The following is a 244,975-nucleotide window of genomic DNA, read 5'->3' as shown; positions in this document are numbered from 1 at the left end:
AACACATCCATGTAAGTATCCATCTGCACCATGAAAACTGATTTATTCAACGGGTCATAGTTTTCCTTTCCTCGTTTGTCTACCCCGGACTTGACTTTTTATGAGCAACTCGGTGGGTGTTTCTAGAAAAGCAGAGGACGCTTACCCTACCGGTGCACCTGGTCCTCGCTCCCAGTTTTTAGTTGAGTCCGAGTTGCTCATTTGCTTTTGTTACTTTGTATGTATTATTTTAGTTACTTTATGTTCCTTGTTGTGTATGTCTGTTTTCCATGTGTGGTCTTTGTCCCTGGGTTACATTTTTTTTTCATTACCGCTATAACCTTGGTTCCCTTGATTACTTTTCCAAGGAAGAAGCATTGTAATATGTATATAACTTGTCATATGGCAATCCATTGTGGAATTTGTTCCCTATTTAGATGTTTGGTAACACATGTTAATGGATATTTATCAACATGTGCATAATTCAATTATTGATATCAATAAATGGAGAAGTCTTCTAGACAATGCAAACATGTTCAAGACAAAAATTATGCATGTTCAAATTTGCTCTTCGGGCAATACCACTGTGTGTCCACACTTGTAATAATAGAACAAAACATTTGTGAAAGAAACATTAATACACATTTTTGACCAATACATAAAATATATTCTATGAGTATATATATGGTATCTCAGTGTACTTCAGCAGTGCTGGATTTTGTTTGGCAAGCTACTTTCTTACTTGGTGCCATCCTTTGGGGGTACGGAGTAACGGAATTCTAATTACCTACATCGTAGGAGTAATCTCAATGAAAAATTCGAAAGGTTTTTTCTACTTTTGAAAAACTTTAATATGCATGTAGAAGAAACTCTTATAGAAAAAGTAACTATTAAATACAATTTTGATTTTAATGTTAATCTAATAAAATAAAATCTGTCGTTCTAAGTCAAAATGGGGACAATAAAGAAGAAAGTTATTCATTTACGATTTGTTGAGATTAACATACTGTACATGACCTTTCTGAAATTGGAATATTAAAATATTAAGGTGTCCCTTTTTCAATCCTAGCAAATGTGAACTGGTTAGAATTTTTGATAAGAGTAATCAAGGGAACCAAAGTTATGTCATTAATCAAACGAATGTAATAAAGGGACGAAGACCAGACATGGAAAACAGACATACACAACAAAGAACATAAAGTAACTAAAATAATACATACAAAGTAACAAAAGCAAATGAGCAACTCGGACTCTACTAAAAACTGGGAGCGAGGACCAGGTGCACCGGTAGGGTAAGCGTCCTTTGCTTTTCTAGAAACACCCACCGAGTTGCTAATAAAAAGTCAAGTCCGGGGTAGACAAACAAGGAAAGGAAAATATGACCCGTTGAATAAATAAGTTTTTATGGTGCAGATGGATACACCATAACGATCCACGAGTTCATGATGACGACGATAACGACCATTAAACTTCTGTAGTGATAACTTCAATCTTGTAGCAACATAACCCTGTTCCAGAAGCCTATTTATTAGAGTTCTAGCTCGATACAGAAAGTCTCCGTAGTTTCGGCAAGCTCTGGCATAACGTATGAGTTGTGATATGAACACTCCATATCCAGGTGCTGAAGGGATGTTGCCACAGATGAAAGGAAAGTTGATAATTCTGAATGAAAAGTCATCACGTTTGTTGTAAAGTTTGGTCAATAGTTTTCCTTTACGATCGATTTCTAAGTGTAGGTCAAGATATGAGGCTGAATTCACAGTGTCTTTAGTATCCTTTATCTCAAGTTCTTTGCGGGTAGATGCGATGTAACAAATCCCCGAAATTAGGATTGTTTAAAGATAATACGTCATCTATATAGCGGAAACTGTGATTACAGGATCTAGCTAAACGATGTTCTTTCTTTCGGATCAGATCAGCTATAAAGTCTGTCTCATAAGAGTGAAGAAATAGGTCAGCAAGTAAAGGAGCACAATTTGTTCCCATTGGAATGCCGATCGTATGTTGAAATACACGTCCATCACACTGGACAAGTATGTTGTCGATTAAAAATTTCAACATTTTGTAAACATCTTCCTCTGTATAATTAGAAGATGATTTGGAATTATTTCTTACAAAGTATGAGGAATCTCTATCGAGAACTATATATTTGTATCTAGGTGTACCATCTTTTTTGGAAAAACAACGATGTATAATGTTTTAAGTCGGGATTTTAACTGAGTATGGGGAATACACAGTGTTGAAAAATCATATGTTTTAACACTATTGTATTCAGATAATAGTCTTGAACTGATCGTCTCCAAAAGATCTTTCGAATTTTTCAGGATCAACATTGAATTAATACCACTACGGAAGTAACAAGTGTTGTAGTAGGACTACAGACCCTCTTTGACAGTTGTGAGTATAGAAGTTAAAAGTTTTGAAAGAGGTTTGGTGGTACATTTTGTCAGAAATTCAATGAAAAAAATTATAGCATTTCAATTGACCTTATGGAAACGACAAAAACAAACAAACAAATCAAACACAACAAGAAAATACAAACGAAAAAATACAAAACACAAAAAAAAAACAACAAATTAAAACAGAAAAAAAGGTTTAGGAAAAGATTTTTTATTTAGAAAACCTTCAACAAATAATACTTTGTTGAATAAACAAAATCAATAATTTTAGTACTCATAAAAATTACAAATGTTTCAATCCACTGTCGAGTTTATAATTCATATAAAAAACAATCACTGAATCATTCGGCGTAATATCTTTGTGAAAAATGAAACTTATCGTTATATCATTTTCGATATAAAAAAAAAGAAAAAAGGCACATATTACTTGGATACGTTTTCAAACATTCATATTATTAACGTTCTGCTGGTAAACTTAACAAAATTCTAACGTAACTTAGGTTGAATTTTGTCAACCGTGGTAAAATAAGGAACACACTTTTTTAATGTCAAGTTAAGAACAATGATTCCCTCTTTTTTTAGAAACTACGGCCACAGTAGTAGTCAGGCTGGTGAAAGATATGTTGAAGTAAGAAGACTAATTAAAAATCCAATTTGATGGTATCTATAAATGGTATTAACCATTTTATCTTTGTAGATGGTGTATCAAATACAGACTTATTTGTTGATTTCTCTCAAGAGACCGCAAACAGCGTGTCTGAAAATGGATTTACAGCTTTGGAGACAGGGTATCTTGTCATTGTTGATAACTGTCCCATTCATCGCTTCAGCTGAGAAATTCTTGTTGGTATTTTTTTTTATTATTTAGATGAGTATTGGTTACATTTGTTATCTCGCTACAGCCCTTAAATAAACATTGCCGAAAACTGTTCCCTGAAAATTTAAACTTTATTACAAGAGAGGTTTTTAACGTCATAAGGCCAAACTTGAAAAAGACTATTTGGCAAACGAAATAACGGTTTATGACGATTAGGGAATGCGACAAGGCAACAGGATGCTTAAATGTACAGTGCTATGTTCAACCGTAGTAGTAACGTTAGCATTTTTTTAAGTTCTCCAGCGGAAGGTTAGTGATATGGACATTTGAAAATGTATCTAAAGTAGGCGTGTTTTTTCTCTCTTTCTTTTTTTATCGAAACCAAGTAACGATAAATTTTAGATGTTCCATTCTTCGCGGAGGTATTACTCCAGATGATTAAGTTATTGTTTTATATGGATAAGAAACTCGGATGTGGATTGAAACATTTGTGATTTTCGGGAGTACTAAAATTAGTATATTTTTTTTATTCAATAAAGTACTATTTGATAATTTTTTTCAAATCACTTTCCGGTCAAACGTAAGTTAATGTCTTGATTACGAACTCGAGATTCTATAACGTCTGTCAAACTGTTGTCTGCGTTGATTTTGTTGAAAATGATGTATATGGTCAGCGATTGTGTATTTCCCTTGCCCTTAAATACGTCCCTTGTCATTTATTTACAGTTTTGTGTAGACTATTATTAGCTCATTATATTAAACTAACTAATATGATTGGATGTTAATCGGTGATCAAATTGAAGTGGTACATTCCCGACATTCGATTGGATCCTTTGATTGTTGTTGTAACGTATATCAAATCGATCTTTGAGTGGTTCCATTCATCGCAAGGTACGATGTCTGTTTCAGCGTCTGCACAGCTCACTTCACGCAACAATGCGATAGTCATTATTTTTTACAGGTTGTATTAAAAAAGTATTTTGCGGGATCAAAGATTCAGCGAATGCTTTAAGCTGTACCACGTGCAGATCACAAATTGGATCATTAAGTCACCAAACGACATTAAATCACGTGATAATGCATCGAATGAATTTGATGAATGAACTTGGTCACATCACAACTAATTTCCCCGAATACACCATGACCCACATTCACAAGTATGAATATGCCTTGGGACTTTGTAAACGCTTTGATGCTTTACATCGTCCGTTAGAAGCCCTAAATAATAATTAAGGGCTTTAAGAAACCCCTTAGTCCATCATGTATTACAAATACTACATATGAGTGCAAACCGGGTCTACCAGTATTGAGTAAAACGACAATTAAACCAAGTATAGGAACAGTCAGCGCACTCATATCATGCAATTAATTGGCTAACTGTGTTACGAAAGATTTTTGAGGGATTTTAGTGATTTATATCCAAAAGACAGTCAAATTATCTGCTAGAAGCAACGATATCCTAGCTTTATAACTCACGAAATGAATAGAGTAACGGATATACGGAAAGTGCCATCTTTTTCAACTTTATTGTTGTAGAGTTATTTAAATAAAATGGACTTGAAGTTCATACGATATTTTTTAAACAAAATTGAAAGATAGTTCTACTTGATTAATAAAAGTTATTTATATACGTAATTAATGTATAAGATACTCAGCCATACAGCAGATATAGAACATCTTTTTTGATATCGTGATTGTTGCGGTACAATAACAAACGACAGACTTTCGCACATTGTGTATAAGGGTGATATGGAAAAAATAATATTTTCTTACTTAATTATGTTTTCTGTTTGTTTGCCGCTTTCAACTTCTCACAACCAATTTCCGCCAACGTTGCAATTTCACACATGATTTTCAATACATAATGCAATGGACCGACCACCAGCAAAGCGATGTTTGACAAAAGGTAAATACCAATGATATCGATGAAGCTTAAAGTGTGTGGTCATTTTAATATACACCTTCACTCCTGCAGTTAAACTGCTGTAGGCAATTTTTCATTCACATGGACAAATTTAACTGTAAAGAGTTTCAGAAGGTGACTACTGCAGTGGTTTGGAATAGAAAAACTCTTACCCTACCGGTGCACCTAGTCCATGCTCCCAGTTTTCTGTGGAGTCCGAGTTGCTCATTTGCTTTTGTTACTTTGCATGTACGATTTTCGTTACTTTATGTTCTTTGTTGTGTATGTCTGTTTTCCATGTGTGGTCTTTGTCCCTGGATTACATTCTTTTGATTACCGCTATAACCTTGGTTTCTTTGATTACGTTTGTACTGGTGAAATTAGTGTTCGGATAAAATATTCTGTTTCCCCATTTAATTGTTATTGTTCTTTAAAAGAAAAGATTATGTCACATGTTATCATATTTTATAGAGGCAAATAAGTCATGACACCTTCGGTATCACCACCAAAAATCTTTTTGTATGTTGTCATTGTCATTTCATTAAATTTGATTAGAAGTTACTCCAAGTCTTTGTAAAATTTTGGTATAAACATGTCCACTAGTAATAAAGATTATATAAAAATGATACACACCATTAAGTCAATTAAGTTAATGTTATTCCACTTTCATTCCAAAGTTACGAGGATCCCAATCTTTTCCCGTTGAAGTTGATATCCACCATGTTTTTTTTTTCTCTAGGTGTAAATCTCTTATCCTGTAGGTTGAAAAATCATACCTTGAAGGAAAAAAATTCCTACATTCAGCTGTTTAATTGCTTAAATGAAGGTGTCTATTTAAATGACATAGAGCTCCTTTGTTACTATATCAATAGGTGAATTCTTACGCAAAGCTGTTATTTCCTTGGTCTACTCCTGTTAAACAAGGTCATAAGACTTAATCAAAACAGTTTACCACACTCAACAGTACAAGGTATTTGTGGTCTTCTATTTGTATCTCCTATAAAATGTTGTGAATGTGCTCTATTTCTGACATTGTTGTCTTATATAGACAGCTAGATCAGCGAAAAGGGCTGGAAAGTCGGACAGTTGTCTTCATGTTGGATGTATTTCAAACTGTAGAATGAAAATTACATTACACACAGGAAAACCCGTCATTCAGAAATTGCATATCAACAATTTCCGTAAAACATTTTCAAGATTTGTGTAATGAAAATTAAAAAAAAACCACTTAAACACAAATCAGACGTCACGACAGACTGGAAGTTGATGCACGAATGAGCAAAAGGCACACACACTGGATCAAAACTATACCCATAATTTTGAACCGAAAAAATGACAAGTCGTTAGCAATTATTTAAAGGGACACCGATTAGGAGAAAATTTCCCGTACCATCATTGTATTTAAGTTTTTGCCGCGATTGTAAGATTTTATGCCATTGTAAGTGTGTTAAAATATGTAAAGAACATATGATAAAATTGGAACACTTTTCACCATTTCATTTGGTTTTATTTCATTTTACAATCAGATACAAAAATAACAATCATTTATATACTGCAAATGTCGGTATACTGCTCATGTGTGCAATGAATAATCTCTCATAAGCAGCATTAAACCAATGCCTAAGGAAGTTCAAGACTCAAAAATGAAAAATACAGAAATAGGAAGCCAAATACATCCCCGATTAATTCTAATTAATAACGTCAAAAACGCTACATTATTGTAACCCCATGTATAATACAAGGAATGAAACATTAATGTTTAAGTGTTTCTGGTGTCGGTGCTATGGCAAATTTTGAAACATTTTAGATTTGTACCAAAATTAAAACAGGAGTTAACCCTCTTTGCCCATTACTGCAATATTACGATTATTACAGAAAATCGATAAGAAATTTTATCTAGTATCTTTTAATTTTAATCTCAGGGAACTTTACACGTGATTGTTTTTTAAAATATATATATATTGCAATGACCTTTTTCCTTTGAATTAAGTTGAAACAAACATATCTCGTTTCTAAGCTATTTTACCAACTAAATCATTTATCCTTAACTAATTAATCCATTTATCATTAAAACCTATGATTTTTCAACACTGTATACTTCTACTCCCCATACTCAGTTAAAATACCGACTTAAAACATTATACATCGTTTTTTTTTTCAAAACAGCTGGTACACCTAGGTACAAATATATAGTTCTTGGTAGAGATTCATCATATTTTGTAAGATATAATTCCAAATCATCTTCAAAATATACAGAGGAAGATGTTTAGAAAATGCTGGAATTTTTAATAGACAACATATTTGTCCAGTGTGGTGGACGTGTTTTTCAACAAACGGTCGGCATTTCAATGGGAACAAATTGTGCTCCTTAACTTGCTGACCTATTTCTTCACTCTTATGAGGCTGACTTTATAGCTGATTTGATCCGAGAGTAAGAATATCTTTAAGCTAGATTCTTTAATCTCAGTTTCCTCATTTGGAATGTTCCTACAAAGGAATAGACGGTTTTCAACTTGGAGACCAAATAAGTCAAATTTATTGTTTAAAAGGCTGTCCAGGTAAAAATCAGACAGATCCCATGATATGTTTAGCACAATGAAAATTTCATCCCATTAAACTTTTTGTTTCAATGTAATGTTTATATCATATGTACGTCAAATAGTACAAAAATGCTTTAAAATGGCAATGGATGGCTAGGAAAACGATTCAAAACAAAGCAACCAAATTTAATACAAAAATAAAGAGTTATCTCCCTTCTTTACTAAATTTTAATGCTACGTAAGTATTTTTTTTCTCTTTAACCATTGAATTTAATCAAAAACCAATATTCAACTTTGAGAGAGGATGCATTTGTGATAAGAAATGGATAAAAATGTTTTGAAAACAAAATTTGTCATGGGCAGTCTGGTTTTTGAATGAACACTCTCTTAAACGGTCAGCCCGTTTATTATCTTCCATTAAAATCAATACTAGTCTGATAAGTAAGCTTAGTGTTTAGAAATGTATCGTACAATTTTCTTTAGTTAAATAATAAAATAATCTTGCAATTTATCTGACATACAAAAATTAAGACATTTTTCAAAGAGGGAAATGTCCTTTAGGTTACTGGTGCTTGAATATGTTAACGTAACATGCCCCAATTCGTTAACTTTTGCATAAATGCCAATAATTTATTTCAATTAAAGCAAAATCGCACATACAATCTTTTTAAAATCAAATACAGAAGATTTCACACGACTTTTAGAAAAAGAGATAAAATTTCATATCATAATACCTTCACGTTTTAATACAAATAATTTTCATTAAAAAGATATAAATATATCAAAACAAGGTTAAATGGACCAACTGCGATTGTAAAAGTATACCTAATTTATTAGTATAATTCGCCCACATCATTTTCAGTAAAGTTATGAAAATTGTAATTTGATATTTTTTACTTTACTGTGTAAGATAATAATATGAAAACGTTTTCGTAGATGTGTATTTCATACCATAGTTTTCTGTATAATGATTAAGCAATTATTGTACAGTTCCGAACATGTTAAAGTGAAAATGTAGTACCTAAAAGTTGTTCATTGTTTTCGTATCAAGTTTGTATATTTTTTTCTTATTACATTAATTTTGCCTAACAAATAATTGAAACAAAGATATTTTAAGCTTAAAACTAAAAACTCTATCCATATATTTTATAAAACTTTGTGGTCATCAAAAAGTTATAGCAAATTTAATTTTCCGTGTCATTGTCTTATTTATTACCTTATGCATTCCATCAGGATATTGTCATTTCAATTTTCTGAAATTCATGATTGCATTCGCTGTTATTTTTAACCTTCTTTAGGATAGATTAAAGGAATACAACAATAGACAAAATCAGTCGACCGTGCAAAACGATGCGTAAATATTTTTTGACAAAATTGTTATATTCAAACTAGAGTACCTCTTTATAAAATGAAGTTCAACAAAATTTTAAATGATTACGTTACTCTATATAGTGGGAACTGAAAAGGGCGATAATAGCATTATAACTTTAATCGATAAAGTTATTTTTTGTTCAAAGGAATATATTGTATTATTCTTTTAAGTTATTCGTGAAAAATAATTACTAAAAATTTCAATAATTTGATCCAAACAAATGTTTTATGTACAACATCAATTTTACAAGCAAATTAAATGCATGTTTTTGCTTTTGCCTTCCGTTTATTACAATTATATGTATTGTTTGTAGGTAAAACAAATCTTTCTTCATACGATACCATGCTGCAGACATATAACATGGAAAACGTGATATTGATGCATACTTTATCTCGACCTGTTTGAATACTGCTACAAAACAGATCTAATGAACCTTTTTTCCGGCGTAGTCGTTATAGTTTCGCTGTTTACCCTTTGACCCTAAAGACGCTCTTCCATGACAACGTAAGTCACCTGATCGCAATTCTGTTTCCTGATTGGCCAAATACTGATGACTTAGTGGCGTTCGAAAAAACAGTATCGAAAATTGCATGCCAGGTGTTATATTTCTTGAATGAAATGTAGAAAATTATAAGTAAAAGAAAGAAAAAAAAAATACTGCGTCGGTTATCTTTTTTTAAAGACAGAACTTGTTTATTAATTAAAATCCGTCAAGATTTATATCAAATTGTATCGAAATCAATCACTAGAAAGGTGTGTTTCTTCAGTGAAATATCTTTGAATAAACGTCAACAATAACATCATGAGTTTTCTTATATTACTGTCTTTTACGAAGCTTCAAATATCAAAATAAGAAAGGAATGTTAATACGTCTTATCAGATGTTTAGTGAAACATACTGGTTTTCTGCTAAAATAAACTCTCGACCAATATAGTCTGTCCCGAAAATCTCTTCTGTGGTGAATAGTTCGAGTTCAGATAAAAACAGTCTGAATGATTAAACGAAATTTAAAATAGATTAAAATATTAGATGAATTTTTTAAATACGTATCATTTACATTAAAACCTTGACGTTATTCAAATGATTAAGGTTTCTTTGTCAAGCAGTTGAAGATAATAGGGATGTACTTATTAATCATAGTTAATCTTGGTTGATCTTGACTTCTCCTTAAGTAAATCATTACTCGGGTTAATAAGATATGACAGTATATAGATGGATTAGGTAATTCCACAAATGGATGCAAAATAACTTATTTGTCATGATAAAGGTGTCAGAAATTGTACTGTCCATCATTATATCATTACACCAAGAAAGATAATGTCTTTTCACATCAGTTTTCATATCAAAACTCATACGTTATGCCAGAGGTTGCCGTAACTACGCAGATGTTTGTATCGCGCTACACATTTTACAGTTGGACTTCTGGAACAGGGCTATGTTGCTACAAGACTGAAGTCATCACTATAGAATTTTTATGGTCGCCATCATGAACTCGTGGATCTTTACAATTTATCCATATGTACCATGAAAACGCATTTGTTCATTGTGTCACAGTTTTCCTTTCCTCTTTCGTCTACCCCGGACTTGACTTTTGTTTTAGCAAATCGGCGGGGGGTTCTAGAAAAGCAGAGGACGCCTACCCTACCAGTGCACTTGGTCCATGCTCCCAGTTTTTTGTGGAGTCCGAGTTGCTCATTTGCTTTTGTTACTTTGTATGTATAATTTTAGTTACTTGATATTCTTTGCTGTGTATGTTTGTTTCCCATGTTTGATCTTTGTCCCTGAATTGCTTTATTTTGATTTCCGCTAGAACATTGGTTCCGTTGATTACTTTTTATATATCTATCGGAACACCCCGTTTCCGCCTGTGAACGGAGTTTTCATAGTAGTAGTATGATTGTTGTAATTGACTCATTGTTCTTTAATTTTATTTTGTCTTTTTTATTACGTTTTGAAATATCTTCTTTATGATATCTTCTTTACAGTTTCTTCAACTTTGTTTGACTAGTCTAGTAACGATATGTAAAGAACGTTTGTTTTATTGATTTGTATGGTGGTAAACTACTCGAAAATAATAGAGAAGGAATATATATGGTGAAACGCAACAAATATACTTTCGTATAATCATTGTAAAAATAGTAAATACTTACAAAGATCCCCAAAAGGTCATCAGTAAGTGTAAATACATACACCTTAAAGTATGCTCTGAAAGGCCCCGACAACAAAAGTAATAAAATCAACGGTAACAGAACGATGACACACCTTCAAAATAAAACTGAAATAAACATGCTTCAGTTTTGCCGATATTAAGGTTGGAACCAGCAAAAAATGTAAATATGTTGTAATTATAATAATACTTTAGTGATTGATAAATATTTAAAAAAAAGACCATTGAATCAGGATCTGATACATTTTCATACTGTTCAATTTCTAGATTGAAGTTTTGAAATAATTGGAAATTTTATATAGTTAAAACATAATGTGTTCATTTAGGCAGAAAAAAATATTATGATATACTGTTATTGATTGATTGATTATAGCTGAACTTGTTATGACAAATAGTGCAAACATTTTTTTAGGACGAGAACGATTAGCCATGTTAGTATTTTTCTCGGTTGGCGTTGTTGCTTATAGGATTTTTTGTAGGAGGAGTATTATTTATATTCTGCCTTAAATATCATTGATGAAAATTCATGATCACAATTACTCTGAATCTGTAACGATACTGTGTCAAGCATCACCGCCTCTTTCATCTATTTGTAAGCAAAAAAACGATTGCTGTATAAATTTCATACCTCTTTAATAAATCATTACTAAGGAACAATTAGAGGTCATTAGTTATAAAATATGTGCAAAGCAATTACTTTCATGTTTTATTCTTTTTTTTTTTTCTATGTTTGAAACTTTGGTTTGATAAATGTTAAAAACCATAAAGTATCAAATTGAAAATGTTTCATTTATGCATATTGCATCCGTTCTTCTTTGTATCCCAAACTTTGATATATGAAACTACTCCAAATTAAACTGCGCACTTTAACTGCTCCTCCCAAAGTGGCATTCACCAATCTTGAGAAAATAGCATTGCCAAAGTACAATGTGTATAATTTTGACAATGTTTTCCATTGTTAAATAATTGTGTCGCCAACGGTGTAGATTAGCATTTATTTCTAATTCATTTACTTTCGTTTACTTTTTTATTATCATTGTTAGTCTTATAAACTTTTTAATCAGCAGGGGGTACATAAATAGTGATACGGAAAATACATCATCAGAATTGATAAAAGAAATTTTAACATATTTAATGACATCTTCAAAAAATCTATTATCAGCATGATTTTTCCTCTTTGTACAAAGAGGTATATCGTTTCTTTTTGAGACCTTTTTCATCAAAATTCAAAACAAAATGACGTATTTATGATAGCATCTGTCATTTTATGATAGATAGAATAAAATATTGTAACGCAAGGATGAGAACATTTTGTTGGTGTTCTTCAAAAATTAAAATTCAATGGACAGCACTTGTATTGAAAATTAATTTCTTTTGTAAGGTCGCAAGAACGAACTCGTTAAGAAATATGAAACATGGATTAAAATGTAAATTAAAGCAATACCATTTTTTTTTAAGTATGGCCAGGAATAGTAATAATTACAAAAAAACATTAAAGAAACAAATGAAAACGATTTCTAAATTTATAATAAATTTTATAATTGTTTTATTTTATCTATGCTTATCAAATAATTAACATAATGCAAGATATGTAAAATACAAGGTATGAAACTTCAATCACAATAAAAACTTTATACTTGGTCGGTGTAAAATTTGTTCATATTACAATATTTGCTGGACAAGTTGTTCACCTGACAGTTACATGACGTATCAAGTACCAATCCATTTAAAATTCAGGCAATGGCTACGGCAGAGGATATTTGTGGTGGTGAAAAACACACCAAACAATGGTCTACATTTGCTATATATTTATGTAACGATAGTTCTTTCTGTATTTAGATCTGTATTTTCTAGAAAACCATTCAATCATCTTCTATCAAAGTCAATCAAATCAAACCAAATCAAGAACGATACCTCTTGCAAGTGCCAATTTCATACACAGTCTTTAGTATAAGTATATCAAAGGTTCAACAACGGAATGACAAGCTTAGACTAGATATGTGGTATGTGACTGTTTCTGAGTTAGAATGCATGAATCACCTCCTGACTGATTTTTATGAAGAATGCAACTTGAATCAAATGCATTCAAGATACAGGATATTAAAACTTCTCTAACACGCGTTCCTGTCGAAAGTAAAAGCGAGGAGACGATTTGTAGTAAGAGGTACAGGATATTCATAGTTCAACGACAATGCTAGACAAAGAACACAGGTGACACAAGATAAAACCCCAATAACCAAAAAAGTATACACAGAAATTAAAGAATAATTGGACATCACGGACTCAAGTAAAATCTGGCAGTATGGACCAAAGGAAAGCGTGGTATGCTTTCTAGAAACACCCATCGATTTGATTATATGCCTTCAACCCATCTCGTTAAAACAAAAGAAAGAGGAGAGGGAAACGTTAGCATTATAAACAAATCGTTGATTTTTTTTTTACTATATCATTTTTAAGAAATATTGTTGAGCACAGTACAAAAAAATGTTGAAGCCTCGGCAGCCTCTGGCATAACGTTATGGCTGTAATACAAAAACGTCTTATGGAAAACAACAAAAAAGATATATAGAATAATAGCTTTTCTCTTTGATATGGTCAATATATCTTCTTGCACGGCTTGATATTCGCGATATCATATCATAGGACAATGTGATATTAAAAACATTCGCCGTTGTGATTGGTTGTTATGTGGTTGTGTATCATTTTCTACAAAACATGTTTAGTCGAAATCGTCGTTGTGACGTTTCTTAAGATGTTCTCACGTAATAATTGGTGACGTCATAGACAGACGATCACTGAAAATTCAGTGTAATGGAAGATGCCAAATACCAAGTGGCCAAATATTACAAAGGAATCGTATAGAAAAAAGGTTTCATAACCCGTGAAATTTGAATGTTGCAAAATATCAATCGTGTTATTTAATTTCAACATCATAAAAAACTCGCCGATGCTCGTTTGTTATGATATTAAATTTAGATAACTTGAGTTGAAATATTGCGAAATTCAACTTTCATTCATTATGAAACCCGAATTTGCTACTGACAATATCATGTGAAATATAAGATATTCTACATCATATTGTAAGCATCAAATCGAAAGTAACTATTATTCTATTTATCGGTGATCAAACTTTTGCATTTTTAGTCATTTAACTGTAAATTTCGTCATCTAACTTATTTGTCACGCTAAAAGTGCGACTACACAATGTTGGTGTGTCGCGTTGTTTAAAAAAACTCTAAAGAAGATCTGATGCATATGCTTTTACTATCTTGTCATGTACGAGAGATTGAAAAATATCTGCCAACAAGATCAAAGGAAAAAAGTACAGGTTTCCGATAAAAAATGTCTACTATGACTTAACATTCAAAACCTTAAAATGAAAGTTTCAACTTCGTAATGGGTTTTGGGTGTTTATAAGACACGTATGGGAAAGAAGTAAAATGCATTATTATAGCATGAGCAAATATGAAATATTTTATTACAAGAGGCTCTCGAAGAGTCTGAATCTCTCACCTGACAAACCATACCCTTTCAACTAAGTAAATAATGATACCATGAATAATGACAAAGAGCATATATTGATGAATGATGTGAGTTCAAAAGAGTACCTAAGACATTGTAAAATGGTTAGAAACGCCTTCAAAGAACCTCTGGAAAAAATTTTGGCAGAGGTCCCACTATGCCCTGTTTGTCTCACTAGGTATGAGAGGGCATTAGCCCAGCATACATTTGCTGAAAAGGACATTAAATGAAGTAAAACCATGGCTTTCCAAATTTTTTATCATCACAATTCATATCAGGAGATCATGTTTACTAAATAAACCAAATATCGTTGAAATCAAAGCAAGTATGAAAATTAGAGGGAAAATGGCCGCCTAAAAATCATTTCAATATTGCGAGTCAACTCAAGATATCATGTTTATCTTACGGGTAGCTTTAATTTTCATAATTCTTCTACAGTTGAGGTAAAAAGATTCGGAGATCTATGCAAAAAATGCTGTCTGACCCTTATGTTCTATTTTTTAGTAACGATGGCCATGTTTTTTCATCGATCAAAAATCCAAACTGTCATTTTGTTCAGGATACCCTAAAAACCAAAATACCAATGTTCATTGAATTCTGTACAGTAGTTTCTGAGGAGAAGATTTTGTAAAGTAATAACATCAAAAACAGCAAAAAACGCCCAAAAAGCGCAATAATTCTAACATGGGGTCCACAGATTTTCCCCAAAACTTGACCACAGATAGATCTCATCATGCTAAATATTTTGATCCATGTGGGAATTTGGTTAAACCTAACGGTTTTGGAGCTTATCCTGAACAAAATGTGAAAAAATCAGCTGTCTGACACCTATATTCTTTTTGTTTTTGTTTTTGTTTTTGTAACGCAGCCATGTTATTTTAACAGATCATAAATCTGTCATTTTATGCAAGATGCTCTAAGGAAAAATCATTCAAATCCATTCAGTAGTTTCGGAGGTGAAGATGTATAAAGAAATTGTTAACGACGACGATGACGACGACGGATACCAAGTGACGGCAATAGCTCATAAGGTCTATGGCCAGATGAGCTAATAAAAAGTAAAAATGAAAAATGAAAACAATTCTTTGTAATAAACATCCACGAGACTATCTCATTTGCGCTTTTGTGTTTTGTTTAATTGGTGAATATATAACCTTAAAATGATATTAATATTTTTTTAATTGTGTACGATATCTTTGCATTTTGAACGTCAGTAAAATAAGTCATATCAAATGTAGAAGACAGAAAGGAACAGATTTGTAAATTAAACAATTCGTCAGAAAAAAGTATACCTATTACACAATGAAGGACATACAACATCCTTGGTAAGAACACATATTATACGAACACTAAACTTGAATATACCAAAATTCAAACTGTCGCCCATTTACAATGAATAGTCTTACTAAAGGAGATCATTATCGAGCTAATGAAGCAAGAAACAATTTTATCTCAATTCATTGAATGATTTCCATTTTATACGCCCATTACGTGATGTTACTTTAGCAGTACATGCATGTATTGATTTATAGCCGCAATATATTGAAACAGGCCATGTTATCAATTTGTATCCACCCGTAATATAAAAAAAATGTTCTGTGCTATCCAACTCACAGTGCACCAGGATTGTGCACATTATAAAAAGATAAACTCAGTCAAACAAGTCAGGTTTCTCTCTCTTTGTAATTTTGATACAAACTGATTATTTCAATATAATGATATTGTAATAAGCACTGGGTGGTCCATGGAAGCTGCATTCCTTTAAATATGTTACAGAACCCGTTTCAATTAATGTAAACCGCATCTAAGATTTAATTCTATCTATAGCTTACTTACACATTTCATAATATGCCACAGTCTTCGTCAAAATATAGCGAGTATGGACATGGTGAATGCTAAGAAACAACAACCCCAGGATGAAAAATATTAGCTCAATGCCACTAATTGGTTTACTATAAACGACAACAAAGAAACCCTCACAACACAGGGCAGGGTGCAGCTGGCTCAAAAATAACATAATACACAGGTACAGCGAAAATTACCCCTAGAGATTCCATGAAAACATGAAAATAAATTGAAAGTGAAAACGAATCAATACATACAGATACCAGAAATTTCTGACTTGAGACAGGCGCAAAATATGCGACGGGGTTAAAGTACTTTGGCTTGATCACAACCCTGCTGTTTTAAATCTGGCCACTGTGGAAAAATATTACATTATTAAACACAACTAAAATTCTGTACAAAAAGTTTTGACCCCCTTTTTCAAACAGAAATAAAGAAACTGATTATAAGTAATACAAATGCACAAGCATCCTTCATCGTATTCAATATCAATCACATCTTCTGTCATGTTTTCAATTTTCTGAGCTCAAAGCATCCTTGGTAAAATCCTCTTATTATTGTTTATTAACTTCAACTCTTTTTGAAATGAAAATTGATTGTTGTAACAGAACGAAATAATTGATAAACCAACGCCCGCTACTTATATATACTTATTTTATGACTGTTATAATCTTTTTTTCAGAAAACTCTTGTTGGGAAACCGGATGATAAACATGAACAGAAATAGCTAACAATAAAGGTGAAAATATAAATTAGGGGCAAAAATCCTCAAAGGACACATGCGTACAAATGTGTACCAAATATCGTTTTATATATGTACTGCTCGCGTAATGTACTAAATGCAGCAATAAAGCAAAAAAAAAACAGAAAATAAATTATCCAACATGGGTTCCTCATGAATAATAAAGTTCAGTAAGAGAGCCTTAAACAATACTAAAGATATACAGAAAATGATAATTTTGTATTATAAACGTCGATTAAATTCGACTTTTTTTCAATCTTTGAATGGATCCCCGGTATACTTAAATTATTTAAAGTTTAACACCTATAGAGGCCGTATCAAACCATTCTGAAAGCGTGTCATCGAGTGTAACATAATAAGGATTGATTTTTTATCATGATGGTGGACTACCACCATAACAGTTGAAATCATCCTCAAAATAAAACAACCTTTGTAACTGTAGCAAAGGTTTAAATAGTTTACCGATGAAAGTTTTTATCTCGAATCTTTGCCCTCAACTCCGTTACTTTTTGAGCGATATCGACCCTAGCCATCAACGGAAAACTCAAATCAGATATATAGTAAAATACCTACCTTTCATTTCAGAAAATGTCAAATTGTAAAGACACACAAATGTTTTCGGAGTCACGATACTTCATATAAAGCTATCAGAATTATAATTTACAGGTTTATTTACAATACAAAAAAAAATGTTTCAAAAAAACAATATGTTTGTTCTCTTGATCTCATGTGAAAATATAATAAAATGTCATCCAACATTTGTACCTGCACGGTACTGATGGTCTATCAAAAACTAACATAGTATTATCATTTCAAAGGACTTTTTTTAAGTACCTCCATTAAGCTACACAACACGTCCGAATAGTAGACCTTCCTGTGTGATTACATTGCCATTAATATAAATATAAGATTTGTCTTCTTTTTATGAGCAACTCGGTGGGTGTTTCTGGAAAAGCAGAGTACGCTTTCCCTACCGATGCACCTGGTCTATGTTCCCAGTTTTTAGTGGAGTCCGAGATGCTCATTTGCTTTTGTTACTTTGTATGATTTTAGTTACTTTATGTTATTTGTTGTTTATGTCTGTTTTTCATGTCTGGTGTTTGTCCTTGGATTAGAATCTTTTGACTACTCTTCTACAGACACTGAAAATGTTTGAATATACAATCATAGTTCCAAGTTTTGCGTTGTTTATATTTTTACCTCAATTACCTTTTCTTCCTTGCAAACGTAATAGGTGATATTGTACTTTTCTTGTATGAACAGTTGGAATTTCATTTATACGGTTGACAATCGATAAACGTAATTTGAAAATGACACTGTATTCTTCATGAGAACAGTCATAGAGCATCGGAACTTGCTTACGTTTATGATCCGATTCCTTTAATTCTAAGAAGCAAACAGTCGGAACAAAATAATATCGCATTTATCAAATCTAACCGCTCTGATGATATTTTCATACATTTAGATATAGAATATTTTAGATAATGAAAACCGCACAAAAGTGGCGAATGCACATCTCTTCCCAAAGCCATTAAGTCTCTTTGTATAGCTACTGTTTACAAATCATAATAATAAAATATATCAGACAATAGTCAAAATATGCTCACGGGTATCAATGAACGTAATTATTTTGATTCTGCATCTCGACAAGGCATATCATAATCAATTTTCTTGACAAGACAAAGTCTTACAGGGAGAAAACTTTCATCACATGTTTAGTAACAGTTTTTAATTGTGTATCAACATTATAATCTATAGTAAATGTTTATGTTATCTTGTTCTTATCTCTCATATTTAAATAAATATAAAAAAGAGATAATTAAACAAATGACCTTTTCAATGATTACTACTGTAAATAATTTTAAAAACGATTTGCAAAACAATTGCCATTGTAATATATATTTACTAAATTACTGACAAATTAGCAAATAAATTAGGTCGGAAACAATTATTGTCAGTAATAAGTACTACGCTTTTTCTGATCTTTTCATCAGTTATTTCATGTTCTTCATCTATCGTCTTATTGAATTGTGTTAATGGTCATTGGTAATTTTCCCATTAAGCGCCTTGGTATTTCTCTATCTTCTCAACATCAAGCCTTAAATAAAGAAGGCATATCATAAACATGAAAAGGCAAATTCACAAATGAAAAAACAAACAGTCAAATATCATAACTAAATTTTATCTAGTTTCAAGAATAAGTCTTTAGACTTTGTGATGATATTATTTTCAAATTGAAAGAATAAAAATCTCAATAATTGTTTGTAATGCAGCACTGATACGCAGTGAGTCCCACAGACATAAAATAGTTTAAACGTAATGTTTTCTTCTCACAAACAAATAATGGAGTGAGTGCTGAATGATCAAATATTTGAACACTGTTAGAATTACATCAATCTTCAAATGCATGGAGCCAGTCGTGTTGCACCCCATTTCATGCAAATTACAGTATAATTGTAAACATGCAGGGTAGCCCAGTATCGTTAATTGCTTCATTCGGTTATATCCTCCGACATTACCAAAATCTGTTTCAGAGTTATCGAACCGTCAAATGATTGTCAAAATGCTACAATCTTTCGCCTGCTTTCCTAAAGTTTACTTAATAAGGAGTTTTTAATTTAATTTCAAAATTAAAAGTAAATGTGAAACTTGTCTTTTGTTCAGTTCTATATCCGATTTTTGAAATGTTAGAAGTATCCCGTGTCTCACCATATAAGACACCGTTGGATGTTAAGCCGTAGAGTGCAGTTTTATTTTAATCTAATTATGTTGCTTTGGAACTTTTTTAAATAGACAAACCAAACGTTTACCCCCACCAGTTTCATTTGTGTTGAACAGTTCAAGCAGGGTGAGAAGCTATTTGATTTTTGATACTATTTCATATTACATATATTTCGTACTAAACAGCATTTGATACATGACTGGTCATATTTATCCTGAAAGACCGTGATGGCAATTTTCTTTTTCTTTTGAAATATACACTATGTGTCTCTTTAATATTGAAAATGTCCCTCGACGCCAAACTCAGTATATGTGGTTATGGTAATTGGCATCGAAAGATTTGAAACTCTGACAGGAAAAAAATGAAGAGGTTTGAACTAACAAATGAAAAGAAAATGATAGTTGAACTTAAAATTCATTTATTCTAAATAACTTTTTTAAAAAAGCAGCATGATAGAGAAAATGTGCATAATCTGCCAAATAATTATCATGTATAATAAATCGCATACACTAGTTTTGGTCCCTTGTACCACATTTCTGTAAAACATTCCACCTCGAGCTAGTCCTGGTTTTGTTTAAGTTGTAACTGAAATCAAAGAGTAATCAAGAGAACCAATATTCAAGCCGAAATAAAAAAAAATATATACCAAAGGATAAAGTCTAGACAGGGAAGACAGAAACAACAAAGAACATGAAATAACAAAAATAACACATACAAAGAAACAAAGATAAATAAGCAAACCGGACTCCACTAAAAACGGAGAGCATGGACCAGGTGCACCGGTAGGGTAAGTTGTATTATGTCATATCATAGATATCTGGCCAATGAAAGATAACCATAATTAGTTGCAAGATTTTGTAAACAATAGGTGTTTTAAAATCTAACTAGCCAGAAGAGGCAATATGGATAAAGACATGAATAATTAAAGTAAGTTAATTGATATATATAATTAATAATATATATACCTTTTTCTTAGTCACATATCACAATTATAATCATTGTGTAAGTATAGTAACATTGTGTTCAAAATTAGTCAAAGTATTTCAAACACAATTAAAGTTATTTGTCTCGTAATTGTCGAAAATTTTTAAACATTTAACTTTTAATGTTTGAATTAAGATAAAGATGGAATGTCAAAGTTCGATGGGTACACATTGATAATTATTTATCTTTCTTTAATCGTGAATAAAAAGTGAGCATAAACAATACAGCAAAACGCAAGCCAACAATTGGCACGTGATACCATCTCGCCTTTCTGTCTGAAGTTCAACCACTGACTCACGCGACTGCATTGTCTGCAAAAAGTATAAAGACAACGAAACAAATACAATATTAATATTAACATTACTTATTGGCTCAAAGAAACAGTAGAAAGTGAATTAAAACAATGATACAGTGACGCATGGCCTTACAATGCCGTATAAAGTTACAAACCTCTTTCTTGGTTTAAACGGTCTACGAGATTTTAATGAACATGTCGCTATCTTGTATTCGTTTAAAAGCAATGTTTTTCTGTGATTTTGAAAAAAGCTTTACCTTAACTTACGTATTAAAAGAATTTTTAACTAGATAACTAAATTTTCTATAAAAATCGTTTTTAAAGATTTGTCAGGTAAAATTACCTGATATTTTTGCAATTCTAAAATTTAACAAGTTTCATTTATATAGTGAGAATTGGGTGCAGAAATATGATACAAAGTTAAAACTCAAATTAAGAAAAATACTTTTATAAAACATTTTTTAGCATTTCAATATACACTAAATAAACAAATATACCCCAATAGTAGTTTTGACATCGGTAACAAGGCACCGATGGAAAAACAGTTTCTAAATTTAGATTCTGTAATTCACATAGTGCAAACAGTGTCTGATGGTTTTAAACGAAATATATTAAAAACGACGAATTTATGAATAAAGATATTATTTATTACAGCTTTCAGCTAACAGGTTTCTTTTGTCTACAAAATGTTAATTTTCGGGTGTTATATTTCATTAACATCAGTTGACAGGATGCATGCAGTTACATCATGAAAACATTTGTAAACTTTTCAATTATCACTGAAATGCAAACCTCGTTCTTAACGTGACTTTTGTAGAAGATGACATGTCCGAATGACAAGTAAATGAAATAAATTTGAATTCTGAAAGGGTAATCGGATTAGGTAACAGTCTTGCAATTGCAAATGTCTTGTCTTTCCTTCATTCAGATGTGTCAAAAATCAATTTTAAAATTAAATAAAATATTAAATGAGTTAGTTTGGAATCTAATGAGACCATTACTGAAATCGTAACTGTTATTTGATACTTAATGCATAGATTCGAACTTTAAGACGACAAACCAACTCATGTCTGAGTGTAGCCAATTAGAATGTATATGAGGTACTTTATTTGGGCTTATGTTTCATGTAACCTATATAACCTGTTTGTGGCTTTATCTTCGGATTTCAAATTTGGCAGCATTTATTGGTGTTCAAAACAAAGTTTATCATCACGTAGGCAAGTAAGAAAATATACTTGAATTGTGCAGCTATATTCCTTCTAATGCATGTATTAACGAGTGTAAAATTATAGTTATTTTTAGGACAATGAAATTAAAATTATATTTATGTAGAGGGTAATGAATGAAAAAGATGGTTCATTTGCCCTTAAACTGAAGTGGTTATAGTAAATACTATATTGGAAAAATGAATATTGGTATGTCATTGACTATATGGTATGTCCAATAATGCTTATGAACAAGGGTGTAATATTATATCAAATTTAACAACTATAAGGACTTGGACAGAGTAAACGTAGGATGCATTTTCTTTATATGTATTGTCAAGTATTTTCTGGGGCAATTACATTTAGCACTAAGTTAGTACTGTGTCATTTGAGAACATGAGATAAATTTTGATTTGTACTCACTTGAACGAGATCTACATGTTGTATTATTGATTTAAATGCACGCGAGGAATTATTAATTGTGTTGTAAGCAAAAAAAGCAATATCGGTGTGTTTCAAATTTATGTGATTAAATTATTGGTTATAAGAACTGATTTCATGTCATTTGTTCCATACGAACATTTATTTCAAAGATACCATAAGCGGCATATAACACATGTGTCAAAGGTCATGTAATGTGATAGATAAAAGTTTTTTTCATATTGAAAATGGTTCAATCATAAAAGGGTGCGGGATCTCATCTCAGCTTGTTTTTGTTTCTGGCTTTTATTGGATGTATTGTTTGTGTTTTTATTTGTTGGTTTGTTTAATTTTTTTTTCTGTTTACTTAGTACATTAGTAATATCTCTTGTTTTACCACTGTTTATTTTTTCGTCACTGTTATTTGACTTTCCACTGTATTTATAACTATAGTAAAGAAACAGCTCATGGCAAAAGAAAAGAACGAAAAATGACAGTGCAAGATAACTTTTTTCAATTCCAATTTATCTTACACTTAATGCCTTTCGGATTTTTTTCTATTAGTTTTGTCTTCATCAATTAAAAATATCAATAAATTTGATATATTTGTCGAAGACTATTTAGAATATAATCAAAAAGATTCCAAAAGTGATTTGAACATAAGAAACATGATAAACGCTTCTGATGCATATCTAAAACTTTCTTTAAAAGGGCTCGTTAAGTCTTGTTCAGAAATCTATCATGGAGTGTGAAGAAAACTTTTGATTAATTCGTAATGTATTTAAATGAAGAGATAAATTTTTAATATTTAGCAAAGTTCACAACCATTAGATTGTAACGATCTATATCACCTACGTTATATTATAGATGAAAGTTTCTTCATAGCATTTAACACATTTAAATGGTCATTTTATGTTAATAAAATGTTCCAAACCCTTAATAGAATGTTTGAATCTAAAGAAACTGTAACAAAAGAAAGTCCAAATTCTGCATAGCAAATTGCTGTTTTCGGCTTTAATAATGCTTTAAGCTAATGTCTCCTATTAATTTATTAAAATGTTTGAAAATGAAGTGAACAACATAATTTTATTCATCATTATCTCCCATTTTTTCGTTATGACGTAGATTGGTCACAAATTCATAACCCGTAAATAGTTGAGAATAGAACTGCAAACTTTAAACATTCTAAAAGAATAAAGAAAAACCATTTAAAGAAGGTACAAATCAAATACGAATATCCCCCACTTAGACAGGAAAGCTTAATCTCTTCAATTGCTATGGTGCAAATGATGTTAGTTTTTTCATGTCTCATTTTGATAGAAATTTACAAAGTCTAATCATTTACCGAGATTCTTAGTATCAATACAGCTCTTGGGCTTTGTATTTGAAATCGAATTTTTGAATGATTAAGATTGTTGATTCCGTTTTATCATTTTAGTTTCATAATGTTCATAAAGGAAAGAAACAAATCAATTTGGTCCTGAAGTTTATTGGATAAATTTTATGTTTTACATGGACAGGGAGGTAGCTTATCATTTGTTTGAATTAAGAAAAAAGAGAAAACATTATGAAATATGGATATTTTTAATGTAATGAGTTTGTTACACTTGGATGAAATAACTGACATAGAAAAGGTATCCAATGTGTAGCAATTAAAACAAGAGGTCCCCATGAGCCTGAATCGCTCACCTGGTTAAATTTTTGCCTTTCAGGAGCAATAACTCTAACAAGAAGTTGTCCGACACTTTTGAGGATCATTTCATCAAATGAAAGTTTCATTCTGTCTATTATAGTTTTCAAGACATTGACTGAAAACTGCTAAAAACGTATTTGTTTGCCTTTCAAGGGCAATAACTCTTATATGGAGTCGTCTGACGACTTTGATCCCTACAGACTTTTGTAGGCCTTATAATAAGAATCATTTCAGCAATTGAGAGTTTCATTCTATCTATCATATTTTTCAAGATATAGGCTAAAAACTGTAAAAAGGGGTCATATTTCACCTGTCGAGAGCAATAATCTTTACATGGAGTCGTCTGATAACTTTGATCCCTGGAGACTTTTGTAGGCCTTATAATAAGGATATTTCAGCAATTGAAAGATATTGGCCAAACCTAACGGTTTTGGATATATATGCAAAAAACTACTGAACTACCACTATGCTCTATTTTTAGTAAAGGCGGCAATGTTTTTAACCGATCAAAAATCCAAACGGTCATTTTGTTAAGAATACCCTAAAACAAAAATAAAAACCTTCATTGAATTCTGTATAGTATTGTACTGTATTAGTATTGGATTCTGTATTTCTGAGGAGAAGATTTTTAAAGAAATAACATCAAAAACAGCAAATAACGTCCAAATAAGGGCAATAACTCCAACATGGGTCAACAGATTTTCACCAAAATTTGACCACAGATAGATCTCATCATGCTGAGATGAATTGATCACCACCTTGGAAAAGGTTTAAAATTCTTCCGATTCCGGCTGAAAATTTCATCAACCAAATAACCAAGTGGTTAAGTATCGGCATAAAAAAACCAAAGCGTCAGCAGTGGGATGATTCAAATATGTAAAAATCCCAAAACATGGCCTTAAGGTGAATATATGAAACAGAGACGATGTACATACAGAATGTAGCGAACCGAATAAAAAAAGATTGCACATAAAAATAAAGATAAGGAAAACAGGATGCCACACGATAAAACTAAAGCACTTGCAATATGCATTTCCACATAAAAGAAAGAAGAAACAAATAAAACATCTAAACATTTACCTTAGTTGAACCAAGTAAATGTGTCAAGAAAATAAAACATGCCTAAAATGTGAGAGACTTCAACTTTATAGTAGAAAATGCCCCCTCCCAAAACAAAGATGAGAGCTCATCGTTCTAAAGGTATTGTTTCATCATTGAACAATAAGCAGTCTTTTATTCATAAACTTCAAATAACATTTTTAAAAATTTGATAAATGGTGCTTATATGAGGTAAAGAGTAATCAGATTTTAGCGGAAGTCATAAGAATGTAATTCGTGGAAAAGGAATAGACAAAATAAAAAACAGACATACGCAACAAATAACATGAGATAACCACAATAACACGTAAACACAAACAAAACTAATTGAGCATCCAACTCGGACTCCACTAAACTTTGGGAGCATGGACCAACGTTAAGCATCCTCTGCTCTTCTAGAAAACTCCCGCTGATAAGCTCATAAAAGTTCGTGTTAGACGAAAAAGGAAAGAAAAACAATGACACGATGAACAAATCTGCTCTCATGGTGCAAATGCATACACTGTAACGACCCACGAGTTCATAATGACAACCATTAAAATTCTTGTAGCAAAATTAATCCTGTTCCGGTAGCCTACTTGTAAAAAGAGTAGCACGATACAAATATTCTGCATAGTTACGGCAAACTCTGGCATAAAGTATCAGTCGTGATTTGAAAACTCCATACGCAGGCGTTGAAGTGATGTGCCACTGATGAAAGGAAAGTTGACAATACGGAATGAAAAGTCATCGCGTATGTCTTATAGTTTGATGAATTGTTTTCCATTTCAATCGATCTCTGAATTTAGGTCAAGTTTTGAGGCTGACTTCACAAGTCTGTAGTATCCTTTTTCTCAAATTCTTTGGGTAGATGCAATGTATACAATCCCCGAAACTATGATTGTTTAACGATAAAATGTCATCTATATAGCGGAAACTGAAATCATTGGATCTGAATAAACGGTTTTTTTTTTCTTTTGATTCAGATCAAGATAAAAGTCGCCCTCATAAAGAAAAGGTCAGCGAGTAAAGATTTGTTTCTATTGGTATACTATACTGATCGTTTGTTGAATAACGCGTCCACCACACTGGATAAATATGTTTTCGATCAAACATTACAGAATTTTGAAAACTTTTCCATCCGTATATTGAGAAGATGATTTAGAATCTTTTTTACATAGTATGAGGAATCATAACCAAATACGACGTATCTGTGTTTACGTGTATCTGGAGTAACAACTATGTATTATGTTTTTGAGTCAGGATTTTACATGCGCATTAGGAAATGGAATTATGAAGGCCTAATGTCTTGATGCTATTGTATTCTGATAACAATACAGCTGTGAGTAAAGAAGTTAAAAGTAGTGAAAGAGGTTTGGTGTTACATTTTGAAGATCGAACAATGAAGAAGCGTTATTTATACCGATTATTGTGGAGTTAAGGAATCCAGTAGATGGACTGTAGATCGCAATCATCGTTTTTAGTAGAGATACCAAAAAGAGAATAATGAGGAAGATTTATTGCTTTTTCACTATCTCTTCTTTGGAGAGTGCTATTGCAGTATAGGTCTTATTACCACTTTCATTTTCTACGTCTGCATCCAATAATACGCATTGGGTGTAATGTGTCTTGCAGACAAAACAATGTTGTTTCGGACTTTGTCTGCTGGCACATATCTATGATGTAAAGTGGACAATGGCTACATCAAGGTCTTTTAATACTGGTGTAATATTGTACGCATTGGCCTATTTCAAACTTACATACGTTTCAAAATAAAACCTCACAGCGTGGTGTACGATATTTGGGACTTTTAGAAAAGACCTTACGGGGAGATTCGTTTTCTGTGATTTTCAAATCTCACGTAATGACGTGTCCAGATGGACCATATTTGAATGGAGAGTACTTGCAAGAAGTCATTTGGTTTTGCCTTGTCCTCAATCTCGGGGTCCTGCAATATTCCCTTAATTCTGTCGAAAAGAATATTCAAAATGATGGCCACAAGTCTGTATAGTGATGAGGAAGGCTTACAAATAGGAGTGTTTTGTAAAAGGAGTGTTGTAAAGTGAGAGATATAGAGTAGAATTTAGTTCGAATGTGATGAAATCCAATAGATTTTTATATGACAGGAAGAAGAATATCTATGAAAGCATCAAGCATCCTAGGTGATGTACGGTAATGATGGCCATGAATCCTTATCCGTCATGGTTTTTGTCGAATACATTCATTACACTTTCGTAATTAGAATATTAATTTGAAAGGTTTCCTCAATTTTTCTACGATCGCTTTTACTTAGGACAGGACTGTTCGTTGGATAGTATATTTTTAAAAGAATACTAACTTTCATAGAGAGGATTGTTGATCCGGTTGATTAAAATATTTATAAACTGTCCTGAGTTTGTTTGTATTAAGTGCGTGTCTGCCTAAATATCAGGCAGGGGGTGATTCATTATATCTTAAGATAATCAGTGAAACTGTATAAATAGATTTGCTAAGTCCTTAAAACAACTCTTCCTTTGTGTATGTCCTTGGATCTTTTACTTATCGTGAAATATTTATTGACTGGCTATATTGTAAAATTTCTGGCGAGAAGTTTTCCTATACTTTTTTCTGTAGAACATAACCAAAATCTAAATGTGAATATCAACTTTCCTTTGCACTTGTATTTTTGAATACCGTTTCTATGTGGTCTACTGAATGCTTTTAATAAAAATAATTTGGAATCTCCTATATAAGCCTCTGTTTTCTTTAGCAAAGCTGTACTTATTTCACGAACGATTACCGCACATTCCTTTGTTTAATCTTTTTTGTGTCGCCAACATACTAGACTGCATATCAATATTTTTTCACTTTTTCTCTTCTTCAGATCTTCTTAAAGAATTTCAATTCCACCTAACGGAAAAACATGTAACAAATTTACGTCTGTATACTGATCAAAGTGTTTACTTGTTAAAACCTTTTTTATAATTCTTTTGGACCTGGATTACGCTTCTTCGAATGAAATTGTTACTTGTTCTGTTAACCATTCTTAGCAAAACGGAGCTTTCCTTATTGGTCATTGACCAAAATCATTGTATGGAACATGGAATTAATTGAGTAAGTAAAAGGGTATAATGTAACATAACTTTAATGATTAAGACTACATTATGAAGGAATGAGTCAACCTTATACAATCCCAACTAGAAGGAATGAAAATATAGCATTTTTCAATCATCAATTTATCAATTTATCAATGCATGACTACTGCCTATTGTGAAAGTATTTTAATTCGTGGATACCAATTATCGTTGATTATACAAGTTCTTGAATTCGTGGCTTTCAATCAGAATCTACTTTTGGTTGGAAACCAACTTATGTGGTCTGGCCTGCCCACTATAACGACGAAAATTGGTACCCCACGAACCATAGTACTTTCATAGTATATTTTAAACGTAAATTGTTGCAATTAAAATTAAACAATAAAATGCTTCTTCACTACCATATCTTCCAGTTTTGAAAAGTGCATAAAATATCATAAAGCGCCAAACCTTATTAAGGAGTAATCAAGGGAACCAAGGTTATAGCGGTAATCAAAAGAATGTTATTCAGGGACAAAGACCACACATGGAAAATAAACATTCACAACAAAGAACATAAAGTAACTAAAATTATACATACAAAGTAACAAAAGTAAATGAGCAACTCGGACTCCACTAAAAACTGGAAGCATGGACCAGGTGAACCGGTAGGGTAAGCGTCCTATGCTTTGAAAGTAGCTTTCGAACCAAAGTCAACTTAATTTGTTTAAGATATTTGTTAAAAGTTGTAGTAGCGGCACTACGGAACATTACACAGGAATGACTTCGCTCTTTTTATTTCATTCTTCTTGTAAGTAAGATCAATCAATTATGGTATTAAATCAGAGGCAATAAACAAATTATAGCGAACTTTATGACGCTTTGTATCAATTTGTGATTCCCTTCCCCGGATATTTAAACGTAATTATTTGTTACTGATCTAAACTTTAATAACCTAGTAGAAAACACTGGTGTATGATAGAATTTAAAAGTACAACAGTATGTTAATAATTGAGCGCTAATTTGTATAATCGGTAGAGAAATCAAATAATGACGTGTTTAAATGGCATGAATTAACATGTTACATTTCAATATTTTGTAATTGATACATTGCCAGAAAATTAGGGAAGATTTATGTGTATTTTGATTTTTTAACTTCATAGTATTTCACATAATTCACCATTAAACATAATTAGCCGATGCCCATATTTTGTTAAGTTTATTGATAAGAATAAAAAGGGTAACGAGATATGGTCGATTTTTTTTTCATTATTCCATTCTATTGAAAATTTGTTGGACTGAATATCACCCATCTATGCAAAATAGTCTTACAATGAAAACATGCGTAATAAAATGAGCATTTAACCCCGTTTAAATTTGTTAACAAGATCTGTTTTGTTCTTGTGGAATTTACAAATTCAAGTCTCCCTATTCAAAACCTACCATACGTTTACAACACAAAAATGTTATATACATATACTGATTATTGAAAATTACATTTAAGTATCTGTCGTTATAAAAATCAAACAGGAGTTGATTATGCCATGTCAAAACCAACCAAGTTTTCTTTTATTTCTAATTCAGAAACAATTAGAGACCATTAAACATTCTTACTTTGTCTTTCAGTTGTTGCAATTTTGGGCGATTCAGTATAAAATTTACACTTTGCTAGAGTTACTGTTCTTGATTTGGTTGATTTAAGTGGAAGATTAAGGTTATTTCTTAAAAATACAGCTATCAGTACAGAAAGTGTAATTACCTCTACCATCGGGAGTGTCTGAATTTCATACATATATTGGTATTTCATTATTCCGAATTTTGATCATAAAAATGCGAAATTTATATATTTGGTATGAAAGTCCGACTTAAGCCGCAAAAATCACATATTTACACTCTTCTGCACTGGGTTTCATGAAAAATCTCCGTTTTTCAACGATATCTGGAATTTGTAAAGCTTTTTTTATTCTTCATGTTGTTTGTTGTTTCTAGCTGTGCTTTGTATTGTTTTCTTTGTTTCGGCTTCGTCCTGTTACCTTTATGTTGCTTTTTATTTTCTTTGAAATCTTCAAGTTATTTTTTTTTTACCCGAAGTCAGTTCTTTTTGCACGATTTATTATTACTATGTTACATAAAGTTCAAGATCAAATGCTCCAGCGTGTTTACATATATATAGTTAGTATTGTCTTATGTTTTATGGTGTTTTTGTTATCTTGATTTAATTTGTCTATTGTATAATGTCTGAACATTTCCACATTATGGTACTTTGATGAATTGAATTATATCACCCAAATGTGAATTGTTTTTTATGGGACCATTTTGTGACTCGTCTCGGAAAGCTGCGTTATTGTTGCTAGAAAATTACTGGATTGTACTCACATGCTATATGACGGATGCCGCTGAGGGGGCATGACATGCATACCCTTCCGGAGCACCTAAAATTTCCCCAGGACTTTTCTTGGAGTTCTTTTTGCTAGTGTTCAAGTTTTTTTCGTTTGTATTCCTTAAAAAAGTATGCAATATTTTTTAATCCGTTCGCTCATTATGTATGTAGATTGTCTTTGCTTCTTGTTATTTTCACATTCAGGTCATTGGATTTTGACTTATTTTAATTGTCCTATCGTAGACGTTTCAGAATATTTTGCCGATAATAAGATTTAGATGTCATTTCGACAATGATTAGATTTAATATTAGTGTTGACCGCTCGAACGAATTCGCCAAATAAAAAAATGAATATGTTATAGTATAATCATCTAGATTTTTTTCTCTATTTTTCGTAATATTTTTACAAAAAAAGTCCATTAATATTGCTTACATTCCATGTGTTACATTTTTGGTGTAACTTAAGATGCACTAAGCTGCTACATGTACCTCGATGTTTACTTATAGATATTTATTTCGGATTTATAAGGCGCCATGATGTATTTGTTAAAGATCAGTCGCCTGTTTTAAGCACATCTGTTTCAGACCTGGTGATTTTTTGTTTGTAAGACACTTACCAGTTACTGAATATTTAAAAGAGACAAAGTACTTGTAAATCTATAAAGTAAACCCTATACCGGCATTGAATGACAAAATGACACATCCGAAAACTTAAAATGGTGGTTGATGTATTCATTAGGCGTGTGCTGTTAACATGAGAAGGGATACTTATGTATGATATTGTCACAGCCAAGTACTGATTTCTTTAACTCTGTTTACACATTAAATCACTAGTAACAGCATGTTAGATTGTCTTTTTATATGCTTTGACACTATTGCTAATTATGATGAATAGTCAATAAAATGGCCAATGCAATTGCTATTGATCTGTTTGTACTTTTTATATTCACATTAATTAAACCACTCCTTGTTAAGGTTGTTTTTTAAGAAATTATCTCAAATGTAATGATGATAACATATCTGAATAAAGCAATTAAAAACATAAGAAAAATCTGTAATAATAGCAAGATATTAACATGAACAAAAAGAATTGTGATGTTGTAGTTTAGTTATATATATATATAAATTGATATTCAATAAATGTGGCAAAGAGGAACCTTCATGTGTCACGTTTACGGCGTCTTTATTATAAAACACCTGGTGGACGAATTTCTTTGTGATACGACTCACAAAAGTCACTTGTAGTTGTAACAGTTAATATTTTGTAATAATGAAAGGTTGGATTCGCATACAATTCTTTCCTTGTATCCTTACTCAAGAAATTTTATCGTAATTGCTACCTTTCTTATTGCGTTTAAATGTAGAGTCTTGTCATTCTCAATCTGTTTTTGTCACTCCGAAACTGGGGCGTGTCTAATCTAACGCTTTACTAGTGGCAAGTTTTGTTCAAAATTATTACATTATTTTTAATATAAACTTTGACATGCATCATATTTCTAAAATTATTTGAACAAACACAGAACAGCGAAACAATTTGTCAACAAATGCAAATAATTGTTCAATTCTGACTACGCTAAAATGCTGAAATTTGATCGTCAGTCTTTTTTTCAAATTCTAAATATTTGCATTGTATAAGTCATAATTACGGTAGTTTCAAACTGACACTATTTCAATTCTTATATTTTTGTCCCCACAGTAAGTACACAAGACTTGTTGAAGGAGGGATGTGAACATCGTTGCATTGCAATTATCTAAACTGTAATTTAATTTGTTGTATCTTTACGTCATGTCTTTAAAGAATGATTAAATTTTTTTGTATCAATTTTTGACATTTTCCCATGAATTGAGGAGGATATGAGTTTGTATCATTTTTTTCTACTTTCCCATGAGATGTAATATTTAAAGGTACATCAGTCCGGTGTCAGTTTATAATATTTTGTCACTCTCAATAATTCATCTAAGTAGTTATAATGCTTATAAAAGGCTAGGAAAGTCTTACTCTTATTTTCTTATTTAAGTTTGAAAATAATACGTTGATATGTTATATTAACAGTAAAATACTGTTCTAAAAGCATATATATAATGTAACTAACTAGTCGTACAGCTTTGAAAGAAGTTTCCTACCGGTGCACCTGGTCCATGCTCCCAACTTTTAGTGGAATCCGAGTTGCTCATTTGCTTTTGTTACTTTGTATGTATGATTTTAGTTACTTTATGTTCTTTGTTGTGTATGCCTGTTTTCCATGTCTGGTGTCAAGGTCTATAACCTTGGTTCCCTTGATTACTCTTTCAATACTTACTTCTACTGTTAAATGAACACATTCGTGGGTATCTAAAGATCAATTGCACGGGTACTATTTTTCGTGGTTTTCTGCCAACCGCGAAATTTGCAAGATTACCCTATACCACCAAAGAAGTAATAAACATATTTCTCCTTGCTTAAGGGAGATCATACTTAACACTTTTATTAGATAGATTTTCCCAATTTTCCTTTTCAACAAACATAATGTATAATTTTTAGATAAAAAACATAGGTCTTCGAACTTGATTTCGGATTATTGAGCCTAAATAAGTGCGATGTTTTACAACATTTGTATAGATTCTGTACGGAATTTTCACTTTTTCGCGAACTGTTAAAAACTGATATATACAATTTCCTAAAAGTTTGTACAAAGAATACTTAACAAAAAACTATTTCATAATTCAAAAAGAAAATTTCGGTCACTGAACTATTTTTTCTTGTAATATTAAAAAAAAATAAAATTTACATTACTTTCCAATAGAACATTTTCCCGCCAATTATCCTCCCTTCAATGTTTGTAATTTTAAGATAATTTGTTTACATCATTTTTTTGCTCATTGAATAAACATACTTCTGTATGATTTTGCGAGATGACAGAAAAACAATACTCTGTACAATAGGTTTGATCTACCTTAACATTTATATTTAAGTATGAAGATCCTCTCTAAAGCTCAAAGAAAATAAAATCTTTACAATTGAAAATATTATATGTCATATCGGATATTTATTTGATTCGTTTATCGTGTTTTATTCTTAACTTCAGTATATTTGTTTAGATGCCTTTTCTGAAGATATACTTTGAAGCAGATACTTTGCCATTAATTTCTCTTGTTTTAACTTTTACATTTAAGTACTTAATCTGAACATCGTGAGATTTCTTTAAGTTAAGTTATCAAATTCAAGAAAACACGTAAATGTCCTTGGTGCAAATCTAACAGATGGAAAAGTAAAGTAAAATTTACATGTCATTGAAAAGTAAAGTTATGGTTCTAAACATTTCAAAGAGTTACAACTTGGGAGGATACTACGTTTATAACAAGATTTAACTACAAAAAATGTGAACATAGAGAATACAAGTAACTGTCGAAATACGAAAATAAATGAGAACAAAAGGACGTGAATTTGAATAAAAATACAACACACCTGTGAAGTCAAGGTACAAGTTGTAGTTCATGTGCAACCCCTTGCACTGAAATGTAATTGAGTCTATGTATATAATTTGTAGAAACTATAAGTGTTTTAAGTATCCTATCCAACACGCCTCTACTCAGAGACTCCAAACTTAGAGTATGTCGAATGTTTACTCTCAAATTTGTGAAAAGTTATTCGATTGAAAATGATACAATGAAGCATAATCTTGTAGCGTTTTGGACCAAATTCAACAGGTTTATATCCAATATTTTGAGTGAAATCAGTGTCATTCTGACTAAACAAGTATCATTCACGCAATTTTATTTCATAATTCAATAGACAATAATCTCGTTTAAGAGCATTTTATATATCTTATCAATGAAAATTTCTCTATTAAAATTTCAATAGAGATGATTATGGACACAATTTTACGAGTTACAGTAAGTGTGCTTAATGTTTAAATAGTCTTAAACCCCTATCCATCCAGTGCAAATTATTTGAGAAGATACTTTTGTAAATGTTTAATTAATTTTATTATTTTTCTTTACAACAATGAAAATAAAAGCGTGAGAATACATTCTGCATGAAACTAAATCAATCTATTGAGGTTGATAATGACTCTTTGGTTAAGTTAGTGACAATATGCATCTGCACTGAGTACATTATCTTTGAAGCAGGTGTTAATGGCATTCTGAGCATATTCCTTTTATTTATTTTCTCCGTTTCAAACTTCTGTCAGAATTATGTTCTATCATTTCAAGTGTTTTACCATTATGTACGATACAACTTTCTATTAACTTTGTAATTTTGCTTGTATTTCAATTTGCTGGCAACCAGCCATAAAAGTAAAAATTACAACGCTTTCATCCTTAGTTTGTACATAGGGTATTTCCTATGGATTACGTTATTTCATTATTTTTATAAGTTTTCTTGCAAGAGAAGACGAACGAAATTAATCACCTTATCTTGTTTACATAAATTGATCCTTCATCCTGTCGAATTACAATTATTAACAGTGTCATTTCGGTATCATTTCGATTCTAGTATAAACAAAATAAAATCAAATCAAAAATTTTCTCTCTGGTTTTATCGATCAGGCACGAGATGTTGCTAAGTAGCAAGCAGCCAATAAGAAAATGTTTTACAGAGAAGCTGTAATTAATGTTGCAATCATCGTATGGTACATTATCTTCTTTGCAATCAATCTAGTATTAATTAGCTCGTGGATTTCAAAAGAACATTTGAAAAAGAAATTTGAATAGATGTGACCGTTGGTCGACTCGGGTGGGGTAATGAAGCATATTGATGTTGGTCTGGTAACGAATTCAATACCACTCTCGGATAACCCTCTGTCATTTACAGCACCGGTTAGTTTCTCATTCGGAAATTGTATTTGCTTTATTGAAATATATAATCCATCATGCGAATGATTTTCTTCTTTTTACTCTGTATACAAATGGGAAGATATTTCCGCAATCTTGGTGATGATGCTCTATTGAGTTATATCTGGACAAACGGAAATGATATATTATGTAGTTTATAAGGCTATGGCGGATTTACTTACTATTTAATGACTGTATTTGTCAGACGATTCTGTCTTAACGTCGTCTTGTTGGTTTAACAAGCTAAAACATGTGTAAATAACTTAACAACTACATATGTCATGAAATAGAAGAATAGAATAAACAAAACTGTCTGTAAAGTTTTATTATATTGCAATTTGTATGACATATATGAACTTGTAAAGTAATTTCATAGAAAAATGATTTGTTATTAAGGAACAAAAAGATGTAAAGAAAGTAATCTAATTTAACATGTCTTCATAAGTGAGAATAAATTCATTCTCAGTTGATAGATAACAGTGATAAATAACACCAAAATTTATAACATTTGTTTTTTTGTTTTTTCAGATTTCATATATGGAATAATAATAAAGCATACTAAACAACAAACATCTAAATAAAAAGTCAAGCAAGTTGGAAGATACAAGTGTCTCAAATGATAAAGATTCAAGCTAAAGACACATGAAGGTGGGTCCAAGAGGAACAAACCCCTATGCTCAAAAAGATTGGTTGGTTATATAGAAAAACAAATGGAAATCACTGAAGAAAGCACCATCGGACCAGACAGCACCCCACCCCAAACCCAAAGCGACTTTCGAAATTTCTGGATCCGTCACTGACACTAGTGGCTTTACGAAACAATAACTAAAAATATTTAGGTTTATGATGAACTAATATTTCATCTGTTATCTTACTGTGTGGCAATTTCCTCGTTATTATTAACTTAAAAAAAACAAAGTGTTGGACTGTTTAACAATAATGAATGATTTAGTATGGACTATTCTAACGTCAATTTACTAAGTATAATCTTCCATAAATCGTTTATCTGTTCCTTAGAATTTGAAGTGGTAAAATAACAAGATGAGTTTTAAAAGTGAACAGTTAAATAACAAAGAAATCTAAATCGAACGAGTAAATATTGATGTTGTCATTAAATTGAGACATTGATTGATTTTGTTTCATAGATTTTGTGCCATTTTGCAATAAATAAATACATTCCGACAACATGTTTGATTTGCTTTTTGTTCCATGGCCTCCAAAAAGGCAACGCCATATTTACATTGCCTAATTTTGTTATAAGATGTTAAGTGTTGTCAGTATCTTGAGTTACAAAAATTACACCCTTCTGTGTGGTTCTGAAGGTAGGATTGGTAGACAGATTGTCAACTTTGTAAAGTCGGGAAAGAAGATCGTGCAACATAAGGCTAAAACAATGATATAAATTTAACTGATAAGCTTATTTAGCTGTTGAATTAAAAGACAATTTGTGGCCACTTCATTCCGATGACACTATTTATCATTCATAGGTGTATTAATTAATCTATGTGACTTGTGATGTTCTTAATATCAAAGAAATGTTTATAACAGGACTAAGGGAATATTCATACTCCGTATATGAGCAATCACAAACTTCTGTAATATTCTTTAAATGTAAACTTTACCTTTCGAATATTTGTAATGAAAACATGAAACATAATTATTTTACCAGGGGTAACCAGTACATAAGCTTAAAATGTACATGCAAAAGGGCAGAAGAAACTACAAAAGTAGTGCTCAAAGTAGTGTAAAAGGGGTTTATACGATATCATACTTTTGGGGATTGTTCTTTGTTTGTTTTGCTTTTTCATTAATGATGTTTATTTTGACTTAATATTTAATGCAGTAATTGGTTATCATCTGTTATTTAATAATCGTTTTCTTCAAGTTTCAATTTTTGACTTGTATTCTAGTCTTACATTGTAAAGTGTGTAAACCACCATTAACTACATATACACATATTGTCTACGTCACAAATGTTGCCCATTCTTTCATCATTTTAAGATATTGGCAGTTTAGAAACAGGGATTATTTTATATTCATAAATATAACCTATGACTCGAATCAATTTTGACAGATTTAAAGTTGAGATCAAGAAGCGAAGCAGATTTTCATATCAGCAATAGTTTAAACTACTAATCTTGATAGGGCAAAGGTTGGATGTAGCAGTTGTTAATCTGTGGTATATTGAAAGAATGTCATAAATACACCTAACGCTTAGAGTCAATTCTGTTTTTGCTTCCATTTTTTTCTCAATTCGACTGTCTTTTTTCCTATTTTTGAATATATATTGTTTCTAGTACTGTCGTTTATTTTTGTACGTAATTATGTAAATTTTTCAAGGGAACCGTTTAACGATTAAAGAAAATTGTGTAGAATATTTTATATAGGATATGCTAACTAATGATAAAAAAAATGATAGGATTGTCATAATAGCAGTATGTAATTAAAAAAATCTTTCACAGAACAGGTTATCATTAGTTAAACCCTGCATCAGCATCACTTAATTGTTGATATTTAACACTTCCGTCTTTTGACTGAATCTACTTTGATCATGCATCACATAGTAGAATACAGACAAAGGCTTCAAACTATTACTACATGCCGTTATATATTTATGCCAATGATATCGCAGAAGAAATAATGTGACACGCAGGAGACAAAACGCTTTATTCTTTATTATTTTTTTTTTCAAATAAATTTTTATTAATTCTCTGTAATAATAAAAAGACGGCCACCAAATTCCCTAGAAATGGTGAAATTAATGATTTTAATACTGTTAACTATGAAATCTCGCTGCTGTTTTATTTTCTCTATTTTCGCGCCAAGATCCGTAACACAAAAATTAAACTGTTGCGAATTTCTTCTTCGAAGAACTTTACAGTACAATTTGATGAACGATCGGGATTTTAAAACTGCGCGAAAGCAAATTAATAATAGAAACAACAAAAAAAGGCGCGAAAATTTCCAAGTCTACAGTATTTGTTTTATTTCTTGACGTTATATGAAGATTAGACTAATGTCATCTAAAGAGTTCACGATTCGCAAGTAAAGAAACACCATTAGTACATATATCATGGAAAATATAAAACTGAAATTCAAGCTTTACTACTGATTAGTCTATCTCTTTTTTTTAAATAAATCACTTGGACAGAATGGTAATTTATCTCACAACTGTCAGAGAAACTGAGGACGGACAACAATTGAAAATTTCATGTCGCACCAATAGATAAAATTACAAGGTGATTTTAAGCGGTTCAGCAAAGTGAAAATGAATACATCTTTCCTATTTAAATGAATATTTTGCAATACTAGTCTAAACTTGAAACAGTAATCCTAAAATATTACCCTCCCCACTGCTGTTTATGGATTGTTGCGATATTGTATCACATTAAACAGAGTCAAATTGTATATGTTTGGTAACACCTAATTGTTGGTTTCACAGATATATCATTCACATATAAAATCTTGTAACTTTGACATGTTTGTAATAATTTTTTGAAAATAACATATTTTGTTACAAATTTTATTCTAATAGAAAATGGAAGAAACGTCAAACTGTATGTTCAGGAAAGCACCAGGAATGTGAAAAACACTCATCAAACTGTAATATTTGCTAATTTTTAAGAAGTTCTTTTCTTACAAAGGAAGTTTAATACGTTTTTTTTCTTTCCTCAAGATGCAATATTATATCACCATTACAAAGGTATATGTCTAGCTTAAAAGAGTTTAAATACTATAAGTTCAGCAGATTTTATCTTATTACAATTTAAGTTCGGTCAAATATAGAGACCATTATAAAGTCTTATGTAAAATTCGCCATATGTTGCATGTTATCATCTGTCAGTTTTGTGGGACATTTAACTGATTTATACGAGTTGACTCGATGGTTAGTTTATTTCGCCGTGGGCCACTCATGTCCTACACGGAGTGAAACTGTAATAACAGGACATAAAACACTCTTCCCGTGTGCTCTGCACAAACAAATTGAAATTATACTTGTTATCAATTTTAAAAAACGCATTATGATTTTAGCATTATTTGGTAAATGACAAACTTGAAGAAGTTTCTGCTTCAAGCGCCTATTTGACATTGATCGTGATGAATTCAAAATGACAAGCAGAGAATAAAACGCACTTCCGTCAAATTGTACTTCCACATGAAGAATTTTTCTGATTGGTCGATTTCATGGTTAATATTTTTTTCATGATTTGTCTCTTTGTTTTGTTTCGTTAAATAATATGTTCTTGCATATTTTATTTTTGTGTTAAGCTATTAAACGAATGCTAATAGAATGTTTAAATTATGACAAATTATAAGGCGCAAAATTTCCTTTTAAAAATTCGAAAGAAAATTTTATAATTGGTAATGCTACTTTGTGCTTATAGGTGGTTGCTTCTGAAGTGAGTTTTTTATCATTCTTCAAAAACAACATACGACGTTCACACCTTAGATATAAAGTTCAATAGACGGATATGTAAACATATAAAATCATTGACGGAAATGTTGGAAGTAGAGTTTTGCTCTAAAATAAGCCCCAAAATAATAACAAAACTGCAGGGCATTCAGATCGAAAACTAGAAAATAATATTTCAATGATACACGTTACATATTAAAACATCAAAAAATGATATCATTCACAAAGTATCAAAACTAAGCTTTGTTTGTATGTATTCTGTCACAGGAGTTATTTGAGTTTTCAGTTAATAGAAAAAAATGTTGAATGACTTACGATTTTAAAATTGAATGAAACTCTTTTTATTTGTTGATTAAATTAACTAATTAACATCTGTCGATCAAACATAAATTACGTTTTTTTTGTAAGCTATGTGAATTCTATTTCAAAAAAAAAATTTCTTTAGAATAAATAAAATAAATTAATCGTTGATTTTTATTTAATATGTAAAGTTGAAATCAAGAGAAATAAGCAAAGACACACGAACACACACGTAACTGAACATTTTTTAATTAAGAATAAAATTCCAATGATTAAAGTTTTCTTTTTTGTATTTAAGGAATATGCAATAAGGAAACTTTAAAATAAAATATGATCAAAAACAGTAAAACGCATGTCGCGTTTCAACAGATTTAACTCAAATGCTGCAATGAAACTTTAAAATAAAATAAATTTGTTTTCAACAAAATTCAAACCAAAATTTTGTTGTGTCAATTAAAGGGACTGAATGGAAGGCAATAAACCGATTAAGAAGTCAGCTCGTCAGTTATGACTTGTCATTTTAACCAAACATTCAATGAATTCATTGTACAAAATTGTTTAAAAATCAAACAGATTTTTTCGTTTGTTATTTTACATTAAATGGGTTTGGTCTTATGAAGTCTTGTCCAATAGAAGTGGTATAAATTAACATTAACAAGAACTAAGTCACATATGGTATTGTAAAGTTGCAGACGACATATTAATGGGCGGTACTTATTGGGCGGGTAATCACTTCGGTAAAAATAAAATACCACAACTAAGAACATCAATTATCACTTTGATACTTGCCTTTCTTATCGTTATATAGACAACTTTAACCACGAATTCTATCGGTGTCTTAGGCAAATACATAACATGAGTTCAGACGAAGAAAAAAGTGATTCTGCCCAAAATTCCATATTTATGAGAGCATCTGATCGTTATCCAAGAACACCAAAGTGTGCAAGATGTAGAAACCATGGGGTAGTATCGGCGTTGAAAGGACATAAAAGGTACTGCCGATGGCGGGACTGTGTTTGCGCAAAATGTACATTGATAGCTGAGAGACAAAGGGTAATGGCTGCTCAAGTTGCATTGCGGAGACAACAAGCACAGGAAGAGAATGAAGCCAGAGAACTAGGCATGCTATATGGACCTACAGGACTCTTACAGCTAAATCCAGAAACAATAAGTATGTTTCCTGATGCCAAGAAGTTTGTACCACCACCTAACAGTGATGAAAATCCAGGTAGGTTTTGAAGAAACATAGTAAAAATAACTTTTTCTGAAAATTACTGCGTAAATTTCAAATTTGAAAAAGGTACGATAACAATAAAATAATATGTAGAAATATCTATCACAATACTGCAGAGTTTTAAGAAGGGGGTTCTTAAATCATTTAAAAAAAAAGGTAACATTGAAATTAAACTATGCGGATAAGAATTAAAAAGAAACAATGCAATATATTTTTTAATGAATGACAGTTTAAGATTGATTCATCCAGATCGACTTCGACTCGACATATGTGAACATGGCATACAAAAGTGAGTCTCCAATTTAACCTTAGATGATAACTTCATATTATGAATAATTAAAGTTAACTTTGTCTCTCTGTGTATTGTGTCCTGTTTTATAAGGGTGACAATGTGATAAATACTCTGTATTGTATTTTGAATGAATAGAAATTCAGAAATTCTGTGAATATGGACTAAGTAAATAAACGCATATCCCTTTAAACATGGAAAACCCCCATGAAAAATGATAGGAGGCAGTAAAAAAAAGTACATTTGTTTTATTTCCGTAATGCTCTAAACCTCTGGTCATTTTAAGTGACTACAATTTACACTTAAAGTTGATTCTTTGTTAATGCTAGTAAAAGAACTGACTTTATTAACATTACAATGGACAGTGTTTATTCATACTATTGTAATCGATTATGTATCTGTTTATATTCTTTACATCCATCTGTAAACATTGATTTTATAATTGTCATCCATATAATTGACACAATACAAAACTGATTTTGCCCAGATACTGTAGCTTTTAACAACTACGAGAAAAGTATTCAAATCTGTTTTATAAAATATACAAGTAATGCAAATGTTACGTTGGGATATGTATATATTTTACATTAATTGGGTTCATTCACAAATGCAGTCTGATGCATTGTATTTGATTATCTATTTCTTTAAATTACTGATGATTGTAAAATCTAGAAATATACCACATATACACATACACCATTTTCCTGTTTTCCAAGTATTTTGTCATTTTTGTGAATTTCTCTAATAAATGAAGAAGTTTGATATAGTTACGTTTTGTAACATTATCATATATTTATATTTCGAGGCATCATACGGGATTCTATCCAATTCTACTTTTAAATTGATTAATGAGAGAACAGTTTGACTTAACTTTATCTTTATTTCGCCAATGTACATAATCATTGTCCACTCCCTTTTAAACATCAATGTTATCGCTTGGGTTGTTATCATATGAAACACTGGAATAACTATTACCACTATGACACTGCTATAAAATGCATTGTGTTTGTCAAGACATTAACCTTCTATATAGCATAAACATCAGTTTAAAAAACCCATTTTACCTCATCTTATTGTTATTTCAACTAATATTTTCAAATAAATATGACCACCCGCAAAAAGAAATTATTATTATTATAAAATTTTCGACTTTTCTTCTCATTCTCTTTTCTAATTTACAAATTTATACTGAAAATAATGAACATACACATACATGAAGTAAACAGAAACATTGATAATAAACACATTTATCACGACATATATATTTGTTTATCTATATAACAGTAGGTATATTTGATTTACTGTTGAAAGTTTTTCCATCTTCAAACATATTGTTTTCGTTCAAATCAGTCGCAATGTATTAGCACTTTTCCATTTATTCTAAAAGAAATAAAATCAGATTGTCATCCTGTAATCTTTCCTGTCGTGTCGAAGGCAAATTAACAAAAAGAAATATCTTTAAAATGAGTACAATCTTAATAATGACAACTGAGTCTACAGTTTATTACACGAAGAACTAATTTGTCTGTGGTATTAAATACTTCATTAATATGCAGCTTTTAAAAGTGCAAAACATTATCTTAACAGAAAAGTATGTAACCTTTTTCATTCAGCAAACTTTTGGAACCAAATAACCCCGCCTGGATGACTTCGTTACACAAAAATGCATTAATTAACTGAGAATTTTAGACGAGTTTTAATTTGTGAGAGGTCAACTGGGGTCAAAACAATGGTTACAACTTTTGTGTTTTTTACCTTTGTAAGTGCAAAGATTTCCGCCATGGCCATTTAACATACTAAATACTCTTTCATATCGATAAAAAGTAATTTAAAAAGAAACATTTTTTTTAAAAAGAACAATCAAAATGCTACAAAAATCTCAGAACCGAAACCTGAGTTGCTGTCAAACCGAAGGACACAATGTAATCCTATAGTTTCCACTACAATGTCGCTGTAACGAGAAACTCTTTGAGTTCCTATTTCTTTCTTTACGTATTTTGTATATTCTTTGCATTTTCTGTTCGCTCATTAAAGGTATCAAGTATCTTTGAAGGGTGAAAATGAAGTTTTTAATCGATTGACTAAGTTTAAATGGTGATTACATTTTCTGCAGAGACGAACTGGCTCTGATAACTGATTCACTTCGCTTGTTCCGAAAGTAAGAGTAAAGCGTATATTCTCTTCGGTGCACATCTATTGTTAAGCATTCAAAATACATTTAATTAGAGATAACACGATTTGTAACACTTTCTTTCGCATTAAACTTTATAATAAAAAGACTTCAAAAACGATCTGTGTTATGGGGGTGTCTCTAACCAATAAGATCAGCATGATAACCACAATTGAGCGAGTGTTAATATACAACAGTTTTGTTCTTGTGCATTTTGCATTCAAAGAACAATATGCTTGTGTTCAAATCCTTAATTTAAAAATATGTCGATCTTAAAAGTTTGTATTAAAATCTGGACCATCAAGGAATGAAAGAAAGTCAAACATGTGGCTATAACAATTGTCAGTTGTCAAAATTGAAATACTAATCAATGGACGACGAAATACCAGTTGTATCAGTACATGAAAAAAACTAAATTTAGCTATGGAAAATAAAGTCTTATTTGCACTTTAAATATTAATAAGCGCTTTAATCATCCCTACAATGCAAAGCATAGATAGTCATAAAATTTATACACTACAATATTAGAAAGAAAATATAAAAAAGGGTAACAAAATATCTCTTCTTATTCTGAGTGATCGCATTTTCCAAATAAAATTATGTGGGTATTTTTACATTTAATTAATCCTTTGCAAACGAATATTTAATACAGAATCATAGCATTTAATAAGAGGGGTCTTAAAAAACTAATAAAATATGCAGGTATTTGAATATATTTTAGGGAACGCCACACACATCGTCATAGAAAGTGTTAAGTCATTGAAAATAATGATTATGAACCTCATCTTATGTAAATATTATTAATGATCATTGACAATGTATCAGATCAAGTGATTATGGCTTTAATTTCTTCAATAGGATAATTAAACAGGAAGTGGGTGGTTTTCATGGAGTTTTATGTTACTTTTAATTCGATTTTTGTTGAAGTGGAATGATACATTGAAAATGGAGAATGAATGTGGTGATCTGTGTAAGATATGTCTCCATTATTTATGGCTATGAACGATCTATCTTTTTTTAATATCACGACATTGAACGTTATGGCATCAAATAAATATAAACCAGATAACTTAATAAAAGTAGATAAAATGTATGTTTCTTTTTTACAGCAAAACGTCAAAGACTTGAGAGTGATTCTGGTGCTTCGCCAACGAGGATTTCCCCGTCTTCTTCTCCAGATATTCATGAATCATCCCGATCATCACCTGGAAATACCCGGCATTCTCCATTACCATCGCCAAAATGTTATGATACGCCAAGTCCAATTGACGCTTCCCTGCGTAAATCAAATGATGAAATCAACAATATGAACTCACTTAACATGCTTTGCCGTATTTTTCCTCACATGAAGAGAAGTGTTCTTCAACTTATTCTACAAGGGTGTGGTGGAAATATGGTTCAATCGATCGAACAAGTACTAAGTAATCATTGTAACGAACAAACAGATAGTAATGTACCAACACCTAATCCTGTAATGTCACCTCTATCCTCATCGTTAGCCGGGGCCAACTTCAAATCTGCATTTTCACCGATCTCAACATTGGCAAATGCCGCATCACTAAATGCAATGAGATATGCATGGGGAGGAATCGGTGGGGGAAGACTTGCTTTAGCCATGCCATATCCACCAATGCTACCTGGACTCAATGTTGGTGCTAACTATTCTAGCTTCGACGGAATTTCAAGTAATGCAACAAAACCGTTCCATTACAGTATGTATCCTTGCTGTCCACCCAAACCTTTTCCTCAACCGCCAACCGACAAATCAAACTGTTTAACCGAATAATGGTGCTGTGACTAATAACCACAGGTTCATGGTGCAATAAACTAAATGCTCAAATTTGTATTAGGTCATTATGAGGTTTGTTTAAGGACAAAGTCATTGGAAAGGAAGGTCAAACTATGTATTGTTTATAAATGTATTGTTTATAACGTCACGTTTATATACGTATACGTCACAAAATCATGTGTGTTCCAGTTATTGTTGCATTTGCTTTCACAAAATTGTAGTTATGTAGATATTGTTGCTAATTAAATTATTCTTTAAATAATCTAATTTATTGTTTTCATTTTGTCAATGTCTCTATCAACACCAATAGGGACGTTATACGTATTAAGTGTCAGTCCTTGTAAGAATGAGGCAGTAGGTGAAACATGGTATGGAAGAATCCATCATTTTGATAGTGTAGTTTGACTATTTACACCATCAGGCGAAGATTTTCCATAGCATATTAATAAACTGAGTTATTATGTCATTGAATTGCACTGAAAATGAACATTTCGAGGGCAGATAACTTTATCAAAACCTCATATTTCTAACATTCTATTGACAAAATACTGAGCAATCCAGTGAAGCAAAGATCTACAAATGGTCTATTCAAGTAGAGATAGCATACTTGAGTGAAATTATATAGTCAGATCAGTGGGGTTTTGATATGCATGTTTCTGATTTTTCTTATTTTGCCTGATTCTTACAAGCACTTACACTTAAGTGAACTGAAATCATGACATAATAACATAAAAGACAATTACCTTGAAAAGTTGTAACAGATTTTTTTAAACAAACTTATTGACAACATTGAATAAAATCGAAGTATGAGATAATTATTCTCAATAACTATTATAAAGGATCTATGGTAATTGTAAGTCTTCATCGTCTTTAAAAATCCTTTTTGTCATGAATCATAATTTAAGATGGACTGCCTTCATTTTTGTAATGACAGACGACTCTTCGCCAGTTTAACGGATGTCACCTTTCAACCTTGTACGAGTTTAAATTGACTTCTTAATTCTCAAATTATTGGTCAGTGTTGTCATTATAAATTAGTTTGTTCTCCAATAAAAAGGATAATCGATCGTCTGTGTTGGGTCGGTAAACCTTTCTTTGAGTACTTCTAAACGAAAATCAAACATCAATAGGAATAACCTTAAAACAAACCTGCGAATATTCAAATAAAAATTGGAATTTATGAGACATGGTTAAGCAAGTAGTTATGAAACAGTAAGAAAATGTCAATCAAACAGGGTGTGTAGTTCAATTTTGTTTTATGCTATAAGAATAAATAAAAGTTTTTATGCAACGGTATAATTATAATATATAACAAATAGTCAAATATGATGAATCTACATGTTTAAAAAGAAAACAGTAAAACAACAAGAAAACAAAATACAGTAGTATGATTTTGTACAAATTTAATAACAAATATCACATTGCAAAGAAAACAGACAAAGTAAACTCAACTAACATTATACATCCGAGAAAAAAAAACACCTTGTAATGAATAACTCAATACTCTATACGTACTAATATTCGCAATGTACTAATTTTCGCTATTTTCGCGGTGGACAGTAAATCGCCAAAAAGAAGTACCAGCAAAAATATAAACATTATGAAAAGATGATCATTTTCTTTTAAATCACTAAAATTTCTATTGATATAACACAATATTGTGTTTTAAATATTACGGCTTTAGTATAATACAGAAATAAAAAAATTAATTTTAAAAAATGACCCGAGGACTGATTGACATTAACGTATGTGTAGCGAGAGTCAATACATTGTAAAAAAATTGACTTTCAATTCTGATGAAGTAAAAACACTGTCCACCATTTGAAACAATATATAATTTTACTTGCAGACAAAGTGAAAAGTAACATAGCCTTTAAAAAAGAAACTAACAGTACATAAAATGTCTTTAACAGAACAGAAAAACAAGACGGAACATATATAGCAGTTACACTATCAACAAAAAAGAATATTGAAAACCATATGTGTGGTGCAATGTCCGATTGTCTACTCTGAAAAGATGACAATCGCTTTAAAAACTCTTAAAAACGATGTTCGAAATCTCAACTACAGATTCTAGTTGCAGGATGCGGGCGCAAATCAATGAAAAGGCGTACCAGGAATATGTCTCATAAGAATGGGGAAACAAATTTGTTTTGCATATAATCTTGTTTTTATCAAATTCTACCCTAAAAATTGTTCTTGTCACTATTTTTTTCAACAACATCCCCCCCCCCACAAAATTATCTTATTTTTTTATCAATTTATTTTGTTTAATCGTATTCATAGGCAGTGGGTTGGCAAGGTTAAGTAGGCGTATTGATGCTGTGGTTTATTTCTTAAGGTAAGGGGTAAAAATATGTTTGAACTACATATTTTTTTTCTGGGCTTTGAATATCCTCAGTTTTTTTTTCATAACACATGCGCTATTCTGGAGCTTGTCGAATTTTTACTGTTTCTTGTCGACAGACCGTAAGGCAGAGTTTTCTTTCCTTAAAATTAAAGTTATTGCAGACATACCAACTTGAAGATCAAAATAGTTATTAAGAATGTTTTCAGTTCGTTTCTTATTTCTTTTGTATTATTTCGGATATTTATTTTTTATTTATTTTTCGACTAGATGTTTTAAGCACGCTTACCACACCCACACACCTGATTGATGCAAAAGTTCTTGTGATGTCAGTATTACCCATTTACTTTAAAGTGTTAGTTGTTAATTCTCTATTTCCTTTGCCTAGACTTTTTGTATTTGCAAGCAGGGATAGATATACTGCAGGAAAAACTATATTGGGCAAACGGAAACATCATTCCGGAAAAGAGTCCATCGATACAGGTCAAAATTCCAGAATATCGCAAAATACAATTGAGCGGACATTTAGAGAACTATGGAAATGATTGATTGATTGTTGGGGTTTAACGTCCGAGCAGCAGTATTTCAGCTATATTCAGACGATGAACATGAAATGGATGATAAAATGAACATGAAATGTGAGAACTGTGGAAATGAAAACTACACAATATTTCCGTTTTATAAATTTCCGGATGTAACGTCGCAACAAGAACGTATTAATAAAGAAACATTTTTCAGTATAAACCGAAACTTAGCCGACATTTTAACACTTGAAAATAAATTAGTAAAAATATATAGAAGTATAATAAATACTATAGAAAGATGAATAATGATATATTTGTCACCAAGACGTTATTTATAGCTGTACTATTTATAATGAACGTCACTTTCAATTTCGTTTTAATCATAACGCGACGTCGCCAAGTAACTCTGAACAACGTCTTCAACCATGACTATCTGCAGAAGCAGTGAAACCGGTAGGAGAGGAAAGATGTGACTTTATACATTTATTTGTGTGTGTGTTTTTTTATTATATGGTGTCTATAAATACAAAACAGTGCATCACTCTATTCGCTACACTGCTCCATCGGATCAAATTGATACAGGGAAGATAATATAAGCATAGAAGGGTCTGCACCGCACAGTGTTGCCATAGATGTCGCAGTGGTACGAGCTCGAGTCCCGCGGAGGGAACGACCAACATCGTTGTATTCTTCTTCGGTTATGAGTGATTTAATTTTACCATAGATATAGAGAGTGGAGAAATATTTAAATCAAGAATAGACTGAAGGAGAATCGGTTTCTCCCATGAAACATGTAGAATAACTTCGTAAATAATTAAAATGGCGGGAAAACTCGCAGAAATTTAATCACCATCCGATGGTTAAAAGGTCATATGTATTTTTAAACAACGGCTCAGTTTGAGAGAAAATATGGTTGCCTATATATACTAATAAATGACAGACGAGTTTGAATCTGTCAAGTCAAAAAGAAATGAAAACGTTAAGTGATAATTTTTATTCTTAAAGTAACAAAACCCTAGAATTATAAATCCTTTATCTAATGAAAATAATTACCAAAATTTTTGTTGTAATGAACATTGTTCAGTTATTCTACACTACTCATTCACAAAAAATCTAAGATTGTTTTACAATACTTTTCTTGCTTTGCTTTTAAATACAATTTTGTATAATATTTGTCCCGTCACAGACAATATCAAAGTAGTACAGTAAGTTCTCGTCTGGGTACCTAATGTTAAAGTATATGTACACGAGAAATGACAGGTGAATCGGACTCTTCTTATACATAATACATAGATTTTAATCGTTTTAGGTACAGACGTATTTGTAATATGCACAACGACTAACATAAACTTGAAATATGGAAAACAAACTTCTAAGTATAGAAAACGTGTAAACAGTAAAAGACAAAATTTTGTTTTCAATAAAATACTTAAAATAAATCTCGAGTATTCGAGCTACAACAAAAGAACTAAAATGTAAAGCATGTAAAACTTAATTACTAGGTGGCCAAAGTTTTTTTTCTGCCGACAAAGCTGGCTTACCTGCTTAAAGTTAGAACCTAAAAGCATGTTGGGGAACCTATAATTATCATCTCACATTATTATGAACAGCATGTTAAATCATGACCAAACACAAAGAATTCCTTGGCCATACTCTTACTACAAAGCAATTATTTCTACCAGCCCACTGTGTCCATTTGGCACTTGAGACCTCTGTCCATCTCATAATTTACGACATCATATTTCTAATTCCAGTTAAGTCCAGGTGTCCTGCATATGATATTAAGACGTCAATAAAATATTAAGTTGACAATTAATTAAATTTAGAACTATCAACAAGTTATAGAACATAATTGTATTTTATTTTATTATGGTACATGTTCATGGTTGTGTTTTATCAAATGGTTTTCCCTCGAATGACCTGTCAACATGCTTAATTCTTCGCAAAAAGCGATTATATTTTTAAAAGAAAACAATCTAACATACGAAATAAATAAAAGTAGTGCCAAATTTCTTCGCTTTCTGGAGTTTAACTTTCGGTGTTATATATGCATAAAATTGCAATTTCGTCAAATACAGGTGGTCAGTAATACAAAAGTAAACCATATAGATTTATCCAGAATTGCTTAAAAAACTACAGACTTCTTTTGTAAACCTTGATGATAATGGTGTTATTTAACTAGTAACCGTAAAAACACAAACAATCATGATGTTTAGAATTTAGTGTTGGTCCTCTTCCGATTAAATGACCAAAAAACAGCCGATAAACTGTCTATAGTGTTGAAATATCTTAAATATGTTTTACTGTGAAAAACAACATACATTATTTCAAGTATAAAGAAAGTTTTCCCTTAAAGTTGGTAGATATATGATACATTTTTTTAATGTACATGCATAATCTATGATTGCCTCAAAGCTTTATCACATCCACTAGTCCAATACCTAAAGAAAATTTTGTACAAATATCTGTATATTATTATACACAAGTAGTTCTCAAAACCAAAACTATCACAATAAGAAGTCAAATCCAACACCGAGATTCTACCGTGTGCTATACACGGAATGAAGCCTCAATTATTTTAGGTATTTTCGAAGGTAATATTGTAAATTTTGATAATTATTTCATTCATGGAATTTGTATATATATGATTATTATTTTGTATTTATATGTGATATAATAAACAAAACATGTCCAAAGCTGCATCCCGTTCCGCATCATTCCTAACCCGACCCGCTGACCCTTGCCTTGTCTTGTTGTCTTGAGTTGATACGATATGTATGAAGACAAAAAGCTAGCTAAAGAGAAATCAAAGGAACCAAGAATGGAGCGGAAATCCAATGAAAATATCTCAACAATAAAGATTGAACAGTGAAAATGGACACACACAACAAAAGATCATGAAATAATAAAAAGAAACATGTACAGAGAAACATAAGTAAATTAGCATCCCGGGCTTAATCAAAAACTGAGAGCAGTTGCGACGGAAAGATAAGCGTCCTCTGGTTTTCTAGAAACACCCGCCACGTTGCTCATAAAATGTCACGTCCGAGGTAGACGAAAGAGGAAAGGAAAATAATGACACGATGAAAAAATCGCTCCTCGTAAAATTATTGAAATTAAAGTCATAGCATCGAGCAATCATATATATTGCATGGGTTCGAATGAAGGTAATTATTCTGTCACTTATTTCCAAATTCATTGTCTTAAATTCAAACCCTTATTTGTTTATGCGTCATATCCTAGAAAAGATCTTCAACATTAATATCAGTTCCAGAAAAAATATATAAAATAGAAGTTTCCAATAGTATATACATTTCTAGTTGTGAGGTGAACAGACTGCAACACAAGTTCAAGTACAAAAATAAAATTATAAGTTCATAAATTCAAATCCCAAGAAGTAAATCAACTTGAACATGATTGTGTTTAATATTAACTTCAAACTCCTTGCACATTGTCCAGTTCACTACATAAGAGGTTGTTCATAGATGATTGTCATTTAATCAAGGTATACAAACATTTTTCCTCTTGAACTGAATGATTGATTTCGCTATTATGAGTGTCATTTACCGGGTTGTTTAACCAGTGCGTAGAAGTAATAACTGGAGTTTTCTTCCTGAAGGAAATAAATACGCTGCAACAGAAACCGATTGTTATGTGATTCAAAAAAAGTTGTTACATGAAATGTTATATTCAAAGGGACATTATAAATTACTACCAAACATTATATGATAAAACACCGACATTTTCTCAAGTGTCATATGGAGTCATGGGGTTTTATTAAACATCAGTAATTACCTTAATATTCGTAGAACTGTTAAAACATCTCTAAATAAACAAGTACTGAGTAAAATAAAACTTAAATATAGGAAAAAACATTTAAGAAATGTTGTTTATTGTAATACTTGTTTATTGTTCCTATAAAATTTTACAGTTCGTATAAATGTAATTTAAAATTTTCTTTATTCATGTGGGGCACCACTGCACTAATCTGTGAGAGTCATTTTCTGACGAAATCAAGCTGAAGATACATAATTAAAGAACATATTTGTTGAATTCAAAATGCTCTATTAATGTGTTGAACGTGATCGGTATTGGTAAAGGTTATGACATTCACTAAAGTCTTTTTTATACTGTGGCTTGACCAATATGGTTCATTTGGGTATGTTTTCATTGAAAATAGTATTGAAAGAAAACATTAATGGCATCATATTGCTCTGACGTTTTATGTTAGAAAAATAAATGCAAGCTAAAATACTCTTCGCCCTATGGCTGAAAAATTGAATGCCATCTGCTTCTACTTGTAAAACATTACTGTGCTGAGATATTTAGTTTCTTCATAATACTCCTGACCTGAACTAGTACTCATATACGTCACCGTAGACCTAAAAGCTTACCCCCCCCCCATTTGTTTTCCTTTGTTTCTTGTTTCTTGTTTCTTTTTTACATTTTACCAAAAGACGGACCTCCGGATGAAAAAGTTAATGCGAATCTTCTATTGACTGGATGGCACTTTAGACGTCATTGTCTTCATGTCCTATTGTCTAAAGCATATAAGATTTGTCTTACTGAAGTAAAGTTTGAAAACATCTGTTAACCATGTTTATACCGTGATGAAGCAAGATCATATGCATTGACGAATTTGTTTCCTAACTTGTATGTACGTGTTATTTCTGATCAAAGGCAAATTTGAGATGGTGAACTAAAGCCTAGACTTTACAGAAATTGAATTAAAGTCATGATAAAAAAGATAGCAACTTAATTACAGATTTTTCTCATTGCTTTTAACTAAATAACATTTAAATTTATATCCCAACCTTGAGTGATACAATTGATTCAAAAAACTTAAATTATCCCTTACAATAATAGGATACCACAGTACCAATTTCATTTTGATATTCTCCCTTCCCTAAAAATTTAGATTCTCCAAAAATGATTTTATCCTTGTTCATAATGTTAAAAAAATATAAAAGCTACAAAATTTTATGTAAATACGATATCATTAAATATTAATAACGCGATATATCTACTTTACAGTGGTAACATTTTCCTATTAAGTAGCACTCCAGCTAAGAATTATGAAAAATGGGATTCATGGGTTAAAAGCCTACATATTTTTATTTTTGATATTTTGCTTGAATTGCCATAGTAAACAGAAATAAACATTCAAATTTTCATATAACCTGTGTTCTTAGGAGATAAAAATTTTATAGAATGCACTGTATATTTCAAAATTTAGGGATATAACTCTGTAAATGACACTCAAATACAATAAAATCTATTGGATTTTCAATGTTGATTATCTCTTTAGAACAGACAGATTTGAATGAATAATTACACATTTCATAGTATAGACCTATAAAACAACTTAATTACAAAAATAAAAATATGTAGCCTTTTTGGGGTGTATCACATTTTTCAGATTTTGCATGATTCTTACAAAGACAGCTACTTAATTCTTCACCAATATTTAATATGCAGTCAACATGAAAGAAAATGTATGAAAATTTGTAAATCTTCATCTTTATTAAATCAGTATATTTATTCATTTTAAAGGCCCTCGAATCAAATGACACAGCTATTTTATAATAAAATATGGTAAATATAACCAAACACGATAACAAAAATCTTACAATTTTTTTACAAAATTAAGTAAAAACTCCTAAAATTTCAATAAATGATGTTAATAGACCGTAAAAGGCAACGTTTTGAATTTTTGATGATAAAAATGATATTGTAGCTATTCTGCCAATTTGCATGATTGTAAATTACAGATGTCCGGTTGTTTTACATAAGACACTGACGACACAGTAAGGGAACAGCTAGTTTCGTGTTTGGTTTTTCCTATTTGGATTTAATGTGTATTAAGCCATAGTACTGCTCACTGATTACAGAATTTATAGTGATAGCAGATTCCTTTAATGTTTTCATATTTATTCAGCTCATAATGCATAATATCTTGCAAAATAATCTGTTACCAGTACGCTTTTGCAGTTATGTAAAGGATGACATCCACGTTTTCACACAATTTTAAGGGATAAACATAATAAACCCTATTCAATTTGTATTTTCGTCCTTCGTTCTATCAGATGTTACATGTCATAGAACAATACTCTAGCATCCCCTTGAATGTTACAGTACACTTAATATGATTTTGAAAATTAATGTGAGCCAAGAGTTTTATCCGTGTACATCAGAAAGAAGCCATTGATTGTCACAGACTGAAAATTTAAGTTTTAAACTGCAGTTAATGGTTTTGGCGCCAAAACCAGTCTCGTTTTAGTCAAATCCTTCTTTTAAATTACAAGTCATATTCATGTTTGTCATATATAATCCAAGCTATGTTTTGTTTCGACCGATTTACAGAAAAAAAAGAATAACTAAGCGACAATATGAATGGAAATCAGTAACATCCGACTGTCAATCACCCTGGAGTGTTTAAAACGGTATCTTGAAAGATCGTGTAACTTCAATGTAGTGTTGTTTAATGTCAAGCTCCTCGCAACGTTTTGTCTCTCACTAACTGCTGCGGACAGGCCTTTCGAAATCCTCGGACATTATTCATTTCAAACGTTGTTTGACAATCGGATGACTCGCATAAAATCATCTTTTTCCGATGTTTGATGTAATGTAATGCAAAATGTAATGTTTGATGTGTATACAAGTAGTTATTACTCAGTGAACAGTTTAACATTGAAACAAATGCTCAAAATCTTGACAGTGCTACGACACACATCTAATATTTTGCTGGGAAAAATATTAAATATACAATATTCTGTTCGTATATTCAATTGTGTAACATAAACATTTTCGCTGTTCTGATGACATTACTGTGTCAGTAGCATTTGGTTTACATTGCTTTAGCTTATTTCTTAAATAACATCAATCGTATTGATCATTCAAATTGAGAATTTTACTATGTTTTCGTGTACCCGACACATTGACACAAAATTCGAAAAAAATGCAGATTAGCAAATAATATCATGTCATAACACCATAAGTCTTTGAATTCCAGGTCTACGAACTTTTTAATCGATTCAAAAGTACAGCTATCTAGTAGATGTCTAACATCGTTCGCTGTGAACGTAATCCGTACTTACATGATAGATTGAGGGGATATTTTACGGTAGTTGATTGTTAATTTTCTAACTATTAAACTTGTAAAATTTTTATCTTTTTTAATTCAACTGAACATGTTATGCTACTTAAACCATGAATGTATTTGTTTAATTTTCTGAATAGGCTGTTAATAGAAATAAATGTATGTTTTTGTAATTCAAATATAAAAACTGAGTTAATACCAAAAATGTATGTATCTAAATGCTCGCATAACAAAACAATTTAAGACAAGTTAATTAATTTTATGATAAGTGATACAATTTCATTCGCCCTGTATTATATTGAGAAAGTTCTGGGATGGCGTGAATGTTTTACATAAAATATGATTTCTTAATGATAATCAAAATGTATTTGCCAAATCATAATAATAATCATCTACTCAATTATAAAATGTATTTTTTCGTGCATTTGTCAGTACTAAAGAAACATGATTTATAGTGAAAATGCATTCCAATAAAGAAAATCCCCAATTTCTTTCATCCTTACTAAGGTCCTGACGCCAAGATGATAATTTTTATACTGTATCTGTTAGAATTATCAGTTTATTTGACCTTATAATTAGCAACAGAAGTTATTAAGGTTATTCATTCTTATTTAAGAGGGGAAGAGATGTTAATCTTTTGAAGCGTCTTTATCCGAATTTGACAGGTCTTTCTTGTCGTCATAACGTGCTTAGATATTCAATGTTTATCAATTTTCTACAATTATGATATCAAATAACATAATTCAGGCAAAATATGTTACATGGGAGTATTTGTATCATCCCTATATCCCATTGATATACTAATACTCCATTTAAATATATGGCTTTATCTGTAAAACGAAAAATAATTTAAGGACCCTTATTTGTTCATTATCGATAAAACTGCAACATTGGGTAATAATATTAAAGGTATCAACACCAATAGTTAGTTATAATCGGCATTTTTTTCAAATTCTGTACATGCTAGATACTAAAAATGACGTATTTGATTCGTGTCATATTATTCACATATAAGGAGGATGTGGAATGGGGTTTGAATTTCGCCCATAAACTCGTCAAAACTAAATTGAACAACAAAACAAATACTGTCGAAAAATCTTCTGGAAATCTTCAATTCAAGATAATTATCAGAATACAATAGCATTAAAACCTATGATTGTTCAACTCTTTATACTTCTAGTCCCCATACTCACTTAACATCCTGGCTCAAAAACATTACATATTATTGTTACTCCAAAAAAGACGGTACACCTAGATAAAAATATGTATTTATTGGTAGAGGTTCCTCATACTTTGTAAAAATAATTCCAATTCATTCTCCAAATATACCGAAGATGTTATGAAAACGCTGAATTTTTTTATCGACAACAGTTGTCCAGGGTGGTGGACGCGTTTTTCAACAAACGTTCCGCATTTCTATGGGAACAAATTGTGCTCCTCTTCGTGCTGACCTATTCCTTCACTCTTATGAGGCTTTATGTGACTTTATATCTGATCTGATCCGAAAGAAAGAACGTTGTTTAGCTAGGTCCTCTAATCTCGTTTTCCGCTGTATTACGTTCTTTTTCATTTTCGCTAGAGTCTTGATTCTCTTGATTACTCTTTCAAATCTTGAACATACATATATCCCCAATACTAGGAAAATATGACATAATATGTAACGTAAGTACGTTTCTGAATTTCAATAACTTAGCCAAATCAATAAAAGTATTTGGAAGTAGTCAAGTATTTTAATGACCAGGGCAAAAACAAATCCCCTGGTACTTATTACCTGTTCTTACTGTTCGTTTTTTAACGACAAATTCAGAAAATTGAATTATCTGTATATCTGCATTTCGAGACGGGAAAAGCTGCCCTAATGCATACATGACAAAAAGTAATACCATTGATATATAAAGTGGTGAAATTTGTCATTATAATAATTATTTTAGGTCTAATTTAAAAGATGATTTGATTCCTACCCCCTTTTTGTCATATCAAAGTATTGGCGGAATCATTTTGAAGTACAAAAGTCACATTAATTCACGCTTAACGAGATATATTGTCCGAGAGTAAAGATTTATTAAATTTCTACTTTAAATAAAACGGTGTCTTGTTTTTACATAAAAAATACTTTTGTCGTTTTATGTTCGGGAAACAAAACATTGATCATACAGATAAAGTCATATATTATGAATCAATTGCAATAAATAAACACTTTGAACTTATGGCCTTTAAATAGCCATTTGTGTGACCTTCTATTTCATTTAGATAAAATCAAACGTGTAATGTTATAGTGCGTAAGGCTTTTGAAAAATTAAAATAAACAATCTATAGATTTTACAGTGTTGCAAACAGATAAATCTATATATTGTCGACAAAAGATTGAAAACTTTCCCCCTTGTTATGTATAAATATGATTTATCGTTTTATCAGATAGTCTTGAAGTGTTTCGTTTTCTTTTTGTTGCACATCTGCTTGCAATGAAAGTAAGACATAGAATGTGGTGCCATGGCGAACGTGCGCCGTAACTTGATAGCTGACCTTTAGTGTAAATATGAGCATGTGCGAGTGTAACATTCTTTCATGATAATAGCCCTTACCTTGAGTAATTATTGATAAGGAAACTCTATAGTTGTAATTCTTTTGAAACAAATAACGGGTGTTTAGACTTAAATGACATGAATAATACGGTATGCAAGATTATCACCAGTCGAAGATGACTTCTTAATTGACAATTTAAAATCCTATCCTATGTTCATTCAAACGTCTTTTCATTGGTTTGTTTGTTAAAATATGTAAGGAAACACCATAAATTTTAATAATTCAAATTAGTGAAATAATGAAGCGAGATGAGTACTTAATTAAGCTTAGGTTTAATATGAGTATAATTACTTGTTTTTGGGATTTTGGTAGTAATACAAGTAACAATTGTAATTGCTTACAAAATTATCTCTTTTTCTCATAAATCAAGAAATTAAAACACCATTAGAATTGAATCAACAATTGATCAGGCCTCCAGCGTCAAAAATTATCAGTCATCACATTTCCAAATTAGCTGAGAAAAGCATCTGCTTCTTTTTCGAAAGACGATTGATGAAAAAGTCCATAGTTTCTTTTGATATATATCATGATTACTAAACATTCCGTTACAAAAGACGACATTGTCATATACGGTGTTGTGGTAGTTACGTAATTAATTACCCAGTTTTATGACGGCGAAATGTAGTTAGACCAAGGTGGTACCATCTCCTCAGTTGTAATTAGAACAATTTGGTATTCTTCGTTAAGATTTTCACTTTGGGGGCCTAACAGTCATGATTAGACTCATATTTCTTTCGCTTCGTTTGAAAAATTCGAACACTTTTTTCTTACTTTTATTACTAGTGCACCAAGTTTAAGTTCTAGGGATATTTCAACCGTTTTCAATTTGTGATAGTTTTCCGTAGAAATACCGAAGGTGCGAACGAGGGGGAATCTTTCGACAATACAACAGGAACAACCAACCAAATAAACACGCGAAAAACAAGATATACAACACATACAAAAATAAAAAAAAATAAAATAAAATAAGGCTAGAAAAAGCTTGAATCGCTTACAGTGAATAATAAAAATATGGTGGACATATTTTCACTTTTATCAAACATTTTACAGAGGCCTATCCTAAGAACACTGAATATTTCTGAAGGCCTTACCAATAGAATCATTTCATCAAATTAAAATTTTCTCTGTCAAATACTTTTTAAAGATATCGGCTAAGAACTGACTACTAAGGATCCAATCAAATTCATCTACTGCACAGCTGATTTTTAAAGCAGTATAGAGTAGCTGATCATTTAAGATAAGGAAATTCCATGTCATGTGGACGACCTGATACAGCCCTAGTTCCTTCTGCCGAAGTAAGTTTTGTTTTTTAAGGCGGCCTAACAGGTGTGTAGGAAAGGATCAGCAAGTAAATGTGCACAGTAAGTGCTCCTCGAAATGCCTACTGTCTGTTGATAAACGTATCCACCGTACTGTACAAATATGTTATTTATCAAAAAAAAAAGATTGAATTAAAATGTTCGGTCTTTATATTACTGTGGATGCAGGATGTTGGTAGAAAGAGTGGAGAAATTGAAAGCTTTCATGCTGATACATAGAAAAATGTATATTTTATCAAAGATTCGCTGTAAATTCCTGATATATTTTGTCAGATTTAAGATAAAGGTATGCAGCTTAGATAGGGAATTGGTTGTGTACTGGCTGACCTGGCCATGAAACTATCTTAATATAGACACTTATGAAGTTGAGATATCTAGTAAAACTACAAGGAAGGAATATCTAAGTCTTCGTTATTCGTTGAAACGCTGAATGAAGATAACGCTGATTTATTCTTTTATATGATTGTGTCCTTCGAAAGCAATGTACAGCACAGAGCCAAAAGTGAATCCCACTTTTAATTTAAAAATGGGAATCACTATTGGCCCACTTTTGTAGATGTATTTAAAAATTACTATGTATACGTCCAACCCAACCGTAAGGTTTTTGTACCAATCTCCAAAGCGGGTAACACCATAACAGTGATTTTATTTAAGAACTAGCTGAATGAAAGTAACAAAATCAGCAATAACGTTTATTTACTAAAAGCTCTCTAAAAGCACCTTTGCAATGTAGAAGTTATGAAAAATATCCATTTGTTTATAACAGTCTTTCGAGAACAGATATCAATGTCTTACCTTTATCATGGTGATGGAATTACTCCACTATCAAAGGTAATTTAGTCTTACTGGTATACGATTTGAAAAAAAAATGTTTTCATGTCTTGATGCTTTTATAATGAGCAATCAGTTAATCAAACAGATCAGACTAAAGTAATAATGTTTGCCAATAACATATTTGTGCAGGCGGTGTTGCCATAGATATCACAGCGGTACAAGTTCGAGTCCCGCGGAGGGAACGACCAAAAATTTGCATCGCAAATTTGACAGTTCTAACATCGTCAGGAATTTTTCAGAGCTTTCTATACGTTTACTTTATCTTCCCTGTATCAATTTGATCGGATGGAGCAGTGTAGCGAATAGAGTCGTCACATGAGACGTTTGTATGTAAGTTTAAGCCATTCTTGAACTACAAGACTGCGACCTACAGTGTATAGTTTTCTTATACAAACTGATACTTTAAGAAACCGGAAGTAGATTTCTAAAAAAAAGTCCTAATTGTGAAACAAGTCGATATAATAACATAATAAAGGCAGTGTATCGTCATAACCTACAACTTTCACACAACAAGTTGTGTCTTCCAATATGTTTCCGTCACCTATCGGTAGATCATTTCAAGGATGTATATAACTTGTCCTTAATTATCTTTCAGTACAGTGTAGTATGATGATCAAACAGAAGTAAAAGACAATATAACTTTTGAAAATTAAGTGTCAGTCTCTGTAAGAATCAGGCAGTGGATGAAACATGGTATGGAAAGACCCGTCATTTTGATAGTGTAATTTGACTATTTGCGCCGTCGGAATCAAGGGAATAAAAATAATATTTCCCATATCATTTTAGCTAATTGAGTTAAAATTACATTGAAATGCACTGAAAATGAACATTTTAAGGAACGATAACACTGTCAAAAACCTCATTTTTCTAACATTCTATTGAAAATTTTCCGAGCAAAGCCAATGAAGCTGAGATCAAATAATGGATCCTTGAGATATATTACATTGTCAGATCAGTGGGGTTTTGACATGCATGTTTCTGATTTTTCCCATTTTGCCTGATTCTTACAAACACTTATACTTAAATATTAACAAATAAAATTTCAATACTAACAACTTGATGTTACAGTAGTTGTAATTAATAAGATTTGTTCTAGCCTAAATTTAAACATTTACTAATCATCATATAACTGCATTTTTCGATTGTATTTATTATTCATTTCTTTAAATCATATGCTTAACAGTTAACTTTGTGATATAGATAAATCTAATTCATTTCTTTTTTTATCATTTGTGTGTAATGTACATGACTTTTTCACTGACAAGGCGACGACATAATTACAAAATCATTGAAAGTGATATATTTAGTGACAAAACCATATACAATGTCACCCGTTAAAGGTTTTAATAGACTCCGAGGTTTGTCGTATTAATCGTTGAAGTCGTTTTCACTACGGTAATCCACTATGTACCCGCAACATGATACCTATAGTTAAACGAAACTTAATACTAATCAAAGTCTGTGGTCGGCCTTTATAGAGACACTCAAATTATAGTTGTTAAGATAACGTTTTAAGATGATTTCAAATACATCAATCACTCGTTCAGGATTATCATGGTTAATAAAATCTGAAAGTTTGCCCCTTTTAAATTATTGATTTCGAAATAGATTCAGTAGATGTATAGTATGCTCATTTATTTAATAGACATTTTGCTCGTCTCTGAGTTTTCTTTTTTTTTTTAATTTCATTAAAATCTTAATTAGCCCACACACACATTGACCATTAGAAAATATGGTATTCTGGATACTCTGATCCGTGATCTAACTTTTCATCTGAGTAGTGAAGTAAAGCTTAAACAGTCTCTTTTTTATTTTGAAATAAGAAATACGTCACATATATTAATCTATATGAGGATTTACACACTCACGATATGAAAGTTACTTCTAGACACAAAGTTTCATTGAACAAAAAACTTAAGTATTATGTACATTATATATGTCTTTGGATCTTTGAAAGTGTCTTTTGAATGGTACACATAATCATGTCTTGCGGGTTGTATTTTTCGCCACAACAATGCCAGGGCGCAAACAACAACAATTCCATACACTAATTAACACTTTGAACCATTCAACTTTGCTATGAGTTCAAAGAGTACTGTACAGAAAAGTGTCGGTCTTAATGTAAATTGTCTCCTATGTTTTCATTGTTTCTACCAAGTTAATTGGCTGATCGACTACTGCATGTCGCCTCACGTTCATTCATAACGTAAGTTTGTTTGTCTCTGAGAAAACAAAGTAACAAATATGGGTCATTAAACAGATCATAAGAAAGTGACACATGTCGAAGTTTAACATTTGTCTTTATTTTAACTATGATATGATCATAGGCCATTGTTTATGACAGTGGGGGTCTAGTTTGAAAGCCATCTAGACAAGCAGATAATATTTGGAAATACCCTTGAAGTTACAATTGTAACTAATCTTGTATTGTTTTGTTTTCGTTCCTTTTAATTAAAAGGTGGTGGAAAATAGTTTACAATCGTTAGATCACAAACAGAAATGCATTGAAGAGTTAACACTTAGTAGAAGAAATAAAGACAGTTTCTAACTTGTTGACGACTTGTTGAAACGAGATATTTCCTGTTCACATAACAAACTGATACATAAACAAAACAAACACAAATTACTACCTTGGCAAAGGTCCGCTAGAATACCAAAAATCCTAAAAATGAGTACATAACCAAAGAAACAAAAAAAAGCTGACAAGTGAATGAGTAACAAGAACTCCTATCCTGGGATAGATTGAGTAGGAATATTGAAGTTACAAAGCCGATGAAAAACATAGCCCCTAACACCACAAAGGCAATAGGATAACAAACTTCACAAAATGATCTAAAGAAGACAACAGAAACGAATGTTCAATAGTTTATCTTGTTAGTATTGATTGATTGATTGATACGTTGTTTGTAGCCATATGTCCTACGTGTTTTGGTAGATAGTTTATACTTTTCACTGCGAGAGCGAAGACCCTGCTTAAATCTAGTCCGACACAATGAGACGGATCTTTAAATGTCTTAACTCACAGAGGCAATAGTACGCATGTGTGCATGTAATTTCACTCAGAAAGATTATTTTGACTCTGAAACTAGAAGATGTCATTTTATCTCGTAAATTCCGCGTGCTTGGTAGAGAAGAAGGGACTCACAGTTTTAAAATTTTAATATAATTTGGCCTGGGATTGAACCTACGACCTTCCACACTCGAAGTGAGCACTCTACCACGAGACCATTTTTGTTAGTGGTTAAATGGCATTTAATAATTACAATAAATCTAAGTGGGACATTCTGATTGTTGTATACTACTCTTCGTATGTTCTTTTTTTTCTTAAGATCATTTGCGCTCCTTAGTAGATTAACCTATTAAATTCCTCTTCTTGAGAAAACATTATATTTTGACGATTTTTGTTTATCTTCCAACAGTGGAGAAGAAATGCTTTGTCTATAAAGTATTTTGTACGGCTAAAACGTTGGTTACAGTTAGAGCTTTAGAATTTCCGAATGCTGGATTTACGATTTCTATGAAGGACATTGGTTTTGTTTTTGTTTTTGTTTTTTTTTGGGGGGGGGTTTGTATTGAGAAAATAAAAAACGAAATTGGAAAATGTCAATACAAGCCACAATAATAAAACTTTACATTGTAACAACGAACAATGAAGAAAGTCAACTTTTGAAATATCAAGAATATTAAATGTAACACAACATCATTTGAAATTTTATTTTGATATGAATTGTCAATGTTCTATCAGATATACTTGGTATAGGTTTTGTAACATTTAAAAATGTTTTAGATTTTAATAAATATAAAAAAAACAGACATCAGAAAGACGACTCATTGATAACAAAATTGCATGTTCCTTTACAGAATGTATTCATAGAGTTATGAAATATAAATCTGTCGCTGATACTTGATAATGCCACAATGGATGTATTATTTCTTCTTTTGTGATAAGAGGTACCCCGAGAACTATTGTGATGTAACTTTCGACAGGCAATTTTTGAATCAAAATCTTTATGAAAAAGATATGACATTAAAATTATGAGAACTACTTTCACTAAATACATAATAGCCAATTCAAGATGAATTATAACAAATCGCAATCATTTATATTGGCAACACTATGAATTGACAGTCAAATTGGGTTTATTTGTAGATAAGAAAACCGCCATCAAATGATCAAAAGACTATTTTTCGTTTTAGACCAAATAACAATTTTAAATTTATAATTGCAATAATTTGTCTGCCGTATTCATTTCAATTTTTATTGAATTTTATTAATTTTGTCATACATATCATTTTAAAGAAAATGATGTAGTGAACAACAATAACTGCATGTAAGAAACTCTCCTGCAGTACTTAATTAACGAGGTAATATTACAAAAGAAAGCTTAAAACTGCAATTATTTTTCAATGATACAGCAAAAATGGAATCATACGGACACATCAACCTGGAAACCTCGTGGTTTTGTAAATTTGTGATTTTTTTAGAGAAAACTTCCATCATATATATATATATATATATTAATGATCAAGTCTTAAATAAACCCCAACTCTAGAATCGATGCGAGGTTGCAAATTCGCGATGCAAATTTGGTCGCTCCCTCAGCAGGATTCGAACCCCTTCTCTTCTCTGACATCTATGGCAACACCGCCTGCACTAAGTCCAACTCTCTAGACCACTCAGCCAACTAGGCGATATAAAAATATAGCTTTCGTTAACCGAGTGATACTTCCTCGTAAGTAAATCTAGAGCGCGTACATTAGTACATGATGTAACTGAATAGTACAGCCTCTGATGGTATCGAGTAAGACAATAGACGATCTGCAACAGTATACAAATACAGTCACACCAAGTATGTAATACATATAAGAAGTCTAATGGGGTGAGGCAACTCTACTATCTTACTTGCATAGTATGTTATACACACATAGCATTCCGACAAGTGAAATATGTAATAAAAACAATATAACTTTCTTTTTTTCTGTGATCTTACTAAATTTCTCAAACCTTTTGCCCAAATGAACGTGATTGGGAACAGCTAAGTTCTGCCTAGTTATTAGTCAGCAAAAAATAATTGATGATATGATAAAAAATAATCGGTTTTTTGGAAACAAAGGATAATAAGAAATATAATAGTCTTTTGCAGAATTTTTCTATATTTGTTTGTAAAGAGGACATTAGAAAATTCCTGTGTAGGCAGGAGAAAAGAAAATGTCTAATACTCTCATATGGTCTGGTAGAACTTAGACAATAATAGCATTAACATCTGCAGGCTCATGTACACTACAATAAAAGATATTTTGACTATGGAAATGTTTTGCAATTAAAATTAAAAAGTCATAAAAAAATATCTGCGGAAATAAGGGTTTCTTTAAGTGAATAAATAAAAGATAGTCTACTTTTTCTTGAATTAATTATATAATATGACACACGCTTTACCCGTTAAATTGTCATTAATTTATTCCAATAAATGAAAGTAGAGATACTGTCAAATAACCATGAATATAAACTCGTTAAGCCTGTTGTATCTTATCACAAAAGAATAAAAGGGCTTAACGTATTAACCATCAAGTTTCAAATTATTACATTATAATAAAAATAGTAATTTTGCTTGGACACATCAAAACTACGTCATTTGGAATAATTTCAAGGTAATGGAGTGATAGACACTGATATACTTTGAACCCCACCTGTCTTGTCAAAACAGAAATAAGGTGGAAAAGAAAAGTGGTACTCTCGGAAACCATCTGTCTTTGACTTTGTAATTTAGTCGGTTAACATACTTTTATTACTATTGTCAGTAGAATGTTATTTGCAGCATCATGCTGATGTTTTTTTTTTCATGAATAACAATAACACATATGTATGAACCAATTGATATAATGATATTAATATCCAATCAAAGTTAATTTAAATTATTGTATTATTTCCCCTGAAGTTTTTGTAGTGATATTCCCGAATATCACAGTGGGCATGTCTTTCTTTCAATAACCATTATTTTGCCGATGATTTATCCGACTATTTTCAAGAAGTAAAATTATAATTGATAATGATAATAAAATACCATAACATTACAAAATTACTCATTTGAGGTAAACGAACTACGAAAGTCATTCATTCATCCATGTCTAATTCCTCTATAATGAGATTACAATGAACATAGATATTACAAAATCAGAATGGCAAACCAAAAAAGATTACAAGTTAACATATGAACAGCAAACTCATTTTATCAGGCATGCAGTTACTTAGATTAAATCAGCAATACCAAAAAAAAGGTGCCCAATTTTTGCCCCGAAGTGTTCTTGGTTTTCGCAATGTATCCGTCTTACACTTCAGTGAATATAAAGGATATTGAACCTTAGAAAGTCTAGTTTTTCGTTAATAAAATATTTTTAGATTGGATTTGCATGACATGCGTTTGATATATGTATAAATATTTTTATATAATTCTCCGGAAAAGAGATTGAACTATAATGACATTCAAGGTAGAAAAAAACTAAAATTAACAGATATTTTTAATATATTTACAGCGAGTAACATAATTGACTTCAAGAAATATGGTTGGTCTTCCCTTGATTGAACGACCATTACCTGTTGAACTGCCATAAGGAGTTTACTGGACAATTGTTGGAAGATATGAACTTTATAAATCCATATTTTCTATTTTAAATATGTGTGATAAAAAGTTAAAATCTTGTCAATTGTCCAGTGTTGAACTGCCATAAGGAGTTTACTGGACAATTGTTGGAAGATATGAACTTTATAAATCCATATTTTCTATTTTAAATATGTGTGATAAAAAGTTAAAATCTTGTCAATTGTCCAGGTAATGGTCATTTAATCAAGGGAAGACTATCCTTATTCCATGAAGTTAACTATCATATTACTCACTCTAAGTCTACACTATAGTATCATTGCTCAAGGTTTTCCATTGGTCCGAGGCTAGCCATATTGCACTGAGGCGTAGACGAAGTCCAATATGACTAGCCGAGGACCAATAACTCTGCCAATATGGAAAACCTTACGCAATTATACCTTTATTGACTGACTAGTTCAATAGGTCAATTGGCCCAGGCTAATATTGATCTTAACCAGGTCAATATGACGTATTGGACGGGTAAAAGCCGTATTGGACGGCTAAATCCCATACTGGAGCACTTTTGTATTTTGTATTGTGTTGGTATTTTTGATCATATTTAGGCTAATATTCGAACGTTAGTAAAAAAGATGCATACAAAGTACTGAATATGAATTGGAATATATATATAGGCACTATAATGATTTACAATGAATCTAATATATTTAATCCTATTGATAATTTACAATGGGTAACGTTCTTCTTACTTACAAAGTTATATGTAAAGCAAAATTTTTAAGCTAATTTTCGTTTTTTTATTTCATTAAATACTCGATAATATCTGATATATATTTTTTGTATGAGTACGTTAACGATAGATAGTACGTCCATGTATTTTAAGGTGTAACATTTTGTTTCTGACTTCCTGTGTTTTCATGCTTCTTTATAAATATACCCTCTTATTTGTGAGAGAAAAAAAGAATTTCCCATGATATTTATAGATCTTTCACTTCTGGTGGCGCATTCGCGATTTTGACGATAGTGGAAATTAGGGAAATTATTTAAAATTGTTGAATTGGCCTTGAAGTCTATGGGAAATGGAACTGATAAGTACTAACCTTAAATATCTCCCTATAAAATGAAAGATTTATTAAAAACACTAATAAAACTTGTATGTTTAGGTGTACCAAATGAGATATAGAAACCCTAAAGTGACCTTAAATGTATATATTGCATAAGGTAAATGTTTCTTATTCTACGTGCTGATACCTAATACAAAATCACCACTCATAATAATATTTCAAATTTCGATACGTTGTATATTTGTTTCAAGAAGTAACCTCTCATCTGCAGCAATAGAACCAAATATGTGAGATCTAAACACCAAAATGAACTGTGTAAAAGAGTACTCAAAAACAAAATTATCGAAATAGGAAGGCCAATCCATTAACGGGAAGTTCTAGCATGTGCAATACAGGGAATTAAACCTCTGTGTTTGAAAGAGGTATTAAGTACCAGTCTATATAAAATTCAGACACTGCCTGTGGTAAGGTGATTCATGGTATAGAAAAAAACATGGATCAGATGATGTTTTTTTGGTCAACACATGCTATGTTTTTATGTGACAATAGTCCTTTCTGTATTTACGTCTGTACTTTTGAGAAAACTACACTTTAACTTCCTACTAAAATCAATCAAATGAAACCAAATCAGGTACGATAACTCTTGCAAAGTGCTAATTTCATGTACAATCAATATAAATTTTATCTCAAAAGCGCAACCCCCAAACGAAAAACTAAGTCTGGTTATGTGACCTATCACGGTTTCTGAACAAGAAATAAAACTGAATTTGGTGGGTTTTTGACATGCATGAATCACTTCCTGTCTGATTTTTAGGAAGACCGCTACTTCAAAGGTGTTGTTCTGAAACATTCCTGTAAGCTATTGTCTAACAATCATTAGATCTTTCTCTACCATTTACACAATGATGGTGTTTAATTGTGGATTTGGGGACTTATCATGCCAAGTTGTTCGCATTAAATACAGATTTCTTTCTAAACCAAAAAATCTAAACAGTGAAATTTTCCAACCAGGGAAGAACAACGCCTCAGTATGATCAATGATAAAATCAAGCAGAACGTTATTAAAAGTTTATGCATTTTTCTGATGAAACATATGCCACTCTTGCGTATTTCTTGTATATATCCATAAACGATTTATCGGAACAAACTAGGTTTCATAAAAAATAAGAACAAGAAACTCATTCATCAAAAAGAATTAATGACATATGTACAGTTTACATTTTGTATTATTATTCATTTAATTACCCACCGAAATAACTCAAGTAGTCAGCTTTTAAACAGTAACTGGTAAAGAAATTCTATAACATGCATAAAGATAGAGCAGTTCATCGGTTAAATTCAGGCGCGTAGCTTTGCTGCACTTAATTTTGCCATTATTATTTTTTTTAAGATAAAATACATCCAGGAGAGGCATAAATGATGCTCTAAAACGCTATCTCCGCGGAGCTGCCGTAATTTTGCCTACACTTCAATTTGGCCTCAGCTACACGCCTGAAATTTGAATCAAAAGACAACTATGCTGACAACTGTGGCTTGTTTTGTACTTACAAGTATTTTGAACCTTGGTAACCCGAACACCTGTCTACACTGAAAAAAAGAAGAAATTTCAAAGTCCAAAAGGAGTTCGGTTTAGACAGGTTTTTACTGTACACTATAAGAGGTTTTTCAACACTTGCTAACCGATTCAATGTTTCGATGTTATAGAAAAAGAAAGAAGATAAGTATGTTCACTGCAATATTACCGAAGATTTCCGACGTAAATGAAAGATGGTTTAACTTCCTTAGTTTTAGAATACTCTTTACAGCTCTAGAATCAGTTTAAAAAGTAAAAATGTTTCGGAATATCAAACAAATTGCACTTTATTTTATTTATCAATTTGTTTAGCTTTTCCTGCACTTGTCTTTTTTAAAGATCTTTCACCACACAGATTTCTATAATGAATTTAATGGGTTTTTTTTGTTCGTTGATATTATTGTATTATTAAGTATACATAAGAAGGTAACTGTAATGTCATATTTGTTTAAATTTGTTTACCAGTATATGATTTCAGATTTAAGACTTATCTAAATCTTCATGGTTTGTCACTTTTACATATAGTAAACTGATAATAATCACGAAGTTTAGTTTGGATATTAGTATATAAAGTTTAAGTTTTAAAAAAATTTTAAATCTGTTGTAACAAGTCTATGTATTCAAAATAATAGATTTTGTGATTCGTTTCTTCATGATAGGTATTTTTTTTCCTTTTGTTTCATTATTACTTCTAAATTGTACTTTGCAATGACTTGTTTATTTTCCCCTATGACTCGAACCATATCCATTTGTACTTAAATTTAAGCGTGTTACACATTTAAAGTTTGATGACCTGTCTGTATGTAAAAAATTGTGATTCCCTTTATCATTATTGAATGTGATTGATTTTATTGTCTTTTTTTCCTCCATTTGATGAAGATTTACAAAACATGTATTTAACTATTCAACAAAACATATATACATAAAATTAGTGACCAAAATTATATCTGTTTTCGAGTAAAACGACCTGAAATTCTTTGTACGTTTTGAATATGTGACCTGCTATACAGAACATCGGTTGCTTCCGTGTGCCTTTTGCTTGAATCAAGATTGTTGACAAAAGTCAGTAATGCCACCAAAAAGTGAAATGAGAATTTGTCTTCGCTTTGTTCGAAGAAAGGAACGGAGTCGTTTACTGGTAAGAGGTCAACAATTGCATAAAATATTTCATTTCTTTTATCGAGTAGCTTTTTACAATGTAGAATGAAAGGATCTACAAGATTTGCTGAATACAGATTATATAGTGTACAGTTGCCATCTGTGATTGCACATGAACCGAGAAAAGTTAAGAGTGGAAGCTGCTTCGTAATTTCGGTATTGTTTGAAGTTAGCCTAACAAGTATATGTTCCATCAAACAGGAGTGGATTTTACAATATCGGTTGAGTTCAGAGCGACGTTGAACGGATAATATAATTTCAACCAGTCTTTTAGTTAGTATGTAGGTAGGTTTCTTCAATAATGATTTCAAGAAAGGAGCATGTCATATTTCGCCAAAGTTTTGACCAGAATTAGATCTTAGAATTACAGAAAAACGCATGTTTAATCTCTAAAACAAATGAGACGATATTTCAGTTCGGATCGTCAATTTTCCATTTATCTGTGGTAACATACAATCAACTCCTATGTATAGATATTTCATCTTTCACATTTCCTATTATTTTGATAACTAACTTGATGCTATTTTTTTTAACAATGATATATCTGGAATGCTCCTGAGTACAAAATTTTGCTGTTGCAATTGTATGTGTTTCCATATGAAGCAAAAGTCAATCAGGATACCCGCCGTAAAAAAAAAACATTCCGGAACATCAAAAAGGGCAACAGACGAAGAGCAAGTCAAACCAAACACAAATAAACAAAAAAAAACTTTGTGCAGAAACCGGTAGAAAATCATGCACTGACAATCGGGATGAATTATAGAATCGTACATTGCATCTATTGTCAAAAAGACAATTTACATTCGAAACAGCTTAGTTTTCAAATTTGACGAGGAAGCTCAGGTAAATGTTTTGAGAAATGTTTTATGAGATATAATTGTGAAAATGCTGGGTAACGTATGATGTAAGAATAATCAAGGGAACCAAGGTCACAGCAGTAATCAAAAGAATGAAATCCATGGGGCAAAGACCAGACATGGAAAACAGACATATACAACAAAGAACATAAAGTAACTAAAATCATACATACAAAGTAACAGAAGCATGAATGGGCAACTCGGACTCCACACTAAAAATTGGGAGCATGGACCAGGTGCACCGGTAAAGAATTATAACGCCTATAACTTGATAAAGTATTTGTTCTTTCTTAATGTATATTCCATTTCAATATATTTGCATATCCTTTATTTTTCTCCTTTAAATAGCGGTTTTTTTTTCATGAACATTTAATTTCTAAAAACTGTCCTATGTATTTGATTATTTTTATTTTTATTATTCTGTTTTTTTTTTCTCCTTGTGTTACAATCGTTTTAATTATTATTTTTTTATGTTTCATTAATCACACAGAATTGAAATTTTATATTCTTAATGTTTAAGACTTAACAAAGGTTATAATGATTTTTGTGATACATTTGAAATATTAATTGAATAAGAAATTATGATAATGTCATAACAATATCACCTCGTCTTTGGAGGTCCTTCGAGACTATTGTGGTTTAATAGGTTCTGGAACGGCCTATCTGATATATTTGTTTCGATTTCAAAGGATCGTTTCATTGTTTTATATTTATTTTTTTTACAATCGGTCTGTGTCTGATTTTGTCGCGTTTTAAAGAGATTTAGGACAAGTTTCCCAGCATTTTGTGATAAGTGCTCCAAAGAGACTCACAACGCTGTATAATGTTCGACCTTATTACCTTCGTTAGGGCCAATGGATGAGAAAAGAGGAAGAACACAACTTTCTGCACCAGACGAGAAAAGTCAACCAGAACATCCTCCCTTATTCTTCGATCTGTTTCCTCGTTCTTGTGGTGTCGTCATTGTTTAGACATGATTTAAAAGTGAAAAACAGCTTTAGATAAGATAGGTCCTGTGACATGGTTTCAGCTGATATAATAATGTTTCATAGATTTGGTGATTACTTAAATCGCGTCTAGTGATCTTGATTGAGTTATTTTTCCACTTCCTTGGTATTCCCATTCATATTACACTTGGTTGTTTCTTATTATACCTCCACTTTGCAGGAGGTTCATAGTTGTCCGTCCAACAGTTCGTGCACAACGTTTTCTAAACAGTTTTCTCTGCAACTACTTATCGCAGCCACTTGTTATGATGATAGGGGGTTTTATGGTCTAGACTATCCTTACGGATCTCGCATGTCTGTTAGTAGTTGAAGGTAGCGGAGCCCAGCCTTCGGGATACCGGACCGAAGAACTCAGTCAGAGTATTTCCTACTAGCGACTGGGCTGCTCTGTTAACGCTCTGGCCTACTCCCAGACCCCACGTGGGTCCGAAAGCGTTTCCCCACTCTAACTATTTGGGAGTACGTCAACATGTAGAGTGAGCCACTTGTCATATTGACAGAATCTTTATATAGGCATGACATATATCGTGTGATTCAGATTAAGCGCATCGACTTCCTGTTTGACGACTTTGTTTATATTTTGACCATATGGTTCTTGAGTTGGGAGTTGTTTGCATCCTTTTGTGCACTTTAATCTCATTCTTGTATCTCTAGGTTTAGTGCACGCAGAACTTATGTCTAACTGTTATTTTCAATGACACAGCAATAGCTCTTGCAATAAACTGCATTTAAACATTATCTAAAACAGATCTGACTGGGAAACTGTATTTAAATATCTAATCATAATTTTTTCTCACAATCCGATGGGTGTATAGTAATTTTAATATGACTCTCAATTATCAAAGATTGTTATGTTTGATTAATTCACCGAAAAGTTTAATTGTAAATTTTGAAAAGTAAATTGAAAAATACGTCAACAAAATAACAAACTTCCCTAAATTATAATTACATATGAGATGCTATCATAGATTTTTATCAATCGTATGCAATATATCAACGTTTACTTCATATTGTATTCCGATATACTGGGTAAAGATAATTCAATAGACAACTATAGTGTTAGCAGCCTCCACGTTTTATTGTCTAATATACCCCACCTTGCTTTGACGATCAGACAAATAGTAATCTTAGCAATTATCTGGTAAAAAGTAATTTAATTCAATTTTGATATTTTAATCTTAAATTTCAACATGTTATTTCTCAATAACACTTATTCGTTGAGCATAACACAAAGACATATGATTTTCGTGTTTTCGAGACAATTATGAAAAGTGTATACTTCAAAATAATTTATTAGCAATTTAGACAAATAATTACAGTTTAATTATCATTCATTAATATTTACACATTTCTTATTCAGAGCCCCCTCGGTCAAAGGTCAACAGAATCTAACTAGTCATGGCAATACTACAACATTAAAGCAAGAGCGGTTCAAAAAGGCTTTTGAAAAGAAGATTTATTTAAGCACCACAAATAAAACATAAAAGAAGCACCGTAACGTACGCCCCCAGACTTATCAATGGCATCGAATATAAAAACTACCTAAAACCAAATGCAACCTGGGACAGACCGGAGCGAGCCGAGACAAAAACAACAAAATATACAAACACAATTTTAATTTTAACCTGCTCTATTTTTATGATCCCCTACTTGAAAAAAACTTTTTTTTTCAAATCTTCATGACAAATCTGTCGTCGTCCCAGCAGATAAAACTATTAACAACATTGCGTTTGTGTGCAAAAAAAACTACATTGACTCTCTACTTTAGAAATGGTATTTACAAATCACGTGGAAACTCAACATAGTCGATGAAGAACTAAACCTAAAGAGGACGTAATTAACAATCGCATGTCTGTTCTAACGACGTTTGGTATTACTTTAGGTTACAATATAGCATTCTTATACAAAACAGGGGACAATAGGATTTGGATAGAGGATAGGCTTATTTTTGTGCAAAAAAACCACTAATTCTATAAACAAGAAGTACACTAAGTCTGTTGTTCAAATGTTGGAATTTATTGTCTGCATTTTTAGTAGAATCTGAAAGATCAACAGAACATTATGGTACCTATGAGAACATTTTGTGCACTACTTTTGACCGATCTGTTTCTATACCAGGGATGAAGCTGGATTTTACTAGGCTTACTCCTAGACAAATCCTACAATTTCAGTTTTCGTTATTTTGACAATGTCTTAAGGGATGACTGTAATATTTTTTTTCCGTCTATGAAGAAATAACATCAATCACGTGATGCACAGATGCACACTAAAAAAATCATAGCAGGTTATTTCAAGTGTGCACCACGGGCATTGATGTTATTTCAAGTAGACCGAAAAAAATTAACAGCCATTCCTTATACTTTAATTTTAATATCAAAAATCAAGGAGTAACATCATTAAAAAGGTTGATGACGTCAGAGTCGTATTACAAAATTTCGTCTGTGAGAAGATAGACAAAATGTTTTAACCAATCAGAAAGCGTGTGACTTCTGAAATTAAATCCTAATTTCAAGGATTACTTACATTTGATCTATACCCAAAGATCTTGAAATTAAAAAGAGAACTGATACGCCTACCATTGCTACATGGACCTTAATCTGTTCATAAGTGACACAAAATGTTTGAAATTGAAACTTAATGACAAATGTAATAATTTGACTTTCCAATTGTAAACTTCCTCAGTTTAGTTTGAGTTGTGTTTCAGAAAACAGTACTAGACACCGCAATGAGCACCAGTTGCAAACTCTACTTGCTGATTTTTTCCGCAGGGCTCCTATGAATAAGACCTCATCCAAAAAATTAGTCAAGAAAAGACTTCAGTACATCGCCTGACGAAAAAGCTACAGGAACAACTTGAAGGATATATTATAAGTTCTTCACTCAAAAAAAAATTCGGCCTTCACCATGATCTGTTTGACCGATATAGTTTGTTCGCTTGACATCGTCTCCCAATCGACTTTTATATATCATAAATGGTCTTTCTCTTTAACCAGATTTGTCTTTAACTAGCGGATCGGCGGATGCCTTGCACAGGTCTCTTGAACAGTTCGAATCACCTAAGTTCATGTCCGGATTTAGTTGAGTTTATGCTGTTCGTGTTCCTTTCTATACGTTTTGCTCTTTTGTGTTATATCACCTTCTGAAAAAGTCGGTTTGGTTTTCCCGGCATTGTTTTGTCCGCGGATTACTCTTCGTTTGTATTTTTAGTATATCTACTTCTTCGTCAACAAACAAGGCATTTGCTTAATGTGAAACAGAACCTTTAACGCACATAAACGAAGATCTACTGTTCGTAAGATTTCGGTGTTCAATCAATTATTTTTCTACACATATCTGCCCCACTTTGTACTAACGACTTCAACTTCTCTCGCTTTTCTGCACTTCTCCCCTTATGTAGTTGTTGATTATAGTTACTATTTGTAGTTCAAGATTAATATTTTAAAGACAGCCCTGCAGTCCTACACAAGCGTCTCATAAAACAAGAAAGGAAACACAGAGAAAGGAAAAAGAGATTGTCAAGGCAACAAATCGAAGTAACGTAAAACGTCAGGAAACTGAAATAGAGAAAATCAAACTATGAATGGCCTTCTTGGAGCAGCATGTCATGACGCCCTAGGTTCACTGATTAATAGGAAATGCATCTCATCTACAGTTCAAAATTAGTCAACATCTAGAACGTAGCGACTATCATTCAGACATCACAATAATCTTATCCCATACTTTTCTGTCAGGGTCGTCTAGCTCAGTGCATTTGTGCAAAAACTATGTACGTTTCCAAACACTAACAACTTTAAAAAAAAAAAAAAAAAAAAAAGGTACAACAAATTTCATTTCAACTGGAACTGGTTCAATAAGTAAAACCAATTTATATAAAACCTGCAAAGGGCTAATCCTCAGAATCCAACTTGACTGGCACAAATTAGTATGCAGACAACGAACTGCGCGCATCTATCCTCATCATTATTTTAGTACATGTAGTATGTAATGTTAAATGCCAACATTAGTTTTTTGTTTAGTTTGTGTGTGTGTGTTTTTTTTTCTTTCTATCTTTTGGCTTTTTGTTTTTTTGTTCTGTTTTGTTTTTGTTTTTGTTTTTTTGTTTTGTTTTTTTTTATATATATATATATATATATATATATATATATATAGTTTTATTTTATTTTATTTTTTCAATAGTTAAACGCCGAAAAAAAGCTGTAGATTTAGCAGCAACGGTTTCATATATATTAATATAACCATATCACATCTATTCATAAATTTATTTTTAAAAGTTACATGAATGTATATTTTTAGCCTATAGAAAAGAATAGTTCCAAATGTATTTTATTTTATTTCAGTAACACTTTATTTAGAGCTGTTGGTCTGTGCAACTGTGTTCATCGATAATAGCAACATTATGATAAGATATTTGATGATACACGAAAAAAAAAACACCCAGCTGGGACATTAGTAATAAACCGAGATTGTAAGGCTTGCAGCTCTATAATTTGTTCATAAATGAAACGGCAATGATATAACGATCGTAACACGTGTGTATATATTACAAAAATTTACTGAAAGACTACTTTTAAATGTGTTAGGTGATGTAAAGATAGGATGAAGCTTGCGGGAGCAATTGTCTAAATTCACAGAATCAAATCTATCAATCATTCATTTTTATCAGTATATCGCTATAAATTTCAGTTCAAATTTTGATGTTAAAATCTGCTAACATATTAATTTCATTGCTAGCATGGAGGCGTGTCAAACTTTGTTGGATCAGTTGATTAAGGTATTTTACTAGCTACTTTTCACATGTCTGTAACTTAAGTCTAATCTGAATAAGTTCCAATTTTTTGTGGTAATTTTTTACAGCTTTCCACAATCAAAAAAAGTCAAACAAAAACTTTCATGCTTACGATTTATACTTCGCTTTACTTTTGCCTTTAATTTTGAGTGACTTACTGATCGTATTTTGAACAAAATATTTCTGTTGCAGAAAAAATGAATACAGTCCATCAAAAATAAGCTATTTTTATCATACTTTTGCCTCTGTAATTTTAAGTAAGGTCGTACTTTGAAAAATATTTCTGAACGCAGAAAAAATGGATGAAGTTCTTCAACTATGAGCTGATTTTTCGCCATACTTTTAACTTTGTGATTTTGAGTAGGATTTGAATTTGAAAGAAATATTACTGTTGCAGAAAAAATGCGATTTTCTCAAGTATCGTTTCTCTTTATCCTGAAAAGTAAACTTTTTGAAGTGTTCGATAGAGGTTTATATAGACCTATATTAATACCAATATTCTTTGGTACAAATCTGTTATGTCCATTAAACTTAAATATTATGACTGGCAGAATTTATTAAAGTCATAAAACTGATAAAACATTAATTTTCTTTTCATTATATATTCATTTTTAAGAAAAACAACTTTTTATTTCGCATTCGTTACAGATTTTTAAATTTGATAGCCAATTTTTAAACATTGAAATGATCTTTCAAAAGTGATGCCGCAACAAATATCATTCATGATTAATAGGATAATTAACCATCTCATATAAATCATCTATTTTCTGTCTGACAATTACTATTTTCTAATGAAAATGTCGGTTTTTTGTGTTTCATGGTGCGAAAAGACCCCTTCGTTTAAAATGATACCCACTTTTCAATTTGGATGGTAACGCTACACCGCTATTATGGCAGAAATGTAACTTATTTTAATTACGGTTTCCCTTATGGGTGAGAATTTCTATCCTCTCTTTATGTTTGGCCATGTAAGGCCGTTGTTAATGATATAAGGCCCATTAATTTACCATAAAAAATCTATAATCAATTGAGTTTTAGGCTATTAAATAGGCATGAAATATGTTTCTAGTTTTTTCTAAAGATTTAATTGAATTCTACATGATGCATTAACTTTTAATTTTTCTTTTTCAAAAGTGATATTTTTATCGACATCTTAAATTACTGTTGGTATGCACGTGTTTTAATGGGCTTGCCACATGTGCAGCAAATAACAAATTCGACAATGTTTATACATGTAAACATAACATTTAAAGCAAGACAATTTTACAATCTACTATTGGTGCTATTGTAAAAGGATACATTATTAGCATCTGTGACAAAAGTAGCTTTAATGTGCAATGATGTAACAAAATTACTCTCAAATAGTAATAAATTGTTGAACGTTATAAGGCAATTTAACAACCAGTTTAAACTCGTTTCTATATTCTTCTTTTAAATTTCTCAACGGTCTTAAAACCACTTTTTCATAGGCGAATCGCCTTTTCTGCTCGAAAAAATGAAAAAAAAAATTGGTTGTTAAAAAAAAAATAGAAATCACTGGAGCGCCCATTCTTCTCCACAAGGACAGTCAGCGGGTACCCTTTTTCGGAATTTCTAGCTCCGCCAGTTTCCCACAGTAAATTGAATAGTGTGAAGATGTATTGCTAATTTTGTTTATTTTTTCACTCCTTCAAGAATGCGGTATTTCGGACATTGCAAGTCATGCTAGGAAATTGCAAAATTTGTAAAATTGACAAAAAAATGGCAAATAATGTCCTAGAACCCCCCTTTTTATGAGGAACCTCGACTGGCACCCCTCCTTTCAAAGTGCATGTCTGGATCCAGCCCAGCCCCGCCCTGCTCTGTATATTTTCTGAATTACGTTTTGAATCAGCCGTAGAGATTCTAGTAATAACATATTACAAGTGGTACTTTCTCAACTAAAAAGTGCATCTATCAATAATCCGAACATGATTACTTGTCAAAATTTCAAATCTCGAAAAATTAATGCAGATCATGATGAAAATTTAAAAAAAGAATTAAATTTTCACTGCACTTTAAATACAATTTATAATAGTGACATGTTGACCAAAAGAGAGACTTTACGTAACACGATTAATACTGTAACTACTTTTTATGTAACCATCTGTGTTCACTGCTGAGTTCTTTTCCTATCATGTTGACTTCCTGTCAGATTCAACAGTTAGTGGTTTTCGGATCAGCTGATCTCCCTGGGTAATGCCGAGTGGTTTCTAAAGACACAATCTTCGTGCATTTAGATTATTTCTTTCATTTACAACTCTCACTGGTGGATATGAAATCAAGGTACAAGTATGGCTGTTAGACGAATAATTGACACAAATCGTAACAACGTATCTCACTTGAATCTAATTATAGATACCACTGCAAGTCGAATGTGTCCTGGGTTCTGCAGGATCAATTAGCAAGCAGTTGGACCACTCAGATGCAGCTGTAAGTATAATAGGTCTAGGACTCTGTAGTGTTTATGATATTGATTAAATACGGCTATGCAGTTCAGAATCATTGTACGTGGAGTAAGTTCAAGCTCTTTTAGGCCAATAAGCAAAATGCTAGTCCATTCATATATCTCAGGATACGGAATATTTCTAGAGCACTGAAGTGTTGAATTATAAACAGTTGGGCCATTCAGATATCACTGTAAGTGGACTAGGTCCAGAGCTTTGTAGGTTTTGTCAGCAAAAACCCAGACCGCTCAGATATCACTACGCAAGAAAAGTTTAGAGCTCTGTACGATTGATAAACCAAAAACAGCTGGACCGCTGGGCTATCTTCAAAAATCTTCGACGACCACATCATTGAAGACCGCCAATAAAAGATAAAAATAACCCGTGGTATCTAAATTTCAACTTAATTTTAAACCAAACCGCAGGTTTCCAGTAAGCAGTATCATCGTATATGATAGCACTCGGTCTGGCCGGGGGGTCGTCAAATAGGGCCCGGTTCTATAAACAAAGACAAAAATTGTGATTTTCCTCAAATCCTTTAGTTTTCCTAAAATCTTCCTTTTCAGTTGATTTGATAGGTCGAAACTTGAGTTGAGGGAGGATCTGAGGAAAATTCCAATTTGTGATTTTTTTATTAAACCGGCCCGACCCTTAAAAGTAGCAGTTAATGAACAGTATCAAGAATACACAAACCGGACCACCTCACCAACTATGGCCAACAACGATCCAGCCGTCTCCGCGATATGTCTTTTAAAAGCCTCAAATGAAACTCAACACCAGGGCTGTCCGTGCGAACACCAAAGACGCGTTTAAACCTCATCAATCAGTCTGATTTTACTACTTGTTAGATAAGTCCAAGGCTCTAAATGGTAAGGTATACATAGTCGTATGCTGATTAACCATCAGCTAAACCACATGGACGCCTCTGCATGTGAAATAAGCCCAGGACTTTGTAGGGTTGATTGATATCTACAGTCCTACACTGATTTACCAATATCTGAACAACTCAGACGCCACTGCAGGTGAAGTAGGCTCTTTTGTGGTGTTGATAGGTACAATTAGATATGCTGATTGATTAAAGGATGCTCATATAACACAAAAAGCCTGGGTCCAAAACAAATCTCGGGTTAATAATTATCTGAGTTTTTCCTCAAATCTTTAATTTCAAGTGACCTGAATGGTCGAAATTTTAGTTGAGGTAGGATTTCAGGAAAATCTCAATTTGAGATTTTTAATGAAACTGGGCACACACAGGGTAGTCACAAATGGTCATAACAGTGTACCAAAAACTCTATTAAGTGATATGCTTCAGTAGCCATATGCATACTGGTGGAATATATAAACCTTATCTCACGCTTCAGTTTTCGCTTAATTTGAAGCCTACAAAGACCTCTTCAGGTAATACGCATCAATGATCATACAACTCAATTGTGCTCATACTGACACAAATCAGAATAAAATAAGCCTTTCACCCAGTTAGACAAAGCTTAGTTTTCGTACTGATAAACCAACTTCCTGGACCATTTAGTGGCCTAGCAGGATTGTAGGGTGATGAGTTTGGTCACATAATCGCCTGGTTTCCAGCATTGTATTATCTGTATAACACCAAAATGATGTGAACCAATCATTTCTTTTTATCAGAAGGTGTGGTACAGTAAACTTATCTTGTTTTCAGTGTCTTTTTTACATGTTGCAACCAGCGACTAAAACGCCTGAAAAATACCGGTAGTACCAGCTAAAATTATTTCTGACACGTTTCACGTCCTTCCCGAAACCGCGAAAACCCGTCCCGCGTAAATCCATGATGTTATAGCAGTTATACAGTTAGAATTTAAAACATCTTGGAACATGAAAGTATGTGATACCTCGTGGGGACGAACTCAGTTATTAACATTGTAATAATACGGCGAGTTATTATTGCAAGTAACAAATTCTACTTTCTGAGACATTGATACTTGTGACGAAGCATGATCTAAACAAAATGCAAGTTGTTGGCATAAAATAAATACCAGTTTGCATTTATAATTTAAATACGGTGAAAAAAAAGAAACAATTTAAAGTTATTTTATGACCTTAAAAGTTCCCAATTTCAATTTTGAATTGAAAATTAATAGTCAAAGCTTTATGCTTTTGAATGTATTGAAATAAAAGATGAAGAAAATTACCCCAGCATAGAGCTATATTTTACCGACATCTGATGTCTAACATCCTTCCCCTTTCATTGTACATCTCTGCATTCATCACTATTGCGATGCAATTGTTAAACGAAGCGATTAAGTGGGTAATTTGCAAAATATGTAAATATCAATACATTTTTATTTAAATGTTACATGCTTTGGGCTCGATAAATTATATAATTTGCGTCATACACTTATGAAATTTTACACTAAATTACATATCTTTCAGTGCATTGATGAGTTCTGCCATAACTTACATGCACATTAAAAATTAACAAACTATCACGTTACCGAACGATGATTATACAGGCCAAATCATAAAATTGTATTGTGAACGATTTTATAAAGTAGCAACATGTAGCCCAAGTCCGAGAAAAGAGAAGTAACTCTTACTTAAATTTAAATGTTGCCAAGCAGGACAACAAACACGAATCAGTACAAGAACATAATAAATTCATCAAGCCCTTAGATTCTATTTCTAATTAACAGCTATTCCCAGGCATGTGCACCCATCATCCGCAGTTTTGATTTGTATTTTTTATTTGCCTGATTCTGCTCAATACTACTGCTTGTAATTTTGAAGCCTCACAAATACAGAAAACTGCCAAAAATAACCTTACTGCAATCCAGAACGAAAGGTGTATCATTCTACTATGACATTTAAAGTGTATGCTAGTGATACTCATTGGGTGCTGCTTGATTCAACCGCATATGTTAAACTTTAATACTTATGGTTTAAGTATGAACATGTGTATCCAAGCTTGATACATCTCTTCATTTAATTGAAATTCAATGTTTGACACAACAAAGCAGGATCAAAATCTATGAATACCAAAACCCCATTCATCTACTATAACACATGATGACCAACACCTTTTATTTCATTTTTATACTTAAAATGAGCATTTATGATCTTAAACTAATAAAAACTAGTACTACAAGGTTTCCATGAAAGAAACCTTGGCATTTATTCAAAAATGCTTATTTTAAAGTATCCCCCGTGGACTCAGAATATAAAACACTAATGTTTGATTATCTCCATATTACAAGCATATCAATACCACCCAGAGATGCAAGTGACATTACTGGTTGATTCCCCTAACTTATGTCTTCAAAAAATCATTTTAATTATCCCCCTTGCAATCATTCAAAAGTAATTATCTTCATTCATACACATCTGCGTATGATACCCAACCTTTATACAAATTTAATCACAGTTCATTGTGCCCTTCAGGGTGAGCTGCAATTACAAGAAACATTGGTAGACTAATGGACAAATATGGTGATTCCAATTGTCCTTAAGACCTTGTTTCAAAGTGTATAAAAATACTTCTGCCCTTATCTCTTATATGGCAGACAAAAAAAATAGAAAAAAAACTCAATGTTTATTGAGAAAAGTAGCCAACAAGTATCTTTATAGGTCTCTAACAATGACAAAATGGCTAGCAAAACCAATGCAGTCGTTCAACCTTGCTTATACATTTATACAGCAACATGCAAACAAAATATACATTTGAGAACCAGCTGATAGTAGATATCAGTGTTCTGGGATCTCTTATTCCATACCACAATCATAACTAGTATTATTAATACACAAAGTAATGGGTAAAGAATTTATAAATATGCAATAAGCAAATTTTCTGGCGTTGACCCTTTTCATTTTCCTTTCAAAAGATTCAAAATACAAAATTCAGTATTAAAACCAATTAAGAAACCCCTAAATTAAATTTTGAAGTATTTCATCACAGGGAAAAAAGAGAAAACCAAAACCATAGTTTTCGGTGTTGTTTGAAAGATATTCATAAAAATTTAATGTATACTCAATATCTATCTATTGGCAGTGGGAAGAAATACAAAAAAGTTTATATTTTTCTTGTTACATTGTCTAGCCACCAAGCAAAATGCATTTGAGATATGACTGGTTTATGAAATGGTTAAATATTTCTTTAAACAATTAAATTTAATCAGATTGTTCTTCCCTCGTGTGTACCCACAATCCAAGGGAGATAATCAAAGCGTATCAAACAGAATTTAATGCTTAAGAACAGGTTTCATTGAAAAAGAAAAAAAGGAAGAAATCTATGGTAGAGGTGATTCATGATATAGAAAAACCCACCAAATAACAATGTTTTTTTTAATTTACATGTGCTATATATTTACATAATGACAATCCTTTACAAAGATCTGTAATTTAGTGAATACCATAAATTCATCTCCAACTAAAACCAACTAAAGCAAAGCAAATCAAGAAGGATAACTCTTGCAAAGTGACATACACATTCTACATGTACATTATTTTTATCTCCAAAGACTAACAACTGAATGACTAAGTCTGATTTTGTGGTCTATAAATATTTCTGAACTAGAAATAAATATGAATTTGGTAGGTTTTGGATATGCATGTATCACCTCCAATCTGTATTTTTTTTTATAAAGACTGCTACTTCAAAAGTAACACTATTACAGGATTGTCATAATGACTTACTGGTATAACAGTACTTTAGAAGTACATATATGACCCTTGTTTGAGATCCAGTGATGATGAAATAAAAGTATAGGAAATACCCTGTTGCTTTGACATGACAGGATATTGTCAGAAATAAATATACAGGATATCACAGACACAAAGTATAATGAACAAAGCATTCATCTCTCTTCTAACATCAAAGTTTCTTGGGGGAAAAGTTTCAAGTCTTTTAATGATCTTGATTCATCTTCTTGAGATACCTGCAAAGAAAAAAATAAATTTAACAATCAAATATTACTAAAAACATATTAATTGTTATAGAGGATAGGAATTCTTAACTACAGCTTAGGCTAAAATAATATTCTAAGTTCTCAGACACTACAGTACTTGCATAGGCGACTTATTCCACTGCAAAAAAAAATCCAGAATTCTTACATGTTTGATTCGGAAAAAAGTTTCCTTTCTAAAATTTGTCATCAGGATTGTTTGACCACTAGATGGGAAGGTTAAAAAACGATTCAGCAAATGCAGTTATTTGACATCAGTTAAAACGTGGCACAAAAGAAGTGCAAAATTGTTTTCTTTAGCCAAATTTTGATGCCATGGAGTATAATTGACAGCTTTTTCTCCACATGTACATTTTCTTGCCTGTATAACAAATATTGATCAGCTTGAGCAGTATATATATTATGACATACTTCACAAGTAATTCAGTTTACAGTTTATTCAGCATAAACCGACCCAAAGTCATTTATATCCCATAATCTAACCAACAATTGAAAACAATCCTTAAATGTATCAGTTTTTTTTTTATTGGCAACTGACAAAGGACATTGTGTCTCCAATATATATATTGCAGATTGGTGTTAATATTTTTCCCTTCATGAAGAGAATTCATTTTTTCTTATTAAAAAAAAATAAAAAACAGGAGTTGCATGAACATAAACCTAATTTATAATATAATATGATATTCCACTTACATCTCTTCTTGGAAAGGTTGTTAACAGTTTGTATTCTTCCACATGATAGCCCTTGGACGTAATATAGTAAAGCAAATGTTTTAATGGTTCTTCAGCACGGAACCGCCGTAATAATATTTCTCCTTTGGGTGTACGAATACGCAACTTAGTAACTGGATCTTTGCAGCTCTCCTCAGGCTCTGCTGGCATTTGTTGTTCAGCCGATATTTTCAAGGCCTATAATATTAACACCATATTTTTCAGCTTACCCAATACTCTTAAATAATTATTGAACTTAAGGAGGTAGACCTAGGGTAAGGGATACAAGTCTTAAAAAATCATTGGAACATTTGTATTCACCATTTTACAACAATCTTATGTAAGCATCTAATTAACTTGGATTAATTTTATTCTGCTTCAAATTAAAGCTTGAGAGGCTTTGGTGAAATTGAATATGATGTAAACATATCACTGATTTCATGAGTTATGACCCTTACCCTAGGTCTACCTCCTTAAGCAACACATAGTTAAATGCAAAACAATACATAATCAAAAAACAATTATCACACTTATGTGCGCTTATATAAAAAAAACTTACTTCTCTCTTTTGTTCTTCTTCCATTCTTTGTCTGTGTTCCTCCTCTTGTTTCTTCATTTCTTCCTCCCTTTCTTGTTTTTGAGCTTCAGCCTAGAATTCAGTATATCTTAAATGTAATAAGTCAAGCAAAGAACATTCAACAGACTTGCTTCTAAAGTGAAAAAGAAAATACTGTTCTGTTCTTCATTGCACTTAAAGTACAAATTTTATTTAAAAAAAATTAGACTTGCCCACCACTTTCTTATGAAAATAGTAAGATGTATCCCAAAAAAATAGTAATCATAGATAAATAAAATCGTAAGTTTCAATTTTTTATCGCAAAAAGCTGATTTTATGGACAGAAACAATAAATATTGTAGTTGAATATCAATAAATTCAATATACAATGTAATTGTACTTTTTATTATGTTGTTTTAGACTTTTTCTTCACAAGAGCATCATTATTTTCTTCACAACTTTGTTTGGACATAGTTGTTGCTCAATGTTTTTTAAAATTGAAATGAATATTAGTACAATAGTTACTTAGTCATATTAAAAAGGCAGAATGGAATCGAAGAAAATCCAGAAAAAAAAAGTTGCAAAACAATGGTAAGGGCAGTAGATGAAGTTAAAAATTGCATGCCTTACATCAATATCATAAGGGTAGGCAACTCTGAAACATGGAAAAAAAGGAAAAACTCTTGTCCCTTGACATGTTCAAATAATTCAACAATGGAACATTATCCAAAAACAACCCTTATTATTACCTAAACTTTATCCATTTAAAATATTACCATAACATGCATACGCAAGATTTATACACTCAAATTATTACCTTCTTTCTATCAACTATTACCTAAGCTTTATCAATAATTACAAAAGCTTAATCAAATTATTACCTTAGCTTTATCAGCTGCTAATGACTCTTGGAAAGCTGTTTCTTGCTCTAGTCTTATTTTTTCTCTTGCTTCTCTTTCATTCTGAAAAAAAAAACAGATGAATTTTCAAATTGTTAAAATATGAGGTATAACAGTATGCATTCATTTTTTTCATCTTAGAGATAATAAGGATGTTTTGTTGGGATATGTAGATAAAATGCTTGTGGTTTTCATGGATTGGTAAACCATAAAATTTGGTTCCCAATGAAAAGGAAATTTCCAAGTCATTATAAGATGGAGTTGTCAAATCCACAAACTCAAAAATCTATGAAATAATACTTTTTCCCTAAACCATGAAGATTGGTACCCATGAATAAAAGTACTTTTAGAGTATATAATTAAGTAGTATGTTAACCACAAAAAATGTCTACAGCAAAAACTGAGTGTTTAAGTTCAAAATACACTATGTAAGTGCAGATGATTTTTTTTTTAAATTTAGCACTTCCACATAAAAAACTAGACATGTAAATAGAGACATGTAATTGTTAATCAGATACCTCTTCTTGTATTTCACCCTGTAGTTGTTGATTAAATACTTCAGTCACATGTATCAACCGTGTCATCAACTCGTCTAAAGTAACTGAACCTTTAAAACAAACACAAAAAATGGTGACCAAGGCCAAAAAAATAATATGTCTGTTTCCTGCTACCCCGGCTTTTTCCACCTTCCATAAACATTTTATGGCCATTTTGGCTCAAAAACAGTGTAAGTGTAGTGTGTTTCCCAATTAACTCAATTTAAAATGTTTTTTGAAAGATAAAATAATTTCCATACCTATTTATCCTATTTTTTCTCACAGGTAGCAGGAAACGAGACAATTTTTTGTTTGCTGTTTTTAATTAATACCCTTTTTTATAATTCTGAAACATATCAATCTTTTTGCGATTTCAGAAATCATATGAATTTGAAATAATCATATCTTAGATTAATCTAAAAATTAATTTAATAAATAACAGCAGCTTTGAAGTCGAGAAAGAAAATATCACAAAGAGCCTGCAATTGATGAGATATGTTTGGTCAAGAAGTTCAAAGCTGGCATTATTCTGTTTTTCTGCGATGTCACAATCAATTTGATATAACATTGTCACTGGAATATGTTGGTATATTTAAGTATCTTTGAAATGAAGAACATCAGACAATGGAAAAACAATAAACTTGCAGATACAGGTACAGTGGATTCCGCTTAATTGCATAGCCTATTTGCCAGTAAAAATTATGCTAATAACCGGGCTATTCTTATAAACAAATTACGATTTTACCAGAAGTGTGAGTTCAGGTAAGACGACGATACTGTGGATCAACCAGAGATATCACTGTTCAACATTTCTGATCTGGTATTTAATTGTTATAGACCTTCTCATTGTATTGTTCTTTTATCAATAAATAATAATATATATTGTGTTTGTCTTGTTTATTGACCTTCTTTACATTGTGTGTATTTATAAGTAAAACCATGTGTTTCTCATCTATAAATAGTCAAGTAATTTCCTGACCTTTCTATGAAAGAAAATCCCATATTTCATATTTCAGCCAGGATTCAGTGTAATATTCATCAATGTTTGCAGTTTGTGGGCTTTTGAAATGGTCTGTGTGTTTTTATTCCTCTGTTCAATCACCATTGTACACTGATAGTTGTGTATTATACGTGTCATTGACCTCGATATATTCCTATGAAGTGTGGATAGTATGGGGCACCTTAGGGTAGTTGAATTTCATTAGACATTGTACTGAATGAATGACTTTTAATTTTCGTATGATATATATGCCTAGTAACCCAAGCTCACTCAAAACTGTTCAGCTCATTAAAGAAAATTAAATTTACATTGATAATCATTTGTAGTCGGAAGAATTTAAATAGGGACAAAAAATACCCCAAGCCGCATCATAAGGTGATGTTTGGCATGTCGTCAGAAGTCATTGTTCACCTAGGTGCTTGTTTATTTTAATGTAATTAGAAATCATTTATATTGTCTTTTATGTCCATTATGTTTTTAATCCATTATTAACACCTCCTGATTGATGATAATCTAGTTTTTACAACAATAAATATGATTGACATATTTATGACCCGAAGGCTTAAAATAGAATTTGGGAAAACCTGTCTTTACCTGGATGAGGCAAAATTCTCTATGCAATAAACCGAAATGCACCTCCAAGGCCTATGCAAATAAGCGATTTTTTCCCTAATAGAATAATAGGAAATGGTTTTGTGCAGGAGAAAATTATGCTAATAACCGAAATATGCAATAAAGCGATATGCGATTAAGTGGAGTCGACTGTATCACCAATTTATTTGAAGTATTAGATATCCTGACTGATCTCATCCACGCCAAGCATTTCAGAGAACAGTGTATCTCCAGCAGATTCAGTTTGTGAGTGTTTGTTTTAATTTCTAGAAGCAGGTATACTTGATTGAAAGGGAAAAATGAAGTCATACATGAATAATAGCTAATGATATTGTCAACATAGATTAAATGTGTTTCATGAAAAAAGATAAAAATCTCAAGATTTGGTGGTCAGTAACAAAACATGAAATTGACTTACCATGAATGACGTCAACTACTTCATTTGAAGATCTTGATCTGGATATTATATACATTACTGGAAACTGGTCAGCTTTAAAATTTCTAATCTGTGTAGATGCTATACTACCAAAATGTCTGTTAGCTAAAGTTATAATTCTGAAATAAATCACAAAATTTCGACATCAGTATGTATCCACATCTTTGAACATACACATCAAAACTAAGAATAATATTGCCAGTGCTTGCATGTTAAAACTATAAGGCATAGGGAACTGTTTTACAAGTATGGTATAGACACCACATCAAAAATGTAAAGTAATGATTGGAAAATATGTAATTATTCATTTGAAGAGTATTCAGAAAAATAAAACTGGCTTAAGTTAAATCAAGGATGATACATGGTTGTAATGAAGAACAGTTGTTCTGAGAGCAGATGAATTCTTCCATCCATATTTTCTGACTCCAGCAGTTATTATTTGACACCACTAACCTTGCACTGTTAGTCTCTAACGTTAAATCCCAAGCCCATGTCACAAAATTATTACTTAGAAAATGAACAACACTGTCACTACAGAGAACTTGGGAACAAAACACATTTGATAAAATACTGCCATCATGGTGAAGGTATATTGCTAGTAATTTTCTCTGAAAGGGAAAACAAAAGAAATCACAGAATTATAATGCAAAGAATACCAAGTGTAAATCCAGGTTACACAACCACAAGTAATGTTATTCAGTAAAGCCACTGTGAAATACCAATACCCAGATTCTAGTAATAATTATATTATTATGAATATATTACTGAACTGTGAAACCTGTCTAAACCTAGCCCTGAATTAATGAATAAAAACCTGTCTAAGGATATCATAAAATAAGATCCTAGATTCTCATCCAACATTTTTCAAATTAAGGGGCAGGCAGGCAAATTTTATTTTTGATTTTTTATCAATTTAAGTGAAAAATGCTGTCAATTTGAAAGAAATTGACCTAAATTGGGAAAAAAATCAAAATGAAAATTTTCAGAATGGGTGAAAAAATTGGGTCAAGAAGGGATAAGAATCTAAGATATTTTTTTCTTTTGGCCTAAGCTGGAACTTTTGAAGTTCATTCATATCAGTTAAAACCTTCGTCTTGTCTGATTAGGACAAATTCTAGTTGAAAATAGGTTCCATATAGAAAGGTTTCACTGTATAGTTGTAGAAAACTCCTGATAACACATCTTAAGGAAATAGACCTAGGGTAAGGAACACAACTCTTACAAATCGTTGGAATGTTTGTATTCACCATTTTACATCAATCTCATGTAAGCATCGAAGTAACTTGGATTAATATCATTCTGTTTTAAAGGAAAGCTTGAAAGGCTTTGGTGAAATTGAATATAATACAAACATATCATTGATTTCAAGGGTAATGTCCCTTGCCTTAGGTCTACCTTCTTAAACTCATAAGTGATAAATGGTTCTTACAATCAAAACAGTACCAGCCAGGGATAATACCTGACAGTAGGCTGACATGCTATTATTTTAAAAAGTGCATTCCAATAGTGCAGCAAATCAAACCCAGTATTTACTTCTGCTTTTGCGAGGAAACTACTGCTATGAATGTATGATTAAAAATTATCGATTTCATATTTTAGAATGACTAGGCCTTATTTTATATTACTGAAATAGAAAAATTAAATATCCATTAAAATCTACAATTTGTGGGATTACTAGGATTTGCAAATCTTCACGGGAGTATTTATTGTTTAATATTGATATTACACTCTCTATCACACAAACTTTTCCTGATCTTATGACAAGAACTAACTTCTAAAAAGAAGCTGATACTACCTCTTTTGCTTTGCCTTGTAATGCTTCTTTAATAGCATTTTCTAATGAGCCCACAAAAAATACTGGATGATTTTCTCCATATCTAAAATAAAACAAAATATTAAGAAGCTTATAATAAGCACATCTTGTTATTGTATAAACATTATAATGTTATAATTAGGATAAAATTACGCTTACTACAAAATCTTTATTCAGCACATTGTCAAAAATTAAGACATTAAAGGAGGTAGACCTACGGTAAGGGACACCTCTTACAAATCATGGAACGTTAGTATTCAGCATTTTACATCAATCTTGTGTATGCATCAAAGTAACTTGGACTGATTTCATTCTGTTCCAAATGAAAGTTGACAGGCTTTGGTGAAATTGAATATGATACAAAGATATCAATGATTTCTAGACTTATTTCACTTACCCTAAGTCTACCTCCTTAAATGTGTCATTGCATGTTTTTATTTGAACATACCTGTCTCTAAACTCTTTGGTAAAATGTTCCAGTGCTTCTGTTTCATCACTCACAGATTCAGGTACTATCAGAAATTAATAATAAAACTCCATCAAATATCAATGAAACATCTCCACAATATTGAAGAAAGAAATATCGCTTTGAAGTATTTTAAGGAGGTAACCCCTAAGGTAAAGGGCATTACTCTTACAAGTCATTGGAACGTTTGTATTCAGCATTTTGCATCAATTTTTCATCGAAGAAATTTGGACTGATTTCATTGTTTCAAATGAAAGCTTGATAACTTTGGTGAAATTTAATATGATACAAACATATCACTGAATTTAAGAATTATATCCCTTACCCTAGATCTACCTCCTTTAAACTCATATTGTATAAAGTTCAGAAGAATTTCATATTCAGCAACAGTCTAATTCCAATCAAAATAGATAAAGAAATGAAAGTTATCCATTTTAATATATATCACATGATTGATCACATCATTAATACTTACTTAATGTAGAATTTTTCCTTGTGATGACATCATCTGTTTCGAATATGTCGTCATCTGTTTCAGCAGGAAAATATTCATCATCATCACTGATATCAGCTATAACTTCCTGGAATGATAAAGTGTCAGATTTGAAGGACTTAAACTTTTCTGTGTACTATGATTGATTGACTGATTATTGTTTAACGTCCTACATGACAAGAACAAATGACCAATTGAACAGACCCTTGTTTTTACTAGTCCGACACGCCGAGCCATATTTCATTGCACTAGCTTACAGAAGCAACAGCCCAAAGGTAGGCATGCAATCCTACTCAGACACATTATTCCGACTACTTGTTAACCCTCCCACATTAGGGGGAGACTCCCACAAAAGATGTAAGACTTTTGGGAGGTTTCTGGTTAAAATTACTATATTTTCTGTGAAAAATACAAAATTATTGAATTTTCACATAAAAAAATTCACTTGTAGGTAAAAATCTCCCACATGAGACAGTGTCAACAGGGAAGAATCTCCCAGTTGAATTGTTTGAAAGATTAACAGGTATCTTCAGCCAACCAGTTGTCATTCTAACCCCTTAAATACTGCATTCTTAGCAGAGAAGCAGTGACCACCAATTTTGAAGTCTGATATGAATTGGTCAGGAAACAAACCACACTTGATGTATGTTTGTTTGTTTGTTGGGGTTTAACGTCCGAGCAGCAATATTTCAGCTATATCCAGACGATGAACATGAAATGATTATGAAATGAAAAAGGAATGGGACAATAGGGTTGACAAATTTTGATTGCCACTGCAAATAGGGAGAGGTGGGTAGGGTCGGGCAATTTAGCCTCCTGTGGCATAGCGCAAAGGTTCCTACTCCTATCAAATACCACAGCAGGGTTCTTTAACTTGCGAGGAACGTGGCATCTTTCCCAACACGGTGCACCACTATGGTTTGCGGTCAGGTTTTCCGTATTATAACCTGACAACCCCAGCATGTAACACGCCAGGGGTACCCCATTCCACCGCCTGGGGCACACATCCCAGTTGCTCTGTGGGCAGAGCGCCTAGCCCCCGGCTAGGTTTCTGAGCACTATTTAGTCGCCTTTTACGACAAGCTTAGTGCTGCTGCAGGCCTATTCATTTAACACCCGGACCTGCACGGGGCACCCATACTTGAGGCGAGCATGCTACCATGAGACCACTGATGGGGTTGCGTACTATTAACATTTTTTTTGTGCACATTTCATTATAGAATCACTATATATTCTAAGACACACTGTTCTTTCAGAATTTCATTCTATCATGGAAGATTGGTTGAAATATTGGTACATGTAACTAAATATAAATCCATATGAAGGTAGTATTCACAATAAATATCCTTAATAGGCTTTATTTATTTGGTTTACTCAATGTTATACATACCTGAACAGATTTTTTGGCCTGTGGCTTATGATTTGTTTTTGATTTACTTAATGTTAATTCATGCTCAGGAAATTCAAGTCCAGCACAACCTATAGTCATCTAAAAAATGAGAACAAAGCACGATTACTGAGAATTGCACTAATTCAAACCTTAAAAAGTTGTGAATAGTCTGTCTTAGCATATAATCCACACTGTTAGTATGACCCAAAAATCATAAAATGCTTTCCACAGCTTGATACAACTACAGAGATCAAACCTTGAACCAGAATCAAAGTGGCTCCTTTTATGGCCCCTGATCCTAAATCATTCAAGTCAAAAACCCCTAAAACAATCCCTGCCTTTGTTTTTTTTAATGAGAGGGTTATGACACCTTGTGGTAGAATTTCAAAAAGAGTCATTCACATTGACTTGTATTTCTCAAGACATCAGGAAAATTATTGTTTTTGGTCTATATTTGGCCACTCATTCTAAAAAAACCCTTAAATCTATCGTGGCCTTCCTTTCATGGTAGAGAACCTAGTGATCTAATTTCATACAGATCTATATACTTATACTAATAAAATTGTGCGGTCATGAAATGTCTACAGATAATGACAGCATGATACCATTAAATAAGCTCAATTTTTTTTAATGGGTGCAGACAATAAATCTGAAATATATTTCAATTAAGTATGTATAAATTGCTAGTTAACATTTCATCAATACTGAATTATTTCTATCACTGTTAGTTATAATACCGTGTCATCATCTGCTGCTGCAGGCCATCCTGACCAGATCTGGTGTCTAGCAGGAACATTAGTAATGGCGTAAACATCACCTTTGATCTGGAGAACAAGACACACTATAAGGTCTTTGAAACTATGTAAAGAATGTTAAACTATGGCTTTGAACAATGAAATTAACATTTTAACTAGGTACTTCTTCCTTATAGAAATTACTATGATAGAAAAAAAAATTTCCAGAAAAATGTTTATTCCACGCGTATTTTTCTCTGCATCATATCCTAATCCTCCAATATTACATACTGTAAGTGTATTAATTTTCTTGGTTGCTAATTTCTGTGGATTCTGTCAAATGAACATATCTTTTGTGGTTTTCTGTAAACCGTGAAAATGGTGAAAATTAGTACACTGCGAGAATTAATACATTAAAAGTACCTCTCCAATAGTTTTAATTCCAGGGACATTGAGGTTGAATTCTTTTGAAGTACCATTATCATGGAAGTTGATGACTAGCTTGTAATTTCTGTTCAATGCTTCTGTAAAGCTGGAAAAGAAATTGTTTTTCTTGAACAAAACAAATAGTTCATATGTTTCTTTATTTAGCTACATGTAAAACATGAATTATAATTCTGTATTAAAAAAAAAGAATTACATACATCTAACACTACTTTTTAAAGAACATGTATAAGATATCCAGAATAAGAAGATTACTATGCTTAGCCATGTGTCTCCCGCAACCACAAAAAAAGTTGAAGTGCAAAAGTCCCATAACTCCTGTAAAATTTGTTGAATTAAAATGGGGGTGCAATATGATCAACTACATATTGTGATTAACATTCCTGCAAAATTTGTTCTGCATTCTCTGAGAAGTTACATCAACAAAGCATTCCTAGTTCGTTAGTTTATTAGGTACCAATTCAACACTTCAAAAAAATCCTGTAAAATTTGTATACATATATGGTATCTCATACTCCTACAAAATTTGAACAAAATCTGTTGAGCAGTATTTAAGTAGTTGCATTCACTTAGTCAAGTGTGACAGATGAATGGACATACCGCATGCATACACTGACACTGGTATTACTATGTCCCCTTCTGCATTGCTGCGGGGGGACAAAGATGTATTTCTTGCACTTACAGATATATGTACAGGAAAAAATAAAGTTTTTAGTTGTAAACTTACCTTCCTTCATATTCATCTGTCTTTGGTTTAGTTACTGTCTTATTTTCTAGTCGAGGCGTTAATAAAAATAGAGTATTTTCCTGTGGTAAATGCAATTCCCGTAAGATTTTCTAAAGAAAATAACAAGAAAATATAAACTATATCCAATGAACAAATGATAAAACATACAAATTTAAACTGGAAATACTTATTTATATTCCTGCTTGCATATCTACATATGATACTCAACCTTCCTAAAAGATTTCATCAAAATCTCTTGAGGGGTTAAGAAGGAGTTGCACTTACAAGGTTGTAACATGTAAAACCCATAATTTGGATTATCTTCCTTTGAAGTACTCAAACAGTAGTTATGTGCCTTCATGCATATCTACATATAAAATGTATTATACCCAACCTTCCTATAAAATTTCATCAAAATCCCTTGAGCAGTTCAGGAGGAGTTGAGCTTACAAGGAATGCGGACAGATCAACAGACAGACAGACTGACAAACAGTGTGATTCCTATATACCCCCAAACTTTGTTTGCACGGGGTATAAATTATGAAATTGTTCAGTTCTCATGGTAGCAGAAGCCATGTTAAACATTCCACATCCTGTCACATCTTTGATTGCTTCATTATTTTGTAAATTAGCTGATTATTAGCCAATGATAGTCATAGCAAGATTATGTTTTGTTAGTGTATTAAAACAAAATTATGCATCCTCGAATTTCTATTCTTCAAATTATTCATAAAAGTAACTTTTAGTACACTCAGGATTTAATCACTTTCTGTAATTAATTCTGTTGTAAACAAAAAAGAAGCAATGGTCCTGCACTTTTCATCAGCAAAATGTTTGACTAACAGGATTATCTCCTTCAAATCTCTGAAAACTGAACTTTTGATTCCTGATAAAATGTAATTTCCATTAGTAATTGAAAATACCTCTGTAATGTCTACATTAATTCAAATTAGGTTCTAAAAAGAAAATTAAACTAAGTATAAACATCAATCTGGTCAAATCAAGATAAAATGTTAAGCCATTCTAGCAGTTACAGTGCATATGTGCGAACTCTTACCGAGTCATCAGCTTTTGTTCTCTTCCAACCTTTCAGCTCCTGGTATTCACTGGGAACACCAATTTTGGCCTGTATCATTTCTTTAATTTTTCCTGTAATATATCAGATAAATTCTAAAAATTAAGTACTGTGCATCAACATGACTATATATCAAATGTGCTACATAGAAAATTTACATTTTGTAACATTCTTATTACTGAATCCAAAATACATTATAAAGTTATCATGGATCAAAGAATGACAAAAGCCAGAATTACAAACAGTAGCCTGCCCACCAGACCAAGCCTGGCTGTTTTTTGGCAGGGCTGGCTAATTTTAGCAAAAATTTATATAACTATATAGTTATTATATTGAAAAATTGTATTCAGGACTGGCTAGAATTTGAGTGAGTTTCCTACCCAGCAAAGGCAGACTTTCTTTTGATCATTTCTATGTGTTATGTTTATCTAGACATAAATAAATTGTGCGAACTTTATAAAACTTAACACTTTACCAACAGTTTCTGAGTCATTTAAAGAGATATCTATATTTTTATCTCTGTATTCTACAGTAAAGTGCAACATTCTGCTCTTCTGTACTGTCCTCCTTGAGGCATAACTTGTAGATGGTCCTACATCATAAGCAGCAGGACCTGAAGCTGACCCAGGATCAAATGTAGTGAAAGAATCAGCTACATTCGTCTCAATAGGTAGAGGTTCTGGAAATACTCCTGGATGAAAGCTGTTAGAGATGTCCATTGGTGATGGGTCACCAGGTTCTATGTCCTGGTAAACAGGTGAATGTTGTCCTTCTGTTCCTGGCATAACATTACCCAGAGCTTTCTGTAAAAAGTTAGATAGTGAATAGAACCAATGATATACATTGTAATTACAAATGCATGTTGTTTAATAAAACATAACATGTACAAACACTTAAATGAGTGCAAAAAAAATAATCTCCAAGCTCTTTTGGTGACCTATGAAAACAATATGTCCCCGCTGTATTAATTCATAACTATGTAGGCCAAATAAAAAAAAATGGGTGGTTCAGGTTTCAAAGCAACCATAGTTTATATAAAAAAAAAGAATATTTAAAAAAACTGACTGACTGTAATTTTCTATTCACTTTTGGTTTTTCTGGATATTTTCATTACCACTCTGCATCAGACTCAGTAAACAATATGATTGGATACTTGCTTACAGCAGTGGCCACAAGACTGCTGGCAAAATAATCTTAAAAAATGCCAGCATATGGATGAAAAAAAAATCTTATTTTTTGTGTTCATTTAAGTTTTATTCTTGTTTTTTTGTTCTATATATATTTGTTGTATGTTTCCTTGTTCTGTGCCTTGACTTTGGTATTTCATATATTGCGGTAGGATAAGGGTCCTCTGCTTTTCTAGAAACACCTGCCGAGTTGCTCATAAAAACGATGAAAGGAAAACTATGACCCATTGAATAAATCAGTTTTCATGGTTCTGATGGATACACCATAACGATCCACGAGTTCATGATGACGACCATAAAACTTCTGTAGTGATGACTTCCATCTTGTAGCAACATAACCCTGTTCCAGAGGACTATTTGTTAGAGTTCTAGCGTGATACAAAAAGTCGGTGCAGTTTCGGCAAGTTCTGGCATAACGTATGAGTTGTGATAAAACATAGTATGTCTATACACAGGATTCAATAAGTCAACTCTCACAACATTCCTACTAGTATTTCAATATAGGGGTTCATGCACTTCCTAACCAGTTAGTTTGGGGTACAAATGATCACAATTTTTTTTATCATGGGGATGTTGTAATGCTAAAGTATTGATTGACATTTGTAATATGTTTACCATTAAATTCCAATCATTCTGATCTAAGATGGCAATACATGTTTCCACGTCATCTAAGTTTGAGCATGCCTGAGATAAAAAAAAAGACAAAGAAATGCATTTAACATTTATACAATACTTCACATCAATTTCTCAATTTCCATCAAGCATTCTTAGAGACTTCTTTCTACTATCATGACTTTACATGAAAATATTTAACCAAAACAAAACCTACAATATGAGGGATGTTTATTACTTAAACAAAACAAAACATATAAGGGGTAGTATCCCAATTGGAGTTTCAGGACAAGTTCCCAACCTGTTCAAATTAATCTGGGTCATTTCACCCCAAATCCTGTTCGCTCCCTGAGTCGTTTTGCCCCAGTTATAAATTTTCATGCAAAGTATGGGGAATCAATCTCCAGTGAGTAAAAATTATAAAAATCTAGTGTCTCTGTGTTCAAATACACACAATGTACCAATTCATATGCCTATGATGAATGCAAATTTTATGTTTTATTTTATTCCATCTGACACAAGGCTTTTGAAATGGATACTTTTCATGTCAGACATTCACTTACAATTTCAAAGTCTGTCAGTCTTTGTCATTTTCAATCGGACAAATCGACACTTTTTAATGATTGAAGCCAGCTAGTTTATTGTTAAACAATATCCTAATTGTTATTTCAAATTGCCAAGCCAATTAAAATAATAACAATTTATAATAAAATTAACTAATCAATTTGCTATTACGATGTCAAAATAACAAAAGAAAGTGGATGATAATTAAAAGCATTAAAAATTGAAGTATATATTTTTTAAATGATATGATATTTTATAAATAATTTTACAAATAATGTGATATTTTATTAATGAATTCAGTAAAATATAATCGGGGCGAAACGACTCACTTATTGGGGCGAAACAACCCGAGGCGAACAGGTAGTCGGGGCAAACCGACTTGCTTCCTGTTCAAATACAAAGGATGACTCGAAGACTTTTCTAGATTTGTAGTTCTTGTTTCCTGAAAAAAACACAAAAAGATCAATAGAAATGGCTTTCCATTTTGTTCCATTTCCTCACTTGAGCTTTGTTAGGTTGCAAACTAACTACTGCTTGTTTCACTTTTTACGTCGGTTTGGACATTGAACGAAAGAGCTGCTCGTATAATTTTCTTTAACACATTTTGTGACGAATCATGTTGCGCAATCAGAACTTGTTCGTGCGAATCTACCAAAAAAATGAAGACTGGTGATATTTTTTACTACTTTCTGTTATATTGGTCAGGGGAAAACCTGGCCTAAAGTCTGTGGAAATATCGATGGTAATTTTACTTAATATATTGATTCAAACTGTGAAATAAGACCTGAAAATCAGCTAGAATCCGTTCTCTCTCTCCATCTGCCATTGTTGACGATATTTTTGGATTTCACGCGCATGTCTTTATTTACTTCCGTTTTCACTTTCAAATCTTGCAACAGTTTCGATCTATCTATGAATAATCATTATGTACTTAGTAAATATGGTAATCTCCTTTCAATGATAAATTATAATCAATTAAATTACTCTTTGAATAATTTTAAAACGTGTCAATTTTTTTTTGCACCACGTGATAATCACGTGAGTGAGCAAAATTACCAGTGTCTAGGTTTACACTTAAATGTAATTATTGTAGTTTCTTATTTCATTGGATATTACCCGGCATGCAAGTCTTCTGGAACAAGATTTAATAACAAGTTAATTAATATTTACTGACATGTTAACAATTCGTTCAATTTATTGACATTCATAAATGAATTATCAACACGTTAATGATTAATTATCAACATGTTACTAATTCATTCATTTATTGATATAAATAAATCATTTATGCACATGTTGACAAATATTTATCAAATGTTGTTAAATATCATTAACACGTTAATAATTATTTATTTACAAGTTATCAAATATTTATTGATATCAATAAATGGGGAATAAATTTCAGAAATTTGCAGTGTACCTCTTTGGATTGTATAATTAACATGCAAAATTAAACTCTGAAATAGGCCCTAAAACTATATATTGGATAGTTGATACTTGTAACTAAAAAGCATGTGACAGAAATGCATTTACATCTTTCCGTGTTGTTCCAAAAACAATGGGCTGATCTGCAGGGAATAAGGGAAACAAGTCACATGGAAAAAGTCACGGACAAAAAGTCCCAGGAAAAAAAGTAACAGAAAATACCCAGTGCCTGTTCTGCATAGAAAATTTGTTTGTTTGTGCAATAATTACAACTAATGGCATATCATCACATATTGCAATGAAAATTATTTAGAGACAACATGGCTACAATTGACATGTGCATCAAACCATACCTACCAGGATGTAGGATGTTTTTGAGGATTATGTATGGTTTCAAGTGTTGTAACACATTAATATATTTTTGGTGACATTTTTCCCTTAGCAATTATTGTGAACTTTTTTCCTGTGACTTTTTTCTTGTAATTTTGTTTCTGTAACTTTTTTTACTTTCGAAACTGTGACTTTTCTCCCTTTACTTTTTTTCCGATTACCGATCTAAGTGGCGGGCGGGGGTTCTGACATCCCAATGAATTGGAAATTTGTAGAATTGCGTTATAATTTCATATTGTACGCATGAACACGAAGTATGCTCAAAATGAAATTTAATTCAATGAAAAATAATGCAAATAGTATTTAAAACTAATCGGCTGCATATTTGATACTGAGAACAAATCCCTGTGCATTGACTATGTATTGACTATGTATTGACTAGCACGTGCATGTAGTTACATATCTTCCCTACATATAGAGATCGGAGGCAAAGGAAAACTACTGAACAAACGATACAACAAACGCGATGACTTTTCATTCCAGATTGTCAACTTTCCTTTCATATGTGGCACCACCCCTTCAGCATCTACGCATGAAGTTTTCATATCACAACTCATACGTTATGCCAGAGCTTGCCATAGCTATGCGGACGTTTTGTTTCGCGCTAGACTTCTTACGGGTCTAGGTTTCTGGAACAGGGTTATATTGCTACCGTGAAGCTGGAAGACATCACTACGTTAATCATGAAATCGTGGATCCTTACGGTGTTTCCATTTGCATTATGAAAAGTGATTTTTTTCAACCTGTCATAGATTTCATTTCCTATTTCGTCTACCCTGGAGGTGACTTTTTATAAGCAACTCGGCAGGTGTTTCTAGAAAAAACAGAGGACGTTTATGGCAAGCCAAACTGGACAAAAAGCCGCATTTTTTATATTAATTTTTTTTTCAATATTAGAAATTAATTTGTTAATATTATAATTTTTAATTGTTAATATCAGAAAATGCATTTCTTATATTAAGAAATCATTTTTAATATCAAAAAATCTTTTTTCTAAAATTAGAATCTCGTTAAATTTTTAATATTAGAAAATGAATTTTTGATATTAAAAATCCATTTCTTAATATAAGAAATCAATTTTTAATATTAAAATTGAATTTTTGATATTAAAAATTGAATTTTTAATATTAAAATTTGATTTTTTTAATATTAGAAATTGAATTTTTAATATTAAAAATTCATTTTCTTATGTTAAAAAAATCAATTTCTAATATTCAAAAATCCTTTTTTATTTTTTTTTTATAGTAAAAATTGAAGTTCTAATTTTAAAAAAATATATTTTTTTAAATATTAGAAAATCATTTTTTTTATATGAAAAATACACCTAGTCCATGCTCCCAGTTTTTAGTGGAGTCCGAGTTGCCCATTTACTTTTGTTACTTTGTATGTGTCATTTTGGTTATTTAATATTCTTCGTTGTGTGTGTCTGTTTTCTATGTGTGGTCATTGTCCCTGGATTTACATTCTTTTTATTTCCACTAGAATCTTGGTTCCTTTGATTACTCTTACAATTTATGTGTAGCTTAAGACGCCCTAAAGTTTTACAAGGGAGACAACTACAGCATATATCAATCTCCAGTGTCGGAGGGAGGAAAGACTTCCAACATTACTGGAGAAATATTGTTTTAATATTTGGCAATTCATAGGTTTTCCGTGTGTATTTTATAGTTCCTATTGTCTTTTGATAAGAACTTATGTCATGGTTTCCGCCCATCACCTTAATTCATTTTAATGGGTCTTCATATTTTTTTTTGTAATTGACGACTAGCTGATTTATACTGTATATATCGTTCATTAGCCTTTAGCAGTTGATACATGTAGGTCGTGCAATGTATTTTCTTATAAAGTTACGAATGCATGTTGGCCACTCTTTACTAATATATAACTACAATAAAAATTGAAAGCTATGAATCAGGACACCTGCCAACGGAGACTAAGTTTGTGATTTTGCTGCCTTGATTCCCAATGATTTATTATGGAGTAGACTGTGCTTATAAATAGAAAAGCAAGCACAGCATTTTCTTGCCAGTATGTGTCAATTTTTTGTTTGTTTCACTATTTGAACTTGGCAACAACAATACTAGTATACCTACACAAAACCCATATATAAAATATTAATATATGTGTAATATGGAGTAAGCATTGCATGAGCAGTACTTATACAAAATAAAAAGAAGGATTATATGAATAGTCAATGTCCTCTAATAGTCAGCAGAATATCTTGACTATTTGTATAAATTTTAAATAAAGTTGTGATTAAAATATATGAATTATTATGAAAATATATAAACATTTGTTCATTTGTCTTAAATTCTGGCATTTTAATATGGTTAGTCTTTTAAATTGAGTTTGGGACGAAAGTATAAGGGACGACATTGATTGCAATATGACTTTCTCATAATATAACATTGTACATATTTCCTATTTTGCTATTTAAGTTAGATTTTTAGATGTTCAAGAACTTTATTTAGTTTTTAAGATAAATTTTGGGGACACATTGAAGTTTTTGTTATTTTACATTCTCTTTGCGACAATCACTTCTGGACGATGATTTTTGTTCTCATCATTCTCTACTCGCTAACTTGCATGTGTATGCAGTCAGTCCCAGCCAAACTCAATTTTTTTTTACTGAACAGAAGGTCCTGTAATTATAAAACTTTTACTGGACCTTCAGAACTTCTACCAGTCCTACAATCAGAGTTCAGAAGGTACAAAGGAGTAATCAAAAAACGTAAATCAAGGGACAGGAAAACTAAGGCAACTATAAACATATATCCTTTTTCTTATTCCTTAATGTGTCAAATTAACCAAAATCAGTAATGAATGGTTGTGTGGTTCAGGGATAGATTTTCCCATTTTTTACCACTTGCTAAAAAAAGCAAGTGCTAATTTTTTCTACTTGCTAAAATAAATTGTCACTTGCTAAATTTTTTAATATGTAGTAATATTAAACAATTTAAACAGCTGAAATACAATCAAAATACAACAAGCAACTGTTGGTTAGGGCCATAAGGGACAGTATTTGGCCTCTATGTTTTCTGTCCATTATACTATCAGCGTGTAACAAATGGCCTTGACTCAAAACTGTCCAGTGCCTTCCCACTCATGTCAATTCTCATTAAATGATTTGAAATTCCTTCCCCCATTTCCTAACAGTCTTTAAAGAAGCAGTAACAGCTGGATTAATGATAATGTTGTTGTTATTGTCCAGGTGGCTTGTGGTTCCACTATCTGCATGATCTAAGGCTACTTCTTAGAGTTTCTGTTTGTTAGTTATTAAAAAAAGCCGTAATTTGTCGACTCATGCCAGCATAATAAATTTTGACCTTTCAAGGTCGTTTAATTTTCTTGTGTATTACCTGTTAGTAAGACGCTTTAAAGCAGGAGAAATAACCCTTGTATCATGCATTCTAATGATCCTGATGCTCGAAAGTGAAACTTGGCAATAAAAAAAAAAACACTCGCTAAAATTTGCCGGCATGATGTAGCTTCAACTCGCTAAATTGAAATTCCGCTTGAATTTAGCAAGTATTTCCAGTAAAACTTGATCCGGGTGGTTATAAATTTGTTGTATTTATGCTCATTGCTGTCATTCATTATCCCTGAAAAGGCTCTATGATTAGGAAATTAAACTACTGTTTTGTAGTGTATGGTATAAGTATGAAACCCTTTAACCTATATGACCTATTGTGTTGAGCACAGATTGTGAAATTTCTAATCCCGTTTGGGATTACTGAAACCTCATCCAAAACTTGGTGAAAAACTGTTGGTATAATGTAGTCAGATCCATCATAATGTAACTTGTTTCAGTTAAAAAAAATAAATGGAAACAAAAAGTACATCAGTTCTTGACTATAAAGAAAAAGAAAATCAACTATGAAGAGATTTATTCTTCTTATTAGAGTGTCACATATTGACTGCACAAATGAAATGCTTTTAACAAACGTACAGATAAAGTATATGCAATTAACTTTCCAGAAAAGGTCATAATGCATGTCACTATTGACTATATAATGGCCATTCCATTTCAGATTACAATACCTGAACTGATGTAGGTTGAAAAATTTTCTCTGCCATTGCCATGGCAACAGGAGGTGTTAGTGAGTCTGGAAGATCAAGACTTTTACCAGAGATTCCAGGTCAGAGGGCGACTAAAAAGGCAAAACCTGTGAAGTTATTTATTTCAAGTTATTCTGATGAATTTTTTGCAGAAAGAGACTTAATCAGGAAGGAGGTAAAAATAATTTTTTATACGACTGTCCGTCTAGATGGGAGATATTATGGTATACTGGTACAATATATCTGTCCGTCATTCCATCCTTTGTTCACACTTCACGCAATAACTCAAAATTGCTGCCGCCAGTTTTTGTGAAACTTAAGGGAACTGTTTCTTTTCATTGATGTGAGCTCTCATTCAGGGTTTCATAAATTTCTACATTTTTATTTATGAGGTATGTGATTTTATGCGTACAAAAAAGGGATGATTTTATGTTTACAGACTATAACTCAAGAACTCTTGCAGTAATGTCATTGAAATTTTGGTGAATAGTTTGTAAGCTTCCTTTCAATTTTTGTAAAGATCCCATTTTAGAGTTATGGGACTTTGCTCATATTGGAGGGGGTTTCACAGTTTTCAGACTAAAACTCAGTAGTGGTTGCACTCATTTTATGAAACTCTGGATTATTACTATTGATGATAGCGCCTTCTTTTATTGTTTTGAATTGCTGATATCCGTGTACAAGTTACAAAATAAGGGGATTTCTCATATTTGCACAATAACTTCAGAATGCTTTAAGCAGTTTTCAAGAAACTTTGTTGAATTGTGTTCTTTTTTATTGATACAAGCTTCTTTTTTTATTTTAATGTATTTTGTGTTAAATATTTAATCACAATCAAATTCAGAGCTATATCAAGTCATATTTGCCATATCTGTTCAGGGTTCAACCTGTGCAGACATATTTAGCTGAACTCCTTGAAGGATTTCATAACATTATTCTCCAAATTTCATGAACATTCATTCTGTCAAATTGTTTTAAAGTTCAGCAATATTACATGTCCAACAAAAAGCAGGGTTCTGATAGCATACCTATTTGCTGTATACATAGTTACAGTATGTGCAGTCATTTTTCAGTCTGTTATTAAGAAAAAAAATATGGATGTAATGATAACATTTTCAGTATTAAAGCTCTTATCTAAGATTGCATTGATAAGAAAAAAGCAAAAACACTCTTTCGTCTAGGTGGTCGGTTTTACATTTGCGGAAAAGAATTGACAGCACTGTAAAATGTACTAAATTCCAACTTTGTATTTTTGTTGTTGATTATCTCCTTGTTTTCTTAAAGGTTCTTCCCGAGCTAAAATGTTGGTGTGAGTCAAAGAATCTATTAATTGCTGAACAGTTCGTGAAATGGGTAAGATCTTGCTATTAAAGAAGTAAATTTCTATCTTTTCAAGTGGAAGAGAAGTCTTCCAATATATTCACAAAAATTACTACAATTGTTTGTCTCTGGTAAATATTATAATCTTTAAATTTAATGATCACATATTGTTCATGTATGTCTATTAAATTCAGGCCACTGGGTTCATAATTTCCAAGGTTTAGTCAATGAATGTAAATGTTTTAATGATTTAAAAAGTAATTAGCTTATTATTCATTTTTAAAAATGGAAAAAAAAATTGATTCATTATTCTATATTAACTTCCGTAAATTTGATTTATTATTCTATATTAATTTCCATAAATATTCTTTCATTTACAATATACTATACTTCTAAGATTTCTATTTGTTTACTTTCATAGATCTAACTGTTTGTCCACATAACACTGTATGGACCACCTTGCTTTCAAATTAAGAATGTGAGGTCATAATATTAGAAGTTGTGCTTTCACTTTTCTTCCACACGAATGTTTCAAAGTAAACTATATATAAAAAGTATGATACAGCATATACTTCATGTTACTTTGGGTCAAATTGCAATATATGGACTGGTTGGTTGCCCCAAAAAATCAATGGACCTCAGCTATGCTTCAGTCCTTATAAGTTTTTGAGGCTACCAACCAGTCCATATACATCCATATGACCCTCAGCATCATGAACTATTTTCTGAGTATAGAATATGTACCAATGTTAGTTGTATAATTGATTATTTGTATTGCAGGGATCAAGACATCCTGAGAGGAGGGATGTGACTGATTTAGAAAAGATTCAAACCAGTATAGAGACATGTTATTTCCAAGATGTTATGCCAATTTTTATTAATATAACAAGGTAATAATAAGTTATAATACTGTAAAAGTATAATTATTCATTAGGTACCAATTTTCATGGGGTTGAAAAAAACATAAAATAAAAAGAAAACAAATTCCCTTTCCTTTGTCTGTTGGAGTTGGCAAATCCATGAATTCAATAATCTAGGAACTGATGTTTTTTTCTCTAAACAAGGAAAAATTGGTGCCTAAGAATAAAAGTACTTCCACAGTACATGTAGTTCATTGATATATAATGTGTTTATGGTAATACATTAAAGACAATATCAGCAAGAAAAATATTGAAATATCAATAATGTGACAATTCAGGAAACATAATCCAAGTACCTGTACTTGGCCAAACTGTGAAAACAGAAAACAAAGAGAATCTACATACACAATGTAGCGTTTGAAAACTTACAGTAATGAAATAAACTTTATCAAGGCACAACATGTAGAAAATTAGCTCTGTGGAGCTTTTAAATGACCAGGTAAGTACATTTTTTCTGTGAAGTAAAAAAAAACATGTTCATGCCAAAGCAGGTTGCCCCCTTTTATTTGTCAAAATATTGAATTGTTAACACGTTTATGCTGCAGGTGAGCATGACTCTATTGGTATAGTAAGACACTCGGGATAAAAATTCTATCTGTATGTCAGTCGCTGTTTTGTTTTTAATTTTTAGTGAGTCAGTGGGATGGGTTCCTATGTGGGATGAGTATCCTGATGAAGATGTTGGAGAATTTATGGAGGCTTATGGCCTGGTAGTAGAGGACTTAGAAGTGATGAATGGAGCATTCCGACAAGATAATCAAAACTGTGAGATATTTATTTTTTCATTTGTTTTAGTAAAAAGACTAACACCTAATAAGGCCATTTTTTTAATGCATGTATAGGGAAACCTGTTTCAATCCAAACTGTGAATAATGCAAAACCTGTCATTACTTTTACCTTTGAAATACTGTGAAAGTATTTTAATTCTTGGATACCAGTTTGCGTGGATTAAGGAAGAAACACAAGTTAATGGATTCTTGAATTTATGGTTTTGATGTTTTTAGTATACACATCAAATTGATTCTTCTTTTCTTTGTGAACCAAATTTCGATGTTTTGACTACAGTGTTCTCCCCAGGCCCTTAAAGTGCTGTGCTATACAATGCTATCGAGATTGAGTGCTGCGCTATTGAGATCGGTACTGTGCTGTCTTGTTACCAGCGCTGTGCTATAAACTTAAATTTTAGGATTAAAAATCAATTACGACAGGAAACGTGTGTGCCCCGAGGTTATTTACAGCATCCTACAAGGTAATTAGCAGTAAACACGCAATTATCAGTTGATCACCGCGTGACCACACAGGTGTCTGAAGCCTATGACATTGCCGACAAGATTCTTTATTAGTCACCACACTGGCCACAAATTCATTTTAATGAAGGTGTCAATCAGATATTAATATCTGACACTGAACCAATCAAAACTGACTGTGGTAAAAATTCACTCAACCCTGGTCAAAAGCATGTGGCTATTTATAAATGCAAAGTTGAATAATTGCACAATCACATGATGTTTTCAACATCAATAAAAAATGGTATTGAAGTTATAATTACTGGAAAGAAGAAAAAAGGTAATATATTTACCTACAAATAATTCATGTAAACATAAACAGCAGTGTACAAATGTACATTTTTAATACACTGATCAATTTTTATATAATACATTAAATACAAAGTGACATTTTAATATCGTGTCATGTGCTGAATACAGCGCTATCTGAAAATCCTGGGGAGAATCCTGGACTACCCACGAAAATCACGAAAATTGGTACCCCATGAACAATAGTACTTTTATAGTATACTTTAGATGGTCCCTCTATATTGATATGAATACATTTTGAACCTTTGTAAACCAAACACTTATCTAAAGCAAACCTATTTTTAATACGAAAATAGTTTCAATATAGTTGTTTTTGCATTAGTATTCTTTAAAGGGAATTAAAAGCAGTAAACTTAGATTGACTTATCTTGATATGTTAATCACAATTTATGTCTTCATTTTGTCAGTCAATACAACCTACTGTAGCTGGTACAAAATTTTGTATCATATAAATATTTGATTACTATACTTGAAGTATGAATGTATCTAGTGTAACAATCAGAGGACGGTAGGTGTCAATAAAGTCGTAGAAAATATTTTTATTCAAATTTTAACAGTATGTTATTTATGTGATGCCGAGTATAGTGTAACAATCAGAGGACTACCTTCCCAAGGTTTAGATTAAATGGTCTTCTAATCTTGCTTCATGAGCTGATTTACCAGCCCCAATTCTAAAAGAATGACCATTATAAAGTTCACTAATTTGGACATGAGGCTTTTTATATGAAATATGAAAAACTGTCTAGTTAAAGGAAGACCCTCTGAAGTAATAAAAAATGCATTATTAGTACAGACGTTGGATTGCCTTAATATATGGTAACTTACTATAGCCCTGACTGGACAAACGGTGTGCCCTGTACTAAACAAAGGGATTGTTATACCTTGTCTGAAAGGATCAGTTTTAGACTGTTTAAATCAAATAAAAATACATTTTTCTGTTATTTGTACATCATCTTGGCACACATTGACCTCTGGGTCAAACTGAGTTAAAACAGTAAATTCACCACATCGTAGAAACCCAAAAAAGGCTGCCACACATGCAGCTGTTAACATAATGCTATTAAAATGACCAAATACACCTGTTTGAAGCAAAAGACATATTTGGGTTAAAATTGTCATAGTAACCTGGTACGTTTTACATCAGGCCCTTGTTTTCTTTTAAGCCCATTAGAGATAGACTTTAAACCTTTGAGTTTTTCTCCATATTTCTTTAAAGGATTAACCCAGTTTGTTTCAGATAGTAAAATCGAATGCCCGAGAGATAAAGTTGTATAGTTGAATGTTTCAACTGTTTAAATTCATCACAGTATGCCATAAACTTGATTAATAAGCTTTCTGAAACAGGAGGAATGCTATTCAGTTCCCAAGTTTTTCCACTTAATAACACAAACCTAACATACGAACAGTCCCATAAAGTGTTCACTGCGCTGTCCAGAGAATGTCAGATACTGGTGGTACAGGAGTTGGATTGTTCTCCGCTTCAGATTATAGTTATATACAATTCCGTTTAGGAACAAATACATGTTTGACATCTTGACAGTGGTGTACACATGTATCACTACTTGATGCTATGTGTCTCATAGTGATATAGGTAACATAAATATCATGATTTGATTCTAAAGTTTTACCTTCATATAATGTGTATTAAATGAACTTAACATAGTAATGTTTACTTTAATATTTGTCAGTATGTTTAAGATTTTTTACATGATTGTAAACTATGTAAAATGAAGTAGGCTTTGTTTGTATTTTAGCTCTTTTTCTGATGAGAAATGATGATTTCTTGAAGAATGTTCCACAAGATGATCTGAAGTACCTGGTACAGAAGACTCCTGCCAGTGAACAGCTCTCCAATCTTGGAGATAAAATTGCACAGAAGTTTTCTGTAAGTGATTCTTGTTTGCTTTCTTTGGTAACTTGTACTGGTCAGTCACAAATCTTGATTACATCAATTCAAGACTCTTTCTGTTTTTAAATTGTTAATGGTCATGTATTTGCAAATTTGATGTTTGTATGTACTTACAAAGTATTATGTAAAGCATTTGGAGAGTTTGTGTAGCTTTTATACCCATCACACTTTTGTATGGTATTGTTTGTTACCCTCTGTGCTTTCCATTGACAAATGTGCATGCATGCATCCATCCATCTGTCCCCCAGGCTTTCCTGGTAACAAATTCAGAATATAACAGAACTTTTTTTCTTGAAGTTAAAACCTAAATCAAGCTGAAATTTTTATTCCCTGTTTTGAATGAACATTTGTGACCACTCCTTTGCATGATTTTGGGTGATTACTGTATTTATGAAGTAATGAGGGGCAAAAAAACACACATCTTTCTGGTCTTGAGTAAAAATGTATGGATCTCTTATAAATTTCCAAAGTAACCTATGAAACTTAACTGCAATTTGAGAACTATATGTGTGCATTAATTTTTTATAGGTTAATAGAATCATCAAATACACCTGTGAGTACAAAGGTCTTAGCTCGAAGAACAGACCCAAGTTGAAAATGAATGATGTATTTACACAAAAGGTAGGCTGTTCATGCTTGTCGAATAGTGTCCTGCTATACTTTTTCATGAAGCTGGTTTCATGATAAGAAACGAGGTCAGATCATTTCTGGTGCATTTTTAGCTACTGTTCCAAAATACTGCTGTGATAACAAAACCAAATTGTGGTTAGGAGTTAATTTCTTGCATACTAACTACATTCAAAATCAATGTACTGTTGTTGTTAATTTTATGCTTTCATTTTATTTCTGATTTCTCATGTTATTTTAGTACACATGTTTATTGTTGTAGATATTGGAGTTTTGTAAGCAGCGTATTGGATGTGAGTACTGTGGTGACCAGGTCACATCCTACAGTCCTGTAGATAACACAGTTTGTCAGGAACATCTTAATTTCATGAAAAACAAAAGTTCATCTGTTATTGGAAGGGATGATGTCATTAAAATGGTATGATTTATAATGTGAACTTTATTAGGTTATGATATTGAGTTTTTATGATAAATTTTACTGGTGGATCCTTAAATCATTTTCCAAAAGGGTGTTACATCTAGCAAAATATAATTATCTAGTATAAAACTGTATCAGAATATTTGCAAAAGGAAATAATTTTTTTTTCATGACAATATAACAATACTGATTACAGTTCAAGAAGGTATAATTTATTCAGGGATTTTTTTTCTGATTTTGATATTCTTTATTTAGATTAAAGAACTATATTTTTGGTTTTTCAGATAGAGGATTACATATTCAAAGAGGAGAGGGATGTTCCATTATTTATTGTAGGGGAGGCAGGGATAGGGAAATCTTCAGTGATATGTAAAGCTGCTTACACAATTTACAATAACCTTGGCCACATACCTTGGTAAGAAATGATTTATAACAATCTTGCCCACACTTACCTAGGCAATGAATGATTTATAACAACCTTGCCCACACTTACCTAGGCAATGAATGATTTATAACAACCTTGCCCACACTTACCTGGGCAATGAATGATTTCATAAAAACCTTGCAAATATACCTTGGCGAGGAATAATTCATGATAACATTGACCACATTTACATTTGTAAGAAATGATTCATAATAACCTGACACACACTTACGTAGATTAGGAATGATTTCATAACAACCTTGCTCATATACATGGGTAAAAAATAATTCATGAAAACCTTGTCCACACTTACCTTGGTTAGTAATAATTCATAACAACCTTGCCCATATACCATGTTTGGGAGTAATTTATCTACTGAAAGCTTCACAATTTCTTAAATGTAAGGGGAAAAATATAAGAATGTTTCTTTCGAAAGATTTGAAGCTAGCTGTGTTTTTTTTTCTTTTCTTTTTTTTTTATCTTAGCATGTCTCTGCATTATTTGTTTTGATGTATCAAGAATTTTAATTAAGATATGCATTTTTCTTTACAGTCCTGGTGGAAAGACATGGACTTTGTTTTTTCATTTTGTTGGTGCTATTCCAGGCTCATGTTGCTTGGAGTCAATGTTGAAGAGATTATTAAAGGAAGCTGACTTGGTAAATGTAAGTAATCATTGTTAGGTATTCACTGAAGTAAGTAATCATTGTTAGGTATTCACTGAAGTAAGTAATCATTGTTAGATATTCATTAAGTAATCATTGTTAGGTATTCATTAAAGTAAGTAATCATTGTTAGGTATTCATTGTAGTAAGTAATCATTGTTAGGTATTCATTATAGTAAGTAATCATTGTTAGGTATTCATTATAGTAAGTAATCATTGTTAGGTATTCACTGAATTCTAAGCAGGTTCTAATAGAATCAAACATATCTGTTTTATGTAATTTGATTATTTTTTTTTACCTCAGATAAAAGGAAATACTGAATACAGTCAAACCTGCCCTAAGTGACCTTTCAAGGGAGAGCAAAATCACTGTCTAATAAGACAGGTGGTCTTTATATACAGGTTAATTTTACATAGAATGCATCATAAGGATATTTTAATCCTTGTCTTTTTAAGACAGGTAATTGCTGAAAACAAGTAGTCCTTAAGACAGGTTTGACTGTGGTAGATAGTTACTACATGTACATGTATTACATGTCTATGGGTATTTCCTTGGTACATTATGTTGGTTCAAAGAATGTGGTAAAATTGTCCACATAAATGGCTTTCAGTAGGTTTTAATTTTTTTTACATTAGAATTATATTTAAATCATGTGGTGAACATAAGATAAAACACTCTTATAATTTTTTTAACCAGGTTACATAATGTTTAGTATTAGAATATCTACTTGAAGGGCTGTTTCCCACTAGAGAAGTACTTATATTTTTCACTTACATGAGTGTTGTTGGTAAATGCTCGATTATTTTTTTTTGTCATTGTAAAAAATTTGAATTTATTTATATGGTTAGTGGATGGGTTTAAACAAAGGCTGGCCAGGGGGGACTTAGTATTTTCTTAAATAGCCCTGAATTGTTTTTTCCTCTTTAATTTGTAAATAATTTGGTTAAGGAGACTGTTATTGGTCAACAAAATACTGTAACACTCTATTGTAGGATTCCAATATTCCTAGAGGTGTCGAAGCTGCAGCCCAGTCATCATGTAGTATGTTAGCTAATCCTAGTATCAAACCGATCATTATATTTATAGATGGCTTAAACCAAGTAAGTAATATATTGATAAAAAATATAATAATGTATGTCCAACATTTTCTTACATTACTGATTCAGGTAAATCTTCTGTGATATCGGGTAAAAATTAATATTGAATATTGTGAACTATCCTGGTGTGCAAATTTTGGCAATAATTAGAGTCAATCTGTACCCGTGAAATTATATGTATATCATACAATTAATCATCTCATTATTTCCGAAACGAAATTTTAGTATTTGTTTTGAATTGTTTTGAATTACTATGCAATTAAAAGTCCATATACATGTAGGTAGGTATACTGTTATGTTTGCTTGTATTTACACAACTTCTGTCAGCCATGCTTGTATATCAGCACTCATATTTCACTTTTCACCCCATGGCTATTTTCTTATGTTAAAGAGCATAAGAGATTATAATGAATAGAATATAAAATGTCATGAAATTATACATCACTGACAAGCATTTTTTGTTTGATTTGCAGCTTTCAGATGACCAAGCATCCAAAGTGATGAGTTGGTTACCAAGGAAGTTAGCTCCACATGTACGGTGTATATTCTCGTCTGTGATAGATTCTCACCAGTATAAAACAGCAATGAGTAGAGAATCTAAACCTATTGAGATGCATCTACATCCATTAGATGAACAGTATCGTAGTGTAGGTTTTCATTGTATTTCTATAAATAAGGATACTTTTTAATAATGTTCCCCTCCACACACAGAAGGGAACTTAGAAATACTATATAAGGTTCCTTTTTAATAATGACCTCCTCCACAACACAGAAGGGAACATAGAAATACCATATAAGGATCCTTTGTAATAATGTCCCCCTCCCCAACACAGAAGGGAACATAGAAATACCATATAAGGGTCCTTTTTAATAATGTACCTCCACAGAAGGGGACATAGAAACATCAATGTCCCCTCCTGTATGTCCATCCGTCACACTTCGTGGACAAACTCCTAGAAAACCAGTCGACAGATTTTGTTCAAATTTTGTGGGATTGTTAGTCACCAGATGTAGTTGATCACATTGCCACATCATTTAGATTCGACAAATTTTACAGGAGTTATGGGACTTTTGAACTTTAACTTTTTTGCAGCAGTTAGAAACATATGGCTAGGCATAGCAGTCTTGTTTATCAAATTATGTTAAATGTTAGCTTGAGGCCACCAACCAACTTTGCTGCAGTTTACACTTATTAAACCATGTTAAAACAAAAAAAAAATTGTAATTTAATTTTCTATTGATCACAGCCAAAATTTGGATTCGATTATTAATAAGTTTGTTATTTGGGATTATTTCAATCACATACTTTGGACCAGTTGATGCTAATGAAGTAACAGTACCAAGTTAGTCTATACAAAATATCCTATGTTGTCTAAAGATAACCAACCAATCAGAAGGCTTATTACAAATCAAATTTAAATATTCATTTATTGAAACAGTAAAGAAGAATAAATTCTAGGCATTTTAAATGTTATACTGTGTCCATAAATGTTTAAAATGTAAGTTAAAAGTGAACATTAATTTCCATACACTTTTAAGAATTAGTATTATAAATTCATATTGTTTATGATCGTAACCACTGTAATTCATTTTTAGACTTTGGCAAAAGGTTGGTGTCAGAAGTTTGACAAAGAATTGACAAATAACCAGATAGAAATGTTGTTGTCCAAATCATCATCTGAAAATTTATTATGGTTATCATTGGCATGTGAGGAGGTCAAGTCACTTGGTGATAGTCAACAGATTGATAAGAAAATTAAAGACTTACCTGAAGGATTACCTAAGTATGTAGATAACGATACAGTGATTTTATTTGTTTTCATTGTTTAAGAGAATCATTAGTAAAGTATATTTTGTAGGATAGTGTGAGAAGGTTAAGATAATACAGTGAAATCTGTCTAAACCTCTTTTGTACATTGAAATTGATTTGCTTTAAACAGGTGTTTGGTTTTCCAAAGTTCAACATATAGATGTATTTAGGGAGGTAGCCCTATGGTAAGGGACACAAGTCTTGAAATCAGTGATATGTTTGTATCATATTTAATTTCCCCAAAGCCTATTAAGCTTTCATTTGAAACGAAATGAAATCAGTCCAAATTACTTTGATGCTTGCTTGAGATAGATGTAAAAATGCTGAATACAAACGTTCCAATGATTAATAAGAGTTGTGTCCCTTACCTTAGGTCTACTTCCTTAAATTAATACAAAGGAACTTTAAGAGTGTTTGGTTCATACAGGTTTTCAGATAATTCAGGGTTTGGTTTAGACCAATTTCACTGTATTTTGGTCTTCAGAATATTTATTTACATTTAGTAATTTCTTCCCTGCTCTTGTAATGCTAATAAACACTCCCTTAGTGTAAATTTTTAGATAAAGTTTGTAGTATTTTTTCAGTAGCAATATGTAGCAGCTATTACATGTAAGAGGATGACATCATAAGTTAGAGAGGACTTATCAATATATATATACAAGACTTGGAACAACTGTGGGCTCTGCCTTCCCATTTGTTAAACTGCCATATTTGCACAACCTGATATGCAACTGATCAATTCTTGTTATACTGAAATTAGATCCTCAGCAGTGTGATAGTTCTAAGGTCATTGGATAAATTCTTATAGATTACCATTATGAGGACATTATCCTCTATCAAATTCTTGAAAGTTTCTTGTTGTAGCTGATATTTGATATTTTTTGTTCTTCAGATTATTTGAATATTTGTTAATGAGGTTAGAAAATGAGTGTGGGAGTAACCTAGTCATTGCTACTCTCTGTCTCCTGGAAGCTTCATTTGCTGGACTTTATGAACATGAACTCAGGCAAATATTGGGGCATGAAAATACACTTATGCCACCTTCCCCTTTTGATGAAAAAGGTAAACTTGAATACATTTATAAGTCAATTTAGTTGATTGTTAGCTCACCAAAAGTATTGTTGTCACTGTGCATTGGTTATTGTAGTTAATATTTCTTGAAATATCTTTCTCTAAAACCACTAAGTGATTATTTGTTAATGCCAAATTTGGTTACTTGCATCCTCTTGAAAAATTGTGCTCATTATGTTGATTGAGTGTTAAACATGGCTTTTATTACTATTTTTAGAATACCATGATTAAATTAATTTCTACATATATCTCTAAAACTGCATGTATAAGAGAGACTTCTTTGTTAGCTTGGAAAACTGTACAAACAGTGTAATGGGGTCAAAGGTGTATGATGATGACTCAGAGTTATTTTCCTTGAAAGACATAAAAATGATGATTTTTGCAATTGTTAGCTTATATCTTACAAACCATAATTACATTTAAAAACTTTCAACGGTTGAAGTTGATTATTATGGTAAGGCTTGTGGAAGTTTCAAAAGAGTTGAAGTTGTACATGAAGTCCTTATTAGAGTTATTGCCCTTGAAAGGCCAAAAATTATATTTTTGTAACTGTTAGGCTAATATATTGAAATTATGGTAAGAAAGAAACTTTCAATTGATAAATGAACCATATAACACAGCCTACAAAATTCTTTATTAAGGACTCCTTATTAGAGTTATTGCCTTTGAAATCTAGAGAATGATGATCTTCGTGCTTTTTAGCTTTATATACCTTGAAAATAATTTATAAACTTCAGCAACATGTTTTTGATGTTTCACTTTATCAACTCTGAATGCTTACAATTTAACTCTACTTTGTTACCTGTAGATGAAAAAGAATCATCGGAAAAGGAAGTGATAAGAATTACAGAACCTATTTGCTCACGGAAATGGAATTCTATAACTCGAATATTACAACCATATCTTAGACACAATGGGGAGGGTAGAGAGGGTCGACTAGACTTCTATCATAGAGCACTTAGTAAGGCTGTCAGGAGAAGGTAGGGTATAAAATTTTTATATGTTACAACAAGTACTATAGTGCACTTAAAAAACAGGGTTAGCCTTCACTTAATTCAATGGTCCATTTTTGTTGAACCCCCTTAAGTAGTTAATTGACCAATTGACAAGAAGATTTGAACTTCCTACTATTCCGTAGGTGTCTAAATCTGTGGTTTTTTTTTAGAAAAACTCCTTGTTAATTGTCCAGTTATCTACATTCAGCAGTTACTTATTTTAATTTGTGGATACCAATTTTCGTGGATGAGGGAGGAAACACAAGTTCTTGGCTTCTTGAATTCGTGGTTTTGAGGTTTTCAGTATACACATCAAAGGAAATCTCCTTTACGTTGGGAACTAAATTTTGTGTTTTGGCCTACTCACAAAAACAACGAACAATAATACTTTCACAGTAATGGTCATTCTATCAAGGAACTCTATTCAATAAAGTTAACTATGTTACTTCTTGTAAATATCTTAGCTCTGTTTTACTAAAAGTTAAACAATCTATGATCATTCAGAACTGCTAAGTATGACATGAAATAATGACCTAACTTCAACCTTGTGACCTTTAATTAAGTAGCAGTCTTCCTAAAAATCAGACAGGAGGTGATTCATGCATGTCAAAACCCCGCCATATTCAGTTTAAATACTTGTTCAGAAACAATTACTGATCACATTTCCAATCTTAGTTTTTCATTTGGGTGTTGCACTTTTGAGATAAAATTTATATAGATTGTACATGAAATTGACAATCTGTAAGAGTTATTGTTCTTGATTTGGTTTGAGTCGGTTGATTTTAGTGGAAGATAAATGCATGATTTTCTCAAAAGTACAGAAGTGAATATGGAAAGGACAGTTGTTACACAAAAATATTGCATATGTAGATTGAAAAGTCATCATTTGTTTGGTTGGTTTTTCTTAACAATGAATCACTTTGATAATGGCAGTGGTCAAATTTTATATAGACTGGTACTAAAGAATGTGGAATTGTACACTATTTTGTTATCAATTAAACTACATGACTGATGAACTGATTTGGACAGCTAGATGATATATAATGTGTAAAAGTTGTATTACTACTTGCTATTTTAAGTCAAATATTCACAGCTTTGATTGAAATATTGTCATGATATATATAAATAAATATATATTACACATATATTCAGATCTGAGAGATGACATAATTCTGTAGTTGAAATTTTAAAAAATGCAGTGTAATTGATTTGCATTTATCTAGATATTTTGTGAAATCTGAGGATAAAGGTGCAGCTGAGGAGAATTCTGAGGAGTATTATTGGTGGCATAAAAAGTTAGCAGAGTCATTTGAACATTCTAAGAATGATGATAGATTTGTTGAGGTATGATTCTTTTTAAGTTATAAGTCATTTTAAATAAAAGTACCTGAAAGGTCTGATGACAAGGGATTGGTTGTTGTTTAATGAAAGGTGATAATACCAGTTGATGAATCATTTCTCGGTGGTGTGATTTTTTTTTGCATATTGACCGATTTCCACTTTTACAAATGTTCTTTGTATTTCATTCCTGATTTTTTTTTATTTTCAGGAGTATTTATACCAGCTTGTTTGTATAGATGACATGTATAGAATGACTGAATGTTTGTGTGATTGGAGAGTGTTTGATAAATTATACCATGAAGAATATAGTTCTAAATTACTAGAATATTGGAGAAAGGTAAGATTTGTCTTGTAATATATATAGGAAGAATCTTTCTAATTTTCACGGTTTGCCCTATTATATGTTAGAGCGAGTAATAAAATTAACTTCAAGGAACAGAGTTGGTATTCCCTTGATTAAATAAAATCACCTGAGGAACTTCCTTATGCAGTTAACTGTTCATTTGAGAAAGAGATTTTAACTTTCTATTAAAATTAGAAATAAAAAAATTAGAAATAAAAAACTTATGATATGATAGGCAGTGTAAATCTCCTTATTAATTGTCCAGTTAAATACCTAAGGCATTTCATCAGGTAGTGATAATTTAATCAAGGGAAGGTCAACTCTATTCCCTGATGTTAACTATATTACAGGCTGTAATGTTCAAAGAATTTTTCCATGTCTTAATCTGTGTGAGGCTTTTGTTATAACCATCTTCTTTTTATAATTTAGATAGGAAGCACACATTTAATGATATCTAAGTATACAGAAGCTTTGCATAAATGTGAGGAGGACCCTGCCCATAACGAGGAGGCAGTGTCAATCAGATATGAGAAAGTCTGTAGAGTAATGTGAGTATCCTTAGTCTGCACATTTAGTGATTTATGATGTATTTTACATACATGTAAGTGGCTTTGATTCATTTTGTTGTGATGGGTGTTATACCTCCACTCAACAAATTTTGTCATATCTATCTTGGTTCCCAATGAATGGATTGATTTCAAATTTGAACTGTGACTTAACACAGATGGGGCATAGGTTGTAAGCAATTTTGGTTGCTGTTTGATATAAACTTTCTGTATGAGTAGGGAAGCAAGCAAATGACAACCTAGCATGATGCCAGCAACTTCATGTTATTCAAGCTAGCCATAGGTCATAGTCACAGTCATTTAATTGTCATTTGGTCAGAGACCACCAGTTACACCGCTTATAGGCTTCATTGCTGATTTCATGAATTGTGAGTGGCTTCCAAAGAATATACCTTAACTTTAGCTGAAAGAAGAATATATATGAGCATAATTCTACTTGCGTAGGTCAGCTTTTGATTTAAAAAATATGGGGTAAGCAGATTTGCAGTGTCACTGTTTTCTGGAAGTGAACATTACCATGAATGACATGGGAAATTCCTTTGCCTTTACATGTAGTGGTATATTTAAAAAAAAAAACATGAAGATAAAGCATGAATATAAAACATTACAACACAAAGTGATGAACATATACTTAAAAAATATTTACGAAAGTTTTTTTCCTTTTAAATTAAAATTTCCAAAAATATTAAGTGTTTATGTATGTTTTCACAAAATCAAAGGTTTAAACAGGATAGGTGCCGATTTTTTGTTTTCTTGACATGTTTTGACAATAATTAAGTAATTTATTACAATTTTAAGCTGAAAACTCAAATAAGTTAGGAGAATACAGTTATATCTCCCATTTTGAGATGAGTTTGTAATTGGAGATTGATGAATTTTAATTACAGTATGCAGTGTGGCAAATATCATGATGCATTGGATATGTTAAAGACTGCTATGAAAATAGAAGAGAAAGAACTTGGAGCTAGACCACATAGAATGGTTGAATTATATGCATTAATGGCAGAAATATATGATGAGGTTTGTTCAGGTCCTGATATCACTACTAAACACACACTAAGTAAAAAAACAAAAATGTTGTTGCTTACAGTTAATTTGACATTGTAGTAAAACTTTTACAGCAAGTTATATAGTTAACTTCAGGGAATTGATTTGGTTTTCCTTTGATTAAATAATGATTATCTGATTAACTTCCTAAGGTAGTAACTGGATAATGGATAAAGAGATTTTGACTTTCTATCAAACTTGGAGGAAAATGCATATGAAATGATCAAAAGTTTAAATCTCCTTGTCAATTGTGCTGTTAACTGCCTAAGACATTCAATCAGGGGACCAACTGTATCTCCTGAAGTTAATTATGTCATCACTTGAAACTGCTTTTTAAAGTAATCAGTTTTAAGGAAAGGTTACATTGTTATTATTATATAGATAACAGTGTATTATTGAATGTTCCCACTGTAATAAATTTCAATAATTCACACTGTGAAATATATTCGGTAATTTCACTCTCAGACTCCCACCAAAACCTAACAACTCTGAAATCAATCCACGAATCACAGAATTCAAAGTTCATATTGAAAATATCAATAAATTATGTAGAAAATCTACAAAATAAATGGGATAATCAATGGGTTATCGTGAATAACCAAAATATTATCACTCATGCCGACAACCCTTGAGGATTTAAATCGTGCGCATTGCAAGTTACACACACTCTTTAATCTAAGCATTCTTCGGCACTCGTGTTAATATTTTGGTTATTCACTCTTTCCAATTAATTATTCTATTATTAATTTCAGACTTTTTGTACACCTCAATGTGCCATTGTTGATTAGTTGAACTGAACAAGCATTCATTTTTTTAACTTAAATAGAATATTAAATAGAACATTAATGATAACAAAGATAACATGGAGTGATTTTGCTGAGATAGATCTTTGTATAAATTTATCATCCTGCTTGTACTTGACAGAAACTGAAGCTGAATGATTTTGTGTCCCCTAGTCAGCTCCCAGATTTAAGGAAAACAGTTATGTATGGAAAGAAATCCATAGCCATTAGAAAAACTCTTCCTGGAACCTACCATAAGGTGAGATAGACACTGTAATTGTAAAGGTCTACTAAAATCTTCAAATTTAAGAAGCACTCCAGATAAAAATCATGCAAATTGTGATACATGGTTGGAAAGCCTACATATTTTTTTATATTTTGATATTTTGTTTATAATGTTATAGTAAACAGATATTAACATGTGACTTTTCATATAACCCTTGTTCTTAGTAGATGAAAATTTATAGAATGTACTATAAAATTCAAATTAGGGGAGATAAATCTGTAAATGACACTAAAATACCATAGAAACTGTTGGATTTTTAATATGGATTATATCCTAAGAGCAGACAGATTGGAATGAATAATTGTACATTTCATCATATAGACCTATTAACAACTTAATATCAAAAATAAAAATATGTAGCCTTTTTTGGGGTGTATCATATCTTATAGAACTTGCATGATTACAAAGGCTGCTACTTAAAACTCCACAAACAAACACAATTTTGAGGAACAACTCCACTATTAAAATTACCTTCAAACTATAGTAGTTGTACCTGCAACTTAAAAAAAATCTAATCCATCTTCTAATTTTCAGAATGTTCATCAATATCATTCTATTTCTTCTAAGATCATGCCATTTATTTTTTACAATTACAAAAATCTTTGATTTCCCAGGTATTCTGAGATGTCACAACATGATATTGACTTATACATTTTGGTTTTAGTTTAAGCTAGGGATGAGTTTAATGAAGTTATCTTTCAACTTGGAGAGTTGGGAGGCATGTGGTGGAGGTCCTGAACTCACAGGGTCATCAGCATTAGAAGAAGGCAATAAATATATTGACAAGGCATTGAAAATCTTTCAGGAGGTTAGTACATAGTTATCGGGTAGAATCAAGTCAGTGTGTCAAATAGAAATTTGAAAAAAAATCTACTACAATAATGAACAGTTAACAAGTAAGAAGGCTAAAATAAAAAACAATAGATTTCCTTCAGTTAATGAGTGGTTTGAATTATTTCTGCATGCAAGATGGTAAAATTAAAATTTTCATTATGCTAGCTAAATTAAGAGCTTTAGTGAGCATGTTCAAATCCTAATTTTACTAAGAGTGTGGAGAAATGATATCAGTCATTCTAACCAACTTGTTTTTGCAAGGAAGAAAAATTTTGTGAAAATAAATTGATTTGAATATGCCCTTCATTTTCGAATACATGTTGAACAGGTGTTACCCCGAAAATAAATATTAGCCAAATTGAATTGATATTCTGCAACACAAAAATAAGTATCTGTGAAAATGAGTTGGTGTACAGTACATGCAGTCCTGCATGATGTTGTTCAAAACTTAACTTCCAGTGAAAAGTATTATTTTAAATTTTCAGTTAAATGATATGGGGCATTATGCTGAAGCACTTATGACAAAAGGTGTTTTAGCAAAGAGGGGAAGTATGGAACAGCTAAAGGTATTTATTGTTTATTAATGTAACTATAATAGCATAAAAAAACATGTGGTAAATTAAGTGGGAGATGATACTTAAAAGCAATATAACATTACTACATTATTTTTTTCTCCCTAATATTGGAATTAATTACAGTGAAACCTGTCTAAACCAACTCCCTTTGGACTTGAACAATTGTTCAGTTTAAACAGTTGTTCAGTTTTCCAAGGTTCAAAATAAATTTAAATTGATATTAAAAAGTGTCTAGTTTTGACAGGTTTTGGGATTATTCAGGGTTTGGGGTTAGGCAGGTTTCACTGTTATATCCTGTACAAATAACCTTAAAAGTATCTTGACCAAAAATAATAGAGTTTGTAAGTGTCATTCTAGTTTCATTTTCCTTACTGGAATTTTTTATGCCGAATGTATTGAAATACAAAGACCTATCTGCATTTTATTGTTTACTTACAGGATCTTGAAATGTTGTATTACATGGAAAAATCTTTTCTTTACTGCTTTTTTTATGTAGAAATGTGTATCTAAAAAATAATTCATGGAGGGGATAGATTTGTACTCATTTTAACATGGGTACTGCACTTATATTCAATGGCTGTTCCGTTTAACCTCTCCCATATGGAAGTTGGATTAAATTTGTATATTTGTGTAATCATATGCATTAAATGTGTGTATTTATATAATTGATTTCAATTAGATAACCTCTCGGCCATTAAATCATTGCATAAACATTTTTGAATGAGTGTTTTGTCTCGAAGTGACAGCGAAAGGAAAGAGACAGTGTGCAGGTGCTAAAGGTGGAGTCGTACCGACATATACTGTTTGACAATATGAAGACGTCATATTAGAATTGCCATTTTTTCTTACATTTTTACATAGAATGATGTTTTACTTTTAATACTGAACTCAACACTCTGCAAGCAACAAGGATTTAATGCATCTGAATGGTAGATAAGAACTCATTCTTGAGAAACCAGGAAGTCATGTGACAAAACTTATACACCCTATACCCAATACAGACAACTTTTAAGCTCTGCTAATGAAATTATTCTACTCAAAACAATGTGATGTAGCTGTTTATTCTGATTAACAATATCTTATAGAGCTCTAGCTTTATTAATGCAATAACTTTATATCTCTTTCAGTATTATAATGAAGCTTTGGACTTGTGTATGCAAATGTATGGAGAATATCACATACTAATGTCTAGACTTTACATCAATATAGGAATTGTTTATGAAGATAACTGTGATTTTAAAAAAGCTTATGAATATTTCAAAAAATGGGCCAGAATAAGTGAAGAAATTCTAGGTCCTGATCATCCAAAGACTAAACGTGCTAGAGGTGTTCTTAGGGAAACAAGGTATCAAAATATAGCAAGGAACCTTGATGAATGGGAAAGAACTGGTCATGACTTGTCACCTGGTGATGAAAACCCTGAGGAGTCAGAAAATCGTGACTTGAGTAATTTTTACGATGATCAGAACGATGTCAATTTAGTTGTTAGTGACTGCAACCAGAATCTAGTATCGCTTGGCTCCCTGCCAAACAATGAGAACAATGGGTCTGATATTGGAGAGGATGAGGTTTCTAATGGGTATTTTGAGGAGACCTCGTCACAAGATGGCAGAAGCTCTTCAGACAGTGGAAGTGAAAATTCTGACCATGAACATTTATATGATGACTGTTTAGATGAATATGCAGAACAGTATGCCATGGTGAATCCACTGGATGATAATTTAATGAATGCTTTAAATATAAACATAGATGATGATATAAACGATGATGTGGACGATGAAATTGAACAGATTACATCAAGAGAGAACTATGAAAATGAAGATGAAATGGACAACAGATATGCAATTTATGGCAATGATGATAATAGTGATAATGAATCTGATAACACTTCAGATAATAGACAAAGAGTTAACCAATTGTAGTAATAGGACAGCTGTTGATTTCTCTTTTAGCTGTCAGTGTAAGACTATTCTGTACATGAAATTAAGATGCCTATTGTCATTACTAATAGCAAACACTTGCTACTGAATGGGAAGTCAACAACTGTTAACCTAGTCGGTACTGCTTCAAACCTATTTTTGCTGTAACTTTAGAGCAGAATTTTATTTATTTGTGATACAAGTTAAACCTTGTATGTGATTTTATCTTTCACTGTGTCAGAGTTATAAGTTCCATGACATGAGGTTAGTTTAGGCTGTGATTTCATACATGTTAATCTGAGAATATCCCTTCATAAAATTGCCACTTATTTCTATAAAAGCAACAAATTAGTAAAATAAACACAAATGGTTACTTTCTGAGTTACATGTATATGATATACAAAAATTTTTTTAATTCATTTATTAATGACTATATTTTTGGTATTCATCAATGTCCTACATGCTTCAAAAGGCCAGTCCAATACATGTAGTAGAAGGGGTCAGTAAGAAGTCTCAATTTGTGTGCATGCAATCAAAATTTAGATGATCTGTTTTTTTATGTATGAAATATAACCTAGAATACTATAAATTCTCTCAGTCCACCATTTCATGTAATGTTATGGTGAAAATAACAGTTGTTTTCCTACTGCCAATATATGACTAATTATTAGCCTAGTCTACATAGACTTTAATGTAATATTTCAATTTTTTTTGTTTCTCAGGGTTTAATATTTTGTTGATATATTGTAACCATGATGTATTTGTTAATTGAACCATACCGTACTGTACACTGTACTTAAGTTAGAGAGATAAATTGTCTTAACAGCATTAGCTTGACAACAGTGATGAGTTTATCAGTTTTGTCCATTTACAGCGAGTAAAATAGTTAACTTCAGGGAATTGAGTTTGTCTTCCCGTGATCAAGTGACCATTACTTGATAAGATCCTTAGGTAGTAAAGTGGACAAATTAACAGGGAGATTTAAACTTTTCGTTGTTTTTCTTAGGTATTTTGATTTTAGTTTGATAGAAAGTTAAAATTTCTTCCTTACAGAAGTTCATCAGATAACAGTAATTTAATCAAGAGAAGGCAAACTCTGTCCCCTGAAGTTAACTGTATTACTCAGTGTCATAAAAAAAAAAGTCTGATTCCTCAATCTAAGGATGATACTATTCCTTTCTTAGCTGGGTAAAACTATTTGAGGCAACTTTCAACTAGAGTTGTTGGTCATTTTTTTCTCCATCAAAGTAGTTAAAATCATGACCAATGGATTTCTAAAATTGTTTTCCATATCAAACTAATTAGTTTTAACCACTAATCATCTCAAATTGAATCTCTAGTAAAATATTATTGTACTCCACTGTTATGAGAAGTTTATATCATAGGCTCAAATTATTGGTGGTATGAGGTCCTAAATTTCTGACTGAGGAACTTTGAAATTTCATTTACTGAGGTCATGGACCTTCAGGTTTATCCATTAATACTTTATTAAAGACTGTTGGTTTTCATCAAGCGGACCATTGATTTCAAATTTGGAAAAGTTCAGGACCTTGTACTGTTGAAAGTAAATACTTAAATTTGGTTATAATAGACATAAGTGAAGATAGAGTAAATCATATAACAACAAAGCATGATTAAGGAATAACTTTAAGCCCAAGCAGCTGGAGACACTCTGCCATGTATTATGTGACCATAATGTTCTTGTAGACTTGCCTGTTGGATATGTCAGCTTTTGATCATGTGATTGAAAAACAATTATTTTGATCATGTAATTTTAAGTCTATTCATCAAGCAAATTACTGTGTAAAGGAGAGAAGGACCAATGATTATGGTAGAGAATATTTTTTAGGCTGTCAATGATGTCATGAAGAACTATATCCCTTCATATTTACACAAAAGACCAATTGCAAAAGATGGATTCTGTACTTTTGTAGAAGTTCGTGTAAAAATGAGAAATTGAAACAAACTGTTGTAAAAGTTGGATGAATAGGAAGTTTTTGACACTCTAACTAGACAAAGACTTCTTACAGACTTTCTGGTGTCATTGATTTTTTATTTGATCTTTCTGTTTACTATATATAGGTATAAGACTAGTAATATTGTATCCTATATCTACCTCTGTGGATGCTGTATGTTGTAAACCAGTATTATCTGCTTGTATTTCCGGTTATATTTTTCATTCAGTCTTTCATGGAAGCTCTGTCTTTTTTCATATCATGTGATATAATTTAGGATTGGAAAGCTTAAAGGTTTTCTTTTTTCAAAACAATGAATAGGTTGTTATCAATTTCATGTGTTTCTTCCTGCTTCTAGTTACCAAATGTTCACTTGTTAAGTCTGAAAAACCAAATTGATGTTGCTGTTTTACCCAGTGGAATGTTATTATCTAATTCAATAGAATCCAGGTTCAGGTCAACATTTTACATTACTGTATTGTAAGATAATGTAAATGACCTATATCTTCTTCTACATTACTGTATTGTAAGATAATGTAAATGATCTTGTGAGGAAGTAATTTGTGAAGAAAACCATGACATCTACATCCTCGCAAATTGTTAATATTTTCTTTTATGATTAAGATTTTAATTCTGTTAGTTCCTGGGAATCGACATAAGGTCATGTTTATTGAACTTTTAAACAATGGTCCTCAAAAGTGTAAGATTAATATATTAAGGGAAATTATTTACTACATGTAGTTTTTTGTTGGCTGGTACATTATGTACTCAAACTTGAACCTGGCTTCTACCGTTGTTTCACAATCTTATTTTGAGAAGTGTTTGTTATTGTGTAACCTTATAATAAAACTGATACCACATGTGCTAAATGCATTTATAGTGCTGACTGATATCAAATTATAACTACTCGTTCTATTTAATTAAAGGCTTATTATGATTTATAAATTCACGACTTTTCACTGTCCACTGTAAAAGTTTAGAATATTAATTTTCAACCAATAAGTAACTCTTTTATTTATGGTTTCCCACCGCAACTGGCTAGAGGTACATCAGAAAAGTCTGTCGTTATTTCAATCTGTGTTGAAAATGGTCATCAATCCTTCCATCACAACATTCTGCAAGTGATACTTTTAAAAAAAAAAAAAAAAAACTGATTCAGAAATTTTTCTGAAACTTAAGTTTCTGCAATATGTCACCATTTATACTTGGTCATTGCATGTTGACATTTTTAAATGACAAGTTTTACAGGAGTTATGGGACTTTAAGAACTTCAAAGTTCAAGTTATGTGTAGTAAAATAGTTATGCAATAAATCTAAAGGTAATCAGAATGATTATAATTAATATGGTGTATATGATGGGACATGTAGCAATACATGGATATGGAAAAATGACATTGTTTTTAACATTTTTGTGACCAACTAGTCCATGTATTGCAATCTGATGTAAGTATCATGAAATACTTGCTATATTTTACTTTAGAGTACTTGTGTAGAAAAGGAGAAAATGCTACATTACTGCTTAAATCATGACATTACATTTTTAATTTGAATTTAGTAAAATCTATGCCTCCATCTTTATAAAGCTTCATACCAAAAAATCAATCCTTCCATTGGAAGCAGAGATATTTGTGATTGAATTTGGACTGATCATCAGACAAAGTGATTCCAATATAACACCAACTCATTGAAAGAAGTTTGACATCATGAATGAGGAAGACATTTTTTTCTAGTTGTAGGTATGTCAGGCCTTGAAAATAAAGTCAACCATTTGGTTAAAAACTTGATTTATTGAAGATTTATCATATCATTTATCAAAACTATTCAAACATAACAAGTAGTATTTAGCTCGCAAAACTGCAAGGAACATGTATATAAGGCTTTAAGTAGCAGTCTTAGGAAGAATCATGCAAATTCTGTAATATATGTAATACACCCAAAAAAAAGGCTACACATTTTTATTTTTGTTATTAAGTTGTTTTTAGGGTCTAAATGATGAATGTACTATCATTCATGCTAATCTGACTGCTCTTAAGTGATAATCCACATTAAAAATTTAATAGCTATGATTGTGCTTTAGTGTCATTTACAGAGTTATTTCCCTTACTTTTGAATTCTGTAGTACAGTCTATAAATTTTTATCTCCTAAGCCACATGTTAATTTCTGTTTACTATAAAATTTTAAACAAAATATCAAAAATAAAAATATGTAGGCTTTCCAACGATGAATCACATTTTGCATGATTCTTATCTGGAGTGCTACTCAATATTTTTTTGAACATAAAAATCTAAACCGAATACTAACAATTAATTAAATCAGATCACATTTATTCGCAAAAATTTAGAATTTATTTTATTCAGTTGATGCAATATCTGAGAAAAATCACAAATTTTTGTTACAAAAAGTTTCGGAATGATTACATGTATCATCACTTTACTTCTATTTTAAAAACTTCATTAATCTTATTTATATAAAAATGTGAAAATTACCATTAGAAAATAGCTAATTAGCTTCCACTTGACACTTCACATTGGGTGAGGTCATCTGTATGCTCAATAGTTATAAAAAGAAAAATACATTACTGTTAATGTATTCATTTTCACAGTGTAATCATTTTCGCTATTTTCACAATTGACAGAAAAACATGGAAAATAGTACCCCTAAATTTTTTTTTAAAACAATATAACGCTTATCAGTTTTTGAAATCACAAATGTTTACATGACAGAATCTACCAAAATTAGCAACCATGAAAACTAATATGAGTACAGTATTTAACACAATGAAAGAGGAAAAGACATTCTCATATGCATTAGTTAGCACTGAAGCATTGCTGATAGGTTTATCAACATGTAACAAATATCTAACCTTGATAATCAATAATCTGTTTTAATGGCTAAAGGTTTCTAGAGACTGAAATTGAAAAAATGAAGGTAGTCAACTTACTAACACACTTTCAAACAAAGTAAAATAAAAATCTGTGCATCAAAGCACCAAATTATTTACAAAAAACATCTATCTAACCCATATTTCATTTGTTCTTTTTCAAGTACATGTTTCAATTAAGTAAACAGGCAACCACACACTCAAGCAGGTTAATTTTCCTGTTGTTGCTCAACACTAAAAGATGGAACTTCAAATATTATGCATCTACAAAGCTATTTACGAAAATGTACAAGATATACAGTGTATATATAAATTAATCGCTCACTGTTAAAATACAAGAATTTATACCATTACTGAAGTTTAAAATGTTAAGTGTCTCTGTAAAAAGCAGGCAGTGGGTGAAACATTGTATAATAAACACCATTTTGAAAGTTTAATTTGACTATTCAAGGGGAAAAAAACAAGATTTTCAGTATTGGAATGCAATGAACATTTCAAGGCCAGATAACTCCGTCAAAAACCTCATTTTTCAACTTTCGAAGCAAATTCAATGATGCAAAGATCAAAAAATGATCTTTATAAATAGTGAGAGCATCATTGAGTGAAATTATAAAATTGGAGGGGTTTTGACATGCATTTTTCTGATTTTCCCCATTTCACCTGTTTCATACAAAAACTTGCACTTAAAACAAGTTCTTCTATATATCATTTTGGACAAGAAATCACAAATCAAGTATAAATGTATCATTTTAAATTGACTACATCTATGATAAAAAATTAACATTTTGCTATTTACTTTAGGAATGTTTGTGATATTTTTTTTCAGTCAATGAAGAAATAATTTTAAATGTGTTTCACACCAAATAACTTGTGTAGTGAGTTATTTTCTATTGTGCACCACATGCATTGAGGTTATTTCAAATAGACATAAAAAATACTTCAGTAGTTCGATTTAATTTTATCTTTATTTCAAAATTTATTTAGTAAATCAGTGATCATCTGACGTTACAATCACATGGTAAAATTACATCTATGAGATGATAAACAAAACATTTCAACCAATCAGAAAGACCTTACATCTAAAATTTTATTATTACAAGATATTAGATCTGTTCATTTAACATATAATCATTGGTTGAAATGTTGTGGTATAAAGCAATCCTACAGTCAAACTTAAAGTTCAACGGACATAACTCTATAAAACTATAAATGCAATTAACATCATGATTAAAATTTAAAGATTTGGTAGAGCAGTTTTCAAACTATTATCCAGAAAAACTGACAGAAGGACCACTACAAGTATATACAAACCTGTTCAGCAGAGAAGTAAAATTTAGTTTTGTTTAATTTGAAGTACCTTTATGTTTAAAAAAAAATATGGTAAATTGATATTTTTTATGTAGTAATGATGCAACCGTAAAAAATTGTGACATATATATATATATATACAATGTAGATAGAAAAACCTACAAACATGTACATCTAAACTTCTTTAAAAGAGGAATGAACAATAGAACATTAGTCTGAAAAGACAAAATATGCAATTTACATTGATCTATTAAAAAAAATATTTAACAAATATGAAGGAAATTGTGGTGAAATAGCATACCAAAGAAACTTGTAGCACCAGCATAGCAAATTAGAACTATAAAAATAAAAGTTCCAAAACATGTGGCTACCGAACATGTTTTAAATATGATTCTAAAATTATGTCAATAAAAATATCTATAATAAATACAACAAATAAATACACGAAAATATGTAACATAACAATTCGGGAGAAATACACTAAATGAGATACTTGACAATATACTGTTCCATCATAAAATGGCAGGAATGCTTATGTATAGGAATGGATCACCAGTTTCCGGAATACTTTATCTGTGCATGCTACATAGACGTTGATACTGATGTTTCATTTTAGCTTCTATTTCTTCAAACCCTGGTCTTTCTTTTTTTCTACAAGAGAAAAAGTAATGACATTTAAAGACACTGTTAATTGCTAAAATCAAATAGCACATTTTGATTGCTTTTTTTTTATTTTTTAAATTTTAAATATGTTATTAAATATAGTAATTTATTCATTACACTTGCAAATTTATTTCACACGACTATCACACAAATTACACATGATTATTTTCACTTGAATCAAGTAAACAAGGTTTGTAATCAAGCCATGATTCACGTTTTTTGAATTTCACATGAAAATCAAATAAATTTGATGTGAAGTTCACATGAAAATCAAATAAAATTCATGTGAAATTCACATGAACTTTATGTGAAGCTTGATTCACATGAACAATATTTGCCAGTGTACAGAAAATGTAATTACTAAGTATACAAATTTACAGTAAGAGGTTTGTATACAAAGCCTGAGATTTTGGAAAACACTGAAAAAACACCTGAGCCATTGACACATACCTAGTAAAAATAGCATATCCATCTCTTCTATCACTTTTTTTAACAAGTGACCCAATTAGAAAAGTTCTAATTTTTCAGTTTTTAGTCCTTGTTCTTCCATGAAAATTAAAAAAAAATCATATCCAATCATGTCATAACTCAGATGACTCTATGTTTGTTTATAATTTAAAAAAAAACTTTTCTTCTCAAACTGTACCCATTCTCTATCAAAATTATGCATGTTTAAGTTTGGTGTGTATAATTAAGGTCCTTTCAGAATAATAAGACTTCTATTAATGCATATTTATTTGAATTTCATTGGATAACAACATACATTTCATTCATTTGCCATTGTCAATCAAGATTTGATAGTGGCAAATATCTGTTTACTGCTTTACATACATGGCACCAGTAGACTCAATTTGCCAATTTGCATTTAACAATTGATATCTCCATATTTTCAAATACTGCTATTTAAAATAAATGTGCAAATAAAATGAAATAATAAAATGCTTTGTATGGTGCAGCATGATACAACCACAGTGGTCAACCCTGAAAAGCTGGGGTAAATACAGACACTACATTCATGCCTAAGACAGTTCAGAATTTGGATCATGATTAAATGTTTGAAACAGAATATGATTTCAATATAGAATGAAACTTAAAAAAAATTAATTTCATCTTAAACATTTCCTTAATTTGACCTGATTTCTATCATTAAAAATTTAACAAAAGGTTACCCGCTATGTCATGGTAAGAATACCCCCACACAACCTGGAAAGGGAGACACAGAGGCAATCAGTAAACAGGAAGTAGATGAGTGAAGAGCCTTTAAGGAGGAGACATAGTACAAGTCATCATGCAAAAGCAATAGACTAAATATCTAATCATTCCTCATATAGAAGCTGAGAAATCTGTTTAGAAATTCAGAAGTCAGTCCGTAATCAGGTAGTAAATGAGGGAGGAATCTGAAAAGGAGAGAGACACTGTAAAAGTCATTACGCAACAGCCATATACCAAATATCCAAGCATTCCCTCCGATAAACACTGAAAAACTTGATACAAAAGTGTAACTGATAGACAGATGGGCTGATGGAAAGGATTGTTCTTGGTCCTTTTTTGGTCCTAATTTCTAAATGGTTCAAGTCATAATCCCAAAAATCAATCCCATCATTCCTCTTGTGGTATAACACTTTGAGTACAACAGAGATTTATTCACATTAACTCTAGTCATTGTATGTGTATAATACATAAGCCTGTTTTTGGCCCCTTTTTTGTCCCTTAATTCCTAATCAGTTCAAGTCACAACTCCAAAAATAATCCAAGACTTCCTGTTGTAGTAGGCACCTTCTGGTAAAAATTAATAAAGATCTATACAGTTATACCTAAGTTATTGAAGGACATGGGAGTGTCTACGGACAACAACAACAGCATGAAACTAAATACGACAGCAAAATGTTTGCAGTTGCATAAAAAGTATAATTCTTAAACGTTTTTTTATGTATCAAAATACACTGGCTTTTTAACTGATCACATGCATGTGTGTTAAATATTAGCACTTCCAAGTAAAGCAAATAAATCAAAATAAAACTACAACAAAAATACCTCAACCTATAGTAATAAACTATAGACACTTACTCATATTCCCAGCATTTCAACATTATCTGATATACTTCTTCATCACAGAATTCTGGCTTATGTAATCTTCTATCCTCATCCACTAGGAATTTTAAGATCTCATTTCCCTTCATTTTCTGAAAAAAAGTAACTTACAAAGTCTATAAAGCAGGAAATCTAGATACCTTACATATCCTGTCATGACATTTTTTTTTTAAAGTGTAATTCTATCATTTTTAAGCATTTAACTTCGTTTTTTTTTTTTTTGTTATAATGTAGCGTCGGAACATACTGTTATTTTATACTTGTTATAATTATAAAACCCAATACAACAAGTTGTGAAAGTATAACATATTAGACCCATCCATCAGTAAGTTAGTCCATTCATTATAGATTGTTATAACCTTGAGACAACATCATCTTTTTTACCAATTTCCTTCAAACTTCCGTAAATGTTAGATAGCAATAAAAACTTGAATGGGATTGATTTTCGCAGAAATCAGTCAAGGGGACCACTTTTTTTTGGGAGGGGAACTTAGTTAAAAATTAATGATTATTGAAGTTACATTGTTACAACTGGGGTGTTCAAAATGACTAAAACATTATTTTAGCTGTATTTCAATATAATAGTCCTTGATTTTAAAATTTTTGTCTTCCTGGGAAAGTCATATTATGTGTTTGATACACAATACCATTTCTTCTATTGTGTTTAGGTAGAATGTTAAGCTTTGTCCGCAGGTTCATGTTATTTTGTACATCACAATTATTTCAATTTCTTAAAGAAAAAAAACTGTATGACTTATTAAAGTCACCACCTGGAACAGTACAATATGGGTATTGTGAAATCTATGACAGCTATCATCACAAAAAAATCATTAAAATTATTGAAAGTTAGTTGTTTGTAAGTGAGTTTAACTGAGTAAAATATATTTGACATATCAGAGAAGCAGAACATTGTTTCTAGTCTTGAATGTTTTATTCTAAAATGTCTCAACACAGGCTCAAAATTTTATAGATGATCAGAGGTAGACTTCCAATTAAAAATTACTATCCTAATATGAACATTCCAAAAAACTACTTCCTAAAATCTCTGATCTAAGGTCCTTTTGGAGATCCACCATACACACACACATTGCTGATTCTTGACGATTTTCCAAAGAACTATCTTGACTTTGGAAGTATGACAATCGATCGCTTACAAAGAGAGATTTGAAATTTTAACACAAAAGGGTTTTGATTTATCAAAGTTATTAACAACTTACTCTGTAAGGCTTTTCACCATATGACGTTGCTTCCCATAGGGTTACACCATAGCTCCATACATCAGACTTGGAATCAAACTTCCAATAATAAACGCATTCTGGGGCATACCATTTTAATGGCCATTTACCAGCTTCCTGGGCCTATAAATGTTGATACAGTGATAAAGTTACAAGCAACTGTATGAGGTTAGTTGTAGTCTCAGATGTTTACTACTTACACTTTTCGTTTGTTTTCACTTACTAAAGCATGGGTCAATTTAAAATGATATAAAAACCAAATTAATTCAGTGTACTGGATGTATTACAGCTGAATATCCAGAAAGTCTGAAAAGGGGGGAAGACTAACTGATCTTTGGGGGACCCACTCTTGTGATTTCCATTTTTTTACTTCTACATAATCAACCAAACTTTTGGAATGTAAGGAAATTGATTTCAAGGACATATCACATATTTCTACTCAGTATTATGGGTTAATATATTTGAATGAACAAATAAATAGTCTACAACTGAATATGTACAAATATGCATAGAAAGTCAACAATCATGGTCATTTTTGTGCTACGTAATACAAAGATTAAACTTGCATCTGACATGATGTAATGCATGTATGTTGAAGCAATACATCACCTGAGAAAGTTGCAATTTGAATGTCTTCATTAATTTTAATGCTAAAAAAACACCATTCATTTTGGTATACTAATTTTCATGGTTCAGTAAAAGTTATAAAAAAAATATGAAGTCCACAAAGTGAAACCCCAGGTGTAAAAGTACATTTAAGCAAAATCCAAGAAGTAAACTATCTCATTGCACACTAACCTTGTAATAATCATTGCCAATATTGAGAGCTTTAGACATTCCAAAGTCACTTATTTTAGCAGAGCAATCAGACACCAACAGTACATTTCTAGCAGCTAAGTCCCTATGCACATAGTTTTTAGAATGTAGATAACTCATCCCTTGGGCTACCTGCCACATCAGATTTACTATTGCAGATTGTTTTAATTCTCTGTTTAAAGCAATAAATGTAAAAATTGTAAATACTGGCAAAAACATCACATGATATCAGCAAATATACTGCATGCTGAGAAATCATTGAATGCATTTGTAATTAAGGAATCATCTAAGTTCAGAAATGGCAATAAAATCAACCAGATTTCAATTATTATAATGATAACATATTACATTTTTACAATATTCTAAATAATGAAAAAACTGTAATAATGAACTAAAATAATAGGCTAAAGATAAAAAAAAATAGAAATACTGTGAGCAAGCTCATAAAGAGAATACTTCCAGTTCAAATGGACTTAAAGGTATAATGCTTGTTGGATTATCTCCCTTTGGCACCATCCAATAGTTATACTATTCCTCCATGCATATCTGCATTTGATACCCAACCATCTTATAAAATTTCATCAAAATCCCTTGAGTGCTTTAGGAGAAATGGTGCTTACAAGGTTTTACCATGTAAAATGCTTAATTTGGATCATCTCCCTTTGGAGTCGTCCGACAGTAATTATATTCCTTTATGCACATCTACATATGATATCTAAAATATAAGCAAATCCCTTGTACAGTTCAGGAGGAGTTGCACTTATGAGGTTTTAACTGGTAAACCCCTTAATTTATATTATCTCTCTTAGAAGCCCTTCAACAGAAACTATATTCCTTTATGCATATCTACATACGATACCCAACCTTCCTATTAAATTTCATCAAAATCAGTTGAGTGGTTTAGGAGGAGTTACAATTACAAGAAATGTGGACAGATGGATGGACAAAGGATGCACAGACGGACAGATATATGAAGAGACAAGGTGATTCCTGTTATCCCCACCAAACTTTGTTTGTGGGGGTATAAAAACTAGTGAACAAAAGGAAGTTACAACACATTACTTTATTGTAAAATTTCTGAAATTTATTTTCCCTCTTAGCACTGCCTCAGTATCCATATCCACTGCAGTTTCAATAAACACATACAAAAAAAATCCCTGATGGTTTTAAATGGTTTAGACAATGTTATTGTCCCTGATCACATCTGAGTGGAGGATAATAAATAATTTTAAAGACAAACCTATCTAACTATCAATTTAATGAAAATCTAGGAAAAATGAAAAATTAAGATATTTACCTTGATTTGCCATACTGTGCTAAGCAAAAAGAATCTCAACAATCACAACTTAAATATATATATATGACTTACTTGTGCTTTGATAGATATGAATTTAATGGACCACATGGACATAATTCTATAACTAACATGATACAGTCAGCTCTACATAAACCTGAAATATAAAACACAGTTTAATGTCAATCGAAATAAATACTATTCAGTCTGAAGTCTTCACAAAAACTAATTTACAAAGAACAAACATGAAGTTGCAATCATTTTTGTGTTAGGCACTGTAAACATACTAATTTTTCACAATTTTTGCACTGGATAGAGAACTGCGAAAAAATAGTACACACGAAGTTGATTTTTAACACTAATCATTTTTTTTGAAACCGTGAGAATTGATACACGCAAATATGCTCACTTGACAGAATCCGGGAAAATTAGCAACTGCAAAAATTAATACATTTAGGTATACCTCCACTCCTACATGAAGTTAATATCTATAGCAATCAAAACTGTTTACAATGTATTCCCCATCTATATAAAGCTACATAAACCACATTCAAAATCAATTTGTCAAATTCTCATGGACAAATAATCAATTATTAGATAGTAAGGGCTCATGATTTATGACAGAATAATGACAGCTCAAAATTTAAAGCTGAAACAATTTTATCTGAAGTGTGAAAACGTGTAAGATTCAATGAAACTGTCATTTTTGTCTCACAAAGATTTGGTCATTTTATCTACTGTTGGAATGGCTACATACTTGCAATACAATGGAGGATGTGATAGGAATTCACTGTGGTGATTGGTTGTTGTTTGGATGTGTATCATTTACTTAAAAACCTGATTGGAAGAAAGCAATCTTGTGACGTTTCTAACATTGTTCTACTGACACCATCGGTGACATCCTAGACGTACTCAATCGCTAGAATATCCGTCAAGACAGACGTCGAATGTCATGTAGCCAAAATATTCCAAATCATAGAGAAAAGGGTTTCATAACTTGTGAAAGTTGAATATCATAAAATATCAACTCCCATTACTTAACTCCAACATCATTATGACAAAATTAATTAAATGAGTTGATATTTTGCAATATTCCAATTTGACTCTTTGTGAAACTTGTAAATGCATTGTTGAAACTGAATGGAAATAACACAAATATGATCTATCTGTAAAAATCACAATATAAATCAGATCATCAGCTTAGAATCGTAATATGTATCAGATCATGACATAGAGGAATGAACTCACTCACTAGTTGATACATACCTATCATACGAACAATTCTAGGATGGGATAGATTTCTCATTAAATCAGCTTCTTTCATCATCTACAAACATATAAATGTAAAAGTGAAAGAAAATAGAATGCTTCTACAACATGAAATTTGGCTTAAATATTAAGTATAAGTGTTTGTAAGAATCAGGCAAAATGGGAAAAATCAGAAACATGCATGTCAAAAACCCATGGATCTAACAATGTAATATCACTCAAGGATACTTTCTCTGTTTGATAATAATACTATATAATCTCTGCATCACTGGCTTTACTCAGAAATTTTTCAACAAAGTTATCTGCCCTTGAAATATTCATTTTCAGTGCATTTCAATGAAATTGTAGCTCAGTGATCCAGCACGATATGGAACATCTTGTTTGTTTTCCTTGATTCCGATGGTGCAAATAGTCAAACTACACTATCAAAATGATGGTTTTTTTCATACCATGTTTCACCTACTGCCTTATTCCTACAAGGACTGACATTTAGCATTAAAAGGAAAGAAGTTAGTCAGGTTTAAATTCAAAATTTGATTATTTGTAATTTTGGTTGACATCAGACATTAAAGTTGGCGTTTATAAATGTGACAAAGAACAATAACAACAGCATTTAAAAGAAGGAATCAATAACGAATATTTTTTTGTCAAAATCATAAAATCAGTGTGTTCAGTGAAGCTTTTCTGATAATTAAAATCAGTCAAATTTAATATTTCAACATAAAGTTGCACAAGTTGTTGTCATAAGTGTACCCCCATTTGTATAGAAATTTGAATTTGGACAGCAACTGAATTTACTTATAACATATGTCCAATCTATATGAAGCTTAAAAAATGTAATACATGCGTAAACTAAAAATGGTCAAATTCACCTTTGATCAAATTTTCACAGATGATATTTATCCTGATACTGAACATTTAAACATTAATCATCATTCTAATCATGTGAAATGAATAACATGCTAAAAGTGCAAAGAATCGTTAATTTTTTTCTCCAAAATTTGCACCATTCATGGATCTTTACTTTTTAAAAATTTGCATTGCTCATCAATCTGCTATTGTTAATACCAGGCAAAAACAGAGAAAATAGTCAGACACTTTCTAGGGCCATAATTCCACTAAGTGTCAACAAAATTTTCTGTAATTTGCTTAAAAAAAATAAATATTAAAATACTGAATGTTTTATCAATTCACAATTACCATCAATCTGCTTTGGTTTTCTAAATTATAGGCAAGAACAGACAAAAAAGGTAAAATTAGCAAAAAAAAAAGAGTAATACCAGTAACTCCAAAATTAGTAAATCGATTATCTTGAATTTTTAAAAATAAGTAGAATGATGATAATACAGAAAAGAGGAAAAATGTAAGCTAAATAATCATTCCAACTCAAAGAAAAGGTATCAGGGATTAAAGCATCTAGGTTTGGAAACTAAGAAACAAACTTGTCTAGCTGTTCATTTAACCTACTGGCTTCCCAAGGAAGATAGATCTCTTCCAGCCAAAGAGCATAAGATGTCACAGATTTCTTCTATCTGTGATGGTCTTTGAGATATAAACAAAACTATATGGTGATACTCCAATGTTCTATTTTTAGTAACAGCCAATATGTTTTTGGCGAGGGACCATAATGAATATAATTTTGGGAGTAGCCATGACAAAAGCTCACATGGCCTTTTAGGCCAGGTGAGCTAAAAAAGAACTGTAAAAATTGAATGAGAAATAAACCTTCCACATCAATTTTAAATAAACAATAAATGTACCCCCTTAGCCCCTTATTGCAGGATAGTAGAGGTCAGTGCCCCTATTTTAAGAAGTAAACTTCCTATAGCAGCAATTAACAATAAATGAAAAAAAAATGACATTTAGTTGACCACAAGTAAAGTTACATAACAGAAACAAAATACTGACAACAAAGAGAAAGATGCCAACAAAACCAACATCATAAACAAATTGTAACCATAAAATTGCTGTCATGTAAAAACGTAATCTTGTACATTACTTCTGTAAACAAGCAGTTGGAGGTGAAAAGAGGATAAAAACTATGAAAAATCCTGCAGATTATAACAGTAGGAGGATTACATTATTACTGGATTACCTCATCCTCTGCTGATTTGTCATCACTCTTTAGTTTCTTGACAGCCACTGGAACTCTTCCCTCTTTCCTGAGGGTACAGAATCCTTTTTGTACAGATCCAAATTGACCAGATCCTGGAGAAAAAAAAAAGTAATATGTTACATGTAGTTTCAGTTCATCCATTCAGAACATAGGTAATATTTAGATGCCCACTGCTAATGACCACAAAGAGAGAAGATATAATTATTGCATGTAAAATCAATATGGTCAAGTCAATTCCACAAATACTTTCAAATATTTCATCTACTAGCATAACCAATTCATGAAATCAGACTTATCTTATTTTAAATTTCAATATATTTATAGCTGTAGTTTGTATACAAAAATAACTGTATACTGTGAAAGTACCTTAATTCATGAATACCAATTTTCGTGGATAACAGAGGAAATACAAGTTCGTGGATTCTCTAATTCATGGTTTTAAAGTTTTCAGGATACACATCAATGGAAAATCTTCCTATTGTTGGGAACCAAATTTCGTGGTTTGGAATAAAAGTACTTTCAAAGTACATGTAGGAGTGAGTAGATATCTAGCTGGCATTTACCCATTATGTTTTCTACTGAATATTTGAAATTCCAGGTTTTAAAAATGCTTCTTTATTCCATGTGGTTGATAACTGTTTTTGATGTTCTTTTGACATTTCATTCACTAATGTATAATTTTGCCATAAATTACCCAGAACTTCTTCCAGTTCTAACTGTGATTGTCGTATACTGAAAGTTTCTTTAGTTCTAGGAAGATCATCATATATCTTTTCCAACTGCTGCCCGTCCATATCTATATTTATTCTCCTGTCAAGGGTATCATCTGGAATACAAGTAGTCTTTTATTAGACCTCCTCCCATATCATCATAATTGTACTTATAAGGGTAAAATTTTGTAGGAATTAGGCGAAATGAGAAAAATCAGAAACATACTTGTCAACAACCCATAGATGCACTCAAGGATGCCTTTTCTATTTGAAAAAAAAAAAAACATTATTTGATCTCTGCATCACCGGATTTGCTCAGAAATTTGTCGATTGAACATTTTTGACAGAGTTATCAGTCCTTGAAATCAACATTTTCAGTGCAATTCAATGAAATTATAACTCAATTTACCAAATGATCTGGAAAATCCTGTCTTTTTTTTTATTGTTTCTGATGGTGCAAATAGTCAAATTAAACTTTTCATACCATGTTTTTTCACCCACTGCTTGGTTCTTACAGAGACTGACATTTAATATACAGTGAACATGTCTAAATCCAACACGATATAAACCAGTAACCAGCGTAAAACATACATTTTTTTAGACCCTTTTGTATCATTTTCAACCCTTTTCGTACCAGTATAAAGCAAACACCTGCCTTTACCAAACAAATCTCTCAGCTCAAAAGGGGTTCACTTTAGACAGGTTTCACTGCACTTAAAAATATTTAGTGGCTTAATATAGTAGGGGGTTGAAATGTAAATGGTCCTAAAGAATTAATTATTGCTCTGAGACATACGAAGGTAATACTTATCTCTGAAAGGCAGTTTGTGAAACATGGTATGAAAAAAAACACTGTTTTGAAAGTTTAATGTGACTATTCACACCATCAGAATCACTTTGGTAATTTGAGTTGAAATTGAAATTGAAATGCACTGAAAATGATCGTTTCAAGGGCATTCAACTCATTTTCCTAACAGTCTATTGAAAAATTTCTGAGCAAATCCAGTGATGCAGAGATCAAATAATTCTTGCTTTCTCTGTGTGAAAAGACCATTACTTGATCTCTGCATGACAGAATTTGGCTTAACTTACAGTGTGGAAATATATGCGAAAAACTACTATCTGACCCCTATGTTCTATTTTTAGTAATGGTAGCCATGTTTTTCGATGGATCAAAATTCCCCACTTCAGATCTATGCAAGATACCCAAGAAACATTCATACCACGTTTGGTTCTGATTGGTCAAGTAGTGTCTGAAGAGATTTTTGAAAGATAGCTAAAAAAACAAAAAAAACATCAAAAAATCTGACCACAAACAGATCTCATCATGCTGAACAGTTTAATCCATGTAAGAATTTGGCTAAACCTAGAGGTTTTGGAGATCATAATTCCCCACATCAGTAATATGCAGGATACCAAAAGAAACATTCATATCATGTTTTGTTCAAATTGGTCATGTAGCAGAAGAGAAGAGTTTGGAAAAATTGTTAACAACGACAGATGACAATGACAGAAGCCAAGTGATGGCAATAGCTCACATGGCCTTTGGCAGATGAGTTAACAAATATAATAAAAGAACAGCTTTCCAATTCCCCCACGAAAAAAAATGAGGAAAACTTTAAATTCACTGAAATTTTCTAAGTCCATGGGCCATAACTTCCAAAAAAATCAATCAACCCTAACCAAAGTCAAACTCAATCTGTAACTTTTCACAGTAAGACTATATACAAAATCTAAAATCAATTGGTGAAAGCATTACAAAGAAAAGTGCAGAAAACTGTAAATTCACTTAAATTTTCTCAGCCCAAGGGCTGTAACTTCCGTAAAAATCATTCAACCATAATCAAAGTCGAACTGAATCTGTAACTCTTCATAATAAGGCCACATACCAAAAACAGATTAATTTGGTAAATGCATAACAAAAAAAGTGCAGAAAACATGGACGGATTGATGGACGCCCAGCATTTCCATGTCCCCTCACGACACGTTGCAGGGGATAATAACCATAAAGTGGTATAGTAAAGTAAAGTAGATTATTTCTAGTTGGCCTAAATTGTAAAATTTAAAGGTCAAATATGATTATTAAGCTAGTGCAATTAGTTTCTCTAACTCTAAATATTTTTTAAGCCTTAAAGTTTCCTGCAAAAGTAAACAGAATTATTCTCTACAGGACTGCCTAAAGCTAACTACTAGAGTCTAGATAAAACCCAACAATAAAAATGATTACTCTACAGGAATGCCTAAGGATACTTGCATGTACTACAGACTAGATTAAACCCAACCAGCGACTAGATTAATCCCACCAGAGGGTTCAGTATTTCTAAGGCAAATGATAGTTGACTTACCTGGTTGTTCCCAATTTCCACCAGTCCAGTTTGCTCTCTCAGCACCAGTAGGTAGTGGAGGGGGTGGTCTCCCCCTGATTCCAGAGGGTGTTCTCTGAGGTGGGGGTTTAGGAGCGTGTTCATTAGGAGGTTGACCTGGTATTGAAGGAAGGGCTCGTCTACTATTGTCCCTTGTCAATGGTCTACCTGGAGAATCTCCAGGGAAAGTACTGGTGGGTGAAGTCTTTGAAAAGTATAAAATAAGATTAGATCAAATAAAATAAAAAAAAAATACATAAGCTTCACATAACTTTTTACAAGTATATTTTCAAGAATATTTTCATAATCTTTTTAACAATCAAGATCTTAGGGTGTAGGGGCATTCAGCTATGAATAGGCCCAAAAATATCTACTTTGTTGTTATAATATTGAAAATATTCAAAATATAGTTAAATAAAGAACATAAATGATATGTGGCATTTGCTCATTGTAATAATGTCACAATGGTGCCACAATTATATGTCATTAAACAAAAACTGCCGAGAACTGTAAATTTTGTTGGTTTTTTTTTCAGATATATTGATGTCCAGAAAACAATGTCCACATGCAAGAAACTTCTTTATACCAATACTTTCACACATGATTAACAAAGTAAAAATGAATGCATTCACTAAATATGATGTTATTTCTTGGGTGTAGACACTATTTTCTTGAAAGAAATATAACATAAAAAGACAAAGAAAGTCCAAAATAGACAGAATTACTGAATTTCAAGCACTGATTTTGTCCTTTTAATGCAAGAAGTACTTATGTTTGTTTGTTGGTCATGAATTCAAATATCTCAATTCAAAATTAACACTGCCAACACTTATTCATTAATTTTCAGTTGTATTTTAGGCCAACAATAGCCTTTAACACCACTTTCTCCAGTGAAGATCGTAAAGATGCAAAATCTGAATCCTCACAATCAGGTCTTGAAAACCAAAACAAACTATGAGAACCTCAGAACATTTAATCCAGCGTATTTTATGTATTAAAGTAATCAAGTAGCTGAAAGAATTGCACAAAATATTGACCATACTTTTTTTTTCTATTTAATAAGCTTATGACATTTAATTGGTGGTATGGAGAAAGATTTTCATATGAAGCCTTCTAGTAAAAGAAAATTAAGGTGGAAGTCATAAAAGAACCTGATTGCAAAATAAGATTTATCTCCCATAAATAGAAATGTTAATACATTCCACATTAAATTAATTTCTTTCACCAAAAGAATGTCAATTCTCTGAAGCATTCTAAAAAAACTGTGTTTTTCACCCTTAAATTACTCCAAGCATGATACATAATTGGGCACATACTTAAGTTTAAATATACTGTTTATACTCACAGGTGAATGCATTGACATATTTGATAACCTCCTCTCTGGAGTATGACCTGAATACACCTGATTTTGTCTAGTGCTGCTCTCCATATATTCTACAATGTAAAACAGGACAAAATGCAGTATTTGTTTTTAATTTTGTCTTCCAAAAAATAAAGTTTCTAGGTATTCAAATGTATATGCATACCCTCAGTCAGGAGGTTTCGCAGGGTCATCCCCTCTCACTGTAAACAAAAACGGTTAAAAACTGTTTAAAGAGGAGTTTAAAATTAATACAGCACCATTAAAGTTGGGAACATTTTTTCCACATAACCCCTATAATTCTTGAAAAAAAGTCTAGCCACAGGCCAAATATTAAAGGCTAAGTACCAAGTAAAAAGTAAAAGACAACATCATATCAAAATTCCATTATCCAAAATTTGTTTAATACTGAACTGTACTTGAAGAGTGTTGACATGTGTACTGAACTCTCAAATCTTAATGAATATCTAAGAGTAATTTTTATAACTGTACTACCAGGTATAAAAGTTTGTATAGAACACTCACTTGCTAGAGCACTTTTATCAAAGCCAGGTTTAGGTACCGGTGTGGCTAATTTACATAGCAGACCATCTGATTTGTTATGGTAATGATCTATCAACTACAAAAAACAAAACTATAAGGACATGCTGGAGTGGATCAAGGATTTCCTGTCATACATCAGAAACCAGCAAATAGTGTAGACATAAAGAGGTTTTGAAGCTGGAATTCTCTTGTTTTAGTTTGAAAAAAATTACCGTGAAAGTATTATTGTTCGTGGTGTACCAATTGTCAGAATTTTTGTGGGTAGGCCAAATAACGAAATATGGTTCCCAACAAATAGGAGATTTCTGTTGATCAGTATACTGAAACATAAAAACCAAGAATTCAAGAATCCATGACATTGTGATTCTTCCCTAATCCACAAAAAGTTGATATCCACGAATTAAAGTACTTTCACAATAACACTGGGATGATTTCATGCAATAGTCATTACCAGTTTTTTAATCTGGTTTCTTGACCTAAAGATTGCTAAAAAAATGAGAGAAACTTGTGGAATGAAAACATTACCCGCACTTTCTGGTAACCAGTTGTTTTGATTGAAAAACATTCGAGTCATCATGGTTAAAAAAGAGTTACCATATCAAGGCACCAAGATTCTAGTGGAAGTCACTTGATTTTAGAGCATATCCCATGCATGCCATTTCAGATTTTGAAAGTGAAAGCAAGCCAAAATCAGTGGCATAGAATATCTGACGATTAGCGACTATCAAGACTTCAGTTTTTGATTTGTGGTGTCAGAAGAGCAACAAGAATGTATTGCTGTAAACCTACTTTTAAGTTCACAAGACTTTTGTTGGTTTTTTTTTCACGTAAATTTGTAACCAAAGTGACAAATTTCTTTTTACCTACCATCATTAAACAGTCAAACTTAGGGCCATCCTGTATGGCAAATTTTTCCTTTTTATCAATCATGTAATGCCTGGCTTCATTTCTAAAACTCAATGTCAATGCAAATGTTTTTTTGTCATCTCTCTGTCTCACTCTGAAAAAGAAAGTAAACATTGTTTCATTGGATTCATGTCATTCTTTTGACATCTTTACAGCTATAATATCCCAGGCAAGAATAACATGTTTATTGCAGATACACCAAACAACAATTTTTAAGATGATTCAAGCATTTTTAGAGGAGTTGTGGTTAGAAGATGCCTCCCCCTTGATACAGTAACAAAGTCCATGTTTTGCATCAGAAAAACAAAAAGTCATTCAGAGGGAAAAAGAAAAATAGAGGAGTACAATGGCATCCTGTAATGTATGTAAAGTTTTCATCAATTACTGCTGAGCAGTTTGATAGGAGTTGTCAGTTAGAACTGTTGATGGATAAACAAATGTACAGAACCCTGCTTATAAACCATATGCACTTAGGGAAAGATAATTTTAACTTTCACACAGACACACGGGATGTTTTAAAAGGAGTCTAACATATTTTTGCTGGTCAAAACATCAGTAATATAGCAATATAGTGATGCATTATCAACAAAGTCAAATGTAATTCAAATACAAATAGTTCCGTCCCTCAAAGGCAAAGCCTAAAATCATATTATATATAAGTTTAAATCACCATTCTTGACAAGTAATGATTATACTTACAGGAACTTGCCATCATCATGACTAGCCTTATTCATCCTTTTATCAGCTTCATCTCTGGTTATTTTACCATGATACCAAGGCTGTTTCTTGTGCAGATCTTTAGCAACCAGCAGTATTAGGTGCTCCCTTTGGGTACCAAGGGCCTTCTCCATTTTGGCATTCTGAATCATAAAATGATTTACTTTTATGCAAACATCTGAAACCTTTTCATCTTTTTAAATAATCAAGTGTAGGCCCCCTGATAGATGCTACTGTAAATAAATTAATTTTCACATTTACCAATTATTACAGATTCTGTCAATAATTTTGTGCTTTTCTGTCCAGCAATAAACAAAAATTAGTTAACTGCAAAAATAATAAGTTTACAGTATTTGGAATTCAGGGAACAAATAAGAGTAGGGGACTTTGGCAGAGAAAGAACCTATCTTTCTTTGATTTATCTACTAAAAGAAGAAAATGGAAAAAAAATCATATCTATACCAAATGGAATGTTCCTAATTTTACAACAACTTTCGAACAATGTGCTGTAAATAGTATAAATGTATGAACATATACGAACCATGTAAGCAGTGATATATTATCTATCAATTTAAAAAATGTCTGTAGACATTAGTGAGTCTTAGGCTTAGAGTGAAAATACATTTCAATCATTATATACAATCTAAATGATTATAAGCAATGAATTTTATAACCCACAAAAAGGATTTTGTTTATCATGGTTCACACAGCATCTGACAATATCTACATTTACTTATAAAACATACATTTATACGTAATACATACCCTCATAGTTCATAATGAAAAAATAAACTTAATTTGATAGATAGAAAGTAAGAAAAATCAATAGTTATTTGGTTAACAGAGCAAGTATCTAATGGAAGAAATATAAGCACGCTATCAATGTCTCTGGATGTATACAAGAGAGAAAACCAAAAAAAAACATGTCAACATGATTTACCCTGGAATCAAATATTTTACCCATGAATCAGAAGATTGTAAAGTTTGAGATGATATCTAACACAGTAGAAATCAGAAACAGTACTTAAATTATTGATACATCATCAATTATTTACAATTCAAAACAAACACTAGTTCATCCTTTCAGACATTCAATAACTTCTATCAAACCAAACTATTAAATATTTATTTGTGGGTTAGTTTTACTACTTTTAAAAATGGATCAAAGACAGAAATGGCTAAATTTCATTAAACAGGAAGTAGACATCAAACAGACCTGACATCGGATCACATGATATTGAACCTGTACCTGACGCAGGACACCACCTATCAACAGGCTGCAAAAAGTTGCTCAGAAATGTGTAACAATAATAATTTCCCCGCCCCATGCTGCTGCCAAAACCACAATCACCATTCTAAAACTGGATTTTCACAATGTGAAATTTGTCCAAAATGGGACGAGCATAAGGAAAACATAACACATAACCTCAAGTATTCTTTTTGTTAGTTTGACAGGAGTAATAAGTATTATGAATTTAAGAATCGAACCAACAAAGATTTAATCTAGAGTTACCAATGAATCTTTGGTATCGAACAGCACTGTGTTAATGATAACAGAAAAGTTTTCAAATTCAAAACAAACAGCACAAACTGAGTATGCAAAACTAAGAGATTAAAATCAAGAGTATAAAACAAAGCATAAAGTGCGATCAAATTATAGCATCCAGAAATAATTAGTTTCTAATACTTTCATATTATAATAGTCATTCTTTAATTAAGTATGCAAGTTATGACCTCTAAACAAACATATGATATGAATAATAATAAATGTTAGCCAACCAAAACAATTTAGAATTTTTTATAAGGTACATAAGGCCAGGAACATTCAAAGTTAGAAAATACTTGGACAGACATTCAGTTCCAAAAATCCCTCTTACCTTGTCCAAATTTAATGAATGTCTACTTATAAATGTTAAATATTTGTCCTACGAAAAAGAAACACAAAAAACTAATGATTTATACACTTATACTCAAAAAAGATAATTGAAAAGTGAAGGAAGCAATTTATATTGTATCAGACTAAATTTCATAGGACACAAATGAGGATTTATTTACACAAAAAGGCAAACAGTTGAACTGTATTAGAAAATATAATATTCAGAATATGAAATACTTTAATAGTTAAAATTATGTCATTCAAAAGAGGGACAACTTACTGGGTAACTTTGTCTAGGGGCAATAATCAAGGGTTATTATAAATATCTCATGGAAAATCATCTAGAGACATTAGTGAAGTATGGAACAGAAAACAAGAAAGATGTCTTAGACCAACAAGTGAAAGCTGCCCACAACAAACTTTAGCCTACAACTATCCATTACCTCATGGATGTGACAATGAACATGGTAGGGGACAATCAATTTATTACCTTTAGCTACTTATAATTATATCCAATGATGAGCATTAAAAATATATTATACTTAAATGAAATAAAAATCTGAAATGATTGATATTTCAAAAATAATTCATGAAAGGAAAAATATACTGCTGTCATATCATGGGTTATCTTATGCCTATGGTATATTTTCTTCTTGCTTGCATAAATAGTTCACCCTTGGTAAACCACAGATATATACTACTGTTTGCCCTTGGCCTTCCTACCCAGAAAAAAATGACTCATCCCAAAAAATCAATTCTCATTTTCCAGCTACTTTTTTTAACCTTAGAAGATCCTTAAGGGTAATGTGCAAATGTTTTTCAACAGGTAAGTACAGATTTTGAAATAAACCACTGATACTGAATGTTTTAAATACATATTTTGGATTCTGAAATGTAAAGTAAAACAGGGTAAGAAATTCACTGAAAAATATAACCAGCCCTGAACTTGAATTTTACATATTTTAGCTATTAAACCAGTCAAAATTTGCTAAATTTTAGCCAGCCGGAGGTCAGGCCAGTATTTCCAACTGTGAGTAAAACTATTTCCCTACCAACCTACTTACCCACATTAAACATAATGGGTCAGGAAAGGGCAAATCTAGGTCAAATATTAGAGTAAAATAATTATAATTATTACCAGTGGCAGTGTCTGAATTTTAAATGAAAATAAACTTATATTTTTGTAACAAAATTCAAAAAACACTTAAGAAGACATTGTTCAAACTAAGATGAACTGCCAAACAGAAAGAAGGAATTAATAGACAGATAAAGTTAATTCAATAAACTGTAAATACCTAAATTAATGAGCATATTATAAAATTAAGTTTTCAGTATTGTGACTACAACCCTGTCAGTTTATTCATATAATATAAACATCACATGGAATTTTTGAAATTACCGTATCCCTAGCTGCACTAAAGCATACGATAACACCCTCCTCTTTTTCAACATTTAAAGTTTACAAGCTCAAAAATCAAAAACATTAAAACATTAAAACAAAACCAAACAACAAGTAGCTTCCTTTTATGATGACAAACATTGTAATAAAGTAAACATAAAAATCCATGCAAAGGGTTTTTGAGTTACTATGATGTGTGGAAAGGTGTACAGACAGACACACAGAAACACAAAAACACTGACAGACAGACAGCAGCAGTACACCATTAAATGTCAAAGGATAGGAGTAAAATAACTTCCCATGTCAGATAAACTAAACTGATTAAAAATATTCTAAATAAAACAATAACAATAATCAAACCTTCATTGATTCAGCCTTAGCAATGAGTTCATTTTCTAGTTCTGTATAGGTCATGCCTCTAAAAGCAATAGGTCTCTGGAAAGGTTGTCTTACGCATGGCACCTGAGGCCTAGTAATCATTCCATCCAAATTGTTCTCATGGTGCTGTATCAACTCAACAGGGCCAGGGAATGGACGGCCATCTGATATTTTATACATTCCATCTTGTCTCTTTTCGATGTTATAGTGATGAAAACTGTAAGTTATTAAAAAAAAACTTGCATGTAAACAAACCTCTTGTTATATAAACACGGTATATTTTCTGTTTTAGAGAATGATTTTAAGGATGTTCGCTACTCTATTTAAGAATAACATGGATAACAAGACAGACAAATTAAGTCTTGTAAACAATAGGTAACCAATACATTTAAATTGTGACTTTTAAGGTAGATCAGTTTGCAAAATCTAAAGAAAATGTGTTTTCATTTAGCTTATAGTGTTTGATATATTGTATAAACTTTATATATCTTTAAGTCATTTCATAAGATTAAAAAAAAATAAGACAGATATATGTTTATTCTAAAGACTTTTTCAAAGGGGAGATAACTGGTCACAATATCGTCAATAGAAATGTAATATGATCTCTGGGGTTTTCTTTGTGACAGAAAAAAAATGTTTGGTTACCCCTATTTCTTTTTTTTTTGAGAATATGGAAGAATATCAGATATGAATTCTTTTTACAAATTAAAAAAATCTATAGGCTAGATTTTTAATTGGTTCGAAATAAGAAAAATTCCCTTCATAATCTATATAAAAAAACTTGAACATTTAGACCGAATTCATTTCAAAATCAAGTTCAGTGACCTATATTTTTTTACTGAAAATTCTAAAGTATATTCATCAATCATTATCTAAAAGAATCATCAGAAAAATCTATTGACAAATTATATTAAATATAATTACCAAATGGTTTTAGAAGAAAATTTGTGATAAGAAAAGAAGGCATGTGAGACCCATAACAATAGCACATAAAATATCATATTGATAAAATATTGATAAAATCTGTTAACATGAAATGTACAGTCACATGAATTATGACAACATTACAAATAAAAATACATTGTTTCATGTTTATATGGATCAATGCAGTAACAGATTTTCTCCAAATCTCAATTATTGTATCAATCGGTAATTATATGGGGTAAGTATTTACTTCATTACTTCTCTATTCACAGTTTTGAAAGAAAAAAAATAAAGTACACATACATGTAAGTCCAGAATTTCTTAATTTGTTTTTTAGACTTATTATAAATGATAATGAAAGATTGTGGATTTGTAAACATGCACCCTTTAAAAACAAACTACAATGAGGAAATGACACCAGGAAATGCATGCTTGACAAATAGTATAGAGAAAGGGTTGTTATTATTCATATATCTGAATTCATTTTCTTCCTTGTCATTCAGTTGTTTTTAATCAGATTATACACCATAGTATGTTTGTCATACTATGATTGAAATTATGGTATATTTAATAAGGACAAGTTTTAACCCCAACTGAATATAACCTACCAGTCAGTGTTTTAGGAGTTTTTAAAGTTTTAGGTTTCCACTGGTAAACTCCAAATAAAGATAAACTTTCCCAAGGTTAAGTAGCTGTCTTTGTAAGAATCATGCAAAATCTGAAAAATGTGATACACCCCAAAAAGGCTATATATTTTTATTTTTGTACTTATGTTGTCTTATGGGTCTATATTATGAACTGTGTAATTATGCATTCTAATCTGTCTGCTCTTAAGAGATAATCAACACTGAAAATCCAATAAATTCCATTGTATTTGAGTGTTATTTAGAGAGTTATCTCCCTTAATTTTGAAATCTACAGTGCATTCTATATAATTTTTATCTCCTAAGAACACAGGTTATATGAAAAACCGAATGCTAATTTCTGTTTACTATGGCACTTTAAACAAAATATCAAAAATAAAAATTTGTAGGCTTTTCACCCATGAATCACATTTTGCATGATTCTTATCTAGAGTGCTACTGAAAGTCTGCTTTCCAAACTCAACATTTTTTTCAAAAATTAAAGTTTTCTCCTTGCCAAAGGAAAAGTGCAACATAATATGCAACTTTACCACACCAAAATTGCACTTCCCCGAGTGACAGGAAAGTGGGATCCTGAACACTGCCAGTAATCATGGGTTAAAGTTAAGGTCAGAGGTTGAGGGCCTTTTAATTGACACTGTATTGTGGACTTTTGGTTTTCAACAAATGGACCACTGATATGAAATTTGAAAAAAAAACTCAAAGACCTTTTACCCTTGAAGGTACTTTTGAACCCTAAGAGCATCAAAACTCATGACAATAATACATAAAATCATCACAAGTTAAGTCTTGATTCAAGACATATTTATTACAAGTAGTTTCGTAATTACAAGACATACTCATAAATCAAATTTATACAAAATTGAAAGTTTAATAGTACATGTATTACTATTCTCACACTGTCAATCTCAGAATCTGGGAGTCATGTCAATGACTGTCTTTGTATGTTAGAATTATTTATATGGAAGCTAAAAACATGTACATGTGAGTACAAGGTACTTGTATATGTATTGCATTAAAGTGAAAAGAAAACTTACTTGTTATTATGACAAATGCTAATGGCATAATTTCCCAATGGATTGATGCTTTCTCTCAATAAAAATAACCCTTCTTTTTTGTCATAGCTTGCAAGGATTTGTTCTGCTTCTTCTCTAGTTATTCTCCCATAGAAATAAGCAACAGACGATGGTTTGATAGGTCCTCCTGTAGCCATTTTCCATCAATCTTACATCATGTATTTCTTTTCATTTCATTAAAAAAAACAACAAAATTCTGAAAATAAATAAAATTACTTTAAGTGTTGCCAAAGCATACTTTCCTGATTGACCAAAATTGTTTAATTTCTGTACTTGTCTTTAAACAATGCATTATTTGAAATAGTAATTATTTTGGATATCAGTTAATAATTTAATTTCTGATGTAACATGCTTTGATACAAAAATTAAATTCCAGTCTTACTGTTTTGTGTATTTACAATTAATCCTAAATTTAAACAACCAGTATTTCTAACTCTTTCTATTTCCATATAGGATAGAAAAAAATATCTTTGGCTTTATTTTCTTCTTTTTTTACTGTAAAACAGCGGGCAGACTTATTAATCATTTTTTCTTCAAAATCATATAAAATATTTTAAGTAAGAGGGTCTGTAGGAGGGTCGGTAGGGTGACCAGAAACATAACATTTTTTTTGTATTATCAAATATATATAACCCCTTAGCTGTGACAGAAGGACTGAGTACCTTAGTAGTGGTAACTATTCTAACCTCTCCTTTCAATGTTAGCATATTAAGTTAAACTGGTGTCTGTATATAGCAGTAGTGAGTCTGTTCCAGAAATTTTCTTACAAAAAAACTCAGTAATCATTCATGGGAACAATCTAAAATTTGGTATGCAGCTCAGGCTTGACAGGTTGTACCATGTGCACATGTAAGTCTTTTGGCTGGGTTGTGCATCAACTTCATGCTTGTCTTAATTGCTTTGTAGCTTTTTAAGAGATCTGTAAATTTCCATTGCAAAAATCTCAGCAACCCTTTTTATGAACATTTTGAAATTTGTATGCAGCTCTAGTTTGATATATTGAACTGTATATGTATGTAATATTTCTAGTGGAACAAGTTTGTTGCACTTTAAGAGTTTCATAATGTGTCATTCATGAAATATGGCAGCCCATCATAGGAATGTGGTCAAACTTAAGAATATTGTGTGTGAGATTTGGAGGATCCATCCCAACTTGTGATTGAAAACTGTAATTAAGTAATAAAATGGACAGAGCATCAGTAATGTCCTATATATGTAGAAACTATGAATGGCTAAAAAATGTTCTAATGGAAGTGATGAAATTTGTCAACATATAAGTAGACGATTACACAAGTGCAGAGGCGCTGTTTTGTCTTTTTTTCCATCCATCATAGGCACAGCTTAAAGTCATATCATTACATTTTTATATGATGTACTGATAGATTTTCAACAGTAATAAAACATCCATAAACAAGTCTTTTAACCAGACTGACACTATCTAAAGTTTTAATGTTTTTGCTCATGAGAGATAATCTCTCTGCAAAAACTTGAATCTCCAATAGATTCTTATCATTTGTTCTCCCATCAAGGAGACTGAATGATAGATTGTGATTGACTGACCTGTGGCAGGTATTTTACACAGAATCAACAGCATGCAAGAAGACAAATACCCTAGACACATTATTCTAACTGAGTCAACATGAGAAAATAAGGGGTCAAGTTAAAGGGTACTGAGTGGGACAGCTGACTGACATATATGTTGGACATGTGCACTTAAGTCTTAATTACAATGCATTTTCTATTCTATAATTTACATGGGACACTTGTATTTATTGGAACTGTTAAATGCCAATACTGCTGATGAAAAAGAAGGCATTATTGGCTTTGGTTAATTGAATATGGTTTAATGTCCTATGGCATTATTTCATGCATTAAAGGACAAGAAGGATTAACTAATCAAACAGACCCTGCTTTGTACTAGTCAAACACACTGAGTTGAATCTTTAATGTGCTAGCTCACAGAAGCGACACCCTGCAGGTAGGCAGTTATTGACTATGAGGTCAATACTACTTTCCTGAAGGCTGTGACTTGGTCCTTTATCAAATTTTATTTGCAAAATATAATTTTATTTTATATCAGAGAAAAATTAGCTATTCTTTTTGGTTAAACATGATGATGTGGTATACACATTCCACAATATGTTTTCAAATATCAAGAGGGCATTACTACATTGTAATGCCTGCTACAGATTCGTCAATGAAATAAACACATTAGTTGCTTATTCAAATTGCATCATCAATAATCTGGCTGCCCTTGAGAAGTGATTTTTGCATTCAACTTAGATTATACCAGCAGCATGAGACATTTTCAATGTTTCATATCTACCAAAATATGGGGTGAAGTTAAATATGTACTGATGGACAGACTGGTTGGGTATATACACTACACTTCCTAATCAGTTTTGAGTAATAATAAGTCCTGAAATTACAATGTAGGTTTAACCCCCTTTAGAGTACTATCATCATATGCTGTTATCCATTATAAAATTTGAAAGTTTGGAAAATGACATATTTAAGTTAAGTGGGAATATTAATTAAATTCGAAGTATTTTTTTCTGAAGAAAACACGATATTAAATTTATATAATCTATTTAATATTGTGAGTCGTGAAATACTGCATTTAATTTTGGTCTGTAACTTTTGAAATTCATTATGAAAATAAAGTATTCTTTATTTGCAAAAATTACACGAAATCATACAAATAATCCTGATTTATAACAGTATTTCAAACAAAGAAAATTTTTCATCTTCATAATGGGTAAAAACACACCATATGAGGGGTAGTACCCAAAACATGGGTCTAACTCTAATTTAAATAACTTGGTCCAAACCTGTTAATCACTTCCTGTTTAATAAGTATAATAAATAAAATCATAATAAAGTAATCCATCCATGAAATAGTGCAGTATAGAAACAGCAACAGCCAGTACTATGTTTTTGATGATGGATTCAAACCAAAGCTAAAGGTGTTAAAGCTGTTAACAAGTACTGCATGTAAAAATAGTTGTTCATCAACAACACTGTCCTATCCTATGTTTAGCATGCCCTCTGCCTCTGGCAAAAAAGATTTGGTTGGCATGAGAGATGATATACTTCCTTTACTGTTGCCCATTTTTACCCTTAAAGTAGTAAATAAGCGATAAAGGTACACTTACAGGAAAAAACCCTGATAATTATCTTCTTTTTCACCTTCGACAACAGCATCACTTATCTGGTCATCTAGGAAGTTATTACAGTTTATTTTTGGAAAGAGAAAGTGCATAACTAATGACCGAAGTCGCATTTTTTAGGCTATATAAATGTGAAATGTGAAGAAGATTTCTAATCAGCATTCGTTATCTATTCGTCTTAGATCAAAATTCAAAGGAAGAAGCGCAAATGTTTCATAATAAGTCAGTTTGATATTGTTGGTCATATCAAGACGACAAAAAAATGTCTTAGGAACTTGACACATTTTGGTCTTTAGATGCCTTAACAGCTGGATGTCTTCTGAATCTCCTGATCGCTTGCAATAAGGTAATCATTAACTACTATTCAAATAAACAAATTTACATTGAAATTAATGTAAACAAACATCACATGACTTCCCTGTGATATTTTTCATCTGACTGGCAATGGTAATTTATTGATAATGCAAGACTTAACAAAATTGTCCTAATATGATGAAGGTGAAACCTTTTAACGCTCCCGAAGAAACATTAATTAATATTAACATTAATTGATATATTAATAATATTATAATTGCAACTACAAGTTACATTTATAACGTTCAAACATGGTAAATTTTGTAATGATATATGTCCTAAAGCATACTAATTGTCATGGTCTGATATGTAAATTGGCCGAAATGTCCAGCATTCATAAGGATGGTTGTCAAATGTCTTTGGATCGAATTGTCTGGCACTGGTAAACGTTATGGTTCTTATAATTTGCGAAACATCTTAAAAGATTTCATTTATACTATTCAGTTTTGATCCATTTTGTCGAATTGTTTTGTTTTGATTCTTTCTTTCATCGATTATTTTCGTTTCGTTTTAGTTTCGCAATTTTTATCAACTGAAAAATTATGGGTAATATTGATTACGTGATTTTCATACACATCTTGGCGCCATACTGCAGACTATTATGGTCAACCCTGTCTTGAAAAAGCTGCGATTCGATTTGTATTTAATTATCGAAACTAGTGAATATTTTCTGAGACTGGTTTGGCTTTCAGTTGCATATATACAAGTATATGTAAATGAAGCTGCCATTATGCTGTTTTTCAGCTCCTGAAAATGAAGGTATGAACCGGATATAGATGCTTTTTCTTGCCATAAGTATACAGAACCAAGTTGATAATACATCCATAAATGCTCCCAAAGGGAGTGCATTAAGTAAATGGTACCAACCATAAAATGATAACATGAATTACTTCACAAAATTTTAAACCGAATTTTTTTTTTTTTTTTTTTTGAACAAGATGCCCCACAAGAAGTTGGATTTTCTCGTCGTACCACACTGCAAATGCAGCATTTGCTTTTTATGACGTTCTGATTGAAATTATGCAGGACAGACCTACCTAAATCTAAATTCCAGGTCCATTTTCTGTGTGCTTACTGATACCATAATTATTGCAAATTTCATATTCTATTGAATTTTTTACAGTACATACCGAAATGTGTAACCCGCGTCTGTACTAACTTTTGGCTGTACCCAAATACATGTACTCTTTTTCTGATTTCTTCATTATTATAAGATATATCCAGCTATTAATTTGTACATATTAACAAAATACTGTGATGGCTAGACTAGAATCAATGATTTATGATATTTTTTGAAATTTTGATTTTATTTTCAGTTTCCAAAAGTACTAAAATGTGTAACCCAAAATCAAAGTCCTTTATTTTTGTAATTTGTACAATTTTATTATATATTTCACATTAGAACACCCTAATAATATTTTAAAATATTCGAGGGAAATAAATTAAGAACATAAAATTGACTGAGTTTGAAAATATTGTAAATGTGGTCAATTAGTTTTAACTTCAATAGATTTAAAACATAATTCAGAAATTTACTAAATTTCTGAATGTTCTTTTAAACCTATTGAGGAAATACTATTCAGATATCAAGATAATTAAACAGGGACACAATTAATGGTCCATGGTACAAAATGTAGTTTGCTAGAAATTTTATTACTTGGAAAAAAGAATCAAGTTTGTTAAAAATAATAAAAAAAATAAAATTATATTGTAAGATAAATTAGACCATAAAGGACAAATGTGAACATGCTTTAAAATCAGGGACTATATGAGAATAGTAATATAAAGTCCTTGATAGAAATAAAATACCTGTTTCTGGAGTAGTACTTTATTATGTTATGCATATGAAAGTGACAGACTAGAGCTAAAAACTTGCTTTATACATGCATCGAGAGTGAATCTTAGGTACATGTATGTCATGAATGTAGAGGTTATTTTGATGAATTGACATAGATAATTCATCAGTGGACTTAATACTGTCATATTATTTTAAAAAAGTATATTTTTTTTTTGGCACCCGTGGTTCTAATTTCTGAAAATTGGCGACATAAAATGGCAGCTGGCGATTTTTCTGGCAACAGAATTTTGGAAGCCAGAGCAGCCCTTGTTTAGGACCAATTTTCAGCAGTGTTCTCCCCAGGCCCTTAAAGTGCTGTGCTTTACAGCGCTATTGAGTTTGATTGCTGTGCTATTGACCTCTGTACAGCCCTATCTTGCTACCAGAGCATCAATAATAACAGGAAATGTGTGTGCCCCAAGGTCATTTACATGGGATCCTGCAAGGTAATTAGCTCAACAAATAGCAGTAAACATGCAATTATCTGTTGATCACCGCATGACCGCACAGGTGTCTGAAGCCAATCAAATTATGACATTGCCAACAAATTTGTAATTAGTAACCCCACCTGACCACAAATTACGTTTAAGAGAGGTGTCAATCCGATACAAATATCTATGTACTGAACCAATCAAAATTTGACTATGGTCAAAGGTAACTCAACCCTGGTCAAAAGCATGTGGCTATTTATTAATTCAAGGTTGAAAGTTGCTCAACCACAAGATGTTTTCAACATTTTTCAACAACCTGGGTGTGTATGAATAAGGGGAAATGTTTATGAAGAATTACTTATAATATTTGTGTAAAATATAAAAAATAAAAATAAAAAACTGTATCATAGTTATAATTACTGCAATGGTAAAATATTTACCTATGAATAATTCATTCATGTACATGTATAAACATTTACAGGGAAGTACATTTTGAATACACAGATCAATTTTTAAATGATACATAAAATACGAAGTGGCACTTTAAGATAAGGGACTTATTAATGTCATGTCATACACTGAATACAGCGCTATCCAAAAATCCTGGGTAGAACACCTTTCAGTATAAATTTCCTAATGATAATGGAAAAATCGGCAATATAGAGATTTGGGTACAGGGAATTTGATACCGGTAGGGTTACACAGTTTGGGGTGTGTGTGTACCAGTTTTTACCTTTTGTTACATGATAATCCTTGTTTTGTTGATATAATGTGATATAAGCAGAAAGGGCAAGTAATCTAATTTTTGCATTACATCATGTCAAAAGCATGTTTTTTATCATCTGAGTCAAATAAAATTGTACATGTATGATTTCCTTATTAATATACCAGTACACACATTTTGTATCTTTGACCATAAAGGATGAAGAAGTAAAATCATTTCCATACGACTCAAAATCTGCCCTTCTGATGATGATGATGATGATGTATGAAAATGTCACCAATATAATTATTCATTTTATTTTTTTTTTTTTGCAATTAAAGGTTATTTAACTGATGAACTGTTGAAACCAGCTAAAGCCTAATCAGATTCATCTGAGCTGTTGTTTACTTCTTATTAAATTTATTGGAGCTTTTGTGTACAATGTCAACTTTATTAGAGCTTCATATGTACAGTGTACATTTGTACATCAAATCCTATTCATCTGAACTACATTTATATTGTACATTGAACTAAATATATTGTAGGTTTGGACCTGTATTGTACATTTAAACATTGCTGCTACAATAAGTAATTTGAATGCACATGATAATAAAATTTGCCTTTTTTGCAGATGGATTGGAACAAAGTTTTACTATTATTGGCTGCAGTCCATTTCTTTGCTGTGGTTGAATTAAAAGGTAAAATGCAAAACACTGTAATTGAGAAGTAGCAGTGTACTTTCTTAATATTATGTACTAGTACAACAACTTCTCACAGTCACCTGATATTTTTTTAACAGAAGATTTTTATCAGTTTGCCAAATGGTGGGATTTTTTTTTATTATAACAGCTTTTTTTTCAACTATCACAGCTTGGTTAAAAGTTGGAGATCTGAGCAGACATATCACTAATGGGCATTTGCTTACTGAATTCTTTTTCCCCAATATGAAGTTATTCAAAATTTATTTATGTACTAGTAATGGGTATTTGTTCTTCTGACTCACATACATGTACTTGCAGTTTAGTTAGCAAACCTTCTCAAGTTCTGACAATGGACTATTCTGTAGGCCTATACTCTAAAGTATAAGATAAAACTTATCTATTGTATTCTACAAATAAAACTGTTTCATAATGTATTTTTTCTGTTGATGAGAACATACATGTATTACAGAATTTTGTTTTATTTTCAGATCCTTTTCCAGCTTTAGATATTTTACATTCACGAGTTCCAGCTTCAGTTCAAGAACAAACAGCTACACAATTAATAAAGAGAGCTTTGGGTGATAGAGCAGCAGAGTTTAAAGCTAAGGTTGATTTTAGCTTATCTGTTGACAAGAGAGACACATTTAGAGTGAGTACTTGTTCCATAAGCAGTTCATTTGATAAAGAATTTCTTATGATTCTTTTCATATCGCATCCCACAACCTAAAAACACCTATATATTGCTTCAAGAGCTCGCTCAAAGGTTTATATGGGTCAAGGGGATAGAATATTAACAAACACATCTAATTTTTGTTTACCATCAGTTTTGATGTATCTGGCTGTTATGGATATGTGAGGTTTAGCCTATATCACATATGAAGAAAACCTATATTTATACTAGATACAATGTATATAACTTATATTTTGGTGAAGCTCCATGCTGTATAATATACTAAAATGTTATAGTAGAAATAACTAACTGTGCACAAAACTTGGCCCAATATTCTATGATATTTATACACAACTGGAATTCACAGAATCAGGATTTTATGTATTTGTTTTTTGTCAGTAAATTTTGATTTGATTTTGTCTGTTTGGTATATTGTGAAAATGTCTGGAAGCATAATTGAGTAGACTACGAGAATGTCTTGAAATATATTTAAGGATTGTTTTTAATTTTTGACCAGGTTATGTGAAATAATCCTTTTGCAGTTCAAGAAGTGTAAACTACCCTCAAGTTGGTTATGCAAGCATAACTTGGTCAAAACTTAAAAACAACCCCTAAAAATATAATTTCTTATCGATTCCAGTCAAAATTACAATTTGTTCCTTCATCAAATTCTTATTTAGTTTTGAATTATTTGAATTGCAGACTGCGAATGGTGTCAAGAAAATAGTCTATCTTGCCCAGAACAGTAATAAACAAGTTATTTGAGTATATCCAATGAATTTTGCCTTGTTTTGTTTCCAACTTAGTATGTTCATACTGTCAGATTTTTTTTTCAGTTGGTAGAAAATGGAGGTACAGTAACAATAACAGGCAGTACAGGAGTAGCTGTTGCCATGGGACTTTATTATTACCTGACACAATACTGTAACTGTCAAATTACATGGGGAGGACAACAGTTAAATATTCCTAAATCTCTACCCAAGTTACCTGAAGGAGGTATTACCATTACAGCCAATGACAGGTATTAAAAGTCTATAGTGCACAGCCGATTATTATTATGGGTTTAAATTTTGAAACTATTTTTGGAACTAAAAAAAAAATACTTATTTTTGTTGTACTTTTTCATTACTGTATTGCCAATCTTTAACCTACTGAAAAACACTATATGGTCTATTCTTTTGCTCTTGAGATAAAAAAAAAAATGCAATTATGCAATGCATTGCTGTTATTCTACTGGAGTGAAATTTCCTGTAATTTGATTGGTCGGCTTGACAGGAGACATGAGATCATATCCCTGTGGTAGACCCAGGGATATGAGAGTGGTCAGGAAACTTATGATTTAACTTAAGTGGATTGAAAATTAGTACCCAATCATACTAATTATGTGGGAAGTTAACATCTTTTTAAATAGGAATGTGTGTGAAATTCAAGAACATTTTCGTTTCCTCACTACCCTCCAGTTAAGACAAAAATGGTCTGTTTCTTCACTTTTCAAGTGTGAATTATTTATGCATTTGCTGCTCCTTTAAATTTTAAAGAGATAAATGTTGATATCTGTAATTAATACCAAGAATAATTCTCATGTAAAAGATTGGTATGACCTATTTCAGTTACATGTGACAGCTGATCATACAAGTAATACATTAATTGTACCATAGTATTGTCTTTTTATTAGATTTAGGTACTATCAGAATGTTTGCACAGTGAGTTACTCATTTGTGTGGTACCAATGGGAAGATTGGGAAAAACAGTTGGACTGGATGGCTCTACATGGAATTAACATGCCACTGGCATTCAATGGACAAGAAGCTATATTTCAAAGGGTATGATATTAGAACTAATTATTCAGTGCTCCAGCTAGAAATTGAAAGGGGCAGGGTGCTGTTGAGCAGAGGGGCACCTTTGTAGTTGGAAAAGGGCACTTTTTTTTTGGTTCACATGTTCACCATGTCAAGTTGTTTGTTTCATTTTCTATGTATGCATCTGGGAGTATTTCAACTGCCAAGGTCCATCTTGGGTTTATTTGGTTTCTAACATCTTGATGGTTTTGTCTACTGTTGATTTTACCATGCTGATGTTAACATCTCTACGTTGGAAGACCAGTGATAAAGTGGATATGTGTGGTAGTGTATCTGCCAGCAACAAGAGTGATCTAAGTGTAGTTGGGTCTTTAAGACTCTTCAGGATACCATTACCAACTGGGTCACTGCTTATACCTGACATCCCTAGGTCAACAACAATAGCTTTATAGGATCTAACTATGCTGGAAACTGTTTGGTCATGGGATAACCATCTGTGGTGTTTGGCTTGTTTAATGCTCAGTGGTGCTTGGTTAAAGGCAGCTTGAACCATTTTCAGACTGGCTGTATGGACACAACTATACTTGTAATACTTGTAGATTTTTCTTAACGGTTCATCGGTTTTCTTCATGACTGGTACGGAGTTGAAGCTATCTCTACAGGCTAGTGCAAGTCGATGGTCTCTGCAGTGGTTTGTGATTAAGGATAGGTTGCTGTCTTTTATTTTTTTGGCTATGAAATTGGGATATGAATTTTATAAATTTTAATTATGGAGAAAATTCCACGGAGAAGTAAAATTATTTGCAAATTGGCTTCCGATCTCCATATGAATACACATTATTCGTCATTGTCTATCTTGTAATTAATTTTGTTTGCACAACGTTCGAAACTTTTTCATAAATGTTTAATCCAATAAATAATAACTAAATCTTTTAAAATCTAACGAGCAGTGAGTTTTTATAAGTTATTTTAAGAAATCTATTTTTAGTCATGTCATAGGTCACGATAAAATCATGTCAACTGCCGTACTGGTTCAAACAAGCAATCAAACTTTTAAAATTATGTATTTTTTAAAACTTTTATTTGAAAATTTAATTTCATCAGTACATGTACGTGGTCACATAAATATTTTATTTGAAAAAAAAATATAAAATGACTGGTACCGAGTTGAGTGTTGTGTTGAAGAACAATCTGATAAATGTGTTCATCTTTGCAACTTTCTGCTTGTCGCTGGCAAGTTGAGCTAAACATTGTTTCTGCGAAGGCATAGTGGTTTATGAATAACTAAAAACTGACTCAAAACGCACGTTATATACATTTATCAGCTGTGACATAGAGTAGTCCTGTTGAGATCAATCATGCCACCCAAGCAGCCAGCACGCGCTGAGGTTTTTATCACCTACTTCAAACTAATTATGTTAATCAATTATACAAAACAAAAGGTAAATTGTAATTGATATCTGGTAATTAACACCTTTTGAAGTTTAATCTACACTAATTGATTTTAATGACATGATTGTATTCTCTAGGCAAACTTCAGGTACGTGTCATGACTGTAGTTATAATATTTATGACAGGAAATCGATCAATCATGCAAAAAAAAACCTGTTCAGAGCTTACCGTGGCAAAAAAAAGGCACAAGGGCGTATCAGATAAGTCGTAAGGGCAGAAGGGCGCATGTAAGGGCACCAACAGTGCAGCGCCCTTCTATTTCGGCCACAGAGACCATTGTTATTTATCAATGATTTTTCTTACTTTATAATAGTTTGCTATATATTTTGAAGAGTATATTTTGAAAACTTGAAAGGTGCAGTACAAGTAGATAAATGCTTAAATATTTTTATGCTATTAAATGCTGCATTTAATTGACATCGCCCTCTCTTATTTGGTTACTTAGGTCTATATGAAGATGGGTATGACTATGGAAGATATGCAGCAGCATTTTGGAGGTCCAGCATTTCAAGCTTGGTAAGTGTTGTAAATTTCTTTATTCTTATGAGTTATACATTGTACATTTGTCTGTACTTTATTTTCTATATTTTGCTATTGAAATTGTTTGTTTGTTACATTAATAATGTTGATAGAATGTAAGCAACTTTTGTATGCTTGGGTCATGTTTTATCTGTATGTGATGTTTTCCAATGATTTATTTTCAAATTACCTGTTTATCTGAAACTTTACATGTATGTAATGATGGTGGTTATGATTCGTGGAGTCAGCCAAACAAATATATCTGTTTCATACATTAAATTTATTTCATTTTTACAGCTATGCAAACCAGATTATATTGTGACACTGAAACAACAGCCTGAATGATTCTACATGACACAAGTTAAAACATGGGAGACTTTCTGTGTACAAGACATCACTTTCACAGTCTTATATTTTTTTTTCAAAATTCTGAAATATTATTCATTTTTAAAAATACATTATCACTTGAAAAAAAGTTCTCTTCATTTTTCATCAAGCAGTGCTATTGTCCATTATTCAGGTCAAGAATGGGTAACATGAGAGGATGGGGTGGTCCTGTTTCACAGACATGGTTGAATGATCAACTGATTCTACAACATAAGATCCTGGACAGGATGAGAGCTTTAGGAATGATACCAGTCCTACCTGGATTTGCTGGGCATGTACCTGAAGCTATAATTAGGTAACTTCTTGTAACTTTTAGTCATCATTTAATTAATAAACATATTAATGGCATAAACTTTTTTGCTTATGATTTTAAACTGTAAATTTTCATTTAGCTACTTATAAGCTAATAATTGATGATTTGATACTGCTTTGTACAGAATATACTGTTAATGTTCTTATAACTGTAAAAGGTGTGTTATTATAGAAAAGGAAATAAATCTTGATAAAATCCCTTTTTTTGTCACATTTATGAGAAAATGTTTCAGTTAATTTTTTTCAGATTACATCCAAAAGCCAATGTTAGCCAACTGGGTGAATGGGCAGGGTTTTCTAAGAAATATTGTTGGTAAGTCTGAAACAGCTAATAATAAGCTGTAACCAAAGAAATGAATATTTAACCTTGTTTTCAGGTTACACCCCAAAGCTAATGTGTCCAGACTTAGAGACTGGGGTCACTTTGACCATACATATTGTTGGTGAGTGTGACACTTTTCGGTGCTGATTTAACTAATGAAGCCTATTTACTAACATTTTCAGATATTACCCTAAAGCCAATATATCTAGGTTGATTGACTGGGCTGACTTTAATGATACATTTTGTTGGTGAGTTACTGTTTCCATTACCCTTCACCACCACCAGCAGTTCTACTTAGTGCTAGGAGAGTTCCCAAAAAATCGCTCTCAATAATGGAGCACATGCTTGTTAGAGTTTGAGCTATGCAGCTTTTCAGACGTATTGCAATGGTTATGGAAAAGGAACATAAATTTTTCACTGGTGTTAATTATGTATGGAATACAAAAATGTATATGCTTTGACATTTAATGCATTTTTGTGAATCTACAATATATATGTATTCATGAAACTATTATTACCCTACATAGTTAGGGGGTAAATAGAAAATTGGAATTACTATGCTGTTGATTTTTACCTTGTAAATATGATATATTCTTTTTCTCTTAAAAGATTATCTGATTCTTATCTGTGTGATAAGATGAGGACATGCTAGAAACCTATCCTGTTCAAAATCTTTCACTAATTATATCCCTCTCAGCTCTTGCCATAAAATCAAGTTATAATGATATTTTGTTATTACTTTCATCACATATTTATTTAAACGACAAATTTTTCTTTAGATGTTAAATTATGAGTAATTGTAAGCCTTGTAAAATGTATAGAAATTAATTGAACGAGTTTTAAGTATCAATCTATATGAAATTCAGACATAATATTTTAGGACAGTTTTGACAAATTTTTTGCAGATATGAAAAGAAATATGTACTTACTTCTTCTTTCAATCTATTTCTTCAAATTCATTTTCTTGATTCAATTTCATACTTATTATTCCTATTAATATTGAATTTTAACATTTATTTTAATTTCACGTCAGCAAAAGTTATTAAAATTTTACTATTTAAAGTTTTGTGTGAAATGACTTAGTCTAGCCATAATTGGTTACCCCTAAGACATTTATTTTTTTTTTGTTAGTAAATTTGATATGATAGGTTACCTCTAAGATACTTTTTTTTTCTTTCAGCACCTACCTGCTTGACTTTGCTGATCCTTTGTTTAAACAGATAGGAGTTGACTTCATTAAGGAGGTAAACTGCCATTATTATACCCAATTTCTGAGGGAGGAAGGATATCTACTCATCCATCCATCTCTCTCTGACAAGCAGTATGAAATGTTTTTATAGCATATTTTTGACGAAACTACTAATCACAGCTACTTTATACAAATGAATGGGGTCTCATACTGGACTTTCTGATTTCAGGTCCATCTCTTGTCTACTTTTCATTAAAAGCCTTACTTAAAGTAATTTTCAAACATTTATGTATAGGACAACATTTGGTTTACCATCCATAGCCACTTGATATTTGGTATATGATGTTTAGTTATTATTACATTATGCAATGTACCATAATATAGAATATTCTTACAACTATTCATCACATTATGGTACCTGGATGCAAACATCAGTTTTGAATTCTTTCAACAGGTGATTTCAAGATAATATTAAAATGAATCAAGAACGAGTCTTACAAGTCCTGTAAGAGATCCAATCTTGTGCTAAATAATGTCATGTCTGTGGCACATTAACTTTCTGTTTAACAACATAGTAAATGTTCCTAATATTTATGATGAAGGGCAACAATTTTCTCAGCAGCAACATTTCTCAACCACATAACATATTGCTATGCTCCATTTAGGGTTTCAATAATGCTTACTGATTTCAGAGCTATTGCCTTTCTAGTTCCGTCTTTAAGGACTTAAACTTTTGGTCTAATTTGGAGAAGGTGAGGTATACTCAGTGAGCAATAGTGCACAGATTTTTTTACTTTAGCTGGAATCTGTATCTTTGATATTTATTGAATTATAATCATGATGTTATGTGGCCTTGTAATTGACAAGCTAGATAATTATGGTAATTTTTTTAAATAGAATTTTCTTTTATTTTACTTATATGGTACAATTTCAATTTGCTAGTTCTTGTACTTTATTTTCCTTGAGTGAAGAGACTTGCACTTTTCTCTAAGTAGCTTTTTACTTGCTTAAAGTAAAATTTAATGACAAATTTGTCTCTATACAGATGGAGTTTGAATTTGGAGTGGACCATATTTACAACATTGACTCATTCAATGAGATGAAACCAAAATCTGGGTAGGTTTAAATTTATATTATTTTTTTTTCTGTAAGTTCAATTTGATTTGATGAGCATATACAATGTCATTGTCAATATGAAAATTCAACATTCATAATAATGCTTGTTTCTTTTTTTGTTGTTGACAGTACTGCTGAATATCTCCAGGAGGTTGGAAGTCTGATCTATGATGTGTTACAGACAGCAGATCCTGGCTCTATCTGGTATCATCTTTCATTGTCCTTATTTTTATCAAATCTCTTTTAACAGTTGTAGTATACTGCTGTCCATCCATCCACACAGTGTAATGCTTCCAGGGATTTTAATGATGTTTGGTGCAATGTTTGCATTCATGACAGGAAGTTCCTATTTGTTTTCTTTCTTTTTTTTTTTTCGATTCAGAGTTAACATTTTAAGAATACATGTACATTGTATAAAAACATTGAAAAAAGTGGATGGCTTAATTTGTGCTTTATTGTGGTTGGTTTTTTATTTAGGTTTTGATTGGTTAAAATTCCATCTGACATCAACAAAACCTTTGGGTGTTTCATTAGGAAATTGATGAGGCTTTGCAAAGAAGGAATATAAGCAGGACACTGTTTTATTGAATTAAATACATATTTATTATTTAAGTTAGATACACTTATTCCCTTGTTACAATAAAATCAAATTTCAATATGAATAAGTTTTCTTTTTGACTACCAGCTAATAAAAATGACATTAAAGATGAATTTCAAAATGTGAATGTTACTTAAAAGTCATATCCTTTAATGCATTGTAGGCTTATGCAGGGGTGGTTATTTCAAGACAAAGCTTTCTGGCATGCAGAACAAATCAAGGCCATGTTGACTTCAGTTCCTCTGGTATGTATACTTTGTAAGCAGGTTTGATTCTAGAGCCAGTGATATTGATTATGAACTTGCTGTAAGCTAACCATTTAAGGTACATATGTAAATCAAGTTTTTCTTTGTACTTACTTAGAATGAGTTTCTAAACTCAAATAAAAATTTATTTCTGGTACCATAGACCTGTTTTCCTTATTATGATATACTTATGACTATTTCTTGGGGTATGATTGTATTTGACCTGTTGTTGGGTATTCATTATTATTTCAGGGTGGTATGATTGTATTGGACCTGTTTTCAGAAGTTTCTCCAATCTACACCTACACAGAGTCCTACTATGGTCAGCCCTATATCTGGTGTATGTTACATGACTTTGGTGGTACTATGGAGTTATATGGGGCTTTAGACCTCATTAATGGAGTAAGTAAATTTCTTGATTTTTTTTTTATTCAAATTAGAGTATTAGTTTTTTGTTACAGCTTAAAAACCTCCTCTGTGGTCTCATTGTAGGATGCTCACCACAATGAGAGAGGTCATGGGTTTTATGCCAAGCCAAGTCATACAAAAGATTTAATAATTGGTAAACACTGCTTCCCTACTAATATGACTACGCACATGGCTTATAGTAGGGTGACATGCCTACACGTGGAATGTTGCTTCTGTAAGCTAGCACATTTAAAGTCCTGCTCAGTGTGTTGGAATAATAGTACAAAGCAGGGTTTGATCAATAGATAAACATTCATGACCTGAAATACATGAAATTCCTGCCATATGGTATTAAGCTACAATCAATCAATCAATCAAGTTACAACTAGCTGATTTTTATTAATCAGCTCTATTTTATAGGGACCATTCAAAGGAAGGAACATGACCAACAGTACTATGGTTGGGTTAGGTCTTACACCTGAGGGAATCTACCAGAATGAAGTTATCTATGAATTCTTCATGGAGAATGTATGGAGGAAGCAGCCTAGAGATGTCACAAAATGGTGATTGTTTTTATTCTTCTTTTGTGAGAATAAACATAAAATGAAATAAAAGAAAAAAATAAACTTTTAAACTTAAAAAATTAACTAAAAATGTAATAAAGGAAATGATAAAGTTTCTAAAGAATTCACTAAGAAGAAAGTTTACTCTAGTAAAGCACCTAGTTTACTGGTCCAAACTTTACTTAATTAGGCTTTATAATGATGTAAATTTATGTCATCTCTTGAACAGTGTGTAGTCATTTTTGGCAAATACCATTTTCTTCTCAAAGAGGAGGGGGGCTGAGATTCTATGTTTTTTTTTCAGCAGCAGTTGAAATAATAAAATCTACATTGATAAGTAATGGGGGTAGTAATGAATCATATTTTTTTTCTGTTCATGGCTGAGTAAAAGAAAAATGTTTGCTCAAATTTGGATTAATTTTTTTTTTTTTTAACCCCAGGCCCCTCTCCCCTCAGTATGAATGGTCAGTTTCTTACATATTCTTTGCTAGTTCAGTTCCTTTTTGTTTGACTTGTAAATGATATTGATGTATGAAGTATGGACATCTATTATTCTATAATTTTTGCTGTAAAATCCATAATAGCTCTATTTTCAGGGATTTCATTCCATCTACTCATCAATTTTTTTTACTTTTCTTTCAGGATTTCTGACTACACTAGAAAGAGATATGGAAAATATAATAAATTTGTAGACTTAGCATGGCAGTATTTAAAGGTATCAATTTGATTGTCTTTTCTGGTTTATATTTAATTGCCAAAAAAATTATATTTATTAAAAAGCATTGGAATAATTATTTTTCACAAATTCCTACCGGTATGTGGCAGGACTAATACTGTGTGGAAAAAAAACAAGTTGAAAAAGAATTTTATCACATTTATCTTAGATTTTGTTTGATAGAATGGTTTCTGATTTGGAATATAGCTTCATCATTTTATAGTTTTCCGTTTCTCTTTTATCTACCCCCGACTTGACTTTTTATGAGCAACTCTGCGAGTGTTTCTAGAAAAGCAGAGAACGCTTATTCTACCAGTGCATCTGGTCCATGCTCCTAGTTTTTAGTGGAGTCTGAGTTGCTCATTTGTTTTTGTTACTTTGTATGTATTATTTTAGTTACTTAATGTTCTTTGTTGTGTATGTCTGTTTTCCATGTTTGGTCTTTGTCCCTGGATTGCTTTCTTTTGATTTCCGCTAGAACCTTGGTTCCCTTGATTACTTTTTGACATGATGAGCTGTTAACTTTCTTTTTTTTCTTTTTCCAATTAGTTTTATCATGTTTATCACATTCCATGTTTGACAAATTAATAAAGATTTGAAACTAGAGATTATATTAAGCATTATAATTTTTTGGTTAGACCAACCAGCCTATATACAGTGTATTGCTATATAGACTCACAGCATCACGATTTAATAGCTAAGTATTTCATCCCTTTTCTACAAGGTGGAATAGTTTAAAGATTTGATACACAGCTTTCACATGTTGAGTTTAATGCCATTTATTATTTTACATATTGCCACATCCTATGTTCCTGTTTGAAACAACTTATGAATCTGTAAAAATAGAATGTAAAACATTCAATATTTTGTCTCAATTTCCTCAGCTTCTAATATTTATGATATGTTTGGTTTTTTTTTAAAGTATAATTAAATGTAATATACTTATATCACAGAAGAGTGTGTTTACTAATCATAATGGATTAAGAGATCACAGTAAATCTGTGATTGTGACAAGTAGACCCAGATTACACCACCCTTTACATCCAAATGTGAGTAAATAGTGGATGGGTGTTTCATAGCTCTGTAGTGAAATATTTACTTGTCACATTGGACTAATTTTCTTAAGCAGTCACATGAACCTTTTTGGTTATATTACAGAAAGTAATATAAGAACAGAATTGCAGAAAGTAATACTGTGAAAGTACTATTGTTCGTGGGGTACCAATTTTTGTGGTTTTCGTGGGAAGGCCAAACCACGATATTTGGTTTCCAACGAAAAGGAGATTTCCTTTGATGTATGTACTGAGAACATCAAAAACACAAATTCAAGAATCCTCAAACTTGTGTTTCTTCCCTAATCCATGAAAATTGGTATCCACGAATTAAAGTACTCTCACAGTATTGGAATAGAGTTGTCTTCCCTTAATTGGATAACAATCATCAGGTGAAGTTAACTTGACAATTGAGAAAGAGATTTGAACTTTCTATTACCGGTATTTCATAGATACTTAAATCTGTTTCTAATAGAAAGTTCTCCAACATGTCTCAGGAATTTGAATATCTTATTCACTGAAAGAATCACTTTTATTCTTGTGGCTGCTTTAGAAATCAATCCCCATGTATCATATAATCTTCTATCTTTAAACTCAGTAGGTGTATTTCAAGTTGGATACTTTTCAGAATTCTTGAATTGACAATCATAATATGGGTATGTAAATTCATTTTAAAATATTATAGAATTTTAATTACAAATTCTTCTAACTTGAAACACTGTGCTGTTTATTCTAACAATTTTAAAGGAATGCCTACTAATGCTTCTGTTTATGTGTGTGGTACTCTGTTTTTATCTTAGAGAAGTGTATATAATGACACAGATTTTCTCCATGACAATGGTATAAATGCAGTACCAACTACTCGGCCAAGAGTTTATCCTGCTATTCACCAAGATGTGAGTTCCAGTATATTTAATACACATTTGTCTAATTTAGTGAAAGACTTCAGTAATGGAATTAGACAGTTTTTGAATTTCTTAATTTTATATCCCTTCAGAATAATGCTTTCTTTCAATTCTATTTCCCCCATTAGTTGAATGGTCTCTTTGTACAATGTTTGGCATACTTATAAGGAAAGGATATTGCATTGAGGTTATTTCAAATAGGCCAAAATAGGTTTTCAGACATTCTTTATAATCTAATTTTGAAATGAAGTTCAATGAGTAAATTATCCAACACTTATGACTTCACAATCACATGGTAAAATAACCATTATGTCTACTGGATATCAAAAGAAGAAAGGAAAAGTCAAACAATCTGAAAAGACATTGCATTTTAAAATTTAAAGCATGTAAATTAAGCTTTTGATTCATATTATACTGTGAAAGCAATTTTCATGGATTAGGGAAGAAACACAAGTTTCATGGTTGAATTCATGGTTATGAGGTTTTCAGTATACACATCAGTGGGATTCTCCTTTTTGTTGGGAACCAGATTTAGAGGTTTGGTCTACCCATGAAAACCACAAAAACTGGTACCCCACTAACAATAGTACTTTCACAGTATGTTAATATGAAAAAATAAACCGAAATTTTTAATGAACAAGTTTATGATATAGGTGAGATAATAGATTATTGGACTATACTTAGTCATGGAGGACTTCTACTTTTTAAGCTTGCATGAGAAACCAGATGCATGCTTGTAGTAATATATATATTATAAAGAAATGCTTTTAATCATGACAAGTTTATATAATTTTTTTTTGTAGATTTTTTTGTTATTGCGTTTTTCTGACTATTATATTGCATACTGAAAGCTATATTTATCATAATCACTGTGGTAAAAACTAAATTATTGACTTGAGTTTATGCTTTCAAGATACCTTTGATAATATCTTTATTGTGTATGTTTCTTTTAATAAAGAAAAGATTTGAATTGGAAAATATTTTGTGTAATATTCAAAATTAACTTTATAATTTATGGGTATACATTTTCCAAATGTTAGGTTTTATAGTACATCATTTAAGTTCTTGCATATTCCATAGGTATGGTATGATCCTGAGGACTTGTATGCTGCCTGGGATTTGTTGGTTTTAAATGCAGACCAGTTCAAAAATAACACTTTTTACCAGTGAGTTCATTTTAGTTGTTGAAATATGAAACTAGTTTTTTGAATTCCAAATTCTTTCTTTTGAGTGATCAATTTATAAATGTTTTAATTTTAAAGTAAAAATGTAATTTCTATTGATATAAAATAATCAACTCTAGATATGTACATGTATAATAGTTTTAACATTAATTTGACTTTAATATATAGTGATACCTGTCTGAAGTAAACCCTGATTAAACCAAAAAATCTGTCAGAACTGAACCCTGGTTAAACCAAAAACCTGTCAGAACCCAACATTATCAGAATTCCTTTTATATCAGTTTCAAACAAGTTAATCACTCAAAATCAGAGTTAGGTTTAGACAGGTTTTACTGTACATTATATGGTCCTAATGAACCCTGACCTTAGTCAGAAGAAAACGTAGTACTGGACAGACAGTAAATTCTAAGTAGTACTTAGATGTCATGCAAGAATAACAGTTACCATAATTACCCAGAGTGAAGTGTATTACAGACTTCAAATCTTTGGAATGCTTGACAAAAAGATGGAAAAAATAAAACAAATACTGATAAAAAAGATTTCGATGTGACCTATTATTCTGGTGTTCCGTGGGACATTTAGGCATTACCTCTGGGTTTGGAGATTAGCAGAAAAATGAATCACACTTCGTCCCCCGATATTTCAAGTGGAGTATCCCTAGTGTATTACAGTTCATTTGAGTGGTCCCTTATATCCTGGTAAGTGATATGGTCCAAGCTACAACAAAAAATATCAGTGGCAAAATGTATGGAACCTTATGGATCAATAAGTATGCTTCTGTTGCCATATATCAATCATTTTATTCTTTCTAGGTATGACTTGGTAGATGTGACCAGGAACAGTTTACAGATTATGTCTATAGAATACTACAATAAGATGATAGCATCATACATGATCAATAAAACACAAGACTTTTTGTAAGTAGTCCTTGTTAACTGGACAATTTGTCAAATTATGTGGGTTAGTACAGGTTTCTATTTATTTTCATTTTGATACACAGAGGCTTAAGTTATTATGATTTTTTAGTGTGTAACCATGGATACCAGAGTATGGATCACACTCAAGAACTCATGTCCCTGTGGTCTTATACAGTCACACTTGTCTCAGTGACCATCTGTATTCAGAAATAGCCTGACTATGATTGAAATATTCCTCTGTGATGCATACTATGTTGAATGAGCCTGTATAGAAAGACCACCTGTCTCGTGTTACCATGATTTTGTTCTCTATTGTTGTCACTTAAGACAAGATTGACTTTGTCATTTTCATTAGACAACAGTGAGTATGCTGAACCAATTTTATAAAATATTGCTTGTTAAAATATTTGATTAAACAAAGAGCATTTATTTGAAACTTGTAGTTCATTAATAATTCATCTTTTTTGTAAGTATTCTTTCCACATATTTCAGAGATAACAGCCAATTATTATTAGGTTTATTGAATGATATGGAGACTTTATTAGCCAGTGACTCACACTTCTTGCTGGGGAAATGGATTGCTGCTGCTAAATCATGGGCATCAGACATCCCAGAGTCAATGTCATTGGAGTTCAATGCTAGAAACCAAGTTACTTTATGGGGACCAAGAGGGGAGGTAAGCATATTTAGACAGTTATTCAGTTCATACATGTATTTGTTCTGATGTGTTTTGAATGCATATTTCTCTCCTTTATCAATCTCTTTGAGCTTTTTAGCACCTGGTATTTCGGCCATGTTAAAATTTATTCATTTTCTATTGTAGATATTAAATACATTTACTTGCATTTTATAGTTTTTGTTGGATATGTTTTATTTTTTGTTATGTATAAACCATGTTTAGCTGTTCTTGTTTTCTTTACAGATTTTAGATTATGCCTGTAAGCAGTGGTCTGGGTTATTAAAAGGGTAAATATTTCTATTATATATTTTCTAACCTTTTGGAAATGTGGGATATTGGTGGTCAGCAATTCATTTGGATTTCCATATTAGTCTAACACTGTTTCTCAGTGTCCTTGAATATGACCCTTTGGTATTTCCATGGAAACAGTAGCATTTTGAAAAAAAAATTTATGCAAAAAGCAAAACTTTTGGTTGGAGGTCTATTTATACACAAGGTTTAGTTTATTACATCAATGCATCTCCTTAAAACATATTGGATAACTGCTTGACAATGGAAAATACTAATAAGAAGAAAGGGTGCAAAATCAATGTCCCCAATCTTTGTTTGGACTACTTCATTATAGCAATAGAAGACTTTTAAGGCCAATTTATGTTTTTTTTTCTCTTTGTCACATTTTTATTAACAAAGTCATGATACGACAATATATCAACATAAGTTGTAGCATAAATGGTTAATAAAAGCATGAAATACCATTATTTGTAATACAAATATCAGCATTTTTATTGCATCAATTTTGATCACAAGAAATTGAATCCTCTTTATGTCTCGCATAATTCAATAATAAGATTTCTTATGATCATTAAACCATGTATGCATATTTTTACAGGTATTACATACCAAGATGGCAACTGTTTGTAGATATGTTGAGCATAAATGTGTTTAATGTAAGTAATCCGAGTTTGCCATTTATATCGATTTATCTAAAAACTTAAAGTAGTTTATATATATCATTATAGATTCACTGAAGCCTACATAGGTTTGAAAACCAAATGACATCATTAAACCTCATATTTTATATCTTTTATATTTAGTTGATAACATCGTAGTTAAAAATGAATAAAAGTTTTGTAAAACTAATAGTTTTTGCATTGATGGTTGATTTCTGCATGCTTCATAACTGATATTATAGATCTACCCTTTTTAATTCTTTCAAATGGTTTAAGATGCCTTTCTATTTTGGCACTTTTTATCCTCAATACTTAATCTGATTTTGGTCTAGTTTATGGTAATAGGGTATGTAAGTCATGTCATGTGACTCCAAGGTTTCCTGAGAATGGATCCTCATCTACCATTCAAATGCATGGAGATTCATTATTCACATAGTGTTGAGTTCAGTGAAAAAACTCTTTTCATATAAAAATACTGATAAAAAGTTTTACATGATAAAAAATGTTATTAAAAGCATAAAATTCCAGTAGGGGATTTTTGCATTGTAATGCAGTGTTTTGAGATCCTGAAGTAAACAGTGAAATGCAGATTGGTCTTTAGATTTATTACATTCTACATTAGAAATTTAGGAAAAGAAAATGAAACTAGAACGAGACTTAAAAATCCTACCACTCATTTAGATATAAATGTAGAGTGATTCATTAGGCAATAGACTAAACTGTTTAACTTTTCAATTTTGTTGTGTCTTTTTTTTTTGTATGGTGAAAATGATTTTTTATTAATCTAATAATATTGACAGTATTCACCTTAAATTTTCCTTTTATTTTCCAGCATACAAAATTCAATGAGACTGTGTTTTCTGAATTAGTGTACCAAAAAGTAGAGTTACCATTTTCTTACCAATTAGATGAATACCCTACTGAACCTGTTGGTAAGTGAGATATATGTCATGTCATTCAAGAATGTGGAATTTCTAGTTCATGTTTTGATACCTTAAATTCTACAAACTTTATGAACATGTAGGTAATCATTTAACAAATTAATGTCCGAAGTGATCGTTTTCTAAGACCATTACTTCAAAATACATGTAATTAAGAAAAACTGTAAACAAAGATTCCCACATGGTCAAAGTATACACAAGATAGTCTAACAGTGTATCGATGTCACTTGTGTCTGAAATTTGAATACTAGGCTATTATATACCTATGTAATGCTTCTCCCAAAATGTCAAGTGTCTGTTATAAGTCATTTCAAAGAAAACTATTACAAATAAGGTGAAGACAGACAAACAGACAAACAAACAACATTATCATTGTATACCACCTGCCTTTAAGTAAAAAAAAAATTGATAGATACTTTTTATCTTAAGAAAAAGTCATAACTATCATGCTATGTTGTATAGTATTTTCTCACAATTTTGCAGGTGATGCGTACAAAATATCTTCAACATTACACAAGAAGTACAGAGGGATGTCAGATAAACAGTTTTTCAGAGATTATAGAACATTCATGGCAAAAGTGCAGGATAACAGAAACTGGATTGATAAAAAATATGGGTTTAATGATCCATTTTCTCATTTATGGGTAGGAGCTAATAGATTATAATTTTTTTTATTATTGAGATTGCAATAGGAGACTATTCCTATTCTCACTTGGGATATTTTTTAGCCATTTGAGATTTTCTCGTCACCCATTGGTAAGGTTAAACATGCGATGTTTGTAACGTTAAAATTAACCATATCATGGCATCGTGTAAATACTAATGAACAGTAGCAAAGGCCAAGTTGTTTTATCCACTAGACAAAAGTTATCCATTGGATAAATCTAGTGCAATCTATGTAAGTAATCCACTGGATAAATATTTTAAAGTTTTGAACATCTGGGCCCAGGATGTTTGGAGTTGATGTAATTATCATAAGATTGATTTTGGAGGAAAAGAATCAAATACTCCCAGAAATTTTGAAGTTTTTTTTGAAGTCTTTGGTTATATTCTTGGTTGTGTTAGATTCTTTTAAAATATCTATTTATGAACAGAACTGTAATTTAAAAAAAAAATTAAAAAAAAAAAAACACTTGCCAATTAAAGTTAGTTCTAGTCAATTACTAGTACAGCAGTTTATGTGTTTTCTTTACATTTTACATTCTTATATAACAATCACATTCATTATTGAATTCATACCATATATTGCATAACTAAATGTTAGTTTTTTTTTTAAATTCAGTGAAACTCATTTGATTTGACACCTCGATCTTGTAGACATGTGCAATCTGATATCATTTTCAGGTAATTAAACTACAATTTTAAAGTTTTCATTTTTCAATATTATTTTCCATATGTTCTTAGGTTGGCTTAGACTGGATCTTCCACAATGGCTAATTATAGTTAAACATTCAATCCCATTGAAGTACAAGTTTATATTATTTATTTTCGTAAGATGAACTTAATTACAAATAACACTCTTTAACAGTAAGAGCAGAATTGAATGGGCACATGCTCTTTTCATATAAATTTGCAACACCACAGCATTTGTTTGATTGTTTGCTGACATAAAACAAGGAAATTATACATAATCAATTTCCACAAAAATATGGCTCCACAGTAACAGTGTCTATGGACAGAAAATTCAGACATGTTGGTTATGAATTGTGGTTTTGTGATTATTATTGTGCAATGAATATCAAAAGTTTACTTTAAATCCACTTTAATTAAATATCTGTGATAACAGTGGCATCCATTGTACAAGTCTTATAGTTTATGTGGCTGTTTAAATATTACTGTTTCATGCTTGAAGATAAACATGCAAAGTGTTTTTTTATATTTTTGTATATGATTGTTATACAACTTGAACCATGTCCTGAACCACAATACAAATGTGTATTTTGTATTAGCAGACCCAGGGTTTGTATCCCAAACCGACTCTTTTGTTTTGAAAAACTGTCAATGTCATGTCTGTTTTTAACCAAATATTCCCATTGTAAGCCTACCTCTACCCTTTTTTTTTAAATTTTCAAAATCTTGTATTTTGACCATTTGTATTGTAGTGCAAGACCTTTATACAATGTACAAAGTATGTGTTGTATGGTTTAAGATCTGGGTTTATGAAACTGTATGTAACATTTCCATCGATAATCTCTTTAGTTTCAGGGAAGTCTTCAATGTTTTCACCGCTGTTTACTAATTTTTGTGGGTGGGAAGCTCCATTTTTAATCTTTTTTCATATGTTACTTGGATTGAATGGAAATCCATAACAAAGTCATCTGTGTTGCATTGTGGTAAATGTACTCATATTATGTTATTGCTTGTACATGTTCATTTAAAAAGATACCAGATCTATCGCAAAGTACTGTGAAAGTACTATTGTTCGTGGGGTATAAATTTTCGTGGATTTTGTTGGTTAAGTATACCAAGAAAAATCAGTACCCAACAAAAATGATTATTTATTTTGAATTGTATGACAGGATCATCAAAACTACAAATTCTAGTACCCACAAACATTTGCTTTTCCCACAAACCTGGAAAAATGATACCCATGAATACCAGTACTAGGTACACATGTAACTCTTATGGTTGTAATTAGCATTTAAATTCTACTTAATTATAATCTCAGGTATTGTTTGGTTTTGCAGATTCAGCTCGATAGTTATGAAAGGGGTAAATTCAAAAACAGTTTCAGACCTATTATAGTACTATTCTGTGTAAGAATCAGGCAATAGGTGGCACATCATCTTTTCACAATTTTTTCATTTTTGCCTAAAATATACATATTACATGTAGAAAACAAGGGAAAACTATTTAAAATTATCCTGAAGCATCTGTGATGTAGATATTTCTTTACTGCTTATTTTGGGAAATTTGAATTCATATTTATGTACTTTTATGCCAGTATTATCCATTATACTGTAAACTGTATTCAATTTGTACTGTACTGTTTCTTATCAAATGTAAACATTTACACATATTCCAATAAAAGAATGAGATGATTGAGTGTCTATTTGTGATATACTCATGAAAATTACAAGTTTAACCTTTTATATAGACACACACACATGGAAGGACTTGAACATGTATAAGCCAACATTTAAGGAATAAATAACTTGCATGGGGGAGAAGCCCCTTCTGATGAGCAACCCAATATTCAAGTTCGACTCAATGTTTACACCAATGTTGACTAATTTTTATGGGTTTACAGACATACTTAATAACCTCCATTTTTAATCTTGTGTCACATAAAAGTTGCAATATTTTACATGTATAATTTTCGCTCCGCGATTCAACTACTTAATTTCTACTTTCCCACACCCATTTGGAGCTGCTGTGGGAAAAATGAGAGAAATCTGTGGACAAAACAATACAAGGAACACAAATATTCTTTAATTTTGTATTGCTTTGATACCTATTTCCATACAAATTTAAGTAGGTTTCTGAGTGTATTTTTAATAGTCAAATTTGAATAGACAAAATTTTTAGTGAAGTAATCATAATTGACAGCTATTCAAAGCTTCAAAGATTGCATGACAAGATCACATAGGTGTTTGTTGCTGATATACTGGTAATGTATATCAGAATTCTGCCTAGGGAGCAATTTTAACCACTCGGAAGCTTTCCTAAATATGTATGGCTTTGAGCTGACATTTTTTATCCAGGTGGGATTGTTGTCTCTGACATATTCACCATTTCGATACTCGTTATATTGAACATGGTTTGAGTTCAAAATATATGTAAAAATTCCAACTATTGCACCATATTTCTGATGATTGGTTGAGGAGCTTTTGCTCATACTGAAATGCAAATACTTGAAAATGGGCACTCAATACACATGTAATACCAAATCATGGAGAGAAATAAATTAACATCCATTAAGAAATAGGAATGTTTATTGTGTTGAGAAAAATGTAAAGTTTATATATAACAACTGATAAACACAAACGTTAATAAATATTACAAATTGATTATCAGTGAAAGTTGGTGCAAAAAAAATGGTTAAACGATAGGATTTCTTTGAACAAAAAAAACATACATCTAAAACTTTATAGTTCATTGACTCATGTACAATAATGTACAACATGCATACACAATTCAACATCACAATGCTAAAACATAAGCATAAAAAATACAAATCCATAGTCGAGAGATACACAATATCTTACTTGTGATTTTAATTTATGTAAAGCGCTTAGACTAATTGTATTATATAATGCACAATATAAATGTAATAATAATAATATCACATCACAATGCTAACACAAAAAAGAGTACAAATCCATGATTGAAAGATATGTATTTATTTATAAACGAAAATGGTGTGTATTGAAGTGGTAGTTATAAGTATTAGTTCAATATGTCAACATTTTGAAATTCATACAAAACCAAAATGCAAAAAATAAATGGTAACAAAAATATATCTAAGTATAAAAATATCACTAACAATGCTTTTACAGCTGAGGAATGTACCAATACTTAGTTACAGGTTCATAGTATGTTTTCTGGTTCTTACATGTTTGTTTAAGTCAGGCCCATATTTTCTTTCCCAAGCATCTTCTGTATTATTTCTCATTTTACATTCCATGGCATATTTCCTAAAGAACTGTATATCAACTACATTTCGATATTTGGTATGCATTGTCTTTGCTATAGTGTAGGCATCCCCTAAAATATAATAATAAAAATTCTCTGGAATATAGTGACACATTGTCTCCTACCAGCCACAAAAATCGAAATAAACGCATATTTTGTAGTGGACATCCTCCTTTTTGTTTGATAAAACTGTCAATTTCATGTATAATTCGAATAGAAAATTCCAAGAATTAGCCTACCTCTTCCCTCTTTTTGCAATGTTAATAACCTTGTATTGTATTTTGACCATTTGTATGATGGTTCAAGTCCTTGATACAAAGTATATGTCATATGGGTATGTATGTGTTGTATGGCTTAAGATCTGGTTTTATGAAACTTTATGTAAAATTTCCATTGACAATCTCTATAATTTCAGACAAGTCTTTGATGTTCACACCAACACTGACTATGATTTCATATATGGACCATGTGACAATTCAAACTTAATAAGTTACTAAGAATAACTAAGAAAGTATGGAGTCAACATTTCAAACAACTATTAAAAACTGAATTCTCCAAAAGTTAAAGAACCATAACTCTGTCATAAATTATTTGTTCAAACCAATATTACATGTACTAAATAAAGAATTTATCTAGGTATAACCACAAACCAAAATATAAAATGAATGTCTCAAATTACTGCAACTGAATGATGCAGAATGGCAGAAAGACATGGATGAAACCTTAAACTAAATTTCTTCAGCTCGACAAATTAGTGGATATCATCAAATTATAAGGTCACATTAGAACTAACTGGTAGTCAATTAAAAGTAACATTACTGGTATGCCTTGCATACAATTGTCAAAAGATATCATACAGAATAAACACTTACTGTCGTAGATCATCAATGTAGCCAAGTCAATCTTGAAAAATTTTACCCTTAATCAAAACAAATTGCAACAGAAGATATATAAGTTCTAATCTATCTGACCTCTATGTTCTATTTTTAGTAACAGAGGCCATGTTTTTTGATGAATCAAAATCTCCACATCCATTCTATGCAGGATACCCAAATTAACATTCATACCAAGTTTGGTTTTCATTGGTCATGTAGTGTCAAAGGAGAAGATTTTTGAAAGAAATAACATTAAAAATAGCAAAAATCATTGAAAAAGGGCAATAACTCCAACATGGCTTAATGGATTAAAACCAAAATTTTACCAGAGATAGATCTCATCATGCTGAACACTTTTACCCCGTCAGAATTTAGCTTAACCTAACGGTTTAGAAGATATATGTGAAAAACTACTGTCTGACCCCTATGTTCTACTTTAGAAACATTCATACCAAGTTTGGATCTAATTAGTCAAGTAGTTTCAGAGGAGAGTAGTTTTGTATAATTGTTAACGACGACGATGACGAAGACGGACGCCAAGTGATGGCAGTTAAAATTTTCTATGGAAATTAACACTAGAAAGGGGAGGTAACTCTGTAAACATGGCGGAAAAAAAAACCCAATAAAATTGGATACAAAATAATAATTAAACCGTATCTGAACAATAAAGTGTAGCAACAGTGGACAATTTAGCATTATTTAAAGGACCATCTTCAACTTAAAAAGAGGTTTCTTTTACCAAACATCAACTTAGATTTACCATAGTAAACCATATGCCAAATTTTCAAGAAAATGAAGTGCAAGATTTCCAATTGTGATGAAAATGATGAAGTATATATTTTACTTTTTGTGGTTAAAAGATTCTTTTAAAAAAGCAAAACTGAAAAATAGTTTGCAGATGTAAACAACACCAATTTAAAAAATATCAAAATTATAGAAGTTCAGAAAATATGAATTTTCTGTAATTCTAAATTACCCAAAAATTTTAATGTACCCATCATAACCCAATGTCTTACATACCAAGGGCCCCATAATATATGTGATAGTCATTAAGAGAAAAAAGTTCCACCAAAGTATCATACTTTACATGAAGCGATAAAAATAAAATAAAATCAGACAAAAACATATTATTTTTACAGAGTTATCTCCCCTTTCCAATGTAAATTTTCATAGGGATTTTGCCTGCTCTGGTTTACAGAGGAATAACAAAAGTTCAATCAACATTGGCCAATCAATATAAAACACCTCCATATTAAGCAACATATATACCTATTGGTTCTGTGGGATAAACATCTACCATATTTGAAAAAGGCAGTTCAACTCTTTCATAAACAAACTGGAAATATTGGGCTTGATCAAATTTTGAGTGCTGAAATATAAAAGTAATATTATCACATCCTAAACAATGTTACCTTGTTGGTGTATATATATTCAACAAAAACCATGGTAGTTATCTATTAACAGACCTACAAATTCAAGAATTTACAACTCAAATTATTCAAGTGTGTTGTACCTAACTGCCTGAGCTAATTTAGTTGTAATGGCTTTAAATTTTCCATTCCTTATTACAGAACATTACATTGTAGTTCTTTTTTAATGGGGAAGCTTATTTATCTTAATCTCAACCCAATACAAAAACACATACTTGTATCTAAATACACTTTCTAAATGAACTAGGCATTCAATTGGCTAAACAATCAACAGTGTATTATAAAGAAGATGCAATGAACCCCCCTCAAAGTTTTTCCATAAGAGTTGAACAAACGATTTATGTAATATGATATTTTTTTTATCTTTACACAACTTTCTTTAAGTATAGCTCTGTGTTAAAACCAGATAAAAGCTTATGATTAGTGATTTATACATTTCTTAATCCCAACTATTTTTTTTATTGGAAATCCTTTAGTAGGCCTAGTAGAAACTGTATTCAAAAATAAAAGTGCAAATTAAAGTTGCCCACTGAATATATTTAAAATTCCACTAAAGAAAAGAAAGTATTTGAACAGTTTCATTGATTATCTTGAGATATAATGAATCACCCCCTGCCTGGTTCTTAGATAGAACCATACTTAAAAAGCTTTGTCTGTTACTCACATTAAAGTAACTGTAGTTCAGCATCTCAACAAACAGCTGCCATCTCAATATATAGTATCTACAAGGAACAAATATTAATGCAAAATTACAAGGGTGTGGTTTTCAAATACCAGGATTAACACATGTCATTTTAAAAAAACAATAGAAAGTTCTTGGAATTCATATGTGAACTTTATATTCAGCCATTAAGGCATCGAAGTTGCCCTAACAAAACATTTTGCTAAATGCCTGTACATGATGAATATTTAAAAACTAGAAAAACTGTGTGCAATTCTCACAACATTGATACCAACTCCCCCATTTGAAATCATGAACTTTTTGATGCACAAATTAATTCTGGATCAAAAGCTAAAATTAAAGGGTGCACAAGGTTATATTTAATAAAGATTATGTGAAAGTTTTATTAAATTCCATTCAGTGGTGTAGAAGCAGTAACGGATAAAAGATGTGCTCCCCTCTATGTAACAGAAGAAAGAAAGGATGGACAGACACCCCTATCACCATATATCCCCCACTTGCAAGTGGGGGGAGGTAAGTGCAGTGTATTACTAAATTAATGTACCGTAAAATGTACTTCTTTTAAGTAAGTGAGTATACAATAGTTTTCTGTACGTAATTATTTGACATTTCATTTAATACATTTCTAACCTACCCTTTCATTAAGCCAGACCATTGCTTTCTTCCATAATCTAGCACCTGTAAAATAACATGAGCAATGTTGTATTCAATTTACCAGTTTGTAGTTAAACATCTCGTTTATTTAGTGCTATACAAGAACACTAGGGTCTATAACCACCAAATAAAAAGTACAAGACTTTTGTAAAATTTGACTTTTAGTGTTTGTATATGAAAACTTAACAGTTGAGCAAGAGTAAAAGTCTGTGTTGACAGTTGATATCTCCTCTCATCTAATGTTATTCATCCCTGACAAATGTCATAAGGCCTTCCCTTTGTTCTTTTTACCACATTTATTTGTATTTTATTTGTATTAATGGTTCCATTTTTACCTTTTAAATATGGCTACTTCATACTTGTTTATTACCTGGAAAGTACTATTGTCCGTGGAGTACCAATTTTTGTGGTTTTCGTGGGAAGGCCAATCCATGAAATATGGTTCCCATCAAAAAAGGAGAATTCCATTGATGTGTACATGGAAAACCTCAAAACCATGAATTCAAGAATCCAAGAACTTGTGTTTCATCACTAATCCACAAAAAATTGGTATCCACAAATAAAAGTACTTTCATAGTCTTCATATGTTCAGTTATCTAAGCAGCATCAAATTTTACATTATTACATTGTATTATAATTTATAAAATCTAACTTCTCCTTTTGGTCCCCATAGTGAAACCAAATTCCTTGCATTGAACTCCAGTAAAACTTCTTCATTAATGTCTGTAGCCCATGTTTTAGCAGCAGCTATCCATTTCCCTAACAGGAAGTGTCGATCACTGGCCAGCAAAGTCTCCATGTCATGTAGGACTCCAATCAACATTCCACTGTACTGTCTAAAGATTAAAAAAATGTATGCTCTTCAAGAATAAATCTAAGCCTAATGTTATTAAAATATGTTCTCTATTATTTTGTTGGTTATCTTACAAAGTGCTTTCTGTGAAAGTACTACTGTTTATGGGGTACCAATTTTCATGGTTTTCATGGATAAGCCAAACCATGAATTTGGTTACCAACGAAAAGGAGATTTCAATTGATGTGTATACTGGAAACCACAAAAACCACAAATTCAAGAATACAAGAACTTGTGTTTCATCACTAACCCATGAAAACTGGTATCCACGAATTAACGACTGGTACTTTCACAGTATTTGATTGATCATCATCAATTGCTTACAAAACCAAATGTTATTTAAAGCTAATCTTGTATTGCTCACAGTTTTCTGTTACCTAACAAGCAACATAAAAGAAAACTGGGAGCAATGCAAGTTCAGCTTTTAATTAAATTGTTAAAAACCTACATTTTCTAAATGGGATTACACATGTACAGCTTTTGTCAAAGGGTTATAGATCATCCTACAAAAAAAAATAATATTACTCATAACACATTCTAGAATTACAGTAAAGCACTTATGGGCTTTCAAAATTTGTTCCAGTAAGAGAAGTGTTTGGTTATTTAAGTAGCAGTCTTTGTAAGAATCATGCAAAATCTGAAAATGTGATACACCCCAAAAAAATCTACATATTTTTATTTTTGTAATTAAGTTGTTTTATGGGTCTATACTGTGAAATGTGTAGTTATTCATTCATATCTGCCTGTTCTTGGGAGAAAATCAACATTGAAAATCCAATAGATTCTATTGTATTTGAGTGTTACTTACAGAGTTATCTCCCTAAATTTTGAAATCTTCAGTGCACTTTTATCTAGTATGAACATGGGTTATACAAAAAACCACATGTCACTTTCTGTTTACAATAACATTTGAAACAAAATATAAAAAATAAAAATAAGTAGGCTTTTCAACCATGAATCACATTTTGCATGATTCTTATGTGGAGTGCTACTTAAAATGATGTAAAGGACTTTAAAAAGTGTATGGTTTAGACAGGGTTTTGGATTATTCAGGACCCAGTTTCACTGTGCATCATCAAATGCGTGACATAAAAACCCAATGTTGTAATAATACTTACTGAAACTCAGCAGTCTGGTTAGCATAGTACGCACTGACCATTTTATTATAGAACTCTAAAGACAGCATCATTAGACTGTTCCTTGATACATCTATCAAGTCATATCTGTAAAAAAAGGTATATTACATTTACGTATATAACATCCATCTACAGTGATGGGGGGGGCAAACAAATTAGCTTTTCAGAAACTAAATTAGGATGACATTGCTCTTTTATTTATAGAATGAAAATATTGCGATAATAAGACAGATTTAAAAATGTCTTCAATGACAAAATCTAATATATTTCATAATCATGACCTAGTATGTGACAGGTTTTGCTCATATCAATGACTTTTGTTGACATATAAAAATTGAACATTAGTTTTTATAAAATAAAACTGCCAAATTTAATTCAGTATAAAATGGCATTTCATGGGCAACTTTCTGGGCTACAATATGCTGCTACATGTCACCAATGTGATACTGGCATGGAAGGAGTTCAGGTGATTCTAAAGGATTGGCTGGTGTTTCCTTTAATCTCATTCATAACATACAACTTCAAAGAATACTATACAGGAAATAACTTTTCATGGACAAGATAAAACCTAACAATATTAATTTTGGATTTTTAAGACACAATATCCTATAGGAAAATGATTTTTTTTTATTTTAACAACAGTATATCCAATAGGAAATAGATTTTTTGAGTTTCATCCTGGTATTTGACACTTCCCACAACCAAGCGATAATCAAGTACTTTAGTACTCATTGACATTCTCTATCAAAAGCCCATCTTCAAAAACAAAAGCATTACATTAGGTACATTGCATTCTTGACATGATTAGACATGTGGACAGACGAATATGTTGATCACTACAGGTAGAACGGTACTATTTCTCATTATTTTAGGTTGGCCTTTTGTGTACCCCACTTAAGTAAATACTTCTGGACACTGTGATTGGACATATTGTGCTGATACCCAAAATGTTTTATTAATTCCAGGCTCTAACATTATTATACTTTTAAAACATTGCATTATATTTTTTGAAAACCATTTTATATAAATATTATGATTTTTTAAAGTTCATGTGCCATTAGCAGAAAAGGGGGCAACTTAGACCCCAAACATCATCTGCTTAAAATACCAAAGAATTGAGATGGTTATGATATGACTTTGATCACAATTTCAGTTAGGGAAATGAAGATATGACTGCAAAAAAATGTCAGTTTATAGCTCCATCATTGTTTTAAAAGGGTGAATTTTTCAAATGTTTTATTATTGTTGCCTATAAGAAATAAATAGTACCGTTCTACCTACACGGCATTCAACAATTTTCATGATGAAACACTAAAAAACAATAAAACAATACAGGTAACAGTCTATAATACTTACTGGAACAATGTATTGTTTTTGTAATGATCTGTAGACTGTATCAGATAGTCCCATGCTTGATAAAGGTCTTCTGTATCATACCATAACTTCAATTTATACAATAATATAATACTTACATGAAAAGCATTTCCAGACTTAGATTTAAGAAAAGAAAGCTATATAGATATAAAGATATATCATTCCTCTAGCTTAAGAAGAAAAAGCAGAACATTTCAGAGAAAAAAAAACATGTCACCAGTAATTAAATAACTTAAAATACTGTAAATTCAGAAATTATAATTTTGAAAAATATAGCTTACTTAAAATCACAATGATTAAAACTTGCATAATGAAATTTTTAATGTATCTGATGCATTTTTTTTTTCTAAAATTGCAATACTTAACATCACATTATGGCTTAAATGACAAAACACAATAATCAATTGTTTCTCAAATTATGATTTATATATAAAATACATTAAAGCCTAGAGTAAGACCGTGTGAAGAAAAAAAAGACCACTTTTTAGTGTCATTTCAAGACTGTTCCAGGATTGAATAGAAGGCTAAGAACCATATTTTTAACTTAAAATATTTCTATATGTCCTATTTTTGTCACAGCCCAAATTACACACACACAGAAAAAATATACTGGTAAACAAAAAATGTCATACATAAAAATGAATTTATTTGCAATACAGTAGGAAAAAACACTGATACAATGTTATAAATAAAAATCATTAACTTGAGCATATGAGGTAAAAGTATGAAACCAGAACAAGGTTTTATATCAGATTTACTCAAGAGAGAACAGGGGTAAATTCATTAACACAAGTTTCAGGCTTACTGTTTTGACAAAATTTCAACTTATTATTTGAAATTTTCTTTTTGACTATTTTAAAGCTAAAATAATATCTGAATACTAATACACAGAAAGTACGAGCTGTTTCTCAAAAATGAGATGATTATGGGGTAGTTTTTTAATAAAAAAAATAAATAATGAAGAGCACAAGCTATGAACAACAAATCTTTTGTCAGGAGTTGTGATGGTACAGAAGGCTATTTTTGTATAAATATCAAAGAGTTCGACAAATGCAATCGATATTTTCTACATAAAAATATGTAATGAAATAAGCTATTTTAACACAATTTGGCTGAATTTTCTAATTTTCCTTTATTTCATATACAATTCTAGTACAACACATGCATTAACAGCAGTAGAACTTTGTTTTTAATAAAGGCAGATATTCAACGAGTGAACTATGCAATATTCAATTTTATTTGAAACACTTAGTTTTTTGGGGCTGATTTTGACATTTTCTGAACATACTCCTCTTGTAAAAATTTTGTAAATTTACATTAACTGATTAAGGTAGCAGTGTTTTAGACAGACCCATAGATCAAAGATAGATAACCAACACATCCAGTCACATACAATGTAAACAGACTTTCAACCAAAAATGGGAACCAGTGATTGTAGTCTGCTGTAATCAGTAATCATTAAAATGTAACTGATTACTGGGTGAAAAGTGTTGTAATCATGATTACTTTTTATTACATTTTATTTACATTACATGAAGTAGAATTGATATGCTACAATTGTCACCAGTCATGGTTTTTTATTGAAACATTCATATTGCATTGTATTCAACACTCCCTTAAAAAACCATCACATATGAATTAAAATAGGAGACTCTTTTACAACCAACCACTATGACTTCTAGAACAACTAAGTGTTTTCTTAAAATCTTTGACTATTGTAACCTAAAAATAAGTACATTTTTTTTCAACTTTTTAAATTTTTGAAACACTTACATAAGGTTCCAATACAGGGCTGAGTTGTGGTCTACTTGTGGGAATAGTTCTAGATCTATGATCCCCAGAATTAACAGTGTCATTGTATACACTTCTCTGTAAAATACACAGCATTTAGCTATTGAAATATAGAATATGGGAAAACATTATAATTAACATAAGAAAGATGTAAGATGTATTGAGATAAATTTAAAAGCTCCTTTTCCAGCAAAAAAGACTACTTCAGGCCAAAATAAAAAATATTGTTTGTTGGGAATTTGTCTACCAAATGGCTCTAACTCCATTTCATCTCCAGACTTTTTAAAATTAGAAATGGAAATTTGAATTCATTCCTCTCAGTCAGAATAGCGCTTCAGTCAATGCGTTTAATAAGTTAAGAAACTTTCTATAAACCTCTTTAATAAAAGCAATGTATAGATGAAGCAGAGCACATACAGACCCATTCGCCTAACAAAGCATAAGACATGGACAACATGCAGTTCAAAGACCAAAAAAATCTCATCTACCAAGCATGTCCTTAAAACGCCCAACGAACATTTTGTTAATAGTGGCCTTATACTTCAACACTACTTACAAAAAAAGATATCAAAGAATTAGTGACAAATACAAACACAGAAAAATTTCCAATGCATAGCATAACAATCTACAAGTAAAGACATCTGTTTATTCTTTAACAGTATTTGACAGTCTATAAGCTAACATCAGAATAGAAACTGCCATACAGTCAAACCTTGTTGTGTCAAACTCAGGTGAATTGAAATCTGGGATAACTCAAAGTAATCTGACAGTCCGAGCAAAAATTCCTTTACTCCAATACAATTTTACCTCTGATGACTGAAACTTGGATGAATCAAAATCTCAGAAAACTCAAGGTTATCAATCAGTCCCCTTGATATGTTTTTGAGGTTAACTGACTCGGATATCTCGAAGTGAACTTATTAGTAGGAAAACCTTATTGCTTTATTACAAACAATAACCAAAGTTTGTTTTAACAACATTTAGAATGGCTTGTGTAAATACTCGGTTGACACCTGTATGGCCTGATTTGTGTATTTGATTAATACAAAAAAGCTTGAGAAATATAAAGAAATGAGTTTGAATAATCACACTTCGAAATTCAAATCATCAAAGTTATCAGACATTTTGATAATGATTAAAAATAATGGTAAATTTTCTTTGTTGTTCTTCATTTAACTACATGCAAAACTGATGTATTTTTTTACTACTTCCATTTTGCTAGTTAATCTGAAATTTAATTGTTGTAATGTAGTGCACATGGTTTTGACGGTACCTTATAACAGAATTTATAACATATTTAATACACAACACATAAAAATGATCTTCCCAAACAATAAAGATGACACCAAGAAGTCCCTGCTAAAGTGAAGAACATGTATACATGTATGTACATGCAATACAACATGTGTAGATCATTAAAAAAAGCAGAAACAATCACCGACCAATACATTTCTGGATTATACTCAACCTCAGATGACTCCAACCTCAGAAAATTCAAACATTTTTGTCTGGTCCTTTCGACTTCGACTTAATGAGGTTTGACTTTATACACAGTTGGGAGTAAATTGGTTGATTTTGGTTTATTGTCCAATGGCACACATTTCATGCGTTTCAGGACGAGAACAATTGACCAATCAAAATGACCCTGCTTTGTACTAATCTGAGCTTCAGGCCGAATTTTTATTGTTCATGCTGACAGAAGCAGCAGCCCAAAGGTAGGCATGCCATACCACTCAGACACATTATTCTGACTCCGAGCCATCCAGTTTTTACTATGTCACCTTAAATACCACATGCTTGGGAAAGAAGCAGTGACTACCAATTCTGGAAGTCTTTGGTGTTACTAGAAGGGGGATTAAACTCACAATCTCTTGCACTCGAAGCTAGCATGGTCTCCTGAGACTACCAAGGTACCTTGGTTAGGAATAAAATAAAAGGTCTGTTATGAAACTGTTACTATGGGTAAGAATAAAATAAGAATCTTTATTGATGGGGTGAAATGCCTAAATCAGCATGCAAACTTGTGGCTATTTTCAAGAAAAAATAAACTTTGTACTTATAACATAAAAAATCTTCCTTAATTAAATATTTACTAAGTAAATAAATAGTAGAAATATCTTATCAAAATTCTTGAAGACACAGAAATAAAATATCGACATGTGAAATTTCAATCAAGATATGAAAAATATATCATATAAATATACATATAAACCTTTAAAGACTGCCATGCCAAATCTACATATTTGTTGTATTTTCCATATCTTTTAACTGTATAATCTGATATCCTACATAAGAAAAAAATAGGCGTAATGATTTTGCAGTAACAAGCAAGAATAAGTTAAGTAACACAATTTACATAAATGAAACAACTTCAGACAAAATAAATGGAATCCATACATCACCAAATCATTTTATCATGTATATTTAAAGTTTAAATTTAGCCTTCAAGTTTGAAGTGTTCTAATCACAAGCTGAAATGATAATAGTAATATCACAAAAGTCTTGTGTATAAAATTTACAGGTATGAAGATATAGTGTAAAGTGATCTACAGTCACTCCTGTTACTGTCATTAGTTACCTGTCTTAAAAGACTATGATTAAAATATCACTATAGAGTACATTCTGTGTTAAGTGATACTGTATAAAAGGACCACCTGTCTTATGGGACTATGATTTTGTTCTACCTTGGATGGTCACTTAATACAAGTTCAACTGTATCCAAATTTAAGGCGGATATCATTCACAGATAATTATTGCAAAGTTGTTTTAAAAAATCTGAATTCCCCCCTTTTATACAAAGCAACTCTTTAAGTCTTCAATTTAGCCTTTTAGTTTACAACAATTTTATTTGTTAAATCTACAAAAGGGATGGGACACAAGTTTCACCAACTTATGAAGTCTTCTCCCAAGAATAATATACAATACATATATAAGAACATTAGAACATTTAGGGCATGCATAAAATCATTATGAATATTAAAAAAGACAATTCTGAATTAGATTTTACAAGACAATGCAGAAAAAAAAGAAGAAAAAGGAAAAACAACAGTACACTGAAAAATTAATAAATATAAAAAAAAACACCAATACAATGAAAAACTAATTAAAAATATAAAAAAAATTAAGCATTTCATTTGTAGTTACTGAGAAAATTAAACTATCAAAATAATATCTCACCACTTTGATACATCCGTAGGTTGTTTTCTCCAAACATTCTCTAAATAAAATTCATAGATGACTTCATTCTGGTAGATTCCCTCAGGTGTCAGACCTAACCCTACCATAGTACTGTTGGTCATGTTCCTTCCTTCAAATGGTCCCTATAAAAATATAGCTGATTAATAAAAATAACCAAGTTGTAACTTGATTGATTGATTGTATTTCAATATCCTATATTGTATATTATGATATTTACATTGTCAGGCAACAGGTATAATTTGTAATATGAACTATTGTTTGTCTTCTGCTGTGAATCTTATACTGTACAACTTATTTTTATGAGTGATCTATTTTGACTTATATTCAGAATAACGACAGTTTTGAGGTTGAGACAGGAAATATTACAGTGAATTAAATACGGTAAGATATGATATTCTGTTGAGACATTCAAAACAGACTTAATTATGTCAATTGGGGACGTTAAAGTCAATCCAAATAAAATAGGCAATGGATATAGCTGATATTTATTAGTATCCCAACAGTAGCCTGAGATAGAAAATATCAGTCAGCAAGAACCATTGAAAAACAATGAAGTTGCTGATAAAAACATGTGAGAGGAATTTATCAACTATGAAATTAGAATGACACCCCAAAACATAAAAATAATTATCCATGAAGATATAATTGGTTAATGATAAAGTAAATATAGTCATACAAAAGCCAGGTATACACAAATGTCTTACAACATGTAGACTGACTATTCATGTTCTCTTAGTTAAAAATATCTTTTAAAAATCTTAATCACCAAAGATGTATTAACTCAGTGTACCCATAAAAGGGATGGAGCATTATTTATTGGTAATCTGTACATTTTTCCTTTGATACTGTTGACAGATATTTTTCTCTCTCTAGTACCATGATGAGATATTTTAAAATATCCATCTAAACATTGGGAGTGATTGTGATGTCATTAAAACTTTTTTAGTAGAGTTTTGAATGAAAGTGACATCACAAACAACAGCTTGTAGTAACATTATTCAATTTTTTGTTTAGAATTCATGAAAATGATTAAAAATGCATAATTAGATTACTGATAAACAGAATAATAGTTACTTTCAATAAATTCCACATGATATTGTTAGTGTCAAAACTGAAAGTAACAGTTATTCTATATAAATATGTAGGGTGCCTTAAACACGAATGGCTCAAAATTGTTCTGTAAGAAATAACGTACCTAGTTTGATGGTGATTGTTTGAATTCATAGCACAGATATACAGCAGGTGATTTTAGAAGTTTCCTTTATTCTTGTTGGTCAACACATTATTGAGAAAGTTGTTACTTGAGCACAAAAACATGACCTGTCCTTCATAAGCAAACCCTAAAACGGTTGCACTTACAAGGATAAGAAAAGAAAAATCACTGAAACAGCACACAGAAAGAGCTCCATAGAATATGATAACTTACAGTATTAATTCTATCCAGAACACCATACATCTCACTAGTACCACCAAAGTCATGTAACATACACCAGATAAATGGCTGTCCATAGTAGGAGTCTGTGTAGGTGTATATAGGGTCAACCTCAGAGTAAAGGTCAAGTATAATTATCCTGCCCTGCAACAAATAGAGAGATTTTATTGTAATCATCTTCATTTTGAATTTAAAACTGGACATTTTATAAATATCATTATAAGCAAATTATGACATATGTATTTGTATCCATTACACTAAGGAAACTAGATAAGCTTTCAATGTTTTAAAAAAAAACATACTCACAATGGATGGATTATTTATTGCAGTTATACATCTAATGGCAGATATTTCAAGCAGAAATTTCTGACTCTGAGTCAACCTGTAAACACTCCATTACTCAGTGCTGCCTGGTTGGCAGAGAAGTAATGACAAATTTTAAAGTTTTTGGCCAGAGATCAAACCCAGGACCCTCCCCACTCAAGGCAATCTAGTTAACTCAAGACTACTAAGGCAGTGAATAGGTCAGAAAGAAAACAGTGGTTTATGAATATGACCCAAGTTTGCATTCAGAAAATCATTTTTTCTTCTTTCTTTCCCTCTAACATGATGTGAATACTGTAATTACAATTTATTATTGTTAATTTTATAGAATCATTAGTAACAGTCTTTCTAAGAATCAAGCAAATTCTGTCATACATCCAAAACTAGAGGCTGTAGATAGCCTAAATTTCTCACCTGGTCAAAAATAGTCTTTTCAGCTTTCTAAAGCTGGACTCTTGACCTTACTGAACTATTGTCTCAAGAATCATTTAATCAATAGAGAGCATCTTAGTTATCTACCCAGCTTTCATATTATAAAATAAATCTCTCTTAGTCATTTTTTGACTGTTTGAGGGTAATAAATCCAACATTGGTCAACAGATCTTTATGAAAATTTCAGCATAGGTTGGTCTCACCATGCTGATCAATCTTACCCTGTCAGAATTTAGCTCTACCCATTTATTTACGAGTTATTCCCAAAAATCCTCAATTTGACCCATATGGTCTATTTTTAATTATATTGGCCGTGGATTTCACAAAATCATGCACAGATTGTTAAAGATGTTCTAAATAACATTCATGCTAAGTTTTGTTCCAATCTATCTAGTAGTTTCAGGGGAGATTTTCAAAGTTGAAAATGTAAAATTCGGGAAAAAAAACATTTCAGGATCCATAAATCATTCATTTGTCAACAGATCTTTCCAAAAGTTTTGGCATAGGTCCATCCCATCATGCTGAACGATTTACCCCTGCCAAATTTAGCTAAAAGCAACTCTTATTGAGTTATTTCCAAAATTCTACAATTTGACCCCTATGGTCTATTTTTTGTAATGGTGGCCATGTTTTTCGTCAGATCACAAATACCATCACAAGGATTATTAAAAATACCCTAAGGAGTATTTATGCAAAGTTTGGTTACATTCTATCAAGCAGTTTCAGAGGAGAAGATGTTTGAAAAAGTTTACAGACAACAGACACATAGTGATGGTAATAGCTCGCACGGCTTTTCGGCCAGGAAAGCTAAAAAAGCTACACAATTTTATTTTTGTTATTTTAAAAGATGTTTTGTGGGTCTGTATAATTATCATTCATTCAAATCGGTCTGCTGTAAGGAGATAATTCACAAATTCAACGGTTTCTATTGTGTTTCAGTGTTATTTACAGAGTTATTTCCCTTAATTTTAAATTCTATAATGCATTCTTCATAGTTATTTTTTCCTATGAACAGGGGCTATATGAAAATCCACACGTGAATATCTTTTTAATATAACATTTAAACAAAATATCAAAAATGAAAATATGTAGGCTTTCCAACAATGATTCACATTTTACATGTTTCTTAACTGGAGTAGTGCTTAATTCTAAAGATTGTCTTGTAACCATAATAATGGAAAGCTATTATTTGCATAAATACCTCTGGTACAGCAGTAAGTAAAGCTCTTATTTGTTCTGGGTTCCACCACTTCCTAGCAAAATGGAACATCCATCCTTGCATTAACCTAAAATATAAGACATTGAAATATTTGGTCCTTCTGTTCCTACTTAATTCCTATATATCTCATAACTTTTTCTATTATTTACAAATTTTGTTAGTTCTGTAAGACAAAATATAGAATTACAAGATTTCTAATACCTTCACTCAATAAAGTATTAACTTTTAACAAAGTAACAATTGATAAAAGACAATTATCACTTAATCCATACCCTCCGCTCTACCATTTGGTAACATACACCTTTTAACCTAAAAATTATTTGGATCAAATTTCAAATAGGAGCTGCACAATGGGAATGTAAATATGTAATAAAGACTCTGTAAAAGTCATACTATACTCCATTCAGTGGTGTGGGAGGAGTGATAGATAAGGGATGGGTACCCCTCTGTGTAATGGCAGGAAGGAACGGAAGGATGCAGGAACTACTGAAGCAAGGCTAGACATCTCTATCTCTATCTTTGCATGCATGGGAAATAACAAGGTAATTACTCTAATTTTTCATTTCAGCAGAAGTAACAAACTGACAAAATATACCTATGTAACTTACCATATAGCATCAGGGTCAGCTGTCTGTATAACATTAAATAATTGACTTCCTACTTCCTGTAGATAATCAAATGTTCTGGAAAACAAGAAAACAGAAATTTCATGGAGTCAAAATATCCAAATTTAGTCTTCAAAATATGTTATGTCTTTTTGGATCATTTCATCATAAATTTCTTCTGCAAAAACTACAGAAAAGTCTAATGAGAATTGCAATATTTTCATTCTTACCCTGATTTTGGATTCATTTCATTGAAAGAGTCTATCTGGTATATATGGTCTACTCCAAATTCATACTCCATCTAAAATATCAAAGTATACCAATCCTACAGATGTACATATGTAAAGACAATACAGAACCAACAGATGATGATGATAATTTCTACTGACTTTCAATATTTAACTTCATATGGTCGCTATACTTACAATTTCTATTCTCAAAAGAATATACTGTTTTGATCATAAAAGTATTATGAATTCAATCATGCACCAACAAGATTTAACTTACAAATCAGACATTGTAAGTGAACACATAAGCTCTGTATAAATTTCACGACTTTAAAAAACATCTACATAAATGAAGTAATAATTTTCAAGTTTAGTACAATCATTTCAATAAATATGTGTAATTGAACGCAAGGTATTTTTAAATTCTTACAGCATCTCAGAATTGACAATGTTTTTTTTCAGTAAATTAAAATTTGTTTGCATTTTTTTCATACTTGCCTCTTTGATAAAATTGACACCTATGTATTCAAAAAATGGATCCCCAAAATCCAGCAAATATGTACTGAAATAGGATAAAAGTCTAATTAGGTTCAGATAAATAATTTCAGTTTCATGCCGGTCTTAATTTTTCATTTGGTTGTTGCACTTATGTGATAAAAAAAAAAAAATACATTGTACATGACATTGGCACTTTGCAATAGTGACTTATCTTTCTTAATTTTGTGGATTTGTGAGATTTAGTATGAGATGGTTTGATTTTCTCCAAAATACACATCTGTTTGCAGAAGACACTAAAGTGTATGTAAATCAAAAAAGCATTGTTTGTTCAGCGGGTTTTCTTTACCATGAATCACTTCTACTGGCAGTGTCTGAATTTTATATGCACTGGTACTTAAGGATGTAAATAAAGAATAAGGGACACAACACTTATAAATCATTGAACGTTTGTATTCAGCATTTTACCTAAATTTTATGTAAGAATCAAGGTGACTCAGACTGATTTCTTTCTGTTTCAAATAAAAGCTTGACAAGCTTTGGTGAAATTGAATATGATACAAACATATCATTGATTTCAAAAGTTATGTCGCTCACCCTAGGTCTACCTCCTTAAGGATGTTTTTTTAAATACAAAAATTGATCTTAACAACATTTTTCAAAGTTTCATCTGTATTATTCTATATTTAACTTTTATCCTTTATAACCTTTAATTATCGCATCCTTCATCATCTACTACCTACCAACAGTATGTATCATTAAAGTTGTTCCAGTTTGGTAGTCTTGAGATGTCAGCCATTGGATATAACCTATTGAAGAAAACAAAAATGGTATAAAAAAAACATTGTAGAAAGCGTCAATTAATATTCCTCTAACAATAAACAACAATGCTTGTATCATTCCAAGTTACTAAAGGGTAAATTAAAAAAAAATATATCTATATGAGGATCGAACCTAGACCGCTTGGTGACAAGCCAACGACAAAATAATTAATCCTTTAGCCAAGTCAAATACCTGGCTATCTAAATCTCACTACCTACAACAACACAGGTAGGCCATCTTACCACACTTCCCCCACCTCATAAGTCTTCATTCCATGACGAACTGTTAAATAACTAGCTCACTTGTTAAACAAACCCTGTAGATTTGTCAGTTGAGCGCCAAATGTAACAGGAGAACATTATTTGACTACATAATTTTACCACTGCCACAGAGGATTGAAACCTAGATCTCTCACTGACAAGTACATAGAGGATGTTGTTAAAATAAATTTGCATGTTTGATTACCGGTAGTTCTATTTGTGGTGAAAATAATACAATTACAGCAAAAATTAAACAACAGGGACAAATTTCCTTATACACTGTACATTTATAACTTATTACAGAAACAATAGCTGACCTTGTCATGGCTTCAGGTACATGTCCAGCAAAGCCAGGTAAGACTGGTATCATTCCTAAAGCTCTCATCCTGTCCAAGATCTTATGTTGTAAAGCTAACTGTCCATCTATCCAGGTCTGGGTGATGGGACCTCCCCAACCTCTAAAGTTTCCCATTCTAGCCCTAAATAAATATGGATAGTGACAGAATAAGCACTTTTGCAAAAAAAAAATAAATGATTGATATACATACAATAATAAATGATATATTCAGTTGAATACCTGATCAAGTCTAACTTGCTTGACACCTATCAAACATTGTGACATCACACGCTTTATCACAATCCTGTATCACCTGGTTAACCTTTATCAAACCCCCCATTATTGAATTGCTGAACCTTTGTTGTAACCTATTAATATTCCATCAAAGTGGTTATGGAGTCTCTCGGATATTTTGTATATTGTTATACTCCTATTCCCATTTAAATTTTTAAATATACGATGAAGTGTACAATGCATGGCAAAATATATATTAAAGCCTTATCATCTTCAATCAATATCACCCATAGGGCCAGAGGCCTTTGTGCTGATATAGATACCTCAGAATGATACAAATTTTGCCATGTCCATATATTATTCTTCATGTTATACTGCATAGCAATTATTTTCACAGGGTGCTAATTTTGGAATATATAATTGGTCCGGCTAAAAACACCAAAATAAATTCTGCCAATTCTTTACTCTGGACTTTAAAGTACTTTGTGTACCACTATACATCTGCCAAAATGACTCGCCATACGATATGCTGATTGATATCTATAATTCATCTATACTTCAAGGCTCCACAGTGGTATTTCCTATGTAAACTACATACCATGCATGAAAGGCAGGCCCACCAAAATGCTGCTGCATGTCTTTAAATGTCATGCCTATTTTCATATATACCTGTAAATGTAAAAGATGTCACAACTTGATAAGGTCATTTTTTTCAAAATAAGGAGCTCAACATAATTAGATAAAATAAAAAAATGGACTTTATAGAGTATTCCAATTTACAGAAATTGATTCTTGTGGAAGCCAATATCAATCTTCCACTCACTGACATATATAATAAGTGTTAATAGTTGTCGAACAAAGCACAAAACCAGTCAAAGCTGGTATGCTACTAATTTTCTTAAAATAAATCTCAAGTTAGCAGCTACCTACCCTCTGAAATATAGCTTCTTGTCCATTGAAAGCCAGTGGCATGTTAATTCCATGTAGAGCCATCCAGTCCAACTGCTTTTCCCAATCTTCCCATTGGTACCATGCAAATGAGTAACTAACTGTGCAAACATTCTGATAAAATCTAAACCTGTTGGAAAAGTATAATCAAACAGTCTAACACCATATAATTACAAAAAAATGTACATAATATCTACCATTATGAACTGTTCTCTCACTGAAACAATGGGTTCTTTTACGAAAGAATATGTAATTACCAAAAAAATAACATTTTAGAAAACTAATTTAAGCTTGTAGAAGTAAAGTCAATAACTTTTCACTCCAAATAGTATTTTTTTCATAAAAAGATGAATTACCTAATAATACCTTTTTTAAGATGTTAGTCTTGTGAGAAGATTAACAGTCTAATTCTTGTTTAAATTCCATCTTGAAGTCTTGTTTGAAGACATGCTAGGTGTCAAAGTAGGAATTTTCTTTGTGGTACATCTCCAAATACTTATAATTTTTGCATGGTTTAAAGTAATACATTAAAGTTAATGTAGTGATTTATTGTGAAAGTACTATTGTTCGTGGGGTACCAATTTTTGTGGATTTCATGGGTAGGCTAAACCACAAAATTTGGTTCCCAATGAAAAGGAGATTTTCATTGATGTGTATACTGGTAACCACAAAACCACGCAATCAAGAATCCACGAACTTGAGCTTCTTCCCTAATCCACAAAAATTGGTATCCATGAATTGAAGAACTTCCATAGTATACTCATTTTCAGAATCTTTAATCATATAATTTGCTCATATCAAATCTTATTAAGTCAATGGCCAAAGAAATTCACAACTACAATGGATCCTGTCTAAACCAAACACCTTGTAGGACTGCAGACTTTGTATAGTTTAGACAGATGTTCTATTTATCCAGATTCAAAATACATTTATAGTAATGTAAAGGGACTTAAAAAAGTGTCTAGTTTATACAGGTTTCCTATTTATTCAGTTTAAACAGGCTTCACTGTATGTGTTCTCTGCGAAGAATAATAGTTTCATACCAAAATTACCTGTCATTGGCTGAGATAGTGATTCCAGATTTGGGAAGCTTTGGCAGCTTTTTAGGAATATTTAACTGTTGTCCTCCCCAGGTAATCTGACAGTTACAATATTGTGTCAGGTAATAATAAAGTCCCATGGCAACAGCTACTCCTGTACTGCCTGTTATTGTTACTGTGCCATTGTCATGAACTAACTGTACAAAAAACAAAAGTGGACAATGTATGATATATTTTCATTAAAAGAAAGATGTAAAGATATGTTCAAGATATGTCTTTTCTGTACAAACATTTATAAATCAAGCCTTTTAATTTGTAGGCTAGACTACTAAAATATTCCTTGTGTAGAAATATCAGCAAAAATACAAATGAATATTTAAGACAATAAACTGATGCAGTTAAGCACATACTATGCTTGTCCCCTAAATTTGTGGTTTAAAGTTCAATAACTTGGAAAATGATGAAAAACAAAAAGAAGCAACCTTATACAATCATTAACAAAAATAATTAAAATCCTTCAAAGCATTATGCAGTCATTTTGTGATGTTGAACAGATGCCCAAACAGATAGCAAAATAATCTAGACATCTCTTTATTTTCCTGCATTCTGACTTTTTCACTCATTTTTCCCTTGCAAAATTTCATTTCATTAATTAAAAGAGGACATTGATAATGTTATTTTAACCTCTGCTTCAACCTCTTTTATGTATTCCAAAATAAAACATTTTTAATCTAGTGTTTCAAGAACACATAATTTTGATATGAATATGAATTGTATGTACACACACGAAATGAATCAATCTTCTTTGGTGCTAAACTAAAATCAATGACAGCTTTAAATTCCCTAGATCTGGCCCCAACAGTTCTCTGTAGCAATGCAGAAACTGTGGCTTGCTGAACACTGGCTGGCACTCTTGAGTATAACACATCTAATGAAGGGAATTCTGAAATGAAAATTTATGTGTTGTAATTAAGGTAAAGAATGTAGAAGAAAAAGATAAAGTTTCTCATGATTTATTTAATTTATTCATATCAAAGTCATCTGAAAGTATTGTGAATTCAAAATTTTCTTGTTTTAACTTGTAATTTTGTGCTTGGTTTTAGATACATTGTAAGTATTCTGTCTCACATTCATTAGATTTTTAACTATGATATAATTCAAAATAAGTTGATGTATGAACTTCATTTAATCTATCTCAAACATCATATCAATTTACCATACATACCTTTAGCAAAAATTGTATGTACATACAAAAAACTAAGGACAGCAAAAATTTTCATCTGAAAAATACCAAAAAAAAGAATACACACTTTAAACAAAGCAACCATATTGTTCATGACAAGCCAAGAAAATTACATAAAAAATTACTTAAGAAATACCTTTTGAATTGATGCTAGATGCTGACCTCTTTATTTCTATATGACAATGAAGCAGAACCCTTTTCATATACACAAGATAAGGAAAATGTGGTATGATTGACAATGAGACAATCATTCACCAAAAGCCAAGCAACAAACAATTAAACTTCTACAGGTTACTAAATGTTCATCAATGATGGGCATAATCCTAATCATAAAGCAAGCTGAAAAAGGCTCAAAAATAAATGAAGTGAAACTATTAAAAAAAGATGAAAATCGACCAAATGTATAGAAAAAAACACAAAACGAATAACAATAAACATAAAAAACTGGACTACAGCTTCCTCGCTTGAGATAGGCATTTAAAGTATGTGGAGGGGTTAAATACATGTGTATGTTTTTTAGCACTCAATCCTCCCCCTAACCTGGGACAGTGGTAAGAAAATGGTGGTGTGAGCTCTATGGTTATAATATGTATTTTAATTTCCCTTAATTCCCTCAATATACCAATGAAAAAAATGTCGTACAGAAGAAGAAAAAAGTGACTTTCGTTACAGAGAAAATTTTCTTTAGCCAAACAAGTAAAAAAAATTTGATTTAAGATCATGTCTCAGTAAAAATAAGTTAGTCTTTTCTGATAGTCTTCAGGTCTTTTCAAACTTTTTTATCTCATAATAAAGAGCTTTGTGGAGTACAGCATGATACGACGTGAGTGGTCAAACCCTGAACAGTTGAGGCAAGCATGGACACAATATAAGTTTTTACCACACTTAAACATAGGGACTTACAGTTCATTATGGACACAATAACTGGTTTGGATAAAATATAGCACAAAATTTTAAATTCATCCATTTTCAAATTGGACTAAAAATTAATAAGTTGATTTTATAGGGTGAGACCCCTTTGACCCCTTATAATTCAAAAACAGTAAGAGATATCCGAAATCTGATTGAAATCAAAGGCAGTGATCTTCATAAGAATCTAATAAAAAAAAAACAGTTTTTCAAAATTGGACAAAAATTTTAAAAAGTCAATTTCTAGGTGTGTGGCCCCTTTGATCCCTTATAACTGGAAAATGATAAAAGATATCTGAAATCTGATTAAAAATGCTCAGGGATTTTTATAAGAAATCTTTTAAAAAAAATAATAAAAAATCATACCAAAAACAAAAAGTTAATTTTTGGGGACATGGCCCAATTTGTACCTCTTCAGCTCAAAAACAATTAAGGATAAACTTACCCTGTACAAAAATTTCAAAACAGAATTTCAAAAGGAACAGATTGACACCTGAATAATAAAAACCCTATCAAAAATAAGATTTGCATATCAATTCTATTGATAACACATATTTTTCCCTTTCAGCCAGTTATTTCCAAAAGTGGTGGGGCAAACCCTCCAAAATCTATAGGACCCTCTGCCATGTCCTTACAAACAACATGTTAAGATGACTTATATTCAAGTTTTCGTACATAAACTAAAGTTAGTAGATACCAATGATGAAAAGACACAGACAACGACAAGATAGTGTACCATTATACAACTGAAAAGTTATTTACGGTCATGAAAAAAGAAATTAATATAGTTTTAAAAAGTTCGAGAAATGTATGTATTCATGTACATCGTTTCCCAATGTTCAGTTAGGCTGGCTGTTCAAGAACCTAACCCACCTTAGAAAAAATATAGATTTTATATATCGTATTATCCAAATCATAGCATAGCTTTTATAAGATAGGAAAGGCATTCACTATTTTCTTGAAATATAAGGTTGATTGTGTCTTAAATATTTGATGGGCACTGTTTATGTCATACGTTGTGTGTGAAATATTACATCGGTCAATGGAGAACTGGCATTGTTCCAGAAATGTACAAATTATGAAATTTAAAAAGAAGAGGCTCCCAGGAGCATGAATCACTCACCTAGTTAAATTTCATCTTTAATGGCAATAAATCTAAAAAGAAGTTATCTAACAATTTTGATTCAAGAAGGCTTTGGTAGGACTTATCATAAGGATCGTTACGAGGCTTAATAGATAAAAATAAAAATTTGACCACAGATAGATCTCATCATGCTGGACACTTATACCCTATGTCAGAATTGGCTAAACCTAATGGTTTTGGAGATATATGCAAAAAAAACTACAGTCTGACCCCTATGTTCTATTTTTAAAAACGGTGGCCATGTTTTTGATGGATCAAAAATCTAAACATAATTTTTGGGCAAGATACCCCAAGGAACATTCATACAAAATTTGGTTCCAATTGATAAAGTAGTGTGAGAGGACAAGATTTTTGAAAGAAATAACATTCAATATAGCAAAAAAAAAGTCAAAAAAAGGGCAATAACTCCTAAATGGTTTGACAGATTAAAATGAAAAATTAGATCAAAGATGCATGTAGTTGCCATCATGCTGAACACTTAACCCCTGTTGAATTTAGCCTAACATAACAGTTTTGGAGATATGTGCGAAAAACTACAGTCTGACTCCTAGGTTCTATTTTTAGTAATGGCACCCATATTGTTTGACGGATTAAAAATCTAAACAAAATTTTTGTGCAAGATACCCTAATGAACATACATGTTTCATATAATTTCGCCCAGTAGTTTCAAAGGAGAAGACTTTTGAAAAATTGTAAACGAACAACGATGACAACGCATATCAAGTGATGGCAAAAGCTCACATGACCTTCGGCCAGGTGAGCTAAAAAAAGGGATATTGCTGGAGCTGCTTGTGAGAATAAATGAAATTTCAAGTACTGCTCAATTTCATAGGCAATGCCTACTACATATCATTATTTCTGCAAAAGTGTAATCATACCTGTAAGATTGTTGTGGGGCCAAAGCCCAATGAAAAGATCATGCTTACCTTACTGTGCTTAACAGAATTGTGTGACTTTCCCTTAAGTCAAAACCACTAAGCCTGACGTTATAATTTATACTAACTTTTATTACCCTTGTGCAAAAACTTGTAAACTTAGTTTTCCATATGGCCATATAAGATAACGGCATAATAAAATATGAATTCATGTTGAATAAAAATGTTAATAAGCTCCCAAAGAGGGTGTTAATGACTGTATTATCAACTGGGTTCAGTATACTTATGGATAGAAAAACTATCAATATCTGGTTTGTGCATAAAAATTCGGGAGTTTAAAAATAGCTGCTTCATCCTTGTATACTTGGTAAGTGCAATTGAGAACCACACCAGTCTAGGGAGTATAAACTAGCTTCGATGATTAATACATATTGAATATTAGCATTTTCCAAGATAGGGATGGTCAAACATGGCAGCCGAATGTTTATGAAAATGACGTAATCAGATTATCAATACCAAACAATTTGATCCAAAGACATTTCAAACCATGTCAACACACAGTTCCTTACCAAAGCCCGTCATTTCAGCCCATACATATTTCAGACCATAATAATAGGAAAATGCACAAGGACAATAAAAAACGTCTACCATATTATACTTAAATCACATTATAGCGAGCACCATGAAGCAATGTGAGCTCTACGGTTATTATGTGTACTTTCTAATGTCCCTTAAGGTTCCCCAATATACTAACGAAAAAAAAAAGTCATGTCCTGAAAGTAACAAAAAGTGACTGTCCATACAGAGAAAATACATCATTTCCTTCAATCAAACAAAAAAAATATATAGGTTAAGATCTTATCTGATAGTTTTCAAGTCTTTTTCTATCTTTTTTTTACTTATTTAAAGAAGTGAATGTGATGTTTTTAAAAACTTTGGGAAATATGTGATGTGGATGTATGTATGTGTATCTCAATGTTCCACTGTTGCTGTTGTCAAGAACCTAACCCACCTTGGAAAAAAATATGACTCTGATTGTATTATCCATATCGAAGCATTGCTTTTCTAAGAAAGGAAAGGCAATAATTGCCTTGTATGCAGCTGTCAGTTGCATCTGAATTTTGTTTACATCACATGATATGTGTAAATTATTCCCACCATCCGTGGAGAATTGTAATATTTCCAGTATCTGTACAGATTGATTTGACCGGCCAAAACTGAAAAGAATGTTGCTAGAGATGCTCCTAAGGGTTAAAATGTGAAGTATTGCGAAGTGCTATAAAGTTATCAACCATTTTGAAAGCAAGGGAAAGGGGAGTTTGGGGTTGGGATTTTGGAAAAAAAAAATTTTTCAAGTTACTCATTCATTGAAAAAAAAACTCCCCCATTATTTAACAAGGCAGATTTTCAAATGAAAAAAAATATGTATTGATTTCGCTTGCTGCTTAAATATAAATAAAAGTATTGCATGTGCGTTGTCCTGTATTATTTTTACACATCTTGCACAGACGGCACATGTGTGGTAAACCTCATAGTGCTTGCTGATTTAGGCATTGCCTACTCCATATTAAATTTTGCCATTTTTGGAAATTATTACAATGCTAACAAAAATTATGAAAGGGCTTAGGTGTTAGAATTCATGTTTCATCTGGAGAGTTAAGGTTTCATCTTCCTCATGTTACATAGACCAAATGTTTGTTTACTTGTAAGAAAATAGTGTGAAGATGAATACATGTATATTCTCCATTTCTAACAGTCCACTATTACTCATAAATTATATATTAAATAATACATGTACATGTAGGTTACAGTGTCAAGTTCGATTAAACTTCTTCCCATTTCAATGTTCTTCAATTAAGTGACTTTTGGGTATATTTATGGATTTTGCAGTAACAGTTTTTTTTTCGGATAAGTTGTTCCTTTGATCAATAGTTCTTATTGAGGATGTATGCAGGTGTTGTGTTGTAATAGGTCTCTTTTTCAAAAATTTAAAACAATTTCATGTGATGATGTGTGGCAGGACGGCCTACCTGCATTGTAGTAGGTAGTGAGATTTAAATAGCCAATTAACTGACTTGGCTAAAGGATTAATTCTTTAGCCAAATCGGTTTGTCGCTGGCTTGTCACCTAATGGTCTAGGATTCGATCCTCGGTGGCGGAGTATAATTTTGTGAGTCAAATCATTCTCTCCCGTTACATTTGGTGCCCAGCTAAAAAATCCACAGGGTTTGGTTAGCTATTGAGCTAGTGTTAGCGTCGTTCACGGTAGGTGGAGTGTGGCAGGACGGTCTACTTGCATTGTAGTAGGTAGTGAGATTTAAATAGCCAGTTAATTGATTTGACTACAGGATTAATTCTTTAGCCGAATCGGTTTGTCGCTGGCTTGTCATATAGCGGTCTAGGGTTCGATCCTCGGTGGCGGGGTATAATTTTGTGAGTCGAATCATACTCTCCCGTTAGTGCGTTACACATGAAATAAATGTTAATCTCGGGGAATTAAAATCATTGCTAAGTCTTTTTTCACTTACTTTTTACTATTGTTGCTTTCCCAATAATGTTGCTTAATGGTGAAAATAAATGCAATACAATGAAAACCTCCTCAGTTTCTGAAAAAAACATTAATATTTTGATTGGGGATCATATGATGATGGGGAGCGTAACGATATATTTTGTTGAAGTAACCTGTTAATTCGATACTTTTTCTCTCCGCCCCTTTTTTACGATGCGTGCTCTGTATAACTGGTAGAAATGATGTGCCAGAAAAGCCGCAAAATATGTTGCGGATAATTGATGCTGCTGAAGAAAATTCCGCCTTTAATGTGACGAACAATTCACGTGTTATAATCTTTATAGGACTACCCCTTGCTATTTAGCTGTTTGTTGGCCAATTTTCTTACAGTAAATTTCCCACTAGGAAATGGGTTTTGTAAAAAACACTGGTTGTATTTTGATGTTTTATGTGCCAAATTAAGGCCATGATTGGGAAATGGCAACACATTTGTTTTTCTTTCAAATATTGAAAATAGGAGGAGATTTAAGATTTTACTGTTCAAAATTGGGTCTTAATATTATGAGACAAAAAAAAACAAAAATAATAGATATTGTTTAAGGTTCATAAAGGTAAAGTGGTCACTGAGTGCTTTGTGAAAACTATTGCATCCGTAAAAAGTAAAATTACGGTAGATCATGCATGCCATATATTTTTTACATATAAATTTTCCCTATTTTTCTCATAGATGATGGTTGATGGATATAAGAAGGTACGTAGACATTTCAATTTAAGTAAAAATATTTATAAAAAACAAAGGTCACCAAACTTGATTACAAGATAGGTGACCCTCAATGTTAGTGAATTTTACAAGATGTATACAGGGAAAATTCATTTCGGGGTTAATGTAAAAAAAATGGTCTATAGAATTTCATTAAAATGTGTGAAAAGAATACTTTACGGACGTTCTTTCATACTTTAAATTTTTCCCTTGTTATTTTCAAACACTAATATTCTGATTAAAAGCACTTTTTGAAATAAATGTTTGTAGTTTTATCTTTTACAATAAGTCTAAGTCAAAAATTTATCTTAATGTCTTGCTTAAAATTTTGAATTTACAGCCAACAAAAAAAATGAAAAAAAAATTCTTTATATGAAAATCATGGGACTAAGAAGAAAAAAAGAACAAATCAGGGATAACGATTAGACAAGGAAATTAAACCTGACACACACACAACAAAGAACGCGCATAGAGACAAGTACATGCAAAAGGGAGAATAGACCAGATGCATCGACAGGGGAAATTTTATGTTCTCTGCTTATCTAGAAGCATTCGCGTGTGACGTCCGGTGTGGAAGGAAGAGGAAACTTATGACACGGTGAATAATCAGTCATTATGGCGCAGAAAGATTGATACTCCATACCGATCACGAATTCGTGACTTTTGTAGTGATCACTTCCATCTTGTGCTGAGCAACATAACCCTATTCCATACGTCTAACATTGTAAAAGACCACATGGTTTCGACAAGCTCTAGTATTATCATAGACCTGTAAAATACAGATCTACGGTATAATATGAAAACTTCATACGCAAGTGATAAAGGCGAGAGGAATAGTGTCAATGAGTCATGAATAATGATACTCTTTCAATATTAACTAAAACGTCACAAAGACACATTAATGGACACAGGGGCTTGCTCCCACTATCCAATATATGTAGCCCGCTAGGTTATATACTAGTGAGGCTGCATATTTGATAGCGGGAGCCCCTGTGTTAATGACCAACATATTCTAACTGTGAACAGGCGCATGACTGCGGTGGGGTTAAACTAGTTTTAAGGCATTAACACCCCCTTTAATGTAAGGTGAAAAGTGGGGTGAAAAACACACACACACACCATAAAATTCACTCAGTAATACATCCAATTCTCTTCATGTAATACCTCAACATACAACATATAGATAAAATGAAATATCAAATTAAAGAACGCTCGTATCTACTAAAAGTTAGCTCACAACATATATATTAAAGGATGACAATACCATCAAAACACCAGCATTAGAAATATTCGGTCACTATATACAATTCCAGTGATCTGGATTCGGAGTAGTAATGTCAAGTATTTTGATGTAGTGGAATATTTTTAATTGTAATTGTCTGTAAGAATCAGGCAAAATGGGAAAAATCAGAAACATGCATGTCAAAATCCCACCGATCTGACAATGATATATCACACAAGAATGCCTTCTCTATTTGAAAAGACCATTAATTGATCTCTGCATCACTGGCTTTGCGCAGAAATTTTTCAATATTAGAATCTGTGAAAAAAATAGATTTTTGACAGAGTTATTTGTCCTTGAAATGTTCATTTCAATGAAATTGTAACTCAGTGATATGATATGGCAAATCTTGTCTGCTTTCCTTGATTCTGAAGGTGCAAATAGGGGCTATCATATATTTCTCGATACTTATTTACTAATTTTATAACCAATACAAATAAATTCTTGCATAATTGTTCTTTCTTGTGGTACATGCATAAATCAAATGTACAGTTCTTAGTATACGGGTATTAGTTTACTCAGTATCAAGGCAAGTGAGTGATCATCATCATTTTATATGTGTATTATACAGACTTATTTAATTAGGAGTGACCAGTGTCTGTAATATAAAATACCTGGACACTATATATATACTACAAATCTCCTTTGTACGTGCGATACCCAGAAGGGTAGTGAATGACGTTAAAACCCCTCGGTTAGGATTTTCATTGGTCACTTGACCAAAACAGGATAAACCAGCACATTCAGCAACACCGACTGTATTAAGACTTATTAACGTGTTTTTACTACAAGTAAAGGTCGATCCTTTCTCATATCAATCTTTCCGATGGGTTGGTTAGTTGTTTACAGCCTTTTTTTTGTACATTGCAAACTTATGTGTCCGTTTACTGCCCAATCATTACTATTTTGTAAATTAAATTGGTCATACTTACTGAGTATTACTTGCTTTCATACATCTTATATCATCTATCAGTTTCTTAAATTCCACTAAAAAGGCATTTTTTTACTCCATTAAAAAAAAAGGAACAAGTCATGTGAGCATTTTCATGCCAATTTGTTATTTGTTGAGCAATGGTGGACATAGCAGAAAACTGAAAATGTTAAATGGTACTTGCTTCCCTTGATTTTATTGGTCAGACATCGTATATTAAAGTTCAGGAGAAGATGAAATAAGAATGTATATATTTATATGGACCAATTCGTGATTTTAGACATTTTTCACTAGGAATCATTAATTTGTGTGTTATGGAATTATACAAGTTCATTTTGTTTATTTTTTGTTTCCTTTTGCCATGGATCCAATAATAAACAAGTACTATCTTAAAAAAAAGATAGCCAACGCAGTAAAATTTCTTTTTTTCTTATAATTTTCAATACCATTTTTTTTTCGAACGCCACTAAATTATCAGTATTTGGCCAATCGGGAAATAGAATTGCGATCATGTGACTTGCGTTTCCATGGAAGAGCATCTTTAAGGTCAAAGGGTAAAAAGAGAAACTATACCGACTGCGTTGGGAAAAAATACTATTTAAGCTCTAGTTACTTTTCATAAAAAATGAATTTCAATATTTATTATCTCTGGTGAATATTTTCCTCATATCTTTACCTACTTGACTATATCTCTGCAGCATTACCAGTTAACAATGATGACATCCTGGACTATTTATTGTACAAGTGTTAAACTGAACCTTTTGCTATTCCCATTTTCTTCATTTAGACGACTTTTGAAAATATTAACTAATTTAGAACATACAGTTTTGTTGACAAACAATTCCAATGATTTACCACTTATTCTTGTAACGAAAAAGAGTGAAGATGTTGGGTAGTATTTCATTGTCTTACCTGTAATTTCTGAGGATGCCTAGGTTTTTTGCCATTTGATATGGACTCCCTGTACTATATTGGTGTGACAGCAGAATTACAAACTATTATTTCATACTATAGTAAGAAAACCCTTCAGTTGCATGTATATCACAGTGGCAATCCAGGGGGTGCAGGGGATTTGCACCCCCGTTTTACTGGAAAATTTGTATATTCATGTATAAAATTGACAAAAATTGCAATTTATGTCCTACACCAGCTGGCATCCCTCGTTTCAAAGTGTCTTGATCTGTCCCTCTATCAAATAACTCTGGTCTGATTAAAATAAAAAGTTTAGTTTTAGATTTATTTTATTTCAGATTAGCTGAAACATCTAGTATGCACAGATGAAGAATGGCAACTACACTTATATACATGCAGTGACTAGTAATACCACAGCACTATCACATTGTAGATGATTGGAAATGAAAAAAAAAATACAAAAATAATTCTCTTACAGCAAACACAATGATAATAACACCCCTTTGTTAATAATATAAAAATACAAAATAATAAGGAGTCAATATGAAGCCTAAAATCTGCACTTAACTGTAGTTGCAATATCCAAAACTAAAATGAATTCCTAAGAAAAGGAAAATTAATTTTAAATCATGAACTTTGATAGTTAAGGTAACACAAAAATACAAATTGAAAAACAGTCTGAATGAAAAAAAAAATGAAACATGCAATTTCCTTTCTTTCAATCATAGGACTATCTATTACTTTATCAAGTTAGTAAATTCATAGGCAACCACTTAGTTGATATCCTGTTAAAATCCAAGAACATTTTCTACATTAACATTTTAAACTTACTGAAACTTAACACTTAGAGTTTAAAATAAAGAAGCTCTTTTGACTCATTTGCACCTAGCACATCACTGTAAGATCAAATATGCAAGCCAATTATCTCTAATCAATGGGAAAATCTAGACAATAGAACAACTGCATAATAAAAAAAACAGCTCTGCCTACTGAAGTATAGCCACATTGAATAAAGTGATTCACACTAAATAATCCTCCTAGTGAGATATATTTGGTGTACATCATAAGAAATTTACTGTTGTGAAGAAAAATCAGTTTTAAGAGTTATGAAAACAAAACATTTGACCAATCAGAAATGAAGTTAAAATAATGGATGGTAAATCAACCAACTTGAACACTCAAACCACATATGCCCCCACCTTTATTTTCTTCTAAATCTTTCAATAAAAGTCCTTTCAGAATAAAATTGACCATTTCATTGTGAATCAGTGAAAATGAATCTAACATGAATGATAATGTTACAATGTGATTAACAGCTGTATACATTTTGAGATCAGTACATCAATGTTATGATATTTGGAGTACTTTGAACAATATCACAGCAGTCAGAATTTGGATTTTCTTCCTTCAAATAAAATGTTTAAATGAGTGAAACCGTCTTTCCAAGACACTACAAAACAATTCCATGTATTATTTCTAGCATCAACCTTAAGAATAATCTCATTATTATCACAACCAAACTTTTCCCCATGCCAAATGAGTCAAAATTCTACTTAAATGAATACAGCTTGTAAAATAGTTAACTTCAGGGAATAGAGTTGGGTCTTCCCTTGATGAAGTGTCTTAGGTGGTTAACTGGACAATTACCAAGGAGATATAATTTTCTAAAATTTCATAGGTAATTAAATCTACCCCTGTCTGAAAAAAAGTTTGCAGTAAATCTTCTTGTCAACTGTCCAGTTAACTACCTAAGGTACTTCATCTTGTAATGGTAATTTTATCAAGGGAAGAGCAACTCTACTCCTTAAAGTTTACTATTTTATTTGCTGTAAAGGAAATTTAAAAATTTAACTTAGACAAACATACTAGGGATTGACGAGTGATAACCCAAACTGACAGCATTAAAAAGTTTACTATATTATTAGCTGTAAAGGAAATTTAAAAATTTAACTTAGAAAGACATTCTAGGGATTAATGAGTGATAACCCAAACTGACAGCATTAAAAATTGTTCTAAGTGCCCCATTGTATGTGCATAAAAGACAACATATTCAGCAGATCAATACAAAAATATACAGATAAAACAATATATATCACATGATTACTAACAACAACAATAACCATATCTAACTTTCAAATATCTGTACAGGATAACAATATTTACATCAGTCATGAACCAAAATATACACACTGACATCTCAGCTTGATTATATATGCTGATCTATTGTAGGGAGCATGGTAAAAGTAAAGTGATTTAAGGCCAAAGTTAAAAATAATTTTGTTTACCATAGCACAACCACCTCCTCCCCCCTTAGAAAAAATATAACTGAAAACTGAATACTGTCTATTGTTTTTTTTTTTTCTCACATTTTTTTCCAGACTTCCTGTTCTTTCATTAATATTTTTTTCCGTTATTTCAAATCCTATTTTGACCTTACTGATAGGTGTTACAACATAAACAAAATAAATTAGAAATGTAATACACATCTTAATAATATTAATCCTTTGAAATTTCAATTTCTTGGAATAACTTGGGCGAAAAAAATTATTTACTATTTTCTATAGCGCTTGGGCTATGGCAAACAGATATATTTTAAAATCTGGCCCAATGTATAATAATACTGTTTACAAGAAAGTGAATATAGAAAAAAAATCAAACAAAAATCAGAATTTTGTTCTTTTCCAATGAGCTGATAAAATTATTTTCAAATGATAAATGAACGATCCAAGTCTTACAAAAATACTCTCTGTAAAACATAAGTGCAATCACTTTGATTGAAATGCTGATAGTAATACTTCTTAATGCATTTATACAATCATCTATGCCATATATGTAATATTAAAGAATGGATGGTGCCCATTTTTCAAAGAATATCATTCCCAAATAGGAAATCAAGATTACTGATAAGATTATAACTCATATACACTTTCCATGGTTAGGTAAATAAAAAATGTTATTTATAAATAGGTCACAAGTTGAAAGTTTACAACAATATCATGTTTCATGAACCTATGGAGTAACTACAATGGAGTTATCAATATCAAAAGGCTGTATCCTCCCCCAGACAAACAAATGCTCTATAACAGCATAGAAAATACAAATTATCTTGGTCATAAACAATGTAAAAAATGGTGATTGACAAATCACAAACCTAAGCACTACTAAACTACACAGCACTGACACAATTTCACAACACTTTTGTTCCATTTGAAAATTAGATATGGATGTAAATCTCATAATAAACATTAGAATGCCATTTAACATCTAATTAATACAATTTTTCTCAGTACTACACCAATATTGAAAGCACCTAGTAGTTAAGTATACATCACAGTTAAGTTTGATTTATACCCATGTCTATTTATAGAATTCTAATAGTTCAGTGGGACTTTTTAAAATTCTATGTACAAATCTAATTTTTTTTATATATCTTAATGGTAGTAGGAAAGACAATTATTTGACAGTCAGATATTTGATCAAACAGGGGAAAAAAAACTTCCAATAGAAAAACAATTCTCTATGGCACCATATGCCCCAACAGGTTGCAAAAACACCCCTTAAACTATCTAAAGGAAAAATAACTTTGATCACAGATTAAACTAAGAAAAATAGTGTACTCTACTGAAAAGAAGTTATTCAAAAACTAAGGCAGCAAAATATCATTCCACGCCAAAAGCTGTGGTGCTTCAAATGTAATATTGTGAACTATTTAATAACAAAAGAGTCCCAGGAGCCTGAATCACTCACCTGTTAAGTTTTTGCCTGACAATTTTGACTTAAAAAGAAGACTTGGGTAAGACGCATCATAAGGATCATTTCATCAATTGACGGTTTCATTTTATGTATTATAGTTTTCAAAATATTAGTTGAATACTGCTAAAACATAACTTTTTGACTTTCAAGGGCAATAACTCTAACAAGGGGTCGGCTGACATCTTTGATCCAATGCAAACGTTTGTAGGCGTTATCATAAGGATCAGTTTAGCAATAGAAAGTTGCTGTTAAAAAAAACCGTCCTTTCGCTCTTCAAGGGCAATAGTTTTCCAACATCTTTAATACAATGTAGATTTTTGTAGGCTTTATCATAAAGATCACTTCGGCAATTGAAAGAATTTGGCTAAACCAAACTGTTTTGGAGATATATGAGAAAATCTTGTCTAACCCTTATGTCCTATTTCAAGTAACAGCGGCCATGTTTTTCAGAGCTAATGCAGACTTTTGTAAGCCTTATCATAAAGATCATTTCGGCAATTGAGAAAATTTGGCTGAACCTAACGATTTTGCAGATATATGTGAAAAACTTCTATCTGACCCCTATGTTCTATTTTTAGTAATGGCGGCTAAGTTTTGTGATGGATCAAAAATCCCCAGATCAGTTCTATGCAGAATACCCCAAGGAAATTTACACCAAGTTTGATTCTTATTGGTCCAGTAGTTTCAGATAAGAGTTTAAAAAAATTGTTAACAACGATGTCAACAATGGATGCCAAGTGATGGCAACAGCTCACAAGGCCTATGTTATAACATACAAATATCTTTGATAATCTCGTCCAAACCCATCTAAATTCATTTTGCCTTCGCCTGACAATTTTTTCCACAAAAAAATACAAATTTTCCATCAAACCAATTGAATTTTTACCAGAGAGGTCAGATGGTTAGGCATATTTTGATGAATTTGTTAATTAAATATAAAAATATTAGTTTTTCAACTTTAATTCATTGCATATATATCTTCTTTTTCTATTATTTTCTATGTCTGACTGAATCCTTCTCAACAGATTTAAAGTGACATTATCACTAAAAGCAACATTCAGTATTTAGATTAACCCCCTTTAAACCAATTAAATTAACAACATTAGTACAATTAAATTGTAAACATTAATTATCACAATATAAGAAGCTTCATATATAATCACGCTTAATATAAAGCTGCGCATGAAATTACTCGGAAGAAAAAGTATACATGTACAACTGAACATGATACTACATAAAAATGCCTTATTTTAATCTTCATAACATGTCATAACGAGATGATTTTTTCTCTTGCAAAGATCCTTTCCTTGGCAAAACTACTTTCTCTGCAGACTGTGGATGGAGTTTATCAGGTGACAAGGCTCTCCTTAGTAATGGAGAGCCTGGCTCACAACTTTTCGGTCTGTTGAATGAGGATTTACGAGACAGATTTGTGGTAGTAGGGGAACCAGTCCCTGATGTGTTCAGCTGGGATGGAATTGTCTGCTGAGGCATGTTAGAACTTCCAGCTGGAACTACTGCTGGTTGTGAAAACGCCAAAGGACTAGGACTTCTGGTGGGAGAAGGGGGCACAGGAGATGGAGATGGAGTTCTTGCTAGAGGAGATAATGGAATATTATGAACAGATTTCCTCCGATGGGGAGATTTCAAATTACTTGGTTTCTTGTGTTTTGCCAGTCCATGTAGAGAACTTGGTCTACAAAATTGTGATGAACTACTGGCAGGAGAATTCGGAGTACTAGAACTTGGTGAACTACTATTTGAAGAATTAGCCGCAGATGAGTCAGGTGACCAAGGCATTGTGATTGGTAGAGATCTTGATGATCTTACACTACCATGACCACTATCACCACAAGACCAGGATTTGCTGAATGCTGATATGCTATGAGATCTATTGGATGGTGGTGGCCCAGATGGCATCACTATGTGATCAGTCTTTTTTGTACTCAACCTCCTGAACAGAGATCTGCTTTTCTTTTTCTCCTGTTTCTCTCTCGCACTCCTTTTCTTTGTAGCCCTTCGAGCCATTTTACCAGGATGAGCACGTTTCTTCCTCACAACAGTTTGAATGCCAGATTTTTCCAGAGGAATTGTCCGTACTCGTAATTCCTTTCCACTTTTAAGAATCATTTTGACAACATTGGTATGCAGTAAACTATGGATACCTTCATCATTAACATGTGTGATGAGATCTCCTGGTCTTAAACCAACTTCAAATGCTGGACCATCTTGTTCTACTGCCTATAAAAGAAACAAACAGCAACTGAATTAAAGGGGAATGGTGTTCAAACATCAGTAAACAGTCCTTCTATTGATAATTATATGCACACTCCTCCTACTTTTCCACATAAGTGTAGGGAAAAAGATAATTTGCTATATTTCTAGATTCAATTGTTAACCATTTATATTAAAATACAGTCTTTCTGTTTGCAAATTTTAAGATCAAAAATAAAATAATTACTTTCTTCTTTCTTATCATTTCCTTTGTGAAGACAAACACTTATGTAATTTATCTAAACAAGAATTGACAGATGGGTCAACAGGGGTGTACCATATGCATATTTAAAAACCTGTATATACATGAAATTAAAACACCATTTTGAAATTTTTTTCAACATTGCCCAAATACTTTAAACGATAGTTTACAGGAGTTCAAAGCATAGTACCACAGGCTCAAAGGCGGATACAAAGGGGGTGGGGGGGGGGAGGGCTTATCAATTTTATGAAATTATGAAAATAGCTTTTTTTTGTGTGTAAAGGTTTCAGACCACTAATTGCATTATCGATTTGGAACATATGCAAAAAAAGTCCCACACCAAGGTACAAAGTAGTCCCTTTAGCATGCCATTATAAAAAAAAAGATGACGATATATTTAAACGAAAGAACTTTTTTTCAAAAAGGGAATTTTATTCTGATAAATTTGAAATAAATGAATAAAGACAGTCTAAAAAAAGAATTTTTAGGATTCCCCAGGCTATTTTTAGGGTAGATAAGTTTCGAGTGTCAGTGCTGCACTGCAAGGTAGTAAACCCCTTATGAAATTTTGAGTGACATAGCAGTACATGTGTATGTTTCAGGTGATATATGGTTTTGGTTAGGTTAAACTTGAGGTGAACTACTGAGGATCCCCTGAAAATGAGCAAATTAACATTGAGAGTAGTGGGATTTTGAATTACTGGTTTGTAGCCTAAATGCATGCACTAAAATGTGTTTATCAAGGATTCTTCCACTGGTCCCATGGTGTCCCTTAGGTGATTCTCTGGATCCCTCAACGAGTACAATTCATCAACTAAAACTGAAGGAAAATCTGTACTTTACATAAATCAACATATTTTATCCCTATTGTCACTGTAAACTAGATTTGTTTTCGAAGGATATAAACCATTTCAAATAGAACTTAAAATGTGGTTGATGAAAAGACCAAACACACATCTTAATTCAAAATGGTAATTTTTGTTCTAATTAAGCTCAAGTTTGTAAGATATAGCAGAATGTTGATGGAAGGTTATTTTTTTATTTTATCTTACCAAATGAGCCAATCTGTGCAAAAAATAAAGAAAGTTTGTAAATTTTCTAAAGGGAAAGGTAGAAAGAAATTAATGGTTAAATTATCTGCATACATTTGACTTGTGGTTTGTTGTTCGGTTACTTATAAAGAAACAATCAAAGTGCTGTTAGCACTGGAGGTTTTTGATTTTTTGTGAAAATAGTAGCTTGGACAAAATTTCAAAGATAACATGATGTAAAATAAACTGTGATCATACATTTGGATTTTTCATATTGTCTAGAACTATATTTTCCTAATATGTATAAACTGAATGTCAATCTATAATACTGATCCAACTTTAAACACATTTACAAATTTTGTTCCATTTCATCTTTTCCCCAAATTTTTAAACCTATTCAAAAGTTAATTTACATTTACATTCAACAAAGTATTTATCAAACACTTGTAATTAAATAAAACCAATTTCAGCTTAAGTAAATAATTTCCTCAATGAACATAAGATTTTATAAAACTAGACATTTTTATCAATTTGAATTTTCCTGCCAATTTTACTTGGTTATAATCACAGCTCACTTCCTGTTTATCAATGGTAAAATATTAATGATAGGATGGAATACTTGACTGATAAATATGTAAAATGGAACATCCCTAACACATTAACTGCTTCTTGACACAAACTCAATTCCCTTAATGCAAATGTATTACTAAATACCTTTCAAGGCTAAAAAGGAGACCCTCAAATCTTCAGTTGATTTGAAAACAAATATTAATTTTATTTGCAGAAATATTATTGAGCTCAATAATTGCAAGAAACATACTTGCTGGTTATAACAAAGGTATTGAATGATAAATAAAAGAAATTACTTTTTGACCATATTTTTGTGTAGTGTCAGAAATAGTAGGGAAGTTCCTGTGATAGACTGGTGACATAAGGTATTTTGATCCTAAAGGCTCAAAAACCCAAAAATAAATAAAATAATAGAACAGCCTTGCAATTTCCCCCCACGTAAATAAAAAGTGCTAAACCCTAAATTCACCAAAATTTTCTAAGTCCAAGGGCTGTAACTTCTGTAAAAAATCATTCAACCATTGCCAAAGTTGGACTTAATCTGTAATTTCACATAGTTAGACTACATACAAAAGAAAAAATCAATTGATAAAAGCTTTACAAAAAATGTGTGAAAACTGTAAATTCATTGAAATTTTTTAAGTCCAAGGGCTATAAATTCCACAAAAATCAATCAACTGTAGCCGAAGTTGAATTTAATCTGTAACTCTTCATAGTAAGACTACATACAAAAAATAAAATCAACTGATGAAAACCTTACAAAAGAAAACTGAGGAAATTTTCTAAGTGCAAGGGCCATAACTTCCGTAAAATCATTCAATCGAAACCAAAGTCTAAATTAATCTGTTCATAAAAAGGCTACATCCCAAAAACAAACTTATTTGGTAGGAGCATTACAAAAAAAAGTGTGGAAAACACAGACGGACGGATGGCATTTCCATCTCCCCTCGCAACATGTTGCGGGGGGCAATAAAACCATTCAACTTCAAATCTGAGATATTTTTTTGACGTTTTACTATGATATCTTAACACCAAAACCAGATGTATTAATTTCTACAAATAAAAGAATCTTAACAGAGTTAATAACCATGAAATAATTTCACTTACAGTGACAATGTGCTGTAAACTGTACACATCTGAATCTCCATGATAGACCCGTATACTGTTGATATTAAAACCAAATCCTCTAGCTCCTTTATTTATTATCAGTGGAGGTTTGAGATTTCTGGCTAAAGGTGAGATATCTCTGGATGGTGATCCATCTCTAGAACTGGTACTAGAACCACCAGGGGAGGTAACTGGCTGTACGATAAAGTCATCTGAAAAAGAAATGAAAATCATTTTTATCTAGATTTGGTATCATATCTGGTTAAGATGCAATACTTAGCCAAATTTGTATAGACTATGATAGTGTCTTCAAATGAATTAAGATTCATGAGGCACAAAACTATGCAAATAAAAATGAATATAAAATACTTAAAAGCAGTATCCACAGTTTACATTAAATTCTAACTTGATAGATCTCTGACTTATGACAGTGATCAAATATTTGACAGAGAATAAATTTGTCAAATGCAGGGACGGATCCAGGATTTCAGTTTAAGAGGGGGGGGCGTTAATTGAATTAATTGCCATGTACAGCAAGGCAAAAAATATTATGTGGTGAAACTTGTGGTGAAATTTTTTTCCCTACCAATTTAAGGGGGGGCGTATACCCGGCAAGCCAGACCTTAGATCCATCCCTGAAATGGAGTCAAATACTTGGGTTGAATTATTTCCCTTCAAAGTCCTCTGACAACCAACTATATTCCTTAATGCACATTTAACCTTCCTAAAAATTTTGACAAAATCTCTTGAGCAGCATAGGAAAAGTTGTGCTCACACCATTTTAACCTAATTTATTCACCAAAAGAGGACAATGGCAACAGCAATGATAGCTCCATACCATTACACAACAGCAAAATTCTTGTAGTGTTTAACCATATTTCCTTTTACCTACAGGTCAGTGGTAAGTCTTACAACAAATAAATAAGATATTTACCATTAGGGTTGATGAGCAGAGTGAGGGCTGTGGTGGATGCAGATTTCTGGATATGTTTCCTGGTTGTGTGACTATTCTCCTTCTCCTTATTTTCATCTACTGGAGACAACTCTGTGAATCAGACATTAAAAGACATCCTCAATGTTACTTTTGGCAGAAAATCTTTTACTTTATGAAAATTAATACATTTTACAGGGTTATTGATGCCATTCTGAAAAGTCATCTGCTACCAACCATAAAAAAGAAATTGTTACTACTGCATCACCCAACATTATTATATTTGAAAGGAAGAAATTTCTTGTATAAACCAAGGCCATGTTATTTCCCTTAAAAAAAGCTACTGAGATTTTTCAGAAGCCCCAAACAGTTAAAAAAAACCCAGAATAATAAAAAACTTAAATCCAATGTGGTGAGGCCTATTTTAAATGTAACATACCTTTTGGACTGGTTACTACATTGTCATCATCTGATGAGATGGCAAACTTAGGGATCATATTCTTAATAGGAGGTGCCCTAATCTCTTTCCTCATCACTGGAGAATCTTTCTCAGACTTGGAAGCTGATTCAGGGGTACTGGTTTTGGGATGATGGGATCTAGGAGTACTGTAACAAATAGAAGTGAACATCAATATCTATTATAAAACAATCTTCACAAGAAATACAAAGACCATAAAATACAAAAAGTCCAGTTAAAATATATACACAAAAGTGTGCTGAGAAGGCAAAAAGAATTTTAAACATTATATCAATTCAGTGATGCATTATATAGTTTGGCTTTTAGTATGCTGTAAATGTATTATTTTTCGTGTATTCTGTAAAATAAACATATTTGTGAGTATCGATTTCCGTGATATAAAAAAATGGTTAGCAATATATAGTGTTAACAAATCCATTTTGTGGGTACTATTTTTCGCAGTTTTCTGTCCACTGCGAAAAACAGCGAAAATTTGTACACAGTGAAAATAATTATGTTTATAGAATGACACGTAAATTTACTAATAGCAGCTTTGACTAGATTGATTGATTGTTGGGGTTTAACGCCCGAGTAGCAATATTTCAGCTATTTTCAGGAGATGAACATGAAGTGGATCATACAATGAAACAAGGGATGGGACACAAGGACAACAGAATTGACAAATTTTAGTTGTCACTAGAAAAAGTCGGATGGGTAGGGACGGGCAATTTAGCCTCCTGTGGCGGAGCGCAAAAGTTCCTACTCCTATCGAATACCACAGCAGGGTTCTTTAACATGCAAGAAATGTGGCATCTTTCCCAACAGGGTGCACCACTATGGTTTGCGGTCAGGTTTTCCATATTATAGCCTGACAACCCCAGCATGTAACACGCCAGGGGTATCCCATTCCACTACCTAGGGCACACATCCCAGTTGCTCTGTGGGCAGAGCGCCTAGTCCCCGGCTAGGTTCCTGAGCACTATTTAGTTGCCTTTTACGACAAGCTTAGTGCTGATGCAGGCCTATTCTTTTGAAAGCCGGACCTGCATGGGACGCTTTGACTAGTAAATCTGGGTGGTTGTAGCATTGGGATATTAAATCAAGAGGTTTGTAGAAACAAGTACAAGAGAACTTTCTATTACTCTCTTATAATAATTATCATATGTTCTAAAATAGCCAGGGAAGTATGTTAGCTGCAAAAATAACTTGATTGATTGATAGCAGTTTGAAGGGACTCAGAGACAACCAGTTGTCATCATATCCTTTATCTGAAACAATCTTCGAGTAAAAATGAGTTAATCAGTAAAACTGATGGACTTGAATTGAGGAAAAAAATTCTGCTGTCTGTTGATAAAGCCATCTTATCTTGTAAACTCTTAACCTACCATTCAGGAGAGCTAAACACATCCTCGTCCAATCTTAGGGTATTACTATCTGTCTTATCAGTAGAATCTGTGGCTGTACTGGAGATAGGTTCTCGTCTCATTATGGATTGTAACTCCAATGATGTGTCAGAGCTTTCTGATTGATTGGAATCTTTTCTCTCTAAAGCTGCCTTCCCAAAAACTCGTTGTCTCATGTCATCAGCACTGGAATGTCTTCTCCTATCTCCATCTTGACTCTGAAAGTTAAATGAGATGATGTCAGATTCTCACAATAACTCATTGTAAATGTTGACAAGTAAGTGATAAATGTTTTACCGCTTGTTGAAATAGACCAGTTCTAATTTCAATACAAATCTAGGTAGGCTACTGAGTAGTTTAAATAGCTCTCTCGATAGAAATCTGCTCTACATTATACCAATGTGTCCTATTTAACTACAACAGAACATCTTTGTGATCTTTTGGACTCAGTCTTTTAATTTTAGAACGCTGTCAATTATGATGGTGGATGGAAAATTTAAAGGTTAAGGTCAGCATAATTGACAGCTATTCAAAATGAAAAGACAGTATCCAAAAGATCACATATGTTCTGTGGTAATTAAGTAGGACACATTGGTATAATGTAGGGCAGATTTCTACTCAGAGAGTTAAATTTCCATTCCAACTATAGTCTATTTCAACAAGCTGTAAAAGAATGCTCAGGTAAGAATCTAACTGCCACTAAATTGTTAAAATGATATGTTCCCTACATATGCCTACAAATTTTGTCTCATTCCTTTGACCACAAATTTTTTTCTCCCATTCATTTTGTTTAATCTATTGAATTTATATCTACTGTGATATTTTTCAATCCAGTCTGCCAGTATACAAACATACCTCATGTAACTCCTCTATCTTGCTGTACACCTTGTTGTACCTTGGTGAACATGAACTAAAGCTTGAGAACAAAATGTCTTCTGAATCATCTTCAGTATCTTCAGCTGTTTCGATGTCATGGCTATATCTCTCCGAACGAGCTGGAAATGAAAAGGGTTTAAACAGTACAATAAGAATATGTCTGAACTAAAATTTTGTGCAGATTTTATATGACTTCTCTACTAAAACAGGAGATGCTGACAAAAATAAACAAACAGACACTTACTCATCAAATAATTGGTTATCATATATCTTAAATCTATAATATTGAGATAAATCAACTTCTAAATTTAGAAAATGATAGTGAACTACTGGCAGAGTAAGAATCTGTTTCTCTATTTTTAAAATAGAGTCTTTAAAGTAAAAGCAATATGTATTTCTCCATAGTGACCTTCTTGTATGAGGTCACTTAGCTTAATAAAAAAACAAAACAATAACAGTCAATGAAATCCAAGCAAATGTACTTTGTAATCATGCATGAAGAATATTTAAAGTCAGAACATAAAATTAACATGCCAATTATGGATAAATGTGTATTGGTAGCAAACAATTATCAACAAATCAGTGCTATAGACCAATTAAATAAGCTAACATTGGTAGAAACATTCTTATTGGTAGAAACATTCTTATTATGGTTCTATTTCACAAAACTAATTATAAATCGTACAGGAGGCAATTATAAATCCTAAAGGAGGTATAAAGTAACTGATGATAGAGTTCAATCGATACATACGATCGAAGTAACTAGTATCCTCTTCATTATCCAGATTAGGGACAAATTCTGCCTTCTTTCTCAGTAGATTTTCCCAGTTAAGACCACTGAAGAATTCATGTTCTTTAACTTCTATAGCTCCTCCTGTACCAAGGCGATTAATTGGGTTGTGTTGTAGAAGTCTTGTGATGACATCTTTAGCATCATCTCTAACCTGCCAATCGTCTTCCTCAGGCCATTCTAGTTCCTCTGCAAAAGGAAAACAGAAGAACACATGGACTCTATGTATTAGGCAGTTTTACCCAGTTCAGACGAACAAGTTCTTGTTTATACATAAGTGATAGATTTCTATAAAATAGCTTATCTACCGGTATATTTAAGTCTTAAATGCATCAATCTAAAACCTACAATGCAGAAGACTGTTGTGGGACAAAGCCACTACTTTTGTTTCATTTAAAATATTCAAAAGACAAATTAATTTGATAATGTGTTGAGTTATATCCCTTTAACAACAAATGGCATTTATATTAAGAGTAAAAAGGTGAAATTTAGGAAAAACAACTAAGTATGTTTCTTATTGTTCTCACCATGAATGACCTGAGAGAAAAGTTCCTCAGGTGTATCACCAAAGAAAGGAGGACATCCAACTAGAAACTCATACAATATTATTCCCATTGACCACCAGTCCACTGGTTTACCTAAATGTAAATAAAACAGACATAAATAAGTAAGACATCCCATAATATTAACAAAAATAAGCCCTAGTCTTTAACAAATTAAATTGATGTATTTTAATTATAACAATTAAAACTGTTGACATACCACAAACAATTCCAGACACATAAATTTTGTGTGCATGTTTTATTATTCAGTATTCTAATACATGTATTCATTATTATATCATGTTCTTAATAATTCTTTTATTCACCATGTAATTCACAAGATGAATTACATCATAGGAGACTTACAGTCAATCTCCTTTAGTAATACATAACACTAAACCTTGCTAAAAATAGTGCCCATTACTCACAATACTGCTGCATAAATATTACCTCCATGACTACATACTCAGGTGCACCCATTACTCACCATACTCCTGTCATAAGATGACCTCAAGGGCTTTATACTCAGGTGTACCAATTTCTCAACATACTCCCATCATGACCTCAAGGGCTATATACTCAAGTGCACCCATTACTCACCATACTCCTGCCTTATAATGATATCAGGGGCTAAATACTCAGGTGTACCCATTACTCAACTCACCCCTGCCTTATGATACCTCAGGAGCTATATATATATATATATATATATATAAACTCTGATGTACCCATTGCTCACCATACTCCTGCCTTAAGATTATCTCAGGAGCTATATACTCAGGTGCATCCACTACTCACCATACTCCTGCCTCAAGAAGACCTCATAGGATTTATGAGCTATACACTATGTTGTACCCATTACTCGCCATTCACCTGCCTTAAATTACCTCTGGGGCTTTATACTATGGTGTATTTATTACTCCCCATTCTCCTGCCTTAAGACAACCTAACGAACTATATACCCTGGTCAACTTATTACTCACCATACTCCTGCCTTAAGATGACCTCTGGGGCTATATACTCTGGTGTTCCCATGACTTGTTTATCTTTGAACTGTTTACAGTCCTTGTCTACAGATCCTTCATACATATTGGTTGTTACTGTAAATGACAATTAAAATGAGTTACTGAATTGATAATGATATGATTATTAAGTAGCAGTCTTTGTAAGTATTATGAAAATTCTGTAATATGTGATACACCCTAAAAAAGGCTGCATATTTTTATTTTTGTAATTAAGTTGTTTTATGGGTCTATATTATGAAATGAGTAATTATTCATTCTACCGGTAACCTGTCTGCCCTTAGGAGATAATCAACATTGAAAATCCAACAGATTCTATTGTATTTTAGTGTCATTTACAGAGTTATCTCCCTTAATTTTGGAATCTACAGTGCATTCTATATAATTTTTATCTCCTAAGAACACTGATTATTTGAAAAACCAAATGTTAATTTCTGTTTACCATGGCAATTCAAACAAAATATCAAAAATAAAAATATGTAGGCTTTCCAACCATGTATCACATTTTGCATGATTATTAGCTGGAGTGCTACTTAATAGGAAAACTAATGAATGGTTTAAGGAATTTCACAGAAAAAATACTTAAACCTTATGGCATGTTACTTAACAGAACAGTTTCTTATATAGCAAGACATAAAATTTACTTCAAAAAGTAAGTATAGGCCTTCCAGCATGTTACAAACATCTTTTTGTTTTTTTGATTTTATATAAGGAATGCCATATTTTACAAAATGGTACAAAGAAATTATAAATGGCGTAAACTTACAACTCATTAATCCAATCTTTGACAAGCCAAAATCAGTCAACTTGATATGCCCAGTGGCTGTGATCAACAGACTGTGAAATACAAGACATCACAATAAATGAAAACAGTTTCAGTTTATTATTAATGGGATGAACGGTGAGTGAGGGCTTACAGCATTCCAACTAACATAAATGGGTAGATAAGCAAAGTCCCTGATTTTATTATAATTTGAAACTTAAGAACTACCCACAAAATGTGGTACCCAAGTGAGATTAAAATTAGTGTGAATTTAGGTAGTTTATTCCCCCATAGTCATATATAGTTTTATTACCAGAAATTTGTACTTTAACAACAGAGTAAGATAACTCACAATATGCAGAAGATACTCTGCTTTTTTCAATAGCATAGTAGAAGCACTAATTAAATAACTTGTAACACAATTCTAAACGTAACTAGTAGTAATGATCCATATATAATTTACTTCATTTTTGAAGAAAAATTGAGTCCTCAGAAAGTTACACATTTAACTTACTTGTCAGGTTTAAGATCTCTATGTACAATGCCATAACTATGAAGGTATTCCAATGCTAGAACTGTTTCAGCAAAATACATCCTGAAACATAATATATATATATAAAGTTTTACTCTTAATACCATGGTATACTTAACATAAGTTGGCATTGCCTAATTAAGTACAAAATATATGTCCTTTTAACAAAAGCACAAAAGTATGACAGAGAGTTTAGTCGTTCATAATCTACTTTCTACTTGGCACATTCATTATGTACCATTCTATGGCTTAATAAGGCTCTAAATAACATCTGCACAAGCCAATACGAAAAAAGACAAATACTAGAACTGGGTCAAACCATGATATCGTACATGGGGCACCAATTTTCGTGGTTTTCGTGGGTCTGGTAAACCATGAAATTTGGTTCCCAGTGAAGGAAAATTTCCCATTTGTTTGTGTGATAGAGTTTCCAATCCATGAATTCAAGAATCCATGAACTGATATTTTTTCCCCTAAACCATGAAAATTGATATCCAAGAATAAAAGTACCTTCACAGTATCTCCAATTCCAAACATTCCACTATCATTATCTTAATGCACATCAATATATGCTGCCTACCGATATGGTATTACATTGAAACCTACTGAATACTTTTTAGGAATTGCTGGAACATCGTATAAGGTCAGAAGGTCAGAATGACCAATAAATTGATTCCAATAAACACCTCAAAAAACTCTGTGGGGGTATAATAATATAAGATCATCCTACCTAGCTAAATCAAATACAAGGGCTCCTGAGTTTTTCAACAGAGCTGCACAATCACCTCCCTCTACATACTCCATTACCATACATAAGTGTTTCTGTAAAAGGAAGTTATTCAATAAGAGCACTAAAAGTTTCTATAATTGAAAATATTGCGGTGGTAAAATTGTGGAAAATGACATACACAAGTTTTATCCTTCTTTGGTTCAACGTAGTAATTATGACTGTGAAACCATTGATAAAAGTAATATGTCTGAATGATAGTGTTTGTCAGGCTGTATCAAATATGTCTGGATGATAGTGTTTGTCAGGCTGTATCAAATATGTCTGAATGATAGTGTTTGTCAGGCTGTATCAAATATGTTCCAGATGTTATTAGACTTTGTTTGTAAATAACATTAATTTTCTTTACAAGGGATTTATCTAATTTTAACCACATTTGCTCAAAATAATGTACAGAGTCAATTATCACTGGTATTAAACTGATGTATGTAACTGCAGATGAAGAAACGGGTAAATCAGATTAGCGATGTATTTGTCATTAAGATAACAAAAGGAAAAGCACTTCGTGAGGAAAGAAGTCTATTTATAAACATAGTCCACAATTATACCCAAAGTTTTCATGATACTAAACTGAATATTGTTTATGTGAGATTCCCGTGAAACAAAATTCGTGAAATTCATGTGTACTTTACATGAAAAAGTAATGTGCTTTCCATGTGAAAAGACTGCACATGACCTCCATGTGAAAAGGTCAAATGAAATTCATGTAAAGGTTGGTTTCACATTAATATACACAGACTGTCACTAATTTTATTCCTCAATATGGGTGAAAATCTTGTGAAATAATTTTGCCTGTTCACGTTTAAGTTCAAGATAAATGACTATATAAAATTTACCTGTGTTTCAAAACTACAATACATGCTGACTACAAATGGATTGTCTGTAAAGCTCATGATGTCTCGTTCTGTAAATACTTGCTCTATCTGGTTACGTAATACAACATTCTGTTTACAGATCTTCTTCATGGCAAACCTCTGTCTACTCTCTCTATGTCTCACCAGATACACGGACCTGTGAAACAAATCACTAAGGTTAATGATACAAATAATGAAATACTGGTTTAGTTCAATCACTAGTTTCTTGTAACATACAGTGAATATACAAAACAGAAAAAAGAAACTTTTAGATCACCCAGCTCCCCTGCTTTAAATAGATGTAAATATAAAATGCTTGTTGGATTATCTCCTTTTGGCATCTTCCAAAAGTAATTATTTTCCTTAATCCTGACATACATATGATACCCAACCTTCTGATAAAATTTCATAAAAATCTCTTGAGCAGTTTAGCACTTTAAAGGTTTTATAAAGCCCTAAATTTGGATTCCTCAGACAGTAATTATATTCCTCCATGCACATCTACATATAATACCCAACCTTCCTATAAAATTTCATTTGTATAAAGACAAAAGAATTCCCACCATGTTTTGTACTAGCTGAATGTATTAGCTGAATGTATGACTGTATGACAATTTAATCTTCCTTCCTAGAAAATTTGACATATGATAGTTATAATGGTATTTAATAGAGGATTATGAGGGTACTTAATTGTCTAAGAGCTAATATCAGATAGTTAATACCAGTAGGTCTACTCTACAGATAACAAGTCAATCAGGGCATCCCAAAATCAATAATCTGGATAGAGTCTACTTACGCATATGCTCCATTACTAATCAATTTTATTTCCTCAAAGTCTTCCTCAGCTGGTGTTTTGAATTTTGGAACATTCCTTGGCTGCAAAATAATAGATTTTACAAAGTGTCATTCATAATTCTATATGAATGAGACAAAACATGATCAATATCTGTAACAATTAGCTATTATGTTTGATACATAAAAGTTTCCATGTCAAGAGCTTATGACTGCACTAAACTAACCTAAGTATGATTTGTAATCAAACCAAAATTCTAGCAGAAATCAAAAGAATATATTAAAGGGACAAAGACCAGACATGGAAAACACAACAATGAACATAAAACAACCAAAATAATACATACAAAGTAACAAATAAATGAGCAACTTTTAACTACTATAAACTAGGAACATGGACCAGGTGCACCGGTAGGGTGAGCGTCCTCTGCTTTTCTAGAAACACCCACCGAGTCAGCTCATAAAAAGTCAAGTCCAGGGGAGACATAATAGGAAAGGAAAACTATGACACACTAAACAAATCAGTTCTAATGATTCCTGACTAATACATGTAATAGAATCAAACATTCACATATTTTAAGGAAAGGAGTACTGCATTTTCTACAGAAAAATCATATATTGTTTTCATATTTGTTTTTGTGCTTTTAAAAAAATACATAAAGTCTGTTACATTAGTTCTATATTCTGCTAACCTTGTTATCAAAGTACTCATTCACTACATGTATCTAACACTGCATACATCATCAAAATCTCCAATATATTGGGTTTACTAACCTCTGATAATTCTATGTCTAATGTATCTATTTCATCCTGATCAAACTGGTGTGGTTCTGTAATTTCTGGAAATACGGACAGACAATTTTTGTATTCTTTATTACATTAGCAGGCAATATCTGAACCAACACCTGATTCTATTTTGTTCAAAGAACATTAATTCTAGGATATTTATTTAATCAATAATATCTAGAAATGTTTCTTTACAAGGGTACTGTGAAAGTATTATTATTTGTTTGGTACCAATTTTCGTAGATATCATGGGTTCAGTAAACCACGAAATCCGGTTCCCAACGAAAAGAAAATATTTCATTCATTTGTATGGAAGAGTTACCAAATCCACAAATTCAAGAATCCATGAACTGATCATTCCCCTGAACCATAAAAATTGGTACCAACGAATAAAAGTACTTTCACAGTATCATTTTTCGTTAAATTATACTGTTTAATTAGTCTCCAATTATACATCACTTTCCAGGTAAATATAATATTTAGAAGGAGTCTTAAGTTCAATACCAGTTTTACCATACCATCAAGATCAAGTCAATGACAAATGTCAAATGAACCAACTTATAAATAAACAAAGAACATTTAAAAGAGGGAATACTACAGTTTTCAAAAGTCTCCAAAGCAAGTTTTAATCAATGCATAAAATATGAATTCCTTTCGTTTTTCTTTAATTAAAATTTCATAGCTAAAGTCATTTGCAGATAGCAAAACATGCAGAGACTGAACCACTACTATATGAATTTTCATTCATATAAACATACCTTTTAATGTTTCTTTGTTGAGCCCTAATTTATTGAAAATGTACTGTGGAATATCTTTCTTTACTGTTTCCTTAACCTGGCCTTCTGCTTCCTCCAAAAGCTTGTAGAACTTTTCTGGATCAAATTCCTAAAGAAATGAAAATCATAATACAATGTAATAATAAAATGTTGAAGTTTATTGGGTATTTATTTATGTAGATCGATAAAACAATGCAATATAATAGTAACAAAGAGGAAATACATGCTGTATGCTAAATATGAATCAAGGTATTCTGGAAAATACATAAAACTGAAACAAATACAGTCAGTCCTCAAAAATATATTGTTCTTCTTCAATCCCTTCATCTACTGACAGACAAAATAACTGAAACAAAAATTTTTCTACTTACTAAACATTCCAGAAGTCGAGCTGGTCTTGAGATGATGAGCAATAACTTCTTTATTAGTGGGTAGATATAATTATAAGCATACTCTTCTTTTTCTTCAGCCTGTCAACCAAAACATAGTTGTATAAAGCTGTGTAATGTAGAGTAACCACAATTTCAACATACCACATTTCACATAACCACAATTTAAATTTCAACATACCACATTTCACGTAACCACAATTTAAATTTCATCATACCACATTCAACGTAACCACAATTTAAATTTCAACATACCACATTTCACGTGAGTTTTTTTTTCTTCAGTATTATGACATTACTCAAAGTATTTTTGCACTGTAAACATTTTACTTTAATATAGTTAAAATAAATGTTGCAGTAATTTAGCAAGAAATACACAAGTTTTCTAAAAAAAACATAAATGGGGAGTGGTTCGCAAGTAGATCAAAACTATCAAATATATACTGTAGGAAAGTCTTACATCTTCTAGCAGTTTTTCCAGACTATCTGACATTTCATAGAAGTAAGAACTTGTGATCTGTTTCTGCTCTGATTTCTCTAGAGTATTCCTAGCCATCTCTAACACTTGTTTGTGTAGAAATCTAGAAATTGCATCACTTTCTTGTATTGCTTCCATCTTACTATGGTGGTCTATAAAATTCCTTAACCTTTCTTCCATCTGTGCTGTGGCCTATAATACATTGTAATTGATAAATGTAATATGAAATCTGGAAGCAGATTTTTTTTCCAAAATCAACTGAAGTAAATTATCCTATGGTTTACATTGGTAATTTATGTGATTAATATCAAAGTGAACTTAGACATGTAAAGATATGGCCAAAGATTATCATCTCACATGGCTATTTCCATGTAACTGAATTTCTAAGCTACTATGTTTTCATTGTTCATTCACTACAGCAGCTAGAACAGGAGTGATTCCAATATAAATAGAAATCCAGGTAGAAGTCTGCCCTACATTATAGCAATGTGTCCTACTCCGTTACCACTGAACACCTGTGTGATCCTTTGAAGACGTCAATATAATGATGAACTTAACTATATCATACCATCAATCAGTGTGTTTGGGTAGAGTGTACTCTACATTTAAGTGATTTACTTGTTTTTGATTGGATAACACTATATATCAAAATTTAAATATTCATAAATGGTTAACAAAAGCTTTCTTGAATTAATTATTTAATTGATCTGTCTGTTAAAACGTCTTTTAAAAAGGTATGAGATGCACATATATTGCTGAACTGATTTACATTACTAAATAAAATAATTTTTAGAGCTAAAAGTTATGTTAAATGTCATAATTACACATTCGCAAAATTAAAAAATCTTAGTGAGCACGCTCACATACCCCACGCGTCCCCATGTTGGATACTCAAGTTAATCTGTTTGTAAGAGAAATACATGTAGAAGGACCCCGATAAAAAAGGAATATGAGTGTTTTTTAGGCTTTAAACCTTTACCTTCTAACTAAATTCTGTTACACAGAATGGTAGTTTCAAACTCCAGACTGTGATTTCTTTAGTTAATCCAAAGTATATATCATCGTAGCGGAACAAAACGTACACTTGACCTGTAACTTATCATGGTTAACTTATATACCAAAAATCATGTCATAATCTGCAAGCGTTTAGAAAAAAAAAATCTGAAAAACAGATATTTCTGTGAATTTAGCTAAGTTCAAGGCCCATAATTTTGGTAAAAATCATCGGAGCAAAACGAAAGTTCATCTTGACCTGTAACTTATCATGGTGAACTTATATACCAAAAATCATGTCAATATCTGAAAGCATTTAGAAAAAAAGTTTGGAAAACTTTTTTTCTGTTTATTTTGCTATGTTCAAGGCCCGTAATTTCGGTAAAAATCATCGGAGCGAAACGAAAGTTAAATTTGACCTGTAACTTATCATGGTAAACTTAAATAACAAAAATCATGTCAATATCTGCAAGTGCTTAGAAAAAAAGTCCGGAAAACTGATGATGGACTGACGGACGGACAGGTCAAAAACATACCCTTCGCAACTTCGTTGCCTGGGGTATAATAACCATATATCCTTTAAGTGGGGAAAAGCATGTGTACTTCTTAATGTTAAACAATTCTACATATTTTGTTGAAACAATGCTTGTAAGATGTTTGACTATACTAGTATCTCATTTTTCCTATTTGAGATTACTTGAGATGCTCAAAATGTACTAGTAACAATAGAAATTTGTACAATGATTTGAGTGGCCAAAGTGAGTTGTATTTACTAAATGATAAGTGACAATACTAGGACAATGTCAAGTTTTATTACACATGATCTTACTTAAAACATTCTTAGAAATTCAAGTATGCATGTGCATCTACTTCTTTTTCAAAAGAAGTTTCAACAAACAGTTTCATTAAAAACTCAAACTAGGCTTTCTTTACCCATTATGAATATCTAATTTAATTCAACAATGTTATTCAACAATGTCATTCAACAATGTCATTCAATCAGAAAAAAATAAATCACTTGTATGTACAAGTTACCCAAAAACAGAGTTGGATGGTATGCTTTAGTGATTAAAGTCATCATAACTGACAGGTCTTCAAACTTAAAAGACATTGATCAAAGTATCACACAAGTGTTCAATGGAGTAGGGCACATTGGTATAATGTAGGGCAGAATTCTATCTAGAGAGTAATTCTAAATACTCGGTAGCCAACCTATATTGAAACAGGAATCACTCTACTTTCAGCTGCTGAATATTTCCAGCTGAAATATTGCTGCTCGGACATTAAACCTCAACAAACAAACAAACTTCCAGCTGCTGTAAGTCTCAAATTTTTTAAGGAGTGTCATGTGTCCTCAACACAACTTAATTTTTACAGTACATGTACATGAATTTTTCATATATATACATATTCATATCTAGTAATCAGGATGCAAAGATCAATCACATATAGTTCTTGGAAGTCAAGAAACCAATTGCTATTGGCTTATCTAGAAAATTTATAAATTTCAATTCTATGCACTCTTTCTAAGGAAGACAATAATACCTTAGGGAATCTGTCTTTATACACACCATTCATCATAATAATCTCGTCACCTCCTGGGGAAGCACCTGGTGTGCTAAAATAGAATATCAACAATACATGTATAATTGGTTCATCAGAAATTTTAATGTGAAAAGTAACATACATAGCAAACAAATGTTAAGATTAAAACGCAACTGCTTAAAACAAATACAGAAACCAGAGCTAAGAAAAAGGAAATTATTAAATGAAACAACCTAGAAAGTAGCCAATTTTAAAATCATATCAAAATAAAATCATTGTTAACCAAGATATTATGAGTTATTCATGCATATATGTGTAGCTTGAGTACAAGTTAGGTTTGTTAACATTAACATACGAACTTTTCAACCATGTTAAAAGGACCTGTTTTTCAAACTGAAACCCTGAATCTGTGGTCATATATATACTTGACAGTTCAAATATTATGAAAAAAAAGTGAATAATTATTCGTCTAACTTCATATAATTGTTATAAACATCGAAACTACAGCCTAGCTGTTGTTACAAATAAGATACCATATCTACATGAATAAAATCATAGCCTAACAAAGACTAGCATGAAATTAAAAGTCTATCAGCCAAACTTTTCAGGATATCTTGAATATATTAGCTTACAACTATGATTTTTGAATACAGCAATAGTTGTGTTATCTATAATTCTAAAATGCAATGATAGACAAAATGGATGTTTTAGATTGATATACAACAGAATTACTTAAAACACTAAGATTCGAGGAACATGCGTTGATTAGGTCCTTATGCTTATTGTTATCCTCTTTTAATAGCAGATGCATAATTCATGACAGAATGAATACACATTAAGACTTTAAATGGAATATCAGAGATTATCATTCAGGGAATAAAACAGTTCAACTAAAAGTTAAAAGACAACATTTTAGAGTCAAACGAAACAAAGCTACATCACAGGTTACACAAAAAGAAAAATAAAATGTTTGACATCCATACAAATTATATAAAATGCAGAATTCCAGCATTACAGTTTAAAATGTTCTCAGCCCTTTGCTTGTGTGAATAACAAGTCCTACATTAGTACATGTAGATTTGTGAGCTATTTAAATCAGTGAAATAATATTCAATTTCCGAATCCAGAAACTGTGCAGAAATATAGAAAGCGCAAGGCAATAATTAAAGCATACATGTACATGTATACATATATATAAAAAATATCTTACTCAATCAAGGCAAGCCAGGATAAACTGTTTACCAAAAGCAAAAAGGGAGTAAATAAATTACTTCTAACGATAAAAAACATCTGAAAGTCAAACTAAAATGGTATGTGCTCTGAAGTAACAAGAAGCGAGAAGCTCATTGAAAATTAGGATCAAATGAGGTTTGTATGACAACTATTTCCTAACATTCGATCACTATTGTTTTGTTTTAACAAGCTATAAGGACTTTCCTCATTGTTAACTATTTAAGTACCAGTCCATGTAAAATTCAGACAATTCCTATGGTAAGGTGATTCATGATAGAGAAAAACCCATGGATCAGACGATGCTTTTTTTGGTCAATATATGCCATATTTTTATGTGACAATAGTCCTTTCTGCATTTGGATCTGTACTTTTGAGAAAACTTTTACCTCCCACTACAATAAAAATATGTAGAACTAAGACTGGTTATGTGATCTATAGCAATTTTTGAACAAGAAATAAAACTGAATTTGGTAGGGTTTTGACATGCATGAATCACTTCCTGTCTGATTTTTTATAAAAACTGCTACTTAAATGTTGCACAAATCCTACCATTAACAATACCATGTGTCAATCTTAAGTGTAGAAATTTTAAAATGAACTCATATAATAATGAATAAATAACTTTCAATGAGCTTCCTGTGCACTCAATATGATTGATTCATTGAAATAATATAGACAAAGAAAATGTTCAAATACTAATTCATCCAAATTATTTGTTCCCACACAAGTATTTCTATGATGGTCCAACATAGAATCAGAGTACTGATATTACTGTGTAAATTGTAACACTTTTTTTCATTTTAGCTCATTCTCATATTGAACAAATTGATCAATTTAGTTCTAAATCATAAATAATAATAAGTTGAAATTGTCACAAGCAGATCTCCTTTTTAACTAGATGGGCAATGGTAGCACAATTTTTACTCAAGTTTCTGTTCACTTTCAAGGCTAGAAGTGGGATGAATATCAGACCACAGACCTACTGGATGAATTAACCTGTCAAACCTGTCTTAGTGACCACATCCATCAACATTAACTTGTCTTAAAAACCATAATAAAAAATCCATCTGTTGTGCATTTTTTACAATATGTAGAGAAATCTAAATCAGCTAGATCTTCATCAGGGGAATTCCAATCCATATATGATGCTGGTTCAATTATAGAATCTGGTTTACTTTCATCTTTAAATCCCCACAATGGCATGGTTAAATGAACTCTATCCTTCTTCATAGGTATTTAATTTTTACTTGTATAAACCTGTTATTGTGCCATGTTAGCTCCGCCTGTCTTTATGTGCCCATGATTTTGCTCTTCCTTGGAAAGTCACTTAAGACAGATTTGACTACATTACATACTATGTAATACACTCATTTCTATTTTCTATAGTGATCTATTACTGCTTCATAAAACAGCAGCTATTCTTAGAAAAATGATATTTTTTTTTTTTTACATAATTTGATACCCTTTAAACATGATCAATAAATAAATTTGTGGATGTATTCAATGTTCAGTTTCAACAGTAACAAAAACAACAATGGAAGTGAAAATTCTATAAACTTTAAAAGCAAAAACAAATATATAACGCAAGATTTGTAATATCAACTAAATAACCTACCAAATACTATCAAAATCACTTTCAAAAGATTTTGAAATATCAAATTAATTATTTAAAAACACTAGTTCATTTCTTTTATGCTATTTAAAAACTACAGTTCAGAGGAGATTTAATAAGATAACTCCTTTTTCCTGGCTTAAGGATAAAAGAGGTTACACGCTATATATCAACCCAAAATATTGCTTTTTTTTATAAGTACAAGTCTTTATTGAAACAGCTTTCTTGAAAAAAAAAAACTAAATTACAATATACAAGAATGACAAGTAGCCAAATATCAGAAGCATAAGCATTCATCTATTTTGGTGATGTATAAATTGTTAAAAATGCATTACGGCATCTGATCATGTCTTACTTTTGTGCTTTTAAATATGCTGAGCCATCAGGCAATAAATACTTAAGTGAAATTTTATAAAATTATGGGTTGAGGCACCATGCGTGCTATAACTACTTGCAAATAATTAATAAGTAAGGCTATCACTCATTTCTCACCTTAGGCTTCGAGACCGAGGTCTCTGAAACGGGGAGAGAGGGGATCGTCTACCATCTGAATCATCTAGACTTATCATGTGACCTTCACTTGGACCAGAGAAATGCTTAGCATAGAGATCCATATGTTCAGCTGACGGGTGATATGGTAACTGGTGTAACTTCTCTTGTGATGAATATTGGGACTTCAATAAAATAAAAAACAACAACATATACATCAAAGCAGAGAGTACACAGTAACAGTCATCAACTTTTCTGCCAGTAAGATTTATATTTCAGTATATTGTGTTGTTTCCAATAAACTTCATGATGGGAAGAAAATATTTTTAAACATTTTTGTACTTAACTTATGCCACTTCATTCAACTATAGCAGTTTTTTTTGTTTTTCCAATTGACATGTGCATATTTCACATGAGATAATTTATGTTTCCAATGCCAATAAAATATTTTAAAATATTTATGTGAAAATAAAATTTAGCTGTATGACATCTAGTATGACCTCTGAATAGCCTTGCTATCAACTGACTGTCACTTGTGTTTATGCTGAGTGCTAATTGTAAGGGTTTTCACATGCAATGGTAAAAACACTTTTATCATAGCTGACAATCAATAACAAGACACTACTAACAGACAATTACTACAATAAATCAGTAACTTCATTGTGAACTTTTGCTGCCAACCTTAAAAAGGTCATTTGCAACAACAAAAGAACTAGTACATGTAGTTGAAGACTAAACGGCTTATCTGATCAATAGCACATACTAGTAGTAAGATCTGTTATAGTAAGCTTTTACATATGCCTCTTGCTCATACTCAAATTACTGCCTTTTTCTAGTATCATTAGACTTTTATCAATATCCATCAGGTTCAGTTTTTAGTTTAATGTGCTAATTATCAACATAGAAATTTTTTGTGTGGTCATATATTTTCACTTATTGACTGATTGCCTCAAAAACAAGGGCTTTGGATTTCAGCCTACTGGGTTACACATCTCACCTTAGAAGCTTGGTGGGCATAGTTTCAACCATTTACTAGACTCCAAAGTACCCTAACAAAATGACCTCTGCTTCCATCAATTTTAGTTTATAACATTAGGGTCATGGATATACTTGATATTTCTTCAGCAGGTAAAAGTGTTGACCATAGCACTTTATTTCCAAAATGTGCAACCAAACAATGTACATTTTAAATGAAGCACACTACTGCTTCATTTCCAAAATGTGCAACCAGTCAAGGCTTTTACATGCCAACAAAACATTAAAAAACAAATATTCAATTCTTATAATTACATGTCATATTTTTCTCCTACTTCATATATATTTCATACTTGACATACAAAGAAAAACAGGCAATACACAGTGTCAGATCAATAAAAAGTTGTGGGTGTGGCCTATATAAATAGCTTAAAGGTGTGTTTAATTGACTCATAAATTATCACATGTAAATATGATTATCCAATGTGATTAGCCTATAATATTCTAATGATATGGACATTAAATGTAATTATATATCAACATGATTATTGTATACATTCAATACAATCTACCAGTAATAAAAATTAGACCTATCCATTGTTGAATGCAGTCACTTCATGTAGTGGCTGAATGGAACAACTGAAAGGTCTAATTTTAATAAGACTGATATGCAATGATAACGAGCGAGTTGATCTGAAGACTTGAGATACTCTCTTTCTTCCCATTCCAAATTAAGAAGATAATAAAGACCAAAACATCTAAATAATAAATACAAAGAAATCATTACTGAACTTGATTTGCATAGTCTACAAAATTTGTCACAGTTTGGAAAGATTAGTTAAGGCTTTCTTAAAATATCAAGAAGAAAAGTGTTACTATCAAACAAAGAGACATGAGGATTTGTATATACTATCACTTATCAAATGCCACAATAATTTCTGAATTTACAGTGGTTTTTCCATAAACTGTTAGTACAAATGTTATTTATGTATATACCGAAACATTAGAGCTGCTACAGGGAGTATTGGTACCATAACCTGAAGATGATGGTAATGAGGCTAAGGACCAGCGTCTGCCATCACATCTGCAAAGATTTATAAAATCAAAATTTACAGCAACATCAATTATTCAAACCTTAAATACATGAAATAAAACAACACTTAAATTCAAAATCATGCCTGATGTGACAATTTGTCAATCAATATAACATATTTAGCTAATCAAATTGTTTGCTGTCAAATTATTTCTTCAACATACAGCTACATACATACAGAGCCACACAAAGTCTTGTTTTTGTTGAAGTCTAACTGCATAGAAAGACATCTAAACATGAACTTCATTCAATCGCATAAGGCATTTAAGGATGTAGACTCAGGATAAGGGAGATAACTCTTGAAATCTGTGATATGTTTGTATCATATTTAATTTAATCAAAGCCTATCAAGCTTTAATTTGAAACAGAATGAAATCAGTCAAGTTATTTTGATGCATACATGAGACTGATGTAAAATGCAGAATACAAACATTCCAATGATTTGTAAAAGTTGTGTCCCTTACCCTAAGTCTACCTTCTTAAATCTGAAATTAATGAATTCAAACTGAAAGGTGGTCATAACCATATAACTTGGCTGCTCAAACATAGATTTATTTTGGTTACTTTAGCTATCATAAAATAACTCCTTGTGAAATACATATAATTTCATTTTTAGATCCACTCAGAATAAGCAGCAACAAATGGCTGTCATCTTAATGTCACATGAACATACAAACTGTACATCCACATATTGATCAATCAATATATAAGAATGGATGTACAACCACCATAGGTTAGATTTAAATAGCAAATGATCATGTCAGAATCTGAAATTATGTGGACTAATTATGTTCAGTATATAGTCAATTATCATAATTGAAAATTTATAGGTCAGAGGAAGTTTAAAGGGTGTCCTAAATATAGCAGAAGTTTAAGACATTATCAGTGGTTTAAAATGTAATCAGCAGCAGTTCCAGAAATATAGAAAAGAGGGGGGAACCCATCCAGTAATTTCCGTTTTTTCTATATAATCAACCAAACTTTTCAAGCCTTTGGATCTACCATTGGTTATCAAAATTCAGAATATTTTAAATTGCGTTTAAAAGGTAATAAGGAGATGGCAGAGGATGCCACCAAAGCTGTCCTCAATAAACAAGCGATATGTGTAGTTCAAATTTCATCTTCTATGTCTCATCGATGTATATGACAGTTACAGTGATAAGTCACCTACTAAAGGCAACGAGAAATTAGATGGAATCTGTATAAGTCTAACTTACTTTTTGACTTGATTCTGTGCAGAATTAAAGGCAAAGTTACTGTGTATACTTGGGGACATATTTCTGGGACTATCATGTGGGCTGTGACCTGAAAAATAAAAGACGTGTTTAACACAATTTCATCCGTATCTGTATATATCCCTTTCTATTTCCCTGGGGAAAAAAAACCAAGAATAATTAAAATTGATGTATCTTCATCTGATTCATGTTTATGATTGGTGCTCACAGAAGGAAGTTGGTTTTCTGAAACCAGTCAGAGTCAGCCAAAATGTCTGACAATTTTTTTTCTAAATTGCAAGATCAACTTGAATGAAAAAGGAAATTAAAAAGACAAAAACAACAGAATATCATTAAGTAACTCTTTGATGCACCCTTATCATACCTGTTGCTTGGAAAGGGAGATGTATATATTGATCATGGTATCAGTCCATCCGTCAGTCCGTCCACTCTTCTAGTTTGCAACTCCTCTGAAACTGCTGAATGGAATTTGATGAAACTTTTACAGATTCTTTATTACATGATCCCATTGTGCACCTCCTTTTTTGTTTT

The 244,975-nt window shown here is 31.6% G+C and overlaps 7 protein-coding genes and 1 pseudogene across 22 annotated transcripts in view; 3 read left to right on the top strand and 5 right to left on the bottom strand.

The window, feature by feature from the left end:
- Positions 1 to 41,400: 41,400 nt before the first annotated feature.
- LOC148628866 (doublesex- and mab-3-related transcription factor A2-like) lies at positions 41,401 to 46,388 on the top strand. Its single transcript, XM_088596032.1, has 2 exons — positions 41,401 to 41,872; positions 45,447 to 46,388. Exons 1-2 carry the CDS (start codon positions 41,500 to 41,502, stop codon positions 46,121 to 46,123), a joined length of 1,050 nt encoding a protein of 349 aa, XP_088452158.1. The 5' UTR covers positions 41,401 to 41,499; the 3' UTR covers positions 46,124 to 46,388.
- A 37,499-nt stretch (positions 46,389 to 83,887) lies between these two features.
- On the bottom strand, positions 83,888 to 100,467 carry LOC148628865 (FAS-associated factor 1-like). Its single transcript, XM_088596018.1, has 18 exons — positions 100,309 to 100,467; positions 98,964 to 99,032; positions 97,637 to 97,964; positions 97,144 to 97,235; positions 96,087 to 96,196; positions 95,339 to 95,447; positions 94,919 to 95,005; positions 94,182 to 94,280; positions 92,774 to 92,879; positions 92,281 to 92,344; positions 91,815 to 91,896; positions 90,473 to 90,627; positions 90,002 to 90,138; positions 87,954 to 88,042; positions 87,418 to 87,498; positions 86,540 to 86,629; positions 85,963 to 86,178; positions 83,888 to 85,242 (listed from the first exon to the last, which is right to left on the bottom strand). Exons 1-18 carry the CDS (start codon positions 100,348 to 100,350, stop codon positions 85,162 to 85,164), a joined length of 2,037 nt encoding a protein of 678 aa, XP_088452144.1. The 5' UTR covers positions 100,351 to 100,467; the 3' UTR covers positions 83,888 to 85,161.
- A 2,443-nt stretch (positions 100,468 to 102,910) lies between these two features.
- LOC148628863 (TPR repeat-containing protein DDB_G0287407-like) lies at positions 102,911 to 128,842 on the top strand. 2 transcript variants are annotated; one of them, XM_088595878.1, is made up of 23 exons: positions 102,911 to 102,992; positions 105,371 to 105,573; positions 106,683 to 106,751; positions 107,499 to 107,608; positions 108,270 to 108,403; positions 110,988 to 111,118; positions 111,671 to 111,763; positions 112,032 to 112,187; positions 112,472 to 112,602; positions 113,164 to 113,275; positions 114,269 to 114,376; positions 114,847 to 115,020; positions 115,970 to 116,157; positions 117,076 to 117,245; positions 118,063 to 118,234; positions 119,473 to 119,593; positions 119,799 to 119,927; positions 120,363 to 120,481; positions 121,387 to 121,519; positions 122,471 to 122,587; positions 123,279 to 123,422; positions 123,934 to 124,014; positions 125,151 to 128,842. In XM_088595878.1, the coding sequence occupies exons 2-23, from the start codon at positions 105,421 to 105,423 to the stop codon at positions 125,943 to 125,945; spliced, it is 3,540 nt and encodes a 1,179-aa protein (XP_088452004.1). In that variant the 5' UTR covers positions 102,911 to 102,992; positions 105,371 to 105,420; the 3' UTR covers positions 125,946 to 128,842. The 2 variants fall into 2 exon arrangements, with proteins under 2 accessions (XP_088452004.1, XP_088452009.1); XM_088595883.1 differs by having other exon boundaries at positions 102,924 to 102,996.
- On the bottom strand, positions 109,835 to 110,765 carry LOC148628864 (uncharacterized; annotated as a pseudogene).
- Positions 128,843 to 129,664: 822 nt separating the features above from the next.
- LOC148628862 (tyrosine-protein kinase SYK-like) lies at positions 129,665 to 157,762 on the bottom strand. 2 transcript variants are annotated; one of them, XM_088595996.1, is made up of 17 exons: positions 157,623 to 157,762; positions 154,429 to 154,663; positions 151,806 to 152,040; positions 150,048 to 150,095; positions 148,153 to 148,313; positions 147,415 to 147,547; positions 146,530 to 146,623; positions 145,990 to 146,078; positions 144,627 to 144,849; positions 142,266 to 142,397; positions 141,551 to 141,663; positions 139,453 to 139,513; positions 138,262 to 138,343; positions 136,875 to 137,064; positions 136,059 to 136,199; positions 134,818 to 134,933; positions 129,665 to 132,738 (listed from the first exon to the last, which is right to left on the bottom strand). In XM_088595996.1, exons 2-17 carry the CDS (start codon positions 154,602 to 154,604, stop codon positions 132,657 to 132,659), a joined length of 2,076 nt encoding a protein of 691 aa, XP_088452122.1. In that variant the 5' UTR covers positions 154,605 to 154,663; positions 157,623 to 157,762; the 3' UTR covers positions 129,665 to 132,656. The 2 variants fall into 2 exon arrangements, with proteins under 2 accessions (XP_088452122.1, XP_088452130.1); XM_088596004.1 differs by lacking the exon at positions 150,048 to 150,095.
- LOC148628861 (alpha-N-acetylglucosaminidase-like) lies at positions 152,932 to 181,628 on the top strand. 11 transcript variants are annotated; one of them, XM_088595955.1, is made up of 23 exons: positions 152,932 to 152,985; positions 161,594 to 161,660; positions 162,152 to 162,312; positions 163,170 to 163,354; positions 164,009 to 164,156; positions 166,030 to 166,100; positions 166,624 to 166,785; positions 167,050 to 167,115; positions 168,305 to 168,368; positions 169,359 to 169,429; positions 169,559 to 169,633; positions 170,191 to 170,272; positions 170,525 to 170,674; positions 171,101 to 171,243; positions 171,886 to 171,958; positions 173,811 to 173,906; positions 174,996 to 175,081; positions 175,912 to 176,016; positions 176,509 to 176,692; positions 176,939 to 176,982; positions 177,585 to 177,642; positions 178,478 to 178,577; positions 179,070 to 181,628. In XM_088595955.1, exons 2-23 carry the CDS (start codon positions 161,594 to 161,596, stop codon positions 179,249 to 179,251), a joined length of 2,373 nt encoding a protein of 790 aa, XP_088452081.1. In that variant the 5' UTR covers positions 152,932 to 152,985; the 3' UTR covers positions 179,252 to 181,628. The 11 variants fall into 11 exon arrangements, with proteins under 11 accessions (XP_088452081.1, XP_088452089.1, XP_088452099.1 ...); XM_088595963.1 differs by lacking the exons at positions 152,932 to 152,985; positions 167,050 to 167,115 and adding exons at positions 158,049 to 158,084; positions 167,180 to 167,245; XM_088595973.1 differs by lacking the exons at positions 152,932 to 152,985; positions 167,050 to 167,115; positions 173,811 to 173,906 and adding exons at positions 158,049 to 158,084; positions 167,180 to 167,245; positions 172,912 to 173,007.
- An 869-nt stretch (positions 181,629 to 182,497) lies between these two features.
- Positions 182,498 to 210,425, bottom strand: LOC148628860 (alpha-N-acetylglucosaminidase-like). Its single transcript, XM_088595986.1, has 23 exons — positions 210,289 to 210,425; positions 204,815 to 204,869; positions 204,375 to 204,532; positions 203,602 to 203,786; positions 202,532 to 202,679; positions 202,200 to 202,270; positions 201,348 to 201,509; positions 200,692 to 200,757; positions 199,952 to 200,015; positions 199,457 to 199,527; positions 199,230 to 199,304; positions 198,604 to 198,688; positions 196,641 to 196,790; positions 195,194 to 195,336; positions 194,229 to 194,301; positions 191,999 to 192,094; positions 190,208 to 190,293; positions 188,834 to 188,938; positions 187,515 to 187,698; positions 186,843 to 186,886; positions 186,191 to 186,248; positions 185,366 to 185,465; positions 182,498 to 183,293 (listed from the first exon to the last, which is right to left on the bottom strand). The coding sequence occupies exons 2-23, from the start codon at positions 204,867 to 204,869 to the stop codon at positions 183,109 to 183,111; spliced, it is 2,364 nt and encodes a 787-aa protein (XP_088452112.1). The 5' UTR covers positions 210,289 to 210,425; the 3' UTR covers positions 182,498 to 183,108.
- A 6,078-nt stretch (positions 210,426 to 216,503) lies between these two features.
- LOC148628859 (microtubule-associated serine/threonine-protein kinase 3-like) overlaps positions 216,504 to 244,975 on the bottom strand; it is a 73,534-nt gene continuing 45,062 nt past the window's right edge. For 2 of the 4 annotated variants that reach the window (XM_088595827.1, XM_088595854.1), the window contains 23 exons: positions 244,427 to 244,514; positions 243,113 to 243,200; positions 241,145 to 241,326; positions 239,018 to 239,041; positions 237,808 to 237,880; positions 235,252 to 235,461; positions 234,774 to 234,872; positions 234,385 to 234,511; positions 233,615 to 233,679; positions 232,845 to 232,924; positions 232,031 to 232,205; positions 231,138 to 231,229; positions 230,390 to 230,470; positions 229,879 to 229,949; positions 229,074 to 229,190; positions 228,076 to 228,186; positions 227,510 to 227,737; positions 226,738 to 226,877; positions 225,865 to 226,100; positions 224,462 to 224,628; positions 224,026 to 224,136; positions 223,092 to 223,303; positions 216,504 to 220,148 (listed from right to left, as the gene is read on the bottom strand). In XM_088595827.1, coding sequence (XP_088451953.1) covers positions 219,165 to 220,148; positions 223,092 to 223,303; positions 224,026 to 224,136; positions 224,462 to 224,628; positions 225,865 to 226,100; positions 226,738 to 226,877; positions 227,510 to 227,737; positions 228,076 to 228,186; positions 229,074 to 229,190; positions 229,879 to 229,949; positions 230,390 to 230,470; positions 231,138 to 231,229; positions 232,031 to 232,205; positions 232,845 to 232,924; positions 233,615 to 233,679; positions 234,385 to 234,511; positions 234,774 to 234,872; positions 235,252 to 235,461; positions 237,808 to 237,880; positions 239,018 to 239,041; positions 241,145 to 241,326; positions 243,113 to 243,200; positions 244,427 to 244,514 — 3,761 coding nt within the window. In that variant the 3' untranslated portion in view covers positions 216,504 to 219,164. Of the gene's footprint in view, positions 220,149 to 223,091; positions 223,304 to 224,025; positions 224,137 to 224,461; positions 224,629 to 225,864; positions 226,101 to 226,737; positions 226,878 to 227,509; positions 227,738 to 228,075; positions 228,187 to 229,073; positions 229,191 to 229,878; positions 229,950 to 230,389; positions 230,471 to 231,137; positions 231,230 to 232,030; positions 232,206 to 232,844; positions 232,925 to 233,614; positions 233,680 to 234,384; positions 234,512 to 234,773; positions 234,873 to 235,251; positions 235,462 to 237,807; positions 237,881 to 239,017; positions 239,042 to 240,655; positions 240,674 to 241,144; positions 241,327 to 243,112; positions 243,201 to 244,426; positions 244,515 to 244,975 lie in introns of all 4 variants that reach the window. The other 2 variants (XM_088595836.1, XM_088595846.1) reach the window with 2 other exon arrangements.

The sequence above is a fragment of the Perna viridis genome, chromosome 1, assembly GCF_037379345.1.
Source record: "Perna viridis isolate PV_CMFRI_1.1 ecotype Kerala chromosome 1, ASM3737934v1, whole genome shotgun sequence".
Classification (NCBI taxonomy): Eukaryota; Metazoa; Mollusca; class Bivalvia; order Mytilida; family Mytilidae; genus Perna; species Perna viridis.
The sequence above is the reverse complement of the archived record's forward strand: the minus strand, read 5'-3'. Positions and strand labels throughout refer to the sequence as shown.

Bases quoted from the DNA above. Each gene is read 5' to 3' on its own strand.
- LOC148628866 (XM_088596032.1), top strand. From the start codon at position 41,500: ATGAGTTCAGACGAAGAAAAAAGTGATTCTGCCCAAAATTCCATATTT. The intron at 41,873-45,446 runs GTAGGTTTTGAA...TCTTTTTTACAG, and splicing joins TAACAGTGATGAAAATCCAG to CAAAACGTCAAAGACTTGAG.
- LOC148628865 (XM_088596018.1), bottom strand. From the start codon at position 100,350: ATGGCAGATGGAGAGAGAGAACGGATTCTAGCTGATTTTCAG. The intron at 96,197-97,143 runs GTAAGAGTTCGC...TATTTTCTTTAG, and splicing joins GAACAAAAGCTGATGACTCG to AAAATCTTACGGGAATTGCA. The intron at 88,043-90,001 runs GTAAGTCAATTT...TTTGTTTTAAAG, and splicing joins AGTAGTTGACGTCATTCATG to GTTCAGTTACTTTAGACGAG.
- LOC148628863 (XM_088595878.1), top strand. From the start codon at position 105,421: ATGGCAACAGGAGGTGTTAGTGAGTCTGGAAGATCAAGACTTTTACCA. The intron at 107,609-108,269 runs GTAATAATAAGT...TTTAATTTTTAG, and splicing joins ATTTTTATTAATATAACAAG to TGAGTCAGTGGGATGGGTTC. The intron at 121,520-122,470 runs GTTTGTTCAGGT...TGTACTTGACAG, and splicing joins TGGCAGAAATATATGATGAG to AAACTGAAGCTGAATGATTT.
- LOC148628862 (XM_088595996.1), bottom strand. From the start codon at position 154,604: ATGGCTACAGGAGGACCTATCAAACCATCGTCTGTTGCTTATTTCTAT. The intron at 139,514-141,550 runs GTAATCCAGTAA...ATATGTTTGTAG, and splicing joins ACAAATCAGCAGAGGATGAG to ATGATGAAAGAAGCTGATTT. The intron at 132,739-134,817 runs GTAAGTGTCTAT...TTTCTCTTGTAG, and splicing joins TTGAAATGCTGGGAATATGA to AAAAAAAGAAAGACCAGGGT.
- LOC148628861 (XM_088595905.1), top strand. The intron at 166,101-166,623 runs GTAAGTGTTGTA...TCCATTATTCAG, and splicing joins GGTCCAGCATTTCAAGCTTG to GTCAAGAATGGGTAACATGA. The intron at 178,578-179,069 runs GTAAGTGAGATA...ACAATTTTGCAG, and splicing joins ATACCCTACTGAACCTGTTG to GTGATGCGTACAAAATATCT.
- LOC148628860 (XM_088595986.1), bottom strand. From the start codon at position 204,869: ATGAAAATTTTTGCTGTCCTTAGTTTTTTGTATGTACATACAATTTTT. The intron at 200,758-201,347 runs GTCAGCTATTGT...TTTCTTCAATAG, and splicing joins GTACCTGAAGCCATGACAAG to GTTATATCCAATGGCTGACA. The intron at 198,689-199,229 runs GTAAGTTACATA...CTTATATTTTAG, and splicing joins GCTGACCCTGATGCTATATG to GTTAATGCAAGGATGGATGT.